The 288,358-nt window shown below is 35.5% G+C and overlaps 1 protein-coding gene and 2 pseudogenes across 3 annotated transcripts; 1 reads left to right on the forward strand and 2 right to left on the reverse strand.

Moving 5' to 3' along the window:
* Window positions 1-73,619: 73,619 nt before the first annotated feature.
* Window positions 73,620-193,303, reverse strand: ADGRL4 (adhesion G protein-coupled receptor L4). 2 transcript variants are annotated; one of them, XM_030913079.1, is made up of 15 exons: window positions 193,122-193,303; window positions 191,552-191,701; window positions 133,578-133,730; window positions 126,506-126,576; window positions 125,416-125,595; window positions 125,121-125,304; window positions 123,594-123,710; window positions 114,523-114,728; window positions 106,928-107,101; window positions 105,497-105,700; window positions 103,136-103,356; window positions 102,941-103,007; window positions 76,222-76,313; window positions 74,659-74,827; window positions 73,620-74,351 (listed from the first exon to the last, which is right to left on the reverse strand). In XM_030913079.1, exons 1-15 carry the CDS (start codon window positions 193,141-193,143, stop codon window positions 74,289-74,291), a joined length of 2,073 nt encoding a protein of 690 aa, XP_030768939.1. In that variant the 5' UTR covers window positions 193,144-193,303; the 3' UTR covers window positions 73,620-74,288. The 2 variants fall into 2 exon arrangements, with proteins under 2 accessions (XP_030768939.1, XP_030768940.1); XM_030913080.1 differs by lacking the exon at window positions 193,122-193,303 and adding an exon at window positions 143,890-144,083 and having other exon boundaries at window positions 73,631-74,351; window positions 191,552-191,613.
* Window positions 109,801-111,907, forward strand: LOC115892237 (annotated as a pseudogene). The gene has a single exon (XR_004052128.1). The product of XR_004052128.1 is annotated as a splicing factor U2AF 65 kDa subunit pseudogene (transcript).
* Window positions 193,304-238,907: 45,604 nt separating the features above from the next.
* LOC104656878 lies at window positions 238,908-240,104 on the reverse strand (annotated as a pseudogene).
* Between the last annotated feature and the right edge of the window lie 48,254 nt (window positions 240,105-288,358).

The raw sequence follows: 288,358 nt of genomic DNA on the forward strand, positions 1-288,358 counted from the left end.
AGTTCCAATCCAAATCCAAGCAGGGTTTTTTCATGAAATTTGATAAGCTGATTTATAATTTTATATAGATAAGCAAGAAGAAAATAGTCTTAATGCTGTTAAGGAAAAGAACCAGGTGAGAAAATTTGTTTTTCCAGGTATCAAGACTAATTATAATATTATGATAATTATGATAGTGTATGGTTAGCAAAGGGATAAGTGGAAGAAAATACAAAATGTAGAGTCAAACCCACACATGTACTGAACCTTACTATATAAGAGAACTGACTCTGCAGGGAGATATCTTATGGATGGACTATTTAATAATTGGTAGAAAGAAAACTGGTAATCCATATAGGAAAAAATATAATAAAATTGGATCTATACCATATATCATAGACACAAAGCAAGTTCAGGTGGATTAAAAGTTAATGTAAATGGCAAAACATAGTAGTCTTATAAGATAATTTAGGAGAATATGTTTACATTCTCAGAGTATTAAAGTTTTTTTTTTTTTTTTTTTTTTTTTTTTTTTTTTGAGACGGAGTCTCGCTCTGTCACCCAGGCTGCAGTGCAGTGGCCGGATCTCAGGTCACTGCAAGCTCCGCCTCTCGGGTTCACTCCATTCTCCTGGCTCAGCCTCCCAAGTAGCTGGGACTACAGGCGCCCGCCACCTCGCCTGGCTAGTTTTTTTGTATTTTTTAATAGAGACGGTGTTTCACCGTGTTAGCCAGGATGGTCTCGATCTCCTGACCTCGTGATCCACCTGTCTCGGACTCCCAAAGTGCTGGGATTACAGGCTTGAGTCACTGCGCCCAGCCAAGGTTTTCTTAAGCTATACAAAGCAAACTCAAAACAAAAATAATTAATATATTTTATGACAATAAAATTAAGAAATTATACTCCTCCAAAGACACATTAAAATAAAGTAAAAAGATACATTACAAGCAGCAGAAACTCTGTGTAATACATAGAACCAAAGAAAGATATTTTGACTACATAAAAACTATAAATCAAAAATAAGACAATTGACAGTAAACAGAAGATAGACACAGCAATTTCAGAAAAAGCAGGAGTCATTAGTAAACCTATTTAAAGAAACTCAGAATCATTTATAATGAAATAATTGCAAATTACATCGTATATATAGCCTTTTATATACAAATGACTAGCAAACATTAAAATATCTATGGCAACAAGCATTGGGGAAAATTTACATGTTTTTGACAAGAGTTACAAATTTCTTTGTAAATTAACCTGGCATTTTCTTGTAATGTTGAGATCTACACTTGTTTAATTTGTATGCTCAAGACAAATGCTTGATTACGTTTACCAGGAGATATAAAGAAGAGTATTTATACTATCATTTTTTGTGAAGAAAAAATCTGCAAACAACCCGGATGTCCATTTATAGAATGATGGATATTCTATCAGTATAGAACAAAGGATATTCATATGATGAATATAGAGCACTAGGATATTCATATAATGAATATAGAATATTAGGATACTCATATAATAGATTACACTACAACAGTGAGAAATGAGAGCTTTAGCTACAATATTAACAAAAAATGAATAAAGAAAACTTCAATATTGAGTGGAAAATAAGTTATCAAATTATATTTTAAACTATTTTAATTTGAAAAATATACAAGTATAAAATTTTAACATATGTTTATTGAGAAATATATTCATACTTAGAAAAGAAAGAAAAGTAAAAAACACAAAATTCTGAATTGTACTGACAATTGGGGGACTATGGGATGAATAAATTGGTGTGTCTTAGGTTGGGTGGTAGGTATATGTCCTTGATTTTTGTTATTTTTATAATTATATATGTGTATGCACACATGCATGTATATGCATATATGTATGTATGTATAAATATATATGTCAAAATACATAGATAATGGAAAGTAAATAGTATTGTTTCAACATATTTTCATGTGGCAAGACATAAATTTGATTAGATAAATTTAAATCAGCAGTACAGTGATGATCCTATTGAGACAGTTTTGCTGAAGAGATAAAGATAGAAGCAAAAGTTAATGAATTATAAAAATAAAATTAACAAATACACTCACAATTATTGTTTTAAAGCAATAAAATAAAATAAAATGTGTCACCTAATCAAAAAAGCAGAAATACGAGAAAATGACTAATTTAGAAAAAAGAAGACATTAAGTTCTATTGTTTTAAACAATAGAAACCTACTGGAGTTCCTTCACAAATTTCTGGCAATAAATGGTCAGGAAATGAGGCCCTAGTGCAACCAGATCACTGAAGCACTTACACTGAAGGGATGCCCTGGGATAAAAGTGTTACAAACAATTATGTCAGAAGCGTTCCATGTTGATTTAAAACAAACAAACAACTTTTTACCACATCTATTCTCAATAATAGAGGTTCAAGAAGCTAACACTGAAAATCAGGTCATTAATATGTGTTAAATACAAACAGAGTTTACACTCTGTCAAAAAAAAATTTGGTTTGCTTTTAAGTGGTCCTGCTAGCTTTATGTTTTACTAGATTTCAAAACACTCTTTAGTATAAGATTACCTATAGTTCTTTTATATTTGTGGTAAAAAAAAAATTGGTCCACTGCTTTTAGGAACAATTCCGTAGACTTCAGTTAGAGATATATACTTGGAAACAATTAAATGCTTAGTCTTGGCAATTATCATTGATATACAATGTACCACTGACCTCAATTGTCCTGGATGCTCTTTTCAATCATGAATAGAAAAGACAGATAATTCTTGAGAACTGATGAGATAAAAATAGAAACTTTTTGCTTCTATCTTTATTTCATCAATTATCAATAATTAACTATCTTTTCTATTCATGATTGAAATGTTATTATGATAAGTAAAAATTTCCAGTATAAAACAGATGGTGATAACTTATCTTCATGTAAATTATTGACAATAGAACCTGAATGATATCTGGGTCCACCAAACAAAGATACTATGAAGTGAACAATCTAAAAAAAAAAAAAAGGTAATGGAAGAATGGTACAGTAGTCTGGGAAGACAATGAGGTTTTCAATGAAGAAATGCTTAAGTAAATTTGTTTGCTTCATCTATAGTAGTAGAATCACGTAGGAAGAAAGAAGATAACAGTCATGTGCATACTTTCACTAAAATAGGTTGAGATGTCATGATAATTTTTATATGATGGGGTATACAGAATAATATTTTAACCAAGAAAATTTAATTACTTTAAATTCAAAATGAATACACCTCAAATACAGAATTCATCACCTTATGGTTTAGGACCACAATAAATGTTACTTTTCAACATAGTATAGAAATGCTTTCAACATTATCAGACAGAACACCACATTTTATACAAGTATCTTGGAAATCAAGACAATATAATCTACTTATAAAAAATTTGAATACAATCAATATGATACCTTGCATTCCTAAATGAAGAAGCCCGGAATAATAGTGAAAAAACAATTTCTGTAATTCAGGTAAGATGTAATGAGAATCAATCAAAGGCAGTGTCACTGGGGTAGGTTCTGTGATGAGATAAATAAGGAGATCTGGTGGAATAATGATAAACTCATGTCAGCTTGGGACTGTGAAAGTGTGTTGATAATTGAGATAGCTACTTCAATGAAGAAAGATATGCTGAAGAAAATTGATCAGAGAATATTTTGGACTAATTGAAGCATATATTGGCATTTTGGTAGAGATGCACAGAAAACAGGATAGAGATGCAGAATCAAGTGACATCCTGATACAGCTCATGGTGAATCATATTACTTAATGAAAGAGGAAGACAAAAAGTGGACCAAGATGAAAACCCAGGGACAGCCCATATTTAAGAATTAAAATAAATAAGAAGGACAAATGATAAATATTCAAAGAAAGGAGTCAGAGAAAGGAAGATAATAAGAAAAATACAGTATCTCATATGCCTTGGAAGGGAGTATTTCAAAAGGAAGGGTGCAATAAATAATATCAAATGTTTCATAAAGAATGCGTGAAAAGAAAACTAAGAATCTGAATATTTTGTCACGTAATTTTCGAAGAATAGTGCGGCTAAAAGATAAATTACAGTATTTTTGGCTTGAAATGTACAAATAAATCACAGGAACCATAGCAGTTTTTAAAATGCAGGATCCAGAATAATGAGATACAACAAAATGAACATGAATTTAAGGAATTACAAAAAGTATCCTATGCAAAATGGTAGTCCAAAAGATATTTTATTCTCATATCTCAAAGAGGTTTTAGCCAGAATAATTTAGTCTTTGGGATCTTGACCCTCATTTTTTCCTGTTATTACCTACAGTGAGAAGACCAAAGGGACCAATTTTTTAACCAAAAATACAGAGTCACCCATTAAAGCTGGATTGAAGGTAATGACTTGGACTTTCCCTCTGTTTTCACTAGCTCAATCTGATGCAGAATAGCAAGATAACTTCAGCTCTCTCTTGCAGGGCAGAAAACCATGCTCCAATGAACTTTTCCATATGGAAAAAGAAACCTTAAGGAAAAAGAACTCGATCATCAGGCAAGTAAGGCTAAAGTGGGAGAAAGTAAGATACTATACTCCAACTCACCAAATAAAGAATTCACATTTGTGAGTGAATAGGGATGGGAAGAGAAAGATGTTTATGGCTCTTAAATTCTCTTCCACCATTCAGATTTATGCTTAAATAGTAAGTCATGGGTGATCAGTTCTCTGCAGAGGTGTTTTTCGTGGTTTATCAGGGGAATCCTTTACTAACCTTCATGAACTATAGTTCAATTGCCAAAATCTGCTTTTTGGTGCATACTCTTAGGGCCAGAAATTATCAATGAAGCTTCTCCATAGGCAAGTTCTGAAATAGGGTTAGAATAAAATATTGATTAATTTCAGAACACACTGTCCCTTTGGCCAAAATGTGACACTTTTCTTTCAAATCAGATTATCCCAGTTATACTGTCTAATAAAACACCAGAGATTAGGAAAGAAACCCAAATAACAGCATCAAAATACTCTAAATAGTATACTGTTCTATTAAAATGTGCTAAATTTGAGCAATATAAATCATTTGTGCTCAATTTCCAGGAAGAAATTAGATTCACTAAAGTGAATCTCCTCTTTTGTAAATACTGCCCAGGCTTACATCTGAGGAAACTAACAATATTTGATATCTTACAGATATCTTACAGAGGTCAGAGTTTGGTTACAGGAGAGAAAGCTTCAGTGGTAGTCACACTAGGAGTTCTGACCTCTCAACCTGGTATATGGGCCCTGAAAGACCAATCTGGGGTTTAATATAAAGTCTTGGGGCCCATTTATTCAAGTTAAACTAACCACTTGCCTTTTCGTCTCTAAGGATTTTTCAACAATTAAGAACCAACACAAAAAGTAAAGTGGGTAACAGTTTAATTAGTCACAGTATAGGGTCCCACCAAAAATCTTTCTTGGAGAACAAGGCTTTGCCTGAGATCATAATGTGGTGAGGTAAGCAGGATCTTAAGGTGGCCCCTCAAGATTTCCATCTCTTGCTGTACAGGCCCTATGTAATGTCTTTCCCTTGAATGTGGGTAGAACCCATAAATATGATGATGCATCTCTTCCATGACTGTGTAACATTATATGGCGTAAGGGAGATTATCCTGGGTAGGCCTGACCTAACCAGCAGAACACTTAAAAAGGAGAGACTTTCTTTTGCTGTCCTTAGAAGAAGAAGTCAGAGAAATTTCCTGCTGGCCAGGAAGGAAACAAGCAGCTATTCTGTGAAGTGCTGATGGAGAGAGGCAGCCTCTGGTAGCTGAAGGTGGTTCCTGGTCAACAGCTACCAAGAAAATAGAAACATGGGTCCTATAATCATAAGGAATTGAGGCCTCCCAACAACTACTGAGCTTGGAAGAGGACCTAGGAACCCAGGAAGAATCACAGAGTGAGTGACATGATTTCAGCCTTACCAGATCCTGAGCCCAGGACCAAGTAAACTTGTATCTGGACTCCTGGGCTGTGAGATGGATGAGATAATACATTTATGTTGTTTCAAGCTACGAAGTTTGTTTTGTGATAATTTTCTACAGAGCAATAGAAAACTAATACATGGGATTCCTTCTCTTTTCCCATAAGTTAAATCTAACTTTGAAAAACAGCAAGGAAGTGGGAGCAAGGTGGGTTCCAGTCATGTCACTGAAGTTTCAAAAGAAAGGGAGAAACAAAGACTCCAGGTCCTGTGTGAGCAGCGATCTCTACAGAATTCACCAGCAAGACCTTTCATTGCTACTGTCATTAAAAAAAAAATCAGCAAGGTTGGCAAAGCAGAAGACCACAAGCCAGTTATTTATCTTATTTCAGTAGAAGTTTACTCAGGTTCAGTGATTCCAGGGCTGAGATGCTGCAAACCAGATTTCCAGACTCTGGATTCCTTTTAAGTTCTGACAAGAAGAGGCACTCGGGTGAGACTGGAAGCTAGGCAGAAAAAAACAGATGTTTCTTGATATTTCCCTGTTCTTGTTGGTGTTGCTCCAGCAGCAGTTGGTGGCCCCAGCTTCCAGTTTCTGTCTGTGTTCCCTACGCCAGCCGTCTGATATCCCCTTACAGACACCATCAGAACAAAACATTACTACCCCCCCCCCAGAAAACTAAACACCAGCTCACAGGCACTTCTATTACAAAATTCTAAGACCTTGTAACCCAGTGTCTTCTTTTTGGTTCTTTCAGACCTCATTGTGGGAACTTCTGCAGTTATTATCACTGAATGCTGTAGTGCTAGTTTGTATTTTTTCAGTCTTCCAATACTTAAGTAATGAACCTTTGGTATTAAATAGTGTCTGTTTAAAATGCCTATTCGAATTTCTCTTTGCCCAACTGAATCGTTGCCAATAGTGGACCAATATTATTTTCTCCTGGTGAGTGGAGTCTAAAGTACTTTCTACCTGAGAAATGGAGTAGCAAGTATCTAGCCCTACCCACTCTTTAATGAACACCAACATCCAAATTTATTATTATTTTACTCCAAGAGGTATCTCTAGTTCAGATGTCACTGTTAAGTCCTTGACCAAATTTGAGCCATATATGTGTCTTGCTTTGTAAGTGCGTTAGTCTGTTTTTTTTTTTTTTTTTTTTTATCTAGAAAGAAACAGCTGAGGTTGGGTAATTTATAAAGAGAAGAGATTTAATTGACTCACAGTTCTGCAGGCTGTACAGGAATAGTGGTGGCCTTTGCTTGTAGTGAGGGTCTCAGGAAGCTTCCAAGGCAGAGGAGAAGCAGGGATATCACATAGCGAGAGCAGAATGGGAGACAGAGAAGTGGGAGGACACAGACTCTTTTAAACAACTAGATCTTGTGTGAACTGAACCAGAACTCATGAAAGGGATGGTGCTAAGTCATTTAGGAGGCATCATCCCCATGATCTAATCACCTCCCACCAGACCCCACCTCCAATACTGGGAATCACATTTCAGCATGAGATTTGGAGGAGACAAATATCCAAACCATATTGGCAAGCATTGTTGGTTTAAAAAATATTCGGAGTAGAACGTTGTCATACGGGCTACATGATCTTCAATTCGTATAATTGATAACTGTCCTTATTGTCTTAGTATTGTGCCTGTTTCATATTTCAATTTGCTTCCACATTGCATCTAAGCCCAGTCCAATGCTTGTTTTAAATGAAATTGTCCCTATAGAAACATTTGCATATATATTTATTTCCTCAGTTGTTTATTTGTATTACTGTATATTGATTAGATATAGTGATTGTGGGTGGGTATTTCTACCTTTATAGAGAATATAGGTGGTATTTCTATCCTCATTCTGAAGATGAAGGCCCCAAATTCAGTGTCATTAAATATCTCACTGAAGCACGTAGGAAATTTCTTCTTGCAATACAACAGAGGGGCTATTTTTAAATCATCGGCAGTGCATTTTATGCTTTCAAAATGTTTTTTGAAAACAGGGTATTTAAACCTCAGAAGATCTCTATGAACTTCTTTTTACAGAAATGTAAAAAATGTAAGAGTCCTGATGAATATGCCATTACTATCATATTTGGTACTAAAACTGGGAAAATAATTCTAATAATTGAACCAATGATTTTCTAATTACATCATGTGACCCATAAGTGACTTTAAGTGAGATTTAAATTGCTAATGAAAACTTAAAACCATTCATAGACACGGCTTGACTAAAAGATTACTCTCCAAGACCAAGATTATCATCTAAGACACTGAAAATTAATTATGCTCTAAGACATGGCTGTTTTTCTTAAACCTAGGACACTGGCATCACTTCTGAAATCTCTCTGTAAGATACCAAACTCGATGGAAAAAGAAATGCTGATGATATTGAAAAAAGGCTTAGGTAGAAGAAGAAAGAAATTACAGAGGATGTAGAAAAGGTATTACCATGGAAACATCACTAGCAATAATAAAATTTACCTTGGGGGGTATTAGTTTGAAGAAAAACACTAATAATCATTGTTTAAAATAGAGCAATCAGATGACATAAAAGCCAGGAAGACAGTAACAAATACACTGATTCAGGAAAATTAAGAAAACATCATTCAGGTAAAGATGGCTTGCTTGAAGTATCATCATTTGAGTATTATCAGTGTCTTTGTAGTGTTTTTTGTTTTTTATTTATCTTTTTGATGAAAAATTAAATTGTGTATGTCTACAAAATAATAGTGCCTTGACTATGTTTTTTCAGTTTATCATTTATTTTATAGTTCTAATCTTTTTACCATTGTTGTACCAATTTGTTACGTCTCTGGCAACTGATAATTCTTCCCACCTACCCCCACTCTACACATATATGCTGTACTGTTAAGAAAAAATGATTTTGTATTTGTCATCAATAACTTGTTTAATTATGACACAAGTTTTGCCTCTTTGTTGAAGATTTGCAAGAAAGTGCAGTGAGGCTAGTTAAATAGCTATCAGATACTTATCTTCTCTCTCAAGATATTGTGTCGATATTTCACTTTGTTGATTTATGTTCAGCTTATGAATATCTCCTTATTTCCCACTCTTTCATTAAAAATGTAATTCTATCATTCTGTTTCTTTTGCCAAAACTTTCCCCAAATTTATGTCACTAATCAGGACTTCTGCAAGTACCTCCAATACATCTCCAAAATTTGACACTGTGTTGCCTCCACTGCTATGGCTCTGATTTAAGCCACCATCATCTTTCCCCTGGATTATTGCCACAATCTCTTAATTGGTCTCTGTGCTCTACCTCTGGACCCTGAGAGTCTGAAATCAGATGGCTCACTTGCTCATCTCTGTCAGGTTTCTGAACAAATGTCACCTTCTCAAATGAAGTCTACCATGAAAACCCTATTTAAAACTGAATTTCTTTACCATACATTCTGCTCCATTTTCATTTCCTCCCCTCTCATCTTTATCACTTATTGATTCTAACATATTTCTTGTAATTATATTGTCTGTTTGTGATCACTGCTTTTATGACCCCAGTACCTGGACCAATGCCTGGCCTATAGAGAATACCCATAATTATTTGTTGCATGTGTGAATGCACGTGTGAGTGTATAGGAGAACAATGGTGTATAGGGCATAATATGTTCATTTAGCAACACAAATCAATTGTACGAAGACTGGAGAGAGCCTAAGGACAAAGAATAAAAATGGAAATATTGCAGGTAAACTCAACCCACCCTTCCTCTCAATGAACATCTGCCCCAGAATTAACATGACACAGTATATGAATCTGCTATTTTTTTTATGTTATGTCAGTGGCCTCACAGTGTGAGAATGATACATGTTGGGTGGGATTATTTTACTATTTAAAAATGGGTATACATATGGACCTAAAATGCAAGACAGCAACCTCATCTGAAGCTTAACCAAAACATTATGATCTGTTCTAAAGCTAAAGGGAAAAACAGCTGTGCTGAATTTATGTATCAAGAGAAGGCACATTGGCCAGCTGTGGGGGACACATGACGATAGTTCCAGCCCCTCAGGAGGCTGAGGCAGAAGGATCACTTGGGCCCAGGAGTTTAAGTTTAACCTGGGCAACATAGTGAGACTCCATTTCTGAAATGTGTCTAACACGGTATTTCATAAGGGGTCTTTACCGGCCATCATTTTCACCTTACAAGTTCACTTTAGAACTTAACCACCAGATAGCAGGGACTTTAATGTAATCAATGGTTTTTTTTTTTTTTTTTTAATAATTGAGATGACAAATGGTATCAGGAGCAAACATAAAGTGTGTTATAAGAGCATACCTTCCCCAAACCATATGTATTTCCTATACAGCATTCTTACTGAATATATTTTGTACTCATGGGGTCCCTGCTTGCCATCCTTTCCTGCTGCCAGGAATGCCCTTCTTCTTCCCCACTTGGCAGAATTCTACTTTCCTTTTGGGATTCATCCCAAGCATGTTTCTGGAAGATGACCCTTTGCTGAACTTCCCATCTCCTTTAGCTGTTTTTCAGTTCTGCACTGTATCATAACCTTCAGTCATCTCTTTTGAGTGTGCACTAGGTGTTGATTTTACGTATTTACCTGTTTGTCCCTACTGGTCTTTCGCAAAGTTTTTATGCTTGCAATTTGTGTATTATCTGTGCATTGATTTGTTTAGCAATATCCTCTGGTCCAGCATAGTGACTGCTATGTATTCGGTGCTCAATTAATATTTGATAAATAATGAGGACTAAGAAACCTAGACATATGCCTAGCTCTGACTTAACTCTGACCTAACTTCCAAATGGCTTACCAAGGTGACTCTTTAGAACAGAGAACACATTTACCCTGTTTACTTGTGAGGATTACTGTATGAACTGGAAAATGAGATAATGCAGAGAAATTTACTGAAAGAATAATTTAAATGCAAGATATTATTATCATAACTTCTAAGGCATGTGCGAAAGAGAGACTGGTGAGTGCTTTCTTGATGATCCTTCTCTTTTCTCCTCCCCTTCCCTCTCCCTCTTCTCCATCTCTCCTTCCTCCCTTCATTTCTTCCTTCCCTCCAACCTCCCTTTCATTCCTCCCTTTTTCTCCCTCTTTTTCTTCCTTATGAGTGAGTTCCTAAATATAAACTCCTCTAGGAAATTAATCACCTATCTAATGCAAATTTTTGAGGAACTTTCCAACCCCATCTTACTCCATTGGCCCCAACTTATTCCTTTTACCTTCTAGTTAACTTTATGTCTTGAGATCTAGTTTGGATTTGTTTTTCTCTGATTAACTGATTAACAGTTAAGTCAGAAACTATGACTTTTTCTCAGAGCACTGAGAGCGGGCACTAGGATACAAGAGTGTATGTGTAATATATCATTGTTATTCTTAAAAAAACTTTAACTTGAAATAAATTGTTTAAAAGCATATACATTCTTTATGCATATAAGGAATTTCCTAAAATAGTGCTCAACAGGAGAACAAGAAGTTTGGATTTTATCATTCTCCTGGGATTTAATCTGTTAGCAAAAATTTACACTAGCTATGCTAAGTCTGGATTTTAAAAAGTCAATAAAATCTAGGAGAAACTCAGACATCACAATGGTAAATTGTGATTTTACAATGAAGTCCTTAACACCATATACATTTTACTCTTTGTAAAATAAGCAGGCATATAATAAAATATTTTTTAATATTCCATATTTTACCTATGTTGTATTCCTCTATTATACAACTTGGCTGGTCATTGTATAAAGACAACTTGGGCTGGTCATTGTATAAATACCTCTCTCTGTCACCTGACTTGCTCTCCGTTTTCAAAACAAGACATTCTAGAGGTACTTGGCATGCAAATAATCAAATAGGTGCCATATTGCAGCCCTGAGCCAGGCACACAGAATGGAGCCTATAAGAGGTATATATTTTCTGAAGATAGAATTATACACCCTTTTAGAATTATACACCCTTTTAGTCTGTCTTTCTTAACAGAGGTAGATTTTTAAAATCTAGTTCTTAGAAGTTATTGAGTACAGATTATACCACCATCAATGTATAAATTATTACTATTGTTTAGGGAATTGTCTTCTTCCTTAAATAGTGCTTACTTCCTAAAAAGTGTTGAATTTTTAATGATTATACCCTCAGTGGGAATATCTGAAAGAATCTCTGAAAAAAATTACATACAGGTTTAAGAGTAGTTATTTGAGAAAAGTAAATTGATGGTGGTAGATTAAGAATGAGAAAAAAAAAATCAGCCTTTTTTTGTACAGCTGAAAGATATTGTCTGGCATTTTACCCCAGAGTTCACAGATATCTCTTGGAGACTTTTGAGAGACCACCATTATGATTAACTGTCACATATGTGGAAAAAAGAAGCAGTGAGTCAAATGAAAAATGTGTATTGTATCTTTTTATTATTATTTACTAATAGTGCTGACTTTTTGCATTAGTTAGATTATTTCAGGTAAAACTTGTAATTTCTCTAAGTGATGAGTGGCCAGGTAGGTCAGGAAGCATAGAAAACTCTTTGCAGTCTTGTCAAGAACTTAAAAATTGCTCAGAAAGTGCATTTAAAAGTGTGAAATTCCTATTCAACTACGCCATCTCAGCTTATCCTGTCCTTTACTCTCCTATATAGAGTCTACTTCTTTATACTTGTACTACTTAGGAGCCTTTATCCTTTCTGCATATCTATCTACCATCTGTACCCTTCCTTGCTCATGTGTCTCATTTCATTAATTTACTTAATAACTTTTAAATCACTTATTTGAAAAATGATGAATGCCAGGCACTTAGATAGTTCTAGTATTGAATTCAAATGACTCAAAATATGATCTTCATGAATCAATTAATTTACTACTAAAATTTTAGGCTTTTTTTTTTTCTGCCCTCTTTACAGGCCTAGAGATCAATTTGTGGTTGGCTGTTTTTAGCTCATTTATCAAATCCTTGACCATCAGTTACAACCAATCTGGTACTATCAAATGAAACAGGGCTTCTTCATGATGGTGGTTCTGTGCCATGGTGGAATCTGGGGAAAATCCTGTAGTAGTTAAGTTATCACTATGCTTCCATTTTAACACCACATGATGGTTTCCATTCTTCCCAAGTGCTTAAAATCTATAACACATGAAAAAAAAAGAAAGAGTTCTTCAATAATCAAAACAAAACTGAAAGCAACCTTAATGATTGAGGCAGCTACTTTAGCAATTTATTCCTCTTTTCTTAAAGGAGCTTTATTAAGAGCCTTTTAAAAGCTGTTATGAAGGAGTGTTTATTTCTTGTTCAGACTGTTTTTTTGAATTTGTAACTTCATAGGCACCCTGTTATAACTTATCTACAACTAAAAATCTTGGAACAAGTGAGATAAATCTCCAGTTGCCTTTTCAAAGTAATTCTTTCAGCTCTATAATTTTTTTTTTCAAATATCCATGCCCTCTTAGACTGGGAAATGTCTGGTAGAAGACAGGCATTTCCTTTTGCTGCATGTAGATTTTTATGCCATCAGGCATTTTCTCCTATTGGTCTCAGGTAAAAGAAAAAAAGGTATTTGGGGTCTTGAACAAAGTAGAAGGCAAAGAGCAGTGCCAGCTGTATTATTATGGTTTTATCCTCTATTTTCATATTCCCCTACAATCTTAAATGTGATTTTAGTGTGGGATGAAATTGCATTTATGGTTGTACCTATTTGGTTTTTAATTGTCATTAATATGGGTGACACAGTTTGGATCTGTGTCCCTAACCAAATCTCATGTCAAATTATAATCCTCATTGTTGGAGGTGGGGCCTGGTGGGAGATGACTGGATCATGCGGAGAAATTTCCCCCTTTGATGCTGTTCCTGTGATAGAGTTCTCATGACATCTGGTTGTTTAAAAGTGTGTAGCACCTCTCCCCTCTCTCTTCCTCCTGCTCTGGCCATATGGGACGCCTCACTCCCGCTTTGCTTTCCACCATGATTGCATGTGTCTGATGCCTCCCGAGAAGCTTAGCAGATGCCAGCGTCATGCTTCCTGTGCAGCCTGTGACCATGAGCTAATTAAACCACTTCTCTTTATAAATTACCCAGTCTCAGGTATTTCTTTATAGCAGTGAGAGAATCAACTAATACGGTGGATTTAATTAAAAATAACATGATATGCATGCAAAACGGTTGTCCTTTTCAGGGAATTAAATAATTAAATTGCTTTTATTTCTTACCATACACTAGGTTGCTCTGCTTTGAAGGAGTTGTAGACATAGGAGACATGCAAAAAGTTACAGGTTCCCCTTCAGAACATTTCTATATGTGGCTGACAGTTTAAACAGAACTTTCATGTGCAAATTTGATCCTCTTATTAATGAAATTAATAGTTAGAACCTACATTTTCTCTGTTTTGTAAAATAAGACATTGAAAAATTGATGTGGGCAAAGCCATACAGCCTTTGTTTGACTTGAATGACAGCAATTTGTGGGCAAAAACTTATTTATCTTGGTCACCCCCATGCCTAACAAGGTCCCGGCACATAGTTGATGGTAATTAATGATTGATGAATACATAAATGAATAAAGATATAAATGAAATTAGAACCTAGGCTTCTAGTCTTCTGCTCATTCCATTTTATTAAAGGACTTTTCAGTTGAAAAATATTTTGAGATCCCATACCCCTACCATTGGAAATTACTACAATTACACTAGAAAGACACCCCTGGGGGGTGTATAATACAGGAACACAATGACATCAAGCTTGAAATTGCCTGATTGCTAAATATTCGGCATAGATTACATGTTCTAATTTTATTATTTTTCTTCATGAAAAAACATGGGCCTCCTTCATAAACGTTTCTATCTCTGTGGCTTAAATTAAATCTATTTTTAACCTCAATACTTTCTCTTACTGAATATTCACTTGCTAGCTCATTTGTACTTATGTCTAGATATCACACAGATTCAACATGGACATCTTGTCCTAATTAGACAGATAAAACAAGACACATTTATTAGTAGGTCAGTGTAATTATTTTTCATTTTATTTTATGTTTTACTTTAAAATTTTGTCTAGAGACAGGGTCTCACTATGTCACTCAGGCTGGTCTTGAACTCCTGGCCTCAGTGTTTCTCTTGCTCCAGTCTCCCAAAGTTTGGGATTACAGGTGTGAACCACCATACCCAGCCCTATTTTTTATTTTAAAATATCAACAAAAATATATAAAGTGCTAAGGAAATGTGATATATGTGCTATATACATTTCCATGGAAACACAGTAAGCTAAGATCTACAAATTTGAGACCAATTTTATTTTAGGTCATGTATAACTGAACAACTAACTCTACTGCCAATCAAAATGACAACTGCAAATTTATGAGCTTGATCTGGGGAAAAGATAAATCCCAAAAGGTGATTTAAGTAAAGATAGAGTAGAGGAGAAAATGAAATTTGCAGAAACTAGGTGTTACTGTCCATTATGGTTGCTAAAATTACTACTGGGTCCTCAGAGAAGTGACTGAAATAGTGCCCATGCACTGGCTAATAATTTGAAAGGATGTAAGTTGAGATTAAAAAGGGAAAATTTAAAGTCCCTATGACAAATATGTGTGAGCTGGGTGGTACATTTTCTCATCTAGAAACAAACAAACAAACAAAAAAAATAGAAACTTTAATAGAAAACCTTAAACTTTTGGAAAATTGATCTGTCTGTCAAACTTCATAATATGATTTAGGTGGGAGTTTTTCTTGCCTCAGGGAGTGAGAGGGCTATTGGGCTTAACTAATGAGATTTCATATAAATAGATGAATTCAAAAGAGAAAAATTGCTCTAATATTTTTACTCATTTTAATGGTTAGAGATCAAGGAAATTACCTATCTATGTATCCCTGTTCCTCAGTGTGGTATTTTTTTTTAAACATTTAGACACTAGTAAAAGACTACAAATCCAAAGAAATGTATATACTTCTGCAACACAGTGCCTGATGGCACTCCATAGTTAATGTATGTTGGCGTGCAGGAGGAGGTAAAAAAGATGGAGGTATCAGAGGGTAAGCAAAAGTGAGGAGAGAAAGGAAAAAGAAAAGAAGGCTGTGCTTTTTTTTTTTTTTTTTTTTTTTTTTGAGAGGGAGTCTTGCTCTGTTGCCCAGGCTGGGGTGCAACAGCAACAATCTCGGCTCACTGCAACCTCCGCCTCCCAGGTTCAAATGATTCTTTCACCTCAGCCTCCAGAGTAGCTGGGATTACAGGCACCTGCCATCATGCCCGGGTACTTTTTGTGTTTTTTTAGAGATGGAGTTTCACCGTGTTGGCCAGGCTGGTCTTGAACTCCTGATGTCAGGTGATCCACCCACCTCAGCCTCCCAAAGTGCTGGGATTACAGGGGTGAGCCACCGTGCCTGGCCTCTACTTTTTTATAGTGGTAGCTATGACTTTGCCAGTTAATGTATTACTGGTTTTAGGTTTAACACTTATTAAATAACATTTAGGACATAAAAAATGATGTAAGGAATACTATATCAAGTATCCACATACTTGTCACTCAGTTCAGGAAGATACCTTGTCAACGCAGTTAGATCTCCTTTCCAAACCTTTCCTGCATACGACCTGGATCTCTTCTATAAGTAACATTATCTTAAAATTATTATTTAGCACTCTCATGAATTTTGTTATAGATATATACATATATATTTCCCTAAGTATTAAACAGTGTTGTTTTGAATATGTAAATCTTTTTACAATTGGTTTTAGCATTTCATTTCATTTTTTCGTATTACATTGTTTGTAAGATTTATATATATTCATTTATGTTCCCTATGGTATGAATATACCAATATGTATTTCTTTATTCTCCTGCTAATAGATATTTAAATAGTTTTCTTTTTTTATAAAACAAACAATACTATTTCATACGTTCTCCCAAGTGGTTGTCTCAATTCCCAGATCCACCAGCAGCAGTGCATAAACTTTCATGATGCTTCCTTTCTTTGCCAACAATTGATATTAAACAACTTTAAAAATGTTTGCCAACTCACTTATTATAAAATGATATTTCATTGTGATTTTAATTTATATTTATTATTTTCCTAATTGCTAGTAAAGCAGAGCATCATTTCATTGTTTATTGGCCTCTCTTGTGAATTTCCTGTGCATCGTGTTTGTTACTTATTGTTTTTAGTTTGAAAAATATATTGTAGCTGTGTGAACAATACATTGTATTTAAACAAAATATATATATATATGTTTCAATCTGCAAGATCTCTTTCCACTTTTGTGTTTTAATGAAAATACTTTCACATTTTAATGCAGTCAACATATAGACACATTCATTGCTCAGATTCTCATTACTATGAGATGCCATACATCCTACTGAGACCTGCAATCTGCTGAATCTGTAATCTTTTTACTTTCTCTCTTACTTATTCATCACTCCCCTGCATATAACCTTGATTGTCTTGCCCTTTATTGTATAAGTCTGAAAAATATGAACCCTGAATGAATCCAACTGTCTTTGTACTCAGCATCTACACCTGTACTGCTGTTCACAGTAGAGAAAAACACACAGTCATGATCACTGACCCACTGGAATTCATAATCCTTTCACTCTGCTGTTTTCCTGGATAACTATTTCCTTCTCCTTTCTTAAACTTAAAGCTCCCTCTCATCCATCTTCACTTTCAGCTTATGGCCTTGCTTATTTTGCTGAGGAAATAGGAACAATTGAAATAAAAACAACACATACTTTCTCTACCACATTTACCCAGTTAATTTCAGCTATGCCAATAAATCCCACATCACTCATAAAGTTATGCTGTGGTCCTATCAAATGCGAAACCTCCATTGCGTAGTTCATTCTCCCCCATTTATTTAATCTGCTCAATTATCTGTCTAGCAATTCTCCTCTTTCGCTTTTCTACACCATCAATTTTCCCTCTTTACTGGTTCATTTTGAATACCGTAAAAATAGGATAAAATTTTCGTATCTCTTTAAAATATCTCTCTCAACTCTACTCCCTCTCCAGTAAGCACCCCTCTAGCATCTCATTTCTGGGCTTTTTTTTTCTAACAAAACTACTTGGAATAGTTGTATATAATTGCTATCTTTAATTCTCTCCTTTTATTCTCCCATTTTAGGACTTTTTGTTTAAAAACGTCAAACATACACAAAAGTAGAAAGAATAGTATGATTAAATCTTGCTTTCCTATCACTCAGACGTAATAATTATTGTCATTTGCCATACCGCCTACATCTACCTTCTTTTTTCTTTCTTTCTTAGCTGAAGCATATAAAAGCAAATTTTGGACATCATCTTATTTTACTCCTCGACTCAAGCTTTTGCCTTCACCACTTCAGCATAACTACTCTTGTCAATGTCAACCATGACCTTACATTGTGAAGTCCAATGGATAATTCTTACTTCTCTTCATACTAGACTGTGATGGTGAATTTTATGTGTCAATTTGACTTGGCTAAGGGATGCTCAGACATCTGGTCAAATGTTATCTCTGGATGTGTCTTTGAGAGTGCTTTGGTACTATTGGTGCTGTTTCTCTAGAGGATCTTGACTAATACCTCTGCTCATCGGCAGCATTTTACAAAGTTGATTACTTGCCTTGTTGAAACATTTTCTGCACTTGACCCAGATGCATCCTATGGCTCTGGTTTTCCTCCTATTACACTAGACTCTCTTTTTCAGTTTCATTTGCCAGCCTATCTTTAAATGATGGAAGCTTCGAGATTGTTTCTTTACCTCCTCTGTTTTTTGCCTAGGCATATTGCTGGGTAGTCAAATCCAATCTTCTGGGTTTAAATGCTGTTTAAATATCTCATGATCTTCATAGTTATATCTCCAGTCAAGTCTTCTAAACCTGACTCATATGTTCTACTACAGTCTTGCAAGTATGACAAAGATGTCTAATAGGCATCTCATTTTAATGTCTCAAACTGAACTTGGGAGTTTCTTACCCGCTGCAAGCAAATCTATCCTCTAAAACGCTCCTTAATTTTTTAAAATAGTATATCCATTTGTATGGTTTCTCAGGCCCTAAAACCTTCTAGTTGGTCAGGCCCAAACTCCTCTTTCTCCCACATGCAACGTCCAATCAGTCACAATGCTTTTGATTCTTCTTTTGAACTAGCGTTTAACATCCCAAATCTGAATCTTTGCTTTTGGTTCTACCTTTGAACTAGATCCTAAATCTGTCTTCTCTGCTACCACCCTGTTCCAAAACATTATCATCTCTCACCTGTATTATTGCAATGTGCATCTAAATAGTCTCTTTGTATACTATCCTTGCTCACCTCAGAGCAGATAGAGTGATCCTCAAATATGTACATAGGAATATGTTATGTTCTCTCTATAATCTATAAACTGTACCATATCACTCCTTGACTCTAATGGCTTTTTATTTTTGTCAAAAATAAAACCCAATGTCTTACAATGCTTGTAAGTAAAGCAAGAATACATTTATCCCCCAGACCAGGACACTTTGGGGATTGAAGGAGGATGATCATACTAATTAAATTGATATGATTCTGAAATATGCATTTATGAATATGTAAATTAGATTAATTATATTAGATGTGAAATAATTATATTCAAGAAATATTTGAAAATAAAATTTTCTTCAAAAACAATCAATGTTTGTGAAAGTAACATTAGAAACCAAACATCTTATTTAAAAATTAACATAATCTGAATAATTATTCTCGGTCCACTTTCCCCCACTTCAGTCATGGCTTAGCTATAAATATCTCTAATATTATGTCACTGATTTTTTTTCTAAAAAGTTTATGTTTTAAGCATGACTTCATAATTTTTTTTAAAAAAATATTACCTTCAAATATTATTCAAATTTGCATTGTTTGGTTAATTTGAAGGTGATTATACTTTCAATGTATTCCTGTTGGCAAGCTGGATTTTCAATAATTTTGATTTTCCAAGATCTTCAGATCTGAAATTTTGGCAACAGCTCCATTTGTTGGGTAACTTCCTTAAATATTTCTGGTTTAAAGTAGATGATAGAGAATCTCAGTATGTTTTTCTTCTAGTTTTCATGTGGTCACTGATATCATTACATTACGATACCCGTGGTAGATGGTAAGTGTTTACAAATAACCACAGAGCAATGTTGCTTTACAAATATTATAAATGTTTAAAAATGTGGAAGCTTAGGACACAGCAAAAATCTATGAATGAGTGCCCAAAGAATACCATGTTCTTCTATAATACCATAATTATAAGAAAAAACACTACTTGAAAACTTCTCTCGAGGAAATCAAGAAAGAGTCCGTTGTAAATGAGCCCATTTCTCTTTATCTTCCCTCTGGATTTGCTCTTAAGAAGGATTATGCTGGTTTCCAATCTCTTCTCTCCAAACAAGAAATAAACTTCCATATTTTCTGTGTCTTGAAGAAGGCATTGTAGGATTTAGGGGCTGTATATGAGCTTGAAGAAGACACTTTTAGAATTAATTTAAAATGGGATTACTCTGGCACATGTGAATCTAGAATACTCTAACTCTTAAGCAATTATAGTGTCAAAGAAGCTGATTGAGCTTTAGGAAACAGCAATATTTAGGTTTGTTGATGAGTTTTTCTCTTCCTAATGAATATTAAAAAATCTATAAGCATTATTCATGGAGAATCATTCTGAAAGTATTACTATTAATACTTTTCATTATTGGGTTGAAATATACATATATATTGCTGTGAAAGAAAGTTTGCACATAATTTATTTATTTTATTAATTCCAAGATATAATAACAACAAAATAAAAGAAACTGACTTTGGAACAATTTGGAACTTTAAAAGATTTTGAGAATATCAAGGAAATTTAGGAGCTTAGGGAAAAAGGTCTGTAGTTCACAATTAATTATAGATTTTAACATAATTAATTATAGATTTTAACATAATTAATCATAGATTTTAACATAATTAATTATAGATTTTAACATAATACTTTAGCATAATACTTCAAAATATCTGTGGGTAAGTGAATATTTTGAATTTTGGAACATGGCAAGGAAAGACAAAAGTCACAATGGCAGACCAAACAAATCTCACAGCAAAATATAGTAAGTTGTTCTGGATGGGCAAGGCCAAGGCTGTAGTTTTGTTACTAGATGCTGTTAGGCAATATCATTTTTTGAAAAATTTGCCTATTGGAGCTGGGAAGCACTTCCACAGTTTGAAGCTGTGGATTTACACGAAAGTCAAATAACTCTTTAGAAGGTGGCTTGTGGGGGAATTATGAGAACTGTGATCTCTTTTGCCCAACTGAAATTTTATATATATATGAAGATATATATATACACACACACACACACACACACACTCATATAATCTAATAGGATGAGTCCAGACAATGCCAGAATATTGGAAAGGGAAAAAGAAGGCCCTAAGAAGAGCTGTGTCTGGAAAGAGTGTGGACTTCCAAAAGGGGCTGCAGCAGTGGCTGGCCCATCAGAGGGAACAGGGATTGGCGGATTTGAGGGATTAGTCAGGTCTAGTGTGTTCTTTAAGGAGAAGGACAGGTGTGTGAATTGAAAGTGCTGCTCCACTAAAGAGTATAATATTTTGGATCCAGGTAGCTTTGTAGTGGTTAGCCTCTGACTGAATGTATGTGAGGAGAGTACATCCTTCTCTTTGACCTATGAAACCAAGGAAACAGCATGTTTTATATCTCAAAGGACTGCTGGCACTTTTAGATGGGCTATCAAAGGCCCTGGATATTTGGCTCCACTGTTAGCTGTGAAAGTCCACTGGGGTAATAGCAGCAGGCTATAAGGCCGGAGGCAAATGGAATGGCCTGGGGGAGTGTGGGACACCTCAATTGTAGAGTTCAGCCTTGAGTGATGCCATTGGCAATAGGGGATCGCTGACAAGAACTGATTTATGAACAGAGTGCAAGCAGCTCTAGGGATTTGTGTAAATATTTATATGGAACAGAATTCCGGAAGGAATGGAAATTACCTCAGGTAAAGGGACAGTGGATTTAAGATATTATAATAATGTAAACATAAATATAAATGACTCCTCTCTTCTGCTATTGGGTTAGCGAAGCATGAGGAAGTTTTCAGTGACGACAACCTGTATTAAGCCAGTGTCAAGGTGGATAATAGCTCAGAAGTTGGAGTCAGGCTTGCGGTTTAAGGCCTGGTGCTACTGTTTCGTAGCTTTGTGATTTTTGGAAAAGTCAATTAATATTTCATGCCTCATTTTTCATATCTGCAGAATGGGAGCACAACTAGTGCCTACCTCATGGGGTTGTTGTGTGATTTTTAGATTATTTGTGAAGCATTTAAAACAATGCCTGACCCATGTACATACTATATACTATTTAGATAAAAACCAAGGAAATAGAAGAGAATGAGAAGAGTTAGAGTGCTGTTTCTAAAAAACAAAAATAATAATGAGAGAGGCTGAATTCATTCGCATTTCAGGGGCATTATTTATTCACTGCACGAACATTAAGTGAATATCACCTGTGTGTCAGACACAATTCCCTAATAAGCTCCAGCAATAGGTGAGCCAATCAGAGAGGAGCACTTGTTTCTGTTGTTTTCCATTATTCAGAAGAACTGCCACTGCACCTCTGTCTGGATTAATGGCCAGCTTGAATATTTCTTCACCAGGACAAAACATGTAGTTCTCTGGCCTAAAAAAATGACTCTAAGGGCTCTGTCCAAGATTTTCCTCTGAGGATGCTGAGGGCATTGCTAGACGTTGAAAGGCAGTAGTAGAATGATATTAGAAATTGGCTATGGCACCAGACAGAAGGGGTGCCTGTTTTATAGGGTTGCTGTGAGTTTTAAATAAAGAAATCTGTGTACAAAGTCTAATAATAGGAACATTGTTGGCCACTGATATTAGGAAGTCACATTTCTTCAATAATAATTCTCTGCTGTTTCTCTAAGATATTCAGCATCAATCAAATACACAGCACCACTGACAAGTGCTTTGGGGATGCAGCAAATCATAATGGCAAAGCCGTCAGGCTCTGGAGATCTATTTTTTGTATTCAAATCCCAGCTCCGCCACTTCCTAACTGTGTGACCGTGGGCAGAGTCTACGCTTCAGTTCCATCATCTGTTAAGTGGGAATAATAACTGTTCCGGCTCCACAGGATGGTTATGAAGATTCAATGAGTTAATACATGTGAAAACCCCAGAACATTGCCTGCTGCTTAGTAAGTAGCAGTAATAGATGTTAACTGCTATTATTGATATAATAAGAGCATGATAAAACACTAGAAAAAGAAATACTATCAGGAAAAATTTCACAGAACTTTTAACAAGGGTGACAAAGTCAGTTGCATTTTCTGCAAATGTTCTGATAGAAGAGTGTTATCACTACCCATGGTTCCAGTGGGATCATAGGCAAGAGAATGGTAGAGGAAGAATTTTGATGGCAACAGTAATGAAAGTTAAAGCAGGAAGCTCACAAAGGATTTCCTAAATATATGAGATACTGAATCAAGGGCAGCAAGCTTATTGAAAACCCTGCCAGCTCTTGAGTCTGAAACCCTGTCTCCTTTCCATGACTTTCAAGGTCCTGCTTGGTCAGCTTTCCTGTCTAACCCTCTAACCTCTTTTCCCAGTCTCACAGCCACCACTCCACACTATGATCTAGCATTTATTTCCTCCTTAAGTATGCCAATTCTAAATTCATTCCAGTCCCAGATTTTTGCACTTGAAATTGCCTCTGTTAAATGCTCAGCCTCTGGACTTTTCATGCTTGGCTCCTGCTCACCACTCAGGTCTTGTCTCATGTTACATCTCAATTTCCCTGACTACCTATTTGAAAGTCTCCAGCAGACTAGTTACTTTCAATCTCACCACCTTGCTCTCTTTTATTCTTTGTACTTATCACTGTATAAAATTAACTTATTTGCCTACTTGTATCATGAAAGCAAGGACTTTTTATCTCAACCATGATTATTCCTGTGTTCTAGAACAGCGCTTGGCACATAGTAGGAAATCAGTAACTGCTTGTTAAATGGATGAAAGGTGTGCTGGCTGCTGAGAGGAAGGGAGCTGGAATTTGTAAGCAGAATCTTCAGAGCCTGCAGTTGAATAGGCTGACAAATGTAGGGATAGACATTTTCAGGTCTTCTCACTTCCACAGTGAAGTTTACTGGCCATGTATGAGGTTTTTTGGCTTATCTAAAAATGTGAGTGCAAATCTGTTATTCTCCTGGTATAGTTTGGACTGAATTTGACATGTTTATATCCATCTTTTCTCCTCTTTCCATTCACATATTAAAATATAGAACTAAAACGATACCAAATCGACGAACAAAAAAACAAAGAGTTTAGGACCTGTCTCGGTTTTATATGTATTTTTAGCATTTTGTTAATGTAGTATTTCAAATCCATGGATAATAGATCGGCTATTCAACAAATGACGCTGAGAAAACTAGTTAGCCTTTAGGAGGGAAATGTAATGAAAATCCATACCTTGCTGAAATCAATTTCAGATAGAGCAATGAATTTCATATTAAAAAGTGAAAGTCTGACAACAGTTGAAGAAAATAGAAGTGAATATTTAGAATCTTTGATAGAGGACAAATTTCTATGCATGACCTAAAGCCAGAAACTATAAAGGAAATGGTTGATAGAGTTCCCTACATAAACATTAAAAGTTTATGTAAGGAATAATAGGTTCTACAAAAACATAACAAACCAGAAAATACACTTACAAAATAACCTTAATATATTTAGACATTTATTTACAAACCCTCTTCCCCCCTACACACAGACACTACCATTCAGTAAGAGAGTGTCTAGCCTTCTTAGGGCAGATAGGACTGATGACCCACCTCTTAGTCATCTCCTTTCCCGCTCATTCCCTCTTTGCCCATGCAGCCAAAATTTCCCACTATAAAGGCTGAGTGGTGCCCAGAAATATGCTTTGGGGCGTTCCTGTGGCTAGGTCAAAAGCATGTGACTCAATCATAGTTAGTGGGATCTGAATTGAGGTCTTCTGGGCCTCCTAGGAAGTACTTTTTCCTCTAATTAAAAGAGGCTCATAGTAGGAAATACCCCTTTTGTATTTTTTTTTTTTTAATTATACTTTAAGTTCTAGGGTACATGTGCATAACGTGCAGGTTTGTTACATATGTATACTTGTGCCATGTTGGTGTGCTGCACCCATCAACTCGTCAGCACCCATCAATTCATCATTGATATCATGTATAACTCCCCAATGCAATCCCTCCCTCCTCCCCCCTCCCCATGATAGGCCCCAGTGTGTGATGTTCCCCTTCCCGAGTGCAAGTGATCTCATTGTTCAGTTCCCACCTATGAGTGAGAACATGCGGTGTTTGGTTTTCTCTTCTTGTGATAGTTTGCTAAGAATGATGGTTTCCAGCTGCATCCATGTCCCTACAAAGGACGCAAACTCATCCTTTTCTATGGCTGCATAGTATTCCATGGTGTATATGTGCCACATTTTCTTAATCCAGTCTGTCACAGATGGACATTTGGGTTGATTCCAAGTCTTTGCTATTGTGAATAGTGCCGCAATAAACATACATGTGCATGTGTCTTTGTAGTAGAATAATTTATAATCCTTTGGGTATATACCCAGTAGTGGGATGGCTGGGTCATATGGTACATCTAGATCTAGATCCTTGAGGAATTGCCATACTGTTTTCCATAATGGTTGAACTAGTTTACAATCCCACCAACAGTGTAAAAGTGTTCCTATTTCTCCACATCCTCTCCAACACCTGTTGTTGCCTGACTTTTTAATGACTGCCATTCTAACTGGTGTGAGATGGTATCTCATTGTGGTTTTGATTTGCATTTCTCTGATGGCGAGTGATGATGAGCATTTTTTCATGTGTCTGTTGGCTGTATGAATATCTTCTTTTGAGAAATGTCTGTTCATATCCTTTGCCCACTTTTTGATGGGGTTGTTTGTTTTTTTCTTGTATATTTGTTTGAGTTCTTTGTAGATTCTGGATATTAGCCCTTTGTAAGATGAGTAGGTTGCAAAAATGTTCTCCCATTCTGTAGGTTGCCTGTTCACTCTGATGGTAGTTTCTTTTGCTGTGCAAAAGCTCTTTAGTTTAATTAGATCCCATTTGTCAATTTTGGCTTTTGCTGCCGTTGCTTTTGGTGTTTTAGACATGAAGTCCTTGCCCATGCCTATGTCCTGAATAGTACTACCTAGATTTTCTTCTAGGGCTTTTATGGTATTAGGCCTAACATTTAAGTCTCTAATCCATCTTGAATTAATCTTCGTATAAGGGGTAAGGAAAGGATCCAGTTTCAGCTTTCTACTTATGGCTAGCCAATTTTCCCAGCACCATTTATTAAATAGGGAATCCTTTCCCCATTTCTTGTTTCTCTCAGGTTTGTCAAAGATCAGATGGCTGTAGATTTGCGGTATTATTTCTGAGGACTCTGTTCTGTTCCATTGGTCTATATCTCTGTTTTGGTACCAGTACCATGCTGTTTTGGTTACTGTAGCCTTGTAGTATAGTTTGAAGTCAGGTAGCGTGACGCCTCCAGCTTTGTCCTTTTGACTTAGGATTCTCTTGGCAATGCAGGCTCTTTTTTGGTTCCATATGAACTTTAAAGCAGTTTTTTCCAATTCTGTGAAGAAACTCATTGGTAGCTTGATGGGGATGGCATTGAATCTATAAATAACCTTGGGCAGTATAGCCATTTTCACGATATTGATTCTTCCTATCCATGAGCATGGTATGTTCTTCCATTTGTTTGTGTCCTCTTTGATTTCACTGAGCAGTGGTTTGTAGTTCTCCTTGTAGAGGTCCTTTACATCCCTTGTAAGCTGGATTCCTAGGTATTTTATTCTCTTTGAAGCAATTGTGAATGGAAGTTCCTTCATGATTTGGCTCTCTGCTTGTCTGTTACTGGTGTATAAGAATGCTTGTGATTTTTGCACATTAATTTTGTATCCTGAGACTTTGCTGAAGTTGCTTATCAGCTTAAGGAGATTTTGGGCTGAGACGATGGGGTTTTCTAAATATACAATCATGTCATCTGCAAACAGGGACAATTTGACTTCTTCTTTTCCTAACTGAATACCCTTGATTTCTTTCTCTTGCCTGATTGCCCTAGCCAGAACTTCCAACACTATGTTGAATAGGAGTGGTGAGAGAGGGCATCCCTGTCTTGTGCCAGTTTTCAAAGGGAATTTTTCCAGTTTTTGCCCATTCAGTATGATATTAGCTGTGGGTTTGTCATAAATAGCTCTTATTATTTTGAGGTACGTTCCATCAATACCGAATTTATTGAGCGTTTTTAGCATGAAGGGCTGTTGAATTTTGTCAAAAGCCTTTTCTGCATCTATTGAGATAATCATGTGGTTCTTGTCTTTGGTTCTGTTTATATGCTGGATTACGTTTATTGATTTGCGAATGTTGAACCAGCCTTGCATCCCAGGGATGAAGCCCACTTGATCATGGTGGATAAGCTTTTTGATGTGCTGCTGAATCTGGTTTGCCAGTATTTTATTGAGGATTTTTGCATCGATGTTCATCAGGGATATTGGTCTAAAATTCTCTTTTTTTGTTGTGTCTCTGCCAGGCTTTGGTATCAGGATGATGTTGGCCTCATAAAATGAGTTAGAGAGGATTCCCTCTTTTTCTATTGATTGGAATAGTTTCAGAAGGAATGGTACCAGCTCCTCCTTGTACCTCTGGTAGAATTCAGCTGTGAATCCATCTGGTCCTGGACTTTTTTTGGTGGGTAGGCTATTAATTGTTGCCTCAATTTCAGAGCCTGCTATTGGTTTATTCAGGGATTCAACTTCTTCCTGGTTTAGCCTTGGGAGAGTGTAAGTGTCCAGGAAATTATCCATTTCTTCTTCTAGATTTTCTAGCTGATTTGCGTAGAGGCGTTTATGGTATTCTCTGATGGTTGTTTGTATTTCTGTGGGGTCAGTGGTGATATCCCCTTTATCATTTTTTATTGCATCTATTTGATTCCTCTCTCTTTTCTTCTTTATTAGCCTTGCTAGCAGTCTGTCAATTTTGTTGATCTTTTCAAAAAACCAACTCCTGGATTCATTGATTTTTTGGAGGGTTTTTTGTGTCTCTATCTCCTTCAGTTCAGCTCTGATCTTAGTTATTTCTTGCCTTCTGCTAGCTTTTGAATGTGTTTGCTCTTGCCTCTCTAGTTCTTTTAATTGTGATGTTAGAGTGTCAATTTTAGATCTTTCCTGCTTTCTCTTGTGGGCATTTAGTGCTATAAATTTCCCTCTACACACTGCTTTAAATGTGTCCCAGAGATTCTGGTATGTTGTATCTTTGTTCTCATTGGTTTCAAAGAACATCTTTATTTCCGCTTTCATTTCGTTATGTACCCAGTAGTCATTCAGGAGCAGGTTGTTCAGTTTCCATGTAGTTGAGCGGTTTTGATTGAGTTTCTTGGTCCTGAGTTCTAGTTTGATTGCACTGTGGTCTGAGAGACAGTTTGTTATAATTTCTGTTCTTTTACATTTGCTGAGGAGTGCTTTACTTCCAATTATGTGGTCAATTTTGGAATAAGTGCGATGTGGTGCTGAGAAGAATGTATGTTCTGTTGATTTGGGGTGGAGAGTTCTATAGATGTCTATTAGGTCCGCTTGGTGCAGAGATGAGTTCAATTCCTGGATATCCTTGTTAACTTTCTGTCTCATTGATCTGTCTAATGTTGACAGTGGAGTGTTGAAGTCTCCCATTATTATTGTATGGGAGTCTAAGTCTCTTTGTAAGTCTCTAAGGACTTGCTTTATGAATCTGGGTGCTCCTGTATTGGGTGCATATATATTTAGGATAGTTAGCTCTTCCTGTTGAATTGATCCCTTTACCATTAGGTAATGGCCTTCTTTGTCTCTTTTGATCTTTGATGGTTTAAAGTCTGTTTTATCAGAGACTAGGATTGCAACCCCTGCTTTTTTTTGTTCTCCATTTGCTTGGTAGATCTTCCTCCATCCCTTTATTTTGAGCCTATGTATGTCTCTGCATGTGAGATGGGTCTCCTGAATACAGCAGACTGATGGGTCTTGACTCTTTATCCAGTTTGCCAGTCTGTGTCTTTTAATTGGAGCATTTAGTCCATTGACATTTAAGGTTAATATTGTTATGTGTGAACTTGATCCTGCCATTATGATATTAACTGGTTATTTTGCTCGTTAGTTGATGCAGTTTCTTCCTAGCCTCGATGGTCTTTACATTTTGGCATGTTTTTGCATTGGCTGGTACCGGTTGTTCCTTTCCATGTTTAGGGCTTCCTTCAGGGTCTCTTGTAAGGCAGGCCTGGTGGTGACAAAATCTCTAAGCATTTGCTTATCTGTAAAGGATTTTATTTCTCCTTCACTTATGAAACTTAGTTTGGCTGGATATGAAATTCTGGGTTTAAAATTCTTTTCTTTAAGAACGTTGAATATTGGCCCCCACTCTCTTCTGGCTTGTAGAGTTTCTGCTGAGAGATCTGCTGTTAGTCTGATGGGCTTCCCTTTGTGGGTAACCCGACCTTTCTCTCTGGCTGCCCTTAAGATTTTTTCCTTCATTTCAACTTTGGTGAATCTGGCAATTATGTGTCTTGGAGTTGCTCTTCTGGAGGAGTATCTTTTTGGCGTTCTCTGTATTTCCTGAATTTGAATGTTGGCCTGCCCTACTAGGTTGGGGAAGTTCTCCTGGATGATATCCTGAAGAGTGTTTTCCAACTTGGTTCCATTTTCCCCCTCACTTTCAGGCACCCCAATCAGACGTAGATTTGGTCTTTTTACGTAATCCATACTTCTTGCAGGCTTTGTTCATTTCTTTTTCTTCTTTTTTCTTTTGGTTTCTCTTCTCGCTTCCTTTCATTCATTTGATCTTCAATCGCTGATACTCTTTCTTCCAGTTGATCGAGTCGGTTACTGAAGCTTGTGGATTTGTCATGTATTTCTCGTGTCATGGTTTTCATCTCTGTCATTTCGTTTATGATCTTCTCTGCATTAATTAGTCTAGCTGTCAATTCTTCCACTCTTTTTTCAAGATTTTTAGTTTCTTTGTGCTGGGTACGTAATTCCTCCTTTAGCTCTGAGAAGTTTGATGGACTGAAGCCTTCTTCTCTCCTCTCGTCAAAGTCATTCTCTGACCAGCTTTGATCCGTTGCTGGCGATGGGCTGCGCTCCTTTGCAGGGGGAGATGCGCTCTTATTTTTTGAATTTCCAGCTTTTCTGCCCTGCTTCTTCCCCATCTTTGTGGTTTTATCTGTCTCTGGTCTTTGATGATGGTGACGTACTGATGGGGTTTTGGTATAAGTGTCCTTCCTGTTTGATAGTTTTCCTTCTGACAGTCAGAAGGACTGTCTGTTGGTCTGTTGGAGATTGCTTGAGGTCCACTCCAGACCCTGTTTGCCTGGGTGTCAGCAGCAGAGGTTGCCGAATATAGAATGCTGCTGAACAGCGAGTGTACCTGTCTGATTCTTCCTTTGGAAGTTTCCTCTCAGGGGTGTACTCCACCCTGTGAGGTGTGGGGTGTCAGACTGCCCCTAGTGGAGGATGTCTCCCAGCTAGGCTACTCAGGGGTCAGGGACCCACCTGAGCAGGCAGTCTGTCCGTTCTCAGATCTCAACCTCCGCGTTGGGAGATCCACGGCTCTCCCCAAAGCTGTCAGACAGAGTCGTTCGCGTCTGCACCGGCCCCCGCTGCTTCCCCTGTTGGTCTTCAGCTGTGCGCTGTCCCCAGAGGTGGAGTCTACAGAGACAGGCAGGCTTCCCTGAGCTGCTGTGAGCTCCACCCAGTTCGAGCTTCCCAGCGGCTTTGTTTACCTACTTAAGCCTCAGCAATGGCAGGCGCCCCTCCCCCAGCCTCACTGCTGCCTTGCAGATAGATGGCTGCAGACTGCTGTGTTAGCAGTGAGGGAGGCTCTGTGGGTGTGGGACCTTCCCGGCCAGGTGTGGGATATATTCTCCTGGTGTGCCTGTTTGCTTAAAGCGCCATATTGGGGTGGGAGTTACCCGATTTTTCAGGTGTTGTGTGTCTCAGTTCCCCTGGCTAGGAAAACGGATCCCCTTCCCCCTTGTGCTTCCAGGTGAGGCGATGCCTCGCCCTGCTTCAGCTCTCGCTGGTCAGGCTGCAGCAGCTGACCAGCACCGATTGTCCAGCACTCCCTAGTGAGATGACCCCAGTACCTCAGTTGAAAATGCAGAAATCACCGGTCTTCTGTGTCGCTCGCGCCGGGAGTTGGAGACTGGAGCTGTTCCTATTCGGCCATCTTGCTCCGCCCCCCCCTTTGGTATTTAATATTTAACTGTACATTGTCATGTCTACCTGGGAGCCGATTTTGCTACCTTTTGGTACATTTGCAAAAATTTCAAGCCTAAAGACCAAGATTACTTGCCAAGAAATTCAGCTCCATATTTAAGTTGAGAAGTAATTAATCATGCCAAAAGCTGAACATGATTTCATGCTTCATCATTGTTTAGATATTAAATCAGCTTTTTTTTTTTTTTTTTTTTTTTTTCCCTACTCTAGAAGCATAGGCAGGCTACAACTATCAACAACAGTCTTGGAAGTTTTTTTTTTTTTTTTTTTTTTTTTTTTTTTTTTAAACACATCCAATATTTGATTTAATATTCAGAAGTCTCAGCAAATTAGTCTATTGTTTGTGGATCTGCTGCCAACCAGCCCATACAGTATGTGTAGTTGACAGTTTCTGCGTTTCCAACAACCGAGTCACATGCAGTGTTCAGGGCATCTGGCCTGGCAATCAGGTCTAATGATAAAATAAATATCTACTGTCCTCAGCAAGACTGTTGTATCTAACTTCTCACACTAATTCCTGTTTAATTAAATTAAAGATCCAATTGTCTTCTTCTCTAGCCATCTATGCTCTATTGTTCCATGTTCTCTACAACATTCTGCACTACTTTGCCCCTGGGCTGCATTCCTGCACCTACTAAGCCATTGACTGTATGCTCTGAACTTGCTCCTCTGTAATCAGCAGTCTCCATTGTGTCTTTGACTTTTTATCTCAGTGTTCACACCGTCTTCTTGTTTTAACTATAAACGGCTTCCTTCCTAAGGACAGCACTTGTACCTTTTTCTTTTAACCTTTTTTCGTCTTACATAACTCATGACCAGGGATTAGGCTATGTTGTCCTCACTAATCTCCATTATCACCTCCAGCCCATTCCTTTTCCACTCTTGTATAAAACACTAATTCTTGGCCAGGCGCGGTGGCTCATGCCTGTAATCCCAGCACTTTGGGAGGCCGAGGTGGATCATCTGAGGTCGGGAGTTCCAGACCAACCTGACCAACACAGAGAAACCCCATCTCTACTAAAAATACAAAATTAGGTGGGCGTGGTGGCGCATGCCTATGATCCCAGCTACTCCAGAGTATGGCTGAGGCAGGACCCGGGAGGCGGAGGTTGCAGTGAGCCCAGATCACGCCATTGCACTCCAGCCTGTGCAACACGAGTAAAACTCTGCATCAAACAAAACAAAACAAAACAAAACAAAACAAAACACGAGTTCTTTTAGCTCAAGCCCATGTATTGAAGGCTGTTTACCTAGTTTGCTGCCATCACACTGCATATCTTCAGAACAAGCAAGAGGAATCCTTCAGGATCCCGGTTTCTGTGTCTTGACCTCTTTTACTTCCATGACTTTATCTTTTACTCCACTTCAAAAACCTGCTCCAGTGGTCATTCCTAACATCAAGACACCTCCTCTATTTTTTTTCTTCAAAATAAGTAATTTAAACCTCATACGCTCATTACCATATTCTCCTATGTGTTCTGTGTATTTATTCAACTATCCCTTTTGCAACTGATGGATACCATCTGTGTCACTTGTCACTTTTTGTGCATATTCATTCCTTTGTCAACAGCTACATTTCCTGACTCTTCAACAAGGTTACATTCCGTGATTCATCATTTCAACAACACCCTTGCCAGTGTCTTAAATTTCCTTTTCCTCTGTTTTTGTTTTTCATCACATGTACTTGGAAATGTTCCAAATCAGATCAGCTTGACTGTTTAATTTGTTCTGCTTCATTGTATTAGTTAGCCATTAGCTGCCTCTAGCTTCATGCCCCCTCCTTCTTTCCCTCCTCAAAGTTTATTATCCAAACTTCTCAACATAATTCTCTAAAATTATCCATTTTAACCCCCAATTTACTCATTAGTTTAGTTCTGCCAGGATTCCAACATCATCTTTCCATCAAAACAACATGTGGTAAGACAACAAATGTCCCCCCCATCTTCCCAAATCCTTCGTGTAATTGTCAGTAATGTACTTGAACTTTCAGAGAGATGTTGTCCTTTTGACTCAATCTTCTTGAAAAACACCTCTTTTCTTAGTTTCTGTGTCATAACGTGCTTTCCTTCATTCTCCTCAGGTCATTTATTCTCTGTTTCTTTTGTGGGGGTTCATTCTCATGTACCTACTCAATAAAAATTGGTATTACCAAGGGTCACTTTTAGGTAATCTTCTCTGCTCATTTTGTACTACAAATTGTACCTTATATCATGAACACCTGTGAATTAAATTGCTCTCAATATGCAAATGACTCAAAAATGGATGTTTCTAGATTTACAATAGCTCCCAAGTTCCAGACCATACATGGAATTGCTACTTGGTATTTTCTCGTGGTTGTGGTACAGGAACCACAAAATAAATATGACCAAAACTAAACATAAAGATGACTTATAGCCATCTCTGGCAGAAAAGAAAAATAAGCACAACACAAACCCTTTTCCAGTGCTGCCACCATCTACTCAGTTATGTGAACCAGAAACTCCCTATACACTGTACATAATCATATCCTCTCAGTTTCAACTTCCACACAATCTAGGTTAACATCATTTCTCACCGGAAATACTAGCATGGTGTCACAACCAGCCTACCTGCTTATAAGGTATCGTACATCCTCAAGAAACATTTGTTTGATAAATGAAATGAGTGGATAAAATAGATGAAGAAAAAGTCATTATAAACATAAATTACATATATATATATATATATATATTTTTTTTTTTTTTTTTTTTTTTTTTTTTTTTTTTTTAGACAGAGTCTTGCTCTGTCACCAGGCTGGAGTGCAGTGGCATGATCTCGCCTCACTGCAACTTCCGCCTCCCGGGTTCAAGCGATTCTCCTGCCTCACCCTCCTGAGTAACTGGGACTGCAGGTTCGCACCACCACACCCAGCTAATTTTTGTGTTTTTAGTAGAGACAGAGTTTCACCATGTTGGCCAGGATGGTCTTGATATCTTGAACTCGTGATCCACCCACCTTGGCCTCCTCAAGTGCTGGGATTACAGCCACTGTGTCTGGCCTTGGTTGTTTCTTATCAGTGACTTAAGTCACATATACTTTTTAAAATTCTAGCTTTTTTATACAATAGTGCATTGATAACATCCTTTTACTTTATTTAAAATATCATAAAAGAAAATTGACTTTCCATTTTAGTTTTCAGTTATATGAATTTTATCACATGTGTGGTTTCTACTATAATCAAGATACAAAACAGATGCATCATTCCAAAAAAGCTTCCTCAAGCTTCCACTCCATGGTCATACCCTCCTTTCATCCCTTTCCACTGATAACAACTGATCTGTTTTCCATAACTATAATTTTGCCTCTTTAGGAATGTCTTACAAAAGAAATTATTCAGTATGTAACCCTTTAAAACTGAATTCTGTCGTTAAGTCTTTCTCATATGAATTATTATGTGCACTGATATGTTACTCATACATGTAACTGAGTAGTATTCCATCATGTGGGTGTACAATAGTTTGCTTATCCATTCAACATCTGGGTTATTTTCAGATTTTAATTTATTAATTATTATACTGTCTCTTTTGTATAACTTCTATATTGTTGAGTTCTGTAGATTGTCACTCTTTCTATTATTATTAGAAAAGGATACTTAAAGGAAGATTTTTATTTTTTATAACTACTTCATAAAGTTGTGTGAAATAAAATATTTTTACAATAAGGACAGGCTACTTTAAATTCTTTTAGTTTGCAATATGTCTGTAATTCTTGATTTACAACTTGGTAGGTACAAAATGCTCTTCCATTTAAGATATTGTTTTAAGACCAATGTAGAGAGAAAACTACAGATACCCTACATTACAGATATCTAAAATATTCTTGCTTTACTTCCCTTCAAAGCTCTTAGTCTTTTTGCATGAGAACATGTGTAATTCTTTTCACATTAAGACAATTATTTCATGAATAAATTCATGTTCAGAGTCCTGAAGATAGTGGGTTGTTTCTTCATGAAACTTTCATATTTTTGTAGTTGAAGTAGCCTCTTATTTGCCTTTCATATATCTAAAAATGTGCTAAATATAATTTCTTTACATATATATAAAAGTCCTAATACTTTGTGAGAATTTTTTTAACATCATGACAACCCTGAAGATAGAATGCTCTTGAGATATAGCAAAACATTGTGCAAATCAGCCATTTATTTAACTCAATGTAGTAATATCCCAGGAAAACTTGGAGGTCCATAAAAGGAGGAAGCACCTCCAGATATATGCAGTACATACTATGTGTAGGTAAGAGTTTGTGTGTTTATGTGCGTGTATGCGTGTGTGTGTGTGCCTGAGCACATATGAGAGAGACAGAAAGAGAGAGAGGGGCGGAGATGGGATAACCAGCACCAGATGAAGATAGATATAGTGAAGAGTTTAAGGAAACTTTACAAATTTTATCTTGGGGGTGAGAAATTGCTTGGAAAATTTCTCTCTCTCTCTCTCTCTCTCTCTCTATATATATATATATATATGTGTGTGTGTGTGTGTGTATATATATATGAAAGGTAAGCTTTTAGTCAAAATTGTCATTTTGTTGACAATTTTGGCTCCAACACTGTTAGACCAACAAGACTTCCTTATCTTGGTACTTGTTGGTCTGCAGAGAACTTTAGTTGATTACGTTTGAAGAAGGAAGAAGTTTGGTTGGAGTATGTGGCAAAGGGAGAGACAGAGAAATGCAAGTGAAAGCAGATGGTTTGGCATTTGTCTTCTATCAACATTCATACATTGGTTTGAGCCCTAACCCTTTGAATATTGGGAGCTACAAGCATGAGAAATATTTCTGTTCTTGTACTTGAAGAAATTTAAGTACAATTTAAGTACAAGTGTACTTTTTTCATGGTTCAGGTGAAAAGTGTTATTTTCTCCACTCCACCTGGAGCTTGGTTTCTTTAGAACCCCCAAAATGGTGACTGGAAGTATTGGTATTGGAAAATTGTTCATTGGGTATGTTCATCAAGGGTACTTTCAACTATAGTGTCAAAGAAGTACCCTCAAAATTTCTAGGCTATGACCGTGGACAATAAGCCAGAGAAAGAAAGCAAGACACAGTATGGTGATTTTTACTTACATGTGATCTAGTTTGAATCTTCATGTTTTCCAGAAATGACTATGGGAGAACTGGAGAGATATGTTACAGCAGGTGGCCAGGAATAAGACTACAGATGGAGCTCAGAAATACAATTTTTTTAGGCTTATATATTAATGTCCTTCATTTGTACCCATTGGATGATAAGGCCAGGAAAAAATATGTAATCACACTCTTAAATATGATACAGACATGTGATGTATAATGATAGAGATGTATAAGGTAGACCCACCCACTGACGGTTAATCAACTGTTCTTATTTTTTTAAAACCAATTTGAATTGATGGTGGTCCATCACCTTGTTCTCCATCCATATAATTTGAGGACAGGCCAATCTGTTTTCCCAAGGTAAGTTAATGGAAATATAATCTATTTTAATGCATGGTTAAAGGACATGAAGAAAGCGTATCCCTTATTCCTATATGTGGAGTAAAAGCTGCTCAGGGCTACTGTGTCCTCAGGACGCATGTGTGGAGTCACTATTAGTATTTAATAGAAGCTGGGCATGTGCATCAAGAAGATAATATTATAGTACCTGAGAATGTCAAAAGAGCTATATAATATTAGGGCTTTTCTTGTGGAATAGACATAAAAATGATTAAAATCCTAGTTTAAGGAAAAAAAAAAAACACGTATTCATTTTAACTGTCTTCTTTGGTGGTATTTATAGAAAGAGCTTTTATTCTTTTTCCAACAGCTTCCCCAACTGTGGAAAAAATAAATGATCTCAATATGATTCAATCTAATATAAAAACCCTTACCCTGCAATGTTCCAGATCTCATTCAAGTACAAATAACCATTTGCCTAGAATCTGGAAGAAAAGTAAAGGTTGTCTACACCTAAAATTTGCCTTAAATTGACAGAATAAAAAGATCTGCTTGTGTGTCTCTGTGCATACGTTTATGCGTATCTGTGTGAAAACATCCTACAGAACATTAAGATATAGAGGTAAAGCAATCAGAGATCTAATTCAAATCAGAGATGTTTCATTTTCTAAGTCCTGGTTTGCTAAGAGACTGCCTTTTCAAAGTTGTTAGCCTACAAAAATAAAATAAAATAAAATAACAAAATGCTGTATGTTTTAAGTCTGTCTTCTTAAATTTCTTTCCTCTGGTTCCAGCAAGATAAAAATAATTTAGTATTTTTTTTAAAATACCCTGATAAATCTGCGATTGCTTAAAATGGAGAGATTTTTAAAATTCTAATTATCTTTTCACAGTTAGCATTAAGCCTAGTGTAAGGATGCTTAGTGGCCTCCATTTCATTTTTCAAATCACATGTCCCAGATCATCACATTCAAATTCAATAAGCACTCATTGTTTGAAGTAGGATTGTGTTTTCAATGTACTGAGTTTTTAAAGTGAGATCCGTGGATAAAAAAGGAGTGTTTTCCCTTCTTTTTTCTCTAAGGAGATAGTGGATAGGGGGCCTGGGCTGGAAGGTCTTAGAAGTCTCAGAAGCTGTAATATCCTGATGCTGAACTGCATGTTGCATGGTTCAAAACACTCACCCGAGAACACACGGCCTTTCAGAAATCATGTCTTTAGAGACCCCATGTACTTTGTTAGAAGCCGTATTGTTAAATTCAGATAAATCAACACTTGCTTCTGCTGAGGATTGTATCTTTGCATTATATTCTATACCGAGTTAAACATAATCACATTTTTAAAATTTAATTTTCTTTCTCAAACACCATATGGGCTGTTTTGATTGTTTCTGTGAGAGAATTTCATTTCTAAAAAGTCAACTCTATAATTACTTAAATCTGTTTAAATTTTACAACCTCCTGTTACTTATATTCTTGTTCCTTTTAGTAAATCCCAAATGAATGACTTTGGCTATTTGTATTTTCATAATATTTGAGGTAATTAATAGATTTGAGGTAATCTGCTCTGAGTATTTATTTCATTTTCATGTATACACAGTGCATTTAAATTTTTTATTATCCTTGAGTTTTCTAAAAATGTGTCCCTATAAAAAATAAGCTAAATTTTAAACAACATAAAAAAAGTCCATGAGTCCTAGACCTATTTACTCTTCCTATAGTTGATCCCTTCCATTCTTTTTCTCTTTATTCCTACTTTAAAAACTAAAAAAAGAAACTTTTGCTTTGACCAATTTATCTTTTATTCTTGTTATTCTTCTTTATTTTAAAAAATCCCTTTTTTTCTTTTGATTATTAGTGGACTCTTCAACAAATTGTTTCTTGGTTTGGGAAAGGTGAAGTTTGTGCAATTTCTGCAGAGCTTGCTTTTAAAGATTTGTCCGGGAGGTGGCACTAAAGCACTATAATAAGATTGAGTCACAACTATCAATTTTAAAATGTCACCTGGAAAAAAAAAAAAAAAAAATCTCTGAGGAGTCCTGAGGTTGTTACCTGTAAAGAAGGTATGTTTGCAAACAAAGAACATTTTGCACTTGAAATCCTACCACCACATAGATTCAATTATGTCCAGTTAAATCCTTTCTCCTGGACAAAAGAAGTAAATATTCTTGTAAAAATAGTAGGAGTTTGTATGAATATGCGTCTCTGCTGGGGAGAATTAATTGAGACAACCTTTGTCTCCAAAGCGTTTTCTAAGTGTTGTATAAAATATTACATTAAATCTGCATAAAAACAGAATTAAAAATGTATTTATTAGTATCCATGAGGTTCTCATTTTGACACAGGGGGATTGATGCGCACAGTCTATCTCTTATTAGTGTTAATGGGAATTACATGTGTAAATCACCAAGTCGCAGTGCATGGAGATGAAAATCTCCATAAAGATTAAAATTCTGCATTTGTATTGCTTTTGATTATGGAGAAACTGAAAGTATGATAGTTGTGCTTATATCTTTAAACTTAGTAGGAATAAGTTGCACCTGAAACAACAGACCCTGAATTTATTCAAGTTAAACCTTCAGTTTTGTGTGATGATCAATTCAGAACCAAAAGCTAGAGAGGCTTCTCAGATTGCCAACCCTGAATCCTGGAATTTAGCCATTCCTGAAGAGCTCCCACAGCTGTTCCCATAGTAGCAGAGGTTGCTTCTGGGTCTAGCTTCCAAGAAGAAATACCTTCTTTTCGATGCCAGTTCAAGCATTGAAAAAAAAAGCAGAGCTTTCTTCTCCCTCCTGACCCTTATCTCTGCAGCGCTTTCTTCCTCGCAAAGTGCGGCTGCCCAGCCTCACTGACACTTGTTGCACCTGGCCTCCTCGGAACTCTACCTAGGTTTGAAGCTGGTCCCCAGTGACCCTCTAGAAGTAAGTCTCTCCAGAATGCCCCCAGGCCCAGGCAGCAAGGAGTAAATGTGAGCCACACTGCAGCAACCAGCAGCTCCTGACTGACAGTTCTGTTTTGGCAGTTAACCAGAAAAGTGAAGAGAGGATTTTGACAGCTGGGAGATCCCCTGCCCTACAGACCTAGAAGATTCTTATGCCAGAAAAAGAAACCCTTCCATCCAGGAATGTGTGGAGCCAGTCAGTCTTTTTCTTAGCTCACTGTCTTTCCCTGCTCTGCTTTTCTGATCACTGCCCTGCCTAGATGACTAATAAGTAAGATCGCTTGCAGAATCTGTGTGGTCTCCATCCAGCTGCATTCTTTGCTCCCATCGTCCCAAAGGCTTTCTGGCCTTAGTTAAAAGCCCTTCTACTCTTGAGAATATACTTCCAGTAGCTGGAGACTTCAGTTTTCTGTCACCAGATAAGACATCAGAGCTACTCAACACATACTGAGCTTCCGATGTGGCCAGCACTATTTTACACTGATTACATGAGGAATAGGGGAAAAGATCCCCACTCTTTTTCATTTTTTCTTAACCCCCTTGATTCTAACTAGCTTTGAAGTAAAATAGCCTTTCATTGTCTTTCCTGCTCCTAGGTTGGCTATAGCAACCATTTCTGTCTCTGCTTGTGGTGTGTGCCAGGGTGATAACTGTCCCATGTTTATCTGCTGTTCATATTTAATAAGTAGGTTTTAAAAGGCGTGATTGGAGACGGTGTATACTCTAGATAGATAATTCCCTCTGGTTTTAAGAAAAGGTGAAAAAGAGTCTTTTATGGTACCTTGAAAATTCACTCTCTATCTTGCAGGTTTTTAATTTTTAAAGTAAAAGAAAATGTTTTTTTTTTTTTCTTTTTCATTTCAGGACAGAATGGAAAACTGTAACACTAGTACCATGTGTTTCATAATGATTTGCTTCACTGATAGAGAAAATTGGCTGTTGACAATGGTTGACTGAAGCCGACATAGTCTAATAAGGAAAAGAGACATTTTATTGATTATAAGACAAAAGTACCCAAACTGGGTTTTGTCCCTTTAAATTTTTTTGACTCTAAAATGGAGATCTTGTACCTTTTAAATCTGAATTTAGTGTGATATTACAATTACTTTTACTATCACTCTATTCATGCTCTCTAAAAGAGCACACACATTCATTACCAGAAAAAAAAAAAAAAAAAAAGAAAACCTACTACTCTTTAGCAGGCACTTTGCTCAGGAACATTTACACACACCCACACATAGAGAAAAATTCAAAGCAAGAGATAAATGTATTCTAATTTTAAGGGGTATTCTGAGGTCATTGCTAAAAATTTTTGATTTGAAGTCATTGCCTCTGAGTTGAATATAAAAAAAGTATTTCTTCAGCACAGGATCTTCAATCCATATCTCATTTACCATATTTAAATCCTTAATCCTCTAACACCAATTCAAATAACAGTCTACTTGCTACATTCCAGCTTTGGGTCACCATTCAATGAGAAATGACAGGCAGTGAAATCAGGAGGGCTCATTGGCAGGTAGATAATGGATGTCAAAGAAAGCCAGCATAACTCAGAAACGGCTAGCATTTATAAATTGTCCAGTAAAAAAATATTTTCTGAGCACTCTGCTAGGCAATAGGAGCAGTGACCAAGATAATCACCCTTCTCAAAAAAAATTTCACTGTTCTCAAGGGGCTTATGGTCTCACAAGGCATGTTGATATAGAGAGAACTACAGGAGCTAATAACTGCCGTAAACTGAGTGATTCTAAATGTCATATGTCTGCTGAGTGCCTAATATACACCATCTTGCTAATCTTCACAACCCCCTTATGAAATACATATTATTAACTCCACTTTACAAATGAGACAATTAAGGCTCAGAGGGGTTATGTTACACGGTTAAGGCATATCGTATTCAGTGATAGAGACACCATTTCTACCTAAGGTTCTCAGATTCCTGAGACAGAGACCTTTCTTCATTCCTTGCTATTTCTTTCTCTTGGGAATGCAAATGATCAAGTAAACTTTTCTGCCTGGAACACAGAGGTGAACAGGTAAGACTTCACAAAGAAGAAATCTCTTAGGACTGAGGAATAAATTTTCTAGGCACATTTCATTGGCTAATTAAAAAAAGAAGTGCTGGAGTGTTGCTAGGTAGTTTATATTTTATTCCATTTCAAGTTGGAAAAATACCTAGCTTCAAAGCTTTGTTTTTGTATATATTTTTTTGTGGGGTGGATCACATTGTAGGCAATTTGGAGAAAATGTTTATAGTTGTACAGGCTGAGAATCTGGTCTTTCCCCAACACATATTTTAACATATAGCAAAACATAGCCACAATATAGTCCTGCTGTTCACAAAGTAAAGCTTGATTCTGGGACATATAAACAGGAATGTAACTACAGCAGACATGAGTTAATCTTCTCACAGTCCTTAGCATTTGCAAAGCTTTTATTAGAGCCTCGTATTTACAACTGGCTGAAGCAATTTAAACAAGATACATGAAACCTGGAGAGAATCCAGAGGACAGAGGCAGGACGAATATAAAGATTCCTTGAAAAGAATTCAATTCAACAAACACTCATATGTAAGGTATCACAAGAAAAAACATAACCCCAAAGAGGTGGGCCCACATCTGTTTTATTAATTAATATGTCCGCAGTTCTCAGCCCAGTACTGGGTATACAGCATCACCTCAGTCCACACGTGATGAATTGACTGAAAGGCCTTAGAATTTTGTAGGGATGCAAAAATAAAAGAAGGTCTGCAATGCAAGGAGCAGGAGATAAATGATACAATAAATGTACAAAGAAGGACAGAAGAAAATGATTCATTCCGACTAGTTTGTCACCGAAGTCTTCATGAGTAAGCCTGATGCTTGAGATAGGCTTTGACTATGGGGAAACTTTCTACAGGCTAAAGAGAGAATGGGATTTCTGGCTATAGGTTTAGTCAGTGAAAAGATATAATGGTAAGATAATTTATGCTGCATTTATGGAATTCAGGATGGTAGAACTTCAATCTAAAGTTCATGGATGGAAGTGAAACACAGAGAAAACAAGACTGGAAACGAAGTTAATCTCAGGCTATGAAAGGCTTGAATGAAATCTTAAGAACTCTGTGCTTCATTCTTTGGGCAGTGGAGAAAATGAGAAATAACATTTATTGAACTATGGTAATACAAGTTTTATAGTGAATAAGTGTGCAATTTACAAACACTAATCCTCAAAACCATGCCGAGGTTTAGAGAGTTTAAGTAATATTCTCAAGATCACATATCTGGTTTAGCATATCTGTTTCAGTCTGTATCTGCCTGACTCCTGATCCAAGGCTATTAACTAATAAACTAAATGGCCTTATTATCAATAGCTTTTAGAGGAGTAACTGATATGATTAGAACCACGTCAGTTTGAAAGATGCATTAAAAATATGGAAGGATAGAAATAATGAAACCAGTAAGATTATTGCAATGGTACAAGAAAATATCATTTAAGGCATAGCTATAGGAATTGCAGTGGAAGTGAAAATGGGCCTGAATATAAAGGCAATGTCAAAGGCAAACAAATAAGGATTCAAATAGTTTTAATTTGAAGATGCAGTTGTTAAATGGTGCTGTTAGCCAAATAATTCTTGTTCTTTTCTTTCCAGACACACTGATCACACTTTCTGCACTCCTATGGTTAGGTTTAGTCATGTGATTCATTTGTGGCAATAATTATACAGAGAAGTGAAATGTGTTATTTGTTGCCTGAGTATTTAATTGATAATGTATGACTTTCCAGAGCATTGTTTTTTTCTCTATCATCATGATTGGCAATATTTGAGGTGACTGCTCTTTCAGCCCGGTCTTAGGCTAAAATATCAGTGGCTATGAAGAACAGGGGACCTGTTGACCTACAAGAGACTTGTGAGTAACAAAGAACCCTGTGTTGCTGTAAATAACTGATATTTTAGTTTTTTTTTTTTTCACTGCAGCAAACTTAGCCTGTCTTGACTGACACAGAAGTGAGGAGGGAACTAGCTAACATTTATTGAGCGCTTATTCTGTGACATGCACTTTTCTGAATTGTCTTTCTTAGTTCTTAAATCTATTAAATAGATGCCGTTACTATCTTTATATTTAGATGAAGATATTAGGTGTATTGTCATTAATAGAGCTTCACCGAAGATTAGCCAAGTACTCCAGCCAGGATTTGAATCTAAGGAGTTTTACCCTAGTGCCCATGTTCCTGTACACCATGTTACTCTTTCATCTTGTTTTCTGGTCAGGATGTCAGGGATAATAGTTATGCAAGATTAGTTGAAAGAGAGAGAGCAGGATTCTAGAATGTGTGTTGGGAGGTGACTACATTTTAAAATATTTTTAAGTAGAATTGGAACTTTCAGAAGCAGAACATTAGGCAATATCACATAAATTTAACATTCTGAAAAAAAGTCAAAGCTGGTGTGATAAACAGAATAATGGCTCCTGAAAAACATCCACATCTTAATCCCCAGATCTGTGAATGTGTTACCTTACATGACAAAGGATTTCACACATGTGATTAAGTTAAAATCTTGAGATGGGAGATTATCCTGGATTTTCTGAGAGTGCTCAAAGTAATCACAAGAGTCCCTCTACGGGAAAGAAAGAAGGAAATGTGATGGTGGAAGCAAGCAGAGGTTTGAGAAACAGGAAGAAATTTGAAGATTCTACACTGCTGGCTTTGAAGATAAGGAACAGGCCAAGAGCCAAGGAAAGCAAGTGGCCTCTAGAAGCTGAAAAGATAAGGAAAAAAATTCTCCCCCACAATCTGCAGAAGGAACACAGCTCAGTCAACCAATTTTTGACTTCTGACCTTAAGAACTATAAGATAATAAATCTTTATTGTCTTAAGCTGTTAAGCTTGAGGTAATTTATTATAGCAGTGATAGGAAACTAATACGGCCGTAATAGATTTGGGAATTCATTTAAAGAGATTTGATAATTGATGCTAGAGGGCTGGTGAGATTGTCCAGGGAGTATATGTAAAGTGAAACGGGAAGGGCTAAGGAGCGAGCCTAGGACAATTATAAATTGTCTTCAAGAGCAAGGCAAGGGAAAAGGGCACAGGCAATGGTGAGAGAGTTAGTGGGCAACTTTGTAAGAGGAGAGCTAGGATTGGGCTAGGCATAGATCTGCTGTGGTCTTGGTGCTACTCATTCTGGAAGGAGTGGTGAACTTGATCTATAGACCAATCACAAGAATAAAAACCTAAGGAAAACAGAACACACAGGGGTGGAACTCTGACCCAGCAAGCTCAGTAATAATAATAATAATAATAATAATAATAATAATAATAATAACCAATACTTTATTTACAGATTACCATGTACTGGGTAATGTTCTAAGGGATTGACATGTGTTCATATTTTTCAACATGACAACAAACCACTAAGGTGTGTACTATTATTAGCTTATGTTTGTAAATAAGAACATCTTTTGTGACAAAGAAGAATTTTAAATGAAAGTTAAGGTAAAAACCAGGTTGTCCGGCACAGAGTCTACACTCCTAAGCCCAACGCAGATTAATATCTGAGAGAAATGCAAAATAATAAGGCCATTCTGAGTTCAATTTTCTATTAATCCACTCAAAAGATGTACAAAGTTGTACAATTTTTAGTCTTTTTGAACTTCCTCTTTTTTGTTTTTAAAATAAGTCTATGAATAGTAGTGCCCATTTCATATGATCAGTATGAGGTGTACCGACCCTGACTGGTTGCAGATAATAGACACTCAACTCAGAACAGCCTAAACCACCCTCTAATCCCACTAAAATAGATGAGATGGACTTATTGAAAGTGTCTGCGGTGGTTCTCAACATAGAAAGAGGATGAGGAATTTTTGAGAAGGGAAGAAACCAAAACATCTTTGGGGATCCCAGCAATTCAAACATCAAAATTATTTCTGCTGGTCTCTCATCCCAGCTTCTATTAGCCTGTAAAATGTGTCCTCTCCTACAGAAGGAGGTCAATAACATAGCCAGATTAGAACCCTAACAACTTGGTTGCATGTCTTTACATCTTCATTTTCTCACTTTCTTCGAGACTCTGCTAAAACACCACCACTTGAAAGAACTAATCATCCTATATAAAATAATACCCCTGGCATTCTATCCATTTTCTATGTTCTGTTTTCTTCTAAGCATTTATCACTAATTGGTATTCTATTATGATTCTATTATATGTCTATTGGTGGTTGTCTGTATTCTACACTAGTATGTAAGTTCCATAAGAACAGAGACTTGATCTGTGTGCTTAACTACCTGGCACATAGTAGTACCATTCAAATCTCGGTTGGTTGAATTGAATTACTGAATTATCATGTGCTTACTATGTGCCAAGCACAATTCTAGATGCTTGGCATACATCAAAATCTTTGCTTTGGTGTAATTCACTTTAGGTGGGGATCTTGGGGGAAGCAAGCAAGCAAGCAATAATTATAATATTAAAGTATATTTGTAAGTGTGTTTGAAGATGACAAATTCTATGAAACAAGAAGAAAGTAGAGTTGGGCAAGGGAGAGGTATCAGAAATGCCGTAAAGGAGGACGGTTGATAATTCCAAACTGAAACTTGAAGGTGAGACAGTGAAATATGTAAATATGGGAGGTGGAGGATGAGGAGTGTTTTGGGCAGAACACACAGCCAGTGCAAAGGCTTAAGGCTGGAACTTGACTGAATTCGTTGCTACTGTGACTGAGTGGAGTGAGGGAGAAATTAGAGGTAAGAGTTGAAGTGAAGAGGATCAGAAGCAAGGGAGAAAGGGAGGACTTGTTCACCAAGAGCCTTGAGACTCACTCTAAGTATCTTAACAAGGAAGTGATGTGATTTGGCTGAATGAAGAAAGGAATGAATGATCATAAAAAATGAAAAATATATATCGTTATAGCTCCAGTTTTTTTTTTTTTTTTAATCTTGAGACTGACTGAGTGGCTCTACTCTGAACTTGTGTATATTTCTGAACAAATCCCATGATCAGAAACCTAGATAGCAAGAGTAGCTCAAATTTGGTTGGTTGCTCCTTTCTCGGAAAAACAACAACAACATACCAATTGAGTTTGTATAGAAAGGTGGGCTTGTAGTTTTTCAATTTGATAATATTTAGTTAGGTTGGAAAAGAAGGAATAGTTTCCCAAAGGTCAGAATTAGATTCCAGGGGAATAATTTGGCAAACAGTAAATTTTAATTAAATTATAATGCTCTTTTACCTCTTTTAGACAAGGGAAACATTCTGTTTGCACTCCTAGCATCAACTTTAGATTATCTTTTATTAAACTCACTGTTCCAGGCATTGGGGACGTAAAATTAATTGACCAAGACATGCCTTCAAGAAGCTCACAGTTTAGCAAGAGAAAATATAAACAAATCACATTAATACGACATGCTCCTTGACCTAATGGACTAATGACGCACTGCCTGCTCTGGGGACATGCTGGATGGAGTACTTAGCTCATTTTCATGAGTCAGGGTTTCACAAAGCATTGTCCATGGATCACCTGTATCGGAATCTCCTAGGAAGAATTTATTAAAATACAGATTTCTGGGCTCCATTCCAAACCTACTGAATCAGAATCTCTACAGATAGGGCTTAGGTATCAGCTTTTATAATAAGGCTCCTAATGATTCTTACCTACATCGAAATTGAGAACTGCTGCCACATATTCTTTCTTCTAATGCTGTCTGGTAATAGTGGTGAGCATAAAACCAGCTGCAATGAGCTGGTTTACAGCTCAGCAGAGTGGCCAGGGAATTCAGATGATAGTCACTCTGCCACAAGGTGTGTGAGTCTGAAAACTCAGAACTGAAAATAGAACAGCACAGGTCCCTAAGCTACTCTTCAGATTTTAACCCAATGCTGTGGTTGCCTGTGTTTAGAACCTAAATATTACTGTGGGTGATGTGCTTCATTATTTTTTTATTGTCCATTGTGACTTAATTATTTTGGAAACCACTAGGCTTTTGAGAAAGTCATTCTTTGACCAGTGATATGCCAACTGTTGTTTCCCTCAGGGTCAAGTAGACTTAGTTATCCTAATTGACTGGATTGCCTGATAGGGGGTTGGTGGTTCAAACAATGTGTTCTTCACATAAAAAGAAAAAACCTCTTTCTCTCTCTCTTCTTAAATTTTTGGTTATAGGCCTTACTAATTTCACCCTACAAGAATTTTTCTGTGAAATTCAGTTAGGAAATGGACTCTGATGATAGTCATTCCAGTCATCAGGACTTTTTGAGTCTTGTTTGGCAGGGTCACACATGTATGTCTTTGCTTTATTGTCATTGCCATTACCATGGTCTCTAGCCCTCATGCTCCCAAATCTAGCTTGCTTCAACATATTCCTAGTAGTTCTCTATACCTTTCATTTACCTAGCCCCAAGATTCAGCAGTGTTGCCTGATAAAGATTCTTAAAGTATCCCTTTCACAACGTCAATGTGTTTAGTCAGACTTCTCGAGCCAAAGAACAGAGTTTTGCATTGACTATGTTAAGTTGAAGGGGATGACTGGGAGCAATTTTCTATTCTCTTAGTCTCCTTTGTGGCCTATGTGGTTTCATGATGTGCTTTTGTCTACAAGTTTCCTCTTTTTGACTCTTATACCTGAACAGTCCTTTATGGAGTCAGTTTGATTGGCTTAACTAATAGTCTTCACTTATACTAGGAGAATCTCTTTGGTTATCCTGGGCTGGGCACCCACCCTGATCTAGTTAGTTGTCAGCCCAGTGCTGAACTATCGTTGCTTCCTGGACAAGAGGCTCTGGGTGAGGGTACTTGAAACTTTCCAGCTCAAGAACTTAAAATGATGTTCTGTTAAGGCCATAAAAATATTTACTTTCACTCCCTAGATTTAAGTTTTCCCGATGACATGACCCTTCCCTAAATTTTCTATTTTATTGCTAACTAATATCTAGTGTGTATTCACTGTCATAATCAGGCCAGTTTTATTTCAGTTGTTTCCACTTACTGTTCACATTCCCACCTCTACACCCTCATCCCTATTCCACAAAGTCATGCATCCCACTCATTTCCATCTATTGACACCTTATGCAACTAGCCACACCTTGCCCATTTCACAAGAATCAGCTTCAATTGCCTTCATACAGATGCTCCAAGGATTTTGTCCCATGTTTACCCCTTATTTTCTCATTCTTTTTGAACATATAAGCACTGTCTTATTAACTGTGTCTTATTTTTTATGCTCTTTATTTAGTGTGTTTTAACATAATTCTTTGTTCTCTAATTGGATTCTGCGTGTCAGCATTTACTTAGCACTGTGCTCCTTATGTATTACGACCATATATTATTGTGCTGTGTGGCACAGTGCACAGCTCATTTCTGGACACATAACCCATGCTCAAATAATTACGGTATAAACAATGTAAAACAGGAGAAGCCATTGTTAAACAGGAAAGCCCTTAAATTGTTGCTACAAGGATAATGATCAGTGATAACTACTCAGAAAGTTAATAGGAAACTTATTTTCAATATGTGAACCCCTATCAATGAGTAATTCTTTTAAACCAAAGACAGTCAACTTTTTATCCTTCCTCACCTCTGCATCTCAAAAAAGTAAATGTTGCTCTGGATAAAGCACAAAACAGAGAAAGGAAATTCCTTGAATTAAGTAGAAAACTAAGCTAAGGGGAAAGAAATAGGAAAGGAAAGGCATTTAAGCCAGAGAAATGGCTTAAACAAAAGTGTGGAAACAAGAACATGCAGGACGTGACCTGGAGTTCAGTTTCATAGAAGCAGAGATTTACCCATGCTGGCCACTCCCACCTCCAAACTGGATAGTAAGGACCATGAGGACAAGAATTTATCTGTCTCATACAACTCTTTATCTTCTACAGTGGATAACATATTTTGTGACCTCACTAAATATCTGTGGAAGGATGGGTCAAGTAAGAATGAACAAGCAAGATTTTTTAGTGAAGAAAAAATATTCTTCAGAGCTTACTGAAAGAATGCAAAACACCCACAGAAATAAATTTATATAAAAGATAATGTGTACATTTGAAAATTTGATTTGGACCTTCCTTGCCAAGGTTTCTTATGAAGTGAGCAAACTAATATCATAACTCATGCTGTTGTATTCAAAGTTGCTCTATTAACTTGTGCCTGGATTACTGGTATAAAAATTTCTCTCATCCAAGAGAGAACATTATGTTCTTTATCATAAAGTTTTTTTGATTGATTGTTATCCCTTATTATAAGATTTTCTTTCCAGTACTTTTATGTATGGGTAACAGAACTAGATGGATCTCACTCAAGTCAGAAGAACTTTTTCAGCACAGGTTGAGCTGGAAACTCAGTTTAAATGAACATAAGCCAAAAAGAGAACTTCTTGTCTTGTGTAACCTGGTAGTCAAGGTGGGATGTAGTTTCACGCACATTAGAATTTGGGGCTGTACTGATGCCATCAGGCCTTTCTCTTCATCCCTTGACTCTGCTTCTTGCTTTGTATCAGTTTAAATTCTTTCTACTCCGGATAAACTTTTTGCATGTGGTTGGCTTAAAAAGGGTACCAGCTGGCACACGGTTCTCCATGTTCTTGACTTAGTAACATCAAAGGAAATAGACTTTTTCTCCAACCTCTGCTTTCAGAAAAGACTCTGACTGGCCCTGTAAGACATGTAGTTTTAGGATTAGTCCTGTCTTTGTTGTGTCCCTTCCCTGGCTGATCCTTCCACCCCCACGGCCAGAGGATGGTGGACACTACATGTAACAAACTGCAAGATGGCATATTAAAGGGATAATTCTAAAAAAAATGAAGCTGGATAGTCTATATATGTCTACAAGTATGATCTAATAATGAATATTATGCTTCCCAGGTTGGGAACAATGAGATAAGTAGCACACAACCTGACATGGAATGCCATCTTAACAAGATTTATTTTTGTCCTGTAGTACTTTGTAAGATTGTATTTTGTGAAGATGACTGCAATAAATCTTCTATTCCACATATTTTTTCTTCAATGTGATCTTAACATTTTCCCATCAGGAAGTAATGCCTAATTCCTCCCAGACTGCTCCCCCTCACTCCCAATCTGGACTATAACCAAGACAGTAGGGCAGAGGTGGTGCTGCAGGACTTCTGAAGCTGGGTTAGAGGTGGTCTTTCAGTTTCTGCCGTGGTATCTTGCAATGCTTGTGCTCAGAATGTTCCTCTAGAAACCCAGAAACCATACTGTGAGAAGCCATAGCCACATTGCTTGCCCCCATGTAGATATTCTATTTTACACTCTTAGCTAAGTCCAGCCTTCGAGTCATCCTAGCCCGGGCACCAGCCATGGGAGTGAATTCATTATCTTGAAAGGGCATTCTGCAGCCCCAGCCTTTTCTGCATTGCGCCATTTATGTCACTCCCAGCTGAGACTCCATTTATAAAGGAGGAAAGAATTTCTGACCCTGAAAGTTGATGTGCATACTAAAGTAGTGGCTTTATACTGCTAAGTTTGGGTTGGTTTGTTATGCAGCAATAGATAACTGGGACATGCTCCATGCTCTTAGTGCCCAGCATGAGTTTTTGCAAAGGATAGAAAATGTATTTTCCCCCTGACACTTGAAACATAATTACACCAGTTGAGAAAGCCTGAAAACAATATTATCAGAGAGATATTTAACAGTTAGCGGTGGAGGACATCAAATGTGTTCTTTTAAAAGAATGAATTGTGAAGTCTTAAAGTCAGTGAAGAATATTAATTAACAGAAAGGAACATAAAAAATAAAACCCATGAATAGAGTTTAGTAATCAGCACCTATTTAGGAGAACAATAAGAAATTGACATGATTGAAGTATATGAAAGAGAGTAGAGATAAATTTCAAAAGAGGGGGCACTTTATTGGGCCCTTGATGCTCTGCTTATAAGTTTCCATTTACATAAGGACAAATAGGAGGTGCTAAGTTTTGTTCTTTTTGAAAGTTACATATCAAATATGATAAGAAAGATTGTCATTTTAACCATGCTTAAAATGACTAAGAGTGAGGAGTCTAGAGAAGCGACAAAAGTAATCCCATCATGCAGTGACTACAACATCTGGCAGAAAACATGAAGAGCATTGGGTGCATTTACAAAAGGTAGAAGAAAAACAATAAGTTCGTGCCCAATTGCAATTAGGGATTAATTATAACCTCCTGTTTCTTTCGGATGCTAAATTTCCGTAATAATTCCAGAGCATGACTATAGTTGGTAGTGAGGGACAATTGAGAAAAGAAGTTTGTTTTGAGGGAATTTGAAGCGTTAGTAGTTAGAGATGTGGTTTTGTAAAGTAGCAGTAGAAACAAAGATGCTTTCTCATGGCATATTTGTGATCTTAGATTTTTCATACCTCTCTGTTCATCATGTCTTTCAAATGAGAGTAAAGGAACATGTTGTACTTGATGTAGTGAACTCCTGCCTTAGGACTTCAAAATCCCAGTTACTAGCTATGGGATAGAGAGTAGGTAACATTCCTGGAACTTAGTTTTAATCTTGGGAACTATGAATTGACTATTTCATTGAGTTTATGGAAGAATCTGATGAATATATGTTTTGTATATTGTAAAATGTACAAATCAGCACAGTTCACAAAGATCTTTTATACAGATAAAAGGTTGTTAATATGAAACTATATAGTTAGTTTTGGAGGACTCAAAAAATAGATTAGAGAATTTCAGTTGTGTCAGAAGAGTGTTATTAGGGTAGAGCCCTGAGATATGTATAACCCGGGCTGGTATCTGGATCTTATGTGGGGCTATCAAGAGAGGGGTGGTTCAGCTCAGATGGAATATTAGGGAACATCATTGGATGTTTGATCAGAATAGATGGATGTTGGATCAGAATAGAGCCATTTGATAGATAAAGGAGCCAGAAATGAAAGTGAAGACAGCAAATTATAGATAGACACTGTGCTTAATCCAAAGGTAAGAATTGAGGAGTCAGTGAAGATCAATCAGAGAAACACATTTATATAGATTAAAGGAATGAAATCAGAAAGATATCAGTGGGTATCAGTAGGAGAGTCAGAGACATTAGTATGATCAATTTGCTTTATCTGTGGTCCTCTTGATGTGGGTCTTCCACCTTAAAGGTTTAAGGGGACATTTTTAGAAGTGATTACTTAGCTATGAAGAGATATGTCTTTGTTCTTACAAGTCTCAAAATTGTTGTACATAATACTTTGACTAAGAGAATTTCTGTTCACGTCTAAGCTTAGACTCTAAGAGCTAAGTAAATAGAATAGTTATTGTCCTAGTTGGCTCATTGCCCTACCTGGTATTATTGACAGCCCTTTCTTAACAAGAGGGTAGGTGACACTGTAGACACCATGTGTAAAGCCTCTAATTAATTTGCATCCCAAACCCCAACTATAGCTACTAACTATAGTTTCATTTTCCCCTTTTGAAGTCCTATTGCCACAAAAGTGGTTCCACCACCTTGCTTGTCTTCTTTGGATTGTTCATTCTATCAGCTTGGGTCCTCACTCCTTTTTTTTGAAACTAGACAATGACTTTTCAAGGTTTTTTGATTTCACGCTCCACAGCCATATGCCATCATTGCTCTATTCAAGCATTCTAATTTGGTTCTCACTGTCAGGGCCAAAACCTTAAAGGGATTAGTCAGCTATGGCGATTACATATACTGTTAGGTGGTTGTTAATGTGGTCAGTTATATTTCAGGTCTAGCATTGAGGTTATCTTCTATTTTCATGTGTTATTTGAGTGATGAAGCAGAACTTTATCATTACCAACTGATGCTGTGTATTTGAAAGTAAATAAACATTAGATAGTGAAAACAGCTTACGAATAAAAAATCTTTTCCACTTACAAATATTTATTCACTTTCCAACATTAGTATGGCACATTTGTCATAATCAGTGGATGAATATGGATACGTTACTGTTACCTAAAGTCCATAATTCATTCAGATTTCCTTACATTTTACCTAATGTCTTTTTTCTTTTCCAGGATTCTATCCAGTAAACCACATTCCATTTCATCACCATGTCTCCTTAGGCTTTGTTTGGCTGTGACAATTTCTCAATTTTCCTTGTTTCTGATGAGTTTAACAGTTTTGAGTAGTACTAGTTAAGGTTTATATGAAATATACCTCAATTGGGATATGTCTGTTTTTTTTTTTTTTTTCATTTTTTTGTTTAGGATTATGGGTTTTTCATAGGAAAATCATGAAGTGACATTCCTCTCATATCAAGATTATACACTACCAACATGACCTGTCACTGCTGATGACCTAGACCACCTGACTGAAGTAGTGTTTACAGATTTCTCCACTGTGAAGTTACTCTCTCCTCTTCCTTTTCACAGCATGAACTTGGAAGTTACTCCATACTGACTACAGGGGGGGAGTGGAGAGATAAACGCCTCCTTCAATAATAATATTTACATACATTATTTGTAATTTTTGTGCATGAAAGATTTGCTTAATCTATTTTTTAAATTAGTCAATCATTTATTTATATCATTATGACCTCAGAAATGTTGATTTTACACAGAGCTATATTCCAATGCTACTTTATTTACTTATTTATAAAATAAGTTTAATTTTTAGAGAAGTTTTAGGTTCACAGTAAAATTTAGAGGAAATTACAGAGTCCCCAGTATCCCTGCTTCCCTGACACATGCACAGCCTCTTTCACTGTCAGTATCACTAACCTGAGGGGTACATCTGTCAGAAATGATGAACTTACATTGACACATAATTATCACACGAAGTCCATATGTTACATTAGGATTCACTCTTGGTGTTGTATATTCTGATTTTGACAAATGAATAATGATAAGTAGCCAATGTTATGGTATCACACAGAATAGTTTCACTGCCTTAAAATTTCTCTGTGCTCTGCTTATTCATCTTTCTTTCCCGCTAACTCCAGCAACCACTGATCTGTTTATTGTCCCCATCGTTTTGCCTTTTTCCAGAATGTCGTATAGTTGGATCATACAGTATGTAAACCTTTAAGATTCACTTTTTTCACTTAGAAGTATGCATTTACAGTTTCTCTGACTAATATTTCAGTGTTTGGATGTACCATAGTTTGTTTATCCATTCATATACCAAAAGAACATCTTGGTTGCTTCCAAGTTTTGACAATTATGAAGAAAACTTCTGTAAACATTTATGAATGGGTTTTTATGTTGATGTAAACTTTTTTTTTTTTTTTTTTTTTTTTTTTTTTTTTTTTTTTATAGATGAAGTTTCCCTCTTGTTGCCCAGGCTGGAGTACAATGGCATGATCTCAGCTCACTGAAACCTGCGCCTCCTGGGCTCAAGCGATTCTCCTGCCTCAGCCTCCTGAGTAGCTGGGATTACAGGTGCGGATGAAAACTTCCAACCCTTTTAGGTAAAAACCAAGAAGCACAATTGCTGGATTGCATGGTAAGAGTATGTTTAGTTTTGTAAAAAACTGGTGAACTGTTTCAAAGTGACTGTACCATTTTGCATTCCCACTAGCAATGAATGAAAGTTCTTGTTTCTCCACATTCTTGTCAGTGTTAGGTGTCAGTGTTTTGTATTTGGGCCATTCTGATAGTGTGTATTGGTATAACATTTTATTTTCCAGTTCTCTAATGACATACGATGTTGAGAATCTTTTCATATATGTTTATTTGCTATTTGTACATCTTCTTTGGTAAAGTGTTTGTATAGATCTTTGCACATTTTTAAAGGGGATTGTTGAGCTTTAAGTGTCTTCTGTATACTATACTTTGGATAACAATCCTTTATCAGATATGTCTTTTACAATTATTTTCTTACATTCTGTGGCTTGTCTTCTTATCTGGACAGTGTCTTTAAAAGAGCAGAAGTTTTTAAATTTAATGAAGTCTAGTTTATCAATTTTTTTCCCATGGATCATGTTTTTGGTGTTGTATCTAAAAATTCATCACCAAAGCCACACTTACCTAGATTTTCTTCTATGTTATATTCTGAGAGTTTTATAGTTTTGCATTTTACATTTAGGTCTATGATCCATTTTGAGTTAATTTTTGTGAAGGATGTAAGGAATATGTATATATTCTTTTTTTGCCTATGATGTCCAATTGTTCCAGCACCATTTCACAAAAAGCCTGTCTTTTCTCTATTGTATTGCTTTTGCTCCTTTGCCAAATATCAGTTATCTATATTTGTGTCTCCTTATTTGGTTGCTCAAATTTGTCCAGCTTTGGCCATTGGGAGCTGTGGATGCCTAGGTGTCCAACATGTGACCAGTTGTCTCTCTCACAGGAAAGTTGTTTATACTGGCAGATGCCCTTATGACTCTTGCTGACCTGTGTTCAGCTTATTCCTACCAAGATAGACGTTCTCTAGAAGAGTCCTGACCATGAAAGAAATTACGTTTGGGAGTGTTGGTCAGGTGAGAAATGGTAGAAAACTCAACAAACTTCGTGAAATAATAGAAGCAGTTTATACTTACAGATCCCAGAGAGAAGAGGGCAGCATGCCTCACAGGGCCAACTGGAGGGGGGAGCTGTCCAGGACACACATTCTCAACTAATGAATGAGAGCAAAAGAGAGTGGAACCTGTGGACTAAAGGCTTTATTGGAGTCCAGGGCATTACCCAAGCAGATTTTCTGTAGGAAGTCTAACGGGTAGGTTTAGGTAGGCAGACACGGGTTCCACAGAGTCACAGTGTGCCTAAAAGGGGACCACTGCAGCATATAATCGTGTTCCATGTGGGGTGTGGGAATCAGTGGGGTGAGTCAAGTAGGTTGTTATCTAGCTGTTTCATAGGAAGGTGATCACCAGGAAGTGGTTATGTAAGGCAGATATTTGTATCCACCATACTGAAAAATTGAGAATAAGTAGAGAACTGGAAAGTTTAGTCAAAGGTGACTAGACCCTGCTTCTGATATGAAAAAGTCCAACTTATATTCAAAATGGATGCTGAGGTAGCATAAAATTATAACGATTTACTACACATATATATCGTTCTTGCCTTCTCTCCTTATTTAACGTTACCCCTAGTTAAACAACAGTGAGAAATTTGGGTACTGCAGTCTACCATTCTTTAATTTTTGTAAATATGTATGGTAGTTTCAGAATTGTTGACCCATAGCCCATAGGAAACACTTTCATCAAATAGAATACAGTGCTTACGTACATTTCTTTTTTCTTTAGTCTTGAAAACTCTACTTATTTCCAAAGTTATTTAGCTCAGTACCTTTTCCTTTCATCCCATTTCAATGAGATTGTTTTAATACATTGTAATAAAGTTATATTATTTTGTCACACTGCATTATGTCCTGGGATTTCTCAATTTCCTCAATGCTTTTCAAAAATTTATATACATTAAGGTGTACTCCCTATGCTGTTAATTTCTGTGGATTTTGACAAATTCATAGTGTTGTATATCCGTTATTGGAGTATCAGACAGAATAGTTTCACTACACTAAAAATGTCCCTTTTGTTTTAACTTTTCATAGAGCTATCTCCCCATCATCTCCTGGCAACCACTGATCTGTACACTATTCTCGAAGTTTTGCCTTTTCCAGAATGCCATATATGTGGAATTATACAGTATGTAGCCTTTTCAGATTGGCTTCTTTCACTTAGCGATATACTCTTAAGGTTCATCAATGTCTTTGTGTGGTTTCATAGTGCATTACTTTTAATAGCCAAAGAGTATTTGTATGAATGTCCCACAATTTGTTTATTCATTCCCTTATTAAAGGATATATTGATTATTACCTTTTTGATGATTATGAATAATCTTCTATAAACATTCATGTGCAGGTTCATGTAGACATTAATTTTCAAATCAGTTGGGTAAACACCTAGGAACACAATTGCTAGATCATATGGCAAAACTGTTTTTAGTTTTGTAAGAAACTACCAAACATCTCTAGAGTGGTAGCATTGTATTCCACCAGCAATGAATGAGAGATCCTATTGCTCTGCATTCTTAACAGTAATTGGTATTGGCAGTTTTTTGGATTTTAGCCATTCTAATTAGTGTGAGTGCTATATCTCATTGTTGTTTCAATTTGTGTTTCCCTGATTGCAAATGATTTTGAGCACATTTTCATATGCTTATTTGCCATATCTTTTTTGGTGAGGTGTCCAAATTTTTTGCCCATTTTAAATTGAATTCTTTGTTTTTTATTGTTGAATTCTCTGGAGTTCTCTGGATATTTTGGATGCAAGTCCTTTATCAGATAGGTGATTACAAATATTTTCTCCCATCGTGTGCTTTATTTTTATTTTCTTGACAGTATACTAAGGAGAGCAGAAATTTTCAATTTTACTAAGGTCCAACTTACCAGTTTTTTCTTTCATGGATTGTTTTTCTTGTTATATTTAAAAAGCTCATCACCAAATTAAAGGTTATATGGCTTTTTCTCCTTTTTTTCCTATATTTTCTCTTGGAAATGTTATAGTTTAGCATTTTATATTTAGGTCTATGATCCCCGCCCCCCCCCCCTTTTTTTTTTGACAGAGTTTTGCTCTTGTCACCCAGCCTGGAGTGCAATGGTGTGATCTCTCTGCTCACTGTAACCTCCACCTCCCAGGTTCACGTAATTCTCCTGCCTCAGTCTCCCGAGATAGCTGGGATTACAGGTGACCACCACCATGCCCAGCCAGTGTTTTTTGTATTTCTAATTGAGGTGGGGTTTCACCGTGTTGGCTAGGCTGGTCTTGAACTCCTGACTTCAAGTGATCCATCCGCCTCAGCCTCTCGAAGTGCTGGGATTACAGGCGTGATACATTTTGAGTTAATTTTTGTGTAAGGTGTAAGTTCTGTTGCTAGGTTCACGTTTTTATATAAACATCCAGTAATCCCAGTATCATTTGTTGAAAATACAGTGTTTTCTCCATTGAATTGCCATTGTACCTTTATCAAAATCAGTTGAATATATTTGTATGGGTCTATTTGTGGAGTTTAGCCAACTAGGACTACAGTGAGAAGACACAGTTCTGACAAAACTCTCATTTAGGTCACCAGCCACAAGTTTCAGGTGTTCCCTAGACCACCTTCACTTCAGACCAGTTGGCTACCATGATTGTTTTATGTTTCAAATTTGCTAGGCTATAATACCCAGACATTTAATCAAACACTAATATGGATGTTGATTTGAGGATATTTAGTAAATTTGATTAACATCTACAATGAAATTAATTCAAGAAAATGAGATTACCCTCAATAATGTAGATGGGACTCATCCAATAAGCTGAAGGCCTCAAGAGTAAACACTGGTTTCTCAGAGAAGAAAAATACTTTGCTTTAAGACTGCCCATGCTGAGTTTCCAGCCAACTGACGTGCCCTACATGTAGATTTTGGACTCAAGACTGTGAAATTAACCACTGCCTAAGTTCCTAGCCTGTTGACATGACCTATACATTTTGGACTTGCCAGCTACCATATTGCTTGAACACTGGTTTTGAGTAAATGTCATATACACACACACTCATATATACATGATTATGTATACATATAAATATATATCAGATTACATATGTGATCTGTTTATAGTCTATATAAACTATACTTTTATATATATAATATATGTCATATCATACATATAAAAATCTGTTTTTCTTGAGATTCCTGACATATATAGTTACAAATTCTTGGATCCCACTACCAGTCACAGGTTTGACAATTGGCTAGAACAGCTAGAACTCGGAAACATCCTGTACCTATAATTTCTTTTATTATGACAAAAGTACATAAATTAAAATCAGCCGAGGGAAGTGATGCACAGGGCAGAGTCCAGAAGGGGCCCCAACTTGAGACCCCTGGTTGTCCTCTTCCTGTGGGTCATAAGCAGCGTTGCTTCTCAGCCACGATGTGTGACAATATATACTGAATATTGCCAACCAAAGAAGCTTACCTGAGCCTTTGGTGTTCACAGTTTTGACTGGGGCTTGATTACATACTTCAATCTGCAGTTCCTCTCAGAGGTCAGGCTAATATTCTTTGTCTCTAGTTCTGCTGAATGTTAGAACTAATATAGCATGCCTCAAGTCTTCCATCAGAAAATGGCCAAAATCCCCAAGTCAACAAAGTCTCTCTTGCCAGATAAGACATTCTAGGTATATATAGATCACAGTAGCTGAGGGAAAAGTTCAGACTTTTCTTTGGGCAAGGTTAACTCTTTTACTGGACAACACATAATGTCAGAAAAAAATTATGTGAATTTTAAATATCATAAAATTGAATTTAAATATGAATGATAATTATAATACTGGTGTTCAAAAACACACACTTTGGCAAGGTATAGTGGCTCATACCTGTAATCCCAGCACTTTGGGAGGCCAAGGTGGGCAGATCGCTTGAAGCCATGAGTTTGAGACCAGCCTGGCCAAAATAGTGAAAGCCAGTCTCTATTAAAAATACAAAAATTAGCCCAGCGTGGTGGGGCACACCTGTAATCCCAGATACCTGGGAGATGAGGCACAAAAATGACTTGAACCTGGGAGGCAGAGGTTGCAGTGAGCAGAGATGGCTGCCATTGAACTCTAGCCTGGGTGACACAGCAAGACTCTGTTTTAAAACACAAAAAAACACACATTTTGAGATTTTAAGAAATTTTACTTTCTATTTTTCTATCAGAAAATAAATTATAATATGTTTAAATACTTTGTAGCACAAAGTTTTTAGTAAGAAAACTATTAAAATTGGCCAATTTTTATAATTAGGCATCTTAGTTGTTTCAGGCTTTCTCTATTTTTATATGGGTATCTTAATAGGATGTAGTTTATCTTTCATATTGTAGGACTGTGAAGACCCTCACACATGGTCTTTACCTCACAGATATGTCCTTCCAATAAGGGTTACCTATTCTATAAAAATAGCTATTGTTTGTCAGTTATAAAATGATATTTTTGTGTGTGTATGTTTTGGAAGTGACTGTGGCCTCCTCATTGGTTTCTAATAGCTCACAATGCTTTTTAAATGTTACCTGTTGAAAAGAAGTGAAACTAAACCCAAAATAATTCTGTCTTCATGTCAACCCTTTTAGTTCCTGTAGTGCCACCAAAAGGCAATCCACCACTTACTTTGAGATTTAGCATATTAGGAACAGAGATGGCTAGCCTAATTAATCTAAAGGAGGCAGGCTAATTTTTTGATAGTGGGCATTTTTCCTTTAAAAATGAGAGGCACAAGCTATGACTGAGGCTACATGATGATGTGTGCAATGTTCATAGGCTGTTTTGCTCAGGTGGTTTCAGAGTAAAACAGAATTTTTCATTCTTCCTCTATTCTCAAGCTGTCCCTGCTGGGTCAGCAGGGTGATTATGTCTGTTTCAGTAGTCTGTAATACTCTCATCTCACTTGGAAGTGTTGCATACAAATCATCCATTAAAAGAGTAGACTAAAAGATATCATTGAATGCTGTTTTAAGATTCGGTAGATGCCTTTTCAATTTTATGTAGCTTCAGGGGAGGCATCCCTGCAAACTGCCTTTATTTAAAGGTTCTCTTATTTCCTAATTCATAAATCCATTTTCTCTTAAACATCATTTCCCTTTTTTATTTGTACACTGTCATCGTGAAGCAGGGACACAAGACTTCTTGACTGTCAGGGGTTGCATGCAGATTTTTGAGTCAGTCATTTTGTGTTAAAACATTCTACAACTAAAACTGACCTACATGAAATCCAGTCTTAGTGTATAACCTGCTTTGGGTCATACCCTTTGACTTAGTTGTCACGGAAAGACAAAGTACGACATAGTTTATGTTACAGATCTACTTTGAGTCTCATTAAATATGTCAAATTTAAAAATAGATTTCTTATATTTATAAACTTTTCTTCCTAATTTTTCTGATATTAAATAATTGTCTTATTTTTGGCTAGACTACTATGTTGAAATACTATTCTTCAAATAACATCAGCTGCCTACAGCAGTGCCAGAATTGTGTACAATTACATAACTTTAATCATATTTGAGTATACATTCAGTCATTTTACTGAACATCAGCTAATTCGCATTGGTTTAGAAAACATTATACTATTACCAATCTTGTACAATTATTATAGTTAAAATAGTAAATATAGCTTAAAGTAACATAAAAATGATTTGTTTGCCATTTTATAACAAGAAAATGGGTTCATTTAAAGTTTAGAATTATAGTTTTTTGGAGATCTAAATATTTATGTTCTATACTTGAAACTATTTTTAAAGTCATTAAGTGAATGAAAGAAAGGCATTTGTAGATTTTAACACTGACTAGATTTACAGCCTTGAATATAATAGTAAGATCAGTTTATTTGTAAAAGTTCATCAAGCTTGATGTTTGCCTGTATATTGAGTAGGGCAAGATTTTAACTGAATTTTTCCCACTATGCTACATATATGGAATAGAACTATGGGCTCTCAATCACACAATCATTTGTTATGTTCTTTGGTTAAGGATTCTTCAAAAAGCTACTAAGTCATCTTCTACTATCATTACAAAAGAGAATCAGCTATATTCCTTGATTAATTGAACACAAAGGAATATTATTTCACATCCAGATGATACTTGGCTTTCAGTTTATTCTGAAGTCAAATACTACTCACTATTTCTCAACAACCCATCTTTTGGAGTGTCTTAGTTCATTCTTGGTTCTTGTATTGCTGTAAAAGAATACCTGAGACTGGATAATTTATAAGGAAAAGGGGTTTATTTTGGCTCATGTTTCTGGTGACTGTACAGCAATCATGGTGCTGGTATCTGCTTCTGGTGAGGCCTGAGGAAGCTTCCAATCATGACAGAAGATGGAGGAGCAGGCATATCACATAATGAGAGCAGGAGCAAGAGATGGTGTGGGGAGGTTCCATAGTCTTTTCAACAACTAGGAGTTAACTGAGAAATAGCTAAATTATCACCAAGGGGATGCTAAGCCATTCATGATCCACTTCCATGATCCAATCACCTCCCACAAGACCTTCCTCAAACATCGGGTGTTACATTTCAACATGAGATTTGGAGGCGATAGACATCTAAACCACATAATTCTACCTCTGGCTTGCTCCTCAAATCTCATGCTTTTCTTACATTGTGAAAAGAACAATCATCCCTTCTCAACAGTTTCCCCAAATCTTAACTCATTCCAGCATCAATGAAAAGTCCCAAGTCCAAAGTTTCATCTGAGCACACATGAGCCTGTGTGCTCCATGAGGCTCCTTCCACATATGAGCTTGTAAAATTAAAACTATGTTATTTACTTCCAATATATAATGGTGGTTTATGCATTGACTAGACTTTCCCATTCCAAAAGGGAGAAATAGGCCAAATAAAGGGTCAGTAGGCCCCAAACAAGTCTGAAACCAGGCAGAATGATCATTAAATCTTAAATCTCCAAAATACTATTCTTTCACTCCATGTCTTGCATCCAGAGAACATTGATGCAAGGGGTAGTTTCTCAAGGCCCTGCACAACTCTGCTCCTTTAGCTTTGCACAGTGTAGTCCCCATGGCTGCTTTCATAGGTTGGAGTATGGTGCCTGTGACTTTTCCAGGCTGTGATATGCCTGCTCCTCCATCTTCTGTCATGATTGGAAGCTTCCTCAGGCCTCACCAGAAGCAGATACCAGCACCATGATTGCTGTACAGTCACCAGAAACATGAGCCAAAATAAACCCCTTTTCCTTATAAATTATCCAGTCTCAGGTATTCTTTTACAGCAAGGTACTGGTGTCTCTACCTTTCTTGGGTCTGAGGGTTGCAGCCCACTTCCTGCAGCTCCACTGGGTAGTATCCTGGTGGGGACTCTGTGTGGGGGCTCCAACGCTACATTTTTTCTCTGTACTGCTCTAGTAGAGGCTCTCTGTGAGGGCTGTGCCCCTGTGGCAGACTTCTGCCTGGGCACCCAGACTTTTTCATATATTCTCTGAAATCTACAGGGAAGCTGCCAAGCCTCCTTCATGCTTGCATTCTGTGCACCTACAAATTTCATGCCATGTGGAAGCTGCCAAGGCTTAGGGCTTGTGTCCTCTGGAGTAGTGGCCTGAACTGTCTCTGGGACCCTTTGAGTTGTGGCTGGAGCTAGACTAGCCAGGGTTCAGGAAACTGTCCTGAGGCTGAGCAGAACAATAGGGCCCTGGGCCTGGATCCTGAAACCACTCTTTCCTTTTAGGCCTCTGGGCCTGTGATAGGAGGGGCTGGCTTCAAGATCTCTGAAATACCTTTGAAACCTTTTCCATTGTTTTGGATATTAGCACTCTAGCTCCCTTTTAATCATGCTAATCTTTCCAGCTAGCGATTGTTCCATAGCCTGATTGTATTACTCTCCTGAAAATGCTTTTTCCATAGCCTGATTGTGTTACTCTCCTGAAAATGCTTTTTCTTCCTCTACCACATAGCCAGGCTGCAAATCCTCCAAACATTCACACTCTGCTACCCTTTTAAATTTAAGTTCTAACTGTAAGTTATTTCTTTGCTTCAGTATCTGATCATAGGCTGCTAGCAGTAGCCAGGCCACATCTTGAATACTTTGCTGCTTAGAAATTTCTTCTACCAGATTCCCTAAGTTATCACTCTTAAGTTCAAACTTCTACAGATCCCTAGGACGTGGACACAATGCAGCCAAGTTCTTTGCTACGGCATAACACAGGTGACTTCTACTATAGTTTCCAATAAAGTTCTCACTTCCATCTGAGACCTTGTCAGCCTGGCCTTCACTGTCAATATTTCTATTAGCATTTTGGTTACAACCCCTTAAAAAGTCTCTAAGAAGTTCCAAACTTGACCCTGTCTTCCTGTATTCTTTTGAGACCTCCAAATTATTCCACCCTCTGCCCATTACCCAGTTCCAATGCTGCTTCCTCATTTTCAGATATCTTTATAGCTATGCCCCTCTCCTCAGTATTAATTTTCTGTGTTAATTTGTTTATATGTTGCTATAAAGAAATACTTGAGACACGCTAATTTATAAAGAAAAGTGGTTTATTTTGGTTCATGATTCTGTAGGCCATAAAAGATGCATGGTGCTGGCATCTGCTGCTGGGGAGGGCTTTGGGAAGCTTCTAATCATGGTGGAAGGTGAAGGAGGAACAGGCACATCACCTAGTGAGAGATGGACAGAGGGCTGGGGGCAGCAGGGTGGGTTTCATGTTCCTTTAAACAACCAGATCTCACATGAACTATCTGAGCAAGAGCTCACTTATCATGAAGAGGATGTCACTAAACCATTCACGAGGAATCCACCCCCATGGCCTAATTACCTCGCACCACACTCCACCTCTAACATTGGAGATTACATTGCAACATGAGATTTGGAGGGGATACACATCTAAACCATATCATAGAGTGAATAATCATGGATGGATGATGGTGGAAGAATGTGAAAATTCTGTATTATATCATGTTAATGCTTCCTGATCTATGTTCTGTGAGGTCTCTCATATCTTAATTAGTATACTAGGGGAAAAAAGGGCTCTGAGTCTTAAAAGGTGCAGCAAAACTACGTTAAACTAATTCAATATTTGGATTTGTGTTTTTTAAAATGGCAATAATTCTCAAAACTTTTATATATTAAAATAATTGACTGGCTGACTCAAGTCAGTTGTGTAGTTAGAGAGTGAGAATGAGTAAACTGTAGGATTTCTAAAAATAATTCTACTTATAGAATGCCTTTATTAATTTATTTTTTTCAAATAGGGCCTTATTACTAGCAATCAGAATACTTGTGTTCAAAATACTAGAATACAATATGGAGAAGACTGATACTGATTTTAAAAATGTACTCCTTAGTAAAGCTATAAGAGCATAAAATAGTTACCTAGCCCATATAATTTGGGATTGTTATAGCTTTTATTGCTTTAACTGAATTGTTCTTTGGTGCAATTTCATTGGTCTACACTCAAGGACACTACAGGCAACAGTCCTATAAAATGCATTGCTTTGTCTAATGTAAGGATATTACTGTGATATATAGATATTAGCAAGAGCATAAAACTTATGGCAGGGTGGGGGGCTAGGGGAGGGATAGCATTCAGAGAAATACCTAATGTAGATGACTAGTTGATGGGTGCAGCAAACCACTATGGCACGTGTATACCTATGTAACAAACCTGCACATTCTGCACATGTGTCCCAGAACTTAAAGTATAATTTAAAAAAAGAAACTTATGGCAGATTATATTTTCTAAAAAGGACCTCAATAATATTTCTCATTCCCACATGCTCTTAGGCAATGTGACCTTGTTAGTATTCCATTAAGAGATGGATCTATTTCTCCTTCCTCCTAAGTCTGGGTGGGCTTTGTGACTGACTGCTTTCACAAAAGTAAGTGACATGACTTCTGAGGTTAGGTAATAAGAAGGTTTGCAGTCTCTGCTAGAACCTTTTGTAATGCTTGCTTTCAGGATGCTCCCACAAGGATCCCAGAATCTGTACTGTGTGAAACCCAAATAACATGGAGAGACCATAAATGGGTGTTTGGTGGGCAGCTCCTGTCAAGATTACAGTGGAAAGCCATGTCAGATCACTGTAGCCCCAGTTAATATCTGACCACAGCTGCATGAGAAACTCTGGGGCAGTCAATCAACAGAAATGTGAGAAACAATATTGAATCACTGTTTTGAGGCACGATGAGGGAGTGGTTTGTTACACAGCAACAGATAACAGGACAGAACTAAAGTGAATAAAGCAATCATATTTTATTAAAGTTTTTACCTCCATTGTATGACAGTACCCTTGTTTGTCCTTTGACTGTACTCTCTTGTTTTATGTTCATATTATCCAGTTTATATTTTATCCATCTTTGTAAAGCACCTTAAATTCATTTTGTAAGATCATCATATGTACACAATTCTTTATGTATGAAATTCACATCATGTCCAAGTCAAAAATATATATATTAATCCATTTACCTTTTCTGAGTCTCACAAACAAAATGGAAGGATACTAAGAAGTAATGTTACACTTCTGCTTTCAAGGAAATGGAGTTTTGGGGAGCAAGCAAGAGCTTCCTATTTGTTAGTATTATTGGAGCAAGTAGAAAAAAAATTTGACTATGTAGACTTATTCAGCTTATTCTATCTATGAATGCAAATTCTGCTTGGAAAAAATATCACACAATACTAAATATGTCTTACACTTTAGTACATAGAAGAATAAAGAACTGTGTTTCTAATCTCTGAGGCATTCTTCATCAAAATAACGAGATTGGCAGATGAGGGTGGCAGATATAATGAAAATCTGAATTCTCAAATTAGCAAATAATAAAATTCCGAGTTAATTTTTATCTCAAAAATTTGTAATATCTAGTTTACTAAATATGGAAGCTAGAAATTATCTTTATGTAACAACAAAGAAATCTGTTGTTCAGGTAAAAATGCTGAACATTTAAATAGCATAAATAATAGGTAAAGCCAAATGCATTTTACAAACAAGTAATTGGTATTTATTAAAGAGTATTTCTTCTTTTCTACTGGCAATTCCCTTATCAGTTTTTCTCAAGTATTAAAATAGCTCATTTGCTTTTTCCTTTAAAGATATCAGGATTGTGATTTAAAGGAGCATACTTTCTGTCGTCTTAAATTAGGCAAGAGCAAATAAAATGACTGGAAAGTGTCCTGAACAAAGAATATATATATTCTTTATATATATTCTTTTTATATATATATATATTCTTTACATATATATTCTTTATATATATATAATACATTGAATATATATATGCTGAAAAAGGTACCCAAATAATGCCACTTTAAATTTCTTCCTTATTTATGGTAGTACGTGGAAAGTTGAGAATACCAAAATGTCTTTGTTTATATGCACTATGTTTAAAGAGAAAATATTTTTTAGTTTCATGTAAATACTAATAATATTTATATTTAAATAAAAACATATTGATGAAAATTTTTTACAGTAAAACCACTTTAATTTTAACTGAAGGACATTAGCACCTGCAGGGGCAGAGTTTCTGTGTGTATAGAGAATGTGGGACCTGGGCTGCAACCGCACTCCAGAGAACACATCAACAAAGTCAAACATTTAAACTTCTCTCTGGCATACTTCCAGCTCCATATTAGAGGGCAATAAAACTTGAAATTGGAGTTTTTGGGTGGGGTGAAATGAGGGGTGGGAGAAACTAGATTGGGAGGTGATAGAAAATAAAGAAAGCACGTCTACAATTTGACTTTATTATGACTCACTTGTTTTTACTGTTTCCTTGCTTGTTGCAGAAATAACTTGCTGATAAATCAATAATGTGGAGATCTCACTTTGAACAAGATATTTATGTTTATTTTTTTCTCAGTTTTCATGATTTTTACCAGTTAACTCCACCACATACTGAGGACAGTCACTAGTACCTGGTAAGTGCATGATCAGTAATTGTTCATCTGGGTTAGAATAACATTAGCTAATACTTAGATGCCATTTGCCATGTGCTCATCATTGTATTAATTATCTTCCATATATTAAGTGATTTAATTCTGAAAACAACATTATGTCATTGTTATCTCTATTTCCTAGATGATAAACTGTGGTCTAGGGTTGTAACTTGCCCAAGGTTATACAACTAATTCTGTTAGGAAGGGAAATCTAGCCAAGGTGGTCTGACTGCAGAATCTGAGCTTGCATCCACACCACTGTTACTGCCTCTCTGAAAGTAAAGTTCTAAAATGTAAGAGGTGACTGTTTATTTACACACTCCTTTAGGAGAATCTGAGAAACTGATCTGAGTGGGAAGATAAAATTGGGGAGCATTTAGGTGGCTCTGCAGAGAAGTTGGCAGCACTTGAGGAACAAGAAGCACTGTTGTTTTGAATAATTACATTCCTCACTTGGGTCATCTAAGGTCTTGCAGAAAAGCCTCCTGTATTAGATTGAGTGAAAGATGTAGCTGTCATGATTGCCGTGTGGGTTGATGTGACAGAATAAATGACCTCACTGGCACAGTGCTGCTCTCCAGGAGCCAGGATGCACAGAAACGCAGGGGAATTTTAGGGTAATTTGAGCGATATTTGCAGTGGTGGCAACACATGGCTGTTTCTTCACAGCAGGCAGCAGTAGCAGGGAGTCTTTTTTAGGGCTCTGTTCTTATCACCTAAAACTTCCAAAGCTTAACTGACTGCCAAGATAATTAACCCCCCTGCATACTGAAGGTTCTTTTAGATCCACTTTCCGATACATTAAGGAAAAGAAAGAAAATAATCATTTTCAGGTTGAGCTGCCTGGCCCTTAGATGTTGATATATGGCAAATTGCAGCCTGATAGGGAAAAAAAACCACATTTCTTAAGGACAATTTTGAAAGAAACCTATTATTTTTCCCCTTACTTTTGAGTGCATAAAATTGTAATATACTTTATAGACCTTATTATTTACATTGCCTCAAAATGGGGGGTTGGAATTAGAAACATAGTACATTGGCACCAAAAGAGATCCGTTGCAACTAAACTAACCCTCTCATTTTATATTAATCGTAACTATCATACAAACCTGTGATGTGCAATGTCTGAATGAAATACCAGGTAAAATGTTCTGTACTTTCAGATTGCTTACCAATCTTAATGCTCGCTCAAGCCATCAATGTAGGGTAAATAATTCAAATCCTTTTCACTTAAATGAAAATGCTCAAGGAGCTTTGTGGATCTCAAATCCATAGTATGATTTTCACTGAATACTTACTAGAAACAACAAACAACCTTTACATCAATGAAAGGGTTATGATGGTTTGGCTCATCAACATGGGTCCACATTCATCTTAAGATAAAAAATAACATTAGCATTTGGTATTTTCAACAACAAAACCAAGCCGTATGGCATAGGGAACATTATTTCTGAAAGGCAGTGAGCTCTTCCAATATATTATTGCATTAGTTCAGATTGTATATTAGCTGTGCAATTATGGTACATCCTCAGTACAAAATATTATTCAGCCATTAAATGAATTAATGGGCTATACTTGTTAATTTAATAAACTTGTTAATTTAATAAGTGAGGAAAGCAGGCAACATAGACATTTTTGTAATGTGATGTCATATTAATGTTCTCAATATGATGATATGAATAGGAAGAACAATATGCAAGAATATATGCCAGTTGGTTAACATGAATTGCCTGGTTGAGAGTGTGAGTAGGAATGGAGGAAGGGAATAAATGTACAAGGAAAGGGTAGCAAAGCGGAGAGAAAAATAATAAAAACATTTTAACTTAAAACTTATGCTATACACTTATTTCAAATCACAGATGCATGTAGAAAAGATATTAAAATCCCATGTTAAAAAAGTGTGTCGGCTGGGCGTGGTGGCTCATGCCTGTAATCCCAACACTTTGGGAGGACGAGGCGGGCTGATCATGAGGTCAAGAGATTGAGACCATCTGGCCATCATGGAGAAACTCCATCTCTACTAAAATTGCAACAAATTAGCTGGGCATGGTGGTGCATGCCTGTAATCCTAGTTACTCAGGAGGCTGTGGTAAGAGAATCACTTGAACCCAGGAGGTGGAGACTGCAGTGAGCTGAGATCGGGCCATTGCACTCCAGCCTGGGCGACAAGAGCAAAACTCAGTCTCAAAGAAAAAATAAAAAAGTATGTCATGTTTCCTCTAGCCTCAAGAGAACATAATTGTAAACTGGAATATTATCCTTACACTATACAAATGTATAGCCGTGGAATATACCCTACAGAGGCAGAAAGCTTGGGTATGAATCCAGCCATTTTCAATCCTTATCTGAGTCTGAGCAAGTTTGTGAGAGCTCCTATAGGGGAGCAGCTATAGGGGAGCTGTAGCTTTGAGTTTGAAAACTAACTTTGCTATTTCCTACCTGTGTGACATTAGACACTTTTCATATTGAAAAGACAAGGATAGAGTTGCATATGTTAGTGTGAGAATTAAATGGGATAGCACAGTTTAACTATTCAAAACTGTATCAACGTTCAAGGAAGAAATATTTTCTTTAAATGCCTTTACTAAGTTATTTAACTCCTATCTATAACCTAAAACCTAGGAATCTGAAGCTTGAGCACTGAATGATGACTTTACAATGATTCTTATTAAGTGCTATGTTATCATGTACACCCTGTAAGTGCTATAGTGGTAGTGATTGTGGAAATTAATAAGGACCAAATTGACCAGAGAGCTTCATAATGTGAAGTCTTGAATAATGGGTAAAATTTGCATCAAGAAGACATTGCAGGTAGGGGGAAAACTTGAACAATGGGGTGCTATTTCTGGATTCATATTGAATTCATAATTCATGCTTTCCTCAAAAATTTCATGTTGGAGAAATTGGACAATAATGTGATAACTACAAATGGACCCTATTTTGTAGGGCAGTGAAGATGTGTATAGAAAGTTAGATAGAATATATAGAAAATTAATGATGCAGAGTCAGCATTTAATTTTATGGGGCTGGCATTAAATTGAAAAGGACTGAAGAAATGATGTCATCATCAAATTATGAAAGTCTTGTGAGTTATGCCTAGTATGAAGATTGTGGATTATTTGTTCATAGACCCTCATGTTATATCTAAGTGTTATATTGCATGTAAATAAATTTTTCTCAACTACAGTGTAATCAGCCAATCAACAGATATTTTTTATTAGGGGATTATTACACCTCTAGTTAATAGCAAGTTTTTACACAGTCAGAGAATTTATCTTATACTTTCCTGGTGTCTGTCCATCTCATTGCTTTAGGCCAAGCTTAAAGTATCGAGTTATTTGATTGAATCTTCTGAGATTTTACAACTCCCCCTTGTTTATGAAGAAAACAAGAGTTTGTAATTTAGTATTTACTGATGATCTTGTGATATATTTTACAGGTTAAGGTGGTTGAGTCTCAAATCTTAATATTTACCTAACTCACTATCAAATGAGAAAGTGGAATAAGGAATAACATGAGGAAAGACAACCAAACGGAAAATGAAGCATGACTTTTACTATTTTGGAAAGCTCCTTACAAATCCTCCAACAATGTCTTTTCTGAAAAAGCTGAATTGAATAATACATGCTCAAGGCTATATTGCTGGCCTAATTCCTCTGACTTCTCTACTTTACTAATTTGAAGTTGCCGGGTCATCCCTTTCCACCTAATTGCATGATGTGTGTGTGAGACAAGCATGAAAGGCCTGGCTAAGCGGGCTTCCAGAATGGAATAGGTAAAGCAAAAGAGCAAAGGCCAGATTGTTCAGGGGGTGCAGACCTGTTATGACGTCAAACCTGTGGTCCGGAAGCAACAGAAGATAAGTAACATTGATTCATGAAACCCAAAATACAAAGGGTACCTGTCTTTAAGGAACAACAAAACACCATCCAGTGAATGTCCTGAGCTGGGCTAAATAATTACAATACAGTGTAATAACTGTTAAATAGATAAGTAATAGATAAGAGTGGTGAGACAAAGGTAGAAGTGATTAATTCCTTGTGTGAGTCAGAGAAGGCTTCCTAAAGAAAGATGCATTAGGGACAAGTAATATTTGCCAGAGTAATGATTGTCACAAGGAGGAAATTCCAGAAAAGGAGAATTCAGTAAACCATGGCAAATTTGGAGAAAGATAAACAGTTTGGTATAACTGGATAAACTTGTCAGGCAAAAATGAAAACTGGGGAGGGAAGTAGATATGAGAAGCTCTTAACTGTCATACTAGCAAATATAAGCTTTGTCCAACGATATCTACGGAAAGGTGGATGAAAAGAAGACAGTTGGGTGAACGCTTGCCCTAATGATTTGAACAGTAGTTCATCTCCAAATATCTTATTACATAAATATTTCCATCATATTAGTTCCTAATGGCTGCTATAACAAATTATTCACAAACTAAGCTTAAGACACCATAAACTTATTATCTTATAGGTCTGGAGTTTAGAAGTCTGAAATGGGTTTCCCTGAGCTAAAACAAAGGTATCAGCAGGACTGAGTCCCTTCTGGAGATGCCAGGGAAGGATACATTTCCTTGCCTTTTTCTGCTTTTAGAGGCTGTCCTCTTTCCTTGGTTTGTGGAGTTCCATTTCCGTGCCAGCAATGGCTGGTAAAGTCTGCACCACACTGCATCACTGCAACTCCTGCCCTCCTTCTGAATCTCTCCTTCACTTATATGGATGCTGTGATGACACTAGGCCCACCCGCATAATCTAGGATCCTCTCCTCATCTCAAGGTCAGCTGATTAATAGCCTTAGTTTCATCTGCAACTTGAATTCTCCTCACCATGTAATCTATCATATTAAGAGGTTCTGAAGATTAGGGCATGGACATTTTTTTGGGAGGGGACATTATTCTGTCTACCACATGAAGTTTTGAATACATCTATTAAACAGATGAGTATTTTCAATATCACATTTCTAGAACATTATCCTGCAATGGCACTGATAATAATAGGTCACAGGTTTACCAGGTAAGAAATTAGAAGATAATGAGAAGTTATTATCATGGATTCTCTAAAAATGTAAAAGACCCTTTGGCAGGTAGCTCATCTTTCTTGAGAACAGGAATTCAGCAAAGCTGTAGCAGAATTGCTTCATTTAGATAACATTTTATTTGTTAGAGCAAGATTTGGCAGGCTTCATTTCAACAGCTGGAGAAATTAATTTAAAATCACAAATTTAGTGTATTGGCACACTTTTACAGGTAGGCAAAGAAAAATTACCTATTTTTGAGATCAAAGTCACTGCTTCTACATTTTAATGAGAAGATTTAAAGATAGATAGAAGCTATATATTTAAGCAGATATGATTTAATAGATAGTAGAAAATGGTCAGAAAATGGATCCACTGTGAAAACCTCTATAGTTCTCCATGATCTCTTTGTTAACAATAACAATTTTAAGTGTGTTTACACATTGTTAACAATAACAATTTTAAATATGTACTTTTCTGAAAAGAAAAAATAGCAATTCACTTTATAAATACTTTGATATTTATAATACCGCTTTAAAAATAGTAAATTAAAAGGGAATATTGCAATGTGAACTGCAATATTTCTAAAATTAAAAATAATAAAGGATTCAAATATTCTAATAATATAGTATAACTTTCACTTCACTGAAAGGTAATAGAATAGAATACTTCAGCTTTATTACACTGTTTTTACATTGATAGGCATAAACAATATTATACCTTGACACATTTGTATTTTACTGATTAAATATCCAAAGTCGCAATTTGTGAAATAAATATGGAAATAGTATATATCTCAGTCTAACCCTAGAAACAGATTTTTTTTTTGCTTTTTTTTTTTCAATTTGTGGAGGTAAACCTTTTTTGTTTCAGAATATTAGAAAAGGAAATAGATTTAGCAAACAGAAGTCTAAGTTGTTTTAGTGGACATTTAAGTTCAGAACAATTCACAAAACGGTAAAATGTGTTTCTTCAATTCTTTATTTTATCTCAACAATTTCTCAGCTAGTCTACAGAAAAAACAAGTTTATTCAAAATACATCTTATTATTTTAACAGTCATTCCCTTTTCACTGTTTGATATTCTGCTGCTTCATTCTCTTATGTTCCACTTTCTGTAACGGAGCTCATTACCAAGGTGGTAGGGGACTAGTTTCAGAGGCAACATGAGTCACAAAAATATCAAGCCAGTGGTTTCCTTCAGGACATTCATATATTTCTTGTGTTAGAAAGAAAATCTTTCCTTGGGTGCAGTGATATCACTCCTGAGAAACCAATTACTTTCCAAATATCTGCAACAGTATTTTTGACAGAACCATTTCACGTAGAAAAGCATACTATATCTATATGATACATAATTTTACCTTATTATCTACAGTTCCTATACTGTACACAGAAAAACTGATTTAAAATACTTTTTGTCTAGTAGTTAATAATTGGATAATTTGATGAGTCATTTTTATACATTGGGCATCCACAGCTTGGAATTTTTATTTTTGTGCAGTTGTAACTATCCATCACTCTCTATGTTTACCTTAAACATCCAAAACAACAGGGAACATTTTTGAACAATCTGTAATACTCTTCTTGAATCTAAAAATTAGAAAAAAGGAAAGGAAGAAATGTTAATCATAACAATCACATTTAATTTTTTTTCAAATCACAATAAATTGTTATATGTGGTTTTCTAAAGTATTATAGCTCAGAATATGTTCATTTAAGTTATATTTATATCTCTAATATCAAGGTTCTTTTAAAAGCATGTTTTCCTATGAACAGCTAAGCGATTTAGGCAATAAAGGCAGAAGTTATAAATCTATGAGAGTAAGAATTTTCTATCAATTTGGCAACTGATGCTACATGAATATACTAGACTCAACCAAAATAAGAAATTGTTTACCTTTCTAGATAAAACACACAGGAATAAGAAAATGAACATCCCCTGGAAAGCATTGCTGACTGTGAAGAGGTAAGCTGTAACCACTGATGCGTGCACAACATGGAGAACCCCAAAGATCCAGGTGGTGCCGAGAAGGAACAGAAGAGCAAGGGCTCCTCTTGCACAAGACCTATCACATATTAGAAACGCGTCAGTGAAGAAAGCCATGTATAGTTAACACATCTCCCAAATTACTCAAATTATGTGGGAGGTGAGTTTTCACTATAACCAAGAAACCTTTTACAAAGACCCAATAGAATTTCAAAACTGCTAAGTTGTGCTGCAGTTAAATGGGACAGCCTTTAGGGTATGCTACTGAACCATGGCAGGGGTGTGCTTCCAAAGTCAAATTACTAGTATCAAAACATGGAATTATGTTTAAGAGTAAGCAATTTCCTTAATCTTAAAATATTTTTATCGGGTGTACTGCAGTGTGCATGCTTTGATTTCAAATGTAATGTTGCAGGAATTCCTGAAGGTAAGACATATATCTGTTAGGAAGTATATTCCCTAAGAAACTCTGAAAAGTATACCATGTGGACTGGGGTCAGCACATATCTATGACATCAAAGGAGGCTCTGCTTTCCTTTCAGGTTTAGAAGAAAAGAATGTGTAGGATGTAAAAATAGGGTTTTGTTTTATTTTGTTTTGCTTTTGCAATACAAAAATATGTCAAGATAAATTCATTACAGAATACTGTTTTCTTAAAAATTAAAGAAAAATACACACACACACTCACTCTTAAATCTTTTCAGCAGAATGCCTGTGACTTTTGGCAAGACAATATTCTATCCTGCTCACTAAGGACACTGCCTTGGAAATGAAGCAACTAATGATTATTCTCTCATTCATTTTTAGTCGAATCATTCTTCGTTGCAGTAGATGTTTTAGCAGTATACCTCAGAAAATGAATCATTTTCAACTTTATTAAAACCAGTACACTACATGAAACCATAACTGGTGAGGACTAAAAGAAAGTAATCGATCAAACATTTACTAAATCCCAACTATAAATCTTGTGCAAAGTATTGAAACTACAGGAGTGTTCCCAAGCAACACAAATAGTACGTTGTTTCCAGTGTTCCCTATAGCATAATTCAGCTCTTCCTGAACAAATCATTTTCAAGGTTTCAATAAATCAGTTTTAAAGCAGGGGGTGGGGTGGAGGGGGTGGGTGTAAAGGAAAAGTCATGACAACATGCAAACTAGGAATAACAAGAAAGAAACAGTTATTAATTTCTGAAAAACATTTTACAAAAGAAAATCACTAAGGCCTTCCTTGCCTTAAAATACAGTCATCATCTTTTCCCTTTCAAAGGGTTGTATGTTTGAAAAAATTGCTTCTTACCACTTAATCTGTAGTAATTGTAGTTTTAATATACATACTAAATGCTATTTTCCAATATGTCTTTTAAGTATGGTAAAGTATGAAATCATTTAAAAATAATTCCCAAAATTATTGAGTTACTAAAGCTTTTAATTACTAAAAAAAAAAAAAAAAAGTGAACTCAAAGACACATTTACCTTATGTTCTCAAAGCAACTAACTTCTGGTTTCAACCCTGCAGTGTGACGAAAAACTTTGTATATGATAACTCCAAAAGCCAAGAGATTAACCTGGAAAAAGAATTAATTTCAAAGAAGAGATAGTTTTCACTTTAAATTAGATACATATTCAGAAAATAAATAGTAAAGATTTCAATAAGATAGGAACTAAAAATCATGGCATTTATATAGTTCTTTACAATATCACTGAATATTATCAGTACAAGCGGTAGTGAAAGCAACTTGTTTATGAAACTTCTTCAGATGTTATCATTCATACATAAAGATTGATGAGAATCATCTGCTGCCACTAATACGATTAATATAAACATTAAGGTAAATTTTGGTTTGGAAAGGTGTATAAACACTAAAGAAAACAAATTTTTGTTCAGTAAATTATATACTGTTTCTTTGAAGAAACGTATTAGTGATAATTCTGTCAACCCTTTAAAAATTTAGACTGGAAAAGAAAAATTGAAAGATTGAAAAGAAATAAGAAAACTCAGCAAAGCACTCTCAATTTCTACTGTGAGGAAATGTTTGAATGTACTTTCTCTCACATGATTTATCTAGATTCTCTCCTAATACAAATGTTAATATTTATTTTTTGGATTTAACCTTGGATGCTTTCAAAATGTTAATCAATGAATTAAATGTCTGTTGTTAGGCAAATAAATGTTAATAAACACAGTCTATTATTTATAGTTTGTAATACGAGCTAAATAGAATCGAAGAGTTGTCAACATTTTTATTGTGACTGCATTATGAAAAGTTTCCTCTTATTTTCCTTTTTCTGTAGTTTTGAAGACCTACAAGTCATATTTGCAGTGTTAGAAGGCTAAATGAGGGGTATATGTTAAATGTATATATATTCTAATATGAGCATATCAATAATTTAAAATATTAAATATTATAGAAATAGTTGGAAGGCTAATCCCTTATTAAATATATTTTATTAATTCAAGCAGATTTTTCCAAAGACCCTTTGAAATGACAACAGCAAGGTGCAACATCATAATTTTCAGCTAATTCTTCTACTAGCAGTTCAGAAGCTTACAGTTTTCAAACATTTCTTTTTTCTGTATTCTAATGAATTTTATGTATCCTCTCAAAATGAAATTTAGTATATTTTAGTATTACAAACAGCAGTATAAAATAATGGGCCTGAGAATTTCATGTTGTCACTTTTGTATGGAGGGGTCTTTGAGAGGAAATCTCAGAGGAATAAGGGGTCTAGTCTCTTCTTCCTGTTTCCAAATGTCCATTACTTCTAATTATATGAGTAATTAATCCTAATTATAGTAATGCCTCCATACTTTAGCAATTGCAGAGGTGAGATAAATAATATTTAAATTGATTTAGGTGATAGTTCCATCCTCTTTGTATGTTCAAATAATTAACTGAAATGACAATTAAATAATATTTAATTTTATAAGTAGTGTTTCAAACTCACGAAGCTGGAATACTTAGTATTTTCTAGGTTTCAATAGCTATAGCTTCTTTGTATAAATTTGGAAATAACTCTTTAATTTTATAAATATATGCACATATATTTATAAATAAGAGTTGTAAAATTTGGTTAGTCTAAATAATATATGCCTAACCATTATTGGTTTGAAAACTTTAAAATAATTTTTATGAGGTGTTTATATTGATCTTGTTATCTCAACAAAGAGTTAGAAGATAAAGTAAATGATAAGAAAAACTGTTCTCTAGATCCACAAATTTTCCACATAATAGTAATTTCCGCATAAATTAGTAATTTATTTAAGTTTCTTAAACTTCTGTTTTCAATAAAACTGACTTTGAAAAATAGCTGCTCATACTAATGGTTTCTCAGAAGTTCACATTCATTTTGGATATGCTCTTCTACATCACATGCTGAACTAGTGAAGAGAGGAAATGGAACATTCCCTGAGGTGATCCAAATCTTGAAAGTACATTTTTTCTGTAAAAAGTGGAAAATGTTTACATACTTATAAAACCCAGGTGCTGCTGGGCAAGTGGGAGACTAATTCTTATTCCATTAGCACATATTTTCCCAAATGTAAGAGAAAACAGATTAAAACATGTTTATCAAAAGGTGTTATAGTTTTGTTATCCAAAAATCAGAAACATACTGATTATATAATCCACATTCATTGATAATAATATAAATATGTGGAACTTTTTATTTTCACTTATGCTAAGAATTTTTTAAGGGGCCTATAAAGTGTCTTGTGCAGTGGCAAGGGCTAGGTACCTATTAATGATTAAAACAGACATGGTCTTTTGTTCTCATAGATACTATTGAGAAACAGATAGTAAACAAATAATCATACAATCCTTATAAATCTACAAACTGTGATAAATGCTATTAATTCTCACATTAAAACTGTTAGGAGAGACACAATGGACATGTAAGATTAGAATGAAGGTTTAGGAAGTACCTGTCTTGGGACTTAGTATTTAAACCCAGATTTAATCAGTTATAATACATTAGCAGATCAAATAATGAAGGGACAAAAAGCATTCTATGGAGAAAAACAGCAGAGGAAAATCCTCAAGGCTTGAGGAGCTAAGAAAGTGATATTACTATAAACAATTGATAAAGGTGGCTGAAGTATAGTAAACAAAGCGAAGAGTGGCATGTCATGAGTTGGGTGAGGACAGGGACAATTATCACTTAGATTTTATTTGAAATGCAAAGGTTAATTTACTCGTTTGTTCCATAATTATTCGTGTACAATAGGCCTTCTTAAAGAACTTATAGTATGCTGGAGAAGATGACCAGAAAACAGGCAAGTGCAACAAGATTCAGAAAGCACTATGTAGTTGTTTACTTAGTGTAATGAAATAACCCAGGTGATTGCACCCTAAATAGGGATTTTTAAGCCAGTCTTGAATGACCAGTAGAAGCAAAGGAGGAAAACACGGAGAAATAAATGATCACTGTGAACGTCAATCATTGGACGTATCTATGTATTCCCACTTCCTAGGTGTTCAGATCCAATGGTTCACGCCACTCTTCACTTTGTTTAGTATACTCCAGCCGCCTTTATCAATTGTTTATAGGAATGTCACTTTTTTAACTCCTCAAACCTTCCTATGCTGTTTTTCTCCATAAAATATTTTTTGTCCCTTCATTATTTGATCTACTAATGCATTATAACTGATTAAATCCGGGTTTAAATGCTAAGTCCCAAGGCAGGTACTTCGTAAACCTTCATTCTAATGTTACATGTGCATTTTGTCTGTCCTTAGGCTCAATCTAACTCTTCCATTTGGAAGTCTAATAGGCACTGTGAGTTAAAGAAAAGTCGGCTGGGCGCAGTGGCTCATGCCTGCAATCCCAGCACTTTGGGAGACCAAGGCAGGCGAATCACGAGGTCAGGAGACCGAGATCATCCTAGCTAACATGGTGAAACACCGTCTCTACTAAAATACAAAAAATTAGCCAGGCGCGGTGGCGGGAGCCTGTAGTCCCAGCTACTTGGGAGGCTGAGGCAGGAGAATGGCGTGAACCCGGGAGGCTGAGCTTGCAGTGAGCCAAGATGGCACCACAGCACTCCAGCCTGGGTGACAGAGTGAGACTCTGTCTCAAAATAAATAAATAAATAAATAAATAAATAAATAAATAAATAAATAAATAAGGAAAGTCAAAAACCAAACTGCTGTTTTTCCCACAAATAACCTATCTTTTTCTGCAATCTTCCCCATCTCAAAAAAAGTTATCTTATTCTTCTAAGTCACCAGTGAACTCTTTGTTTCTACCTTCAAAGCATATTCAGAATATGACCACCAACTGCTTACCATTTCCACAGACACTATCCTGAAAAGGGCCACCATTATGCCTCCTCTGCACTACTTCAGAAACCTCCTAATTGATCTCTCTTCTGCCGTCCTTACTTTCCTATAATCTATCTCATCACAGCACTCAACCTGATCTCTCTAAAATGTAAGCCACATCTTTTCCCTGTTCAGAATCCTCCAATGGCTTCCTATGTCATTCAGAGTTAAAGTAAAAGATCGCACAGTGGATTTTAAGGTCTGAAATTGAGAGGTGACAATGTGCTAGCAGCCCTCAATCTCGGCGCCTCCTCGGCCTTGGCGTCCACTCTGGCGGCGCTTGAGGAGCCCTTCAGCCTGCCATGGCACCGTGGGAGCCCCTCTCTGGGCTGGCTGAGGCGGGAGCTGCCTCCCTCTGCTTGTGGGGAGGTGTGGAGCGAGAGGCAGGGGTGGAACCGGCGGCTGCCAGTGGCGCTCGCAGGTCAGTGCAAGTTCCGGCAGGCAAGCGCTCAGCGGCCCCGCACAGGGAGTGGACTGCCGGTGCCGCTGGCCCAGGACAGTGAGGGGCTTAGCACCTGGGCCAGCAGCTGCGGAGGTTGCACTGGGTTCCCCAGCAGTGCCGGCCCACCGGTGCTGCGCTCAAATTCTCGCCTGGTTTAGCTGACTCCCCGCGGGGCAGGGCTTGTGACCTGCAGCCCGCCATGTCTGAGCTCCTCCGCTACCGTGGGCTCCCACGTGGCCTGAGTCTCCTCAACGGGCGAAGTCCCCTGCTCCGTGGCACCCAGTCCCATTGACCACCCGAGGGCTGAGGAGTACAGGCCCGGCTCGGGAGTGGCTGGCAGCTCTGCCTGCAGCCCCTGTGCAGGATCTACTAGGTGAAGCCAGTTGGGCTCCTGAGCTGGATGGGGCTTTGGAGAACTTTTCCATCTAGCACTCTGTCTAGCTCAAGGATTGTAAGCACACCAATCAGTACTCTGTCAAAACGGACCAATCAGTTCTCTGTAAAATAGAACAATCAGCTCTCTGTAAAATGGACCAATCAGCAGGATGTGGGTGGGGTCAGATAAGGGAATAAAAGCAGGCTGCCCCGAGCCAGTCAGCAGCAACCCTGTCCCATCCCCTTCCACACTGTTGAAGCTTTGTTCTTTTGCTCTTTGCAATAAATCTTGCTGCTGCTCACTCTTTGGGTCCATACTGCCTTTATGAGCTGTAACACTCACCCGGAAGGTCTGCAGCTTCATGCCTGGCAGCGAGACCAGGAACCCACCAGAAGGAAGAAGCTCCAGACACATCTGAATGTCTGAAGGAATAAACTCCGGACACACCATCTTTAAGAACTGTAACACTCACTGTGAGGGTCTGTGGCTTCATTCTTGAAGTCAGCAAGACCAAGAACCCATCAATTCTGGACACAAAATGATTAGATCTCTGCTATACCTCCTCCCCCAAGCATTACTTCTCTATCTTTTGACCACTTCACTCCACTCACAGTGAGTTCGCCATAGTTTTTCCAGTACCCCATGCACCATGCCATAGGGCAGCTGAATTTGTGCACTAAGATATTCCCATGGCTCATTCCCTCACCACTCTGTTTAAATGCCATCTTGCCTACATACTCGGTGCCATGTACTTCTATTAAAAAACCAAAACTCAAATGATAAAATCAGACCTTAGTTTAATTTCATGGAAATGTAGAGAATGACGAGTATTCTTTACTGTTTTGCACAATGCGAACTTTGTATGCCAACACGTTCTTCCCTTGCCTTAGTCATTAAAAAACTGACACTCTCCTTGACCAAGCTCGAGCCAGGTTCCTGTGAGCCCTCTTCACAACTAGGTAAGCCTTGACCTTGGGCTTCAGTGTCTGATCTTGTGGAGTCCAATTTTAGTAAAATTCCTGATAAGTCAGTTTAGAGAGAATCTCCTCACTTCTGATACCTGATCATTCTCAATACCTAGTCAAATTCTTTAGCTCACATCCTTGATATTTGGTCACCCTGGCTTGCCATTCAGTAGGAATCCTGTTAAGTCAGTTTAGCAAGAATTCACCTTACCCATGTTGTCTCTTCTCAGTAATTATTCCATTACCCTTAACTGGCACCTTGGCTATAAATCCCGATTTCAGCGTTGGGCCAATATACCTCCCCCGACATAGTTTTGACACCTATCACAACAGTCCTGAATAAAGTCTCCCATGCCATTTAACAACAGTCAAAACAAATTTTTACTTTAACTTTGTTTCAGAATACTTTTACTAGAAAAATACTTATCTAAAATTATTTAGAATGTTTCTCTTTCATTATTCAAAATTTCCTGAATTATACGATCCAAAGTCATATTACAATATTCAGCAACGTTAGGGTAAATCAAGAAAAATATAGGTTTTCCCAGTTATGCCCTGTTGCCCAGTTACCCCCAATGTCATATTAAAATATTCAGCAAATTTGAGGTAACTGGCAAAACTCATATTTACTCCTTTATATTGTCTGTGCCCTAAGCTACTTTAAATCCTTTTACTAACAGTGTCAAAGCTATAAATAAAGAATCAGTATCACCTAAAGACATCTAAAGGCACGTAAGTTTATGTACTTAGAGGTAGAAATAAAGCTTACACGATATGGAAAAATATCTTTGGGGAATTTTATAAAATAAGTATGAAGCGTTTGAGGTGAGATTAAAAAAAAAAGGATACCTCAAAAAAAGATGATAAAGAATTAGAAAGCATTTCTAATAATAATAAATAGTTTTCAGTTAACCTGGAGGTAATGACTTGGAGAATAGATGATAAAAGTCTGCATTTTGGGTTGAGCAGCTAGAAAGATACTATCAGCTTTGGGAGGCCGAGGCGGGCAGATCATGAGATCAGGAGATCGAGACCATCCTGGCTAACACAGTGAAACCCCGTCTCTACTAAAAAAATACAAAAAATTAGCTGGGCGCGGTGGCGGGAGCCTGTAGTCCCAGCTACTCGGGAGGCTGAGGCAGGAGAATGGTGTGAATCCGGGAGGCAGAGCTTGCAGTGAGCAGAGACCGCGTGCCACTGCGCTCCAGCCTGGGTGACAGAGAAAGACTCCGTCTCAAAAAAAAAAAAAAAAAACAAAAAAAAAACAAACGAAAAACAAACAACAAAAAAACATACTATCAGCACTGTTTACATAACAGTGTCTAACATCATGATAGCAGACTTGGGTAATACTTTAAAATGTAAGAAAAATCACTGGTATTCTTCTGAATTAAGAAAATAGTGCTTTTCAAATGAGATGCACTTTTACTCCTTAGTGCATACCTGTGTGTGCTTATTTAATTCACTGTGGTCCCTTTATTAATCTCTAAATAATAGCACCACAAAAGCACCAAGGATAACTAATGATTTATAAATGAACATTCCTTCATTATCACTTTTGTCTCTCTCTCTCTCTCTTTTTTTTTTTAACGATTTTAGATTGTCAACTTGGGTTCCATGATATTTTGATAGAAATAAACAGGGCAAGGACTTTAGATGGCAAGTATAAGAACTTTGAAATTCAATGCTGCACTTCAGAATACAGAAGAAAATAAAAATAGCTGTGAAGAAAAAAAAATCACTCAAAGTCATGAACACTTAACCTTTGAGATAAAGCGATATTTTAAATTTAAAGTCATTTTTGTTTCATCTTAAGTGATATTTATCTATAAAGAGACCTGTTTCTTAACTTCAGATACATGCAGCTCATATATTTCATGTATTTCAAAGCTTAGTATATACATTTTGTTGTTTGACAGTATGTTAAAAATTTTTAAGCGTCTTTAAAAAAAAAACAAGAAATTTAAGTAGATGAGTTGGTGAAAAAATGACAACGAATTCTGAAGGATTTAGACCTACAGGTACATTCAACCCAAAGGCTTCAAAATCAGACTTCAAATTGAAGCATCCCAATCAGTTATTTTTCCTTTCTTAGTTTTTTTCTCAATAATTGATGAAGCCATCTATATGCTGATGTTAGATCTCATCCAAAAAAATGAAAAGATTTCTCTTACAGCACGTTTAGACCCATGCTTAAATTTTTCATATGTGTCCAACAGAATCTGGTTCATTTAAGGATGTGTCATAATTACAACGTCTTTGTTCTTTCAAATAGTTTTATTACCTTTAAGTCAACTGGCCTATGACAGACCTGCTTTTGCCATGTACAATGGATGGGTTTCTATTCACTGGCCTACTGAATAGCGATATACAACAGCTGTTCATTCTCAATCATTATACCACTGCAGAAATGGCTATGTATGTATGTACTTATTTTGAGACAGGGTCTTTGCTCTGTTGCCCAGGCTGGAGTGCAGCAGTGCAATCATAGTCCACTGCAACCTCAACCTCCTGGGCTCAAGCAATCCTCCCACCTCAGCCTCCTAAGTAGCTGGGACCACAGGTGTGCACCACCATACCTGGCTAATTTTTTGGATTTTTAAGTAGAGATGGGGTTTTGCCGTATTGCCCAATCTGGTCTCAAACTTCTGGGCTCAAGCGATCTGTCCACCGAGGTCTCCCAAAGTGCTGGGAATACAGGCATGAGCCACCATGCTTGGACCTATGTAGTTATTAATTTAAACATCAAAAATTTAAATTATGCTCTATTAATTGTCCATGAGTTAAGTTGGAATCAAAGTAGTACAGGTTTTGTCTTCTGTCTGATTTACTTTTTTTTCTTAACCATTCTTAATCATTCTCAATTGGGAAATTGAGATTACCATATTAAGTGCCTTAGTTACAATGCTTATCACAGAGTATCAGAAAATTGGGTGGTGTAAAGCAGAATAATGCCCCCCCCCCCCAAAAAAATGTCCACACCCTGATTCTTGGAACCTGTGAATATGGCAAAAGGGATATTACAGATATAATTAATGTTATAAACTTTAAGATAGGGAGGTGATCCTGAATTACCTGGTTGAACCCAATATAATCACATGAGCCTTTGAGGCAGAGGAGATTTGGTGGGAGAGATAAGGCAAAAGTGAAGTGGAGGCAGAGAAATTTAAGCAGGAAAAGACACCAACAGCTGTTGCTGGCTTTGAAGATGAATGAGATCATGAGTCGGGGAAGGTAGGAGGCCTCTGCAGATTTGAGTACAAGCCCCGTCTCACAGTCACCAGGGAAATGGGGCCTTAGTCCCACAACTGCATGGAACTCAATTTGGCCAACAACCTGAATAAAAATGGAAACGAATTCTTCCCCACTCCCTCCAGGGACACTGATATCTTGATTTTAGCCCATTGAGACTCTAAGCAGAAAAAACCGCTGCGCCATGCTACACCCAGACTTCTAACCTACAGAACTGTGAGATAATACGTTTGTGTTGTCTTAGGCCACTGAATTGTGGTAATTCGTTATAGCAGCAATAGAAAACTAATATAGGGAGAAATACATGCACATGTACATATATGTGTGTGTAGGTATGATATGGTTTGGCTCTGTGCCCCCATCCAAATCTCATGTTGAATTGTAATCTTTAGTGTTGGAGGAGGGGTCTGGTACAGGTGATTGAATCTTGGGGGCGGACTTTCCCCTTTGCTGTTCTTGTGATAGAGTTCTCATGAGATCTGGCTGGCTGAAAGTGTGTAGCACCTCTCCCTTCACTATTTTCCTCTCTCTGATCACCATGTGAAGACGTACTTGCTTCTCTTGCTTCTCTTTCACTTCATGATTGAAAGTTTCCCAGCCATGCTTCCTGTATGGCCTGAGGAACTGGGAGTTAATCAAACCTCTTTTCTTCATAAATTACCCAGTCTCAGGTAGTTCTTTGTAGCGGTGTGAGAATGGGCTAAATACAATGTGTATATGTATATAAACGAAATACCCTATAATTATTGTTTTTATTATCTTTAAATTAATACTTATTTTAAACTTGATTTTAAATTTTAAAAGGTTTAACTTAATATTAAATTGTGTAAGATTTAAAATCCAGTTTAAAATAAATACTAATTTATAGTACCTACCATATTTCTTCTGTAAAATTCTTAACTTTATATGTCCTTCACATAGGATTGCCAGATCTTGTAAATAAAAATATAGGATACCAGTATCTTGGTTCCCAATATTAATATTAATTCCATGCAATATTTGGGGTCATATTTGCACTTAAAAATTGATTCATTGTTTATCTAAAATTTAACTACACTTGGCATCCGGCATGTCAACCCTAACTTCATAGCTTTCAAGTTTTGTTCACATCTGATCTTTTTGTAATCTGAGGACATAGGCTTCTTAGTGGAAAACCCCAATGATGTCACCCTCTTCACACAGGCTGATCTATAATTGTTTGAAAGAGACCTCAAAGGAAGAGGGGCTAAATTTTTAGATGTTCCAACTATTGAGGAAACTGAATATATGTGTATATGTTAAAACTGATAAAATGTCCTAAAAGTATGTAGTCTATGAAAGGGCACATAAAAGGATTGAACCCAGAAAATGATACATTTGGGCTTGGCAGAACTCTTTCTCCTTGGAAACTCCTTGGTACACATGGTACAATTGGGTATGAAAGCAGTGGATTGAGCCAGCACCTGATAAACACCTTTTGTTAGTAAAATAATGGTTAGAAATAAAATGTATAATGCACAGGTATAAAATGGTATTAGTACATCTGTGAAAATTCACAGCAAGTATGAAACCAGTGTTTGGTCACCTACTGTCAGATTTGTAAAAAAGATAGAATAACTTTCAGCCCCCATACAGCTACATGACACTGTTAGGAGGCGTCTCTCTGCTAACACCATGAGCCTCATCATGTTCAGCACTCACTAGGGTCAGGATTTAGCACACTTGGGAATATCTACAGAGCTAAAAGATATTTCTCTGCTGAGGTTACCAACACTCAGCTCAGCAGAAAGCAGACCTCAGAGAAATGGGAGTGCAGTCTATAATTACGTGAAAAAAAAATTAAGTGATATGAAACACATTGAAACATCTGAAACCATAATAAATATATTCAAGTAGGCTCTTTATATCACAAAAGGAGAAAAATTTTAATAGATCACTCTGGGATAGTAACAGTATCATAAAAATGCAGTGAATTCTTGAGATTTATACTTTAGTAAACAGCAATGTTGTCTTACCAGGCATTGACTGCAGAGGAACCCAATTAGATGAATAATCGCTCTGAGATAATGTGGCATTCTGCATGTACTTAAAAACTACTGTTATACTGAAACTCAAGTAAATGACCACCTCCACACCTCCCAAAATTAAATTTCTGAGTGCTGATATTGAGTGCTTTCTATGTGCCAGACATTGTTCCAAGTCTGTTTTATTTATGAATTTGTTTAACCCTCTCACCAACTTTACAGGATAAGCATTCTTTGCCTTAATATTGTCACCATTACCATTATTATTTCTGTTGTTGCTCTTATTATTGTATTTGTTTCACATTTATGGCAACAGAGGCAGAAAGAGGTCAAATAACTTGCCCAAGGTAATACAATTAGGGGGTAACAGAGCCAACATTCATATCTAGTAGACAGGTTATAGAATTTATGCTCCTGAGCACTTTACAAAGCTACCAAACTACATATGAAGGAACAATAAAGAGAAGCTAAACTGACATCTACAATTTTAAGAATTTAATTGCACAAACATGTATTTACATGTGTAGCTAACAATTATTGCCTTTGAGAAATAAAGGAGAAGAACAACATATTAGTAAGTATTAATATGGTTAACTATTTTGCATTAGTGTTCATTCAAATTAGTCATGATACCAGTGATGAAGGCCTTGTTAACAGCCAACAGGATTTAGTGCACTGTGCTAATTATCCTTTACTGGAGACACGTGTCCTCACTGTTCTCTGTGGTCAAGGGATTAAAGAAGGTGGTAATTTTTCCTGTTCTGGTTAACAACAAAGCTTTCCATCCTTTAGAGTCCAAATATAACTGTATAATCATTTCATGAGAGTGATTTCCAAAGTGGATTGTCAAAAAAATATCAGTTGGGGTACATAAAGAACACATTTGAATTCCAATTGATACTTTCCCAAGGAAAAATTAAAATTTAATACTTAAAAATGAATGACACCAGTGTCCTCACTTTTTCCATGTTCTATGGAGTGGAGTCCCATGTCAGATCTGAGCCATTCTGAAGCTGGTATTTCTTCCTCAAGGTGGAGAAGTCCCCCCTCTTTATCTTTCAACCTACTGCATCATATTGTATACATGCCTGTCAGCACACACTATTTAGTTTTAATAAAGTAATCCTAATGAAATGGACAAATAACACTTAAGATGTCTCCAAGTGCACTGTGTTAAAATTAATACTATTAAGGAAAATACAAACAAGAAAATGACAAACTGATGTTTTTCTTACTTCTGAAGTGTGTTATTTGCCAGCCAGGCTTCAAGTCTATGTAACAAGTCCATATAAGCCCATCATGGCTAAAATCTGTGAAGATCTAATCAGATTTGATTAAATGGTATTACAAAACTCCAAGTATGAAGACGACAATTCGAAGCATGGATTTAGATCCAGTTTTCAGTCATATTTAAAGTTATGCATATCCATGAAACATTTAGAAGTGTCTAGTAATGTTTTCTACTTAATAGTGGAAGTTTTAAAAAAATCATGTCCTATTGGCCAGGCGCAGTGGCTCACACCTGTAATCCCAGCACTTTGGGAGGCCGAGGAGGGTGGATCACGAGGTCGAGAGATTGAGAGCATCTTGGCCAACATGGTGAAACTCCGTCTCTACTAAAAATATTTGCTGGGCATGGAGGCATGTGCCTATAGTCCCAGCTACTCAGGAGGCTGAGGCAGGAGAATTGCTTGAACCTGGGAGGCGGAGGTTGCAGTGACCCGAGATCATGCCACTGCACTCTAGCCTGGAGACAGAGCGAGACTCCGTCAAAAAAAAAAAAAAAAAAAAAAAAAAAAAAAAAAAAAAAAAATCATGTGCTATTGAAGAAAATCTCTGTTCTTCATGATAAAATTAACTAAAATAATACATGGAACATAATATAATAACCCATGAAGTAATACATGGAAAACAAACAAAATAATGGCACCAAATTTCAATGTGTTCCTTTATATACTCCTTCATTAAAAACTTCTTAGAAAGTGCAATAATAAAACATTACTGAAGATTTGAAGAAATAAGTATTAGAACAGAGTACCCAGAGTTGTAGATCTGCTACACCTGATGTGAAAGTACAGATTTAATGTATTTTTGAGGTTTCAGCTCCCTGATAGTCATTTAAACCAAGTATTGAACTTAGATCTATACCTTTGAATTGCTGCATTTAAAGTATAATCAATATTTCATTAAAAAAAGAAATGCTAATATTTTAGTGAGAATCATATTGATCTATTTTAAATATTGTTATTTCATCTTTCATTCTTTAAATGTATATTTTAAAGTATGTTTTACAATATACATTATATGCTGTATAAGATAACTTATATAAAATATTAGTAAACTAATAAATGACAGACATTTTCAAGATATAAACATACATTTAGTGAGGTACATACTTTTTACTGATGGGTGTTTAGTCAAAAATGGTTGAAAACCACTTTCTTATATGATATGACAGTTTTAAGAAAGCAACAAATGCACCTTCAAAATAAATGGACTAAATGGACTTTAAAGCCACACTCATAGGTTCAGATTCCAGTTCTCATACTTACAAGAAAGTTAATATATTTAATTATTTGTGTCTTGCTTTCTTTGTGTGTAAAACATGGATAGTATTGGTACTTAGAGGTTGTTTGTGTGTATTAAATTATATAACTAATGTAAAGTACTCCGAAGAGTGCCTAATATTTAAGTTCTCAATAAACATCAATTATTATCAGTAATGGTTATAACGCTTATACAGAATTATGGTTCTTCCATATTGTCTTCAAAATTTGAAGTGACCAAAAATACATATAATATATATTTATTCAACAACTAGATAATTGGATAATTATTATTTTGTGATACGGTTTCATTGGACCTGTCAATAGCACCTTAAAATACCAGAACTTACATTTGTCAGTCTTTAGTTTTGGGTAATATGTTCTTAATATAGAGGAGGGAAATATTTTCCACTTTCAAGACTTTCTTCTAAAGTGATGTCAGCAAAGTAAGTACTGAAATGGATATAATTCAAGAGTATGTTGAGCATTTATCATTTGTGTAAACAATTCCTCATTTCTGTTGAAACTTCTCTGGGGTAGAACTGTAATTTACAGGTCATAAACCTGGCTACCTTCAAGAAATTTATAGAAAGAAAGAAATAACTATATTGCAAAGGGTAACCCACAGAGTACCTGGAATATAAGAAAAATATTCATAATTAATCTGTTATGAAATTCTGGGAATTTTGTGAGAGCAGATAGCTACCTTTTCTTACATTTCTCTAGTATAGAGCTGGGGTTAGCAAACATTTTCTGTAGAGGTGAAGAAAATAACAATTTGAGGTTTTGAGAGCCATATGGCCTTGATCACAACTACTCAACTCTGCCACACCATTAAAGCAGAGAATACATAAACAAACAAATGAGTGTGGCTGTATCCCAATAAAACTATTTACAAAAACAAACCATGCTCTTTGATGACTACTGCTCTAGAATCCAAGGTCCACAAGGACAAAGACTGTTTTCTGTTTTATTCGGCGATGTATTCTCAAGGCCTAGAACAGTGTTTGTAGTATACAAGATGCTCAATAATCATTTGTTGAATAAATAAAAGGGTAAAGGATAGACTCTATATTTAAACCCCAGGTATCCTTAATAACCTTTGTAAAGGAGCATTTAGCCATTAATTTGACTAAACATTTTGAAAAATTACATTTTTATTTTGTCTCATATTTTGCAGATTGTGACATAATAGTATATAATTAGTAACAGAATACTACATATGAAAATAGAAACAAAGAGATATAGCCAAAATTATCCAAATATAATTATTCTCCAGGAATAACTCTGAGTAGGGAAAAATAATAAAGTTACATCTGTTGATGTGGATAGACACATTGAATAACCTTCAATATTTTGCATCTAACAGAAACTAAAGATTCATGGATTTTATGATATAAATTCATTAATCTAAGACTTGGGCACACTGGTAGGCCGCAACTAAATTGTTAGTCAACAAGTTGGCAGGATATTTCTCTATTAGGAAATTAATCCTCATGTTATAGCTAAATAATTGCTCTATTTAATTATGGCTAAAATCCCATCCTAATACATAATCATTTTAAGCATTAAGATAATATTAGCACTTCATATTTTTAACATGTTTCCGTTAGGAATATTTTAATAGTGGTATTTTTTTTTCAGTGTTTGAGGGAATAATTTACAAGTCTCAAAAACAGAATCAAAAGGCAGAGAGAACTGGACATTTGTATCCATGAAGAATAAAGTGACCCACATGGGAGTAAGTGAGCTACATGGGCTTATCTTTATCACTGGTTTTTAAGTGTAGATGATTTTAAACCATGGAAAGGAATAAAGGTGAAGGAGAACAACTGCATGTGAAGAGCATTTGCAACAATGTAATTGTTTGTTTGATGTAATGTGACAATGAATACTACACAATGAACTCTTTCTTATTAAGATACAAGCAATGAAAAATATTTCTTGTATATACTTGCAATAGAAAACAAGAACAGAAGTTAGTAAGAATCAAACATTTTAAAGGAAGTTTATAAAACTGTAAGCTTTAAGGTATAAAAACTTTAATATAAATTTATGTAAGTTGCTTGCTGAGAAACTAAAACAGAACTTATGCAATTAAATTCAAAGGTATATCTAAAATTATTGCCAATTTAAATTTTCATTTAAAAGGCAAAAATAGAAGAGATGTAAGATGTTCCCCAAATTATTAAGAATTGTCTTTTTCTGACTTTTAAAGAATGCTCTAATAATTTGATTTTGTTTTTTAACAGTATCTCTGTATCTAGAGTTGATACCATTATCCCCATCTACATATTAGAAATTCAGGGCATGGAAAGAACCCATTGTTTGTTCTCTTCACTGTCCATACTGCTTTTGAAAACTTCTGACATTGTCTGGCCAGCACTTCATTTCATTCAGTTCAGTGTAAAACCTCAGCATTAAAATTCCTACTGAAAGCATGTCGTAGGTAGATAGATTGATATATGTAGGTAGATATAGTAATCATTTCTGAAGAAAAAGTAAATAAAGTAAAAGTGATAGTTTATAATGAATGCTGCACATATTTTTCTGAAAATTTTTTTCAAAATAATCTCATGTCCATGATGATTTATTTCTTTAAATTTCCATTTCAAGGAAGGAAATATCATTTCTGAGTAATCTTTCTTGGTGCATCATTCATTTATTCATTCAACAGTGTTACTTGAGTGAATTCTACATGCTGACTCCTAAAGATAATATACTGGGAACAAACCCATAAGGTTTTGTTTTCACAGAGCTTACAGTACTCCTTCGAGAAGACAGATATTAATAGGTTATTCACACTAACACACGTGTAATTATAGAATGATAAAAGTTTTCCAAAAGAAAAAAATGGGCTTCTATGAAAGAATTTAACAATGAGATTTATTATGAACTAATGAGTCAAGCAGGACTTTCCTTCAAAAGTGTTGTTTGAGTTGATATCTGAAAGACAAATGAGTGGTAACTAGATGGAGGTATGAACAGAAGGAAGTGATAGGGAATGTTTTAGTGCAGAGGTGCTGAGATGGGAAGGTACACAGAACCTCTCAGGACGCCTCAAGCAGCCAGTGTGACTGAATATGGAGAGCTCGTGAAAAAAGAAGCTGAGCAGCAGACAGGGTCTAGAATGTGCACTTCTACGTAAAGTATCCACATGTCCCTGTTTGCCTGGGCTGGTTGTCATTTTGATTAGATACAATCAGGAGGAATGATTTTTGCATCAAAAAGAATCTTAAATGTTTATTCCTTGGGAAGCCCTGCAACTAGACTGCACAATGTTTCCATATGAGAAAAAGAAATCAAGACCAAGCCACGCAGACAGTCCATTCTCTCAAAATTTGTAACTCATATTTTGCAGGGAATATTAAAGGGGACAGAGGGATATGACAAACACTTATAGAGAAGTTTAAATATCTTCAGCTGTGTAGAACAAGAGCTCTGCAATGGCTAAGAAAGACTGATTCAAAGAAAGTCTCCCTCTTGTAGTAGATCAGCTTGGGGAAGGAAATCATGTTACTTTCAGAGGATGATCAGAAGTCCAAAGATGATCAGAACCTATACTGTGCTCCTGGCCAAGTTTAAGGATTTTATGGATTCTTAGTGAATAGGAGCTTGACGTCTGTTAACTACAAAAGAATGCACATAACTTGCCTTAGCGTAATCAGCCCTTTTCAAACAATTGGTCTACAGCTTCAAAAAGTTCCCCTTCCTGTGTCCAGGTGATCTCACTCACCGGGGCCTATTGTGCGGTTGGGGGAGAGGGGAGGGATAGCATTAAGAGATATACCTAATGTAAATGACGAGTAAATGGGTGCAACACACCAACATGGCACATGTATTCATATGTAACAAACTTGCACGTTGTGCACATACCTTAAAACGTAAAGTATGGAAAAACAAAGTTATAAATAGAAGAATTCCTCTAGGTATTTTTAAGTAGATAAGTCAAGATTGCAGTATTATAGTGTAAAAATCTAGTAAAACATCATATTTTATGAAATGCTGTCACTATTTCTATTTGCATGTATTACAGAAGCTTCCAATAGGATTATCTGAGATATATTAAAAGTGTTTTGTAAAGATTAAAAGACTATAGGAATGTAAAGTGAATAATAATTCTAATGACTATCTTGCTTTACCAACGTCCGTAGTTTTTTCCCTTTCATCATATCATTATGCAACATCCTTCACTATAAAGCTCCATTTAGAAGGAAATACTAGTGATGAATCTCATCTTAACCGGTTATTTCCAACTGGGCTTTAGAGACCTAAGAGTTTTTAAAAATATTTTTTGGATTTCTAATTTCTATGAGTTTCTTCAACTTTTAAGACATTTTCTAGTATCTGTCTTAAGGATATTACCTTTGAAGGTATTTCCAGTAAGAATATATCTCTCATATATGGGAACATATTGAAATTACCAATGTATTATTTATGTTTTTTTTTTATAATTCCACTTTTTCTTATTTTGAATTCCAGCTATCTATTATTTCTTTTTTTTTTTGTTTGTTTGTTTGTTTGAGATGGAGTCTGGCTCTGTCGCCCAGGCTGGAGTGCAGTGGCCGGATCTCAGCTCACTGCAAGCTCTGCCTCCTGGGTTTACACCATTCTCCTGCCTCAGCCTCCCGAGTAGCTGGGACTACAGGCGCCCACCACCTCGCCCAGCTAGTTTTTTGTATTTTTTTTTAGTAGAGACGGGGTTTCAACGTGTTAGCCAGGATGGTCTCGATCTCCTGACCTCGTGATCCGCCCATCTCGGCCTCCCAAAGTGCTGGGATTACAGGCTTGAGCCACCGCGCCCGGCCCCAGCTATCTATTATTTCAAGAAGGTCAGAATAATATGAAAAAAGTGGAAAAATGTTACAGGCACTGAAATACTTACTAATATATAAATGGATAAAGATTAGAGTATTGAAGTGCCTTGAACTACAGAGGTCACTGAAAGATGCACCCAACAAATATGATGACGTTAAATTAAAACACGTAATTAAAATGTTAATGCCATTATCCATAGCATTTAAAATTACAATATAACTTTAATGTGGACATCTAAAATGTGGTGCCCAAACCATGATTTTCATGATTTTTCTCATTGTATGCTGTTTATAGAGGACTGCAAAATACAATCATATTCAAGATACTTAACATCCATGTCTAGGCTAGTGGTTCCCAGTGAAGAGAACTGGGAATATCATCCCCCAGAGGACATATGGTGAGGGATTTTTGGTTGTCATTTTTAAATGGTGGTGGTGCTACTGGCATCTAGTGAGTAGAGACCAGAGATGTTTCTAAACTTATAATGGCACAGATAGGACAGCCTCCACAACAAAGATTTGGTCCAAAGTGTCAACTGTGCCATTACTGTGGAATCCTAGTCTATCACAATGCTTTTTGGTTTATATATTCCAATCAAACCATTTAGTTTTATTATCTGCCTCGGTAGATAATAATATCTAGCGTTGGCAAAAGTGTCAGAAAGAGAACACTCTCATATATTGTTGGTGAACCTATCAACTGAAGTAATTGTTTTGAAGGGCAAATTGTAAATTTTAAAATCTGCATATACTTGCATTTCTTCTAAGAAGTAGCTCCTAATAATTTTATGTAATGGATACATGAAATTATATTGCAATAAAGATGATTTGTGCAGTATTATTTGTAATAAATAAACTTTGGAAATACATTAAATATTCATCCTTAGGAAACTTATTAAATAAATTAGCACATAGTCATAACATACGTGATAAAAAGAGGGTAGAACTGTGTATTCTAACAAGGAAAAAGAAATACAATATATTACAGATAATCGACAATTCAGGTTTTTGAGTTTACAATCAAATACATATACAGCAGAGGTCTAGAAGGATACAGAGTAAATATTAAGAAAAATGTATTTATGGAGAGAGAATGAGTGTAGGATGGCATATTCATATTTTAACCTTGCACAGTCTTGTAATATTTGCATTTTTCCTATCTTTGGCAATTTGTGCTATTAAAAAATGTAATAAGAATGTCTCACATAGTAACAGATATGTCTAAACGTGGCCCATCTTGTAAGGGTCATATAAAAAATTCACTTTGAGTAGGTTTAGTAAGTATTTCCTGGTGAAAGGGAATTAGATTGTAGACATATAAAGGACAATTAGAGGTTACAACAAAAAATGAGTGGAGTTCTGGTCAGATTTGAAAAGAAGTTGGTAAGAGTAGTGATGATACAGCAACACACAATTATGAGAGTTTTGATTTGATTCAAATGAAAGCTCACAGTTTTTAAATAAAATGCCTTATTTGGACATAGTTTAATTAGTACTTGCCTCAATCAAGCAAATGCTATTCTTCAATGCTGAATGTGTCTATGGGAAACTTCAGTTTCTATTTAAAAGTTAAATTATTTTTACAAACTCTTCTTTATAGTTATGTACTTGAATCTAATCACTTACATAGTTTTAATTTAAAGAATTGAGCATTGAAGATTAAAAATATTGAATAAAGAAATAAATTATGGAAATTATCTTCAGTTTGCAGCTTGCTTTACAAAGGTTTGGAAACCTCTTTTTTGTACAGCTCAAGCTTTCAAAAGCAAGGCTAGACCTTTTTAAGTACAGTCACAATCTTAACATTTTAAATGTAGTGATTCGTAGATAGAATCAATGAGGTCACTGGTTCATATTTCAGAATTCTAAGAGATTTTTAATATTAATGAGCCAAACACCTGAAGAAGTACTTTAGTAAGATCAATGCAGAACATGTTACTGTTCAAATATGTAAGTAGTTAACACTTATCAGAACAGATTAAAAGCTTAAATATTTGTTTGAAACAACATACATAATAATACATTAGTGTTGAACTAATTCTCTTCTTACTCATTTACATATTACCTCAAAGGCATTTTACATTATATTCCCAAACCAGGCAAGCCCCAGGGCTCCATTCATAAAAATAAGCAAATACCATTTAAGGCATTAGTCTATAGTTCTTACTCTAGCAGGCCTTACTCTATGGATAAACTGTAAGGATTCCATGTAGGAATGACTGGGATTAAAGATTGCTCTATAGAGATTTCTTTCCTGGAGCACAAGTCTTTCTAGATTGGTTCAGAGAAACGATGAAAGCAATCTTAACCCTCATATAAGGCCATAAAAATTTGCCCCTAATTACCTACTTTAATTCGAAGCTTCACTTATAATTTGTCTTTATTCTGGAAAATAAGTATTATTTATTCTATTACATTTCTATTGGTTTTCTTTGCAATATTTCATATTTACTTTGTTTTAGCTAAACTTTTCTGGTATAGTGTACTAAAGACTTCTAACAAATTCTATACAGCAACAGACACAGGTATTATAATCATATCTTGCTATAATTAAATATTGTTACTTATTCACCAATATTTAAAAAATCAGGATCTAAACACACACACACACACACACACACACACACACTATAGTTGGCTACACATACATTCCCTTGCATATAATATTTTGCTGTGAAAATCATGGTTTTAAAATTGGTCTTTTTATTTAATTTTAACACAAAAATGTAGGTATAGGAATGCCATAAGATTATTCTCCAGAATGTTGTGCATTTTCCTTTTTTAATTGTTAAAAAATAAGTTAAAATTGTTGCTGTTGTTTTTACCGTAGTCGTGTTATGTAGGGCTGGCATCATTCACTTCATGTGTATATTAGGAACCCAAGGCTAGGGGTCGAAAAATAACTTCAGAAAGATCACTTAATCTTGCTTCCTCATTTATTACCATGGATATTTTTAGTGGCTCAATTAAAACATACACATAATTACTGAAGACTTATTAGGCACTTCTGTACTGCAGGGTGACCAAAAAGAGGGCCACAAAGTTTTAGAATTCCAGAGTCCATCACTCACAGAGATTCCAATGTGAATGCAGCTCCTTGAAGACCGTATTGCAATTGAACTGTGACTCCTAAGGTGGTGCAGCACAGTGGCACTGATTATTGAGCAAGATGATTCTTGAGTAAGATGCAGTAAATAAATCAAGAAACGCATAGCTCTCTGATTGAGATGTAAACTAAAAATAAAATTTGAAGCCCTTCATCAACTGAATAGACTCAGTGTGCCAAGGAGACCCCAGAAAAACCTGAAAACTGAATTCCTGGACATGATGAGTTGGAAGGTCAAAAACACCTTGTTATACCCTCTCTCTTTTATGGCTTAAACAAGAGATCCCCAAACCCCAGGCCATGAACCAGTACTGCCTGAGCTCCGCACCCTGTCATATCAGCAGCAGCATTAGCTTCTCATAGGAGGGCAAACCCTATTGTGAAATGTGCATGCAAGAGATCTAAGCTACCTGCTCCTTATGAGAATCTAATGCCAATTACCCCTCCCCAACAATCTGTGGAAAAATTGTCTTCCACAAAACTGGTCCCTCGTGCCAAAAAGTTGGGGATTGTTAGTTTAGAAACAACAGCTGACTGCATTAATGTTAAAACAGGAGGTCATAAAACTGCCAGAACAGACTCTTTGTGGCAATATGATACCAAATTATAAACAGGACCTAAGGCTATGCCAGGCCAGGGTAAGTCAGGTACCCCTGCACTTTTAAAAAATTGGCAAATGGGAACTAATTAAGCTAAAAAGCTTCTGCACAGCAAAACAAACTATCAACAGAGTAAACAGACAACTTATGGAATGGAAGAAAATATTTGCAAATTATGCATCTGGCAAAAGTCTAATTTCAGAACCTATGAGGAACTTAAACAAATTTAGAAGAAAAAAACCAAACAACCCCATTAAAATGTGGGCAAGGGACATGAAGAGACACTTCTCAAAAGGAGACATAAACATGACCAACAAGCATATGAAAAAATGTTCACTGTTACTAATTATAAGAGCAATGCAAATCAAAACCACAATGAGATATCATCTCACACCTATTATTAAAGGTGAAAAAATTACAGATGCTGGTGAAGTTGGGGAGAAAAAGGAATGGTTATACACTGTTGGTGGGAGTATAAATTAGTTCAATCATTGTGAAAGACATGGTGGTGATTCCTCAAAGACCTACAAACAGAACTACCATTTGACCCAGTAATCCTATTACTGGGTATATACCCAAAGGAATATAAATTGTTCCATCATAAAGACACATGTTCACTGCAGCACTATTCACAATAGCAAAAACACAGTATAAACTAAATGCCCGTCAATGGTAGACTGAATAGTGAAAATGTGGTACATATACAGCATGGAATACTGTGCAGTCATAAAAAGAATGAGTTCGTGTCCTTTGCAGGGTCGTGGATGGAACTGGAGGCCTTTACCCTTTGCAAACTAATGCAGGAACAGAAAACCAAATACCACATGCTGTCACTTATAAGTGGGAGCCAAATGATGAGATCACATGGACACAAAGATGGGAACAACAGACATTGGAGCCTACTTGAGGGTAGAGATGGAAGGATGGAGAAGATCTGGTAAAATCACTAATGAGTACTAGGCTTAATACCTGCATGATGAAATAATCCGTACAACAAACCCCATGACACAAGTTTACTTATATAACAAATCTGCACATGTACCCTTGAACTTGAAAGTTAAATAAAATAAAATAAATTATAAATTAAAATAAAACCTCTTATTTTTGTTCTGAATACTAGCATCCTAGTGAGGTATAGCAAGGGCCTGACTATAAACGTGGAGGAGAAGAAATGGATGAGTTTATTAGTGGAGGTAAAAATTTGTTTAGTAGTTAATGACAATCTGGACTAAAAAGTGATTAATCTATTTTAAAAAGATTATTCTTGAATACTGTGAATAATGATGATACTTCAGTTGATGTCTGGTGTTGCCTGGTTTACAATGCTAACTACTTCTTGTTTTGCCCTTGTTCTCCCTCAAAAGGAATCTGGCATGCTTACAAGGGCTGCTTGCTTTAGTTCACACTTGCAATCCTCTGACCGTTCACAATCATATAAAGTAGAACCTGCTTCTTGTCACATCCACAAACAAGGTCCTACATCTTTTTTGAATGCCTATGATGTATATACTGATCTCTTCACATCTCACCAGTATCACTTACATGTAATTACATACTTTTCTTTATCATGAGTGTTCTTTTTTCCTCTCATTCATACTGTAGTGGGCAGAAGATATTTCTTACATTTTCTTTGTCTTTCTATCATGTCCAGAGCACCCAATTAACATGGTGAACTTAATCATACGGTTTGGGTCTTCTAGCAGAATATTCTAAAGCATATGATGACAAACTCCTAATCAGGAGGTCATTGTTATCCCCAAAATGGCAAGTGGTGATCAGTTTTGAACACCTGAACTCCATTTAAAAAGGAATCTCTACTTGGTGAAGTAGAGATTTTTTTTGTGATATAAAAGTTACATTGTTGTTTTTTTCTTTAATTCAGGGATTGTCATAAATTTACATGCCATAGCTTTTAGTAATTTTAGATTTTTAAAAATTTGGTGTTTACTTCTTTTTCCTTTCCAGATACTTGGAGCATATGTGTTTGAGTAGGGGCAGCGTGGTTGGATCTGAGATACTGGTCTTCTACTGCTAAGGCTCCACAACTCTGCGCTTGGAGGGTAGAAGGATCTGACCACCTGTTGTTATGGGGGAGCTGCATGATATCATTTTGGTTTAGTGTAGTTCTTATTACCGTTGCTAGTCTTGGCTTAAGAGACAGTCTTCACTTTGATGGTATGTATAATTTACTTGGTGATCACAGTATTTCATTTCCATCTTGGTCTCTTCTATTCTTCAAAGATGAATATCCATATCTCCATTCAACCCATTCTCTTCATTGTACATATCTTCACATGACCTAGGCAGCCCTGCAACTTCTTTCCATTTCTCCAGCTTATCTGTGCATATAGAATAGCTCAAGTCTTTGTGTTTTGCCCCATCATTTTATTACTAGGGACACCGTATAATAATCTTTTCTGTCCCCGCTGTTGAAGAATAATCCAGTAAGCACATTGCCTGGAGGAAACTCCATACGAAAGCAGGTGCTAGTCTCTAGGTTCACATTTGGCTCGAAATCAGGGAATATATGCCAAATTCTCATAAAAAATGCTCATCATAATCTGGTATTCTTATATCCCAGGGACACATGAAAATTCTACAGTCATTCTAGCAATGTGAGATCAGGATGATAATTTTACTCTTACTGTTTTGATTCCATGCTCTGCAAACTTTTTGAGTATTCCTCCACATCTTGTCTTCAGGGGGTTGGGAAACACCATCATTTTTTCTTATTGGTAGATAAAAGAAAAACCTCTAATGGAGAATATTGTCCTCCCCTAAAGGCCAAGCATGCTAACTCTGAGACATCACCCACTGAGCTCCCTTCCACAGTCCTCTAACGGGGCTATAGCTGGTCCTTTTTTTTTAATTGTGTGACCCTTGGAAAGAGTCAGGCCTCAACTGTCAGTGGTTCTTTTTTAAATGTTTGGTGTTCAATATCTCTTTGACTTTATCTTTGAGCTAGATACTATTCATGAGCAACAGGAAAAATGTCATCTAACGTTGTGTTATACAACTTAATAATAATAGCAATATGCAAGCATTAGCACAGAAGAGCAAAGATAACTGGAGAAAATTAATTCACTTTGATTCAATAATTAAGAATTTCTTAGTATTTAAAAAAGATATCATAAAAGATGAGAAATATTTAATTTTAGAGTAAAACTGAGGGGCCTAGCTCATTTTTTAAGCAGCCTGACCCTCTGGTTAACCTGGAAATGATTATCATACAGAGACTGTATGGGAGATAAATTGGCTCATTAACTCCAGACTAGAACAATGTGACGGTGTTCATTTAGACCTCTAGAAAAGTTTACAGGACTCATTTTTAAATAATTTCATCTAAATTCTCTGTATCTTACTATAAAATAATCCAAATTAGCCTTACATAAGCAACTGTTAAAAACTATTTCAGAGAACACTTCCGCTTTCTTATTTTAGAGAAGTATGCTCCTGTTTTTGTTGTCTCAGTATAATTTCTGTCATGTTACTTTTTATCTAAACAGTAAGAGTCATTGCTCCACGGACCTTTCACTTGCACAAAACAATGGCAAAGACGGATTTTCCTATGGTGAGAAAATCAGTAAAATTAGGATATGCAGAATATGTCATCACATGAAATACTCACATCAGAGCAATCCATAAAAATATGTGAGTGGGACACCATTTTACATTCTTATGTGGGTCGGAAATTTTGGAGCCATAATAAATTAACTCAAATTGTTTTAGCTTAAATCTGGCCCTTGGCTTTTCTTTTATAAAATACTGTTTTATTTTTTGTGAGAATTATAAATGAGTTTTTGTGATGAATAGAAAGTATAGTTTATGAATGCACTTGATTTCACCTACACCACTGCAAAATAAAGCTTGATGAAAATTCTCTGCTTTGCATTTCAAGTCTTTCTCCATTTAGCAGTACCCTCATAACCATAAAAAACTCAAAGAAAAGAGGAAGAGAGAAAAAGAAATTCAAAAAGATGACTAGCCTATGGTCAACACATACGGAACAAAGTTGTCCAAAATATTGCCATAACTTCTCTACTGACAATTCATTCCACTCTAGAGTCTTGTCAGACCTCCCAGATTCATTGACAGACTATTATATTCAGAAAGACTGTTGAAAACTTTCAGCACTTAGAAATGCTCTTCAGACATATAAAAATGTCTTTATTTATAATGGAACATATAACACCTGCCAAATTTGTAGGTTTGAAACCACTTCCAATAAGAATTAAAAGGCCCTCTTCCTTGCTGAAATAGGACTATCTCAATATATGACTTGTCTGTTCATAAGAAATAGTGAGTTCTTGTCTCTGATGTCGCAATTTAGTTTAAAATCACTTTATGATGACAGGGTACATAAAGATGATAAAACTATAAAGATAACAGCCTAATCTTCAAAGATGACCAATCATTGATAAAAGATTAAATAACATAAACATCTAAAATGCCAGATTATCAGCTGGTTGGCACACTCTCTGTGTTGAAGTATGCCAAGGTATTACTGATAAGTGAAAAATGCTTTTTCCTCTATGTTATGCAGACATCTATCCTCCATCAAGAGGGGCAAATGAATTGTAATAGCTTTGAATTTACAAGATATACATGTATTTTTCAATTACAATATATGTAAAATGCAAATAAGTGATATACTGTAAAACATTCAAATTCTTTTCTTAAAAAATAACACCTTGTTGCTGGAAATTTTAAGCACCCTATAATCATCACTTTTTTGAATTGTAATAACAATTTTATATATACATACAAGAATGATTAGGCATGCTGGTCCTATAAAACTCCAAATAAAGTTGTTTTCTGTGCTAAGCCAACATCTGAAAAGTAAATAAAAGATTAATCTATAAACATGTTTGCATGTACTTTAACATAGCAAAATTATCAAAGATATGCAAAGCACATTCAAAATTGTGTTTCAAATGCCTATGAAATCATTTTAACTTACACTTTGGTTGTGCCATAGTATCTGTATCCTAGTGCTGCTGAAAATCCAACTACCACGGCTGGGCTTAGATAGCCAAAGATATAAAAATTCTTGTGCAAAAATCCCTTGTTGTAGATGACTCCCACAACAATGAGATAGAGATGTATGCCTTCAATGCACATCCATGCAAAAGCAGCTAAAAAGAAGTAGTGTAGCAGTCCGGCAATGATTGAACAGAAGAGCTAGAAATCAAAGAAAAAAAAACATTGGCAGTGTTGGCTTTAAAATTATCATAACATACAATCTCAACTTGCGCTGTAAATCACCACTTTCTTTATACTATAAAGTATGCCACATATTTTAATGATGAATCATACTAAAATATCATGTCAGTTCTTAAAGATGCACTAGTTCTAGCTGATTTAGGAAAACAACTGTGCTTCATCAACGTGAAATATTAACCATCTTGTGATAGAACTAAGTTACTGTTTTTGTCCACAGGTTTATAACTTTTATATATTTATGTTATGTGATAAATTGTGGATTGTTCACACGTAAACCATGGTATCTTGGTGAATATGTTAGGATTTAAGTTGATTTCTGTTTTGGAGATACCTCTCTTTTCCTTTATTTTATTCATGCTCGAAGAATGAAAATGACTTACAATACTCTACTAAACAAAATAAAATAAATATCTTAGGTGACAAAAATAAAATTTACAAAATAGATTAATAATATATTTCATCAAAATATCCATTACAGAATTACTTTAAATTGTTAAGATTATCATATAAATTTGAGACGGCTTTCACTTAAACATTCTTTTCAGTGTTTATTTCTCAACTAGAACTAAAGTTAGGCCTATAAGAAATAACAGAAAAAGAAGTAGTTATACTTTCTCATAATAGTAAAGCTAAAGGTATATATCATGGGAGAGATAACATAATACATACTTATGTACCTATCCCATTTAAAAAAAAAAACAAAATATAATTCAAGAGTAATGATATGACATACTAAATATGTTAGAGAGTACTCTATAAGGCTGGAGAACAGAAAGATCATTGGTAATTAAAATTTGGAAATCACTAGCAAGGAAGTGGGATTGAGGAAAAATAGGACAAATTTAATAGGTGAAAAGTAGTTGAAAGTAAACACTGTAAGGAGTAGTTTTGGGGTGAAGATAATGGTGGAAGGTAACTGAAAGAGGAGCTAGGCATTGGAGGATAGTGGGAGATACATAAAATTGGAAAGTGTTACGAATACCACTGCAAAACATAAAAACAGATAAGGAGTTTACAGTCTGGTGTATACTATTTAAAATAAACACTTCTTGCCATCTACTTCAGAAGAAAACCTTGCTAACTGATTGTTAGTTTCAGTCTTTGAAAGATTTCTAAGAATGGAAATATGGAGGCAATTTCACTTTCTATGGTCATGAGAATACACTTCTCCAATGTCCAACTGCAAGGGGTGCAAATGACCTAAGGCTTCAGCTGCAGCTGTAGGAAATCCATTGTTCTTCCCACTTCTCATAGGCTGCTGCCAGCCCATGACTGAGCACAGTAGGGTTACTGCTGTGAGAAACAAAGGATTCCTCTTACAAAGGATTCCTGCTCCTGAGGGACAAAAGGTTTCCCCGACAGGTAACTTTGGCTCAAGGACTTCCAAGAGGATTCCTTAACACCTGTGCTGACTTTTCCTTAGAACTGCATTACTGTGTGGAATGCTTTTGCCCACTCTTCTTTCCTTCCCTCAGGATCATACCTGAATCTTGGCCTGATAGCTTTCCAAGCCTCTCTCTTCCCATTTGCTCTCACCAGCAATTCCCTTAATAAATCTATTGCATGTTTAACCCCATCTTAACACCTGCTTCTAGGAGGACCCAGACCAATACAATATGAAACCATTTGGGAAGGTTCAAATGATTCAAAATCAATGATCTTGGGAAATGAGAAGTTAGAAAAGAAACTAGGTAAAACCAATTTATCACATTCCAACCTATAAACTGTGACTGCATTTATGTTCAGTCCCCATTCTAAGATAAACTTTATTTCTAGTTCTCTCTCTCCTTGGTCTTTGTTTAACGTCCATTTAAAAACAAAACAGAACAACAAAAAAAGTATTTATTCAGTTTGTTGCAAAGTTTTAATTTGTCCTAATAATTCATCACAATGAGGGCCATTTTTGCTGAATGGACTCAATAAGTAGTTTGCTTAGCTGTGTTAGCATTATCAAACTTAGAAAGGATAGCTGAAGCACAAATTATAGAGTATGTCTGCCCCATTAAACCCTAAATTACAATTAATGTTTCTATGACATACACATTTAAGAAAGTACACATATCATAGGACGAACATAGAGATTAGGATGCCTACATACCTTGTTAGTATTTGTATTGATCCCAACAAGAAAAACAAGTTCAGCAAGAAATAGGCTACAACAAAGATTTTTGTGAATTGTTGTCCTGGTGCTTTGAATTTCACTGAAGAACCAGAAGGTAAAAATGCAGATGGCAAGACAAATCAGTGAAATAATTATTCCTAGTTGAGTGATCCTTGTAAGAATATTATAATCTTTAATACCCTAAGGGAAAATAATAATAAAGCTGTTAAAAGAATAACTCAGTAACTTGTCAAAGGAACTACAACATATAATGAACTTCCTTTTTTGGTGAAGCATTAATCAAAATGTTCATAAAATGTAAAACTATAAATGTGCATTTAGATGAGAAAAATTTCGTACTTCTGAAAATCCTCAATATCCACATAAATCTGATGTAAATCATGTAGCACTTTAACAGTTCTGTAATTGGTGATTTTTTTCTAGGCATAGTATTAGTATTAGTACATGGTTTAACAATGTTATCGTCATTAATTTCATTACATTAGAAAGGCAATCCATTATTGTAATGTGAAAATGGTTAATTAAAACAGATTTATCAGTGGTAAGACTAAGTCTTATGTCTATGCAGTGATTCATCTAAAACATGTGAAACAAAGGTGTTAGCAATGCTGAATACAAGGATTATCGAGTAATATTGTTCAGAAACTTTAAAATATAAAATGTTGGTTTTATCCTAACTAGATGAATACTTATGTTTATATAAAGAATAGATGTTTATTTGCTTAACTTCAGGAAAAAATCATCGTTAGGACTGACATCATGTTTACGTATATTTATTTGGTTACTTTATATATTTAATGATAGATTATAAATAAATATAATATAATGGAGATGATAGCACAGAGCTATAAAATAAGAAATTATTTTTTGATAAATATACAATGTAAGTAAGATATTTCAAAAGCAAAATACATATCATGAAACCATTCACCTTAGAGAGATTCTTCATGTTTAAAAATCGTGTGGGGTTCTACATTGCTAAAAGTATGATGTTAGTTATAAGTGTGCTAATACTTATGGGCCAATGGTCAAATATTTTCAGGAGCTTTGTCATGTATAAAAATAAATCGTCATCACAAAAAAGTGCCTTTAAATTCCATGATACATTAAAATGGGCAAATGGCTCTTGAAAGCAGCATTACAAACTAATTTTATATGTAATCTACCAGATATTACAGACTAGATAAGTCTCAAACTAGAAATAATCTTAAATGCATACTAGATATGTTCTAGAAGGTAGGCAGGAAAACAGACAGAAAGAAAGATCCTGTTGGGATTTTTTCTCTTACACTAAATGTGCTATCTAAACCCAAGAAAAATATATAAAAAATTAAATATTCTCTTGAATAACATGGAAAAAAACAGAAAAAGGAATATTTATAAATATGAAAGGGAAAGTTCTCTTACAATGGAAGGCCCAGAGGACATCAAAATTGCAAAATGTGTCAGGTGATTACAGCGGCATGAGGTGTGCGTCTCATTTGAGTATGTCAGCTCACAGCCCTCTGAAGACCAGGTGCCATTCATGGTATCAGGTGAGTAATTCCAAAATGCACATAGACTCTTATACCTATCTGTGATCTGAAAAAAAGATATTTTACTGATGAAAAAAAGATAAAAAGTTACATACATAGTACTGCTTTTGTCATACTTAAAATACCATTAATGTGATTGAAACAATGGCTTAACAGTGAAACACAAAACAAATTATAAAAAATAAAGGCGGCTATGTGGAAGAATGGAAATTTATATTGCAACAATGCTATATTTCATCAATTTTGTCTCACAAATGTGATAATTTTTATTAAATTATTCATATGTCATTTACCACAGTGCATAATTTTCATTTGCATCTTCATTCAGTACATGTTTGTTGAGTATTGACTAGATATTTGTCACTAATCCAAGTACTAAAAGTACAACAGTGAACAAAAGAGAAAAAATTGTTTGTATCGTTGACATTACATTCTAGTTAGAGATGAAAAATTACTCAATGAGAAAAGTAACCCTGGATAAGAAGAAAGAAAGTGATACGGAGGGTTGTCCAAGGGGATGTCTCCTAGATTATGCCTAAGCAGGTACTTCAATGAAGTGAAGGGGGGGGTCCAACAGACTTGGGAACAGAGGGTTCCAAACAGTTGGAAATGCAAATGGACAAGCTCTGAAGTGAGACTGACCAGAGGCATTCCAGAAACTTGTGGAAGCCAGTTAAGTTAGAGCACAGTAAGTGAGATAAAGAATAGTGAAGACGAGATCAGATACAGATATGGGACAGATGACACACAGACAGTGTGATAGTTATTCAATAAACGGTGGAGTTCTTATCATACTTTTATATTAACTAATCATAACACCACACCTAATGTATGGTTTAATAATAATTCATCAATAAAATGTTGAACTTGTAGAAATAAAAACTATTTCCAGTTATATAACAATTTACACTTAACTAGGTGCTTGCTTTCTTACTTTGTTTAGTTCAACCCTCATAAATGCTCTCTGAAATAAATGCTATATTATGTTAAGAGGCCAAAACATGTTATTTTAAGGTGTATTTAAAACTAAACATTGATAAATGGAGTAACATAGAATCAAATCCCAATTTTCAGACAACTATTATTAAAGAAAACGTATCTTGAGTGTCAAATGTATGATATATACTGTTCAAGGAGTGAGGATTATCAATCAAAAAGATAAAGTATCAGCTCTTCAAGGATGATAGAAACTCAGATGATTTAAATACAGTAAGATAATTGTTTAATGGAATAGATGCTAAATACAACCCTTAGGTCAATAGTTGGAGCACTGACAAAAACAGTGTGAGTTTTTTTGGAATGAGTCTGGAAAGATAATTGAGTTAAAATTGGAGAGATTGCTAGAAGTTTGTCAAGGAGGTCAAGCTACATGAAGAAAACTGAAATTCTTTTAGATCCTCAAAAAGAGCCTGGGAAGTGCCTAATTCTAGAGAAAGCAGAGGGACTGTAGAATTGAGGAGCCAGACTAAGTTGTGATTATGCATACCATTCAAAAACAGACTTAAGTGAGCGTCTGTTTACACATTGATCTTCCACCATGTCCCACCATATTTTCTTAATTTTCCTAATCCTTCCAACCAGACTTCTGTCCTGAGAAACTGGCCAAAAATAAACTGCTTTTGGGTACTGACATTCAGGATCTTCCAATGCCATGGCCAGGAGCCTGCCTGATGAAAACTCTAGTGAAGCACACCACTGCCACAAGGCCAGGAGAGCACACCGTGTCTCATTATTAAATGGGAATGGGTGGTCACGAACCCCCAGACATCTGAGGACAAGCTCCAACAAGAAAGACAGGGCACCAAGGTGAACGATCCAAACAAAGAAAGTCAAGAGCAAGATGACGCAGGGAGCAGAAAAGAGTTTTTTAAAAAAATATGTAAATAAAAGGCGAAAGATTTATACGATCTGAAGAGGCAGGAGAATGGCGTAAACCCGGGAGGCGGAGCTTGCAGTGAGCTGAGATCCGGCCACTGCACTCCAGCCTGGGCGACAGAGCGAGACTCCGTCTCAAAAAAAAAAAAAAAAAAAAAAAAAAAATATATATATATATATATATATATATATATATATATAAAATATCTCAGAGAGATGAGATACTATACCCATTAAACAAAATCAGGATTGAAAAAGTAAAGTTTCTCAGTGAAAATAAAGTATAAAGTAAAAATAAAAAAGTTACAAGAAAAATTAAAAATAGGAATGAAAAAGTTTAAAAACTCCAAATATTAGAAGCTCAGCTGGGAAGTCTAATACATACTAAGAGGAACATAAAAAGAGTGCAGAGATACTGGACAGGGAGAGATTACCAAAGAAATCATTGTAGAAAATTCCCTAAAGCTGAAGACCATACATTTTCAGACTGAACAGACTCACAAGATGTTTACTGCAATTAATGAAGGAAGATTCACACCAAAGTACATCTTAAAGATTTTGGAATACCAAGAATAAAGATTCCAAAACTTTAAGAGAGAGATAAAGAGAAAGAGACTGATTGCATTCAAAAGACAATATATTTTAATTAAAATATTAAATGCATTCAACTTCTCCAGGTTACCCTTGAAAGCTAGAAGATATAAGAACAAGGTATAGAAAGATCTGAGAAAAAAAACATAACTCTGTACATGGTATTTATCTAACAAGTATAAGGGTAAGGTAGAAAAACATATTTGTGTGTGTGTGTATATTTGTATATTTATATAAAACCTAGTAATGCAAGAGCTTAAAAAATTGACCTTCTCTAGGCGAGGCGAGAGCTGCACAGGGCCCTACGCGGCCGCCTCAGCATGTCGGACTTCGACGAGTTCGAGCGGCAGCTCAACGAGAATAAACAAGAGCGGGACAAGGAGAACCGGCATAGGAAGCGCAGCCACAGCCGCTCTCGAAGCCGGGACCGCAAACGCCGGAGCCGGAGCCGTGACCGGCGCAACCGGGACCAGCGGAGCGCCTCCCGGGACAGGCGGCGACGAAGCAAACCTTTGACCAGAGGCGCTAAAGAGGAGCATGGTGGACTGATTCGTTTCCCCCGCCATGAGAAGAAGAAGAAGGTCCGTAAATACTGGGACGTGCCACCTCCGGGCTTTGAGCACATCACCCCAACGCAGTACAAGGCCATGCAAGCTGCGGGTCAGATTCCAGCCACTGCTCTTCTCCCCACCATGACCCCTGACGGTCTGGCTGTGACCCCAACGCCGGTGCCCGTGGTCGGGAGCCAGATGACTAGACAAGCCCGGCGCCTCTACGTGGGCAACATCCCCTTTGGCATCACTGAGGAGGCCATGATGGATTTCTTCAACGCCCAGATGCGCCTAGGGGGGCTGACCCAGGCCCCTGGCAACCCAGTGTTGGCTGTGCAGATTAACCAGGACAAGAATTTTGCCTTTTTGGAGTTCCGCTCAGTGGACGAGACTACCCAGGCCATGGCCTTTGATGGCATCATCTTCCAGGGCCAGTCACTAAAGATCCGCAGGCCTCATGACTACCAGCCGCTTCCTGGCATGTCAGAGAACCCCTACGTCTATGTGCCTGGGGTTGTGTCCACTGTGGTCTGTGACTCTGCCCACAAGCTGTTCATCGGGGGCTTACCCAACTACCTGAACGATGACCAGGTCAAAGAGCTGCTGACATCCTTTGGGCCCCTCAAGGCCTTCAACCTAGTCAAGGACAATGCCACGGGGCTCTCCAAGGGCTACGCCTTCTGTGAGTACGTGGACATCAACGTCACGGATCAGGCCATTGCGGGGCTGAACGGCATGCAGCTGGGGGATAAGAAGCTGCTGGTCCAGAGGGCGAGTGTGGGAGCCAAGAATGCCACGCTGGTGAGCCCCCCGAGCACCATCAATCAGACGCCGGTGACCCTGCAAGTGCCGGGCCTGATGAGCTCCCAGGTGCAGATGGGCGGCCACCCGACTGAGGTTCTGTGCCTCATGAACATGGTGCTGCCGGAGGAGCTGCTGGACGACGAGGAGTACGAGGAGATCGTGGAGGACGTGCGGGACGAGTGCAGCAAGTACGGGCTTGTCAAGTCCATCGAGATCCCCCGGCCTGTGGACGGTGTCGAGGTGCCCGGCTGCGGAAAGATCTTTGTGGAGTTCACTTCTGTGTTTGACTGCCAGAAAGCCATGCAGGGCCTGACGGGCCGCAAGTTCGCCAACAGAGTGGTTGTCACAAAATACTGTGACCCCGACTCTTATCACCGCCGGGACTTCTGGTAGAGGCGGCTGGGGGAGGGTGGGGGCAGGGCTGGCTGGGGGCTTCTCCCCACTCCCGCCCCCCTCTTATCCCCCTATGAAGACGATGGGCAGAGGAGTGACAGCTGCAGACACAAGACAGCCGGCAGCAACTGGAATGGCAGCAATTAAGGGTAGGGGGCGGGGGTTGGGGGGTTAGGGCAGGGAGGGGACTGGGGAAGTGCGCACACAGCCCACACAGACAACACACAGTCCCACACAGACACAGAGGGAAGGGGTTGGGATGGGGACAGCGTGCACAGCAGGGCGGGGTAGGACCCCAGCCCCTCCCAAAACAGCCTCTCCTTCTCCCTTAGACCCCCTTTCTCCTCCCCTTCCCCACGGTAGGAACATAGCGTGTTTATATTTTATGGCCAAACTATTTTGAATTTTGTTGTCCGGCCCTCAGTGCCCTGCCCTCTCCCTTCCCACAGCTCTGTTCCTTCGGCCTCTGGTCCTCTCTGATCCCCTCCTGGGTTTCTTACGTAGTTGATTTTTCCTCTTTAGTCTCCCCCGACCTGCGCCCAGCCCCGTGGCCCCTGCCCCTCTCCTACTCTCTGTGGCAGTTTCATATTTGCTAAGACGAATTTGCTCATTAAACATTTTGTTGTATTTTACTTTAAGAAAAAAAAAAATTGACCTTCTCTGCTTCCTCTCTCAAGCAGCCACTGGAGAATATGCCAGCAAAATACATACATAAACTAAGAAAGAGGAAGACATTGCTGGAGGAAACATGGCATCTGACACAGGAGAGGAGTGAGGTGAATGGTGAATGATATGTGAAAATGATAGGGGGAAGGGAAGGCATGCCCAGGCTGATAAATGACCCAGGGGTAGATCATCCAGACAGCATCAAGGCTACAGAGCCTTGGGAATGACGCCTCCAAGACAACAAACTGGCTGATAGATAAGCTTACTTGTTTGAATGTTTTGAAAAGAGATTTATAATTCTGTCAAATATTTTGGAGACACATTAACAATGGATAAATAGAAATATAAGCAAATGAAAATAAACGAATTTATTAACACCAGGAAAATGACCGAACTCCGTGATTCAGTTGTGAATAACACACCAATTTATAGTATTATAAACACTGAAAACCGATTTAGCCAAAAATTGGAGGTAAGCATGAGTGGATGGATGGTTGAGAGAGTGTGTATATCACAGCAGAAGATTTGTGTAAGAAAACTAAATCTGAATCTTCCATAGATGGAAGTCAGCAGATTACATCTACTTTTTAGAAGCTTAAGATAAGAGGAGTTACTACTTTTTGGTTTTTTGGTTGAAGATGATCCAGTACCAAAGGGGAATGGTTTTATTTTTTATGAGGCAGAGACTTGAGTCTTTTTATTAACTGAGACACTGACACTAATGTGGAGAGATCCACAAAAGATGAGATGGTGGATGGAGCATAATTTCTTGGGAAGTAGACTGGTATGGATGTAGTGGGCCAAACTGGCCAGGAGTATCATAGTTTTTAAGAGCATGGACTCTGGAGGAAGGCTGCAGGGGCTTGAAACCTTTTTCTACCAGATAATTGTTGAGTGACAATGAGCAAATTATTTCATCTCACAGGCTCAGTTTCCTCATCTATAAAATAGTAATAATAGTATGTACTTCATATGGCTTTTGTAAGCATTAAATGAGTTTTTTTTGTTTGTTTGTTTGCTTTTTTTTTTTTTTTTTTTTTTTTTTTTTTTGTAAAAAACTTAGAATACTGCCTGGTTTCTAATCTAAGCACTATGTAATTATTGATTGCTATGATAATTGTTAATATTACTATAATTAGTGTTACTATTCTTCTGAGATACTGTAGAAGTATGTATCAATCAGTCAAATCACAGATCAATTATCAGGGAACCAGGACACTGAAGATATTATTTATGAGATAGTTTTTATTTCATCAGGTGAAAAAATGGGACCAAAATTTCATTCTCAGAGAGAGGGAACTAGAGACTAAGTAGGTCTATTGTCAGAGAAGAGTGGTGAAATTTCATAACGGTCATTACTTTGAATGGAAAATACATTTGAGCAGAAAGGCAGATAAAAGCAATTAAGTTTTCCCAGGAATTACTGTGAAGAGTGTTTGTTTAAATAAGCATTTTGTTTTGTGTCTTTGTCAAACAGGGATTGGTGAAGTGGGTTGTTCTTGGCAACTCTTTAGCTCTCAAAACATTCTACTGATAAAAACCAGAAAAACCGTCAGACCATGTAAAAGAACAGTGTTTGGTTTCTAGTATTAAAAGTGTATTTTGCATTTAGCATCTTAAAAATAAGTCTAAGTTTGGTTTCCAGTCTTAAACAATTTCACATCTTCTTTTTCCCTCAACATGCTGCTTACCGTTATTTAAGTTTGAGCTTATTTACTTGCATTTTTTATACATTTAGTTTCTCTCTACCTTCGATATTTTTACTTAACAGTGGCATGTTTGTATTGTGTGTAAGCAAATATATATATATATATATATATTTTTTTTTAGAAAGCCCCTTTTCTCCCATAATAATGCAAATATAATTACTCAACTTCAAGGTACTTCAAATGGAACTTCAAAAGTACTTGAATCATGTACTAGAACTGAAATTCTGTTGGAAGTTTAAGATAAAATCAATTGTGAAATTGTTGCAAATAACCTGTGATTCTGAGTTGCCCCCAATTATTTTTAACTGAAATAGCTAAATAGTTGGTTAGTTCTAATCACGCTTTTTTATTTTATAACTTTAATTATATGAATCTGAAAAGTGATATAGAATAAAAAATAAGAGTAAAATGGCCTCCACTAATTTCTTTATGAAATATTGTAAATTTTGCTAAGATTTTCTTTTAATCAACACCAGAATCCCTTCAAATATTATTTTAAATGACAAGTATTAATAAAACACCTCACTTATTACACAAGTGACATTTATTTATTTCTCGGATTGTGATACTTTTTAATAACTCATTATTTGAAACTATGGATATTTCCAAAATAAACAGTGTACTTAAAAAAAACAAAAATATTGCTTATTTCCAGAGAATCAAATTAATAAATTGTTTGGTATTAATTAGAATGTGTAAAGAGCCCTGAAAGTACAAAAATATTTTGTAGAAAAATTAGTTAAAACCACTTCACTCTTTTAATTTCAAATCTGTATTTTTAAACTCAAGAACTTAGATAATTTATGTGACACAACAAAGAGTCCACTTCTCTGACTATATCACAATCATAGCCAATAACTACCAGAAAAACAGCTTACCTTTCGGTGACTTAATGTAAATGTTATTTTTTCAAGTTCATACAACGTGGGTGGGTTTGAGCTCATTGAGACTGAAATTACTGAAGATATGACTCTTTCCTCCTCTTCAGAATTATCATAATTTTGAGGTTTCAATAAGAAGTTATCAGATGATGAAAGCAAAGGACCAATATTCTTATAATACAAAAATGCAACTGCAACATTGCCTATCAATAAAATAAGTATATTTAGTGAAATTCTTATAAAACAAAGTGTATTTACACTCTTAAGATAAACATAAAAATTGAATAGAGAAACATTTTACATTAGGAAGTTATACAAATACCCAGATACTGAAATACGGACCACAATAAGCCCATGCCTGCATTGTTAAACCGTAGTAAGACATATTCTCTAACCTCTAAGATTTTGAAGGTAAGTATCCCCTTTGCACAAGCTATCTTTAGAAGAAAAATAGTCCTAGATAAATTTACACCAAAATCCTGACCAAGAACCAGAGTGTGAAGTGTATTCACTTGAATAATAAAATTTTGAGTTATTATGTCCTCGTATAAATATATGAATTTAAGAGGTATTGGGAGGAAATTATCACAGGCTGATAGAATCAAGAAAATTTAGAGTTGAAGGAGTTGTAACATGCCACTGAGTTCAAACTTATGCCCAATGAAATGGTTTCTATTTAACATTGATAACATGTAATTATGCAATGTCAGGGTAGAAAATTTATTTCCTTGAGAGGCGGCCATTATCCATGTCCCCTAAAACTCACCAAATGCAGTACAGCAGCATATAACCAAATAGTACAAAATTATAAATACAAATATTAATATCATCAAATACAAAGGACTGTAATAACAAAACTGGAAACCTCCACATCACATGAATAAATAGAATTATTTGGATATGACTGTGTGAGCTAGAAGTTGCCAAAGTGTATTGCTGTTTATGTTTTCTCTCTTAATCTTAAAAGGCACCTCAAGAGACATTGTTAAGAGCCTTGCGAAACCCAGATACATTACATAAAGGATTTTCCTCAAGTGCCATCTTACAAAACTTATATTAAAGAAAGTATGACATCATTGGGCTAGTGAAATTATGACTCCAAAAGATGACAACTATCCCAGCCTTTCCTATAAACAGACAAGGGCCTGAGGCAGGACTTGGATACCTGTTAGGTCAACATGACCAGGTCCAGTTGATGAACCACGTCGTGGGACAGTGGCATCTCAGGAGTTGTAGTAGAAGATGATTCAAAATCAAATGACAAATCAAAAGTATAAGATGGATTTTAAAAATCTACTAGTTACTGCTTTCCTTTGTGAAGAAAAATATTTACTTAACATCATTTTTTGACTTTTGGTATGGGGTGCCACAGAGAATCCTCCAAAACATCTTCTCACCTCCTTTCAAATATATTGTCTCAGTATTTATTTTTCCATTCCCAGGGTTTTGAACTTCCTCAATTCCTGTGATTTCTCACGAATTCGAGGCTTGATCTAGCTTTGAATTTTCTTATCAAACCTGTACCTTTTATTAAAAAATTAGGGCCTTATTCACTAACAAAGAGTACAAAAACTTTGAATAATTTGAACAGATTAGATCATTTCCTAATAAATCATCATCCATCCTTCCTAGTTTTTCGTCTTCACAATGCTTACTGTAGTCTTTTTGCCCTAATATCTGTCCTATATTTGTTAACATTACCATATGTTTACCAGGAACCAGACATAGCCTTCAATTCAATTGACAGAACACATATCTGAGCATTTACACAGTGCAAATAACTATGCTAAGTTCTGGAGATTTTGCTTTAGAATTAATACCGATATATGTTTGTTTAAAGATTCCCATTCAGTAGGTCTTCTTCCTTATTCTTATTTTATTTTGTTGCTTCTAATTCTTTTGAATGAAATTAATACTTTTTTATTTTGTGGTCCAAGCATAAGTTGCTTTCCAAACTATTAGAAAACTACTGAGGTGACAAGAGTTATGATTTTTCCTTATGTTAAATTCCCAAATCAATCTTACCCACATACACTATGCAATGAACTCCTTAGAGAATCATTGCTCTCAAACTGCTTTATTGCCACTTTAACTTGAGAATAACTAAAACCACTTCTCAATAGAGCTTCATATGCTGCTCTATTTTTTCACTTAAATGTTGATTTCATAAGTAATTTGAAAATAAATATGTGAAATCTCTTAAGAAAAGTCTGTTATCTTTCTATCATAAAACGATAGATCAGAGCATTGAATCTTGTTCTGTTCATTCTCAACCCTTCGTCCTTATGTTTCTAAAATTCAGTCTATAAAAAAATATATATTTAAAAATCCAGGGGCCAGGTACCATGGCTCAGGTCTGTAATCCCGAGAAGCTAAAGTGGGAGAATCACTTGAGGCAGGAGTTCGAGACCAGCCTGGGAAAAATGGCAAAACCATGTCTCTACCAAAAACAGAATAATTAGCCGGGCATGGTGGCATGTTTCTTTGGTCCCAGCTACTTGGGAGATTCAGGTGGAAGGATCACTGGAGCCCTGGGAGGTTGAGACTGCAGTGAGCCATGATCATGTCACTGTACTTTAGCCTGAGCAACAGGGTAAGGCCCTGTCTCAAAAAAGAAAAATAAAATTCACTTGTGCTGCACAGACCTCCTTTATTTTCCTACCAATGGTACTGTTTATGTTTTAAAGAATGCATGTGTTTTATCAGCTAATTTTTTCAATAAATTAATACATGCAGACATCTTTGAGAGGGTTTGATCAATGTGTTAGATTTGTCCTTATTTTTAAGATATAACCTTGAGCAAAACACATTTTCTTACTCTCCTTTATTGAGAGCTGATATTACTGTCCCTTTCAAATGTCACTTTGTCTGTGGGATCATTAAATATAACAAAGCTACCATACAATCAGACAAAATTTCTTCAGGATATTAATTCCATAACAATTTCATCATCTATCACCATAATCAGTATTTTCAATGTCTTTTTATCCAAATTCCAAACAGTACCAAGTTGTCTTTGAAATTTCAACAGTTAACACATTCTTTGGATTTGTTCCTAAATACGAAATGTATGCTTGGGTAATTAGAATACAGTATAATAGAGTAAAAGCCAAGGGTTCAATGTCAGTATGACTTAGTTATTTTTACTTCATTTATGGGTATTTCCCACTTTTGTGCAGAACATGACAAGAAAGAATAGAGGACACAAAAACACTTCTTTTTATGAAACAGTGTCTCTCCATGAGACAATATGTGTGTTGCAGTATATATATTCCATTGTATTTTGCTATTTTGTTGTTGTTGTTCTCATATAGGTAAAAATAGATTACTTAGAGAAAATAGGAAATATTATTATTATTTTCTTTGCAAAAATTTTATAATTCCTATTTCTCTAGGTAATATATTTTTACCTATATGAGAATAACAACACAGTTCTACTATCAGCAGAGTTTTTTTCTAAATGAATTACACTAAAATAACAGATAAATGATTAAATTGAAATAGTAGCTACTTACTTGCTAGTTAGGTACCAAGGAGAAGCTGATTTCTTTTTTCTTTTTTTTTCTTTTTCTTTTTTTTTTTTTTTTTTGAGATGGAGTCTTGCTCTGTCACCCAGGCTGGAGTGCAATGACGCGATCTCAGCTCACTACAACCTCCACCTCTGGGTTCAAGCAATTCTCTGCCTCAGCCTCCTGAGTAGCTGGGATTACAGGCACCTGCCACCACACCTGGCTAACTTTCATATTTTTAGTAGAGATGGGCTTTCATCATCCTGGCCAGGCTGGTCTTGAACTCCTGACCTCACGATCCACCCACTTTGGCCTCACAAAGTGTTGGGATTACAGGTGTGAGCCACCGCGCCCAGCCTGGAAAAGCTGATTTCTTTTTAGAAGAATCAGCTTTGATCAGTTCTGTACTGTCTACTGATGGGCATGGAACAAATTTATTAACTTTGCCCATTAGTTACATCATCCATATAAGAAAGATATTCAGTTATTTAATCATTAACTTGCCTGCTAGTACCAGAATTGAATCAACATTGAATTTTGATACAATTTTTAAAAACAGTTGTTTAGTTGAAGAGTTTACTATACAAAGACTAAGAAAAATACAAATTGAAAGAGAAATCTAAGCCTAAAAAACTTACTTTATCCCCAACCTAGCAAGACAGGCCAACATGCAAATTCAGCAAATACAGAGAGCACCACTGAGATACTCCACGAGAAGATCAATCCCAAGACACATAATCATATTCTCCAAGGCCAAAATGAAGGAAAAAATGTTAAGGGCAGCTAGACAGAGAGGGCAGGTCACCTACAAAGGGAAGCTCATCAGACTAAGAATGAACCTTTCAGCAGAAACTCTACAAGTCAGAAGAGACTGGGGGCCAATATTGAACATTCTTTAAGAAAAGAATTTTCAACCCAGAATTTCATATCCAGCCAAACTAAGCTTCACAAGCAAAGGAAAAATAAAATCCTTTCCAGACAAGCAAATGCTGAGGGATTTCATCACCACCAGGCCTGCCTTGCAAAAGCTCCTAAAAGGAGCACTGAATATGGAAAGGAAGAACTGGTTCTAGACACTGCAAAAACACATCAAAATATAGAGACACTATGAAGAAACTGCATCAGCTAATGTGCAAAATAACCAGATACCATCATGATGACAGGACCAAATTCACACATAACAATGATAACCTTAAGTGTAAGTAGGCTAAATGCCCTAATTTAAAGACACAGACTGGCAAATTGGATAAAGAGTCAAGACTCATCAGTGTGCTACATTCAGGAGACCTATATCTTGTGCAAAGACACACATAGGCTCAAAGTAAAGGGATGGAGGAAAATTAGCCAAGCAAATGGAAAGGAAAAAAAAAAGAAGCAGGAGTTGGCAATCCTACTCTCTGACAAAACAGACTTTAAACCAACAAATATCAAAAAAGACAATGAAAGGCATTACATAATGACAAAGGGATCAGTTCAACCAGAAGAGCTAACTACCCTAAATATATATGCACCCAATACAGGAGCCAGATTCATAAAAAAAGTGTTAGAGACCTACAAAGAGACTTAGACTCCCATCCAGTAATAGTGGGAGACTTTAATGCCCCCACTGTCCATATTAGATATATCAATGAGACAGAAAATAAACGTAACTAGAACTCAGCTCCGGATGAATTGGAACTAGTAAACATTTACAGAACTCTTATCACAAGATCAACAGAATATGCATTCTTCTTAGTGACACATGGTGCTTATTCTAAAATCGACTACATAATTGGAAGTAAAACACTCCTCAGCAAATGCAAAAGAATTGAAATCGTAATAGTCTCTCAGACCACAGTGCAATCAAATTAGAACTCAGGATTAAGAAACTCGCTCAAAACCGTACACTTACATGGAAGCTGAACGACCTGCTCTTGAATGAATCCGGGTAAATAAGGAAATTAAGGCAGAAAACAGGAAGTTCTTTGAAACCAATGAGAACAAAGAGACAACATACCAGAATCTATGGGACACAGATAAAGCAGTATTAAGAGGAAATTTTATAGCACTAAACGCCCACAACAGAAAGCTAGAAAAATCTCAAATCCATACCCTAGCATCACAATTAAAAGAGCTAGAGAAGCAAGAGCAAATTAATCCAAAAGCTAGCAGAAGACAAGAAATAACTAACATCAGAGCAGAATTGAAGGAGACAGAGACATGAAACCCCTCCAAAAAAATCAATGAATCCAGAAGCTGGTTTAAAAAAAAAATTAACAAAATATACCACAACCTAGGCTAATAAAGCAGAAAAGAGACAAGAATCAAATAGGCTCAATAAAAAATGATAAAGGGGATATCACCACTGACCCCACAGAAATGCAAACTACCATCAGAGAATACTATAAACACCTTTATGCAAAAAAACTCGAATATCTTGAAAAAATGGTTAAATTTCTGGGTACATACAACTTCCCAAGACTAAACCAAGAAAGAGTCAAATCCCCGGATAGACCAATACCAAGTTCTGAAACTGAAGAAGTAATTAGTAGCCTCCCAAACAAAAAAAGCCCAGAACCAGATGGATTCGCAGTCTCTGGAATTCTACCACAGGTACAAAGAAGGGCTGGTATTATTCCTTCTGAAACTATTCCAAACAACTAGGGTCTCCTCCCTAACTCATTTTATGAAGCCAGCCATCATACTGATTCCAAAACCTGGCAGAGACACAACAAAAAAGAAAACTTCAGGCCAATATCCCTGATGAACATCGATGCGAACATCCTTAATAAAATACTGGCAAATTGAATCCAGCAGCACATCAAAAAACTTATCCACCACAATGAAGTCGGCTTCATCCCTGGGATGCAAGGTCGCTTCAACATACACAAATCAATAAATGTAATCCATCACATAAACAGAACCCAAGACAAAAAACTACATGGCCATCTCCATAGATGCAGAAAAGGCCTTCGATAAAATTCGGCATCCCTTCATGTTAAAAATTATCAATAAACCCGATGTTGATGAAACATATCTTAAAATCATAAGAGTTATGATTTATGACAAACCCATAGCCAATATCATATTGAAGAGGCAAAAGCTGGAAGCATTCCCTTTGAAAACTGGTACAAGATAAGGATGCCCTCTCTCACCACTCCTATTCAACATAGTATTGGAAGTTCTGGCCAGGACCATCAGGCACGAGAAAGAAATAGAAGGTATTCAAATAGGAAGAGAGAAAGTCAACTTGTCTCTGTTTACAGATGACATGATTGTTTATTTAGAAAACCCCATCATCTCAGCCTCAAAATTCTTTAAGCTGATAAGCAACTTAATCTAAGTCTCACAATACAAAATCAATGTGCAAAAATCACAAGCATTCTTTTACACCAACAATAGACAAGCAGAGAGCCAAATCATGAATAAACTTCCATTCACAATTGCTACAAAGAGAACAAAATACCTAGGAATACAGCTAACAAGGGATGTGAAGGACCTCTTCAAGGGGAAGTACAAATGACTGCTCAAGGAAGTAAGAGAGGACAAAAACAAAAGGAAAAATAGTCCATGCTCATGGATAGGAAGAATCAACATTGTGAAAATGGCCATACTGCCCAAAGTAATTTATAGATCCATGCTATTCAAACTACCATTGACATTCTTCACAGAATTAGAAAAAAAAATACTTTAAATTTCATATGGAGTCAAAGAAGACCCCATATAGCCCAGACAATCCTAAGCAAAAAGAACAAAGTTGGAGGCATCACACTCCTTGACTTCGAACTATACTACAAGGCTACAGAAACCAAAACAGCATGATACTGGTACCCAAAAGAACAGAGACCTCAGAAGTAATCCTACACATCTACAACCATGTTATCTTCGATAAACTTGACAAAAACAAGCAAAGGGGAAAGGATCTCCTATTCAATAAATGGTGCTGGGGAAACTGGCTAGCCATATGCAGAAAACTGAAACAGGACCCCTTCCTTATACCACAGACAAAAATTAATTCAAGATGGATTAAAGACTTAAATGTAAAACCCAAAACCATAAAAACCCTGGAAGAAAATCTAAGTAATACCATTCAGGACATAGGCATGAACAAAAACTTCATGACAAAAACATCAAAAGCAATTGCAACAAAAGTCAAAATCGAAAAATGAGATCTAATTAAACTAAAGAGCTTCTGAACAGCAAAAGAAGCTATCATCAGAGTGAACAGGCAACCTACAGAATGGGAGAAAATTTTTGCAATCTATCCATCTGATAAAGGTCTAATACCCAGCATCTACTAGGAACTTAAACAAATTTACAAGAAAAAAAATCAAATAACCCCATCAAAAAGTGGGCAAAGGATATGAACAGACACTTCTCAAAAGAAGGCATTTGTGCAGCCAACAAACATGAAAAAAAGCTTGACATCAGTGATCGTTAGAGAAATGCAAATCAAAACCACAAGGAGATACCATCTCATGCCAGTCAGAATGGCAATTATTAAAAAGTCAAGAAACAATAGATGCTGGTGAGGCAGTGGAGAAATAGGAACGCTTTAACACTGTTGGTGGGAATGTAAATTAGTTCAACCATTGTGGAAGACAGTCATGATTCCTCAGGGATCTAGAACCAGAGATACTATTTGACCCCGCAATCCCATTACTGGGTATATACCCAAAGGATTATAAATCATTCTACTATAAAGACACTGCACACGTATGCTTATTGCAGCACTATTTACAGTAGCAAAGTTATGGAACCAACCCAAATGCCCATCAATGATAGACTGGATAATGAAAATGTGGTATATATACACCACAGAAAACTATGCAGCCATAAAAAGGAATGAGATCATGTCTTTGCAGGTACTTGGATGAGAGCTGGAAGCAACCATCCTCAGCAAATTAATACAGGAACAAAAAACTAAACAGCACATGTTCTCACTCATAAGTGGGAGTCGAAATATGAAAACACATAGACACTGTGAGGGGAACATCACACACCAGGGCCTGCTGGGGCGTGGGGAAAGAGGGGAGGGAACTTAGAGGATGGGTCAATAGTTGCAGCAAACCACCACGGCACATGTATAACTGTGTAACACACCTGCATGTTGTGCACATGTTTCCCAGAACTAAAGCAAACATTACAAAAAAAACCCTATTTTTAAAAAATCTCTATTTTTCTTCCTCACACAATCACAAATTTTGTCTCACGATGAAGAATATGATGGATTATTGAGGAAGAAAAATTAAAGGAACTGAAAATATGGTGACTTTGCTGTATAAGGAGTAGTAAAATCAGAGCTTTGTATATTTTCATTAGAATTTCAAACATTTCAGACAGTAACAAAAGTTGGAGTTAAGACAAGGACCCAGATATTGTCAGCCAAAATCCTCCCCAGTATTTATATCAGAATGGAAATCTCAAGTAAGAATATGGATATTCTGTATACTGTACATACATCATATGTTTTTATAGGAAACCACACCTGTTCTATGTACATATGACATAATCAAATGCATGATAAGTACTTACTGCAAATTCACTGATATATTGTCTGTTAGATTTTTAAAGTCCTACCATTTGAATTATATGCAGCTTTTCTCTTTGGGAATATATTTATATAATCTCCGTCCACATTCATATGAGGATGAATATGTTTCATTTTAGACGAATCAATAAAGAAAACTTTGAGAGCTGAAACAAAAACATGAAAACAGAAAAACCTGAAATTAGTTTAATCAATATACATGATAAATATATTAGCTTAGAGATAATTTCGTCCATCATTATTGTGTTTCAACTTATTTATAGCAGGTAGAGTGAACATATTCGTAACACGTTTGGACAATGTAATATATGTGTTAAAAATCTGACTCAAGTTTTAATTTTTTAATTTCACTATGGCACTCATGGTTTAACTTTTTTTTGAATTAAATAAAATATAATATGTGTATGTAACCAAGGAAGCTGTAAAATTACAATTACTAAAGCAAAGATAAGCAACTACAATGTCTTACAGAATAGTGTCTATAACTCACTAATGAGTGATTTAATTAAACGTTTGAGTGATAATTCCTTTGACCTGCTGTATTATCACCATTTTCATGCAGAAACATTATAAAAATATAGAACACCTCTATGTTAGTCATAATCCTTGAAACTCTGATTTAGAGTAAATGATGAATCCTGATGAGATTTTTGTAAATCTGCAGTTGCACAGCAGAATGCCACTCAGAAAATGCAGTAAAGATGTATGCAGTGATTATTTCAGCAAACTTACCTTGCTTCCTCATAAAAACTTTATAGGCATCCTCAATTTGACACAAGATTCTGAATATTTTAGGTATGAATTTGCATGAAGCAAGAAACATTCTAATTTGCTATGTTGATTGCTTTATGTTATCAACATGCAAAGGATTCCTAAATAGAAGTTTAAATGTGTTATATCCGGCTGGGCATGGTGGCTCATGCCTGTACTCCCAGCAGTTTAGGAGACCGAGGCAAGTGGACGGCTTGAGGTCAGGGGTTTGAGACCAGCCTGACCAACATGGTGAAACCCTATCTCTACCAAAAGAACAAAAATTAGCCAGGCATGGTAACACACACCTGTAATCCCAGCAAGTCGGGAGGCTGAGGCAGGAGAATTGCTTGAAACCAGAAGGTGGAAGTTGCAGTGAGCTGAGATTGCGCCACTGCACTCCAGTGTGGGTGACAGAGTCAGACTTTGTCTCAAACAAACAAACAAACAAACAAACAATATCCAAAAGATCATTGGTCAAGGTAGACCCTGACAAGTCATGAGATGACGGACTCAAAATGACAAAGGAGTAATGTACTCTGACCATTTAATGGCTGTACAGTTCAGGAATCAGAAAAGGTGGACACGATAGGAAGGAGACAACACTTGTGGATTTATCCTTTTTACAAGTACTTTATTCACAGTGCTCTTGCAGTATGCATCACCATTCATTTCTACACTAATAAAACTACTTTCAATGTAATCAGTACTAGTTTCAACACCATGCCTCCTAACCCCCACCCAAGACTTTGAAAATGGCTTATTTGGAAAACATGATTACTTTGAAATGGACCCTTGTTTCTTACCTATATCCGTTGAATTGGTATCAAACTGAGTGGTCTTTTGGAAGCTCTGGGATAGCCTTAAGGTAGCTCGTTCAACAGTGTGCATAAGTTTTGTAAGATGTGTTCTCCTATGATTCACAGATAACTTGTCCCAAACTGCAAATGTATCCCTTTGAACAAAATTATTCACGGTTTTCACCAATTCCTATTGAAAAAAAGTATATCTTTTAGAAATGTTAGAATCCTACACTAATCACAGATGAAAGGAAAAATTCAAAGCTCAATTATATTAAGAGTTAAAGCTGAACATACTTACAGTAAGAGTTGAATTAGAAAGGGTGTCCTTGGCTGAGATAGTGTTGTTCTTATAACCTAGTAATGAAGATGATTCAGCTAATATTTCTATATATGTAATTATATCTGTTGGTGAAAGATCTGTTACAGAATTTCTATAAACTTCTTGTAGCAAAGCCACAGGTTCTTTTATGGGTCTAATCTGAGCAAAAAAATGAGTCCAGAAAAAGGAAACTAAATTAGTTCTACTGGAGTTTTATAAGAAAAAAACTTAGATGTTAAATTTATTCTGAGTTGGTTTTCTCGGTCTACACATAAATAATATCAAACTAATAAACCTAGACTATAACATGCATCACTGAAACCTGAATTTATTTACAAGAGATTAGCAAATAACTTAAAAGTATAGACTTTACCTTAGAAAAGAAACAGAGCATGTTTGAATTAATAATTTTTTAAAAATGAGTCTTCAAAATAACTTCCTATTCTTCAGTATAGAATTATATCCTAGCCAATGAATCTACCTTAATACTTGAACTCTTTAGTACTTATAAATATTGATATCCTAAGCAATAAATGATAATACTTTAAATTAGATTTTAATCAACCAAAGAAAACTCTTTACAATGTGATTAAATGAAAATTTGCTTTAAACTGATAGTTGATTACTCATGTTGAGATTCACATTCTCAATCATATGACAATTATTTTATAAATCACCTACTTTATTTGGTCTTTGAAATGTTCTCTTTTAAGTATCAAATCTAGGTGCATTCAATTATGTCTACTTAGAATGTGGGAATGGGTCTAGAGTCAAAGTATCTCTTTACTATTTTTTAATCAACTTTTTTACATAAAATGAATTTTCCAACATATGGAGTATTGAAAATGTAGCATATTAAATATGTAAAAGGCCTTTTAAATAATTTGGGGATTTTCAAATTAACCCTGTCTTTGATGCAAACATGGTGCTTAGATCTCTATATGTAAACGTTTTTAACTCTCCCTAAAATTCAGCTACTGGTTACTCTTCTTGAAATGTGTGACATTGAAAGCATTTTAATTGAAACCAAAATGTCAAAATAAAATAAATTGTTAACTGTTGTACTTACTTTTGTTAAAGTTTTATTAATATTTGCAGCAATACAGACATTATCTAAATGGCAGTTTGCATTCACATTTTCTGTAGAAAAAAAACAGATTATATAGTAAGTTTTAAAAAGTATTTTTGCCTAAGCTGATCATATACATCCCAATTATCTTGCTCACTTATTTAAATGTTAAAAGGACATTCTCTAACACTTGAACTTCCTCTGCAGTTTTAGAATGTGCAATATTTTACAGACAATGAAATAAAGGAGTTTTAAGGACCAAGGAATGTTAGTACCATAAAATGTTATCTACAATTTTGATTAAATTTAAAAAAAAAGGCTTTCATTTCTTTATTCCATAGAACATAAAGGAATGCAGGCACATTTCTTGGAAGATGTAGCTCTGTGGTACTTCACAACTGTGTATTACACATTTTATATAGTTCTTTGATCATACATAAAATTTAATAATGTAATTTACATTGACAGTAAGTGCCATCATTAAGTGTGAACTGTGATTTTCCTGTGTATGTCTGATAACCTTCTTTGCAGGAGCAGTTATACCCACCATTCACATTTCCCCATATGGCATGATCACCACAGACAACTGACTCACTGACTCACTGTACTCATCTATATCTGGAAATACTAATATTTGAAAAAAATTTTTTAGTGCTCATATACTTGCTACCTTGTTGAAAATAGTGTTACTTATGATTAGTGGTTTCATGTCAAATTTTATAAGAAAGTTAGAGAAATACCATCATTTAGACAATGGCATAACAAACTTAGCTGCATATACTTTTTAGATTTAATTCCTCCAATCAATTTTGATAGAGTATTGAAAATATTATTCATGGGCCACACTCTCAGATTGAATTGCATGATTAATCAACAAAGTCATTACAGTAATTTCCATCATTGATGATGTAACACTTAGTTCTAATTTAACAAAGACCCAATTTAAGAAATACATTTAAACCTATTTGTTTTCTAGCATCAAACTAAACTGACTTCAATAACTCAGTGTAATCTGGAGGATAGAAGAGTGACCCAATTTCTTTCCAAAACTTCATTTTTGCATGTAAGTTAACCTAAAAAACTAAGATGTAGCAGAACATGTGATTGAATTCCCTTAAAATTTTATCACAACTTATTACTTTTGTTCAGGTTATATTTTACTAGGGTTCTTAACACACAATCATCATAAATAAAATAATACATTATACAGAATTAAGTCTTACATTCTCAAAAGCCAAGTATTGAGGTTGTAACAAAGGCCCTCGGTTTTAAGCTTACATAGTTTATATTCTTAACTTAAAACTTTACTTACTACAGTGAAATATGCTTTACATTATAAATAGAGTATAAATAATCTGCTACTAGAGAAAAAGATTCTAAGGAACTGAAGAGTCTAGATCATTACCTTGAATTAATGCAAATTTTTATGTTTCTACCCCAGGTCTGACATCTTCAAGATACTTTATATTAAATTAATAAATGAACATATAATCTTAAATTTATGATTTGATTAAAACTAATAGGGTGTCATAATACTCTTTGCTGTAGAAAAAGGGTGTGTAATCAATGTCTAATTTAAAATGTCATCTAACTAGTTATCTTAAATGTAGCTGTTCCTAATTTCTCATTCAAAAATCCAACAAAGATCTAGAAAACACATCCAAATTCGCACCACCAAAACCAAAAATGGAAAGTGAGCCTCTTGCTAGATTCTTAAATAAAGTTCCATTCACTACAAAGGTGATGGTACTAGATTTACAAGGTCAGCTAATAGCCCAGGCCTAAAAGGTTAGAACAGCTCTTGTTCTTCCGATAAGTATATGTATTCACAATCTGTACTACCCAGAAATCTGAGCTCACCACTTCTAAAGAAACACAAATGCTCTCGTACCACCCTCACCTCTCATCCTCTCATTTCTAGGTGTATTCAGGACCTATCACTCCACAAAAATGAATGAACAGAAAATGAAGTAGGGAACAAGTAGTGACAAGTGACCTCGGGATATGGAGAACCATCAAGAAAAGCATTCTAGGCTGGGCTAAAGACAGAAGCACTCAGAAGGAAGTGCAGACTAGGGTGGTCATTTGTCATGAAATCAATGAAGTGAAAAAACTATATAGGACTAAAGCAAAGATGAGTCTTTTTTGGAGCTGAACTGTTGAAGCACCAAATGTTATACTCCAACTGGGAAAACACCCCAATGAAAGTGTGAACAGACCTATGAAGCATCATAAACAAAAACGAAAAATTTTTTTAATGAGCAAGAAAACTACTATGTTCTTTGAATACCTTTGTTTTGTAGGTGAGATGCCTTCTATGGGTAACAGTAAACAAGATGGTGATTTCTCTCAATTTCAAATCCTTTAAATGTGCGACATTCTTAGAAACTTCATCCCAAACCCAATCTCTGAGAAACATAAAAATCTTCACTCCACGAACTCAATTTCCATCCTCCTTCTTGCACTTTGGACTTTAATATCCAGTGAAACTTGCTTGGCTACAATGAATGTGCCTGTCATTTTGCAGCAAGATCCACACTAATTTCTATTGCAATCTCTTGCAAGTCCAAATGGCTAAAACCTACAGTTACCTCTTTCCTGAAGGAAAAGTCTCTGGGATTGATAATTAGAAGATCTAAATTCAAATCCTGACTATAACATTAATTAGCTATGTGATGACCTTGAGTAATATCTTAAAAAGACACCTTCTAGGCCAGGTGTGGTGGTTCACGCCTGTAATCCCAGCACTTTGGGAGGCCAAGGCGGATGGATCACAAGGTCAGGAGATCGAGACAATCCTGGCTAACATGGTGAAACCTCATCTCTACTAAAAGCACAAAAAATTAGCCAGGCATGGTGGCAGGCGCCTGTAGTCCCAGCTACTTGGGAGGCTGAGGCAGGAGAATGGTGTGAATCCGGGAGGCAGGGCTTGCAGTGAGCCCAGATCGCGCCACTGCACTCCAGCCTGGACAACAGAGCCAGACTCTGTCTCAAAAAGAAGACAGCTTCTAACCCAAAAGAGTTCTACCTCATGAACAAACAAGAAAATGTATGGGAAAGTGGAATAGTGCCTAGGATATCATTGCCACCTGATACTGTAACTGGAAAATCAGGACTGGTGATTCTACTCATATTGCATATTTTCCTAATAGCAGGAGCCTTGTGTAGTATGTTTTAAGATACAGATAAATAAAGAGTGTTTTCTTTTAGGTTACCATATCTTAGTAATCTCCAAATCTCTATAAAAAGAACCTCTTTCCTATCGTAATGAAAGCTAAATCTCTGTTAGGTAATTGTTTAAGTCTGGCTAGATTTGACAGACCTGATTTACTGATTGACCCATTTTTCTCACTACCAACTTACAATTTGATTTTAAATTAACAATTTGATATCACTAAATGCAAGCATATCATTAACAATCTTAACTCATTTGCAACATTTCTGTTAACAGGTGATGCTTGGTTGTGCATAGTGGCTCACACCTGTAATCCCTGCACTTTAGGAGGCTGAGACAGCAGAATCACTTGATTCCAGGAGTTTGAGACCAGGCTGGCCAACATAGCAAGACTCTGTCTCTACTAAAAAAAATTTAAAATTTAGTCAGACAAGGTGTTGTGTAGTGTAGTCCCAGCTATGTCGGAAGCTGATACAGAAAGATCACTTGAGCCCAGAAGTTCCAGGTTTCAGTGAACCATAACTGCACCAATGCACTCCAGCCTGGGTAACAGAGTGAAACCTCAGCTCAAAAATAAAGATAATAATAATGATGATAATAATGTTATGCTTTTTCCTGTGTATAATTAGCCAATCCAGCAACATTTTATCATAATCTTCTTTCAAAACATGATCATATGATGGTTATGATTCTTATGATCAATAATAGAGTTTTCTAATGTGTAACTCACAGACTGCCAAAGAAAGATAAAATGTTCAATTACAGTAAATAATTTTCAAAGACAAAATTTAATATTATTCAAAGTTAGAAAAAAAATCTACAATTATCATAGAGTACTCCAGGCAGTAGGACATGACAAGCAGTAAATAATGCTGTAAAAGACATGATGAAATTGAAGAAATTCATGGCTTCTATTAATTTGGTTTCAGCAGATTAACTTTACTATTGGATGCCTCAGCTTTCCCATTTGTGAAATTCTGGTGTGTAACTAGGTTTCTCAGGAGCTAGACTTCCGAAGTTCCGTTTTACTGTGATTCCAATGGGAGGAAAAATATGTGCAGTGCTAAATCTCACCCAGCGCCTTCTGCAGCAAAATGACCTCACATGTGGAAAAGAGTATTTGAATATGGACTAAAGGTAAAGAATTTTGCTTGAGTCATGTCTTGTCCTATATCAAAGTCTTCCATTTTTTATTCATAGAGATTTTAATGACTATAATTACCAGAAATGTCAAATTTAAGGATGAGCTAAAATTTCAAATCAGAAGCAATACACTGTAAGGTGATATACTAATGTAAAAAGGAAATAGATTTATGTTTCTCTGTTCAGATTCCCTGAGGATTATGATATTGTGCAACAAAAATTACTGCAGGACTGAAATAAAATGAAATAGCACACTGCTTCTCAAAAAAGCTTAATCCTCAAGGACAACAAAAATTGATGAGAAATAACATTTTTCTAGAGAATGAGTTTTTCACTGAATAATCCATCAAACAAAACGGGTAGAAACAGAAGGGCTCAATATTGGGCGTTAGGCTTTAATAAGGTTAGTGTATTTACCGACTACTTAAAATAGCTAAAAAGGGAATTAGCACAAACTTAGGCCCATTCCACCTTACCGCAATAGAAATTGAGTATCAAGAGAGTCTTCAACTACAAATATACTATCCCCATAAAATGTTGCCATTCAGTCATCTTTGTGTGTTTGTGTTTTCTCTGTATCTATGATTCAGTGTTTTCTAGTGCAGAAATTCTCTACTTCAAGGAACATGAACAGAGAAATATAATCCTTTGTGAGTTGAGGATTATTAAAAGTAAACATGATCAGATAAAAAGACAGATGTATTCTACACACAAGAGACATTAGGGAATGGAGAGCAAAGTTAAAACTGTATTAAATTACAGTGATTAAGTTGTTACAAGTTAGACTTCTTCACTGACTGGAACATTTCCACTAAAGTTTGCAGGGCTACATATTAGAACTGAACTACTAAAGGTAAAAAGCACATTATATGACATTCTAAGACTATAACAATAATATAGGCTTGAGAAGAACAAACAGTGAAGTACTGTAAGTTTTCTGGGCAGAATCTCATTGATTCCTATTTCCTGAGTATGTTATTATGCTATATTGCAATAAAACTTTTCTCTAGAAACACTAAAGGTAAGTTTACCATTCAACAGTAATAGTATTATTTTCTCATATGTTTGGATATTTTATACCCTTGCAAAGTTTGATCCAGTGTATCTGGATGATTCAGATCAAAGAGATATTTAAATGGTCTACTACACATTTAAGTATTCCATGGAAAAAACAAAGGGTTTTTAGATACAAAACTGTGAGTCTAGCCTTACCTTTATCCAAAATGTATGAGTCTAGAGTAGCCCTTCACTTCATTGGCAATAAAATGAGGAAAATAAAATCTTCCTTTTTTTACATAGCAGAGTAAATGTTGTGAAGCGTGGGTACATGAGACTGGATGATTTCTTTAATACAGACATTTCACATATACATTTTTTGAACATTGTCTCATAGCTTACCATCCTAGCACTTCGAGAGACCGAGGCAGGCAGATTGCCTGAGCTCAGGAGTTTGAGACCAGCCTGGGCAACACGGTAAAACCCTGTTTCTACTAAAATACAAAAAATTAGCCAGGTGTGGCGGCATGCACCTGTAGTCCCAGCTACTCGGGAGGCCGAGGAAGGAGAACTGCTTGAACCTGGGAGGCGGAGGTTGCAGTGAGCCAAGATTCCACCACTGCACTCCACCCTGGGTGACAGAGAGAGACTCTGTCTCAAAAAAAAAAAAAAAAAGGTCTCACTGGGACACTAATCAAAGGCTTTAGTGTGATCGAGATTAACTTGAATATCTATCTCTTTTATCTAGCTATATCATTTAGAAGCAGCACATTAGCCTTCTCCATGTTGCATGTAGTTTCCTGAATTCTATTCCCATGTCTAACCTTGGCTACATGATTACATTCTCAGGGCCTCCGCATACCTATTAATTTTGTAGATTGCCAATCATAATTAATTCTAATAGTGATTGATGAGTTGAATATTTTTTGTAAACCATGCTTAAGATGATTTAAAATTTATTTTCAAAGTTAAAGTCTTTGGCTCCAGAGAATTCACTTCTGAAAATTATTCATCTGTTGAAGTTTATAAATAATTATTTTTTCTCAGGCTGGAATCCAATTCTCTAGGATCTGATCAATCACATGCATCACCAAATTACAACAGAAGGATATTTTAAAAAATAGTCTAGGTCCTCCCTTTAGACCCACAATAAGTGAAAAATCACTTAAAAATTACATTGAAATTATTTTCCCTAAAAAGGATGTTTTCGTGACCCTACATGATTTTATAAATAATTTTCTGACTATAGTGTTCAGAAAAACTTAAGGCATATCTGAAGTGTGACTTTTATCAAAGCAGAGATAAAACCACTAGAACAATTATTTTATAAATGATGATTGTCTGAAAAATATGTAGAACCCATCACAGGGTGCACATTTCCAAAGGCATGAATATCTTTTAATGCAAGTGACAATTTTCTTGAAGTATTAAATTATTCTAAAGTATAAACATTTATTCTGTTGTTTGCCACTATACTAGATCTCAAGGCTCCATGAACATTTCTCTCTCTTTTATTTTATATTTTTGCAAACTTATTCTCTCAAAAATTAAAAAAAAACTTTTTCCTGTATCCTTGGATAAATATCCCATAGACTTTAAAACACTGGAGAAATAAAGACATTAAGTAAATTTCTGAAAGTATTTAACACTTAGGGTACAATCAAGGTCTGGCAGAATTTGGTTTGAATATGTTTTATCTCTAGGGGTAATAAACAATAAGAGATATGTACAAATTCTAACTTAGATAACCAAACTTACCTATACAGATGGTTCCATCATTAGTGATAAACCTGTCTTGGTTATTGCTGGATCTGAAGCCAGGTACACACATACAATAATAACTTCCTTCTGTGTTAGTGCAATTAGCATTTTCACCACAGGACTGAGTTAAATTTCCACATTCATTATCATCTGTCGGCATATCAATTTAAAAGATTATTTTTATAGAATTGACATAAATTCCAACTATTTTCCATCAGCATTTTGGAATTTTTACTGTTAAATAGTTTAAGGTATATTATGTTTATATCTACAAGCCTTAGTACTAAAGAATCCATATTCCACACTTGTCTTATCCTTGTTTATAATATGAGATTTTCTTTGTATTTGCAAAGCAAAATAGGATCTCTTACTTTAAAACACTAGATGTAACTATTAAATCTATGTGGTAATATCTTTCAAATTTTTATATGTAATTTAATTATAACCATGTCAACAAATATATGCTCATTTTGAATTTATAGTACTCTTCATAATCCATCAAAAGCACAACATAAATTAAAAATGAAAAATCAGAAATTATAAATTGACATGTTCTTATCATGTATTATTTATTTTCATCCATTGTTCCACAGAAAAAATTTGCATTACTCAGCATGCAATCTTTTCATGTATTCATTAATGCATTTATTTACAACTATATGCATTATATTGGTCCACAGAAGAGTATACAATACAATAAATTAAAAAGTAAATAATACAGTCTTTACCTTTATACTCTTACAATATAATTTATCAGGGAAGACAAAGATTCATAACCCCTTTTTAAATATCAGAAGGCAAATTTATATTATCTGTTAAATAAATTGATTGGAATATATGTGCTTCTTAGAGATTATCATAATGGTCTGGAGGAGAATATTTTCCAGTGACATGAAACCCCGTTGTGTGTTAAAAAACATAGCTCAAGTCCCAACCCCAAGGTGTCTATGAATGTGACATTGTTTGAAATAGGCCCTTTGGATATATAATTAAAGAAAAACAAGGTCATACTTGATTATGGTGTGTGCTAATTCAATGATTGACATCCTTATAAAAGGAGGGAAATTTGCACATAGAGACACAGAAGAGATGGCTTTGTGAAGACAGAGGCAGAGATTAAAAGATGTAACTGCAAGTCAAAGAATGGCAAGGATAGTTGGCAACCACAAAAGTTAGAGGGGGCAAGGAAGGATTCTTCCCTAGATGTTTTTACGTTTTTGAAGCAGCATGGTCTGCTGACACCTTGATTTTAGACTTTTAGCCTCCAGAACTGTGAGAGAATCCACTAATTTGGTCATAATTTTTTATGGCAGCCCTAAAAAACCGATAGACTAAAACTGGAAAATATAGCATAGGTAAGTATCAGAGAGAAAGAGACGAAGAAAGGAAACTAAAGGAATAAAAAATTTTGGACAAAAATGCAGGCAGAAAAGTGACCGGGATATTCTGAAGATTGTAAGGGGCCTAATTGGGGAGCACAGAGAGAAATCATAGGGGAATCGTAAAAACAAGTCAGGTTTGAAAAATGTCTGGAATCTTTATTCTTCATTTTATTCAAACCAGGCTTAATTTCTTTTTCAAGGGTGAGTTGTGTAACATTTAATTTATATACTGGCTATTGCTCACATATAGTAATTACTAAAAGTTGAAGATTTATTCTAAATGTTTTATAAATATTAATTAGCTTAATGCTTTATAGAAGCTCTAGAAGGTAGGTATTATTATCTTTAACTAATGAGAAAAAATAGAGCAGACGGAGCCCAGGCATCATATCTAAGAGTTTTTTCTTTGTGGCATCAGATCGCTTTTTATTTTACCATAGATACCTTCCTGGCAGGTTGAGAGGGAATCTCAAGTTCCCTTGAAAATTTTAATCCCTAGCATTTGAGCTGATTTATTATTGGGAAGACAGAAGAGCAGAGCAGCAAGGGAAGAATTTTGAGCTTCTCCTGGAGACTAACAATTTTGAGATATGAAAGAACAAAGAAGGTTGAGTTATCAAAAGTTTCTATAGGCCAGGCAGGTAATGTAAAAGTTTGATTCCATCAGAACCAGGCAATAGAAAGTGGTGTTGTGTAGCTTGTGCTACCAGTAAGTACACACTCACTTAAAAAATTTAAAATTAAAAAAAAATTGAAAAGCATATTTAAGACTCTGTATTTAGATTTAGCATTTTGCCAGGCACTTGTCAAATGTCCCTAAAGCACAACATATGGAGGTAGGAGGAAGAAAGAAAAATTGCTGAAATAGGACAATAAAGTAAGAAAAATTGTGAATGGTCTTCTATAAAATGCTGAAAATACTTTATTAACATGTATGTATTTAATTAATTTACCTATTTTGTATAAATAAATATATGATGCAACTCTATATGGCTATATATACTCAGAAAGTAGATACGTATGTCTATGTATGCATAAAATAGAAATTAAAGTAGTTTCTTAAAATTAACTGAGAGTGGCTCACAAATTGAAAATAAGCAAAATATTTGAACCATATTAGGTTTGATTCAATCATTCAGTTACTCAAATATTTATGGAGTTTCCCAGTTCCCAAAAGTGAATATGTCTATACTGGGAAATAAGTAAAAATTAATCAAAAAGTCAGGATCTGTGCCCTGCTGTCAGAGTTCACATTCTAAAGGCAAGTTAACACAGAAGCATATAATTGAGTTTTTATTAAAATAAAAGTTTTCATTTTTATCTTTAAATTTGACTCCATTCATGGCATACTGGGAGAAGTTGATATTAAACTTTAAAAGCAATTGGTTCTCATATCAGTTATTGGTAATATAGAGGACGATGAGGATTGCATCCCTTGTGGGCTATAGCTGCAAAAATGATATGCAAAAATATAGAGAAAAAGAACTCACGAGGTCTGAGGTATTGGTTGGAGTCCAAGAAAATGAACCACTTTATATCACCTGACTGTTTGTAAAAATAGATTAACTTGCCAATATGTTGCTTAACTCTAAAATGTTGTTACTGGTCTTGGGTACTACATTAACAGGTAGAAAAAAACAAAAGTTGCTATTAATGTTTGTGTCTCTTCCTGCTGTATGGTTTTGAGTGCTTGACCTCTTTGCTTTCTTATCAAGAATTTGGAAAGGGAAATATTTCCTTATCTATCTCCCTATCTTCTGGGCTGGATATATGATATGGACAAATTCCCTAATGGTCCAACTCAAATCTTGTTCGGTAAAATACCACTTATCTGAAAGTAACCTCTCTCTTCCCTCAAGATAGTGGAGATAGGCAAGAAATTACCTTTGTGAAGTAATATATAAAATGAATTATTTAAATTGCCTTAAACTTTCCAGGGTCCAACTTCATAATAATTAATCTTCAAGGAGAAAGTTTCTCTGGATGGGTATAATATAGAAAAATAACAGTCTGCTTCTTGGGCACTCTTATTTCTAATGTTCAAATCAGTTCACCAGTTATACTACCTAATCCCTGTAACTAACTGTATAATTTTGGTGGATTGTAAAATAACTACTTAGATTAAGATGTCCCTTGAAAAATTCTTTAAAATACAATTATATTGGAGATATATTTTAAAATGTTATCAAAATGTTTTAATAAGGAAAAATATTTGGTATTCTCTGAGAAAAAATTCTTCCTTGTTCACCTCTGATACGCTGAGTTAAGCACAGCAAGACACAGGCATACACACAGCTCCTAGCTTAAAGGTATCCATAGCTACTGGAGAAGATGTACCAACACCCAAATTATTAGATTGTAGTGTGTGTCAAAAATAAAAGAGGTATTTAGTAGTACAGTGGCAACTGGAAGAAAACGGCTTCCTCAGGTCATTTGCAAGATCAAAGTGTAAAGATTATTGACAGAGAAGTATTAGAAAAGGACGTGATGTTTGGAGTCAGGTATTGAAGTATAAGCAAGAGTTTAGACAAACAAAAGGGGTCCCCACAATCCAATCAGGCAAAGGAAAAAGTTTACCTAAATGGCTGGAGGCCTGCAGGAACAGCATAATTTAGGGGAGAATTGAGTACTGTCAGACACTGGGCACGAGGCTTCAGGGCAAGAATCTGTGCAGGTAGGCATGGCTGAAACTGAGAAAACGCTTGCCAAGAATTTGGAATTATATCCAGTGGGTAAAGGATGTCCATCAACAGATTTTATGTAGTGGATAAATATGATTGGATTTGAGTTTCCAAACACATTTTCAAGCATAAAGAAAACTAAGGCCCAAGTAGCTCTGGTAGAACACTAGAAGACCTGAGGAACTAACCAAAGCAGAATCAAGGAGAAAGAAGTAGGGAATATTTCAGACATATTTAGGTGTTATGAGTCAGTGATTTAGAGAAGATAAAGAGGGTAGGATTAAACAGGTGATGGCTACATACAAATTTTTATATCATATTTTGCTTTTCTATATTTTAAATTTTTCATAATAAAATAATCTTAAAATATCAATGGGGATTGGAGATTGAATGGATATTTGAATTGGCTGAAGAGAGAGGAGCAGCAAAAATGAAATCCACGTTCTGACTTGGAAGGATCTGGTGGATAAATTGATCCTCTTATCAGAACAGGGAGAAGCAGAGGAGGAGCATTCTTGCAGGGTAAGATGGGGAGTCACTTTTGGGCATAAAAAGTTGATGTGCCTTAATTAACTGAGGACATTTCAGAAGGTGTATCAATAGTTCCACAGTCAACTATACAGTCATGAATTGTCTATTCGTAGGAGAAAGCTCACGACTCTCTTCTTCTCTTCCAGAGCATGAGTCAGGTTCAAGAGCATGGTATTTCTCAGCTCCTGAGAAAAGGGGCAAGCCTGCTGTTTTTCTTTGTGCTTCATCTCTAAATGGACCCCTTTCCTCTCCTTCTAACTCCCCATGTTCCATCTCAGCTTACAAGCATGGGTATGAGCATTATTGCGCTCTTGTTTTGCCTTCCACCCTCCATTTTTTATTGTCCTTCGTGTCTTCTTCCTTGTGTTTGCTTCTTCTTACCAATCAAGTGATAAAGCACAGAGGATTGAGGGTAGGATGTGAAGGCAGAGAAAAATGACAAAGGAAGCCTCTCCACGTATTTTTGCTTTCAGCATTGACCAGAAAAAGCCTTTAGGGTTCCACATGGTTCAGCCCAACTTGCCAGTAAACTACATGGGGGGTTAACATAATAAACAGATGCATATGTCTAAAATGTATTTTCAAAATATTTGTAGGCACTTTGTTTCTGTTGTTGATGGTTAGCTACTTGTTTAGTAATTTTGGAGTTACATCACAAGTAGATTAACAAGATTTATACCCGATAGTATGAAAGAATTATTTCAGAGAAAACATGTATTTCAAGCACTCTGTTAAATGGCACATTTTATTTTACTTAATTGTTGCAACAATGCAATGATTGATATTGTCTTCATTTTACTTAAGAGGAAACTAAAGCTCAGATGGGTTAAATCATGCTAGCATAGAAAAAGAATCCGGTAGACACAGTTTTTATGCTTAAGACTGTCTGACTCCAAAGCCCAAGTTATTTTTTAGCATTGAAGAGTGAAGTGTACTTTATCATAAAGTGTACTTGTTAATAAGACATAAAGAGTGAGCATATAATTCTCCAAATTCAAGAGTGATATTGAGGCCCCTAGTAATGAAACATTTTTGACCACAAACCTTATGATTATGTTACCTTCTTTGTATAATAGGATAGAAGTTTATTTGCTTTATAAGACACTGGTATTCCAGAATCTTAACAAGATTTTAGTTTATATTTCATTTTTTAATGTATTGACCAAAGATGGAGAAAAAGAAAAAGAAAAAAGAAAAAAGAATTGTCTCTTTTTTTATCACTTGAGATATTACTGGCCGGGCTCGAATTGATTATAACTTGAAATCTATGGAACCTTAACAGCAGCATCACTCCTGTACACATTTTCCCTCTGGACGTGATTGCCAGTGTTGCTCCATAAATTTGAACGCTAAAATGACCATAACCATTATGTGATTCCTTGTGAAACAGGCCCTCTGTCTCAAAGGTGGAGTAACAGTAACATAGAAAACTTTTTTTTCCCCTCTTTTTCCCCAATGCAGCTGCTGGCCTCATTTGTTTTCAACAGCACTGGGAATTCTCTTTCCATATCAGTGCTATGAGGGACTTTAAAAAATCATCATTATCCTTCTCAATTATGAACTTTCTATGGTTTGTATTTATTTTGTGAATACCAAGGTAAAAATACAGGTAAAGAGATAAGGAGGAAGAAAAGATCACCAGAAAGGAGAGAAAAAAGGAACTACCATGAATCCAGGATGGATTCAATCAGTCAGGACAATTAATAGACTTATAAAGCTCATAGTGTAAGCTCACATTTCCTTGACCATGAACTCAAGTTCAATTTATTAAAGGAAATGTAAAATTCATGAAATGAAAAGCATGCTCTTTATAAGACAAGGAAAGGTACCAAAAGGAAGATACAGAATTACATCTTTCTTCCCCTCGGGAAATTGCTTTTGCACCTGAATCTTTAAGTGCAGGACAGAATATATACCCTCCCATGTGCAGAATTATTGATTAACAAGACAGATAAAAACAGATATCCAATACTGAAGATACACTTCTCACATTTGCATTGTTGATTATAAAGCACATAATGTAACTCATATTTCCTTGACCATGAACTCAAGTTCAATTTATTAAAGGAAATGTAAAATGCATCAAATGAAAAGTATTACAATTGTAAAGATAAAATAAAGCAGAGTTATACAAGAATAAAATGTTTGTGCTGGGTATTTATTATTATTTTTCAGTATCTTCATTGGGAATGAATTTTTAAAGTGCTTGAAACTGCTGGTCCATTTCAAAAACTTTTTGAAGGAAAAATGTCCCTTTGACTATGAATCAGACTTTGAAAAATATGTATAAGCCAGGAAAAAAACAAACAAACAGTACCTGTATAGAATAGTCTCTGTTCTTGTTTACACTTACTTATTTTCTGAAGGAAATGTAGCACTTAAGAAAATGTTCCCATTTTATATTATTACCAATTTTTTGGTTCTCTTTGTTAGAACTATTAATATGCACATATTAGAAAAACAAACAAAATGAAGTATAAGTAGAGAAGGTAAATGAAATGAAACAATCTTATGTTTGTACATATTGGAAATCACTTATCTTGCTCATTGCAGGATAGGACAAAATTCTACACATTTATTTCAAACGACCAAAGACTTTAAAACTGTCATTCTACTGTATTTATCAATCAACGGTACAGTAAAGATGAGTAATGCTCTTATAGTATCTCTGGGACTTACATGGTGGCTATGAAGTTGTTTTTGAGGACCTAGTTTTATTGAATTTTGTTTCTAATCATTGAAGTAATGCATATTCGATGGGGAAAATTAAATCATTGGTAGAAAAATCTTACAAGTTCTCAGTCGCAAAACAAATGCTGCTAGTTCACAAAAGAAAAACTATTAGAATAGTATCAGATTCTTGCTAAAGACAATAGAGTAACATGTATGTCACTGAGATAAAATGAGTGTGTCTTTATAATTCTCTAACCTGCTAAAGAAACCATTCTCTGAACACAATGAAAGACATTTGTAGAAATACATGGATTCAGAGAGTAGATCAGTCATGCAGTGTGTGTGAAGAAAATATTCAAGACAGTATTCTAACCAAATACCAATGAATTCAGGAGACAGAATTTTATATAGGGGAAGATTAGATGGAGAGGTAAAAATGGTGGACAGGCCGGGCGCGGTGGCTCAAGCCTGTAATCTCAGCACTTCGGGAGGCCGAGGCGGGCGGATCACGAGGTCAGGAGATCGAGACCATTCTGGCTAACACGGTGAAACCCCGTCTCTACTAAAAAAATACAAAAAACTAGCTGGGCGAGGTGGCGGGCGCCTGTAGTCCCAGCTACTCCAGAGGCTGAGGCAGGAGAAAGGCGTGAACCCGGGAGGCGGAGCTTGCAGTGAGCTGAGATCTGGCCACTGCACTCCAGCCTGGGTGGCAGAGCCAGACTCCGTCTCAAAAAAAAAAAAAAAAAAAAAAAAAAAAAAAAAGTGGACAATAAGCCCTGCAATACAATAAATTCAAATAGATGATGACTGTGTGATCACGAACACGTAACTTAAGTGCTAATTAGGACTCTCATAGGATACACGCTGAAAAGAGAAACCAATAAATAGCCTGCACTAGGTGGGCGAGGTTGCTCCAGCCTGTAATCCCAGCACGTTGGGAGGTCAAGGCAGGCGGATCACCTGAGGTCAGGAGTTTGAAACCAGCCTGGCCAACATGGTGAAACCTCATCTCTACTAAAAATACAAAATCAGCTGGGTATGCTGGCACATGCCTGTAATCCCATCTACTTGGGAGGCTGAGGCAGGAGAATCTCTTGAACCTGGGAGGCGGAGGTTGCAGTGAGCCAAGGTCATGCCATTGAACTCCAGCCTGGGCAACGAGAGCAAAACTCCGTCTCAGAAAAAAAATAAAATAATAAATAAAAATAAATAAATAGTCTGCATCTAGTAGGGTTCATATTACTTTAGTTAGGGCAAGGGTGGAGCACAGCGGGCAAGTAAAACACACTGGAAGAAAGAAGACTCATTATCTAATTTTAGTAAAGGACAAAAATATGGAATTTATATAAGTATCTGGAAAGAGAAATGTACTGAAAATTCACCATTGAATTAAAAAAAAAAACAGGGGAAAAAGAGATAAAGTAAGCCTACAAAATCTAATATAAGAGAAAAAACAAAACTCTAAGTAAAAACAAATTAGCTACCACTAAACAATTTTGATGGAATAAGAATAGCAATCAAGTATATCAACTGTTACACTAAATGAGGAAGACATGCATTTCCCCATAAGACACAGCATGTCAGATTAGGTTGCAAACAAAATCCAATTATATTTTGTTAGCAATAAACATACTAAAATTTTAAACGGAAACAACCTTGAAAATTTCAACAGACAAAGAAAATAGGGATGGTACATAATATTAAAGTAGAATTTAAGATTAAAGTTATTAAAAGAGATAGAAGCACATTATATCACTAAAAGTTCAGTTTATTAAAAAATTGTAGTTAGAAATATAGAACTTAAATACAGCATTTTAGCTTAAAAGCTATAGAGAAACAAATTACACGACATTCAAAGGGAAGTAGACAAAGGTGCAATAATAGCTGAATATTTTAATTTTCCTTTTTATGAATGTGATACACCCAACTTACTAAAAAATTTGTGCTTATGTCAATAGATACCAAAAATGTAATTAATAAAATTCATCAGATAGGAGAAAACTTTTTTCAATGTAGTAAAGGCTACTTAAGAAAAACAACATAAATATTATTCTCAATCATGAAACTTTGGTCAGCATGGCCAAACTACTCTTCAGGAAATTTGTAGATATTTAGTAATGTATGAGAGGTGCATATTTCTCAATTCCTTTGCATTCAATTTCAATTTGATAGACAAAGTATAAGATTTTGTTTCTATAATCATGTTGAGATTATGTACTCAAATATTGCTGAGGACAGAACCCTTTTGTATATTTACATGATATTTATATTTTGTTTTTGTTAACTGGCTCTTCATGTCTTTTGCTTGGGCATTATTAATTTTCTTGTAGATTTTCAAGAGCCTTTTAACAATTATCAACTATTGCCTCTCATTGATACGATATAAACATTAAACTTAAAATTGTTTTTAACTTTGTGATATAGTTTGTTTTGTTTACTTGTTTGCTTCCCAAGCTGCAGAGATCTTTTTGTAATCATGTCTTGCATTCCTTTCCTTTCTTGTTTATGATCTTCTATTACATTTTAAAACATTCACACTCCTAACATTATAAAAACGTTTAGAAATACTTTTGTATTGCTTTGGTTTTTTTCTATAATAAAATCCCTGAATCATATGCAATTTACTTCACTGTAAAATGTGAAGTTGAAATCTATTTTCCTAAAATGAGTAAGTTTTTTCATCATTATTTTTGCATATTCATTTTTTTCTGATTTAAAATGTTTTTTTTCCATATCCAAAATACACTAATTTACTTAGAAAAGTTTCTGAAGTCTCTCTTATGTTGATGAGTTTTTCCACACCTTCATCACTGCCAGCTGGGTTTACTTATTAATGAGACCTTGCTTCCTTGATTTTAAGATGCCATAAATTTCAACACACATTATCAATGCAATAAAATAGTTTGGAAAAAACTTATCTAATCTATACTTACTAAAAGTGTATGCATTTATTTACACAAATACATTGTACTTTCTTTACTATATAATAACGATTGACTCTAGTCTTTTTCCAGATTATATTCTAATATGCCTTTGAATTACCTTTGGTATCCAATAGTACATAGCATTAGTGAGAGGTGACAACATGCTAGCAGCCCTTGCTTGCGCTCGGTGTCTCCTCGACCTCGGCGTACACTCCGGTCATGCTTGATGAGTCCTTCAGCCAGCCACTGCACTATCGGAGCCCCTCTCTGCGCAGGCCAAGGCCGCAACCTGCTCCCTTTGCTTGCCGGAAGCTGTGGAGGGAGAGGCGCGGGCGGGAACTGGGGCTGCCTTGTGGCGCTCACAGGCCAGCGCGAGTTCCGGTGGGTACGGACTTGGCGAGCCGCACTCTGAGCGGCTGGCTGGTGCCGCGGTCCCGGCAGTGAGGGGCTTAGCACCCAGGCCAGCAGCTGGGGAGGGTGCGCCAGGTCCCCCAGCACTGTCGGCCCTCATGCACCGCATTCAAATTCTGGCAGGGTCTCAGCCGCCTCCCCCCGGGGCAAGGCTCAGGACCTGCAGCCCGCCAAGCCCAAGCTCCACCAGCCATGGACACCCACGTGGCCCTAGCCTCCCCTACAGGCGCCACCCCCTGCTCCATGGCACCTGGTCCCATGGCCTGGTCCCATCAACCGCCCAAGGGCTGAGTAGTGCCAGCGTGCAAGGCGGGACTGACAGGCAGGGGTCCCTGCAGTGGCATCAACTAGGCAAAGGCAACTGGGCTCCTGAGTAGGGTGGGGACTTGGAGAACTTTTGTGTCTAGCTGGAGGATTGTATATGCACCAATCAGTACTCTGTACCTAGCTCAAGGTTTGTAAATGCACCAATCAGTACTCTGTATCTAGCTAATCTAGTAGGGACTTGGAGAACTTTTCTGTGTAGCATTCTGTGTCTAGCTCAGGGATTGTAAATGCACCAATCAGCACTCTGTGAAAATGCACCAATCAGCTCTCTGTAAAATAGACCAGTCAGTTCTCTGTAAAACGGACCAAGCAGCAGGATGTGGGTGGGGTCAGATTAGGGAATAAAAGCAGGCTGCCCTAGCCTGCAGTGGCAACCTGCTGCGGTCCCCTTCCACACTGTGGAAGCTTTGTTCTTTTGCTCTTTGCAATAAATCTTGCTGCTGCTCATTCTTTGGGTCCATGCCACCTTTATGAGTTGTAACACTCACCATGAAGGTCTGCAGCTTCACTCCTGAGGCCAGCAAGAACACAAACCCACAGGAGGAATGAACAACTCCAGACAGGAGGAACGGAACTACTCCAGACCTGCCACCTTAAGAGCTGTAACACTCACTGCGGAGATCTGCAGGTTCACTCCTGAAGCCAGAGAGACCACAAACCCACCGGAAGGAAGAAACTGTGAACACGTCCAAATATCAGAAGGAACAAAATCCAGACACACCATCTTTAAGGACTGTAACACCGCAAGGGTCTGTGGCTTCATTTTTGAAGTCAGTGTGTGACTTGGTTTATTGTGATACTGGCTTTATGACAGTAGTCAGAACAAAATTTACAGTATCTCCAAGGTATGCCTTTATGTAATTCATAGAAGAAAACAGAAACAGCTCATTGTTCTACATAAATATTTATCTTTACTAATAATCAAAGAAACTAAAATTAAAATAGAAAATGAAAGTCCAATTATCAGCTATGAAATTGTCAAAGTATATTTAGAAATTACAGTTTTTTAAGCTGTGATTAATAAGTAGGCAAATTGGTTACAACACCATCCCACACTCAATACCACCATTTGCCAGGCCAATAGTTTTTAAACTGGACTCAGTCATTGGGCCAAAATAGCAAAAACACATTCATATCATCCTTAACATCTTCAGCTAGTCATGTCTCCAGTCTGACCTTTGCGTGTGTTTACCTCCTAGGCAAAATGTCAGAATATTGCATGGACTGGTGGACTGCCTGATCTCATAATCTTGTTTTCTTTTTTAATAGCAAACACCTTATAGAAGTAATGAAATTCAATTTGTATTTCCTTGTATTTTTTTGGTCTGGACTCATTTATTTTAACATTTTACTTTCCTAAAATTGTCCATAAAAGTATACTAAACCAGAGTCCGTATAATCAGAGCATTCACATATCCTGCTTTCTCAAGGATAGACACTTTTACATCAAGATCCCCAAATGTGGCCATATATTTTCCCATGAACCTTTTAGAAAGGTATTAATTCGAAGGTTCAGAGATCTGTCAAAAGTTATATACAAGAATATTTACAGAAGTAATATAATATATAGAATAAGTCAAAGCCTAAATGCCTAATATAAATATTTTGAATAAGCTAAAAGTGTACAGCCATTCAAAATAACATTTTGAAGAATACTCATTAACAATAGATAATATCCGCAGTTTAAGAAGTGAAACATCCCCCAAAACACAAAGATGAATCCTATTCCTCATTGCTTATTGATGAGTTAAAGTATGTCTTGCATCTTTTAAGGAAAATGCTTGCATAAAGGCATATCCTTGTGTTAAGTATTTTACAGAAATAAAAATGTGGCTTTAAAAAATCTATTTATATCATGGTTTTTCTAAAACTATTAAATTTTGCAAAAACTATTCCGAATTTAGAACCATACCTGTATACATTGCACTTTATGATTATATATATGTTGTAAATATCTAGTATGTAAAGTTATCACACAAATCAATACTTAGATTTCTGATAACCATGGGCCTTTAGAATATACCATAAATTTGACAATGAATCTGATTCCTTGCTCTTGAAACAATAATTATAACTCTTGACACCCTTATTGAGTGACTTAACGCAATTGTCCTGTGTCTCAGATCATATACATGACAAAGCAAACTGTGAATAAGATATAGAGTTAAGAGGAAATTGGATATGTTGTTTTAACTCTTCCACTTTACTGTGCGCCTCTTAACGGTTTGCAATTTTTTTTACAGTAATTTTGCAATAGACTGATGTTTGTGTTTTCCCACCCCCAAAATTGTATGTTGAAATCCTAACCCCCAAGGTGATGGTTTTAGGAATTAGGAACTTTTCCAGGGATTAGTGCGCTAATAAAAGAGACTCCAGAGAACTCATTTACCCCTTCCACCCTGCAAGGGTACAGCATGAGGGCACCAAAAAGTAGGTCCTCACCAGACAATGAATCTGCCAGTGCTTTAATCTTAGACTTTCCAGCTTCCGCAACTGTGAGCAATGCATTTTTGTTTTTTACAAGATATCCAGTTTATGGTATTTTGTTATAGCAGTCAAAATGAACTAAGACAAATCTATAGTAAGAAATTCATTTTATGCACCCATATATGGATTAATTCATAAATAAAATTGAGTAATTTTTTTCATCAAAATATTTATCTTTCCATCAGCTATTGTGTGTGCTCCATTTTTTAATGAGTCTATGTACTTCAGTATTTTTTTTTTTTTCTAGACAGTGTCTCACTGTCACCAGGCTGAAGTGCAGTTGTGCGATCTTGGCTCACTGCAATCTCCTCCTCCTAGGTGAAAGCAATTCTCTTGCCTCAGCCTCCTGAGTAGCTGGGACTACAGGTACACACCACCACACCCAGCTAATTTTTGTATTTTTAGTAGAGACGGGGTTTCACCATATTGACCGGGATGGTCTTGGTCTCTTTACCTCAGTCCACGCACCTCGGCCTCCCAAAGTGCTGGGATTACAGACGTGAGTACTTCAGTATGTTTTAAAGTGCTGGTAATGATCTGCTACTTTGACTGTATGGCCTCCTAATGGGTCATGAAAGACAGTTTGAACAAGAAGTGGTCTGCTCAAGTCACTTGATTCTGTTTAGTCTAAGTTTCACTTTCTAAGACTCCATTTGATAATGACCTACTGTATGCTAGGTGTCAGACAATATTTTTAATGGCCTTCACAACAGTCTTGCAGCAGGACATCAGGGTCACATGTAACCCTGATGTTCCTATATGGCACCATTGTATGACTTAGAAAAAGATGCCCTTTCTGGGTAAACGCAGCTTTGCAGGCATGAGACTAGGTAAGCATTTAGAACCTTTGTTCCCTTCTCTGTTAAAGAACATGGTACATGGCTTGAGAATCAGAATATGGGCAGGATTCCAGGCTATAATTCTTTTTTTTTTTTTCTTTTTTTGGATGGAGTTTCACTCCTGTTGCCCAGGCTGGAGTGCAATGGCAAGATCTCAGCTCACTGCAACCCCCTCCTCCCGGGTTCAAATAATTCTCCTGCTTCAGCCTCCCAAGTAGCTGGGATTACAGGCATGCACCATCATGCCTGGCTAATTTTGTATTTTTTGGTAGAGACAGGGTATCACCATGCTGGTCAGGCTGGTCTTGAACTCCTAACCTCAGGTGATCCACCCACCTCGGTCTCCCAAAGTATTGGGATTACAGGCATGAGCCACTGGGCCTGGCCTTCCAGGATATAATTAAATAAATATTTAATGTGCTCCTAATATGCCTCAGTTTGCAGTCTTTTGTCCTTCTCCTTAGTGATCATATTCATCCTTCTGTGTTCAACTACTGCCACTGAGGACACTCTTACATTTTTTTTCCTCCATCCGTGATTTCTCTCTGCAATCTAACTCAATAGCTACTAGGTATTTCGATTTACCTCTCCAAATATTCTCCTACAATAAATATGGTAAGTTTTAGCCTACTCATATATGCCTTTATCTGTGAAGATGGCAGCCATTTTGGCTCTCATGTTCTTTCTATCCACATCATGATTTCACCCTTCCTCCTGCCAACCTAGATTGAAGACATCTTTCCTTGCCTCTCTTCCCTGTCTTCTCCATCCAAGCTGAAACTTTATATTGATAATGTTAGGATAACATCTTTTTCTTTTGATATTTTCCATAAGTCATCATCGCTTCTTTAAAAATACAGTGAAATAGCCTTCATGTCTTTTGTTTTATATATATATATATATATATATATATATATATATATATATATATATATGTATATATATGAAAATAGTTTTTATTTGCTTAGAGAAAAGAATGCAGAATTTAACTTCACTGATATTTTTTCATCTTCAGGTAACATTCTTTCAAATCTGACAGATATCTCACAATATGCAAAATAAAATGCACTAATAGTGAGGATATAGTTAAATTCTATGGCTACACAAAACTAAGCAAGCAACAAACGGATTGGTATAAAATAGGTTGCCAATCTACTTGAGAAAAATGTTCATGGAAGTTCGTCTTAGGAAAACTTACTATGCAAAGCTATTGTGTGTATGAAATCTTTTCATATTTTATTATAAGCTGAGAAACTCTCCACAAATCTGCCCTCTGTTTTAAATTGTGAGAGTCTCAAGGAAAAAAGATCACAATTTACTGATACTTGTATTTTGAGAAATTGCTGGAAATTACCTGTCACATAAAAGATGAACAATAAATTCTTGTTCAATGAGGTGAACACAAGAGTAAACTTTCATGATTTCACCAGGTATGAATATGTCAAACATCTATTATCGACAAGTTGTTTAAGGGCTGGCATGAGATGTTTTTATAGATATAAATCTTCCTGGTGTTCACATTGCAACACAGAGGCTATGCATGCATAATAAGTAATCAAAAATCCACATTCCCTTTGCCCCAACACCTCTTTGCTTCTTTGATACCTGTCTGCTTTGCCTACCTGATCCCAAACTTCTCTGAGCCCAGAAAGGAGCTGAAGAGATCCTGCCTAGATTGGAGTATTCTCACCCCCAGCATACTGTCAACATTGTCTTTCTCTGTCTCTTGAAGTCTCCTTAGCAAGATGGAAACATCTAATTGGATTTGTATATTTGAAGTCTAATTTGGGACCATGGAAAATAAATCTTGAATTCTTAAGTTTTATACTCTCCAGATCAAATATGACATTTGCTTATATTTTAAGACAAATATGCTTTTATCTTAAAGCATGCTACAGAAATGTTATATTATCATTTATGTCTGGTAGATCTCACATCATCAGTCTTGTGACAATTTTACATGATTTCTTCATAAAATAAGATGAAAATAAATGTATACATGGTAAAAATCAAGGCCCCAAGAAATAATTAAAGCAGGTTAAGAAACAGTGTTTATTAGGCATGCAATAAACCTGTGGAAATTTCTTCAATTCTTAGATGAGTTCATTGATTTAAAGATTGTAGATATTCAAAAACTGTGAGTAATTTATAGTTATTTAAATTGAAAATGACACTGAGTGTAATAAAATATCAGGCTTCCAGTCCTGCAACAATTGCCTGAGGGTCAGATAGAAGTTGCTTTCCTCCGTCAGTTTTGCAGTTTTATACCACTGGTTAGGTACACTGAACTGTGTTAAGATGATTTAACTAATAGTACAGAACCTGAAAAAACACATGATGCCTTATTTTCTGGAACAGTGATCTGACCCAATATGGGATGGTAAAATTGATATATAACTTAAGATATGAATACTTAAGAGCAAAGGAGACTGATTAAAAAACTTTTGTCCAACTCGAAAATGAAGGTTCAATGAATGTTCAAGATCAGAGTGATCCTGATATTATTGTAAAATGTACATTTATCACTCTAGTGCTTTTCTAGCTCAGAGTATGCAGTTGCTGTGTTTATGCTTAATAACAGCCTTTTATGACAAGCGCTGAATTCTTAGAGTTATCTCATTTTTATTTCAGACACTATTTCTGATCAAAGTACAAAGCAGAAAAGGTCCCACAATAACCTTAGAATTAAGTTGTTTACATCCCCATATATGAGGCAAAAGTAAGTGAAAATAGCAAGGGCATTGTAGGCAGCTTAGATTAGGCTGCATTCCTACTATCTACTTAAAATGTTTTTATGTTTATTTTCCCCTAGCACTACTGTTAGCAATATCATTTCCAAACCTAATAAAATTCTTTCATTTAAGTTCTTTCTTTCTAAAATGTTTCATCAATCATAGTACAACTGTGTGCTCTGTCATGGGGTAATTGCAAATTGGCATACCAAGGAGGGCATCTACATGTCCTTATCCACCTTATCCTCACACTGGGCAAGAATGACAGCGAATTTATTGGTTGAAATACTGTTAAACTCATCAAATAAAATACTATTTTCTGCTTCTATAATGTTTTCTGTTATGGTATCAAAGTTGTTTCTTTCAAACATCCATTTAAAAATGACTGTGATAGTAGTTAGTTATGCCTGATGACTTTTCTGTGCACATTTACTGAAAATGAGGACTTCTTCATTCTGGCTAAATGACTGATACTAGAGATTTTGGAAGAGAAAAGATACGTAACCAGAACGCAACTCTGCTTATTGGTACAACTGAAAAGTATGAAGGCTTTAAATTGGGAAGCTAAACCTTAGTCCTGGATTTATTTACAATAGAATTATTTATTTTTGGAAAGAATAAGCCACTCAATTTTGTGTCTCTTGTTTTCTCACCTATAAAGTGATGATATTAATTATCCAGTTTTCTAATGCTCTGTAGAACTGTTTTTAGCAAAAAACAAGAGTGGCTCTAAATAGTCTTAAATAAAAAAACAAAAACAAAAACAAACAAACAAACAAAAAACTGTGAAGCTAAAATACCCTTGGATTTTAATCATTAAAAACAGAAATGTACCAAATTCAAAATATAGAAATCCTTTTGATGCTTATAATTATCTAGTCCAGAGTTCTAGGAAAATGCAAATATATATTTTGGGAGTTTTTTTAAATTTACAAGCTAAAGTCATTTAACTCTTAAATCTTGAAAGCAATCACATAAATGTGACCCAACAAAACTAATTTGTATGATACTTTGTTATAAGAATAAAATTTAGGCAAAAAACTGACTGATCATTCAATATTAACTATGATAGAAAAAGAAATATTTGGAGCATTAACTCCTTGTACTTGCTTATTTATAGTACACAAACTTTGCAGACTAATAGAAGAGAAATCACATAGAATAACATGCTAACATTACAGTTATTTCCTGGGAGTTACCGAAACAATCAAGTGTTAATTTAAAAAAAAGAAAAAAAAATTTTCCTATTTCACAACCCACAAATTTTGTAGCAAGCAATAAAATAATTTACCAACAAAAAGTATAACTAGAATCTTCTTTTGAATAACCTACTCCAAAGACCAATAACTGGACATAACAAGAGATTGTAAGTGTTAAACTCTCCTGTATCCATTTCTACCAATCTTTTATAAAAAGAATTCAATTGCCAACATTGATTCAGCACCTATTATGTTCTAGGCCAGTAAATTAACTCTGTCATTTAAATATTAAAAGAAACCTTTAAAATGACATTGCCCCCATTTTATAGATGAAAATACTAAAAGTACAGATATCTTAAGTCACTCAATGAAGAACATAGCATTAGAGAATGTCAGAGCTGACTTTTAAATCTGATAGCTGAGCTGACACTCTAAAATATTAAGCAAAGTTTACATTAGATCAAACGAATGTTTTGCCAAAAGAACTATTCTTCAATGAAAAAGTAAGGTTTATTTCATTTTACCAGTGATGATAGGACAGAACCCCCGCCCCCCGCCAAAAAAAAAAAAAAAAAAAAAAAACAAAGAAAACAAAAAACAAAAGCTGTTTGAAATTTTGGTTGGGAAAAGCCACCATGAGATTGGAAAAACACATAAGCTACAGTGTCATAAGTAGTAAAGTTTGAATTTTATTGAGATAGCCAGGTGGGAAGAACCTCTGATGGCCTGTACACTGTGGTGGAGCCATGGGAAGTTCATGCCCTTTGCAGTGGGGAAGAGCCTGGCCTCTCTCTACTGTTCTGGGGTGTGGTACCTGGGATTCAATCTGTGAGGGGGGAAACACACTAGCAGGACTCTGGGTTTGTGGAAAGTCCCTGTTTTCTTTTTCCTTTTTTTGCCTAATAAATTCCATTATTCTCAACCTTCAAAGTGTCTGTGAACTTAATATCTCATGAGCATGTGACAAGGACCTAGCTCTTAGATGAACTAACGAGAAAGTAATACAACATTTTTGGCACCCAACATGGGTCTTGAGAAGGGGTGAGTAAAATGGGGACTCAAAACCTCTCACTGTCGCTTCTAAGTCTTTTCATCCTTGGTCTTCCGAGGGTAGGAGAAACTGTGCCCCCACCTTCATTGTTCCCAGGGGTCTGGGGCCATTCCATGGTCTTTTCCTTACTTTTTTTGGAAGGACAGGTGAGCAGGGGCTCCTCGCTCCCTCCCCCTCCCTTTCCAGCTGGGCCTGGGGAATGCAAGCATTCACATCTTCCCCTTCCCTGGCCAATGACTTCAACTCCATTGGATAGTAATTAAAATTTTCTCCTTGGTGGAGGCACCATTTGAATAAGAATAAGAGGTTCTTCCCCCAGGCATTATTTTTTCTTCTCCACTCTGTCAGTCAGCAGTTAACTTTTAAGTTAGTTTTTTTCCCCCCATTTAGAAGACATTTTACTAGGCTAGAAATGATTAAAAAAAAAAAAAATCTGTTTATATTCTCTGTAAGTTTTCAATTGTGAAGAAGGATCTTATGGGGATTAGGTTTTCTCCTGCCTCTGTGTAGCATGTGTTGTATACATGATGTCTGTAATAAGAGGTCTAACTAATTGGCGTAAAGGAAGATAAGCACTTGGATCAAATTTTTTTAAAGGAAAAATAAAAGCTGTGGTACCTTTCAGTTCACATCACTTTAATCTTTGAGAAATAAAAACAGCTTTAAAATTATTGGTAAAAAGCATAAGCCATGAAAATATAAATACGTGGACTAAATTATGCAGGTTAGGTACTAGGCTTTCTAAATGTTCGAGGCTATAAACTGGTTTGGGGTTTTGAGAACTATCTGACTTGCCAGTTTCACAATTAGTGAGACCTGGGTAAAAGTGGAAATAACAACACCCTTAATTATGCTGGAAGGAGTCAAACCTTGGCTGCACCTAGCACACAATTAAAACAACTTACTACGTTTCACATTAAGGTTAAAATTGCTAGGAGTTACAATTATAATGTGTAATTGAAACTATTGAGAATAAATTTACATGCAAAGTACACAAGAACAGTAAAACGTGTTTTTAGTAAAAGGTTATAAGAAGGCATAGAAATGTAAATTTTTGCTCAGGGTTAAAGGATTGTTTTCAATCACATAAGGTAAAGCTGAAGTTTCAAACAAGTGGTGGAAAGATTGTGGAAATTAATCTTGTGGAAGAGGTTCTCTGTGTGAACATACTGACTAAAATCAAAAGGGTATTACAGTCTTTCTGTAAATCGAACATTGAAATAAAAGCACAACAGGATTTCCTAAGGCACTAATCTGCTCTTTGGCAAAATTTGTAAAAGGTTATAAAAGGTTTTTGCTACTTTAAAAGTTTTGAGTCATTTTGCCAAAAAAAAAAAAAAAAAAAAAATTATGGTGATCTGGAATTCTATTTCATAACATCAAGTGTTTTAAACTGCTACCATATTCAACAGGCTTCCCAAAATCAAACTTCAGTTTCAAAATTGTCTTTCTTGACACCTGGCTTTTCTGAGGCTCCAGAGGATGCTTGGAGTGTCCAGAAGAGAAAGGTAAACAAGATTATTTGATATGTTTAGGTACATGAGATTGCCAAAATGATGTTCAATCTTCTTTAGGTTATATTTTTGTGGATAAAGCTAACATATATTCCAAAATTGTATGGGATTTCTAAAATTCCAATTTCTGATTACATGCTATCAATTATAATTAAGGTTGTTATGAAGTCATTGTAAGCCACAGAGATAACCGAACTATTTTGTCAATTGTGTTTCCAACCATGGAAGTTCAGTCAGGTTGCTGGGAAATATTTTAAAAATAGTTATAGAAATAGACACAAACCTTCTTGGAAGGCCAGAGGGCTTGCATAAAGCTCCAGTAATAGATTGGGCTGAAAGCAGCCTAATCCTTACCTTAACTAAATAGTTTAAAGTAGATACAAAGGAATGTAGAGTAGTTTATCTAAATAGCTTATTTACTCATGCGGTCCTAAGACCAACCTTTGATGAACCAGGGATGCATAATTGCTCTCTACTGGGGGGGCGGGGTGTTCAGTAACCACTTCAATTACCCTCCAATGGTGTTTACTCAAGACCTTTGTCATTTAATCTATACTGAATAAATGCAAGCTTCACTGACTGAACAGGGCTGTGGTTGCTTCTCTTTATAGCACCTTCCTTGGTGTCTGTGAGGGGCCCGGATCATTAGCTGGACCGACAGGCAAAATATCTGTGTCAGTGTACTTTATTCATCTGTCGTTGGGTCAGGGTCTGCAGGACAGACCCTGCATCCAACTGTAACTACCATGAAAATTTGTTATTCACAGACAATTGTTATCCGGTTTTAATCTTTTTCAAAAGATGGCTTATCATAAGCTATAGAATTTTGACAGATGCTCTCAAATACAGGTTTCTGATAACTTTGTTGATTGTAATATTGGAATAAAGGAAAAATGTATAGAACTTATGAGGAGCTGAAATGTTCAAGGGTACCAAGCAAATCAATAATTAAATCGACTGAACTGAGAAAGCTGAAGACATCTTTTTGACTTTTGATTGGAATATTGCTGATCTTTGTTTTGTTTTTCAGTCAACGGGATTTATTTTGAACTATTTACAGCCTTTAATAATTGAGTAAGGTATACTCCTGTGAACAAAATTTGGAGCCTATTTGTCTTTCTCTCTCCCTGGCTTCTCCAGAATTTGGAAACTATCTGTGAGTATTCTTAACTTATGGTAATATCGTCATTTGCATCAATGCAATAAGAATCCATTTTTTCTTTTGCAATGGGACACAATTGTAGAAACTGGTTGTTTTACCAAGGCTTTGACTGGAGGGGTATGTTTCCCTTTAAGGGGCCAAACTGAACTTACAGAGCTGATAAAAGCCCCCTGGGGAGAAACTGGCCCCACACTCTTGCTTAGACAGTCCCTGTACATGGTTCCTGACTGGTGGTCAGTAAAGAATATAACTTTCTAACAGGTCCAGGAACTCCAAGTTTATCTTGGGACCTTAAGAGGACCACCAAACTCACAGATATTTGAGGATACAATCCAATGGCTGGGCTCGGCTTTAAAAGGTCTTATTTGAGATTTCTTGTGGAACAGAGTTCCATCAAAGCCAATCCAAAAGCCATGTGGAAATAGTTATTCTTGCTGCACTTCATTCAAATAATCAGGATAAGTGTAAGACTAAAGTCTGTTTTACAAACCACTCAATCCTATGATGATTTGTGGGTTTTTAATATTTTTTTAACAAAAATGAGGACTGGAGAGAGATAAATTATGTTTCAAAACTTATCTCACATTTGTCATTAATTGTTTTTAAGTTTTCACCTACATTTTAAAGTAACCCTGCTTGTTCCTGTGAACCAACCAGCAACTTCCAGCTGCAGTTCAGAAAGAACAAGAGGGATGGGCAATGTAAAAATCTGGATCAATACTCTAGTTCTGAGCAATTATCCTGCAAATCCTGCCAGGTGATGGGAATAAATAGAATGCTCACCACTTGGAGGTTTCCTTCTTTGGGAAAGTAAAACCAAGGGAGCTAACCACAGCCAAGCACCATGCACCCAAATCCTAGCAAGCATAACTGTAGCGACCAGTTGTCTGGGTGTGTCACAAGACAACCTTTTCTTTTCCTTGTTGGAGGAGGACTTAGTTCCACATTTTCACCTTAGTAGTTGGGTTATGTTAAGGAATCCATGCAACTCTTCCCGCAAGACACATTTTTGTCCAAAACTCAATTCTAAGTTTTGGGTCAAAACCCTAGGAAGGAAAACTGGATCTAAAGGATCCAGATGAAGATGACAACAGAGGTTAAAAGGAAGAGTGCAGGTAAGCATGGCTAATCCCTGCCAATTAAGCCAAGTCTACCATTTCATGAATAAAGGTTATGCTAGTATCTACAGCATAAATGAGGTCTAGGGAACTCCAAGACTACTGATAGTAGGTGAGACAGAGACATGGGTGAAAGTGGATAATTCCTATTCTCTAGGCCCTCCCTGTGTCATGGGTGCAAGCGACTTTGGCACCCATGCCAGCATGTGCCAAGGTCACCAGGACTCAGGAATGCAAGGACAGAAGAGGGAAAAAGGATGCTCTTCCCTCTCTCCCTCATGTACCCCAGCTATCTACTAGGAAGAGAAGGAAACCAGGGATGCCTGCTCCCCTCTTTCTAGATGGATAGGCATTAATCTTCAGTCTGTACCGCTTTTGAATTCACCCTGAACCCCTGGGATTCCTTTGAAAAGCTACCTTTGTTGTTTCCCTTCTCCTCCTCTGTCCTCTCTTCACAGGTAGGTAATTGTGTCTCAGTACTATGGGACACTCCCCTTAGATACATCTTCCAAACTAGGAAAAGTTAATTTCCCAAGCTGCAAACTGGTTGCCTTAGGATTGGGCTCAGGGGAAGGGAATCCAGAAGGCCAACATGTTGACAAAAGGATAAAGTTTTTTTTTACCAGTCGGGCTTTTGGTCTCCCTCTCCCTGTGCAAACTGGTAAAAGACCTCGGGATTTCTGAGCCATCCTTACCCCTCCCCTTGTTCCGTTTTGATAAATGTTTTCTAATAACCCTGTTTATCTCTTCTTGCCTTCAGGGCATCAAACTCCAAATGGTCATGCAATCATGTGACTGGAGCCTCGGACAATGGCCCCTTCTGCTGGGAACCCTTAGATAGGCCTCTGAGGAAACTCTTGACTGTCACTTTTCCCAAACAGCACCCCCTGACAGCAGGAAGCAGTTAAGATCGGTCTTTGTCCTCATCTTTATCCTTATTCTGACGGCAGTTAGATGTACTTCTTTAGAGAGGGGAATGAGACAGCTAGGTGGGAAGGGCTCCCTGGAATAACCTCAGATGACCTGCACACTAGGGTGGAGCCATGGGAAGTACACACCCTTTGCAGCGGGAGAGGGCCTGGCCTCTCTCTCCTGTTCCGGGGTGTGGTACCTGGGATTCAATCTGCAAGGCGGGAAGCACACTAGCAGGACTCTGGTTTGATGGAAAGTCCCTGTTTCCTTATATTCCATTATTCTCACCCTTCAAAGTATCTTTGAGCCTAATGTTATGGCCATGTGGCGAAGACCTGGCTCCCAGCTGAACTAAGGAGTAAGTCCTACAACATTATGTGACTTGTTCAAATTTAGTTTCCTCATTTTCAAAATGGAATTAATGATGTTCACTGCAGGATTTGTTGTTGTTGTTGTTGAGATGGAGTTTTGCTCTTGTTGCCCAGGCTGGAGTGCAGTGGCATGATCTCAGCTCACTGCAACCTTCACCTGCTGGGTTCAAGTGATTCTCTTGCCTCAGCCTCCCAAGTAGCTGGGATTACAGGCATGTGCCACCATGCCTAGCTAATTTTTTGTATTTAGTAGAGACGAGGTTTTACCATGTCAGTCAGGCTGATCTCCAACTCCTGACCTCAGGTGATGCACTCACCTTGGCCACCCAAAGTACTGGGATTACAGGCGTGCAACACTGCACCTGGCCAGGATTACAGGATTATTTTAATGATTAAAAAACCTTAAATATCCTAAAGTAGCACATGTAGATGCCATACAAATATTATGGATTATAAAGCATGCTAACTTTTGAATAACTATGTGGGAAATAATTATCTTTAGCTTACTACTCATGCTATGGAATCCTATCTCTGTTCATGTAAAACCTGTATTTATCTCCATAGCATATCACCATGATAAGAAAGTCTGACTGGATTTTATGTCAGTATGAATGCTTAGCTCTAATATTTATGAAGGAATCTTCAGTAAAGCAACATTAGAAACTTAGAATTGTGTAATTCTAACATTTTAATTAATAGATCTCATAAATATTACAGATTTAAAAGGTTTCTAGTATATTTAGAAGAAATGTAAATTGCAAAGATTTTTGAAATAATAAAATCCAAAAATGAGGATCTTCCATAAAATGTAGGAGGCAGTGGTTTCAGTCCTATAACAACTTTTTATAATTTAAATACTGTACACATTTACCACTAGAGCACTGATATGCATTTGTTGAATCAGAAAGGGAACATATTGGGAAACAAAATTTACTATTATTATTTTTAAGTTGTAGAGAACAGTGTTGGCTATTTGGTTTCATAAATGAATCTGCTTATTGCCAAAGCATTCTCAAATTCTATTCAATTTTCTGTTGGATGGTTCTGCAATAGTTCTGTTTTCCAATTAGTTTCTCAAATTGTAAGACCTTTCACATAATTTCATGGCCAACATACATTTGCATATGGTTCCCACCAAATGTCTTTTGTATCGCAGTGGTGTTCCATCTGTTGTTGCTGCCTATCCCAGTCTGCACCAAAAGTGTGGGAAGTTTGGTTGGGGAATAAGGCTGCCAATGGACTCTGCTCTTACCAGGTGCAGGCCTCTCAGCTATGAACATAGGACTGATTTCAGTTGCAAAGCACATATTTCTATAGTTTTAAAGGAAGCCAGACAGGTGGTATCCTTAGGCTGTTAGCATTAGCATTTTCTCTCAAATATCATTTCCTCTGCTTGACTCCTTTGTTTTCCTTCCTGATTTAGTCTTTTCCTTAGGAACTAGTTTCAAGGCATTTTTAAAAATAGATTCTTAATTTGGTTCATATTTTAGAATTAAACCAAGAACTACTCTTACTTTCCCATTTGTGCATTTTTTTTAAATGAGTTTATTTTTACTCCATATAACAGAGCAAATGTCTGGTGATTCCCTTCATATATATGTATAAGCATTATATATAAGGTATACTACTGTATATAAAGGGAGACTGTCTTCAGTTCTAAATAATCGAATGATTATTTGTGAATGTTCTACTTATAATTTAAAATATTATATTAAAACTTTTCACATAAGCATATGTTGTTTTAAAAGATATTCTTATGACTGCACTTAAAGATTCAAAAAAGGAATTTTTATGAGCAAGTATGATATATTAAAAATACAAATTAAATAAAATTTAACACATGCAAATCTCTCCTAAGTGATATATGATGTATCAGAGGAAAATAATTAATGTCAATATAAATAAGTAAATTAGTAATATATATTATCTTAAATAATATGATTAGTACACATATTATCTTAAATAAGATAATTGTATATATGATATATATGTTAGCCTGAGCACACAAGATACAATTTTTCAGCAAATTTTGCCATTTATAATAAATTGAGTTGCTTGTTTATTATCCTTCTTAACCTATAAAAAGTGCTAAAATATCCACTGGTGCTAAAGTGGTTTTGTTTTATGTTTCTTTTCTTATATGCTCTCATATTCTGTAATTCCCCTTTTCAATAATGCCAAGAAGACATTTTACTATTTTAATAAATAAATTAAGGCTAGAACAACTGATGACATCCTTTGGTAGTTATGGACTTTACTTGGATTTCATTATTTAATTATTGAGAATGTATTTATAGCAATCTTCAGATGAAAATATAGCTTCTTTCTTTCTTTGATTCAATACATTGCATGTGTGCAAGAGCACACACACACACCCCTCCCTCCAGCACCCCATGCGAGCCTGTACAGCTACAGCTATCAACTCTGTCATGCTGTCTTCCTGTTCCTCCCTCAAACACACATATAAATGTTATTTTCTAGTTTATCTTCACTGTAAAATATTTTACTTAATTTGCATGCTTGGAGTGACTACTCTGATTTTAAATTCTTTAATAATTGCCTACAAAGATGAGAGAAGAAGTCACAACCTTCTATGTATATCAGCCTGTGGATCCTGGTGAATTTTAGGACAATAGTACTATGGTCTATTTTCTTCTACGTTTTCAGCTATTTATTGACAAGCGAATTGTCTCATTTTGATTTAAGCATTATTTTATAATATATCTTTTTAAAATGTGGCTCCAAAACCTTAAGAAATTGAAAAAGAAAAGAATGGAAATGTGTACAAGTCACATTTTTTACTTTTTATTATTCTCAAGGAAACTTCCTCAGTTACCATATTAATTTCCTGTTGCTACTGTAATGAATTATCACAGATTTGTTGTCTATAAAAACACAAATGTAGTATCATTCAGATTTAGATGTTGGAGATCAAAATGTGTTTCACTGGGCTAAAATGTGTCAGCTGGGTTGAACTCTTTTCAGGAAATGCTAGTGGATAATCTATTTTATTGACTTTTTTGGCTTCTAGAGGCTGCCAGTGTTCCTTGGCTTATGACCTTCCACCTTCAAAGCCAGAAATGGCTGATTGAAACTTTCTCATATCACTCCAATCTGACACTAACTATTCTGCCTCCTCTTCCACATTTTAGGACACTTGTTTTACAATGGGACCATTTAGATAATTCAAAATAATTGACTATTTTGAGGTCACATAGTTAGCAACCTTAATTCCATATAGAATATTATTTCCCTCTTGCCATGTAACATATTTGTAGTTTTTGAGAATTAAGGCATGGGCATCTTTAGGGGACCATTATTCTGCCTATCATAGTTACATATTTCATATGGTGAATAAATATGAACAAATCCAACAAATAGACTACAGTGGGCAGATAAAATTTTGTCTTTTGACTCCTATTAGAGAGAACAATATGGATAAATTAACTTTCTTTTCTAGTAGAAAATTAGAATTGGCAGTTTCTTTGGTAATTATCAGGCAATCCTCACTCTTGACTACCATTCGTTTCTGGATATAACTGTAGTGAGTGGGACCAAGATGACGTATGAGTTGAAACTCTGAAGAAGAAAATATTAATTACTGCTTAGAATAAGTATCTCATGATACTAATAATATTATAATTAGAATATAGGAACAATGATGGCTAATTACGGCTTAGAATAAGTATCTAATGATACTAATAATATTATAATTAGGACATAGGAACAATGATGGCTAATTACTGCTTAGAATAAGTATCTCATGATACTAATAATATTGTAATTAGAATATAGGAACAATGATGGCAAAAACCTATAGTTAAAAAGCAAATGAGAAATATGATGCCCATATGTCCCCAAAATGGATGGTGAGAGATGCCTTGATATTAAGACCTCTTTGTCCCTTAAACAATTATTTGTCTATCCAAACGCCCTATCTTCCACTGAAAGACCCTCTTAAATGGTATTACATGAACTCTTCAGTTGACCCTTTATAATTATGTAGGTAGGCCCAGGTTGACATCTGACTTTGCCACTACTGTAATTTCTTAAACTCTAAAATGGAGACTAAAATCCAACTCAGGGGTTATTTTGATATTTACATGAATTATTGCATATAAACTTTTCAACTCATGTCTCAGTAGTACACATTTGTCAAAAACACGATAGAGTCACTATTTTGTGCTGGGCAATGTATTATAATTGTTATTATATATATATTATAGATAATGAAACTAAGAGCAACCTACTGTTTAGATATGAAAGGACTATGTCTATAGTGACAAGAGACACAAAGTTTTGAAGCACTTTCTTTTTGGTACAGGGATTAGATTTACCCTCCTAACAGAAACAAACATCTTCATCAGCAGCAACAACAATCACCACTGCCAGAAAAAAAAAAAAAAAAAATGTGAAAGGGTGATTTTCAAGACACTGGACAACAGTCATCAAAAAGCAGTAATCCCTGAGAGATAAGTTTAAAAAATGAGAGAAACTATTAATACATGACTGCCCCAGCTTACTGCTTTGAGAGAGTTCGGGAGGCTATGACAGAGCCTGATGGATTCCCTGCACTAAGCAAATGGAGTTAACAGTACCAGAAGAACACGGTGACTAGAGTTTACAAGACAGAAACAAACAAGCAAAAATATGAGAGAAAGAATCCAGATAACTGCAGAGGTCCCCTTGTAGATTCAGCAAAGTACAATAAATAAGTGCTGCATGCTGCATGTGAGGAAAGAACCATCTGAAAGCATAATAGAGAGCAATATCCCTTGCTCATGTAGCAACAGCTTCTGTTCTCACAAAACAGTTGGAAAATAGGACATTGGTTAAAATGTTCAATGGAATTGAGCTTCAGTATTTTTTTCCACTTGTTAAAAATTAAATATAGACATGAAATATTAAGAAAACAAAACAAAATGAAAAAAAAAATCCTCTATAGATAAAGTCTTCAACATCTTAGGTGAAAAATAACCTATATGTCTGTTTTAGTTTTTCATTAGTTTAGTTCTTATGCTCATGAGCTACAGATGGTTTTATATTTTTAAATGATTACATGTTAAATAATGATATATACATAAGACCTTTGATTTTGTATGGAAAAACTTAAAATATTTACTTTCTGTATCTTTATTAAAAAGTTTGCCAACGCTTGACTTAGACAAAATGGACAAATTCCATAAAAAGCACAAACTATCGAAGCTTGCTCAAGAAGAAATAGATAATGCGAATAGCACTACATTTTTGAAGAAATTGAACTTATAATTTAAAGCCTTGCAAGAGAAAAAAAACCTCCAGACTCAAATGGCTTCAATGGTGAATTTTCCAAACATTTAAGAAAAAAATACTAATTCTACATAAACTCTTCCAAAATATTGAAGAGAAGGAAATCATTTCCATTTTATCTATGAGGCCATCATTAACGCTGGTACCAAAATCAGATGAAGCTAGTACAAAATCTACAGACCAATATGCCTCATGAAAAGAGGGAAGAATGCTAAATATAATTGTAACACTTAATCCAACTATACATACAAAGCATCATGGCTAAGTTGGGTTTATCTCAAGAGTGTTAGCATAAAATTCAAATTATGCTTACACTCTTGAGATAAACACAATATAATTCACTATCTTGACAAAATGAAAAAGAAAATATATTATCTCTATCAATGCAGAAAAAGCATTTCACAAAAACTCAACATCCATTCATGATTAAATAACTCTCAGCAAACTGGGAATAGAAGGTAACTTTAGCAAAGGACATCTATAAAAAAATTATCTAAAATCATAGGTAATAGTGAAAACTGAATCTGGTGAATTGTACGGGAACTAGGGATAATGGAAATGTTCTGTATATTGACTGTGGTATTGGTTAAATTGATTTACAAATTTATAAAACTCAGAGTATACATCTAAAATGGGTCAGTATTATCAAATGCAAATTATTCCACAATGAAGTTGTTTTTTTTTTAAGCAAAGGACTAAATAAATCCAAGATACTCTTGAAGAAAGAAAAACAAAGTAGAATGACTTTATCAGTAGAGACTTAATATAAAGTTACATTAGGCAAGAGCATGTGAAGCTGTTGCAAGGAGAGACAAAGAGACCAATGAAATAGAGCAGAGATCCATGGGCAAATTGTGTATGTGTAGTAGCAGTAGTAGTTACAGTAGTAGTATGTGTGTGTTTGGGTGAGTAGTTTGGAGAATAAGTGCCTTTTTTTCATCTGGCACTACTAGAACCTGGCTATAAACTACTTCTTATAGCAAATACGTTTCAAAATACAGGTATAAGCATTACCTGGAATTAATTGGAAAGGGCTAACATAATCAAAACAGCTGATAGTCACCCACATCATGTATGTGTAGTAGAAATGCTAGCAAAGAAGTATAGGCCAGTAGACCAGAAAAGACATCTAGTAAGTAAACAAGTAATTAACAAAAAATATGTGTTTCTAAATTAATATTCAAATTAATAGTATCCCTCAAACAAATTTTGCAATTATATAAATAGCCATAGGCATTCCCCACTCTGCTGTATCACCTCATTTATCTTGGTTATGTGGAAAAGATTTGGGGGGTCAGATTCTCTGGCATCTAATATAATAGGACTTCCACTTGGCTCTTTCACCCTAAGTCATGTATCAAAGCATCAGTATTTCAATTATCTTTCAATTAAAAGTAGCCTGTATTCCTGTCTGGGTAATCTATGTGCCTATTTTTAAGTCCCAGATTTCTGCAGCTTGAGAGATTCTCGGGAAATTTTCTTGCCCTTTGTGAAGATTCAACATAGATCATTTATTGTCATTCCTGAACTTTCACTCACACAACTATTTTTGTTTTATAAACGTGTTGTCTACCATATATCTGACATTGTAGAAGTGAAAGGCATTATCTTTGCCCACAAGAACATGAAAGACAAAAAGTCACAATTTCCAGGTAAAAAATAGTTTGCAATAGTCAATGTTTCAGTTCTTCTCGTCCTTCTATTCCTCAGTCTATTTTTGCCAGGTTTTTCTTTTTATATCATCATTTTCTCTCATATCCATATTCTTCAACAAAATGATATGTGTTTTTCTTTGCGCAGGATTTCCCAAGAAACCTTACTATATTTTACAAATATGCACAAGAGCAGACTAACACTTATTGAGTACTGTCCCGTTGTTGAAATCTGTAAGTGTTTTACATGTGCTGTTTCAATTCATCCTTACAAAAATTCCTGTGGATTAGATTTTATTAGTTCTTTTTCACCAGTTAGAAGACTGGAGTCAAGGAGTTTGACTTTTCAAAGTTTACAGAGGTGGAAAGTTTGGAGGCAGAACTAAAACACAAGTTAATCTAATGCCAAAGATCTTATCTTTTTTTGCTTCTTTGTCCTAATATTATCCTATAAATACACTGATAATCTAATGTTGGTATTTCACATTTTAATATTTTTGGACTGTGAATATTTAGTATTTAACACTAGCAGCAGCAATTTTTTGAATGAGTTATGAGTTAAATTTGAGAACACATTTCTAAATGTGTCTAAATTAAACCAGAAAAATATCACAGCCTTTTCTAGATCCTGCATGATTCTCTCCCTAATGTGGCTGGCCTTCCTAAGAAAGTGAATCTCAGATTTTATCGTAATTTGGAAATGTTGAACCTAACCTTCAAAAATAAACAGTGTTCACACAGTCATGAGATCTATATTCCTAAAATGAAAATGTCATTGTGTCCTTTCACTACTTGAAAAACCTTTGTTTACAAAACTAATTTCAAATCCCATGGCTTGATTTGTAAGTCCATTCCCTTTAGCTTGGTGTTGAAATCCCTTCCTGATTCAGCTCATGACTACATCTTTCTTCTCTTGACACCCTGTAGTCAACATTTCAAACCTGTGAAGTACTTGAAGATTTTCAGACATCTAATGGCTCTACTTTGCTGAACCATTAAATGTATTGCTTCTGACATATTCTCCCTTAACCTTGCTTTAATAAAGAATACTAATATTTAAGCTAAAAACAGAACTACCATTTCATCCAGCAATCCCATGACTGAGTATCTGCCCAAAGGAAAAGATGTCATTATATGAAAAAGAGACATGTACAAACATGTTTATCGCAGCACAATTTGAAATTGCAAGCATATAGAACCAAACTAAGTGCCCATCAGCCAATGAGTGGACAAAGAAAATGTGGAATATATACACCATGGAATACTGCTTAGCCATAAAAAGGAATGAAATAATGTCTTTTGCAGTGATGGAAATAATGTCTCTTTTGGATGGAGCAGGAGGTCATTATTCTAAGTGAAGTAACTTAGGAATAGAAAAGCAAATATCATGCTCTCACTTATAAGTGAGAGATAAGCTATGAGGATGCAAAGGCGTAAGAATGATATAATGGACTTTGGGAACTTGAGGGGAAGGGTAGGAGGGAGACAGGATAAAATATTACATATTGAGTACAGGGCACACTGCTCAAATCACAGGTGCACCAAAACCTCAGAAGTCACCACTAAAAAACGTATCCATGGAATCAAAAAACACCAGTGCCCCCCAAAACTATTGAAATAAAATTTAAACAAAAAAGAATACTAATGTATTAGTATGTAGCTCAGGTTTCATTTTTTTTTCCAGCAGCATTTCTAATTTCTTATCTGCGTGCGGCACTCACATGCAGATAAGACTCATGCGTGTGCGTGTACACACACACACTCACACCAGTTTGGGTGGTATTCCCTATTCCATGTGCTACCTCTTCTCAGTGCCCTTATTCTTACTGAGTTGTAACTCTTTTTATTTACATTTCAACATTTTCACCAGGCCTTTATTCTGAAGAGTGGTGACTTTGTTTTTTTCTAGTGCTTAATACATTGTCAGCTAAGAATAAGAATAAGCATATAATAAATATTTAGTAAACACAAAACAAAAAATACTGCTTCTTACAATATATCATTGTCTCCAACAGAGGCCTATAAATAGAATCCACCTGAGTGTTTCATTGTAAAACAGTGCTGACTTCTACAGTTAAAAGACTTTTACTTAATATTGTTAAAACACAATTTTATAGCCACTGAGGAGTTAAAGCTTTATTTATATAGTAGAGCCAGAAAATTTAGAAGAAATCTTTAGCCACTAGTTTACCACTGAGACTATTAAGTGTAGTCTAATGGAATTTATGAGCAGTTCTGAAGAAATACTTTATTTCCTCACAGAATCACAAGGCTGGAAATGAACCAGAAAGGTCACGTAGTTCATCTCTCATGTTTAAATCATCCCACGGAGATGAGAAACTACACTATTTATAAAAACCTGCAGAAAGTAGATATGACAACTTCTCTTTGTAACTGATTCCAACACTTCACACCTTTCAACCTGAAAATCTTTCCCTAAATGTAACCGAAATTTCTAATGCTACAGTGTAAACCTGTCTGCTATCGCAAGATCGCTGATGAAGCCTGAAACTAACAGGTTAGTCTCCCTTACGTTAGAAACTACCATACATTTGTGCAGTGTAGCCTAATACTGGACCCCTGAGTACTCCTTTTGTCAAAGGTTAAACAGGCATTTTCCAAAATAGTATTAATCTTTGTGACACCTCTCAGAATGCTTGTGAAGGACATCAGCCTCTCCGTAGAACAGCCTTCTACTTATCACTCTGGCCCCTCAACAATCCCTTCCCCACAAAGCAGTCATATTATTATGCAAACTCCAAAGGAGACAGAAGAAAAATACCAACCGATCAATGAAATGAAATCAATAGATCACAAAAGGATAAAAATTTGATATTTTAAAGTAAAATAGATGAATGAATGTGAAGTGTTTCACTCAGGCAGAGGAGGAACAACATAGAAAAATATTGGTTGTTAGGAAAGCATGACTTTATCATGCTTATTTCATAAGATTTCAAATTACTTTGTGCCATTTTACTCCACAACTGATTCAGAAACAAAGTTATATGCAACTATTTATTTCACTCATAAAATGCTTACAATAAGAGTATCTACCTCATAGGGTTGATGAAGATTATAGGAATTTAAAAAGCCATTGCAGTCAGTAGATACTCAGTTAATATTAACCGGTATAATTCATAGTATTTATGGGAGCAGTGATGATCGTTTTACCTTATTTAAACATATTAACCATGCTGTATGATTTTAATTTCAAAAAAAAGCCCTGAAATGACTAAAAATATGGTTTCAGAAATAAAGGTCTATTTTTATGTCTTGGTTTACCCCTGTTGTATAAAAGTGTCTGCTATGAATAATTAAAATATATCTGTCTTATGTTATGAATTAAGTTTAAATAATAATTAATAAAACAAAGATTAAATACAAATTTAATTATTTAAGATATTTCGTGTTTCTTAATGTCCTTGCTATAATTACAGCACAATTTACTATTTTCACTTTATGTTCAATATATAGTAATTCATTTTCAACTTCACTTTTTACCTCTACTTTTAGACTTCTTTGTAATCTGCCTCATCTTTTCAATTTCAACTAGAGCTCAATCTTTAAGATCTTCTAAGATATATGTTGGTAGTATTCGCTTCTTTGAACCTTACACAAATTTTGCATTCATATGCTTTAAATATTAATATTATTTTTGAATTTTGCTGATTTGTTATAGAATTCCAAATTTAAGTTTAATCTTACTCACTAAAACACTTTCTAACTTGAAAATCTCACCTATATTTCTTGTATTTGCAAACACTCTGTTCTAAAATATAAGCCATTTTGTTCACAATTTCGTGCTTTAACATTTTCCTATGAAAGGCGGGACAACACTTACACCAATATGGTTTTATATTCAAGGCACAGATGGGGAGAGTCGGAAACCAAAGAAAACGAGCTGATAATAAATCAGGTAAGATGCTTTTTACTGTAAGTACAAGAAACCCATTTCAAAGTGGCTTAAGACATAAGGCAATTAATTATCTCACAAAAGAGAAAAAGTACAGTGGTAGATTGGCTTCAGGGTTGATTAATTTAGTAGCACAGCCATGTCATCAAGGTTATTTCCTCTTTCTGCTCTGTCATCCAAAGAATTGAAACTTTTCCTTTGGGCTAGCTTCCTTTATGCTCATAAGATTATTTATAAATTTTGAATATCTATTCTTACAATATAAAGACTAGATAATCTAAATATCCTTCTCCAACAAAACATCTAGAAATGCTAGATAAAATATGACAAAGAAAATTAATGTACTCTTAGAAGATGAACAGCATACTGGAAAATAAGAGAAATCCTTGAGGACAACATAAATAGAAATATAAAAATTAGGGGTATAAAACAAAACCTCAAAAATACATTCTGGAGGCTATGGTTTTCAAGGGTTTCTCTGAGAAAAGAGGTTAGGACTGCACCTGTGCAAGGTCCATCTAAGACTGAAAAAACTGTCTAAAGTCAGGACTTCAAAGTGCTACACATTCAGTGATAGGATGGACCTTAAAAGGGTCCTCATCAGGAAAAATAAAATAAAATTATTGGTATCGGCCTAGGCTAAGGGGGCAGAGGGAGAGAGGGAGTCATTTAAGAATGTCTGACGATATGCCTATGATCACAGAAACTCCAAACTGACTAACAGCAGAAAGTGACCCTGAGGTGATGGGGAAGAAGGCAGGGTGGCTGAGAGAACAAATGAATATTCTTCCTATATAGAAAGATCCTGTGCTCTGGCACCACAGGATTCTCACACAGAAGGAGTGCCAAAAGAGATTTTGCAATTAAACTACACACACACACACACACACACACACACACACACAAAACATCAGTGAGGATCCGCAGAAAGGACAAATAGCAGATTTAGGACACTTTACAAACAGACTTATTAGATATAGAATACAAGGTAGCTAGGTTGAAAACATTAAACAGATAAGCAATGGAGTTTAATGTATGTGAAAGCAACAAGGTTCTATTTAAAAAGACTTGAGAGTTTAAGAGAATCAAGTAGAAGAAGTTCTAGAATGAATAAAAGAAGACAATTAATGCAGTGAACTGGTTGAACAACAGATTCAATATAGCTATAGAAAAAAATGAAGTGAAAGATCTTAAATACTAACATGTAAGACACATAAGCAAAAAGAGATAGAAGATATTGATGTTTAAGAAACATATCACAGAAAGAGGAGCATTCAATTGAAGTTCCAAGGACAGTAAATGAGAAAGTTATTATTTTAAGAGCTAACAGATTAAAACTTACAGCATTGAAGATAAGAATGTTCAAATTCGGGGAATACAACTTTAGGCAAGGTTAATGAAAATAACTAAACACAGAAACATCACAGTGAAATTGCAGAGATGATTTTATAAACAGCTATGGAGAAAAGGTTGATTGCCTATGAAGAAAAAGATATATGAAGACACTTTAAACAGTAACTACTAGAAAATAATATACCATATACCTTCAGAGTTCTTAGGAAAAAGTATCTGTTACTCAGATAGCCATCTTCAGATAAAAAAACACAAAATTTATCAGGTGAACTTCAGGACAAAGAATACTGAACTCAGAAGGAAAGAATGGAAAACATGAAGGAATGGCGAGAAGAAACAAACAAATATCCAGAGAAGTTGAAAACAACACTACTACATAAGCAGTACATTAAGAGACAATACAGTATACTGATTCAAACATGTTTTCATACAAGCAAAGACACTAGAACAATTCCTGGTACAAAATAAGAACTTGATGATGTTCTTATTGCTATTGTTACTATTACTACTATTTAAAAATATTAATGATTAATTTGAGGGGCAAAAAACACGAAATTGAAATACTGAACTATAAAACTAAGTAATATTGAGGTAGGAGATTGGTGCTAAAATATTAAAGTTCTTATATGTTTAGGTATGTACAAATACGGATCATTTTGGATTTATTTAGTTAATTATACAAACTAAAATTAAAACTAAAAGGAAAGAGATGGAAAAGGTAAATGTCCACCAGGAAACAGTCTGGATTAATTTTGAATGTATTCATCTAGGCAGAAAAGGCATGACATGTATGAGAGGTAAAAGTGAGACTAGCCTCAATCTTGGCATAACAGCAGTCAGCGACAAAAGGCACAAAATGTAGTGTATTCAAGTTCTAATGATGACAATTGGACTTAAAAATAGTGTGTCGAAACAAGTTTTCCAAGTGTAAGAGGAACAGTAAGACATTTTCAAATACAGAAGAAAGCAGAGAACACAGTAGTCAGAAACCTTTCTTAAAAAAAAAAAAACCACATATTCAATAAAGAAATTTGGCTTTTTTTAGAATTCTTAGAATTGCATTTAAAAAAATTTCTGGCTCAAGCCTGTAATCCCAGCACTTTGGGAGGCCGAGACGGGCGGATCACCAGGTCAGGAGATCAAGACCATCCTGGCTAACACGGTGAAACCCTGTCTCTACTAAAAAATACAGAAAATTAGCCAGGCGAGGTGGCGGGTGCCTGTAGTCCCAGCTACTCCGGAGGCTGAGGCAGGAGAATGGCATAAACCCGGGAGGCGGAGCTTGCAGTGAGCTGAGATCCGGCCACTGCACTCCAGCCTGGGCGGCAGAGCAAGATTCCATCTAAAAAAAAAAAAAAAAAAAAAAAAAAAATTCCTAGAAATGGAGAATCTATAGTGAAAATAACCTCAGGATAGGGCTAAAACCTTTTCAACATAAATGGTGATTAAACTACTGTGGAACTCATGGTAGAACAGAATGTTAACACTGTAACCCTTTACAAAGCAATAATATGAAGATAAAAAAGGAAAGAGAGGAAGGAAGAAGTGTTAGTATGGCAAATGGTCAATTAGCACTGTCTGAAATCTAAATGAGTGGTTAAAAATTATCTCAGCACCTATAGGTATAAACATATATATATGTCTATATATATTTATATAGTTATTTTAAAATTTATTTGCCTTGTGGTTAAAAATATAAATCTGCAATCAACAATTCTTTCCAGTTCATTTTAGTCTCATTTTTCTTCTGTTAAATTATAATAAAATGGGAGTGGACTTTCATTGAAATAGCATGTAAACAACAATCCAACATTTATAATAGTCTACCATTCTATCTATCTAATCTTTCTCTCATCTATTCTCTAATTTATCTATAATCTATTTTATAGGTGTCTATGCATAGAAAGATACTCTGAATTATATTAATGAAATACATAAAAGCAGGCTTACAAGGTAGGGATTTGAGTGATGATTTGCTTTTTCCCTTGACTTTTTTAGTGGCTTAAAATTTTTTGCAACAAGTATATATTACTTTTATCAAAACAAAATATGCTGAAATGGTATTTAGAAACAAAAGCATAGAGTTTACAACTTATTTGATCAATTTAAGAATAGTGTCTTAATTTTGACCTTTAATTGTTGTTACACAATTGGTATAATGTTTCCTCCAATGGTAATTTGAGATTAGTTAATAGCTATTGCATAATTTCTCATTTCTCTTCTAAATGAAGACAGAAAATCAGGGACAAAAATTACATATAACAACCTCCTCTTAAATGTCAAAAGATAGGCATAGTAAAGCTTAAGCAATGTATAAGAAATGTGAAAGACACACATGCATTGTATGTTCATCATAGCACTATTCACAACAATAAGGAAGACATGGAATCAACCTAAATGCCCATCAGTGGTAGACCGGATAAAGAAAATGTGGTGTATATACACACTATGGAATACTATGCAGCCATAAAAAGGGATGAGATAATGTTCTTTGCACCAACACAGATGGAGCTAAAGGCCATTATGCTAAGTGAACTAACACAGGAACAGAAAACCAAATGATGCCATGTTCTCACTTTTAAGTGGGAGCTAAACACTGAGTATATATGGATATAAAGAAGGGAACAATACACACTGGGGCCTACTCAGGGATGGAAGAAGGGAGGAGGGTTAGGATCAAAAAACTGCTTATCAGGTACTGTGCTTATTTACTGTTGGCAAAATAATCTGTACATCAGACCCCTGTGACATACAATTTATGTATATAACAAATCTGCACATGAATCCTTGGACCTAAAATAAAAGTTAAAAACAATAATAATAACAATCACATAAAAAACAAAATAAAATAACATTTTTTGCCTTTTGAAAAACATGTGATCCCTATTTAAGTTCTTATACAGCAGAACTATGACTAATTGACTTTGACTTTTGGCAGTGAAATCTGCAACCAAGTTGTTGATGTTCTTGTCATCCTAGCATTTGGGAGGTCAAGGCAGGAGGACTATTTGATGCTAAGAGCTCAAAATCAGCTTAGGCAACAGAGTCAGACCCTGTCTCTATGAAATATATATATATAAAATAACTGGGTGTGTGTTGGTACATAGACACAGCTACTCTGAAGGCTGAGAAGAAAGAATCACTTGAACTCAGGAGTTCAAGGCTGTAGTAAGCTATGGTTGAGCCGCTGCACTTCAGCCTGGACAACAGAATGAGACTCTATCTAAATAAATAAATAAATATTTAAAAAATTAAAAAACAATATACACTATTTTTTGAATAGTTGGGATAAAAGTAAAATTTTTAAAGTAATAAAATAACATACAAATTGGAATGCAAACTGTACTTTCACTAAAATTAAAATATTTTCCCAATTATTCGCTCATCATAACAAAGAGTACCTGGGGTCCTATTTGAAATAACTATAAATAATCTAAGTTAAAACCTCAAAACGATCAAAAATTGTAAAAATGTATCTTGGATAAAAGATTGGATAGAGTCTAAAAACTAATTTGACCACACGGGAGGTGTTCTGTAGCAATAAGATGCTTTGAAAGCATGTATGCCATGAAACTAACAAGGCGTGTCATAAAACAAAGTAGATAAATCATGACATGATGGTATCATTTAAACAGGATAGTTTGGAAGGAGATGCCAATGATATTTTAAGTAGTAAATCTTCAGTCTCAGATAAATTTTTTACCAAGAATATTAGTTAAAAGTACCTGCAAATCTCAATATCTAAATCACTATCTAATTGCAAGCATAATAATTATAATTTCCACATATGATTTAAGACAGCTACATAGTATATAAATGACAGGTCATCGTGATATACTTGTTAATGAATGACTCAACAATAACAGTTTTGTCCAATTACAATGGGGAAATGCACCCCAAAGTGTGTGCAAAGCCATCCATTGACATATAGGTAAAAATGGTAATGCTTCTTCATTTATTTATATCTTATACATTTCTGGTTTGTGGTGTTTCATAATGTAGAGTGGGATAAATATAAAATAAATAAATGCATATACATTGGATTACAGTGTAAATAATTTTCATGAATCAGGATAAAAAAATTACCACCATTAATTAAAATAAGATTGATTCCCAACACAACTCTAAAAATTTGGAAGTTATTACTCAATCTACTGTACTGAGAAAAATTTTAAGGCAATGTCTAGTCAGTGCTGATAAGGGATACCATGATGGTTATCTAGCCGGTAGAAGAACAAAGTGTGTTATTGGAACACTAATAGTTAGGTTGGAACCTTACTATACAGCATTCTACTCTAGGCACTGGCAAATATTCTTGATTAATTTATGTGGAGAGTTTCTTAGCTGCTATATTTTCCTTTTCAATATTGCATGACTCATCATTTTCCAAGACAGGCCACATTTATTTGCTCTTTTGTCCTTACTGCTGAAGCCTTAGAAATAATATGAGACATAAATTAGTGAAAGGGAAATTATCCAAAGGAACATTCAATCTGATTCAATCTTACTGCTCTATTGTCTTTTTTTTTTTTTTAACACATACTAATCATACCGTGATTTTTAGATTTATAGTAAGGTAATATTTATCACATTATTATTTCAATTATTTAAAATAGCCACTGCATTTTTTTTTGTTTCCTAATTTAGGAATATTGACCAACTAGTAGGAAAGTTGCAAAATGAACTAGATTTTAAAATTACATATTTAAAAGAAAAGCGATTTAAGGTATAACCTACTGTTTCTTTGGCAAATTACAAAATGAAAGTAATGAAAAACGAATGCTATTATACCAAGAGTTTAAACACTATTTCAGGGCACTTTAGAAAACTTAAATTGATGATCAGCTTTTTGACAATTAATTTGAAATGACAGATTGAAAAAAATAGGAATAAATTTAGAATTAGGAGAGCCAGACCAAGAGTTAAGACAGCTATTCTGATTTCTGAAAACATAAAGTTGAGATTTAGTTGCAAAATGATTCCTTTATAGAATTCATATTTAGCTCTCTACTTTTCATTTATTGGAAAGGTTTCCAAAAACTACAGAGGGTTCAAGTGCAATGAGCAAATATTAGATCATCTAGAGATAACATAAATTAAACTGTAACTCAGAAATGTTGCTGAACTCAATGAAGGTGTCTTGACACATTTTCATTCAAATCTATCTTTGTTCAAGATAAAATATTACACTGATGAATGCCTCAACAACCATGGAAAAGCAGAACCCCGACAGAGTAATTCTAATCATCCCTCTCAACCAGTTCCTGTCAATGAACACACATCACTCCTCCTAGGCAATGAAAATCCTAAAAGATGTCTCACAAGGTTAGTCTACAGATCTATGATTTTTCTCAAAGTTTAAGAATCTACCTGGAGATTACATGAACCACTTGAGAGGTGAGACACCAAATTCATATTTGAAACAAACAAAGTTGTGCTAATTATTCAATCCTTCCACCCTGTAAAATGATTTTTTCTTCCAGTTTCCCAGAATTAAAAATACATATGTACTTCTCTACTCTAATAAGCTTTGTGTCAAAGCATTCTGCAAGTCTTTTTACAAGTTGTTACAAATTTCATAATAATAATTAAAAGAAACTTCATATATAGTAAAACTTTGTCATCTATAATTTATTTCATATATTTTAAACAACTAATTTCAGTAAAAGATCTGTTAAGCCAAATAAAATATTTAGAAATTTATAATATAGACACTTGTTCAATTTCTGTGTAAATTTCATTATTTTCAAGCAATGAAAAGTATCACATTTTGATAAATATTCACAGTAAACTATTTCAAGAATTTACACTTTTAAAATATATTTCTTATTGTACTTTATATCATAGCATGCTTTCAATGCTAACCACCTTTTTTAGATAATTGAATGTATTGAAATACATACGATTTAGGAAAAGTTAGTTCCCAGATCATCTTTGTAAACATGCTTCTACTTTAAATACAGTCATCCACCATACTGACCAGGTGATTGGTACAAAGGAAATTAAAGAAACTTACTCTTTAAAGAAAGCTTATACTGTCTTACTGTAAGCATTAAATAAAGTTTTGTTTTGTTCTTTTTCCCTTTGGACACAGTGAGCTAAAAATACAAGTTAAAGACTAGTAAACTGGTAAAAAATGGGGAGTAACATGTTCTTCTAGGTATGTACTGAAGTGCCTGTTTTGTGTTGCAGTTTGTGGAGTTTGGGAAAAGCAGAAGAGCATCTTGTTATCTGTGCAACACTAGCATCAGAATCTTGCAGCCTAGATGATCAGGTGTCTTGAATGGTTTGGGCAAGTAGAAAGAGATTGAGCCCATCAAACACAATTTTGTCACAGAGTGATTGACAGATTTACATTGTAACAGTTATGACTTATTGAAGCCTTTCTATATGGCTGAGTTATAACTAAGTGCTTTAATTGTATTTTCGTCTTTAGTCTTCAAAAATGATTTTGTTGTTGATAAAACTATTTACAATCCACAGATGTAGAAACTGGTATATGCCAGGACCAGGATTCAATTCCAGGATTGCCTTCTTTAGAAGGTCTGCTTCCTCCAAGGTCCTGACTCCCACAGTAAGCTGTCATTCTACTTTCCATGGATGATCAGGATATTTTCATCAGGTTTTGATTAATCTTGATTGAGAACATCAATATTTCGTTTCTGAATCAAAAAAGCTGAGGATCCTTTTTATCTCAGTGTATCTCCATCATAGTGCTACATCCTCAAAACTCTTTTGAAATGAACAAGCCATTTTTTCCTTCTATGTTTATTGTCTGTACTTGATATCTAATTTTGAGCACTCGTCATACTTCCGAATTTTATTTTCAATTGTATTCTCTAAGTGTGTCATATTTCTATTTAATTTTAAACACTGTTAGACGAAATTTTTTTCATTAGTTAAGAAATTGATATGGAATTATTAAGGCGTTACTAGTAACAAGTCCCTGGTTCACAATTTAGGAACCACTGGAATCTTCTATTAAAAAGGTATCACCAATAATTTATAAGACTTGGGTTTTACTTTCTTAACACAATAATGCGATTTTTACTATGGATTACAATCTAAAGACTTGCTTAAATTCAGATTAACACTACACTTATTTATTCTCAAAGCAACCATTTGATTTTTTCAAAGGAGAAGTATAAAGGGAGTGTTGACTATAAAATAACAGTGCTTCTACTGAAATTTTTAAAATATATTTGTCTACAAATAAATTGAAATTCAAAGACGAAAACACATTTAAAAGACCATTCTTCTCCACATGGTATTCCACTTGAAACTGCTGCAGCGAACATAACATTAGTTGAAGAAACATAACACTATAATCAAGCATCTGCTTGCCTTTCTGCATTGCATATACAACTGAGATTTGTTGTACTTTTAAAAAATATTCTCAATAGGTTTCTGTGTTTATAAAGGTCCAGAAAAAATCTTCAGAACTTATCCTCCATATGGCACCAGGAAATCTGGCATGAGAACCTTTTTGACACAAAGGATATACAACTCTCTTATTTCAAAATATCAATAATTTGCCACAAAGGCAAAACTATCAAGCAAGTGTTAAAAACACCTCAGCTTCTGTTCAGTCTCATGAAAACTAATTTAGTTGCCTGTACGTGTCAACTTTAATTACCAAAAATGCATAAAAGACAGCAGCACATTCCTTCCCCATGCTAGTTGTAAATGTTAAATACAATTTCAATTATATTTTTAATACTAAATTCTTTAAGACTTACGATGTGTTCTTGTCCTTCAGAGGTCCAAAAGCACAAAGTGCTAGATAAGCATGACCTACATTTTGGTTCTGAAGTTATATACACAAAAGAGAAATAAGTGAAGGTGTGCAATGCATGTGTCTGGATAATTACTGTATAGATAACTAGTCTGGTTAATCAAGTCCCAAAAACCTCATGGGAAGTTCATATTTTGGGGTTCTTTGTGCAGAATTTACAAATTTCACAATTTGTTTTAATTCTCTTCTGCAATTCATTTCTCCTGTGTAAATACAATTAGAGTCAATATCGGTTAAATAAACTAGCACTTAAGGTACGGAGAATGCTGACAATTTAGTACTTTCACGGTATTTTAACTTATTTAAAATTACATTCTAAAATTTGATGAATAATTGAAATAACAACCTTTAAGTCTCAATATGCTCATCAGCACATATTTTCATATTTATGATTTAATAAATATAACCTTTGAAATATGTGAAAATATACTACATTTAATATGTGAGTAATATAACTCCTAAATAAATTAAAAGACTTCACCTTCAATATAGTCAGCCAACTTAGTATAATGTCAATTACACAAAACCTACTTATTATTCAATAGGAGGAGATTATTTCTGCTCCCATAGTAGCAAAAAGCAGTTTACATCCTTCTAATGGCAAAAAGGGATTAACTCGCTAGTACAGTGTGAAGGCATAATATGGTTCCAAGTATGTATGGTTCCTCCAACCTAGTCAAGACACATTGCCAGATATTTCAATTAATGTGTACCAAGGTCACACAATCAATTTCTTATCAGCCAAAAACAGTCATACAGTAAATTTTATTCTCAAACCATAATCTCTAAATTAAATCTGTGTACCTAAAAAATACAGTGTAGAAATTCAGTTCCTAGGTTTTCTCCCTGATAGCATTTTCACAAATGGCACAAGACTTTGTATGCTATATTTAGACTACAATGTTTGGTTAGATTCTAATCTTCCTAGAGAAAGTTATTATCTCTTTTCATGGCAAATAAAGGACCAAAGTGTTAATTTCCTCCTTAAAATAAGTACAAAGTTTGAACAGTTTTAACATTCTGTCTTTCAGCAATTTATTGGGAAGCTTTTAAACAATTACAAGGAGAATCTATGAAACTGTACACTAATCTGGATTTCTTGGTAATATAAATTATGTATCTGAACATAAGATTGCAGAAAAATCATGTTGATATGGAAAATAGCATTACCTTGCAGTAAATCCCATGCCAAGGGACTTTTCAGGAATTGAGCTTGTCTGACCAATGACACTCAACATAATCACATTTTTAATGAAAAGTCTTTGACTTGAATATAAAATATTGTCTATTAGACTCAGATGTTAGAGTTTGTCCCCAATATTCCAACTGCCTGAAAACTTTTTTTCCTCCTAATACTCTCATTCTTATCCTACTCACAACTACACATAAAAGGACAATAGTTTAAAGTTGGTGCTTTTCATCTATGCTCAATGGCAATGGACCCAATAGCTAAGGATACAAGAATATTTCAATAATCTTGCCTCAATGTTTTAATATTCAGAAAAATCACCGTTTTTATGCCTGACAAGTTTGATTTGTTCCATTTTTTATCAATTCAAATGATTGATACATTTATACAAAAGCTGTATAATACATACTGTACAGTGGTGTTCTGTCATACAGCTAACTAACAAACTATACAAATCTATGTCACTTCAGATCAATTGATGTTTGATGGTTGATAAAACAGAGGATATTAAATTATATCTCGGGCAGAAAGGAAGTAGAAAATTATCCTGGATAATACATTTAGAGTTTCTTAAATTATTTTTTCTACACTCTCCTAAACATGTAATTTTTAGTTGATTGTAACACTGATAAACAGTCTAAGTAATATTTTCTAGAGGAAGAAAGTAACAACGAGGTTTAAAATACTTTTTTAAATTTAAACCAAGCATTTTTCGAGGATGTACATAGTATTTTATTTATAATCTTCATATATTGGGAGTACACAAATTCTCATAAAATGACTTAAAGTTGTAGAGAGCAAGAATACTTTATTTCTTCCCAGTTTGTTTATGTGATCGTGCATTCCATTTTAATCAAATTTAGGGCATGATAATAAACAAAATAGTGTTTTTTAAAATATGAAATTGTAACAGCGTAAAGTATTTCACCTTGCACATAATAATGTAAAAAATGATTAAACCTATAAAACCTCATCTTAAATAGTTTACTGAAGAATACATTTAGCTCTATATAAAGTTGTATTTATGAAGTTTGGTTCATTGGAAGTGAGTGATAAATGTGAGACAAGTATTATGAATAACACATGGAGTAAAAGGAGTAAAACTATTTTTGTAATTAAAAATAAGTGCTAATATGATTCTAAGCAAAAATTCCTTTTTCTTTTCTTTTTTTTTGAGACGGAGTCTCGCTCTGTCGCCCAGGCTGGAGTAAAGTGGCCGGATCTCAGCTCACTGCAAGCTCCTCCTCCCGGGTTCACACCATTCTCCTACCTCAGCCTCCTGAGTAGCTGGGACTACAGGCGCCCGCCATCTCACCCGGCTAGTTTTTTTGTATTTTTTTTAGTAGAGACGGGGTTTCACCCTGTTAGCCAGAATGGTCTCGATCTCCTGACCTCGTGATACGTCTGCCTCGACCTCCCAAAGTGCTGGGATTACAGGCATGAGACACTGCACCTGGCCAAAAATTTCATTTTTTTAAGTGCCAGTGATTGTACACTTCCCAGAATTTTTGTGAAAAAATCATACTTGATACATAAGATCCAAAAGAAAGTAACAAAGTAATTCTTGGGACTCTGAAGGCTGCCTCAAAAACAGACCATTACAAGTTATTAACGTCAATATTTCAGTTAACTCTGTCTTAGGAAATGTTACTTTCTTATTCACGAAAATGTTCACAAAAGCAATAAATAAGTCAATGAAAATTCAGACTTTTCATAGTTCATCCCTTAAAATGAACTAGGAAAACAAAGATATTACAGAGCAAACCAATGTAAAGTTTATGATTCTGAGTTTGATCATTTATGCAAATTCTTCATTTGGCTATGATGGATACTCTGTGTTTACAGCAAAATATTTGAGATGGGATTACATCTAAAGTAATCCCATTTCAACCTTATACAATATGTGATGTTCAGTCACATCTAAGTGCTTGATTCTTGCAAACAGAAATACCATTCACAAAATTCAGCATAGGTAAAGAACAATAAAAGCGGGGCATCAGCAAACCAGAATTGTAGCATTTTATAGACTGGATTTTTGTAGCTTCCAAGGTTACAATAAAAAATAAGAACCAGCCATTCTCTTCAAAGTGTAGTCATTGATGGGATTTCCCAGTCACTAATGAAAAGCAGACAGACTCCATCATCAATTTAAAAATAAAATGAAATTATTTATTCATTGCTAGGATTAATTACTTTAGAGAGCGTGATTAAAAACAAACAATTATTACTGACAGATAAAATTTTTTTAAAGCCTTGCAAAGAAAGTGGCATGTGAATCCGGTCTTGGACAGAAACCAGGTTTATAAGTCCCAGTATTGAAAGGATCTAATTTGTCCTCTGAGCACACATACACTTGATCATCCTGTCTCATTAGTTGAGCCTGGTGCAAAATTATTTTGATGCCTGGCAATATATATTACCCTCAGAATGAATAAATGTGGCTTTTGGATTTACTTCCTAGCTAAGATGACTGCCTCTCTGATCCAGTCTACTTTTACCATTCCTGCACATAAACACTCGTTAAGCAAAGATCTTTTGGAACTGCAGCACAAAAATCAGTCCCACTATGTACTATTGTGTTTTATTTGTTAGTTACATGACAATGATAAAATCACATGAAATACAAACCTCCTGTCCCTTAAATGGATTTGTGCACCATCTTACTCAAAGGAGTACTCTCAGTCACACATCACAGTGACTAAACCTTTCCAATAGGAGAGCAAATATAAAAATCATGGATGTAACAGCCTTCCACTTGCTTTTAATGGTTCAAGTGACTCCAATATAGTACTTCTCTCACTGATCATATGATATTTAATGTCTTACTTTTCAGCACTGTAATGCAGGAGGGGTCTCAGAAATTTGATCCAGAAATTCCTTCTGAGGGAGGGAACCGACAAAGAAAATATGGAAAAAATGCTTCATTTATATGCCAACTTCTACTGATTTGTAGCACCAGCCTGGTAATATTGGAGAAGAACTTTCAGGTCGCATCCTGGCTCACCAGGAAAGAGTATCATGTTGTGTCAGGTCATGAGTGGAGACAAGAGGAGTACAAAGAGTAGATAGAGCATCTCCTGCATTGGTCATGCCAGCTCCAGAGATCAGAGTTGAACAGAACTGTGCAATAAAGCGGAAAGGGCACTGAGCTTACAGGTGAGAGATCAAAATCCGTATCTGTTTCATTTTCATGTTTCAAATTGAGTCCAAGATCAAGGCTATATACTCAAGAACTGGTTGAACTGAAAATTGGCTACAGTTCAAATAAATGTATTACAATAGTAGAATCAAATAACTTTAAACCTTTCAGGGACGTTAATAAATGTATTAGTCCAATCTGTGCATTTTAGGGAAACTGAGGCTTGGATGCTCTTTGTGACTTACGATGAGATTCTTAGTAGAACAGAGATAAAATATACCTAACAAATTTGGAGACTTTAGCACAGAAACATTAAAATTTATTATTAGAGAATCTAGTTACAGGAGCATAGGATACCAAGAGGGTTTCAACTTATAAGGATGGGTTTTAGTTGTTGGAGCATAAGATATAAAAGAGGAGTCCAATAATTAGAACTTGGAGGATAAGAAATTAATCTAGAAATTATTTTATTATTAACATGCTATAACACAAGATTTCTAATAAATGTCCCTTTTTAGACTAGAATTTGTCTCAGGAAAAAGATAAAGTAGTGGTTAAATGAAAGCAGATGGATGTAGAAATGGGAACTGAAAGGACTGACAGAAACTTTCTTGCAGTGGTCACTTGCCTTTCTGGCTGCATGGCATCTGTTCATCCTCCTGACAACAGTCACCCAAATGTCGTTTTGAAAAGTACTTTCTCTCTTCTCACGATTTGTGCAGGTTTTTAACCTAGGCTCTAGAAATGGAGTTGCCTAATGTTAAGTCAGCCAATATATTCTGTTACTACTTAAGGACATAAAGATTATAAACAACGTGCATGTATAAATAAAAGTGACAGGTTGTAAAGTAAACTATACTCTTCTTTTATAACAGGATATCAATAGATATTCCTTAAAAATAAACTGAGAAGTGAAGGCACAGGCACATTCCCTAGAAGATAAGTGGTCATCTGTGGTTTCTTTTAATTGAAGGCTCATGACTTTATTAAGTTTTGGGAAATTAATTTATGTCTTTTATCTTCTGCTAAATTTTGCCTGAACCCTTCTTCAATAAGACTACTATTAGATGAATATTAGACCTTCCACGGTTGGTCCTTTGTTTCTCAGTTTTGTTCTCTTACTTTCCATTTTGTTCTCTTATATTCCATCTTCGCTTTTTAGTGCTACAATTTTGGGATGATTTTTTCAGCCCTATTGTTGTGCATTATCTCATCAGTTATCAGAAGATAAATATATTTTATAGGAGGTGAAAAATACTTTAGGTTTGTTTGGCAGGAGCAATCAAGTTAGCCAATGAATTCAGGAAATCATTTGGGGTAAACACACAACACAGGGAAGACATGATTACACTATTGCAACAACAAAAGTTACAAGTGAGTCACAGAAAGAGTTTGAGTTCAATCAAATGAAGCAGAGGTTCTGCAACAATGATTACTCGGTATGGACTCCATTACTGCATTAATGACATTTCAATATAAAAATCACAGGCAAACCATGCAGTTAGAGTCAGAAAACACACAGATGATCGCCTTGTTTAACCTTTGAGATAAAGCACAGGAAGAATATGAAAAAGGTCTGGACCTAGATTAACAAAAAAGATTAAAAGGAGTGAAATTGAGATATAAAAAGGGGAATGGTACTGAGATGATATGCTCAAGTATATCTTGACTAATGCTGTCCTGGTGTATCTTCCATAGAGACATAAATAAATAGAGTATTTGCAGCTTCCCTGTTCTATCTGGCAACTACCCTTGCAAGACAGAAAACCCAGGAATGAGAAACTTTAATCGCAATCTTTTGGTGGTTTTTGGGCACTGGCATGCATTACTGACAATTTTAGCAGCTTTGTATCTTGATACCTCTTCCTATGAAAGAAGCAGAATTAGAGAAAGCGTTTGGAAGAGGTTGAGCAATGCAAAGGTTTGAGGTTATACCAAAGCAATATTTTTTTTTGTGGTGTGATACTTCTTTTGTACATAGAAGCCTCTTCTAAATTTTTGTAATTGTTTGGATGCAAAATTTTCCAGAATGTCTTTGAGCATATAAATCAGAGTGTTTTCTTCAACCTAAAAGTATGGCTTTTCAGGCAAATTTTTCTATTTATTCATCTACGTGTTTATATTGTTCACTTTTCTTCAAAGACTGGACTATCTTTAAATGACCCTCATATTTATAATTAGAAAACAATGTTGATTATCACAGGTAACTTGCTCCAGATTTTGCCAGCTAACCATTACTATCTCTGGAGTAAAAGAGATTGCAGAGTTCTCTGTATACGCAGATGGGTAGAGTCATTTTGAGGCATTATTCTAGGTAACATCAGTAAGGAGAAGGCAGAAAGGAGGCATCAATTTTCACTCTCAAGAATTGCTTCCAGGCAGATAACCAAGTTTTCTTTTATTTTCTTGACTTTATCTGGAGACAAACAATGAGGAATAGAATGCCTGATCTCTGTAATCTTTGGAAAACAATGTCTCAAGCAATCACCTAGATTTCTCTCCACTTCTGGGAAGAGGACAGGATACCCACCACAGGGAAAAGCTGGCCTCTTTGCTGCAGGGTTCTTTATATGCATTGAAGTGCCCCCTTTTGTGGCATTAGACACTGCTTTGAGAATTTCACTGTAATTTGTGGACTTCTTATGGCCTCCCTCTGATTTCATTGCTTTTTAAAAAAAATTCACTTGTCTTGATGGAAGTTGATGAACAGGAGTTAAACTCTTGTGCCTGACCTACGCATTTTATCAAGATATTAAAACTTGCACTGATTCTGTTTTTTTTTTTTTTTTTTTTTTTTTTTTTTTCGTTTTCTGAGATAGTGTCTTGCTCTCTCGCCAGGCTGGAGTGTAGTGGCACAATCTTGGCTCACTGCAACCTCCTCCTCCCAGGTTCAAGCAATTCTCCTGCCTCAGCCTCCTGAGTAGCTGGGACTACAGGCATGTGTCACCATGTCCAGCTAATTTTTGTATTTTTAATAGAGACAGGGTTTCACCATGTTGCCAGGATGGTTGCTATCGCTTGACCTGGTGATTCACCTGCCTCAGCCTCACTAAGTGCTGGGATTACAGGCATGAGCCACCGCACCCAGCCAGCTTCTTAAAATATCTTCATATATATATGATTGTTTTGATAATGCAGCAGGGAAAAGGCTGATGGGGGTGGGATAGAACCAAAATAATTCATTTTATCTCAATGAGATTCACTTTCTTTATTTGCAGACCTACGTCACAGAGTAGTTTGAGGATTATATGAGGCAATTGTTTGTATATACTTTCTCTGGCAAATTACTTTAATCTATAAATTGGGGATAATACCAGCCCTTACTTCAGAGAAGTATTGTGAGAATTAAATTTAAAAATTCATGTGAAGTGCTTAGAATAGTGTCTAGCTCACAGAAGTCACTAAAACCAACATTAATATAAAATTTTTTTATTAAGCTGCAAACCTGAAACTTACTTAATAATTAAAGAGAGTAAATAAGGAAGAAGAGAAATAAGGGGAACACAGGTGAGTGCAAGACTGGATAATCTACTTTTAAAATAACCAGGAGTTTACCAAAAAGTGTGCTGGTGCCCTAAAAATTGGGACTATAGACAGCTGACATTTCCAGAATAACAGAAATGTAATCAATTTTGGAAAATAAGGTTTGCAACCTTAAAATATTGACAAAAGACTAGAACTATAATAAACACAGTGGAAAATTTGGACTCAATGATTTTAGGGGGAGCATTGGAAGTGCTATCTCTACTATTTCTTTGGTCACCCTTCTACCAGAATTTTCATGGAAAAGCAACAGGAGTTAAAATGTATGATAATCCACATTTAGAATACAATTTTTATTTAGTTTTACATTCATAGCAGCTTCAAAATATATGGCAGAACAGGAAATATAAGATGGTACAGCCACTGTGTTCACTTTGCATGCAAAATGAACACAAGCTCTAGGAAAAGCACATTCAATTTTTATTGTCATTGATTCCTTATCACTAATACATATTATATGATGCACATCTGTAGTTGTATCTATCTTTCTACCTATCATCAACTTTATAAACTGATGGCAGAACCTTAAGTGTAAACAGAAAATGGGATTCTTAATTTGGAAAAAAAAAAATCAACATTCAAATAATGTCAACCCAGAAGGTATTTTCTGTGCATAAGTAGAAAATATATTGTGCAAAGTCTTATTTAAGATCGATTTAGTAAAAAATATTGCATAACTTTTATTCTTAAAATTAGAACCCAGAAGCTGTGTGTTCATTTTTATTATTTCAGTTTCATTCTTCATCCTATTAGTTACTTGATATTACTTTTCTGGTTCTAAATATTCAATGAATCCATCTGGATAATACTTATTAAAAATAAATGAGGCTTCTACTTGAAGAAAAATTTTAATTAGGTTTCATTATCGGTTACTTGGGAAAATCCAAAATCATATGTTCATATTAAATCCTACTTTAAGATTTCAAGAAATTTCTTAGCTGTATCTGATTCATTCTTGGCAATTATCCTGTGAGATAAACATGAAGCAAGATGATTTAGAGAAATGATTCCTAAAACTTAGTCTGTTAAACTGACCTTAATAAACCGGATCAGCGAAGTCTTTGGTTTTAAAACTGTGGAACTGATCAGCAAAACTCAGATCACACAAGCCCCTTTCCTTCTCTTTTCAAAGCAAATATTAACCTAAAGGAAGTTTTTATAATGGTATTATTGGTTTATTTTCCTCTTTCTATATATTGATGGAATGTGTAATATTTTTGAGTGGATATTTCTGTGGAAGTTCCAACTAATTATAGTGGTAGGTATCTCTACTGTAGAACCTTTCTTGTGAAGAGAGAAAAGAGGTCATATTTGCAATACAAAGAAAAGGATTTCTGAAATTGGCAAGATATTTTATTTACTTGGATGAAGTTTACAGAAATCGTGATCCTGGAAGGTAAACCTTGGGTTAATTTAGACTATAATTTCTTAAAGAGGTTACATTTCCCATTTAATACAGAAACCCCAAGGAAATATAAACCTCTCTTTAAACAAATTTGATACATGACTCTCCAGTAGCGCATCTGAGTTTAAACTTTTTCAAGTTTGCTGTAGTATTCATTTAAGAAGTTCCTCTGAGATACATAAAAATTCCCTACGATTTTTAGTAACATGTCTTGTACATGAAGCAAAACATACATATGATATTATTGAGATATATACTTGCAAATTTTGAAATAGTCCTTAAATATTACCTGAAAATCAGGAACCACCTCCTTTTGAGGATTGTAATTTAAAAAACAAGAAAGAGAGAAAGAAGGAAAAGAAGCAAGGAAGGGAAGGAGGAAGGAAGATGGAAGGAAGGAAGGAAGGAAGGAAGGAAGGAAGGAAGGAAGGAAGGAAGGAAGGAAGGAAGGAAGGAAGGAAGGAAGGAAAGAAGCAAGGTAGGGAGGGAGAAAGGGAGACAGAGGGAGGGATTATGAATGCTGGTCCAGGTACTACTCAACTGAATTGACTACTCCTAAATTTCAATACTTAAAAATGAAAGGACAAGAAAAGTTTCAGATGAACTACCAGAGAGCTGATAATGTCTGACGAAAACTGAAAACAAATGTTTTTAAAATGCCTAAGACAAAAAAAAAAAAAAAAAAAAAAAAGAAAGAAAGAAAGAAAGAAAATATTTAGAAGCTACTGCAAAAAATAGCTTCTCCAGAGGGACCTGAAGCAGATAGTTTTGATAAACTCTATATTCTGGGTATGTACTTTCACATAAGATCCATATTTATACAATTTTAAAGCAATTTGTGAACTTCAACTTTGCTTATTTGTGTAACACACTATCTCCGTGAATAGATTAACTTTGGTGAGCAGACTATTTAATTCACTAGGATATGATAAAAATACGCTGATAGACAATCTTTTTAGGTAAGCAAATTATACTGTTGTTATGCTAATTGCTTAGAGGTACCATTTTGTGAAAATGTACCATTTTGTGAAAATGTCTAGTATGAAGGGGATACAATGAATATTGTAATTGCTAAAATAAGTAAATGGCTTTGCCTTTTTCTCATTTTTTCAAGGTAAGTACGATATTTTATCATAGAGGAAAATGCTTGATCTCTTCTTCAAAATGCACTGATATCTTTTGATTATTGTTTTTCTGCTTTGTAATGGTTATTTAAAAATGTTTGCATTAATAATATCATTATAAATATGTTTTCTAAACATATTTTAGAAAACCAGAAAACCAGAAAACCAGAAATGCCTGGTTTACCTCTTGGATTTGTTTCAGTAACATATTAGGTTTATTTTTGTTATTTTAGGGTAAGAGACATTAGCAATTTCCTTTGGAAGTGAAATTCTGAAGAATTCCACTTAATGATAATTCCACTTATAATGTTTATAAGATGAACGCATGAAAATAATTCATTTATATTTAAACAAATAATGGAACATATACATCCAAATGAGAAGTAACAACTTGAAAGTCAATACATTTATTAGAGTCAGCTTGCTATTGCTCAAAACATCTCAAAAGTTTTCAAATTGTCTTTACTCCATGCTACTCATGAAAAAATGTTCCCCATATATTACTTTATAAGCATACAACGTTTTGAAAAATCATTTTGGCCATTAATTATTCCCTTTACTCATCAGCCAAAACCTAGAAGTTGAACATGTATGATATTTTTAAAGGAGTTCCAAGAATTTCATGACAGACATATATCAGAGGGCATATTTGTTGAGAAGGCAATCGGAATTAAGAAAGAATGTTAAGGGCCTAGACTTTATCCTGTTGACAAGGAAGAGTCCCTGGCAGGTATTAAGTAGCTGAGTTGCATGATAAATTCTGTGTGTTAGGAAATGACTCTGTTAGGTAGAATAAAAATGAAGTAGGAAGGGTCAACCAACCAAACAAGTGGTAGAGCCAATATTTGAATCCAAGTCTGTTTGATTCCACAGCCTGTACTCCTAATCAGTACGTCTGACTGTAAGGCCTCTGTTAATTAATTTTTTGGACTCAGCACAGAGCAGATATTAGTTATTCTAATATTGATGTGATTATGATAATGATCAAAGTGCTTAATAAACATCTGTTGAATTAAAAAATGATTAAATTAAATAAATTCACTACAATTAAAGCTTATTTCTTTAGGACCATGCAAAACAAATTATAAATTACTTCTTCAAAATTTGCTCTTTTAACATGTTTGGTGAGGTTGGGTTGTTACTACAACATGTCTTTGGTACCTCTGAGAGAGACAAATTTTATGATAACGGTGATATTGAAGACAGATAAAAGAAAACAAATTCTATTCATCAAGAAGTAGGCATCCTCTGTAGCTTATCTCCTGTCCAGTCATTTCATCTTGACCTAATACCAATCTTAGAGAAAGATAGGAAAGGTGAGGAATCTCTTTAGAGACAAAAATGCCAACAAGAATCTTAAAACTCAAAATATAACCTAGACTATTCAGCAGATGGGAATGCAGTGTTTTAATCCTAAAAGGCATATTAACTATCCTGACTAAAAATGGTTAAAAACCTGTCAGTGAATTAATAAAAGGTGAAAAAGATGAAAACCACTGTTTGAACAGTTTTAAGAAGACACTACAAATCTCAGATAATAAATATCAAAACAAGTGTATATGGAGTTTTTTTTTTTTTAAACAGAAAGGGACTTTAAGTTTAACATGAACCTAAGAAGGAAATAAATTCCCATTACAAATTATGTTCTGTGTGAAAAGAAATTGCAGGCCAAAAGGTCTTAAAGAATTTTCTTTCCAAGGGAAAATATTTTCTGTTCATTAGCTAGTTATTGACTTAGGCAGCGGGGGAAAAACAACTGCATTGGATAATGGAAGATGTGTTTTTAAAAGAAATCATTAAAGACATGATTATAAGCTGGTTGGTTGCTAAAGGTCCAAATTGTGAAAAACTTTGATGTTACTTATGGTAAGCATGACAATTGAAAAGTATCTAAACAAAAAGGCAACTCTGGTTATGAAGTACTATGGTACAATTTGTAATGATTAGTGGAAAAGCACACTAATTTGTGAGATGCAGTATTTTTAAGGTCACTCAACTTTCCACTTGCTATAATGCCGTTCAATTAAATACACAATAAATTTCTAAGATTATTTATGAAAAGGATTTTGTAATTCTTGTAAAATAGTATATTACAAATTCTGGCTGCGTACACAAGCAGAAACGCCTGATTTAATGCACCATTAAGCGAACTGTAGCTTTGCTGTACACTTTTTAAACATTCAATCTAATTATGATGAGGTTTGGTCTTACTAAACACTGCATATTTAATCTTTTTAAAGAGTCTATATAATTCAATCACAAGATACAACTTGTTTATGTTGTAAGCAAACATATACAATATTAACAATATACAATATCCTGGCCTAATTAGAAAAAGTTCATGTTATCTTAAATACATTTAGATGCATAACACCACACAGCTTTAATTTGAACTTGCTATTTAATTATATTTTAAAACTAATTTGTATGACCTAGTACTTTTTTTTCTCTCTCTCTCTTCTACACAGAATGTTGGTCTATGGATCCAGTTAAAACTAGATTTTACTGAAAATGAATTTAAAAAGATTGAGTGTGTTAAGGGGAGTGGAGGATTAAGGGTAAGGTGACAACTACAGACACGAAATTATTTAAATTTGATTATCAGATGGTGTCCTGCTGATCAAATCAATGGGCTACACTGCATCCTACAAGGATGCTTTCCTGGCATTCTGTCTCTGGGCAGTAGCATGAAGTTCTATGATTATTATCTACTTTTTCAAAAGATGATGTCTTTTCAGAATTCTCTCTTTCTTTTGTCATTTCCTATGCCCAGCATATGCATGAGAAAACCATGAATCTCTTAATATTATCTCCAAATATAGGCAGTCAAGTACCTGTATAAGTGGTATCATATACCATATAGGTATACAAATACTTATATACTTGGTATCATATATCAAGTAGTAAAGAAGCTATATGAAGGCAATCCATACCAGTATAGTCTAAATTTCATGAACTCTTTTGTTCCCAAATCTGTTGACTATGCCCTCTATACCTGGATCTCCAGCATGAGTTAAAGGGAAATCTTTAATGTTTGCATCAAAAATAAGATATGCATGAAGTTATTTAAAATCAATAACAAGCATAAATTTTGACAAGTGAAGTCAAACTTACTGTTTAGCTACTTAAGCGTAATTTAAATATATGAAATTAAACTGTGTAACAAAACAAGTTAGTTTCTGGAGGACAGAAAAACATCCACATCAGAATTGAATCTTACAGTATAATCCAAAAGAAGTAATAAAGCTTGTTTACCTTCACAAATTGTGACACCATTTCCTGAAAATCCCATGTTGCAATAGCAGGCTTCAATTCCATCGCGTATTTCACATTTTGCATTTGGGAGACAAGGTGTCTTGGTGCAATTTTGAGTATAGGAACAATTCAACAAAGTGGAAAAAACCACTAAATAAAATACAGAAATACACCTTTTCAAAAAGTAAAAGAAACACCTCTTCCCATTGTTGAATTAGAGTATAATAAACATAAATTATCCTCTCTTTCTATTTAGATAAATGGATTATAAATTTTTCCCAAGAGAGTACTTAGCTAAGTAATAGCACAACAGCAAGTAAGTAAAACTTGCTTTTAAGATGAAGGCTTTTTTTTTCAATTTTTTTCCAATTTCAACCTTTATCAAGTAAATCTCAACGAAGCTAAAATGTAATAAACAACTCAACTTTATAATAAAAACTGTGTTCCCACATCAGTATAGCATGTTGATTCAGTGTTACCCTTCATTCTGAGGTGAGATACTTTGAAAGGGAACTGCCTGATTGTAAAGCAATTTCCCTCCTCTGGGAGTAATTCTGTGTAGAAATGAAGGTAAATTGAGTATTTGGGTTTTTGTAAATTCAAATCTGTGTTATTTTAAGATGACATCTTATCTAGGAGAACAGATGCAATTGCTTTTTTTTCTGTGTTCTAATGATTGTTTTCAATTTCAATGGTTTTCAATTCAATTATTCATAATAAAATTTATTTCACTATTTTTTTTCCATTAGGGGAAATTTAGAAACAAAACAAAAACAAAAAAACAAACTCAACATTATGGTCAAAGAATGATCTTCCAGAAATGGAACAGCACACAAATGTGACCCAAAAAAAAAAAAAAAAAAAAAAAAAAAGAAACAAAGCAAAGAACAAGACTATACATCAGAGTTATTGAAATACATTTGGAAATTATATGTTGTGGACTGATAGGAAAAGATAAGGAAAAGTACAGAAGGCTCCTTTTTTATTGTTTTACCAGACCTTCTCAAGAGTCTTGAGGACCAACAGCTATAAAGCATGAGGTCATTCTTCTGAAAACAGTCACCTAGCATAAGTTGTCCTTATCAGGTACCAAGAGATTCTTAAGTATTCTGTTCTAAATCCTAGTGGCAAATAACTATGTATACTGACTAAGCCGGAATTATTTCACCCTCAGAGATGTCGTTTACTATCTTTCTGCACAGTGTGGTCAAAATAAAATGAAGCTCAAACTTGGCTCGACAATCCCCTTAAAATGCCAGGAAGCCTCCCATGGGTGTTAATGGTTTGGATTTCCCAAATTTCTTCAGGTCAGAACAGAAGAAAGGTGAAAGGGGACGCTGGACACTTCCTCAAGAGGAATAAAAAGGTAACATTCCCTGGACGTTGGAATATTCAGCTTTAGAGTTGAAAGGTCAAGGAGAAAAACATCCTGAGAAGTACTAAGTCAATTCTCCTCGTAGATTTTGCCAAATCCACTTGCCATGTGAGCTCCACCTCTTAAAAAATCCCGTCCCCTACAAGGCATTGGCCCCTCGGACGACCTCGGCGACCAGGGGCGCTGAGCACTCACCTAGGAGCGGGAGGAGTTTCATTGGCGGTGGCCGCGGTGGTGGCGGTGGCGGAGAGAGCGGCGGGGTGAGTGCGGCTGTGGACCCGGGACCCGGCGCCGCTGGGCGGGCGCGGCAGGGTCCCGGATCCGTCGTCCGTGACGCGCCGGCTTCCTCCGGACACTTTCCGGCCTCTTTTGTGTGAGTGTGTGAGTCAAGTCCTGAGTCCTCTGACCACGTCCGGCCCCCATCCCCTTTCCCCACGCCACCTGGGCTCTATTCCCTGCCTGGTGACCACTGACCCTGAGCAATGTTACAGCCCCAATGAGGAATCAGTTTGTCCCCAGGCGCACCTCCCAGAGTGACACCCTAAAAGTGAATACTTAAAAAGCAAAGGTCTCTGAGATCCATGCAGAGCCCCTCCGGAGCTAGCATCCAAAACTCAATAGGTTTTAAGGGTTCTCTCTGACACCTAAATTTCAAGACGTAGCCTTTTTTTTTTTTTTTTTTTAATATACTCACCAATAAATTTTCCTAAAGAACAATGGGTCAAGAAGTAGTCAGGGAACCTGAATCCATGCAAAGGGGCATGCTAGTGCTCAGTTTCCACCTTGCTGGGACTCAGGGTTGCATCGTGTAAAATAAGGATATAGTCTATTGTGTCTAGGTTAGATTGTGTTTTCCATTATCAACTCAATTTGAGGTAAAATTCACCTGTAGCCCCTCCTTACACCTGCAGAAAAATTGGTGCATCATATCCTTTGCATGTTAGTATACAAGTCGATTATGTAGAAAGATATCGTTCACATTGGAACATGGAAACAATTCTAGCTTAAAAAATTAAAAATAACTGGCACAGAAAACTAATGTATCATGACAGAAAATAGATCAATTGTCGCCCAGGGTTGGGATGCAGAAGAGGGATTGACTGCAGGAAGGCACAAGGAGAAATTGAGGTGATGATAATATTCTATATCTTGATTGAGGCGGCAGTTATATGAGTGCATGTATTTGTCATAACTTATCCAACTGTATTCTTAAAATTGGTGCATTTTATCGTATATAAGTTAGATGAATTGTATTATATGTAAGTTTAAATAAAGTTGATTTAAAGAAAGGAAATGACTAATATTTTTGCCATTAACACAAGTCATTTTACCTTTCAAAAGTCAGATCACCTTTGTCACATTCCATTCCTATTCTGTTTAAAAAGTGACTAGTGCAAATTTACTTTGTATAAAGGGCAGTCTCAGAAAGATGAACAGCCACAGCCCCTGGACTCCAGCGGGATTATGAACCCCTGGAAAAACAACTAAAACTAGTCACAATCACACACTACAAAGTGACTTATGTATTAACAGCAGTCACAAGTGCTTATGTGTTGACACATTTATCTGGCTCTCCATAGCATTTTCCCAGACTCCTTCTAGGTGAATATGGGCAAAAGTTCCTGAGAGTGGTACCATAATAGGTGAAGCAAATGAGGAACAAAAGTGTTGTGTGACTTGCTCAGAGTCCACAGCGGCTCTTAGACAGCTGGTCTAAGTGACTGGCCTTGATTCGAACCCAGACTACAAGCTCACAGTCCATGTTCTCTATATTGCTTCTAGAATGACATCGCACTCAAGAGGCTGTTGCAAGAATGATGAGTCATCAGATATTGTTATTTGGGAAGTTTGAAAAAGTGATTTAAAAGTCCTAAATGCCATAAAAAAGAAGTTTTGGACTTTGATGATAACTTTTTTTCTAAATATTTTTGTTTTTTTAAAACTGAAAAGCAATTCAGTGAATCACAGGCAAGAACCCAAATGATGCATTTTAAGGGCATACCAAAGGCAAGGAAGCAAAAATAAACCATGAAGAGTTTCATAAATAGATTATAAATGCCTGAACAAGGGTAGGCATATTTGTGATGGAGAGATAGGAACATATTGCAGAAAGCATTAGATAAAAACAAATTTGATGTCTGCTTGACTTGGTAAAATTGAGAGAGAAGGCTGAAACAAAGAGAATGTGGAGGTTATCTAGTTGTATGAATGGGAGAAGGTGGAAACCATTCACAAAGATACAAAATATAGGATGAGGAGTAATTTTAGGAGAAAAAATGAATGAGCCCAGTTTGGTAATATAAAATTGGAAGTAAGCCAATGATCTGAATTTATTTATGTGAAGCTAGTTTCTCCGGTTATAAGAAGTTGAGCTTCAATGTACATACATAGAAACAAACTTCAAAAGGCATAAATATAGAAATACATTATTTTCTGAGATTGGCTATAAACTGAAACACAGCACTTATTTTTAAAATAATTTACTCCATATATCTGCCACACTTACTTCATCTTTAATTTTATCCTAAAGATAATAAAATACAGCCCAATCTTTAAAAATATCACTTTTTCCTAGACATTGCTTTAAAATTAGCAAAAGTGAATTAACACTTGAATCTAAAAAAATGTTTCACATTTTTTTCTTTTGCATGTGTGTTCTTATTAAAAGGCAAAAATGTATTCATAGTTCTCGTCAAGAAAATGATAGTGTATAGGGGAGCATAAGGTGTTTAATGATGCTTATAGGTGTTTGTTTGTTTTGAGACAGAGTCTCGCTCTGTCGCCCAGGCTGGAGTGCAGTGGGTGATCTCGGCTCACTGCAACCTCCGACCCCGGGTTCAGGCCATTCTCCTGCCTCAGCCTCTGGAGTAGCTGGGACTACAGGCGTCCGCCCACACGTCCGGCTAATATTTTTGTATTTTTAGTAGAGACGGGGTTTCACCGTGTTAGCTAGGATAGTCTCGATTTTCTGACCTCGTGATCCACCCACCTCTGCCTCCCAAAGTGCTGGGATTATAGGCGTGAGCCACCGCGACCCACCCATGCTTACAGTTTTAATATTGCTCTTTGTAAAAATAAAATCACTTAAAAATGTATTGCTTGAAGAAGTCTGTATTTTTAAAGGAAAATACAGATAATCAATGTATAATTTTGGTTTCATTGTCTTGCATTACTTACAAAAAAACATTTAGAAGTTTTGGCCAGGGGCGGTGGCTCACGCCTGTAATCCCAGCACTTTGGAAGGCCGAGGCGGGCGGATCTTGTACAAGGTCAGGAGATTGAGGCCATCCTGGCTAACACGGTGAAACCCCATCTCTGCTAAAAGAAAAAACAAATACAAAAAAATTAGCCGGGCGAGGTGGCTGGCTCCTCTATTCCCAGCTACTCAGGAGGCTGAGGCAGAAGAATGGCGTGAACCCAGGAGGCGGAGCTTGCAGTGAGCCGAGATCATGCCACTGCACTCCAGCCTGGGATACAGAGAGAGATGCTGTCTCAAAAAAAAAAAAAAAAAAAAAAAAAAAAAAAAGTGTCAATCCAAAAAAGTGTTTTAATTACCAGAAAGAAAAGCATATTTTTAAAAAGTATTCTCAAACGAATATTGAACTATCAGTCTAAACTTTTATTAACAATTTTCCCTTGGGTACCACTGTGGCATGTTTAACTTTGAAAGATATACAACAATCACTTAGAGCTTGATTTTGGTCTAAACATAACGCATGGAAGTTAAGTCACTTTAAGCTACCTACCTGATTGTGGCTTTGATGAAATACGCCAGTGTGAACACTCCTCTTGCAATGTTAGATCTTATCAGATCCATGATTAGTTCTATCTTAGGTCTGTCTGTAAGTGCCAAATTAAACAGGATTTCCTTGAAAAGTTCTTGAACAGGTTGGAGTTTGCAATGGAAACTATTCACTCTGAAGACTTGTGTTTAATTCTAGCTTTTATCTTGAGTAGAGTCTTTAACCCTGTTGGGGATCAGTTCTGTTAAATGAAAATAACAGTATTTGCCCTGCTAGATGATAGTGAGCTGCTAAGGTCATTACTATACATGTAAGAATAATCAGACATCCATACCTTTGGACACTAAACACACTTAAATATAGGAAATTAATGTATAGTTGACATAAAGCCCTTCTCCAAAAGTGCATGTATTCTGCTTATGGTGACTGACAGTAGGAGCCTAATGCCACTTCTGGATCCCCTTTCTGAGGCCTTTGTAACAGTGTCTAGTTCCTCACCTAGACGTCAATAATGTGATTAGATTCCAAGTGTTTGTCACGCTGTAAGTATATCTCTTAATATTAGTCTATACTTATGGATCATTTGACTGTTCCAACTTATTGAACTTTTGCCACCAATTTGTTAATTTAGGTAATTCCGCATTACTACATATTTTCTGTATTCCCATAGTACTCTCAATAGGATGACAATTTACCACAGTTTCTCACCTAAAAATATTGAGTTTCTCGTGACTCACTTTTAGTCAAAATCAACATTAACAGTGTACTGTTGGCAAAAGTGCTATAGAAAGGTAAAAAAAAGAGAAAAATTGAGTTACATACGAAGTAGGAAAGATTAATTTGATTAAAACATACTCAATGTTGAAATTAAGAAAAGCTTTAGTAAAGTGGAACAGTAGCCCCAGTGTAGAGGAATGCCCATGAATGGAGAAGGACTGAAGTTTCCAAAGTGGACTTGTCTGTTAATGGTTCTTAATCTCCTAGAACTCGAAGGTCAGGAACAGAGTTTTTGTTTTTTGGCTTTTTGTTTTGTTTTGTTTTGCTCCATGACACTTCATTCAGTGCCTGTATGGAATTTTAAAATGCGCTGATTGATTGGATAAACTAGGAGTTTCTAGAAGAGTGCATAATGAAATTTGTCAAAAATGCACATTTGTGGCCAGGCGCGGTGACTCAAGCCTATAATCCCACCACTTTGGGGGACCAAGGAGGGCCAGATCATGAGGTGAAGAGCTTAAGACCATCCTGGACAACATGGTGAAACCCCATCTCTACTAAAAATACAAAAATTAGCTGAGTTTGGTGCACGTGCCTGTAGTCCCAGCTACTCCAGAGGCTGAGGCAGGAGAATCCTTTGAACCCGGGAGGTGGAGGTTGCAGTGAACTGAGATTGTTCCACTGCACTCCAGCCTGGCAACAGAGTGAGACTCCATCTCAAAAAAAAAAAAAAAAAAAAAAAAAAAAAAAAGCACATTTGTATTTTTGGAGGCTATCTGGAAATTCTCTGTCTCAGAGGTCTTTTAGATTTTCAGATGTATTTTATATCAATGGGATATAGCAAGGGTCAATCTTTTGCATTTAGTTTTTTAAAAAGCCAGCACAACATAGTTATTTTTAAAATTATTTGTTCCAAGATAGTAGGAGAAACGAGTTGTTTCTTTCTTTTTTTCTGGTCTAGTGTTAGACTTAGGTTTTAACCAATTGTAGAGAGATGCTAGTGTGGAAACATGGCTAGCTGGAAACTTGTGTCTTTCTAATCTATGTTAAATATGTCTAATATCTGTCAAAAGTTGGTATGAAAAACAAATTATAATGTTTTAATACACATTTTCACTTATGCATTTAATCAGTTCATCATCTAATTAGGAAATTCAAGTTAGTATCCAAAAGCATTTTAAAAGTTGGATTTCTAAGACTATAAACAGGAACACTTGACTAGGTTTTCTGCTACAATTTTTTCAGTGGAATGGGGTGCAAGAAGCATCTGGTAATTTTCAATGTTGACTGGAAGGGAGGAGCTCCAAGTTCCTTCCCAGCATAGTCATTCAATTGTTTTGTGACCTTCAGAAAAATCACTAAATCTTTCCATTATTCTACTTAACACATTTACAAATGTCCCTGCTTTTTATGTTTTTTTCTCTCCTAGAGTTTCTCTTCATAAAGAGTTATAAACTAGTACCCACACCTAAGAATAAATTTTCTTCTGAGGCAGGTATTGATGTGAAGAGGAAAAATAAAAAACACCTGCATTTATGCTAATTGTTTCCATTTTAACTGACTTGTAAATTATTTCATTAATTTATTTTTCTTTCTTTGGACATTTCTATGTTATAGAAATATCAAGCTGACTCATTTTCTAAAAGGCAGCACTCGTAAAACAGAAACCAGGTGAAAATCACCTCTTAATACTGTTCTTCTTAGCTATGCTTTCAACACTTTGTAACACTGATTTATTCATTGTTGATTGCTCTCCTTCATTGAGTTGTCCAAAATAACATCCTGAGAGGTTCCAGAATCCCTCAGGATGTACAAGTAATTAATATTATTTCTTTAGGTTTGTGATACATTGTACTTTACATTACATTTCATCTACCTTTGTGTTCTTCAATCACTCATTTACTGTATCTTTTTACAGTTATCTATGACTGCTCAATTTTATTAGAAAAATTAAATATTGTAATTATGTACTGAGAGCATATTTCATTTGCTTGTTACTCACTATCATCTATTGTTATTAACATTCATATTGAAGATACAACTGTCTGGTTCGAAACTCCAGGGAACATCATTATTAACTTCCTATCACTTTGAGAATTATCTTTTTATTCTTATGCTTTATTTTCCACTTTGTCAGAAATCTTTAATCTCAGACAAGATTTAATTTTTTCATTGTAAACTGTTTTATTAATAGCCTTCTATGAGAAAGAATTGGCTCAAAAAATAGCTGTTTGGAAATCTAAAAGCACATTAACTGATAATCATTTACAATTTATCACATTTTAAAAAATGTTCTTTTAAAGATAAGCATAAGGCTCCGAGTTTCCCTTCATATCTCTGTCTATAGACATAAATTAACATAAATAGTACTATCTCTAACCAATTGCAAATGTAATTTTGCTTACACTGAAATAATTACCCTAATTTAAAGGTAAAATTTCAAAAGCCGTGATGATGTAAAGGCATTATTGACACATAACTTGTGAATTAACATTTTAAAATAAGGGCCTATCACATATAATTTACCTTATTTATTGTGCTTATGTATGTCTTAAAAATAATTCACAAGCCAATTGCACTAGTTTCTCTTTCAAAATTATTGAATAGTTATTGATTTTCCAAATTTTAATTATACCAAATAATCACACATCCTGTACTGGTAGCATAGTACATAATACAAGATCATTTATAATTCTACTAATAAGCTTTGACTTATTTGTCCTGTGAAATAATATAAACACATTTGCTTTATTTATTGACTTACAGCAGAGTTATGGAAAGCTAGAATGCTGATCAGATTTGGTGATTTCAAGAATATTTCTATAATGAACTTCTAAAGATTGAGCAAACATTTAAAATTATAGCTTTTAAAAATGAATCTTGTTTGTGACATGTGAATAAAATTCTTTAAGATACAAAGAATATCGATATGGAAAAAAAAAGTAACATTGTTTCATTTTTGTGCCAAATGTGATCACTGAGTTCAAGACAATGCAAGAACAAAGAGTTTTTTATTACTAGATATTCAGGTATTTATAAGTAATTTTCTTAAAAATACATGTAAAATGGAAAGAATTCTGAATTACAATTGGAATTATCTGAGAAATTGTTTAGCTGTAAAAGACAGAGGTTGCAGTTGAATTATTATCAAGGTAGTTGACCTTTATTTCTGAGGTTGAGATTCTATTTTACAATGTGTTTTTCATTTTGACTACATAAATTAGAAGATAAAAATAAGATTCTAATGGAGGCAGTTAACATTTTCATCAACCTACGCACTTCTTAAAAAAAAAAAAAAAAGAGCGATACATCAAACAGTTTCTGAAGTCATTTTTATTTGATTTCTCTTACATTATTTTTTACTATTGGTCAGATATTTAATGATTATTCATTGTTTTATTTTAAAGAATTTCAATATTGTATCATTAGCAACATATCTTTCAAATATTGTCCTCACCACACACATATTTTTGAGAGTGTAAAATGTTTTAGTCATACCTGAAAAAAGCACTTTTGAAAACTTTATAATAATGCATATCACTAAAATCATGATTCTTCTGCTGACTTTCTTTCGTTGAAGGCTGAAATTAATTTTATGCATTGTTTTTACTTTTGGTGCTAAGATTGATAAGGTTGCCATGTACAATATTTAAGTAGTGATGTGTCTTGTTTACAATTTTCTGTGGTCCATTACCATTGCATTTGTGAGGAACCATATGATTATGGTCTTAAAGGTTGTCCTGTGAATATACTAATTTTGTTCCATTTCCCCACTGTCCTTGTCAATAGAATGCCTAAATCTCAGCCTGTCCTTGTTTTGTTTGCTTTCTGAAGGACTTACAAGACTGTCAACAGGATGGATTAATTTTGTACCTCTCTCATCATAAAATGTTTGATCCTAATAAAGAGTTACAGTTGAATTTACTCTCACTGTGCAAATTTTATTGAGAGATAATGTGGTAAAAAAATGAGTCTATTCTTATCAGAATCTTTAAGTTGTAACTTCATGGTTTGTATTGAATGTTGCATACCACGGAGGAAATATGTGTATGATAAAATAACTTTCCCAGATGTAACTTTTAGTGTATATTAATCAACTCTTAACCTGATAATCTGTTGTTAGAGTATGCAAGTATGATTATAGAATAAAAGTAATAGTCTGTATAAAATGCCTAATAATTAAGGCTTTAAGAATAATAGAACTTAAAATCTTTCTGATTTTCTCTGCTTTATCTCAAAAACTGTATCCCAGTTCATATTTATCATGCTACAATCACATTAGCTCACTGACTCCCAGTGGCTTTATATGCCCAAGGCAATGTCAAACTTCTTTGCGTTCTGAAGCCAAAGGTGTTGCTTCATCTACCTGGTGCACCACGTACATCAGTAGAAGAAACTCAGCAGTGCCCATTTCTGGCCTTGCTGCTATTCCGTGTGCCTCCACACCAGTTACAAAGGCCTGTTTATCTCTCTGGTCCTCAGTGAGAATTTTTTTTCACAATGGATTTTTTTTTTTCTTTTATGATTCAGGAAAACTGTTCTAATTAGGTGACTGGAATCACACTGAAAGAACTATAGTAATTTAAAAAGAATGGCATGGAACAAGCTGCCATTCTGATGAGTGATTCTAAGGCAAAGGCTCTCAGCATTACTCTCGAAAATCTCACTCTATTTTCCTTGGTAGAATCTTAGAAAGGGATGCTCTTTCATAAGAAAACACACACTGACAAGTTAGCAGATCTATACAAAGGTGACTTTTAAAATTTCACTTAGGGGACAAATAATTCAAGTATTAATGAATTCCCCAATGTTGTTTCAGATATAGCACCAACTATTTTATATGTATCCATTAAGACTCCAGCCAACATTACTGAGGTTCTTTCTGCTGTGCGGCATATTCTGTGTGACACTCTGGAGATTCAAAGCTATAGAGTGACAAACGGAGTCATCCCCAAATGGTGCTAGAAATGAACTGGGTTGTCTGGATAGTCAGCTAGCTGGAACTTGGAGATCCTCTGCTTTGTTCATCAGGAGGGGTTGTGCCCAGCCTGGTGTTCCATGGGTCCCACGGTGCCCAGGTACATTCCCAGACAACTATTGTCAACAGCTGGCATCAAAATTCAGACTTTCTGGCACCCAAATTGATAAATTCCTTCCTCATAACTGATGGAATTGAGTTCTTACTCAACTCGCCAAAAGGGGAAGCAGGACCCTCCCTTCTAGGAAGCACATCTGTACTTCACGAACAGTGGAGAGGCGTGGGCAAGTAGCAGCCCTTCCCAGCAGATAATGGGAAGACTGGAGGGCCTGTGCCTTTTCTTCTATTGTTGACTCTTGGCTTGTAAATTTACCCAGACAGGTACGTGTAGTACATGCTATCTGTGTAAGATTGGATTTCTGTGAAAGGGACTGTGCCTTCTGTTCTTGCACTTTTGTTGTAGGGCAAGCCTATGAAAATGACTTTTTCAGGGAATAGCAGGCACATAGGAGACTAGAAGTCGTAGGTTCTAGCTGCCTAGGAGCAGTGACAATACGGCCCTTGGGAGGTTGTAACTCTTTCTGTGGGGTGGAAGAAGAAGCTGCTTTCTGATAGGAGAAGAAGAATCCTTAATCCAATACTCTACCTTGGTAGAGTATTTAGAATGAGTCGTCGGTGACTTTTATACAGTCCTATTCTAATACCATTAAGGTTGACATGACATGTCCCTAGCTTCAATATTATTAAAGTTAAGCAAGAGTAAACCAAAAATTATAATGCAAAGAAATCATTGTTAATTGTGGCAGAAAGAACATAGTCTGTTATAAGGGCATGGCAGAAACTGTTCATTGCTTCCCTAGCAAATATTATTTTCATCTTTCTTGGTAGGCATACCTTGTACTTGAAGCTGTGAATGTGGTCTACTACTAAAACAAAACTGCATTTTGCAACTGGGATTGCTGAGACTAAGTTCTGGCCATTGAGGTATAAGCACAAGTTCTGGATTTCACTTTTAGAAGCCTCCTTAACATAGGCTATATATATACATATATATTCTATTTCCTTCTTTCTGTTACTTTATCACAGTGGTAAAAATAGGAATTCTGTTTTCTTGAACTAGGAGAGAAAGCCACAACCTCATGGTGTTGGGGGTGATAAACTAGCTGTCCCTAAGGACTATAGAGCCAAGGCAGCCTCCCAGAATTGGTAGAATTGGCCATCCCCAGTCTTCTTAAATGCAAGAAAAATTTACCTAGTATCTTGTTTAAGTCATTGTCATTTTGGAACTGTTATTTGGGGATTTATAATGACAAAACCTAATCCCGACTGATAATGTTTTCAGAACCATCAATGTTTTGGAGTTCAGAGAGCTAGAGATGAGGACACAGTTATATACCAGAACCAAGGCATGGCTACCAGAACAGTTTACAAGTGTCTTCATTCTCTGAGAAGCCAGTTACCTTTGTACCAACATAATGCTGCCTGTCCTCGACCTAATTTGTTCTTGGCTTCTTGTAAATAAGCGACTTCCAGCAAGGGAAATCAGAGGTCCAGGCAGGAAGTAAGAATATTAGGAAAAAACAGGGCAACCACACGACCTAGAACAACAGTTTAAGGAACTGAATAGACAGAAACACATAAACACACACACACACACACACACACACACACGTATATGTATGTATGGGTGCATATTATATATGTGTGTGTGAATATATGGTACAACAGTATGGGAAGCTGTATTGTATATGTGTATGCATAGAATTCTAGACAGATATAAGTAAATTTATATACATTTACATAAGTAAATGCTATATCCCTCTTTATCCAAACTCTTTGTCCATATGAAGCTTATAAGTCCTTTAAGTTGTGAAGTACATTAAAGAAGTTGTTCCTTATTAAAATATAAATGCTACATGAAAGTACCTCAGAGTGGCAAGTTCAATACAGTGATTTAACTGTTCATGACTCTATCCTCTGAGTGCTTTGCTTTGTCTACTAAAAATGACAAACCTTCAAGACCTCAAAGAAATCCATAAACATTTTGCTCAAAAGGTTACTGAAACCTTTCTACAGAGCAACATGGTGGCTTTTATAGATGATGAAGGTCATTAAAAAATAAGATCATATTTATCGGAGTAATATGAAAAAGCGTCCCAGCATGCTGTAAGTAATAATGGGAGTCTTATTAATTTCTAACTATCACACAGTGTTTTTCTAACACAATGGTGAGTTTTGAGTGAAGCAAATGTGGCTTACTGATAAAGTCTTTTGGTTTCTGAGTAGTTGACATCTTGAATGAAATACTTACACCAAATAGCTTTACTAGTAAAATTGCCAGTTCTGGTTTTCCCTTCAATTGCAATTATTAGATAATATTAGCTTACAGATATTGGTGGAATTTCATACAAGTGGAAAAGAATAACATTTTGATATTTGAAGTCAACTTCTGATAGCCTTTATTAATGAAGCACACTAAATCTTTTGCTGCAGATCAAAATTTATTTTGCATAACAAGAAATTTTTTTACAATTTATATTATCTTAGCAAAATATTGATATTGATAAGAGTCACTGAAAATCAAATTTGGGGAAAAATATTAAGAAAAATTTGAAGTACATTTTTGAATTGTAAATAAAATAGAGATTTAATATTATGGCTTACGAAGGAATGAAATAAAAGAATAATCTGACCGGGTGTGGTGGCTCACACCTGTAATCTCAGCACTTTGGGAGGCTGAGGAGGGTGGATCATGAGGTCAGGAGATCGAGACCATCCTGGCTAACATGGTGAAACACTGTCTCTTCTAAAAATACAAAAAAAAAAAAAAAAAAAAAAAAAAAAAAAAAATTAGCCGGGTGTGGTGGCAGGCGCCTGTAGTCCCAGCTACTCGGGAAGCTGAGGTAGGAGAATGGCGTGAACCTGGGAGGTGGAGCTTGCAGTGAGTGGAGATAACGTCACTGCACTCCAGCCTGGGCAGCAGAGTGAGACTCTGTGTCAAAAATGAAAAAAAAAAAAAAAATCTACAAGTCTTTTTTACATTACGAGCACACTTTAGTAATGAGCGACACCTTTTGTTCTGTGATTTGTGATTGTTCATGGAATTAAATCTTCATTCTCCCTGTCCCCCTGACTTGATTTCCTTGTTTTGACCTTCACTGTGGTCTGTCTTAGTGTTACTACTATATATAATTAGAATGCTCTGCAAAGACAGTAGATTCCCTCAGTGGATAAATTCTGTCTCATTTGGCTGGAGCTATGCTGGATATGCAATATTTAGCCATATTCTTTGCTTTCTCATTGCTGCCCACAATGAAAATCTATCCCGTGGCTATTGTTACAGCTACCTAAGAATGCCTTGGCTCTGGAGAAGGCCTTCTAGTGAAAATTCTCTGCAGTTGTTCACTAATTAGTAAGGTAAGCAAATGAAAACAAACAAACTGATTTAGAAAGGAATTTCCCAATGTTTGTCCATAGCCTTAAAAGGATTCTTACTTTTGACTCAATAGTTTCCATTTTTAAAATATATTCTAAAACATGCACACACACACACACACACACACACACACCCCAAATCCAGATTTTGATAAGTTGTATGCATCAAGGTATTTATAGCCACTTCAATTATAGTATTCAAATATTGCAAACAATTTTTTAATATAGAGTATATAGAGTGTCTGCCTGTGTCTCCTTAGCTGGAGTGCAGTGGTGCAACCTTGGCTCACTGCAGCCTCAGCCTCCTGGAGTGATCCTCCCACATTAGCCTCCTGAGTAGCTGGGACAACAGGTGTGTGCCACCATGCATGGCTAATTTTTGTGTTTTTTTAAGACATGAGGTCTCACTGTGTTGCCCAGGCTGATCTAGAATTCCTGAGTTCAAGCAATCCTCCCACCTTGGCCTCTGAAAGTGCTAGGATTACAAGAGTGAGCCACAGCAGAGAGCCTGGAAACAATTTTTAAAACGAAAGCAAACGAAAAGGAAATAGTTAAGACAATTATACCATGGAGAGTCAATGTCATATGTTCATAAAAAAATTGGTGATAGTAATATTAGGGCAAAATGGGAATATTGAGGTTTTTCGGCCAATTTCAAAATGCTGTATCATGCTGTTCTTTTCTTTGAAAAAACAGTTTTGAATTCATACAATAAAACAAAATAAATGCATGATATATTTTAAACACAACAAATTATAAATTTATAATAAGACATACAGTAGAATTATACATTTATAAATTTATATTTTGCATTGAAATACAAACATAATGAACTATTTTCAGGGAACAAAAATAATAAAGTGAAAAATATATTTAATTAAGCAACATTTAAAAGAAAATATTTGATCTTTTCTCAAGAAAAAGCACTATCTTCAAAAAAGTGTCTATATTGTCAACGTTAACTCATGAGTGTATTTTTGTGCAGATCATTACCTGCTGATGAAGAAGCCCTTTGTGATTCTGTATTAGTCAACAGAATGGTGCAGAGACAGACTATGAAATAACTCCAAATCCTTTGCTCTAAATAATTACCTTCAACGAATATAAAAATCTCAGTTGATAACCTTGTGGAGATATTTTCAATAAGATTTTAGGATTTTGTTTTCCTAATTTTGCAAACTCTCATTGATAACAAACTATATATTTTGTTTCATTACAAAGTGTATTTTCCTGGTCTGTCCTTTAATTTTACCATGAATAAATAAAAGTTTGGTGCAGACTTACCTTTATCAGTTTCCATTCTGATTTTTTCATAGTCTACTACTTTGAAATGTTTTTGAAATAGCATAAAAATTGTTCTTGGAAAAGAAGGTTTGCAATATCACAATACATCCGCCTATTTAGACTCATTAACATAGAACTGGCTAAATGAGTAATTGATTTGTCTTTTCACATTAATTATATAATAGAGTCAATGATTTTATCTGAATAAAATAATGATGCAGATTTCAGATTTTTAAAACGCCAACATGATGACTTAATGTTAATAAAACAATATTAGAGTATTGATTCCTAAAAATAGCCCTGAATACTGGAAAAACTGACCACAATAAGTATTATAAACACTATTTTAAATGGTTCTTATAAACACTATTCAATGACGTGGAAGATTATTAGTGTATAATTTTAAGTAAAGAACAGAAAGATATAAATTACATATATAATGCTATTTATAATAATAAATACTGTATAGTAAATATTTGTTATGCACAAGCACAAGTGTGGTGATATTATATATATATGTTTTTGTCCATGGTTCCTGGCTCATTAACTCCCATGGACCTTTTTATAATGCTGGGGAGCTTCAGGCCTTAGGAACAGTTCTCAGTAAACAGAGTCTTTCTCTCTCTCTCTGACCTCCTTCCCTCCTTTCACCTGCTCCTTTTTCTCTCCAAGGCAGAAATCTTCTCTTGCCCTTCTGTCTTAGAGTTGGCTGTAAAGAAATTCTCTGACCTACCTTGTAGGTCATAAGATCCCCACTTCAGAAAGGTTCCTGCCCCACACTCTGAAGGAAGGATGCTGCATGGAGAGGCCAAGAATCTAATCAGACAGGCTTTTCTGTGTTTCTCCATTCAGACTGTTAGTATTAGATCGTAGCCATTTTGTTCAATCACGTATCAGGACAATTATCCATGCTTCAATTATGAAGTCTCCATAGAGGCCCAAGAGAACAGGGATAGGGGAGCTTCTGGATACCTGAACATGTGGAGTTTCCTGGAAGGTAGCAGGCTCTGCTATCTCCAGGTAGACAGCATCCAAATTGAATTGGAGAACACTCAGCTAGTGTCTACAATAGAACTGACTACTTTCTTGCTCTGTGACAGCACACACACGCACACACACACACACACAGAAGTCTTCTGTTTTGATTGTTGTGGTATGAGAGTAGAGGGGGGAAAAAGTGTGAGTTTTTTGCCCTACAGAACCAGCCAGTTTAAAGCATTTGGTGGATGAAAATGTATGTTCATTTTGAGATAACTCCATGAAATAAGTATGCCTCACCATTTCTTCAAATGAAGATCTGAATATAGAAACAACTTAAGCACCTGTGGACATATGAATGGATAAAGAAAATGTGGTATATACATGTATGATGAAATATATTATTTGCCCATAAATTAGAAGAAAACCCTGCTATTTGTGATGACATGGATGAACCTAGAAGACACTATGCTAAGTGAAATAAGCCAGGAACAGAGAGACAAAGATTGTATCATCTCACTTATACATAGAATCTAAAATAACCAAGCTCAGAGAAACAGAGAGTAGAATGGTGGTTGCCAGGGGCTGGGACACGGAGAAATTGGGAAATAGGGAGATGCTGGTCACAGTACAATGTTTCAGTTATGCAGGATGAACAAATTATGGAGATCAAAGGTACCGCATGGTGACTATACGTAATATTACTACATTATTGTATACTTGAAATTAGCTAAGAGAGTAGATATTCAGTGTTCTCACACAAAGACCCAAAGGTAACCATGTGAAGTGATGAATGTGTCAATTAATTTGTGTTAATTATGTCACAATGTGTATTTATATCAAAACATCATGTTGTGCACCTTAAAATACACTTTCGTCATTGTATCTTAATAAAGCTGGAGTAAAAAGAAAAGAAAGGCTTAACAGGAATAGAGTGAGTCTGATGTCATTTGCTAGTGAGTGGCAGTGAGGTGGTGCCTGGATCCCATCTCAAAGCCCTGGTTTCTACTGTCACATCAGCATTTTAAAATTGGTTTGCCTGCAACCCATAGCAAGAGATTTGTTTAGTATTTCAAACTCAGTACGTGGGCACACACGTATAGGAACACACATGACGCTGTATAGATATGACACTAAAGAGTGCCATATCCTAACACACTCCTCCTTTTTAGCTTGTATCCTAACAATTTGGCACTGCATGTTGATGAAGTAGATCCACCTCTTCCTGTCAGAACAACAGGAAAACAAACTTCCTCTTTTCAGGAGTGGCCTCAAGACACAGACCAATATCTTGGCCAATTATTGTCAGAAAAACATCTATCAATTAAGGGAAAATCAGAGTTATTGTTTTACAACAAATCATCCGATATTTAATAGATGAAACTAAAGAATGTTGTTCGATTTAACTTACTTACTTATCTGGAGGTCTGTTTTCTGACTAACCACTCACGTGGATCTCACTGTTCAAAATCAAATATGTTACAGGAAGCATGTTACTCAATGGGTAGAGATCAGAAATGCATAGATCTGAAGTTGAATTATGAGGAATTTGCCAGGCACTATCCTCAAGTACACCTGCTGCATAGCTCCTATGGATGCAAAATTCTGGCAGGATTTTAAATTTTATTTTATTTTATTTTATTTTATTTTATTTTATTTTATTTTGAGACGGAGTCTCGCTCTGTCGCCCAGGCTGGAGCGCTGTGGCCGGATCTCAGCTCACTGCAAGCTTCGCCTCCCAGGTTTACGCCATTCTCCTGCCTCAGCCTCCCGAGTAGCTGGGACTACAGGCGCCCGCCACCTCGCCCGGCTAGTTTTTTGTATTTTTTAGTAGAGACGGGGTTTCACCGTGTTAGCCAGGATGGTCTCGATCTCCTGACCTCGTGATCCGCCTGTCTCGGCCTCCCAAAGTGCTGGGATTACAGGCTTGAGCCACCGTGCCTGGCCAGGATTTTAAATTTTAATAATCAATTCTTTTTTTCCTTCGTATCTTGAATATTTATTGAACACCTAAGAGCAAGGCGCTGTGCAAGGTCTTAGGAATGTCATGGTGAAGAGGACAGTTGGGAGCCTCGCAAAGCTTATGATTTTGCTGTTTGTATTTGTTATGTTTTAACTATAATCCTAGCACCTAGAACTAGTTACTTGGCTTTGCCCTTTAAAGGTCTAAAACATTTACCAAAACTAAACTTCTCCACTTCTCTTCCCCTATTTCCTCCTCCAAACAGAACAAAAAAGAAACAAAAATCCCCAAACAAAACAAAACCCCGATATGGTTTGAATCTGTGTCCCCCTCACAAATCTCACGTTCAGTTTTAATCCCCAGTGTTGAAGGTGGGGCCTGGTGGAAGGTAATTGAATCGTGGAGGTGGTTTCTCATGGTTTAACACCATCCCACTTGGAGCTATTATTGCAATAGTGCGTTCTCATGAGATGTAGTTGTTTCAAAGTGTGTGGCACCTCTCCCCTCTCTTGCTCCTGCCCTGACCATGTCAGACGTGCCTGCTTCTCCTTTGCCTTCCACCATGATTATAAGTTTCCTAAGACCTCCCCAGAAGCAGAAGCCACTATACTTCCTGTACAGCCTGCAAAACCGTGAGCCAGTTAAACCTCTTTTCTTTATGAATTACCCAATCTCAGGTATTTTATTTATATCACTGTGAGAATGAACTGAAATCTGAAACTGAATTGCGTATACTTCCACCTTTAAATTATAAGCAATTCTGTCCTGTTACTTGAAACACAATCCTTTCAATTACCCTTGACTTCTCTCTCACACCCATCAGCAAATTCTGTGAGCTCTACCTTTTTGTTGTTATTATTGAGACATGGTATCACTCTGTTGCCCAGGCTGGAGTGCGGTAGCACCATGACAGTTCATTGCAGCCTCCACCTCCTAGGCTCAAGGGTTTCTACCATCTCAGCTTCCCAAGTAGGTGGGACTACAGGCACACATTACCACACCCAGGTAATTTGTGTATTTTTTGTAGAGACAGGGTCTCACTGTATTGCCCAGGCTGACCTCCAACTCCTGCACTCAAGGATTCCCCCCACCTCAGCTTCCCAAAGTGCTAGGATTACAGGCATGAGCCACTCTGCCTGGCCCATGAACTCTATCTTCACAATCTATTCAAAATCGCTTCATTGTTTACTACCACCACCACCTTGGTCCTGGTTCAAGCCACCATTATTGCTTTCCTGGATTTCCCCATCTGTCTCTTACCTAGACTTTCTACTCCCAGTTTTGGCCCCATATAGTCCATGCTCAACACAGCAGTCAGAGTAATCGTTTTAAGATATAAATTGTATCACGGCACTGCTGTAGTCAAAATTGTCTAATGACAATTCATGTTCATTCAGAATTGAAGCCAAAGCTCTGCCACTGACCCACAGATCCCTACGTAACCTGAACTCACCTGTGTCTGTTTAACTTCACCTTCTATAATTCCTCTTGCCCCACCTCCAAACTCAGTTCAGTTCTACTAGTGCAAGTGCTGGTCTCCTGGAGGACTTCAGGTTCCACCCTAATTTTCACATGACGCTGTCTATTCTCAGTCACCAGCTTAGCATTGGCACATGGCTTTTGCACTTCAGGTATCTGCTTAAATGTTACCTTATAAACGGACCCTTTCTGACAACACTATTAAAAAAAAAACACAGTCTTAAATTTGTCATTCCTTTTCCAAGTTCTTCATTTTCTCCCCTGAATTTACCACCATCTGAGAAAATACATAGTTTTATGTATATAAGTGTTTATAAACTGAAACTCATTGTTATAGTTTATTACTATAAAAGGATACAGATTAAAATTAGTTCAGGGGAGAGACACATGAAGGTCAGTTCAGGAGAGTTCAAATGTGAAGATTCTAGTTGTCCATTTTCAGTAGATAAAAAGAGTTAATGCCTCCTGGCAACAATGTGTGTGTATATAAGCATATATATATATATATATATATATATATATATATATATATGTATATGTGTGTGTGTGTGTATATATATATGTATAAAGATATATATATCCTGATAGATTGTAAGAGTCATAAGGGTAGAAACTTTTGTCTAATTTGAACTCTTTACTGTGGGACACACAGCATATAGACTAGTGCCTGGCATATAGCAAACAATAACGTTCACTGAATGATTAAATCAATGAATCAATCAGTAAGTCTATCAATTTTGAATGGTAAATAAATAAAAACCCTGTTAACTAATAAAACAGACAAGATAATTGCCTTCTGAAGCTTACAGTCTAAAAAGAAAGATAGTTAATTATATATATGTGTGTGTATGTATATATATACACACATCTACATGTATGCACATATACATACACACACATTTATGTGTGTATATATACACACATGTATACACACAAACACATATATGTCATGATATGCAGATATACATATAGAGTAGCATGAATTAGATCCATTGTAGAAAATTGAACATGTGAATTGCCTTAATGTAGCTGCCTGCACAATTTTTTTTGCATTAGAAATGAAAATGTTTCCCAAGAAGACCTATTCTAAGAGAGCACAGAATCAGGCAAACAAGTATGTGTCATTACTAAGTACAAATTTGGAGAAGAGTCCACAATAACACCCTCATTCTGACATCACCTGTAGCATTTGGGGGTTCTCCTGACTCCTCTCAGTTGTGATAATTCACTAAAAGGACTCACAGATCTCACTGAAAGCTATGAAACTCATGGTCATAGTTTATTACTATGAAAGAATACAGATTAAAATCGGTTAAGGGAAAGAACACATGAGGGCCAGTTCAGGAGAGTTCAAATATGAAGCTTCTAGTTGCCCATATTCAGTAGAGAAACAGTGTTAACTCTCCTATCTACAGTGTGAAAATATGCGTGGAGTTTTACCAACTGGGGAAGTTCTTTCGAACATTGACATCCAGATGTTTTATTGGAGTTCAGTCTCATAGACCTGGTTGGTCTTTAATGGTGCCGACTTCACTCTCCAGACCCTCCAGAAGTCAAGCTAATAATGTGTAACTAAAAATCCCTAACATAAATCACATTGTTAGCATTGACTATTTGAAGTGGCCCAAGTCCTCCAGGTTAAAAACAAAAAAAAAAAACACTTTTATCAGGCAGGACATTGTAAGAGCTTAAGGATTACCTCTAAGGAGCCCATGGCAGAGGCCATACATCTCTTTGGGTAAGATATATATATGTATATACACACACACATATATATGCATGTATATGTATATATGGATATATGGATGTATATGTATATATGTATATGTGTATGTGTGTGTGTGTGTGTGTGTGTGTATATATATATATATATTTTTTTTTTTTTTTTTTTGAGACAGAGTCTTTCTCTATTGCCTAGGCCGGAGTGCAGTGGCATGATTTTGGCTTACTGCAACCTCTACCTCCTGGGTTCAAGCAATTCTCTGCCTCAGCCTCCTGAGCAGCTGGGATTACAGGCACTTGCTAATTTTTTTGTATTTTTAGTAGAGATGCGGTTTCACCATCTTGGCCAGGTTGTTCTTGAACTCCTGACCTCAAGATCTACCCACCTTGGGCTCCCAAAGTGCTGGGATTACAGGCATGAACAACCACGCCCTACCAGTTTAAATTTTTTTACTGCGAAGTTTTATTAGTAAAAGGAGATGATTCCTTTGAAGCATAACATTTTTCTTGTTAGTTTCATTATTGTTTTTTTCCATTCCAATGCCTGTGTCTGCTCAAAACCTTGTTCATCTTCTATGAATACAATACTCTTCATTTTGGGAACTTCTAATTTCACTTCAACCAGATGGTGAGAATAGGAGAAATGCTTCTGTTGACCCTGCCATCCTGAGTGTAGTTGATTTTTTTTTTAAATGGAAAGAAGGAAAACGGAGAACTTTTCTGATGAAAGACAAGACATGAAACCACAGGACTTCTAGTGGACAGACAATCCTAGTGAACACAGACTCTGAAACAAAACATCCTAGATGTAGATTTTGACTTTGCCACTTTATTCTTTCTTCCTCCCTTCCTCCCTCCCTCCCTCTCTTTCTAATCTATCCTTTCGTCCTTCCTTATTCTTCCTTCCTTCTTCTTCCTCCTTCCTTCCTTCTTCCGTGTTCCCATCCCTCCCTCCTCCCTCCTCCCTATCCATTCTCTTTCCCCTTCTTTCTCAGTCCTATTCTTTCTTTCTTTTTCCTTCTTAATCTTTCTTCTCCTCTTCTTTCTCCCTTCACTACTCCTTCCTTCTTTTCTCTACTTTCTTTCTCTTCTTTCTTTCTTCTTTCTTTTTCTTTCTTTTTTTCTTTCTTTCTTTCTTTCTTCTTTCTTTCTTCTTTCTTCTTTCTTCTTTCTTTTCTTCTTCTTTCTTCTTTCTTTCTTCTTTTTTTTTTTTTTTTTTTTGACAGAGTCCACTTTGTTGCCAGGCGGAGTGCAGTGGTTTGTGATCCATCCAACTAATAACCTCCACCTCCCGGGTTTAGACGACTCCCTCGGATGCTAGCAACATCAAGCTTCCAGGATTCAAGCCTCCCTAGTAGCTGGGATTACAGACTTGCACCACGATGCCCGGCTAATTTTTTGTATTTTTAGTAGAGATCAGGTTTTGTCATGTTGGCCAGGCTGGACTTGAACTCCTGGCCTCAAGGGATCCACCCGGCTTGGCCTCCCAAACTGTTGGGATTACAGGCATGAGCCACCATACTCGGCCAACTGTAACACTTATAAGCTGAGCAATCTTTTCCGTGACTTAGTTTCTTCATCTTTAAAATGAATAATGAAAATTTATTGCCTCTAAGATAGTCACAAAATTATGAGGGATATGTTGGGCAATTAGAATTTTTAATAAGCACTTTGTGTTAAATCTTTCTGTTGTTCCAAGAAAGGTAGTTTTTCAGTAGAAGGTAATAAAGACAGAATTAAAAATAATTTCATTCAAATTAATTTGTAATATTTACCCAAAGGATATGTTTTAAGACAAAAATAATTTGTCTTGACTGATTAAAAAATTATGTTAGAATAGTCCTAAAACAACTTTCAAGTATTTAGAAGTCTTCCCACATAGAAAACATCAAGCCCAGATAATTTTACATGTGAGCTTAATCAAATTTTTAAAGAATATATCATTTAAATCCATTTTATATGAATATTGAGAATGGGGGAAGAAAAGCAACCTAGCCTATAAGATTTGCACAACATGGAAACCAAAATTAAGCAAAAATAGTGTAAAAAAAAGATAAATGTCAAATCCTCTAGTGTATAAGAAAATAAAAATCCATTGATGTATAGGAAAAATCCAGTTTTAATTTATCCCAAGAATTCAAGTTGAGACAACTATGAACTTAGAAAACTTTCAAGTGAATTTATCACCCTACGTGGCTAAAAGAGAAAAAATGCAATCACCTCAATAGATACAGAAAAGAATTGTTTCATGAAACTCAATGTTCATTTCTAATTTCTAAAAAAAAGGACGATATTTTAAAACATCTTTAGAATGATAAAGTGTTAAATGTAAGCATCTATAGAAACTATCAGTCTTAATAGAAAACGTTAGTCATATCGCTTTAAAATCAGGAAAAAGATGAGACCTGGTGCGGTGGCTCATGCCTGTAATCCCAGCACTTTGGAAGGCTGAGGTGGGTGGATCCGCTGAGGTCAGGAGTTAGAGACCAGCCTGGTCAACATAGTGAAATCCCGTCTCTACTAAAAATACAAAAATTAGCCAGGTGTGGTGGTGCATGCCTATAATCCCAACTACTCGGTAGGCTGAGACAGGAGAATCGTTTGAACCCAGGAGGCAGAGGTTGCATTGAGTCGAGGTCACACCACTGCACTCCAGCCTGGGTGAAAGAGTGAGACTCCATCTCAATAAATAAATAAATAAAATCAGGAAAAAGACAAAAATGACTTTTATTTTCACTTCTTTGAAACATTGTACTGAAAGCCTAGCAGAGTAAGAAAAAGAAGTACGGCCGGGTGTGGTGGCTCATGCCTGTAATCCCAGCACTTTGGGAAGCCAAAGCGGGCAGATCACTTGAGATCAGGAGTTCAAGACCAGCCTGACCAACATGATGAAACTCAATCTATAATAAAAATACAAAAATTAGGCCGGGCACAGTGGCTCACGCCTGTAATCCCAACAGTTTGGGAGGCTGAGGTGGGTGGATCACCTGAAGTCAGGAGTTCGAGACTAGCCTGGCCAAAATGGCAAAACTCCGTCTCTACTAAAAATATAAAGATTAGCTGGACTTGGTGGCGTAGGCATGTAATCTCAGCTACTTGGGAGGCTGAGACAGGAGTAGTGCTGGAACCCAGGAGGCGGAGGTTGCAGTGAGCTGAGATCGCGCCATTGCACTACAGCCTGGGCGAAAAGAGTGAGACTCCGTCTCAAAAAAAAAAAAATAATAATAATAATAAGTAAAAAGCAAAAAATTAGCCAGGCATGATGGCACACCCCTGTAATCCCAGCTACTGGGGAGGCTGAGGCAGGAGAATTGCTGAACCTGGAAGGCTGATATGGCAGTGAACCGAGATCACCCCACTGCACTCCAGCCTGGATGACAGGACAAGACTCCGTCTCAAAAACAAAAAAAACAAAAAAAAAAAAAAAAAAAGGAAATGAAAGAAAAAGAGGTACAACATGTTAGGATCAAAAAGAATACACAAAGCTCCTATTATGTAAATATTATTATATATGTATGTAATGTATAAATTATTCCAAATAATAAGAAAGATTGACAAAATAGATTGATTACAGACTCAACACTTAAAAGTCAAATGCATTCTGTGCATTTGGCCCACTTGGGCCAGGTGTGGTGACTCACACCTCTAATCCCCGCACTTTGGGAGGCTGAGGTAGGCAGATTACGAGGTCAAGAGATCGAGATCATACTTGCCAACATGGTGAATCCCCATCTTACTGAAAAATACAAAAATAAGCTGGGCGTGGTGGTGTGTGCCTGTAGTTCCAGCTACTAGGGAGGCTGAGGCAGGAGAATTGCTTGATCCCAGGAGGCGGAGGTTGCAGTGAGCCGAGATCTTGCCACTGCACTGCACTTCAGCCTAGCGACAGAACTTCAGCCTGGCGACAGAGCAAGACTCCATCTCAAAAAAAAAAAAAAAAAAAAAGAAAAGAAAAAGAAAAAGAAAAAGGAAAAAAAAGAAACCCTTATACCGTTAACAAAAAAATGTAGGTAACAGTATATATAATAAAAATTGGAAGGCCTGCATAGAAAATATTACGAAATATAATGGAAGTCATTAAATAAAACTTAAAAGAACAGTGAGATATACTGAGTTTAAGCCTGCCATTTCTCCACAAACAGATCCACAGACTCAATAAAGTTCCCAACAAAATCTTAATAGAGTTTGAAAAAACAGCAGAAATGTCCTGAGGTTGATAACCAGTGAGATGCCTGACATTACCAAGTGGTGGTGTGGATGTAAATCAAGGGAAAGTGTATATTTTGCTTTATTGACTTAGCCAAAAAAAAAAAAGTCTAACACTCAGCAATTATATTTCTAGACATATAAGCCAAGAAACTTGCACACCTGCCCTGGGAGACAAATAAAAAGTGGGTTATAGCAGCTTTGTTTGTAGCACTGTAAACAAACAAAAAATAAAAACAAAAAATTGAAACCACCTCCATGAATATATGGAGAACTAAAAATTAAACTGAAGTATATTCAAATAACGTAATATTTTTCAGTAATGTAAAGAAATAAAGGTATAAATCTTAGAAACAATGAAGAAAGAGAAAAAGAGAAAGAGAAAACAGAAGATAACATGAAGTATAATACCATTTTTATAAATTTCAAAAACAAATAAACTGATTTGTTGTTCAGGGATAGATACATGCGTGCTAAAATCATTAATAGAAAAAGCACACACAAGAAAATTTAGGGTACTGGTACTTCTGGGTGAAAAATTAAAAGTAAGAGATACAGGAGGATTAGTTAGTACATACAGTGGTATCTGATTTACTATTATGCTTTAAAATGTGTAAGTGTTTATACATGGTCTTTCATCTGTATCAAATATCTTATAATACAAATAATTTACAAAATTTTATAAACAATGTAGTTGTGAGTAAATAATGCTTGCTATAAGATAAAGAGGCTCTGTGTTCTAGAACTATTAAAATCTTACTATATAACTTATTTTTCCTGTACTGTTGACCTAGGGTATACTCCCTCTCTTTAAAACTCTTACAGCATTTATCATAGTTATATCCACTCAGCAGGCAGCCAGTGAATATTAAATGATAGCAATTATGACATTTATACTTATGTTAATTTCTATTGTGTTCTTTAGGTTGATGTTACTTGAACGATTTGTTCTCTCATTTAGCTATTCTAGTGAGGTGGAATTGCAATAAGTCAGAGTATTTTAGTTCATGTCAGTGTAAGTCCCATGATTAATTACACATAAAGAACAACTTACTTTCAGTACAATAAATTTCACACCTGACCTGTTTATTAGAAACTATATATTTTTTAAATTAAACACCTTTAAACTAGAAATTATAAGGTACTTCATGAATATTGACTCATTGGGTCCCATAAAATTTCAAGAGAGGCTGTTAATATTACTATCCTAATATAAATCTAAAAATCTTAATTTTTATAAAGGTGTGTAATTGGAAGTAAATTAGGCATAAGTTGTTATAGGAGTGGTTTCAAGTATTTGGTAAATGAATTATTAATCCTTCCATATACTTTGTCTGCACTCAGTCTATTAAAAAGCAGTGTCAACATTTCTTGACAAGGAAATTTGATATTGTTGTATAAAAATTATAAACACCTCAATATATTATTGCAACACTCAAAAATTAAACACTAAAATTATTATCTCTAGGGCATAGAGTTGCCACACTCTGGCTAATTACTGACGTGTTTCTTCCTAAGAGCCATAATCCACATGTACAGCACAGGCTTTGCATTCAGAAAGTCTAGTTTTGAATCTTACTTTTGATACTTACAAGTTCTGTGATGCTGGGCGACTGAGCTTTGCTTTTATCAGGGAATATAAAGATTATATCTGCCTCATAGTTTTGCTATAAGCATTAAATGAGATGATGCATATCAAGCACAATTCCAGCATGCAGTAATTTTCAAAATGGTAGCAATTCTCAGTCATTGTTTCATAATAAACCTGCAAATGCTAATGTGGAGTATGTCCACCTAGACCCATGTTTATGATAGAATTGATTAATAAAGACAAAAATTTAGATTAAAAAATTTACCTTTCTGAAAAGAAATAGACTTCAGCTGACAGATTGTGTTTGAGACAAAATTATGAAATAGTAATTCAGTCTCTATCCTAATTTCACTTCTACTTTTGTCATTCCTTTGATTTGAACCCTTTGCTAGGTCTCCTGCTTCCAGCACTTTCTCAAACACCAGTTACCCTTCTTTACATCTAGCCACTCACATTATGCATTATTACATTAGCTAATAAAGACTGAACCCTTGCAAAGATGTCTACACATTTTTTGTTTGTTTGTTTATTTGTTTGTTTGAGATGGAATCTTACTCTGTCCCCCAGCCTGGAGTGCAGTGGCGCAATCTCAGCTCACTGCAACCTTCTGCCTCCTAGGTTCAGGCAATTCTTGTTGTCTCAGCCTCCTTAGTAGCTAGAATTACAGGCATGTGCCACCACACCCTGCTAGTTTTTGTATTTTTAGTAGAGACGAGGCTTCACCATGTTGGCCAGGCTGCTCTCAAACTCCTAATCTAGGTGATCTGCCCTTGCTGGCCTCCCAAAGTGCTGGGCTTAGAGGTGTCAGCCACCACATGTCTGAACTTTGATGTCAACACACAAGAGAGTGAATAACTTAGGTTGAAATTTTATGACTGGACAGATCATTAGATGACATGTCATCACTTTGAGTTGCTGTTCAATCTTTCTCTTGTGTTTTTGAGTTGCTTTAAGTGTTGATAGTGAGGTGACTAGGATAGTTATATGTACATATTGATATGGTTTGGATCTGTGTCCCTGCCCAAATTGCATGTTGAATTACATACCCAATGTTGGAGGAGGGATCTGGTGAGAGGTAATTGGATTATGGGGGTGGACCCCCATTGCTGTTCTCATGATACTAAGTGCATTTTCATGAGATCTGGTTGTTTAAAATTATGTAGCAACTTCCTATTCTCTCTTCTTTTCCAACCGTGTAAGACATCCCTGCTTTCCCTTTGTCTTCTGCCATGATTTTCAGTTCCCTGAGGCCTCTCTGGCCATGCTTTCTGTACACGCTGTGGAAATGTGAGTCAATTAAATCTCTTTTCTTTACAAATTACCCAGTCTTAGGCTGTTCTTTATAGCAAAGCCAGAATGTACTAATAGAGAACATTGGTACTAGGAGTAGGGTATTACTCTAAAGATGTCTGTAAATGTGGACTTTGAAACTGAGTAATAGGCAGAGATTGGAAGAATGTGGAGGGCTAGGAAGAAGACAGGAAGATGAGGGAAAGTTTGGAACTTCCTAGACTTGTTAAATTGTTGTGACCAAAATGCTGCTAGCAATATGGACAATGAAGCCCAGGCTGAGAAGGTCTCAGAAGAGATGAGGAACTTATTGAAAACTGGAGGAAATGTTACTTTTATTATGCATTAACAAAGAGGTTGGAGGCATTGCTCTTCTGCCCTAGAAATATGTGAAACTTTGAACTTGAGAGAGATGATTTAGGGTATCTAGAAGAAAAAATTTGTATTCAGTAAAGTTTTCAATATGTAGCCTGGCTGCTTCTAACAGCATAAGCTTATATGCATGAGCAAAGAGATGATATGAAACTGAAATATATTTAAAAGTAAAGCAGATCATAAAAGTTTGGAAAATTTGCAACCTGGCCATGTAGTAGAAAAGAAAATCCCATTTTTAAGGGGAAGAATTCAAGCAGGCTGCAGGAATTTGCCAAAGGGTGGAGGAGCCAAATGCCAATAGCCAAGACAATGGGGTAAAAACCTTAAAGGCACATCAGAGACTTTTGCATCAGCCTCTTCAGTCACAGGTCCAGAGGCCTAGGAGGGAAAAATGGTTTCATGGGCCGGGCCAAGGGCCCTGCTACACTGCACGACTTTGGGACACTGCTCCCTGCATCCCAGCTGTTCCAGCTCTTACAGTAGCTAAGAGGGGCCCCTCTTAGATATATTGCAGGCCACTGCTGCAGAGGGTTCAAGCCATAAGCATTGGTGGCATCCATGTGGTGTTAAACCTGCAAGTGTGAGAAGGGCAAGATTTGAGACTTGGGAGCCTCTGCCTAGAGCCTGAAGGATGTATGAAAATGCCTGCATGTCCAGGCAGAAGTCTGCTGCAGAGGTGGAGCCCTCATAGATAACCTCTACTAGGGCAGTGAAGAGGGGAAATATGGGATTGGAGTCCACACACAGAGTCCCAACTGGGGCACCTGCCTAATGGAGCTGTGGGAAGAGGGTCACCATCATCTAGACTCCAGAATGGTAGATCCACAGAGAGTTTGCACCATTGTGCCTGGAAGAACTACAAACGCTCAATGGTAGGCCTTGAGAGCAAGCTTGGGATCTAAGCCCTGCAGAGCCACAGGGGCAAAACTGCCCAAGACCTTGGAATCCCATTTCTTGCATCAGTGTGGCCTGGATATGAGACATGGAGTCAAAGTAGGTTAGTATGGAGAATTAATATTTAATGACTGCCTTGCTGGGTTGTGAACTTTCATGGGGCCTGTAACACTTTGTTTTGGCTGATTTCTCCTTTTGGAGAGAGAATATGTACCCAATGCCTATACCCTCATTGTACCTTGGAAGTCACTAACTCTTTGGATTAACAATCTCATAGGTAGAAGGGACTTACCTTGTCTCAGGTGAGACTTTAAGTTAATGCTGAAATGAGGTAAGAATTGGGGACTATTGAAGAGTTATAATTGTATGTTGCAATGTGAGAAAGACGTGAAATTGGATAATTGCCAAGGGCAGAATCATACAGTTTGGATTTGTGTCCCTGCACAAATCTCATGTCAAATTATAATTCCTGATGTTAGAGGAAGAGCCTGGTGGGAGATGATTGGATCATGGAGGCAGACTTCCCTCTTACTATTCTTGTGATAGTGAATGGGTTCTCAGGAGATCTGGTTGTTTAAAGGTGGGTGGCACCTCCTCCTTCTGTCTCTTTCTCCTTCTGCAGTCATGTAAGACTTGACTGTTTCCCTTTTGCCTTCTGTCATGATTATAAGTTTCCTGAGGTCTTCAAGTCATGCTTCCTGTACAGCCTATGGAACTGCAAGTCAATGAAACCTCTTTTTTCTTTTTTACAAGTTACTCAGTCTCAGGTAGGTAGGTCTTTATAGCAATGTGAGAACAGACACACACACACACACACACACACACACACACACACACAATTATTTTGATCAATTGGTAAAGTTAAGTCATTTAGCTTGCAAATGCAAAATATAACTCTGAGTAAACTTTGGACTGTGTTCAGTTAAAGCAACCTCCCCAAGTTTTGCACATTTTCTAAAAATGTGTGCACATTTTTAGGTTTCTCCTGAACTTTTCCCAGGACCTTTCTGCCTACATGTTTCTTCTCATGTTGTCCTGTATCATCTCATGCAGCCATTCCTAATGCAATGACTGATCAGAAAAACAGAAGTATCCTGACTGACTGTATTCACCCTTCCAACTTGGGCTGGATAGGGTTGGTTTCTGCCTTGGGAAACTTCTATGTTCTGGCAATGTCTCACCTATAGATATCCTTCTCTGGGCTGATTTCCCTACAAATTTCTCACAGATTGAGACACTTTATTCTTCTTTCACAGCATATTAAAAATACTTTTAATACAGCATATCTATGCTGTATTGAAAATGTACATTAACTATCTCATTTTTTTAAAGTGATCTCCCAAGTTTCTGAGCTATATCTTTCCATTTCTGTGTCTTAAGAGCCTTGTAGAGGAGGTTCTCTACATGCAGTAAAGTTTCTGAAAGATTAAAAAATTGACTTTCCTCTGTCCAAAGTGTCACCAGTAGAGGGTCGTGACTGCAAGTTGTCCAGTTCCTTGGTGTTTTGAACAAAGAATTGGACACAATGCCCTGCAAAGCAAAGAAAGAATGAAGCAGCAAAAGAATGAAAGCAGGGATTTATTGAAAATCAAAGTACACTCCACAGTGTGGGAGCAGACCTGAGCAAGGGCTCAAGGGCCCAGGTAGAGAATCTTGTTGGGTGCAAATACCCCCTAGAAGTTTCCCATTGGCCACTTCATGCTCACCTTATGTAAATGAAGTGGTAACCCACAATCAGTCTGATTGGTTGCAGAAAGCAGCCAACCAAAGGCTGAAATGAAGTTACCAATGTCACACTCCTGTGCAAACATCTCATTGTTTGCAAGAAGCAACCAATCAGAGGCTAGGGTGAAGTTACAAAGTTATACTTTGTAGGCAAATGAAGGCTCATCACAATCAATCTGATTGGTTGTGGACAGCAACCATTCAGAGGGTGGAATGAAGTTACAAAGCTGCAAAGGAATATTCTACCCACAATCAGTCTGATTTGCTGGGGACAACCAATTTCTCATCCGCCACACAGTAAAAAATGGGGTTTGCAAACGGAGTAGTCTCTGCTCCTTTTGTTACTTAGGTGTGAAAAGTGAAGGTTTTCCTTTCAATTCAGTTCTATGAAGTTGGTGTGGAACAGCCTTTGGTTCCCTGCCTCCACACCCAGTTCTCCTGACTCAAAATCAGGTTTCCCTTTTGTAATTTTGGCATGTATGATAATTTATTATACACATTTGTCTCTCGAGGTCTTCTTGAACACACATGGGCTTGAAATAACACTTTCTAAACACTAATAGCTATTGAAAAGCAAATAAAATAAAATAAAATAGAACTAATCAAATTTATCTGCTTTTTAAACATTTAGATTCTGAACTTAGACTTGTATTTATTTCTAAAATGTTTAAATGGAAAGAAAAGAAATATTTACCAGACACTTAGGCAGTGGAAAGTCAGTATTTGCCAAAATATCGGTCAAATGATCCAAAAAAGTTAAATAATTCTTAATTTACTTAAATTAAGAGAGCAACAGTTAAAACATTTAGGGCTAACTATACCTAAATAAATTAAAATATATGCACATAAAAATATACATGTATGGGTACTTTATTTTCAGCAACCAACTAAGAAACTCCTGTTTAGGCAAGATTCTACCCAGTCAGAAGTTTGGTTGATAAGCCATCTTCATGAAATACATAACTCACTGTGTGTGTGTGTGTGTGTGTGTGTGTGTGTGTGTGTGTGTGTGTGTGTGTGTAGAGAGAGAAAGACAGACAGAGAGAGAGAGAGAGAGAGAGAGAGAGAGACACTGCTGGTTTTGAAAGTGGAATGCTGATAGTTCCACTATTTCAAGTACTGATAACCTTATAAGGTAAAAATAGTGACAGTTTAATCAGATCTAACAAAAATTTAACCAAAAAAAGAATTTTCAAGCTCTGTTTTTGAAACAAGGTTTTACATAGTATACTTACATTCATTACAAATCTCATTCAAGAATACAGGTAATGGTACTCTAAAGTCAGTAAGTGAAAAATCAAGTAATTTCTAAGTCAGGGGTTGAGTTTCTTTCTTCCCTTTGACCTGAGGTACTCTGAGACTTGTACATTTTTTCACTTCTTCACCTTTTAAGTAATACAGTTTAATTTCAACATATTAAAATCATTCGCAAAAATGCTCTTCCAAAGCATTTACAGAAGCTTCTGTTTATTAGCGTTTTAGTCATAATTTCAATTTGTTAACTTCCTTTGCAATACGATTTTAGTTTCAATGTTTCCTCTTAAATCACCACGTCTCTCATGATAAATTGTGATTTTAAAAAAAAAGTGCTTCCTCTGGTGGGAAGAAGTAACTATTCATTTCGCTAATGTACTTCACATCTGTCATTTGCACTCCCTAAATACTTTGTCATAGCACAAAATAGAAACCTTACAGAGTAGGTCTATGAAGTATGTTTTCATTTTCAGTCACTATCTATGATGTAATTTGGAACAGTGGAATGATTAGATCAGTCTTTTCTTGTTTTCTATTTTTTTCTATCAGTACCAGAGACAAAGCATGTTAACTATAGAAATGTCAACTTTCATATTCCCTTATAAACTGACCATTATTTCCAGGATTTATTCTAAACTTGGGCTTTGAGGGTGGGGACTGACCCTTATGTGCCCATTCATACACAGTTAAGTAAGTATTTGTGGTTGATAAGGATTATCTATTTTCTATTGACTTGGAGAAATTGTATTTGCAGTAGATTTAAAAGAAAAAGCTGCCAAAGGAAATTTGGGTGCAACCCTGTCAATTCAGTTAATTTAAGACTGAGAGTTATTATATAAAGGAAGGAAGCAGATATCAACTCTTAAAAAAGACATCTACATTATCCAGAATAGTGCTCATAAATATTATGTATTCAAATATATTTTAATAAGTGAATGTTGAGTAATGAATGACATAAAATATTTTTTACTAAATAAAACTTTACCATAATATTAAAATATATTTGGCAGGAAAAATCCAAAAGAGAGTATCTCTGTTAGGAGATTGCATTGTCTTTTATTCTTTCTTTTCTTTTATCAAATGATGCAGCCAAAGAGAGAGATCTGAATAAGATATAATGCAACTATAGAAACAGAAGTCCAGGAAGTCATCTTAATTATATGGATTTATGTATACAGTCTTGCTCTGTCACCAAGGCTGGAGTGCAGTGGTGTGGTCATAGCTCACTGCAGCCTCAAACTCCTGGGCTCAAGGGATCATCCCATCTCAGATGCCCAAGTAGCTAGAACTACAAGTACATGCCACCATGCCCAGATAATTTTGTGATTTTATTTTTTGTAGAGATGGGGTCTTGCTTTGTTGCCTAGGGTAGTCTTAAACTCCAAGCAACCCTCTCACTTTGGCGTCCCATAGCACTTGGATTAGGGACATGAGTCACCATGCCTGGCCATCTTAATTGTTTCCAATAAACTGTACATTTAAACTACTTAACCTAGGAAATATTTAACTAAATTAAGAGAAAAATTTTTTTTAATTACTTAAGGCCAATCATAAAGAAATTAAAATATATGTGAATGGAAATTTACACATAGAGGTATTTTTGTTTTCAGCATCTAAATGAGAAATTCCTGTTTAGGTAGAAATTGTCAGAAGTTTGATTGAAAAACCATCTTCATAAAAGTACACATTAATAACCTAGTATTGTGTGTGTGTGCATATATATATACACAGATACATACATACATATATATACACACATATATATATGTATGAGTGTGTGTGTGTAGACAACACGTTTTGAAAGTAGGATGCTAACACTTCTGCTATTTCCAGCATGAGTCATTTAGAGGTAAAGACAGTGACTCATCAGATTTAACAAAAATTTAGCCAAAAACCTAAACTTTCAAGATCCCTTTTTGAAACAAGATTTTTACATAATGCACTATCATTATTTATTAATCTCACTCAAGAATAAAGATAATGATGCTCTAAAGTCATCTCAATAAGGAATCAATAAAATATTGTTCATTGTATCTTTATTTCATCTTTTAAAATCTGCTTTTGTTTATCTTTATGTCGTATTTAAGAGAGATTAATCCTCTATGGGATTATATATAAATATATGTATATTTGGTATTAAAAATGAAATGGATATGTAAGTCTAATAATAGAATTCTGTAGGTAACTGATACAGAACTAACTATAGAAAATGGATAGAGCTTCAGAACTTGAGAGGAGCTTGTGAGGAGATAAAAAGAAGCCTCAAAACATCATGAAATTCATATGGAGGGAACAGGCAAACATTATGCTAAGTGAAATAAGCCAAATACAGAAAGACAAATACCACATATTTTCACCTTACATGTGGAACGTAAAACAATAGAATTCACAGAAACAAAAAGTAGGATGGTGCTTACCAGCAACTGGGAGGTGGGGGAATGGAAGGATTATAGTCAAAGGGTACAAAGCCTGAGGTAGGAGGGATACTTTTTTTTTTTTTTTTGAGATGAATTGCACAGCCTGGTGAATATAGTTGATAATTGAGTCCTGTATGTTTCAATGACGCTGAGAGTAAATTTCTAATGTGTTCGTCAACAAATGTTAAATATTTGAAGTGATGAATATGCTAATTAGCTTAATTTACTCTTTCCATGTTGTATTAAAAAACCGGAACATCGCTTTTATAATTCTATACAACTGTAATATGCGTATAATAAAAATAAAAATTAGAAAACCTTTCTGAAATCGTGTGTAAATCTAAGTGTATGTGCTGACCTGGATGTTTCTAAAGATTTAGAGCCTTCAGAGCTGTCATGACAGCTGAAAAATAGCTTTTAGCTTAAAAACAGGCATATTATTCAATACCTTACAGATTTATACTGAAGAATATTTAAATATATGTGAAACAAATATTTGGTATCTGTTAAGACATTTGAATAAAATAAATTTGATTTACTGTAAAATAAATAAGGCTTCAGCAAATGATATAGGTTGCAAAAATATATAATTGTGTCAATTGACTGAAATGCATCAAATAGCAGGTGTGACAACTGATAGCTAAAATGAATTTCATTTTTTCTTTCCCATTTAGTCATCAAAAATACATGATAGATAGAATAAAATGAAAACAGATGAAATGAATTTCCACATGGGTTATGCCAAGTTACATCTTCTCAGTGAAATCTTAGGAAGTCCAGAATTCATTTCTATGATTATGACTGGAATGTGCAGAATATGTGAATTACTTTTTCATTCTGCCAACTGACAAACTGCTCCATGTGATTAAACACAAGGCAAAGGGAGGCAAGTTTGTTGATTAAGGCATCAGAAATTTTTCCCTTGCTCTCTGCTCTGCACCCCTCCCATCCCCATTTCCCTTTGTTTTTCTTTCTTCCTCCTTCTCTCCCTCCCTTTCTTCTTTTCAGTTCACTTCTTGGTTTTAAAAGTTCCAGTGCCCTCAAAAACTATTATTCTGATATTTTATTTTCACAAATCTTGTCAAACATAGGTGTTAAAATGCAGTACATGTGTTCACTCTGAATTTAGTTTCTGTTCTGAATTTAGTTTCCTAAAATAAGGAATAGAGTCCAGAATAAGTTTAAAGTTGCACTAGAAAGTTTATTTATTTGTTAGCAATTGTTATCAACTGTTTCCTCAGTCTGTATGCTAATAGACTTGTGACAGTTATACATTATTTGATGTCACCCAACGACAAAAGGAAAATTTACAACACGTTATGAACTTCCTATATTGAATTTGTTAAAAGAGGTACATAACTTTTATTGTGTCTTAATTTGTGGTAGTCTTTCAGCTACCTGCAGTTTATTTAAACGTATTATTTTTCACCAGAAAATCAGTAGTAGAACAGTTTCAAGAGGTAGCATTAAAATGTTTTTGACATATAAATGGTGCAGTCTGTATGGCTGTATTTCAAATTTCATGAACTATATCAAAGCTGGTAACATATGACATGAACATTCAGAAACATAGCTACAGATCATTTTCCTAAAATATTTATTTATATACTTAACGTAGCTCATGAATGTTTATTTTGAATGAGAGAAACATTATTATATCTAAAAGCAATTGCTGTTAATTGTATGAGTACATTTTTATTAAGTGAATTCATGTCTTTAAAATAAAATATGAATGTGACTAAACTTGATTCTTGCCACCTCTAGAGGTTTTGCAGATATAATATGATTTATTTATTCATGTTTAAATCCAGAGGAAGAAAACACTTTTAAATGTCATGTAATAATTACATATATATATATTTTTAGTTCTGATGTAGAACTTGCTAAGGAGAAGTGCCAAATATCTAAAAACTTCAGTGAATAATTATTTTAACACCATTTGTTAAAAATATTTAATGAAAACTAAATATCTTTAATTTTCTTGCTTTTATATATTAATAAGTGAAATAAAGCACTTTAATCTATATTTTAATCTATCTTTTAACTCATGGAAAATTTTATTTTTCATAGAAATAAACATGCTCTATGATCAGTGACTTTTTTCATTTATCAGAAAGATGTTTTAAGTGAAACGGGAAAAGTTTGCTTGTGCCCCTACAGGGTTTGAGGCAGGGGGTGTGGCTCACTTCTTTGGTGCTCTGCTGCTCAGACCTCTCTACAGGAGTATACAAATGGTCAGGCTGTGGGGCTGCAACCCCATGGCAGTGTCTAGGAGTGAATGTTTACAGCTCCTTGAACTCCCAGTGAGCGTGTGATACAGGGTGCTCTCTTAGTTTGCCATCTATAGACGGCTTGTATTAACCAGTTCAATTAGACCCTCTATCTTGTCACAAGGACAGAGGGCTTTCTGTATCCTGGGTTCTTGCCTTGGTGTACCGGAAGAATCAGATCACATGTGGGCTTGGAGAATGAGTGCAAAGTTTTACTGAGTGGGAGTAGCTCTCCGATGATAGAGGAGCCAAAAGGGAGATGGTTTTCCCTCAGAGTTGGGCCATTTGGCAGCCCCAGCTTTCCTCCGACTGCCCAGGTCAAACTCTGCCTCATCCCGCCCTTCGATGGCCTGCCAGTGTGCCCTCGTCTGTTAGTGTGCTCTTCTGCCAGCGTGCTCCCACTGACATCCTCTGGAGTCCAGCCACCTGTGTCTTCTGCCAAACGGCTCCTCTGTCTCTGCCAATTGCCTGTCTTTGCCTTGCTGGGGTCTCGGGATTTTAGAGGCCCAGGATGCGGGTGTGGTGGGTCAGGGTGGTCTTGGGAAACGCAACATTTGGGGGAAATGACAGCAGTGCCTGTCCTCACCTAGGTCCATGGGAGTGGAGCCCTAGCCAGGGACGATGCCCTCCTACACCCAGCACTTCCCTTCCCTCCTTCTGTATCATTTAAAGGGACCATGCTCTTCCATTTCCAGCACTCCTCTATCATAAGGAATTCTGAAATTATTTTTTCCTCTTGAAATTAAAAAATAATCTGGACTCAAGTGTCAATTGAACACCTTATGGTTTTATTCTTGACACTTATAACCTTAATTAGGCATTAGTGACCTTTTCTGTAAAATGGGATAGTAATGTCTGTTCTACCATTCTCACATCACAGCTTTTTAGGGGGAGGTGGATATGTTGAAGACCATTTGAGCTAATGGCTATGAAATAATGTTTGACTCATAAAAGTACAATTTACTGTCAGTATTGTTACGTTATTTGTGATCTATAAAACAACATTGATTTTTTTATTTTGTAAATAAATAAGAAAATTTATTGCTAAATAGAAAATTGGTAGATCTATAATCCGATCCATATATTTCACAGACCAACAGAAACCAAATGGAGGATGTATAAAGTGATTAGAACCTCAAATGCATTACCTACTTCAGCATACACTCCACTTACCGTGATGCATTGATTTGTGTGCCAATTCATTACTTTATTTTTGCCAACAGATTTTCATTAAGATTCAGATCTATCAATTTGAATGTTCTTAGCATAAAGAGAAAATTAAATATTTAAGGTGATGAATATCCCAATTACCCTGATTTGGTCGTTACATATTACATGAATATATCTAATTATCACATGTACTCCAAAAATATGTACATCTATTATGTATAAAAAGATTAAATTATCTGATAAATCTATATATTTTACTTGGTTTATGCAGGGTGGATTAACTACCAAAGACTGCATTAAAGTTGGATGAAAATGTAATCTGGTTAAATTGGCCCAAAATATTAATCACTACCATTAGCACAGTAATCCATTATATTAGTATAAAGCTTTGTGTGACAGTGCAACTTTCACATAAATCTTTGATCAATCTTGGCAACAATAGTACAAGATAAGAAATTATCATTGCCTTTTACAGAGTGTTAATGCTTTGCCCAAAGTCATTCAGCAGGCAAAATGTTTATATATATATATACACACACACACACACAAAAACATATATTTATACATGTATATGTATATGTGTATATATAAATGTTTATATGTACATTTTATATACATATATGTATACATATATGTATGTGTGTATATATAAACATTTTGTCTGCTGAATGATATGTATATATTAAATCTACTGATCCCCAACAACATGATAAAATTGAAGCTGTGTTAGTTCAGAGGTAAGTTAATTTCAAATGTCATTTTAAAATATTGGTGTATTAATTTACAGATACATTGTAATCTAATTAAAATAAGACTCATTTCTACCCCAAATTGGTAGTGCCTTAATTTAGATGTCTAACTCAATTAATTCAGTGTCTGTCTTAACTTCCTAGAATTTTTTCTCAATTTCTACCTATGATCAGTTCCGGCATTCATGTTAGACCCTTAAGGCATCCTTATGAGTGGATCCTAGGGAAAATATTGGTACAGGCATGACAATATAGGCACAAAAATATTATTTGAGACCCCACTGTGTGTTAAATTTTGGAAATAGCGGGGGGATTTGACTCCTTTTGTTTTTATTAAATGTGATAAAAATATCATCCTGTAAAATAGCCTGGATAGATTTTTCCAATGTTGCATTTGAATGATATTTTATAAAGTAATGGCTTCAGAGCAAACTGAGTGGTGTCAGGAGAATTCTATTGGCTGTTTTTGTGATTTATTATCACACAAAAGAATTCTGCTGCTCATTTTAAGGTACATGCCATTGTGATTTTTTTGCTACCAGAAATAATTTTGGCTCCGTGATAAGAGATATACAGTTGTTCTTCTCTATCCTTGGGGAAATAAATCAAACAAATGACAGGTATGACACTAAATAAATGTTCACAGCATTTGAAACATAAATGATTTGTTTTTGAGTAGCAATTGAATTATGCTGTCAAAAGAAATGTCATTTTGCAATGATGAATTCTTAATCTTTAATTCCATTGTAAATCCCACCCTTTTCAACCTGAATCCTAACTTACGAAGATTTTTGAATTTAAATAAAAAAATCTCTAAATGTTTTACACTACTTTTTATACCTGTGAAGTTTTGTGCATAAGTTGTTAATAGTGTTTAAAGTGGTGGTGGATAATAACATTTTCTTTTTTGTTGCATAGTGAAGAAAAGATCATTTGCTATGATAAAACCCTAGCCGTGTAACCAAATGATATGATACAATATTTAATTGTGTTGCTCTACTGTGAATATGTTTTAGTGTAGTCTATAAAATTGCTTAGTTGATTCTTTACAAATATAAAAACAAAAACAAATTAATTATATTCTTAATAAAAACTGCCCTTTTAATAATTTTACATGCACTTGATCACTAATCATTTCCTTAAAAATATTTGAGATAGCAGATACTTTTGAAACTGTTGAGATATAACTTTATGAGTAACTATTTCATGTAAATCTATTGGAAAAACCAGATATATTTGTAATAATAACTGTAGTTTGCTTTGATTTTCATAGTGCAGACAGTAAAACAAAATATATTTTATGATTTCCCCAAGTTGCATTATGCCATTTTGTTTTGTTTTATTTTGTTTTCAAAATACTCAGCTTCCTATCAGCTATTGAAAGATGGGACAGAAAACATTTTTAGAATAGTGTAAAATGTAAGTATTCTTTATTAAAAGACACCGCTTTTGCTCACAGTTTCTTTGTTTCAAAATAAATGAAGAATATATTTTGGTAAAGATGAAACACAGTCTTTTTAGGAGCAAGAGCCTGCTGCATGTGGCAATATTTTAAATGGGAAACTCTCTGGTTGTGGGGAGATGTACCCAAAAAGGAACCGCAGATTGAATTTGAAAGCGTCTTTCAGATACAGCTGAGGATACTTTCAGAAAAAAAAATAATTCTTACATTTCTGAGACAGTGTTGTTATTGATTCTTTGGGAAAGCTACCATCCCACTTCTACAGGAAACTAAACTGGTCAAAGTATTCCTGTAAAACACACATGTGCATGTGTCTGCGCACACACACATGTCTTTTTAAAAACTCTTTAAATACTGAGCATAAAACAAAGACATATTAGGGACAAAACATTAGTGGTTATAGAAAAACTCATTATATTTTGTCTGAAATAAAGTTTAGAAAGACAACTATCTGAGGAGTTTCAGTAACTGAGTTCAGCAACATGATGGGCTATGTTGAGAGTATTTTGAAAAACTCATAGAACAAAGGGCAGATGGTGTAATTTACTATATTATTATGACTTATCCTTATATACTAGAGTATGCTTATGTATATATTACTGGGGCCTCACAGCACTGTGGAAACAAAGCAGGAAATTATTTTGCCTTGTTCAGATGAGGAAACTTTGAACATTTGCCTCAGGGTAGGGGTTGAGGTAGAACTTAAACACCCAGGTGTTTTTATTTTTCTTCTCATAGAACACTCACTCACACACACTATCCAACCTCTTTTTACTTTCAATTTTTTTTTTTTTAATGGAGAATGGGCATGTGAAGTGGCTCCAGGTCCAGCTGACCCTCTGTTCAGTGAGTATACCTGTGCTTGACCTCAAAGTCCTCACCGGTAAAAGAGATGATTGAATTCCATCTTCTTCTTTTATTACTATTCACTCCACCGTCTAAGACATGAGGATGATTTTCAAGCTAGAAACATAGTATATGATCAAGGGAAATTATAGAGTCAAATAAAGAAGAGACTCTAAGATATGGTAAAGGGCTTTATATAAGTTAGGGAATACTTGATAATTGGGCTGCTTCAAGACTAAAAAATCATGCAACTGTGCAGTCATGACTGCTAATGTGTCTCGAGGGCAAGTATAAATTATTTGCCAGCAAGGCATGTTAAGTCAACCTTTAAAAAATTATTACAATGTTAGACTGGTAGATTAGTTAGATTAGTTTAGATGTGTATATTACTGTGGAATGACAATATTTTTGTGTTCAAGTGTAGAAATCAATGCAGGCTAGATAATAATCAGGTTAGGTGGGATTTTAGGAGAATAACTATTTTAAAAGAGTGTTGACTGATAGGTAAAATTAACCTGGCACGTGGACTGTAATGACTGGCCATTGGGTACTATAACTATTTCTTGGAAGATATTTCCATCTATTACTTAGAGATCTGGTTCAATATTGCCGTTTTGTCTTCCTCAAATTCAGTCTTCTGTTAGATTTTCTGTTTATTAAACAAATATATTTTTAATGTTGATGTGTATAACTCTAAACAATCTGTTCAGTTGGTTTTGTTATTGAAGCAGTATGTGCTACCTAAATCTTTACCTACTTTTTGACTTAATCTCAGAAGACAGAGCTAGAACCTTGAGACCTGTGTTTAATGTTACTAAATGTTTCTATGCTGTAAATGTGTGGTCACTCATGAGGACTTAGATTTGGCAGTAAATTTTCCACTCTGCATAAGAGCAAGCAAAATATGCTCTATTTGTTTGAGTGTAATTACATTTTCCTTCCTATAAAATATATTTTTCCCAGTTTTTCTAGTAAATAATATTATCTCATTTTAGTAGGCTTTCTAATCCAGTAGTTATATTTTACATATTTTGATTACTGACTGAAGACTTAAGATTTGGACATAGACTTTAAGAAGAGATGAGTTATGTTAGGATAATTCTAAGGTCTATCCAAACTCTTAGACTTCTAAGGTGAACCCAAACTCTTATATTTCTAAGATGTATCCAAACCCTTAGAAGTCTAAGAGTTTTCACAGAAACCAAGAATTTCACTCTGAAAATACTATGCCTGGCATTGCAAACTTTTCTCACATTGCTGACATATATTTCTTTTAGAGATGCTTGTACGAATGTTTTACTAAGATATGCTATGTTAGGAGAAAAGTCAATAGTTATATGAGTAATACTAAGCTCACATTGATGTTCTGTTTCCTATACTACTTAGCTATTTGCAGCACAGAATCGAAACTACATAAGGCATAGTAAGGAAAGACAAGTAAAATATTTTAAAACAAATAACAACTGAAGAAACTCAGTAAAACTTTTGTTATCCAATGATTTAAATTTAATGCCAACATTGTCGCTGTTGATTAAATTTGAATCCCTAACTAAACTATATGTTGTTTCTGAAATGTTTTTAATGTGCAAAAGTATACAGATACAAAATCATCATTGCTTCATCTTAGATTACTTTACTAGATTTCAAATATACTCGATTTTATGTAGTGTTGATATTTTTTCAAACATGAACTAGATATCCATCTGCTATTGCAAAAGGGTGATCAACCAATATACTACCTCAATATTAGTCTATTTTATATTACCATATTTTTTGCTGTATGGGCTTCTATTTTAGGTGGCTGATCAAAATTAATGTGGTTCCTCTACCCAATGGCATTTATTTTGGTTATAAGATTAGAAATGTAAATTTGCAATAAAAGAAGAAAATAGAAAGCTGGTTTTAATGAATATTTTACATATGACTAATTAACAGAATCCCCTACAGGAATTTGGAAGTAATGAGAAATTGACTGAAGATAAATTAAAAATTAATAAAGGAGTCTCCAAACAACTTTGTTTATGAACATTTAACAGTTGCTTTCTTAGTTATGAATATTTCAAGCTGTTTTGTTATTCAGTATGTATTATTCTTGTAGTGTTCATAATTTTAGAGGTGATTAGACAAAAAGAGAGTAACACACAAAACAAAATGTCTTTAAAATGTTAAAAACCCACCTTGGGAAAACTTGCTAATGTAAAAATAATGGCTTAATATTCATGATTTTTGTCTAACGGTATATGCAAAACAGGTTTTTATATCCATATAAGGATCAAAAGCCCTTAAAAGGAGCAAAAGAAAACTCAGCAGTTTGATTTCCATGAACAATGTGACTACCTTTAGAGGAGGTTTCTGAGAAGAAGATAATGCTGGTCTTTGTCAAACATTTTGAAAATTAGTTTAAATGATACAAATTCACTCTTGCATGTAAATTGGTGAGAGCATCACCCCAAAAGGATACTCTCAAAACATCTTTCTTCAAGCACATTAGGTCTTAATTTATTCAGCTAGCTGAATATTTCTGGGCAATTTCCCTCCATGTTTGCAAACTAAAGGCATAAGTTGAAGAACTTTAGCTGCAATATGTCAAGAAAAAAATTTTTAAGCAACTTCAATTTCTTCTCAAAGTTAAAATGGAAGAATCAAACAGTTGGAATGGCATTTATTTTCTGTACTTATCATGTTTGAATAAAAACAACACCAAATGACTTTCAATTATCCTCTGCATATAATAAGTGAAATACATTTGGTAAATGTTCTACATAAGAATAATTTAAATGTAATTTTCAAATACATAGAAAGTATTCATTTTATTCATAGGGACATATTTTTTGTATATTTGAATGAATATCTACAAATAATAAGTTATAAACATTTAGTAATAAGAAGCAGCTCCTAATGTTACCTCAAGAATATACGATACATTTCTTGTAATATTAATATCTCTTAATATTTAAAACTCAGCAGATGTTTCAGAAATGTTTCATAAGGAAATAATAAACATAAGAGTGTTATAATACTGAAAGAATTTCAAAAGAAAATGAAAGTTAGATTCTCAAAGTTAGATATGTCAATATTCTTTAATCTTCTCTCAAACCTGAAATGCTGTAATAAGAAACTTCATGTTCTTGAAATACTATATACCTTTTAACAAGAAGGAAATATTTCCCATGTAACCTACAAATTTTTTAACCAAATTTAGTTGTACATGTTCTGATATAAACTGTTCTCATTACTATTTCAGTTCTACTATCAATCTGTCTGCAAGATAAATATTCCACTGTCCTTCAAAAGATCCTCCATAGCTTAAAAAGAGCCCACTATATATTGGTGAAAAGAATCAGAATCACTTATGCCTCATGAATTTCTTACTTTAATTTGGATTTTCTATGGTACATTGATTTTTTTTCACTGTAGATAAAGTGAAAAGATAGAAAAAGATAAAGAAAGATAAAGAAGCAAAAAGACTTAAGTCAGCAAGACATTGTAATTCAGGTGAATAGACTGCATTCAGTCAGAAAGAAAGGAAATGGAAATATTCAAAGAACAGAAAGAGAAACCAAGAGAAAGAGAAAGTGATATGAGAGAGGGAGGGGAAGAGGAAGGGATAGGAACCTTCAATTAACAGTAGTTACATGTTATGTGTTACATGCAAAACACATTGGAAATAATTCTTTAAGACTACATAATAATTGTTTCTTTATTCTTTCTTATCTTTTAGCCAGAGAAGAACGTAGCATTAGCAGACATTGTGTTTTCCCTGGTTACCATATCCTCTACCTCCACCCTATTGTTTCTCCTCCCCTCCTCCTCACTCACTCTTTCTTTTTCTCTCACTCTCTCTCCCTCCCTCTTTTTTCTCTCCCTCTTTCTTCTTTTCTATTCTCTTGCATATTTCTTGAATCCAGAGAAATATAACTTGCAAATAAAACTCTTGAAAAATTTGTATTTTGGAGCTAGCAAGTGATAATTATAGACTCTGTATTCTTAGTAATACTATCATTCCAAATTCTTCTCAGCCTTTTAACAAATGCAAAGACATTTTATTGTATTTTTTTTGCTTTTGTCGCATGCAAGAAAAAAAAATCAGCTTTTTTTTTTACTATCAGCAAATCATGAATAAAATTTCTATCAGCACCAAGTAAAATTTACCTTGAAGAATCTAAATGACTGCAATGAGCCATTTGATACCAAAACTGAGTTAAGATATACATTTTGATTTTTAAAAGTAAATATATAAAAATATCCTTACGTACTATTAGCTATACTATCAGGCATTCCTATTTCATTATTTATGGGGACGGTTTTAATATTGAAATAAACTTCTTAGTCTTCATTAGTAGGTACATAATGCAATTTAAAGTAGAAAAACTCAAAACTGTAACTGCAACTTTATTTTTCATTGCTATCATTTCCATCTTATTCAATCCTAGGTAATTTTTTTAGATGTTTTAGGACTTTTATGTTCTTCACATATTCACCATAAAATACTGACAATAGATAAACAATAGGGAAAAGACTTTTCAGCAAAGTATCACTCTCGTCGTCAAACATTACAAAGAAAACAGTCAAGAGAACAAACGATAAAGTAATTTAACAGAAATGTTTAGTTTAATGGCATAATTGAAAAACAACCAACCAATCAACTTTCTCTTCTACCAATGGAAAGAACGATAAAAATGACTCAAGAACTTCTACATCTTTGTCATAAAGAAGCTTTAAAAGAGGAAGAAGAAGACTGGGGACATGGTGCAACTGTTGTTAAAGGAATGCTATAATGCAGAAGGTCAAGGATTTAATAAATTCTAAAAGTTCTACATGTATCAGTGATAACTGTATTATTAGAAATATAAATGTATAGAAATATAAAGTATATGGTATTAAAAACAGACCATGCTAATATAAACATACATAAAGTATGTCACTTCCCTTGTAATAACAGTATAATGATTGATCTACAGTTTGCCCTTTGCCCGGTACTCTTAAACTACTCCTCCAATGGTCAATGGTGACCTTGAATCAACAGCTGCTGAACCCAGGAGACCCCACAGATGTTTAGATTCAACACCTAGAGGGTCCCACCTACCCTCTATGCTGTGTGTTCCCATGACTCCAGAAATAATTAATTGCAACTTACATTATTAAGTCTACAAGCAAGTTTGAAATCTAACTAGGAAAAGTAGCAACAAAGGCAAAATAAGCAGGAATTTGTTAGAAAAGCAATGAGAAGATTTTTTAAAATGCTTCCAGTTCAAGTCAGAATTAAGGTGAACATTAGGTCCCACCAGCTTTACAGAGCTGTAGATGTTTTGCTGTTGTTCTTTCAAAAAAGAAGAATCTACAATAAACATGTTCATTTGAGAAAAAATACTCTGTTTGTTAACTTTTTGTAGCCATCCCCAGGTTGCTTTAAACTTTGTATGTTCGAGAACAGAGTATATGCTGGTTAGGATGTGTTCATAGCTGATGCATCTCCAAAAAATTTTTCATGAAGGCGGCCAGCTTCTGAACATCTTCAATCGTGACAGCATTATACAGAGAGGCCCGGATGCGTCCTACAGACCTATGCCCTTTCAAGGACAACATATTGAGTTCAAGAGCTTTATCAAGAAATGTTTTTTCTAAAGCATCATCTCCTTTGGTATTGCCAGTGAGGGATGGAATGTTCATCTTGCTTCTACTTTGGGGCTCCACTGGACATACGTAGAATCCTTGAGAATTATCAATAATCTCATAAATCATTTGAGATTTGATGGAGGTAAGCTTCTCCATGGCTGCGGCACCTCTATTGTTTTTAATCCTCTCCAGGACCAAGACCATGATGTAGATGCTGAAACATGGAGGCGTGTTGTACAAGGAGCTGTTTCCAGCCTGCACCTCGTATTCCAAGACTGAGGGACACTCTCAGAGGACAAACCCCAGCAGGTCATCACAGACAATCACCACGGTGACCCCAGCTGAGCCAACATTCTTCTGAGCACCTGCAAAAATCACACTAAACTTGGAAACATCCACTGGCTTGGACAGGAAGTTTGAGGACATGACACAAACCAGTACTGCTCCCTTGACACGGGGTATAAAGTTAAACTCCGCACCATGCACCGTCTCATTTGCTCAGTAATACACGTAAGAGGCATCCGGATTGAGGTTCCAGGGGCTTGGATCTGGAATTTTTGTGTAACTCCCAAGTTTAGGGTGAACGATATTTATAGTCTCAAACTTCTTGGCTTCTTCTGCAACCCTTAGCTGACCAAGCTCCTGTCACCACATGGTCCGCACACCTTTCTGCTTTCAAGCCAATCAGTTTTAAGGGGACAGCACCGAACTGGCCGGACCCACCTCCTTGCACAAAAATCACCTTACAGTCGTCTGGAACGGCTAGCAATTCCCGCACAAGATTCTCTGTATTGTTAATAATCTTGGCAAAATCTGATGACCTGTGATTCATTTCAAGAACACTAATGCCAGCTCCTTTGTAGTCCAATAATTCCTTTTTATCTCTATCAACACTGAGTGAGGCAGCTTGGCGGGACCAGACCCGAAGTTGACCACCTGCCTTGGGGCGTCCACGGTGTGGCAGCGAGGGCGGCGACTCAACCAAGGAAGACCAATCGCGTGAAGGGCTAGCATTCCCAGCTAGGTAATTCTTACAGATAAATGGTTAAGTGAGTGGAGAACACAAACTTACAATGATTTGCCCAGTCTTCTAAGCAGACAACAAAGAAACAAATACATAAATTTAATTAAAGTCAAATTTATTTTAAAACATAAAGATAACTCTGATTCTCCACTGACCCAAGGTCTATTGAATACTGTGGTTGTAAACTCTTCATCCTTTGAAGTCTTTCGGGGAATCAGTATAACAGTGGCCAAGTTGTTTCTTTCTGGGTTTTTAAATGACACCCTATTGTATTGAAAAAAAAAAATTAATGACCCTTTTCAATTGTCCATCTATTAGGCACCCTAGTAAAGAAATGGTCTAAACACAAGCTGAGGAGTCAGGAAACTTGGAGTGTAGTTTTAACACCATTTTAAAGCCAATTTTGTGATTCTGAGTAATGTGGCAAAGCAATAGTTTTCGGTTCCTCAATTGTCTCACTGGAAAAGAAATTGCTGGATAATTTAAAGTAATATGTGTCAATAATTATTACTTAGTAATGGGAATATAGTAATAATTACATCCATTTTCTATGATTTTTCTGTAAAGAAACTACCAGAGAATTCATGGAAATTACTCTGTCTTTATTCTCTGGAAATTTTCTTTCCAAGTAGTGAGAATCAGTAAATGGTATTGAGTGCTCAATTTAAGTCTTGAGCAAACTGAAAAACAGTCAAACAACTAATAGATTTCCTTTGCATTAAAAAATGTGAAAGTTTAGGGAATTCAAAAGTAACCGTTTCCTAGATGGCCTACTTTTAGAAAGGATGAAATTTGATGTTAGGTGCTAGAAATTCAGAAACTTTCTCATTCTACATATAGGTGATTATGTTATAAAAATGTTACTAACATCCCCAGTTATACTTATTTAACATGGCATCTTTCTAAAAACACTTGAACAAAAGCAACATTTGAGTAAACCGCCACAGAAATTCTATCCACAACGAAGGAACTCATACAGAGCCTTAGCCCTCTGAAAGCAACCAGAAATGAAGCCAAATGATCATATGCAACATACACCACAGTCATACCCTCAAGGAAAAAAAGAATGAAACATTTAAAAGTCTCGTACAAATGATAGCAAATTCAAAAACAAGAAGCAACAACTCTTTCACATAAGAAGGCATCAGTACAAGATCTCCAGCAGTACAAAAAGAGTGTTTTGACACCTTCAAAGGATCACAATAGCTCTCTAGCAATAGATCCTAACAGGAATGAAAATTCTGAAATAACAGATAAAGAATTCAAAATATGGGTTGCAAGGAAACTCAATGAGATACAAGAGAAAGTTGAAAACCAATACAACAAAACCAGAAAATTTATTCAAGATATGAGAGATGAGATGGCTACATATTATTACAGTAATTTGGATATATATATAGATATATAGAGATATAGAGATATATAGAGATATATGTATATAGCTTCATATATATATAAATGGCTATAAATATGTATGGATATATATATATATGCATATATAACAGAACTGTGGAATTTAAAAATTCACTAAAAGAATTGCAAAACGCAATAGAAAGTTTCAAAAATAGACTAGACCAATTGGAAGAAAATAATTCAGAGCTTGAAAACTAGTCTTTCAAATTAACACAGTCAGACCAAAAAAAAAGTTTTTTGAAAGAACAAAGCCTTTGAGAAATATGGGATTATGTAAAGCAACCAAATCTATGACTTATTGGCATTCCTGAGAGAGAGGAAAAAAAAAAAAAAAAAAAACAACTTGGAAAACATATTTGAGAGAATAATTTAGGATTTTTTTTAACGTGGTTACAAAGGTAAAAATCTGGATATAGGAAATTTAGAGAACACCTGCTAGATACTACACAAGATGAATATCACTAAAGCATATTCATAGTCATCAAGCTATCCAAGGTCAATGCTAAAGAAAAGATCTTAAAGACAGCTATGGAAGGTCAAATCTATAAAGGAATTTCCATCAGACTAACAGCATACAGGTTCTTCTCAGCAGAAACCTTATAAACCAGTTCATATGCTGCTAAACTGAACTTTATAAATGAAGGAGGAACAGCCTTTCCCAGACAAGCTAGAGGATAGATGCTAGAAAAGTTTGTCACCACTAGACTGAACCTACAAGAAATGCTCAAAGGAGTTCTAAACATGAAAACAAAAGGATAATACTTGCTACCATAAAGGAACATGTAAGTACAAATTTACTGATCCTTCAAAGCAATTAAGTAAGCACTACAAAGTAACTAGCTAAAAATATGGTGATGCAAAGCCTTACATATAACATATAAATATTAATATCGAGCATAACTGATGTAAATTCTCCACTTAAAATTTACAGATTGGCAAATTAAATTTAAAAAATGAGACCGAAAGATCTGCTGCCTTCAGGAGATGCACCTAACATGTACTGACACCAGAGGTTCAAAGTAAAGGGGTGGAGAAAGATACATCACACAAAAGAAAAACAAAAAAGAGCAAAGGTTGGCATTTCTTGTAATAGATAAAACAGACTTTAAAATCACAACAATAAACAGAACAACACACACACACACACAGAAGCATGTTATATAATGACATAGGGTTCACTTCAACAACATTAAATTGAAATCACACAAGTACATGGAAACTAAACAACTTGCTTCTGAATGACTTTGAGGGAATCAAAGAAATTAAGGTAGAAATCAAAAAAATTATCTCAAATGAACATAGAGATACAACATATAAAATCCTCTGGCATACAGCAAAAGCAGTGTTAAGATGACAGTTCATAGTGACAAATGCCTGATCAAAAAGATACAAATATCTTAAATTAACAAACGAATGCCTTACCTCAAGGAACTAGAAAAACAAGAGCAAACAAAATGCTAAGCTAGCAGAAGAAAATAAATAAAAAAGATCAGAGTGGAACTAAATTAAATTGATTTTAAAATTTATAAAACAATCAATGAAGGCTCAATGAAACAAAACAGTTGGTTCTTTGAAAGGTTAAACAAAATAAATAGAATGCTAGTTAGATAAACCAAGAAAAAAAGAGAAAGAATCAAATAAGTACAATCAGAAATGACAAATGTCTCATGGCAGTTGATACTGCAAAAATATAAAAGATTCTCAGAGACTACTACAAACACCTCTATGTATACAAACTAGAAAACCTAGAGGAAATTGATAAATAACCGAAAATGTAACTCCCAAGATTGAATCAGGAAGAAATTGAAATCTTGTGCAACCAATAATGATTTATAAAGTCAAATCAATAATGAAAAACCTACCAACCAAAAATTGTTGAGGATCAGACAGATTCTCAGTGGAATTCTATCAGACATATAAAGAAGAACTGTTAACAGTCTTACTGAAAGTATTCTAGGAAATCAGTGAGTAGGGATTCCTTTCTAACTCACTCTACAAAACTAGTATCACCCTGTTACCAAAATTTGGCAAAGATACAACAAAAAAAGAAAACTACAGGTTAATATCCTTGAGGAATATAGACACAAACATCCTCAAGAAAATACTAGCAAACTGAATCCAAGAGCACAGAGAAAAGATAATTCATAATGATCAAGTAGGTTTCATCCCAAGAATATAGGAATGGTTCAACATCTGCAAGTCAATAAATGTGATTCACCACATAAACAAAATTAAAAGAGAAAATCATATCATCTCAATGGATGCAGGAAAAGCATTCCATAAAATCTAGTAGCCCTTCATAATAAAACCTCTCAAGTAACTAGGCATTGAAGGAACATACTGTAAGACAAACCTGCAGCCAACATGATACTGAAGGGTGAAACATTGAAAGCATTCCTCAGAACTTCAGCCAGCCAAGGATGTCTGCTCTCACCACTCCTATTTAACCATGGTACTGGAAGTCTTAGCCAGAAAAATCTGACAATGAAAAGAAAGAAAAGACAACCAAATTGAAAAAGAGGAAGTAAAAGTGTCTGTTTGCTGATGACATGATCTTATATGTAAAAGACCCTAAAGCTTTCATCAAAAGACTCCTTGACCTGACAAATAACTTCAGTAAGCCAGAGGCATCACATTACCTGACTTCAAACTATATGACAAGGCTGTAGTAACTAAAACAGCATGGTATTGGTACAAAAGAAGACACATAGATCAATGGAACAGAATAGAGAACTCAGACATAAAGCCACACACCTACAACCAACTGATTGTTGACAAAGTTTACAAAAATAAACTGCGAAATCAATACCCTATTCAATAAATGACATTGAGAAAGCTGGCTAGCCATGTGCAGTAAAAGTGGACCCCTACCTCTCACCATATACAAATATTAACTCAAGATAGACTGAAGACTTAAATATAAGACCTGAGACTATGCAATTCCTAGAAGAAAATCTAAGAAGAACTCTTCTAGATATTGGCCAAGGCAAAGAATTTATAACTAAGGTTAAAGGCAAATGCAATAATAAAAATGGACAAATGAGACCTAATTACACTAAACTTCAGCACATTAAAAAAAATAGTCAACAGAGTAAACTGACAACCTACAGAACGGGAGAAAAAAATGCAAACTGTGTATCTGACAAAGACTAATATCCAGAATCTATAAGGGACTTCAACAAATCAACAAAAACCAAACAAATAACCCAATTAAGAAGTGGGCAAAGGACATGAACAGACACTTCTCAAAATAAGACATACAAGAGGACAACAAACATATTAAAAGGTGCTCAACATACCTAATCGTCAGAGAAATGCAGATTAAAATCACAATGAGATTCTGTTTCAGACCAGTCAGATTGACTATTATTAAAAAGTCAAAAAATAACAGATATTGGCAAGGATGTGGAGAAAAGGGAAGACTTTATACACTGTTGGTGAGAATGTAAATTAGTCCAACCTTTATAGAAAACAGTTTGGAGATTTCACAGATAAATAAATATAGAACTACCATTCAACCCAGCAATCCCACTACTCAATATCTATCCAAAGGAAAAGAAGTTGTTTCATCAAAGAGACACCTGCACTTGTATGTTTATCACAACACAATTCACAATAGCAAAATCATGGAATCAACCTAAGGGTCTATTAGTGGTTGACTGGAAAAACAAATGTGGTATATTTATGCCATGGAATACTATGCAGCCATAAAAATGAATGAAATTCTGTCTTTTGCAGCAACATATATGGAGCTTGAGACCATCATCCTAAGTGAAATAAGTCAGAAACAAAAAATGAAATACTGCAGGTTGTCACTTTACAAGTGAAAACTAAACAATGGGTACACATAGACATAGAGATGGAAATAATAGACACTGGGAATCCCAAAAGGGGGTACAGTGGTAGGGGGTAAGGGTTGAAAAACTACTTTTTGGGTATATGTTTACCATTTGGTTAATGGATCCGTGGGAAGCCCAAACCTCAGCATTGCTCAAGGTATTAATGTAAAAAACCTGCACATGTACTCTCCCAATCAAAATAAGTAGCTTAGTCCTTTTAATTTAAAGAAAGTAGACTTCCATTTATAAAATAATTTAGAAATTAAATTATGAGACTTTATAAAGCCAACAATAGTAATCCTTCATTCATTTATAACATTATAGAGCTTGATTAAACTAGTGACTTTCTTAGTCTTCAAAATATTTATATATGCGATATCTCGCTGAGTTTTTAGCATATGGTATTTGTTCGAAAATATGTTGCTTCCTACATTTCTGTTGTTTGTGGAGGAGGTTGAAAGAGGGAATAGAAGTGTGTGTGTAGAGAAATTAGCTTTATGGAAAATAATATGTTCAACTTTAAGTATTAGAATTCTTGAAAATCAAAAAGGTAACGACTGATTAAATATTTGCAGTCCCAGATTCTATGCAACAATTCTTTAGAATAATAAATAATCATTAGACAATTACCTGAAAATAGTGAAGACATTTTCTGTGACAATTTAAGACAGAAAATATTTGTTTAATAAGTTTGGAATACATAAGGCAAAGTTGCCATTTAAACTTTAATTAACCCAATATTCCTTTACTATGAAAATATTTATGAAGCATACACTATGTGCCAGAGAGTTTTCTAGATTCTAGAGGTGCAGAAACAAACAAGAGAGATAGGGTTTCTTATCTTCTAGAGCTCACCTTTTAGTAAGAGGACATTAACGACATAAACATATAAAGAAATAAAATAACAAAGTAAGGTCAGCAAATACAACAAAAAGATGTTTATGAAAATTTGACAAATGCTGCTGGATGCTTAGTCATTATCCATCTTTTATTGCTAATAGAATATCGTTGTTGTTCAATGTGGCAAAAAATTCTATTTGTAAGTGTTCCTTGTGGCAATGTGATTCAGTTCTGAATAATAAAATGTGAGAAGACTTGAAATTTCTGGGAGAGTTTCATTCCTTTCACAGGTATATCCCCTTCTTTTCTGTTTACTTCCTCCTGACTAGAATGTGGAAGTGATGTCTGCTGCTGGGTGGCCACACTGTGATTATGTGAAAAAGACAGGACAAGGGCCTTGAGTTCGCTTTACCAACTGCCTACATATCTCTTAGGTGTGAGAAAGATGCAATTATAACTCATTTATGCTACTCTTTGATGAACATTTCAGACAAATGGGAATCCTACTTTCTGCAGAAAATGATAGTGGATGACTAATATACTGGAAAGGCTTTACTGGTACTTTAACATGACAAGAAGTGATCATGACCAGCAAAAAAAAAAAAAAAAAAAAAAAAAAAAAACACTATATAGGAAAAAACATTCTAGACAGACAGAAGACCTAATATGAGACCATGTGTCAGTCATGAGCTTTACCAATGTGGCAAAATTGTCACGAATTATGGAGAAGTTACCTGTGATCATAAGTAGGTGGATTGAAGACAGTGTCCAGTAAGTGTCTCAGTGGTGACTGGTTTTTTGAAGGAGGTGGGTAAAGCAATAATATAGAGAGGCATAGTAAATGAGGAAAAAGAAAGGTTACTTCTTTGGAGAAATATTGCTCAGTGTGGGTAACCCGGCCACAGACCAGATGAGCTCAGCCTGCAGAACAACTTAGTTTGCTAGCCCTTACCACCTGCATATGTAATACACATTGGAATTACTCTACTACTAATGAATTGGTAATGTATTTCTTTTAATGCGAGTAGGCAGGGGATATTTGACATATTCTCTTTCTTCAAATACAGAGTCAAATATATTATTTTCTATTTGAAAGTGGCCTATATACTAGAAATTTTATTTTCAAAAGGATATTATATTTATGTTCATTTATGAATACAAACAAATCTAATATCTAAAATCTGAAGATGAGATATCTGAAATTTCAAAAAACATGAAAATGAAAAATCCACACATAAGTGAAACTCTATTGATAATATGTTTTGTTAATGATTGATGTAATATTATATTTAAGCTATTACAAATTATACTCACGTGACCATACTCTTATTGAACCGAGCCTATATTCTTTAGATTTAAAGAAACATAAATCCAGAGAAACACAGACATTAGGTACTGGAAACAACACACAATTTGATGTTAAGAAATTCTAGATTTGATGATGTGGAAGAAATAGCATGCTACTGCTAAGAGAGCTCATGAATTACGACGGTTAGCATGATCTTAATGAAATTTTGGAGCAATAAAACAAAATATAATCATCAATGATACCTAAATTTTAAAACAACAAATCCTTGTATGCTTTCCATTAACACTTGCAAAACTTCCAACTTTGTTGAATACCAAGCCTTATAATTATTCATTTACCATAATCATTAGTTGGTGTTTAAGTTAAAATAAATATTTCTTGCAAATTTAAACATTACAGGTTATTGTTTTACTTTTAATATGAAAAGCTACTCTTTTTCCTTTTCCTGAAGTAAAGCTTAACCAAGTGATTTATAGCCTTTACCAAGTGATTTATAAATGCAATTTGTTTTTAAATAAAAGTACAGTGGTACAATGATAGAAATTCTTATAACTCAAAGCTTTTAATTAAAACCTAAAATATGTGTGTTGCTGTTAGAGAAATTAAAATTTCCAGAGCCTTAATAAGAAAAACTATTTGTTAAGGGGTCCTGAAGCAATTGCGCTTTTGAAGATAAGGCCTGAAACAACTTCGTTCTGGCATTTGTTTTTACTCTACTTAGCATTTAAGTCCTGTGTTCACAGAAATTTTCTCTATTCTTTGTGTGGGAAAGCACCAAGGGTGTATCTGCCTAGAAGGGAGGACCTTTTGCAAAAACCTAGGAAACTAAAAAGGGGTCAAATAAAAATGTGGAGAGTTGCCCCCCAAATCCTCCAAAAAGACATGAGTGTTGTTTGTTTTTTAGAATCCTAAGGGATTTATCTTTGTGGGGTTTCATGCACTAAACTGTAGTATAAGAGGAATGATTTTGTATGGACCCATCAAGAGTGTAGTGTAACCGGAAGTACTAATAGGGGCTTTATATTGCAATAACCTGCAAGGAGTGATGAACAGCTGGGGAACAGTTTGATTCACAGATGCTTCCATGTTGGTAGAAGGCCTGTGGTGAAATTCATGGGTGTTTTACAAAAAGAAATCAATTGCCATTCCAGCTGTGTATCCTCCAGCTGCAGATAATAGTGAAGGGTCCTTATGCCAAATGCCCCCAGAACTAAAACAAAATTGCTTGTATAACACACAGCCCTTACTGGATAATAACTCTTCATATGTCAATATTTAAAGCTAAGGTTTTTATTTAACATCACAGTGAACGGGCAAACTACCTGAGATGCAAACAGGAACCCTTCATTACACTTACATATCTGCCTTACCTTCCTTATTTATCAGGTTCGGTTCTGAATTTACATATGCAGAGATCCCCACTAATCTTGAGACTCATCCCTTAGCAATTTGTTAAGGCTTAGGGTCTCAGCATAGATTTTCTTTACTGAATAAAGCTGTGTGGAAATGTGGACCATGCCAGTTAAATGAGTCCAGCAAGACACAACCAAGCAGTGCAAAAGCCATTGTGATGTTGAGGATCTGGTGGTAATTCTGAATTATTCATTAACCTTCACCCTTTTACCCAGCTCATATGTTGTGTTGTCTGAGTGCTACTTTTATTGCAAACTGGAAAATTATTCTAAAATACGAGCCTTGGTTTTTGTTTTTGTTTTTTTTTTTTTTTTTTTGACAGTCTCGCTCTGTCGCCTGGCTAGAGTGCAGTGCAGTGGCACGATCTTGGCTAACTGCAACCTCCACCTCCCAGGTTCAGGGGATTCTCCTGCCTCAGCCTCCGGAGTAGCTGGGACTACAAGTGCGTGCCACCACACTGAGTTAAGTTTGTACTTTTAGTAGAGACAGAGTTTCACCATGTTGGCCAGGACATCTCACTCTCTTGACTTCGTGATGCGCCCGCCTCGGCCTCCCAAAGTGCTGGGGTTACAGGTGTGAGCTACTGCGCCTGGCCAAGTCTTGCTTAAAAAAAAAAAAAAAAAAAAAAAAAAAATCATTTCCCAATATGTATGCTAAATTAAAAAAAAAAAAAAATGACCAGTTCATAATATAAAATTTAAGGATATTTCATTTTTATTTACCATTTAGAAATTTTGGATGATTTATTCCATATGAAGCCATAAAAAGGGAGGAGTTGGAGATCTGGGCAGTTTGAGTTGAGTCAGTGACTTGTAAAGCAAAAGTTATCTGCAAAAATACTGTTAATTTTAAAAGGCTTGTAAACAATGCTAATGCTTGTGTTCAATCTCATAAACAGTATCAAAATGTGACAAAATTATATAAGTGATGATAGTTTTTAAATGTAAGGAATAAATTTGAGATCATATTCTATTGTTTTCTACAATTGAACTGCAAAAAAAAATTTCTTTTTGAGGCCTGGCGCGGTGGCTCAAGCCTGTATGTAATCCCAGCACTTTGGGAGGCCGAGGCGGGCGGATCACAAGGTCAGGAGATCAAGACCATCCTGGCTAACACGGTGAAACCCCGTCTCTACTAAAAAGTACAAAAAACTAGCCGGGCGAGGTGGCGGGCGCCTGTAGTCCCAGCTACTCAGGAGGCTGAGGCAGGAGAATGGCGTGAACCCGGGAGGTGGAGCTTGCAGTGAGCTGAGATCCTGCCACTGCACTCCAGCTTGGGAGACAGAGCGAGGCTCCATCTCAAAAAAAAAAAAAAAAAAAAAAAAAATTTCTTTTTGAAACATTTATTACTTTAGCTTTACTCATGTACTCACAGGTGCTTTAATCAATGGCTGTTATTACTTGTATCCAGGAAGGCAATTCAATCATTTAAGGGTGACTTATTTTACTTGGGGTTAATTTGTAGGCAGCTCTAGAGCTCTGGGGCTTTAAGAAGTTAGTGAAGGTAAGAAAATGAAAATTAACAGCTTTTGCCCTGTATGGCTATACTACATGGCAGAAATTGTACAAAGTAGAAATAAAAGTCCACTGTAAACCCTACGATGGACTTAGCTTGAGAAGTGTCATTGTGCTTTGGGTGTCATTGTCACCACTGGAGGCTATTTTTATGTAAACAGATCACAGGAAGTCTGTAAATCCAAAACACATGAGTAAAATAATCTTCCTGGAAGCAATTGTTTATGATTGACTATGTCTAAAAACTAATGATGCACTGTCATTTTAAAATGTAAGTGCTTTGCAGACTCCAAGATATGTGTGTGTGTATGTGTACATGCATATATATATATATATATATATATATATACACAAACTGAAATTTGTGTCTCACTTCCATTCTGAGAAGTAAATGGTTCAGCTTCCATTATTCCCATTTTACGGTTGAGAATATAGAGGTCCAGAAGATTTAAATGGCTATTAAGTGATGAGGTTAGTTAGTTCTGGCCAAATCACAGATGGACCCACGGGAGTTACTTGTACTTTCTCAGGCATAGAAATAGGAAGCCTAATATAGAGGCCATTGAAATTATTCAAAATACTATAGAATTAATCAGAACTTGAGCAAAGACTGTACTGCAGAAGACAAAAAATAGCGAAGAGTTAAAAAGGACAAGCTTTGGTGGCTGATTGGGCAAGAGTGAAATTAAAAATGAAAATGACTCAGAATTTTAAGTCACTGACACTGATAATAAGAATGTACAATTTTTAAGGTTAACTTTTACTTTGAGATGAATTCAGACTTAAAAAAGAGCTCTAAAAATAGTATAGAGTTTCCATATTCCCTTTACCTAGGTTGCACTAATTAACATCTTACATAACTATAGTGCAATTATCAAAACTAAGGAGTCTACATTGTTGTGATGCTATTAAATTTATAGTGAACTATAAATTTCACACAGAAATGTAGATGAGAAATTCAATTTCACTTACTTGAATAAGTAGCTTTCCATCTCCCATTTTATTTTTGCTTGCATTATGAAACACCAATGCTTACTAGACGCTAGACATGAGACATCAGTGAAGCCAAGATAGAATAGCAGAGACCAGGTTTATTCTCCTGCCAGAAAGAACCAAAAACTGAGCAAAAACCCAATACTTTTCAAGACACTAGACATCAAGCAATGGAGGAAGTTGAGTTGATCTTCCACCATAATTTTCCACTCACAAAAACCAATTCCAGTATTGCCAGATGCAACAGGCATTATCTTCTTGAAAGACTCGATCATCTTCCTGGAAGATTCCATTATCTTCCTGGAAGATCCAGGTAGTATAACTACTTCCTCATCACATCGGGTAAGTTGGGTTCAGTAGTCAGCTGAGCCTCCACTCTTCCCCCAACAGCAATGAGACTTAAAAAATAAGGCAGTGCAAGTATGGCTGGTCACCACTAAAATTCATTCCTCCCTCTCCTTGTCAGTTGGGGGATGAACCCTCACCCCAACTGGTATCAATAAAACTAAAAAAGAGTTAAAAATAAGTGCTAGTATACACTCTACTTTCTTCCATCTCTAACTTCACGGATGTCCAGTTGGTAACAGATTTTCCATATCCACTGGGCAGAAGTGAGAATAGATAAAGTGCTTTGAAGTAGGGTTAGCCAACTCCTGTTTCTGAACATAGCTTCCTAACCCCCCAGCATGGCTTGCATGTTTAATGGATTACTGAACATCCATCCAGGAGGTAGAAAGTAGTGGTGGAGACAAGTCTAGTTAACACTCTGTTTCTACCAGGTCCTTTTTTTTGGTGTCAGTGGGATCAAATAGGCAACAGATCCTCTGCCTACCCTGGACCTGCAGCAAAAAAAACAATATGGGTTTGAGCTCTTCACTTCCATCCTCTACGAAGCAACAGAGCCCTTGGCAAGCTGATCTTACACATCCACTCAGAAGTGAGGTGTTGTGATACTTTTAAAGGGAAGGTGTCAGCAGGTCAAGAGGGAAGTTAACTGTCATCCCTGCTGTCTGCAATGAAGCAGCATGAGTCAGTACCTCGTGATTGCAGGAAAATGTCTATAGGGTATAGTAGGAAGGTGAATATACACACCTAAATGTTCTTAGATTTACAGCTAAACAGAGGACTGCTTCCTAAAAAATGGTTAAATAGAATTGAGAGTATCATGTTATAATATCATATAGGTTGAGAGTGCAATTTAAAAATCACTTCTAATTCTAAGAACCAGAAAAATCACAGTGTGAGAAAATGTAATCAACAGATGCCAACAGTGAGATGAATTGTATGTCAATATTATCTGACAAGATTTTGAAACAGCTTCCATAAGCAATTACAAATTCTTTTCAAACAAGTGAAAAAAATTAAAAATCTGCAAATAAATAGGAGTTAGAAGTAGATGGAAATTATAGAACTAAACGATCTAATAACTAAAAAATTACAGAATGGGCTAAATATTAAAATGGAGATGAAAGGAGATAAAACCAATGAACTTGAGAATAGATGAAGATAATTTACCCAATGTGAAAAATAAACCACAAAAAAGCACTTGAAAAGGTCTGTTGGACAATTCCAAGTGGCTAAATTGATATCACTGCAGTCACAAAAGGAGAGAAGAGTACCTGAAATATTTGAAAAGTATTTTAAGCAATAATGGCTGAAAACGTCCCTAGTTTGCAGAGAGACATAAACCTGCAGTTTCAAAAAGTTGAGCCAATTCCAAATAGGATAAACAAACACATTCATGTAAATATACATCATCATTAAATTCCTGAAAACTAAGAGCAAAGAAACATATTGAAAGCAGCCATAGGGAAACAACACAGTAATTATGTACTAACATTGATTTGTGTTACAGTAGATTTCTCATTCTAAATCATGAAGACCAAAAGGAAATAACACATTTTATTAAACACTGAGAGAAGTGAACAACTACAGATTTTATATCCAGCAAAAATATCACTAAGAGCTAATGGGAAATAAATACATTCTCAGACAAAGAAAAATTAACAGACTTCGTTGCTAGAAAACTTATCCTTAACAAGTGGCTAAAGGAAGTTCTCTAAGCAGAAAACAAACAGAAACAGAAGAAAGCTTGAAACTTCTAAAAGGGGAAAAGAATATCAGAATTCATAAAAATAAATCAAATAATAGATAATCTTCCTTTTCATGAGTTTCTTGAATCATAATTGATGGTTGAAGCAAAAATTACAATATCATTTGATGCGATGCCCTATGTATGTAGAAGAAATAATTACGACAACTTTTTTTTTTCAAAAGTGGAGAGGGTGAAGAAACACAAATGGGACTAAGATTTCTATACTTCACTCACTCAAAATGCTAAAACATTGATAAATAATAGAGTACAAATTATGTTTGTATATTGTAATACCTAAAGTAACCACTAAGAAAACTACCTACAAAATTGCATACTCTGAGTCACTACAAATAAAACTATCTTGTTTCTAATCCTAGAAAATGTTCAAACTGCCCACAAGAGTCTAAGAAAAAAGAAATAGAAGAACAAGAAACAAAAGAAGCACGTAGAAAACAATAGACTGCCAGTAAATGTGACTTTAAAAAGGCAACAGAAGAGATCCTTGAGGTGATAGAATTGTATTTCATCTTGACTGTATCAAAGTCATTATTCTGGTTGTGATATTATTCTATCATTTTTTAAGATGTAACCAGTGAGGAAAAATGGGCAAAGGGCACATGGGATCTTTCTTTATTATAGCTGCATGTGAATTTGTAGTTATTTCAAAGTAAAAAGTTAAATTAAAAATACACAACTACAGTGCGATACTACTACATCCCTATTAGATTGTTTAAAATGAAAAAGACTGATCAAACCAACTGCTGGCAATGATTTGAAGTAACTGGAATTCTCATACTGCTTATGAGAATGTAAAATTATGCAATCATTTTGGAAGCAGTATGTTCATTTCCTAAAAATATTTACCCATACACCTGGCACATGATGTAACCATTCCATACCTAGATGTTTGTCAAGATGTCAAAGCATATACCCGTCTGAATGTTTGTTCAAGAATGTTCATAGAAGCTTTGTTTGTAATACCCAGAAACCCAGTGCAATCTCGATTTTTTTTTTTTTTTTTTTTTTTTTTTTTTTTTTTTTTTGAGACGGAGTCTCGCTCTGTCGCCCGGCCTGGAGTGCAGTGGCCGGATCTCAGCTCACTGCAAGCTCCGCCTCCCGGGTTTACGCCATTCTCCTGCCTCAGCCTCCCGCGTAGCTGGGACTACAGGCGCCAGCCACCTCGCCTGGCTAGCTTTTTGTATTTTTTAGTAGAGACGGGGTTTCACCGTGTTAGCCAGGATGGTCTCGAACTCCTGACCTTCTGACTCGCCCGTCTCGGCCTCCCAAAGTGCTGGGATTACAGGCTTGAGCCACCATGCCCGGCATCGATATTTTTTCAATAGGTGAAACGATAAACAAATTTTGCATATTCATGCAGTAGGATACTGCTCAGCACTAAACGATAATGAACTATAGATGAATGCAATTACATAAATTGGTCTCAAAATGATTAAACTGAGTGAATGAATACAGGTAATAAAGAGTACATACTGTGTGATTCCATTTATATAAAACTTCAGAAAATGCAACATAATCTATACTGACAAAAAGCAGATTTGTGGTTACTCAGGAGACTAGGGGGAGGCAGAAGACAAAAAGGAGGGATTTTCCACAGCCACTAAGAATCCCTGGTGGTGATCATATTGATGGAATTGTTCACTATCTTGATTGTGGTGATAGCTTCTCAGGGATACATTTATGTAATAATGTGTTAGATTATAACTTTAAGAATGTTCAGTTTAATATTTGTTTCAAACTTACCTCAATAAGACAATTTAAAACAAAATATCCCTGTAAACCCCTTATTTTGGGTTACTTATGAAAGGCAAACAGATGACATGCTATTATCTTCACTGTACAGATTAGGAAATTGGATTATTGTGTTGTGCAGGGTAAAATTACATATTAACATTTCAAAGTCCACAAGAGATAATCCCCTTTAGGAAACTGGAACTCCTCCTCTTTCTCTCCTTTATACCAGGACTTTCACACTCTGTGCTCAAGACAATATATCTATTATATTTTTTAAGAGACATCAATTTTCCACTGTTATCATTTGTCATGCTAAGTACTGAGTAGATTACATTTAAAAATATGCTCTGAACCTTTGAAATATTGTATCAAAATAAGCATATGGCTTCAGTTTAAGAGCTACATTTTCTTTTCTGACAATTTAAAATATTATATTACAATGGCTGAATGTATAAAACAATTGTTAAATATTTAGAACTATTATGATTTCAAATGTTTTTGAGAGAGAATACTTAGTATTTACTGCTTTTGTATGCTACGTTTATGCTGGGAACTTTATATATTTTATTTCATTTGACCAACATAGAAATCCGAGTTAGATATTGTTATTTACTATGAAATCTGGAAAGAGACAGATTAAGAAATTCAGTCAAGTTAATAAGGATAGAGGGAGGTTTTTTTTTTTTTTTTTTAAATTTTCAGGGAGGTTTTTAAAGTCAGAATTTATCTATCAATAGATTTCTGTCTTGTCAATAGTTTTCTGTGAATTCTGCATATACATAGATAGTCCACAGCATGTATATATGTATAATATCCAATTTAAATGGTATCTGTATAATCTTTGTAATGATACCTATGAACTTTCTTCATTTAAAAACATTTAATATATATTCAAACCTATCTAATCACTTCTAATATAGGAAATAAGATAATAGGTTTAATAGTAAATTACAGTGCTCATAAAGACATTGGAAAGACAGAGGTTAAGCTAAAAAAGTCAGATGTCTTCCTTTCATATTTCAAACATTTAACTTTATAAATCATAAAATTATAGAGGATAAATAGAAAACCACGTAGGTTGGTGAAAGCATCTCTCTCTGACGCCATCTCTATCTAACACGAGGAGTGAGACAGAAGAGGAGACCAGTTACTTGAAATCATCACATGATTTCTGTGAAAGAGTGAGGTCAGGTTTGTTGTCTCTCACAGACCACAATTTATTTCGGTGGAGATTACTTTGAGGTTCTCTTAATGCAGGAAAAATGTTACTCAGGTTGGAATATTGTCTTTGTAGTTCTAAATAGCAGGAAGTAACTCAAATCATTTTGGAAGGTTTTAAAACTTTTATCTAAAAATTCCACAATTTAGAGCTACAGAAAAAAAAAAAAAGAAAGAAAGAAAGAAAAAAAACTTTGGGAGCTGTGTGTTTTTACAGTTCCCGTATGCTTCATCATACTATTACAAATGCTTCATTATGGAACCAAAACAAAACCACAACTCTCAGTTGGTTCTTGTGGTGTCTGGATTTTCTCTCAAATTGAAATTGAAATGAGGCCGGGCGCAGTGGCTCAAGCCTGTAATCCCAGCACTTTGGGAGGCCGAGACGGGCGGATCACGAGGTCAGGAGATCGAGACCATCCTGGCTAACACGGTGAAACCCCCGTCTCTACTAAAAAAAATACAAAAAACTAGCCGGGCGAGATGGCGGGCGCCTGTAGTCCCAGCTACTCGGGAGGCTGAGGCAGGAGAATGGCGTGAACCCGGGAGGCGGAGCTTGCAGTGAGCTGAGATCCGGCCACTGCACTCCAGCCTGGGTGACAGAGCGAGACTCCGTCTCAAAAAAAAAAAAAAAAAAAAAAAAAAGGAAATTGAAGTGAGAATGAAATATTGAATGCCATACAAAACGGCAAACAATAGAAAATTGAATTCTTTCTAAACCAACTTGTATTCCGAAATTTTTCTAACCAAATCTGATGTCTCCACCTCCATATTAGTTGACAATACAAATACAATATTAAAATTACATATCCGACAATGGGGCACTGTGGGAGGGCCAACCCTGAAGAACGGAGAAAGAGGTAAGAGTGAGTAAAATAAAGTTTCTTAAAAGAATAGACAGGCGATTCTTAACGATTAATAGGCATTACCTACATTCCCAAAGGAATGAACTGTAACCCAAACACACAAAGAAAAAAAGGTCAATGAAATTCAAGACACTGGTAAAATACTAGAGATGTGCAGCAGAATTAGAGATTGGAGTGAATGGAGTGCCGGGGGAGGACAACAGAAAAAGTATGAGACAATATTTTGAAGACATTTAAATATTAATAGTTCATTGAAAGACTTTCAGCAGAAAATTAACTTGACCAGCTGTGTTTTTAGAAAATAAAAAAAGATATTTTTGAGGGGCGCATTGGAGGCAAAAAGACCAGACAAGTTCTGAAAATATTTCGAGAAAGAGTGAGTGTTGTAACTAAAATCATGCCGATGGGGAGGAGGAAGTGTTTAAGAAGCAGAATGCATGTGACTTGATGACCCTGGGTAAACAGGGGCAGAGAAAGAGGCAGTGTAGAAGGATTTCCTAGGTGACCGAAGAAATAGGGAGACAGACCATCATGGTGTAGATGAAGGCAAATTCTGATGAAGATTTGGGGAGAGGTTAAGGGGCCAATTTGTGGACATTTAGAGTATGATGTTTGTGCGCGCCTAAGAACAGGTCTAGTTGGTACTTGTATTGGTCAGAGTACTCCAGAGAAAAAGAACCAAAAAAATATATAGAGAGACAGATAAATGAGAGGGTATGTATTAGAAGAATTGACTTATGTGATTACAGAGGCTGAGAAGTCCCATAACTGAGTTGGGGATGCTGATAGCATGGTTCATTCCAAATCCAAAAGCCTCAGAACTAGGGAAGCAGATGCTGTAAGTCAGTCTAAGGCAGCATGCCTGAGAAACCTGGGGGATGGCTGCTGTGATTCTTGAAGTCCAAAGGCCTGAGAAACTAAAGTTGTGATGTCCAAGGTCATGAAAAAGAGGGTGTTCCAGCTCCAGGAGAGAAAGGGAGCAAATTCACCTTTCTTCTGCCTTTTCGTTCTATCCTGGACTCCAGCTGGTTAGATAGTGCTCTCCCACAGTGAGGGTGAATCTTCCCCACTCAGTCCTTGATTCACACAGCAATCTCTTCTGGAAATGACCTCACAGACACACCTTAAAATAATGCCTCACTAGCTATCTAAGCATTCCTTAATCCAGTCAAGTTGAACCTAAAATTGACCATCACAGTACTGAATACAAGGCATGGTATAATAGGAAATGGGATAAAGTGATGAAAATAAGAAAAGCAAAATGGAATAGACATACTCTTACCCTGATGGAATTTTCCATCTATGGGAAAACAGTAAACAGTTGTAGGAATTGGTTTTAATTAGTGCTATTATTGCATGGAAGAGGCTGGAAGAATACGTAATGATAGCTTCTAACAGGTAGATTTAACCTAGTTTGGTCCACAGGGTCCCTTCACTATGAAAGGTATACTTAATTTGGCCCTGGAGTTGAGTGGAGGTTGGCAAGGTGATTATATGCAGCAGGGGAAGCACTGAAGTAGAACCTTTAACATATTTACAAAATAAAGCTGGAGAAACGAATCAGTCTGACCTTACAGAAAAGTGTACTACATTCTGTGAGCTATAAGATCTAAGGTTTGAGGGATTTTTAAATGGAGAGTTACATGCTATGGAAAACTATAGCTCAGAAACATTAAGTCATGGGCATATTGGTAAAATTCAATCTTTAGAAAATATTTCCAAAAGATTAAGACAGGCAAGGGTCTCTTTTTTATGTCAGAAAGTAATATGATGATCTAATTTGTCCTGTTATGTAATGCTATGATATAATAAAATATCTGAAGGAGAATATTAATAATAGCAGATATTAATAGTAATGATTTAATATTTATTAAATATTACAAATCATTTTAATTATCATCCTACTAGTTAACTATGACAAGTTAATTATCTAAATTCTTTCACCTATTTAAGTTTGGTTGTTATTTTTATTTTCAAAGTGGGAATATTAACAGTTACTTTACTGTTAATACGTGGTTGCTATGAAGTTACATACTATAATAGATAAAGGGTGTTTATATTAGTGACTGGCACACAGGAAGTGCTCAGTAAATGTTACCTATTTTTACTATTATTAATACACTCATCACCCTCATAGATATTTACACATTAGACTATTACAATTTTATATCACCTTAGTGTAAACTATTTTCTTATACCATGTCTTAACTTGAAAGAAGCTAAGATGCAGAATTGTAGGTATTGCTAAGAATATGGGGAGATATTAATCATTTCTCTCTTGTGCTGTCACAAGGCTTGGCATGTGTAGTCATCCGCAGTTCATGGTTTAAGTGAAATCCACAGCCAAAGATAAGCCAAGGAGAGCTTACTTATGGTAAGAGTGTAGCATGGAGACAAGGTTATTGACTTCACATTGACACTTGGCTCTCTACAGCAGTGCCCTTAACATTTATTACTGGAAATACTCCTTATTGTTACTGGTAGATAGTATAAAAGGTATGGGTGGAGTTCTACTTTAAATCACAGGGAACAGAAAGGCTTAAGGAGAGAAATACATTATGTTTATCAATATAACCCATCAGTGGCCATATATCTATTTCATATTAATTTATACAAGAATCTCTCAAGGTAAAAATTATCATCTTTCTTAACTACTCCTGATGCATGAGTCTTAGAAAGGATAAAAGACTTTCCCAATATCTCACCACTTGTAATCACAAGACAACAGGCTGCAATCCAGTTTCTAAAGCCTCCTAGTGATGCACACATGTTCCAAGCCCCTTTCGTTTCTGATTTCCGCTGGTTCCCACCCTCTCTAGGCTCCTTTTCCATAATACATTATAATAAACTTAGTGCTATTTTGATTTCCACATGTTTTTTCATGGTACCACTATCATAAGAGTGGGTGTGTGTGCATCTGTGTGTATTGGAGGGGGACAAATTTTACTAAATTTCAAAGATTTGCAGTTGTTTCAATAAATATATTAGAGTTATACCACTTTCAAAAGTTCCTCAGCCATTCCTCAACTAGAAACTTGTCACTAAGTTGCCATTTACATTGATCCCAAATAGAATTGGGCTCCTACCTCTTCTTTCTCAGTCTCACCTTCTAGTATCTCTCCTAATGCCAGTTTCTCAAATCCTTCCGACACTGGGGGATTCAGCCTTGGATTTTCTTTTCCTTTCTTTCCCCCAGAATATTGAAACCATTTCCACAATGTTTTAAAGTTTGATTCCCAAGAAAAATTTGTCTTTTGCTCTTTGAAATATATGTAAAGCATTTAACCAAATCTCTGACACAGAATAAGAGCCTGATTCTCAGTAGCTTTAAAAACTGCAGGGGCGGGTGGGGGGGGGGGTGGAATCTTGAGGATATTGACCTCATTTAGGTGAAGGGAATACTCAAAGAATATGGTCAAAGGGTGTGTACGTGATGATGGAGGCTATGCATAATTCCAACCTTTCCATCTCTATCTCAACCCTTTTTTTCTCCCATGTAAGAATATATTAAAAAGGTGATAATGACCTTGTTTAAGGGACAAGTTTCAAGTAGCTCTAGTTTATGTTTTAAAAAGTTAATGATGTGGAAAATTGAAGGTAGTGTTTTGTGCGTATTTATGAGAGATTCTAATGCCTGATACTTAAATATCACTTTGAATTGTAGAGACAATTTTCACATATTTTTCTATGTGTGAACATTGATCATTATTTTCTTCAGTTCATATTAATATTAAGATTTAAAGGTGGTAGAGAAAAGGAACAGGAGAATGGTCTGGCTTCTGGCTAAATGATCATTCCTCCACATAATGTGGGCCCAGTGGGGATGGAGGGGAGTAGATTATTGCCATTTTTAAATGAGATAGTTAGTAAAAGTGCTTGACATCATCTTTATTTTAGAAAGGGTTTAACAGATGAGATTTTGATTCCAATTTCGGAGTGGCTCCATATTTAAAGAGTAGGGTTAATGCTGTGCTGAGTGTTCACATGGACGTATGAGAAAACTGCTGCAAAACAATAGATTAAAGGTTGGGCTCAACATTTTATATTTTTAAAGGGTTGCCAAAGGGAAAGTCTATAGAGTAAGAGCATAAACCCTAAGAACTAAACAAGTATACAATACCTCTCCTAAATCTAGCAGTGCAACAGAAGAAGAAAGTGGGGAGAAAGGAAAGGAGAAAGAACATAGGGAGCAAGAAGTGGCTAGGGAAATCTTTTGAACAGAGGAGTTGAGGGGGCAGTGATCTTTTGGCTGAATCTTTGAACAATGGATAGAAATTGATAGAAAATGGACAACAGAGAAAACACTGATATTTCAGCAGAGAAGAGTAATAAGAGTGGAGACATGAATACTGGAATCAATATGGACACTCAGGAGGTCAAATGGAGTCAGTATAAAAGAAATGTTAAATAAATGTTTGGATTCACATTTACTTTGTACTCTATCATATACAATATCTTTTTTTTCTCCTCACAACTCCATAGATAATGTTAAAATACTTCATACCTTCTGAGATAGTTTTGAGAAGGGATTGTCCAAGAGGAACTAATTGTAGAATGACCTAATTAAATCTTCTAGTTTTCTATTTTTCAATGGTCCTGAGTGGGTCATGAGTACTTGAGGTTTCACTTTTTCTATAAATTCACTACAACCCAACCTTGCCACTTTCAATAGAGTTTCTTAACACTGACATTGTGGGATGATGACCACTTGTGGAATTCTGGTTGAGAGATAAAATGGCCTTCGTAAGCACACTTCACGCTAATCAGACTTAAGGATATTTAATATTTCCCTTGATACCATCTACCAAACGAAGTACATTTATATGCATTCTAGAATGTCTTTCTGTAGCTGAAATAACACCTACACAAAGGTTCTGCTATTAATAAAATATGTAAAAAATATCTCAGAAAGACTAACATTAAAGAGGTATAAAATGTAGGCTTTTCTAGTACATCGACCTAGTATGTTCCTGTTACAAGTCTTCCTATTATTTAAACAGCTGAACTGGCAGCTTTAAGACCCTTTAAAAGTTAATAGTGCAATTTCAATGAGACTCTAAAGTCCATATGTGCTTTAATGGATGTTTTAATTACACTATTTTATACTAGTTTCTATATGTGTCTAGAATTATATGTTTATAACCATCTGTATAAGTTACATTCTTGTAAATTTTTATATTTAACTTTTTGTAACTGAAATAGCGTTATATTTCACTGTTGTTATTTTTCAGGGTATCTGGAATGTTTTCAGTTGTACAATATACAATATTTTCACAGGTTTCAGTGCTCACAGAGTCATCTCAAACACTGTGAAAAAAGGAACTTGACAAATCTTTTCAAATAAGACAATCACTTCATTTCTGTCCATTATGAACTTGTGCTTTCTTTGTAGTGCATTTTGGCTTGAAATACATTTTTTTAAAAGCCACAGAAATAGATTTTAAAGATGTCTTGGCCATTTTATCTGGGTTTCTCAACAAATATTCGTTCAGTATCGACTACTTATATGCATACCTTATTGACTCTAACTTTAGAAGTTGTTTGATATCATAGATCAATAGTCTATATGCTTTTGAATTTTGTATTTTTACAGAGTTTTAAACAGAAAATATACTATTAAAAGTTGAATGGTTTGGATTTGTGTCCCCACCCAAATCTCATGTTTAATTGTAATCCTCAGTGTTGGAGGAGGGGCCTGGTAGGAGGTGATTGAATCAGCTATCATAAGACTAGCAGATTTCCCTCTTGCTAGTCTCATGACAACGAGTGAGTTCTCATGAGATCTGGTTGTTTAAAAGTGTGTAGCACCTCTCCCTTCTTTTTATTCCTCTTTCTCTAGCCATGTCAGACATGCCTGCTTCCCCTTTGCCTTCCACCATGACTATGAGTTTCTTGAGGCCTCCCCAGTCATGCTTCTTGTACAGCCTGTGGAACCATGAGCCAATTAAAGCTCTTTTCTTTATAAATTACCCAGTCTCAGGTATTTATTTATAGCAGTGTGAGAACAGACTAATACAAAAGTATATGGAAAATTCATAAGCAATACCTTGTTGCATTTCTTCCTCCCTTCTTTCCTCTTTTCTTTCATTATTCCCTTTCTTCTTTTCTTTTATCCAGCCTCCATTCCTTTTATTTCCTTCTCAGCTTAAAATAACAGTTAATAAAATTGACCCTTTATTCTTTAGATTTTGTTTATTTATCTACGTACATAGAGTTATTAAATCAAGCTACTTAGTAGCAGAATCTCTGATTCAGTCTTCAAAAAATTTGAACCTTACTATCACCATGTAATAATAGATAGAATAATAAAGTATTAGTGTCAAGGCCTGTAAAATAAAATGTATGTTTTAAAAAGATAGGCTCAGTCAGTAAATTCTGATCAGGATTTTCATTATCAAAGATATTTAATAAGTCATGATCTGAAGTGAATACAATGATAGGCATTGTGCACTGGAAAAGCTCTAGCACAAAAACTTTTTCAAGTATTTTAACTACATGTAGGTAAATACTCTAGGCACACTTTGTCAACTACTTCATTATGAAATTTTGTGAAATATAAAATACATATGAAATATAAAATATAGTGTAAATATATCTTTTTAATCACATAGATCAAGGACTAGAAAGACTCTCCATTAAGGGAGAAACCAAAAGCTGAGATGATGGAGATAATGCGAAGAGTAGAACATGTTCATTAGATGTAGAAGGAAAATACTTGACATACTTTTGGAACCTGATTTGTAGAGTGTGAAATGGTAAAAACATAAAAATTTGTTTAAGTTATGTCAACTTGGAATCTGAAAGACAAGATTTAAATCCTGTTATGACTGAAACCATATATGTATTTGGTTGAATACATTATTCTCTAAGAGTTTTTTTTTTTTTTTTAAGAACAATTCAAGCTTATAACAACAAAAATGATAGTAATGCAAATTCTTCAGAGAGCATCTGGGTCTGGGCTCTATTTCCTGAGAAATTATGTAACTGTTGTATAATACGTCAGTATGCCAAGGCAGAGAAGTCAGAGGAGAGTGCTGGAAAATGGAGAAGGTGCTGATTTAAGCCTTATCAGCTTCTAAGGATTGTTTGGCCTGCTGTTCTGGTTCCTTCCTCAGGAAGTCAAGATTTGCATGGCTGCTTCTGGATGAGTCATCAGTTTGGGTTCACTAAGCTCTTCTGTGGCTTGGTAGGGAAGGATCCTATGTCAGGAAATCTGGGATATTTACTGACACTCATGTATGTCTGTAGCTAGTAAGCACAGTTGATTTGAATCTACAGAAAATGAGGTTGAGGTCAGAGGTTTGATCTCTGTGTGGGCCAGTTGGCTTTTTTTGGCATAGTGATCACAGATTGTATCTCACCCTGACTAGCCAAGTGTCTTGCACATATGAACTACTCGTGAGAGAACGGACAAGTTTCTATGTATGTACTAACCTCAAAAAAAATTCCTTCTCCTAGAAAAACAACTCAAGCATATTGTCATCACTTATTGGCACCAACTTCATTTATTAGATGAATTTGATTGTTAGAAAATTCAATGGATTTTTGATATGGATTTCTGGTTTGCAATGAAATAAATATTCTTCAGATAATGTTGTTAATGATACTCCTTTAAATTAAATAAAATTAGAGTATTAAAATGCCAAAATATTAGCCTTCAAAATTATAAGTGACCATTAGAAATAGGTTAGACACCACTTGCAGAATTCTAATGCTGGTGAAGTTCCACTACTGAAACATACCAAAGAAAATATATTTATCTCAGGTGAGCTTATGTAGTGTATACATGTTGTACAAATAAGGCTTGTATTTTGCTTTAGGAAACCACCTCTTCCTCACTCTTAATCCACATCTTTACATAGGACAACTTCACTTTTGAGACCTAGAAGTAACCTCAGAATTCCTGCCTTGGTAATGAAATTTAACTGGTGACATTTTTGGTAACTATTGTACAAGGGAGATTTTCCTCTGCCTTGATGAATTAGGTAGCAAGAAGAAAGTTGGGCACTGTTAGGGTCATTAGAAGGAAAGGACCTACCTGAAAATAAGACTAACCTGGAGAAAAACAAGGGCAAGGGATGCAGATGGGGTTGGGTGGTGGTGGTAGACACAAAACCAAAAACAAATCAACAAAAAACAGAGTCTTAATGACATTTTTGATACAACCATGTGTGAAGGTAAACTTTGGTACTTCAGAGATTTATAAAGTCAATAAATCCCACTGCCTTTCTGGGGGCTTTGAATCAGTATTATTATATTTTTATAACTTGCAAATGTAAAATTCCTAACTAATAGAAAAAAGACCTTTATTTACTCGAACACATTTTTGAACATCTAATTTGAGCTTCTGACTTATCACTCAGCTATATTTTAATAGAATCTGATAGAATATTTTTCTATTATATATAATATGAAATGTAAATTATCATATCATCTATGATGTAACATATAAAATGAAGTGCCTTTTCAGAAAAAAAAATGACAAAATTTGCATTCATTTAAGGAGCACAGAAATGAACATCTGCAAGCAATAATAACATGCAGATTAATGTTTCTTCCTATTCCCGCAGCAATAGTCATGTCACATTATAGTTTTAAAGATCTAAAATCCTAACAAAGGCAAAAGGTGTTTTAAAATTGAAGTGCAGAATTGCCAAAAATATTTAAATAATGCAGCTGGAGTGCTGGATCTTTTTTAAAAGTATCTTATCTTGCAATATTTCATCTCATGTCAGCCAAGCTTGATGAAGCACCAAAGTTCAATTCACTCAAGCACATGGGATGTTACATGTGTTGTAAACATATTACATATCATAACTAGTACTTTCATATTCTATTGATTTTCACTGTGTGTCATGACTAGATAGGTTATTTCATATAGATAGAGTTCATACTATAGAAAATGACATTTTTATTTTAAAAATAGATCATTTAATGCCCTTTGCCTATTGGTGTTTTACAATCATACCATATCAACATTATCTGTACATTATAATGAATCAAAAATGTTGAAGACATCAGAATGAAACATCAAAATCAATTTGAACTGGAACAGGAAATAGTAGTATTTTTAGTGAGGCATTAACAACCAAAAAACTGTTAGGAAAGAGAGAGCTTCAATTCTAGTCTCTCCTTTTTAAACTGGATTTCTAAAATGCGTCAGATTTATTATGAAAACTACAGAAAAAAACCTTAAGAGATGAAGTGCAGTACAAACGGGTGAATGGCTAGAATAAAAGTCAGAATTGAGTACACCTTTGATATCAACTTTTACATTGTTATTCTTTCTTCAACCTCTCCTATATGTGAGAACTCTTAATAGAGAATAAAGTGCTATCTGTTTTTTCTCTTTCTTCCATCTTTTATATTATGGCATTCTATCACATTCCACTTCAAACTTTCCTTGTCAACTTGAATAGCTACTAATGCAGAAGGTTCTTTTATGTGGCTGCTGGTAGGAAGAGCAGGGTCATAATTCAGACGTTATGCTTTCCTTTGGGTCAGTGCACAACTTTCTTGCCTATCTAACAAACAAATGACAACTCTACATCAGAAGGATCAAGATCAAACCCATACACCCTAAATGAATAGATTTCCTTTTTCTCTTACAAAAGAGGAAATACCACTTCCCCACCCCTTCCTCTGAAAATGCATGACCTGCTTCTGATGTCCTGGAATTTAGAAAGTTGGAAGGTGGAACAGATAGCTCATCTATCAGGCCATGATATTCTATGTACCTAAATTAACAGGCTTCTTGACCTCACTGATTACCCTTAAGAGAAGATTTAAATCTATTTCCTCAGGGTTCTAATGAGGTGAGTTTTGTCTAGAATAAGTCCCAAAGTCCCACATGACAAAAAGGAACTTCTTCATACACAATAAAGAGAAAAAACAAAAACAAAAATCTTAAACAGAACAAACTTTTGTCCAATTACTAAGGCAGAAATTGTGTGAATGTACGTGTGTGTGTGTGTGTGTTAGTCTCGGCTCCTTTTTATTTTTTGATGGATAGATGATGCTTACCTAGGACAAATACTCATGCTGGTATTTCAAAAATATCTCAATAACTACATAGATTGCCAACTACTTGGTTCATTTTGTTTAAATGGGGTTATCATTAGTTTAAACAAGAACTCCAGTTTTCATGTTGGGTTTTGCTTTTCCCCACATAAACTGTGTTTCATGATCAGATGAGTATGACCGTAAGAATGTCAGACCATTACTTCATGTTAAAAAGTCTTCTCACTCCTTCAAACAAAGTCATTTCAATCACAATAATAAAAACTAAACTACTTTAAAAGCAAGTTGATAAACAAAAGGCAAATGTCTCTAATACACCGTTTGAAAAATTTAAACCAATTCCAAACTAGACAAATCTGAAGTTGACTCCTAGTTTCCCCATCTCTGGGATGTGGGGATGTGTGAGGTTCTTCATTTCTAAAAAGGAGAAAATAAAACGATGTGTATTCAAGAAAGTAGAGTTGGTAAAATCCACGGCATGAATTAAATACATACAGAAAATGTTACTTTCATTTCCAACCTAATTTGCAAATATTTTCAAGTTTTCTGCAGGCCAGATATAAAGCCTGGCAGTGTGTGATGGACAGGTGAGAAGTTGAAAGCTCTTATGACACAGTAGTAACTTTGCTTCACCTTTCTTTTCCAAGTGAAGAGAGAAATTTGTTCTTTACCCTCTCCTCCTCCAACTTTGTCCCTGCTTTGACCTTATTTATTCCAAACTCAGCTCTATGAAGTTATTTTCCAAATCAAGATTACATTTTTCTCCAACTCTTTAAACCAACTTCATGAATATCATATCAAATCTTGTAATCTGAAATACAGAAATATGAACTCCCCATTTTCTCTGCCCAGAATAGTTCATTTTGACATCTATGTTTCTGTTAATGGACATACTTTTCACACTATTCTCCCTATCAGACAGTTATAAAAAGTGAGAGGAATGTGATGCAGTATTTTTTTTAATTTTAGATGTAGGGGATATGTGTGCAGGTTTTTTACATGGGCATATTGCATCACCACTGGGGTGACTAAGTATTTAAGAACAAGTTTTATGGAGTGAGGCTACCCAGGTCTAACCCATTTTTGTCATTGGAATAACAGAGTATCTCAAAACTTAACTTCATATTGCTATTGAATGGATTAAACTGTCTGTGTACAGTTCTTCAGGGAGTGCCTGTTACATAGTAATCACTGTAGAAAGTAGTATGTATTGCACCAAATATGTTTATCTGTCATTTTATAAGTACAAACTAAATATTTGCACAGTGATGAAATTAGACTCTCCAATACTCTGCATCTCTGTCTGTTCAACATAGAAAAATTGTCTTAAAATATCTAATAATCTTCCCAACTAGATAGAAGCTTTTCTTCTTTTATTCCTACAATATTTAATATTTCTTTTCTGAAATGTACTTTCTGCTTCATAGTCATACTATGTGCATGTTATTCTTCTTCCAAAATTAACTGGTCAGCTCTTAGGATCAAGAAAGTGTTTCTTACGCATTTTTGAATCCTCAAAACAAAAGCTTATTCATTGCAAGGACTGAATTGTAAAACTACTTTGAATTGAATTCTAAATTCTAAATATTACTCTACAAAAATTGTTAGCATTGTATAAAGCACTAATCACATTTCTAGGTTTTATTGAAGCGGTTCTTCTAGTTTCAACTTTTCTGTTTCCCTGTAGGTTACTAATGAAAAGAACACTGTGGTCTAATCACATCACTAAGTTTCGTTAACGATGTGTAGGTTTAGTATCCTAATTCCTTTAGTTTTTCTATATAATTTATATAAAGAAAAACCATTTGGGGTTTTACTACACGATTTTGCAGGAATACAACTTATCTGAGAATGTGTAGTAAATTGACACAATGAATTGTTGAGGTAGGGTTCTAGGGCCTTCGTGTGGAGGAGTTGATGAATTACTTAACTGATCAATTTACAGCGTTTTTCCCTTCAGAATAAGACTACTTGATGACAACTGGTGACTTATATTTATTAATTAAGAAATTTAAGTGCATATTTAAGGGAGAGATCCTATGATGGCTGATGTTCTTTGCCTTGGTGTGATCTTTACAACGTTCCATTTTTTTAATAGTACAAGATTGTTAGGTCAGAGAATTTAAGAATATTGCAACATATACTTTACATTCGATATGACATTAAGAAGAATGGGAAAATGACCAACGAGGAAAATACAGAAGAGAAAAACCACAATTTGACAGAGAGAAAACTTTTCTGGGGTTTGAACATAGGACATAAGTACTAACAACTTTCACCAACACCCAAGCTTTCATTTAGGTTTGTAGATCATCGGAAACAGTAGAAGAGAAATTGGAAAAATAGCTATTTATTTTGTATTCTACTCAGCTTTCTTCTTAGTCTTTTATCCTATGTTGGAATCATGTGGTGTTTTCTGCCTGTGGCTACTATCAAGTTACTCATTTATTATTTCACTGATTCCTTTTCCCAATATATTTTAAGCACCCACATCAGTTATACATAACAAAAGGTACTAGGGGTGGAATGATTAATGAGACAAGGTTCCTGCTTTCATAGACTCAGAGACAGGATTAATTTTAATTAATTAATGAAAGACAGGATTAATTTTAATACTCTGAAATAGTCTCCCTCCTATTTCCAAAGTAATTATACTTTCAATTCATATAGAAACTTGAAAACTGATGACGAGTGCTTATCAAGTGAGCTTCATAGTTCTATAGGTGTTGTTTTGATCCTTAATTCCAGATTTCACAAATATTGCCCACAGAGTCTTTGATTCTAAAGAATATCTTATGTTATATTATTTTCCATTGATAGTGTTTAAACCCCATGGCTTTGAAAACCCATAACATTGGTTTTAGTATATTTAAATCTTTTAAAAACTCAGTTTAATAATGAGAACTGACTACTGTATTTTTCTTATTTGAGTATTAAGTGTCTCAGGATTTACCTGTGGGAATGAGGTCTTGGTGCTCACATTGTGGAGTTTTAAAAGTAGCATATTTTGTCTCATCTTCTTGGAGGTGCTCCTTCTTTGACAGCTGTTTGGGTAGAGGAACTTATTATTCTTGAAGTGGCTCCTCATAGTCTCCCGGTTATTTCAGCAAAATTTCTCATACACTATAAAAACATAGCTTTCTTGAATAAGAAAGGAAAAAATGTTTTGAAATAGGTTTCCTAAAAGCACCATGGTAGGGTATCTTGATGCTATAATTGGCACTTAGTAGCCACACATCTGGCCATACACATCTTTTGTACTTATGATTCCATTGGTATCTTTGCTTAAGTAATAACATCCCTGAATTCAAAAGATGAAATAGAGAAATGATGGAAGCAGAAAAATAAAAAATATAGTGGTGGAGCCACTTAAAGGAAAACTGAAACATTAATGGAAATAGAATAATAAAAAAAATATATAGTGGCCTGAGTCACTCGAAGGGAAGCTGGAAAAGCACTACTCCTTATTTAGTACTTTGTCAAAACAGCCTGTTGAAAAAAACAAAAACATAATTTCAAAATATTCATGTCAGGTAGAACAACTGCGTAGTGTAGCCTAAGGGCATAGATTTTAGAATGGAATAGAATTGGTTAAAATTCCTGCCTCAGTCCTGAAACTGCTTATACCGGACAGTACTTTAAAGACCTTCAGTTTCCTCATCTGTAAAGTTGGAAAATACAATAGTACTTATTTGTTATAAGCATGAACGAAGAATATGTATGTAATATACTTATCATAGCACAAGATGCACTTGATCAAAAAATGTAATCCCCACCTTCCAATAAAGGAAAAAATATATAAACTATAAATGATATTTTTGTAAATATAATACTTTTTAAATTGATATCAATAAAATTATTATTTTGGAAAAACAATAGCCTTAAACATTCCAGTAAATAATTAAATGAGGGAAAATAGACTTTCTTAATCATTTCTAACTCTGTTCAAGATTGGACTTCTGAGCAGTGACATGGTATTCACTCTATTTTTTTCCCCACTGGAATAAGCACACCTTTACATGTATCCTTGTGACCAGGAATTATGTCTTTTGGCTTGACACCTGTGAGCAATATTTTTCCAACTGTGTCAATATACTCAAACAACACAAAGAAATATGAAATTCCTTCAGTTATCAGGCTATATTCGTGTTCCCTAGATTCTATTTTTAACTAACATGAATCACTGGTGCATACAGAAGGAACATGCAGGTTAAGTACAGTTGTCTCTATAAAAAGCTCATCTGAAGGACTGAACATATTGTGGTTAATTGTGAGCCTCCCTGCACTTTGCTATTGGGTGTGAATTTCAGTGAAACTTCATATCCAGTGAGTCCTCCCTGGGGAAATCAGTTCAGACATTGAAACTCTGCCCTCAGCTAGATGGGGCCATCTTTACAGATATAATCTATCAAGGCTCTCCCATTGGTAACCCCTATTTGATAAAGTTGAAGAGATATGTCCTTAGATTATCCAGCATAGGGAGTAAATGGAGAAAACAGTAAGAGATATTTGTTACATTGAAAAAAAGTACATATATGTGACTCATATCCTGTAGTCTTCATAGGAAATCTTTACAAATGGCTTCTATTTATATACATATATGCATGTATAATATATGTGCATGCAGTGCATATATATTTACATTTGTCATATTAAAATAATTTCTGCAATTGCAGTATTTATTTTTGGGTTGGAGAACTATTATTGGAATCTTTAGGACAGTAAAGGTTTATACAGCAATTAGTATACGCCAGAAATGGAAAGTAAAAAACACGTTACACATATAAATTCATTGAGTTCTTTCTTTGAGCTTATCAAATGGGTACTATCAGTTTTGTCATTTTAAAATAAAGAGTCACCAGAGAAGTTCAGTAGCTCTTCCAGAGTCATGGATCTGGTGTCGCTCCTGCTCCATATTTTCAATCATTGTATCACTTCATGCTATCTTCTCATAAAGTTTCTTGGTTATAAAGTTGAAAACCAAAAAAAAAAAAAAAAAAAAAAAAAAAAAAACCAAGAATACATCCCTTTTTAACTTATTAGGACAGTATGTTGTATCCAGGAAGTTCCTTCTGAATCAATATTGGGTTTTTTTTGCAGATCAGATAGGTGTAATTTTGAGATAATTTGAAAAAGTGAATAATTATAACTTTCCTGATTAAATACAGTTTGCAGATCTGTGATCAAAGTTTTAATGCCCCCTCCACTTAAAATAGTTACAGAAAGAATTGTATTGAATTTTAAGGCAGTGAAGTATCTGTTGACATACTACCTTTTATTCAGCACATAGCGATTCAGTTCATTTTTCATTTATTCATGAAAGAATTTATTAAACGGTCCGGGATTAGATAACCAAGAAGTTTTATAAAAAGTATGCTGGCAACTAATGGAAAATATGTCTGCAATCCTTCAGGGATGTAATGAGAAACTGAAGTATTTCTGTGGACATAACAGCACCTACCCATTCTATTATAATAACAGAGGGGATCATGAACACAGTTTTTTGCCTTAGGGTGCGGTTTTGGAAGTAAGGAGAGAAAACAAATTGGAAGAAGAGCAGATGCAAGTGCTTTCAGAGGACATAATAAAGGGAAAATGGTTCACAATAGGACAAGGGAGATTTGGGGGAATTTTAGTGTCAATAAAATGTCAATGGTTAACCTTCTTGCTAAGTCTGTCTGCCAGGACATGGATCTCAATAAATGTCTCTTTTTTTTTTTTGGAGGCTGAGTCTTGCTCTGTCGCCCAGGCTGGAGTGCAGTGGCCGGATCTCAGCTCACTGCAAGCTCCGCCTCCCGGGTTCCCGCCATTCTCCTGCCTCAGCCTCCTGAGTAGCTGGGACTACAGACGCCCGCCACCGCCCCCGGCTAGTTTTTTGTATTTTTAGTAGAGACGGGGTTTCACCGTGTTAGCCAGGATGGTCTCGATCTCCTGACCTTGTGATCCGCCCGTCTCGGCCTCCCAAAGTGCTGGGATTACAGGCTTGAGCCACCGCGGCCGGCCAATAAATGTCTTATGTTATAATTTTAAGTTTGAAAAAGGTGAGAGTTGTAACTAGCAATGGTCCACAATACTAAAATGACATGTTTCTACTATTTTCACTCTTTTGTTACCTTTAAAAATTTTTCTTGCAATTATCTAAATATCATACACATTATTTAAAATTTTTCCATTACAAATACTTACTAGTATCTTCTCGAGATTTTAGGCACTCTGGTTTCTTGTTCTGTATGCCAGTCTAAGACTTCCTATACTAGAATCAATGTTTGGTTTTACTTTATTCCTCAGATGGGAATTTTTCTTTATAGTTGGTTTGAGGTATATACATATACATGTACATACACATATACATATGATAAGGTCTGGCTCTATTGCTTAGGCTGGAGTGCAGTGGCATGATCTCAGCTCACTGGAACCTCCACCTCCTGGGCTCACATCATCCTCCCACCTCAGCCTCCCAAGTAGCTGGAACTACAGGCATGCACCATCATGTCTGGCTAATTTTTTATTTTTATTTTTGCAGAGACAGGCTTTTGCCATGTTGCCCAGTCTGGTCTCGAACTTGTGAACTTAAGTGATCCGCCCACCTTAATCTCCCAAATTGCTGGGTTTACAGGCATGAGCCACTGTGTCTGGCCTTGAGGTATTCATTTTTATGTAAAATTTGGATTTCCCTTTAGAAAGACAAAGCATCATAACAACTGGAAAGCTGTTCTTGGGTCCTGTGAAAAGTGTATCCAACTTCTAGATCTACTCCATGGATCTGGTGTCACTCCTGCTCCATATTTTCAATCATTGTATCACTTCATACCATGTTCTCATAAAGTTTCTTGGTTATAAATACACTCGTGTTTAAAATACTGCTCTTCTAAGCTTGTTTTATATTGTTCAAGGAATTGTTCTTTATAACAAATATATATTTAGTTCACTTCATTTTACTGTCTTATGCACATATTTTATTAGAATTAGCTTGTCATTTTAAATCTTTATGATCTCCAACAAATTCATGCCATGGAGTACAATCTCTGTAGCAGCTGCGTATCACATCGTCTTACATTGACATATCATTGCAATGAAAGGTAAACTTTTATGAATGTATGCCAATTTAATGGTACAATGAACGTTTTATAGACTTTTAAGTACTTTATATTGTTTGTCATATGAAAATTATATAAATGAAGAAAACAGTCTTGAGCACTTAGCTTAAAATTTTGTTATATATAATTATATGTGTGTGTGTATGTATGTATGTGTGTGTGTGTGTGTGTGTATATATATATATATATATATATATATATATATATATATATATATATATATATGTATATATTCTTTCAAAGCTTAGAGAATAACTTATTCTCCAAAGGTAGAACTTTGTTGTGAGGGAAAACTATGTTTAAAATGCGGCATGATTATTAAATAGTTTTATTTCTATTATAAGCAGATAGTAAACAGTGATTCAATATAATGAAAAAATACGTTGCAATTATAAAAAGGTGAATACAATAGAAATTTGATTCTATGTTTAATTCCAGAAGCTGTGAGGCATGATAAGTTGGATCATGTCTGGCAGAGAACCACAGAATGCTGATCAGCTTAGAAACTTAACAGTGATGGAAGGTGAAATGAATTTGACTTAGAACAGAGATTATTCAGAGCAATAGTGTCAGGATAAACAAATTCAAATCAAGTAGGTTTTATCAAATCTTACCTATCATTTATTAATTCATTTATTTAATAATAATAATATTATTGAACATCTATTAGATCTCAGGCATTGCAGTAGGAGACAAAGTGCTGAGACAAACACATTATCTGCCCTCACAGAACTTATAACCTAGAGTACTACAATTTCTGATTCATAATAATTCTGTATTTCCTAAGTATCTATAAATCCACTTGTAGAGACCACCAGGAGAATAAAAATATTCATTGGATAATTTAATTCAAGCCAGAAAAGTGGAAGGCCAAGATTTATGAGTAGAAACACAATGTGCCAATGCATATTCTGTCAAGCTCTATACATAATTCTAAGTCAGAGCCATACCCAGTACCAGCAAGCTGAGGGTAATTTCCATGGATTCTCTGTGTTAGGAGCTCTGGACCTTATTTTAAAACAACAGCAATAATTTGAGGAGAAATCCAATAGAGAAGAAAGGAGTAATTACATCATCTGATGTTTAAAAATGAAAACAACAAAACAAAATTCTGAAGCTTCTAGACAAACAACTAGTTCATAACTATCCCTTCCACTCCATTTTCCCCATGTACATAGGAAGAGTATAACATAATTAGTTAAGCACATGGACTCTGGCACCAGACTGCCATGTTTTCAGTCTCACTCTACTGCTTTCCAGCTGTGTGACATTAGGCTGTGCCTCAGTCTCCTAATCTATAAAGTGGGAATGGTATTAACAACTTCCTCAGAAGGTTATGAGAATTAAATGTATTAATATCTATAACATTGTTTAGAGCAGGGCTTGGTACAATAGTCTGCAGTCCTTTTAAGTTTTAGCTCTTGTTATTAAAATCACAGTTAAGGGAGTAAGAGTATCTCCAGGCTCATATTTTATGATTACACATAAACTCATAAATCCTTTACATGACTTGTTTACCTCTGAAAAAAAAATGAAAAGGCAAATGCAAATGATGATTTTCCTAGGCAAGGCATGTGTGCTTAGTAATAGTAAGCATTAACCTTGGTGAGGTCAAAGAAAGTCAAATGTGAGTGTAGAAGCTTCTTCTCCCATTACAGTCAAGGCTCTTAGGCTAAAAGCAAGAGGAAAACAGGAAGGTGCAGAAATTCTAGGAATTCTCTTTCACATTAATTTAACTTTGTTGTTGTAATTGATTAGATCAATGATTTAGCCATAGTAGCGAATAGATGTAGTGTAATTGATTTAGAGCAATGGTTTTCAACTAGATGTACAATCCCCTAGAAGTCCTTTGGGAAATGTGTTGGGGCATTTGGTTGTCATGAGAAATGGAGAAACCCTGCTGTAAGCAATTGCAGATACTAGAAGCTCTGTATTTGTATGGGAAATTCCTGTATAATGACTGACTATATTGTTTGGCATGAATTTCTACTGATCCGTTGAACATACATGCCTGTGTAAGACCTGTTCTAAATAAATGAGCCTAGCAAAGTCAAGAATTTTTGTGTTGTTTCAGTACACGAAGATATTTCCAGTAATGCAACTCACCATACAAATTGAGGAAAACTTATACTTTGTCTTAAGAACTTTACCAAGAGATGTTCACCATTTCTCAAAATCACATCACCAGTGGTACTGTGTTTCTCTGGTTTTGAGATAACAATACAATAAGATGAATCAATTTACATTTGTACCTTTAGCATTCACAGGGATGACACCTAGAGGAACATGCATCTTCCTATTTCATTATGGTTACTAGCATAGTCATGTCTAAGCATTTACTTGTTAAATGTATACAATTTTTTATAAAGTAATTTCTTCCTTTTCTCCTTCATATCATAGTTAAAATATTATAGATAGATAGATAGATAGACAGATCGATGACATAGTAAGTCTGATGAAATTGAAAACCAAAGGCTTAGAACCTTGTATGAAGATGATTAGTTTTTGATACTAATGGTTTCTATGGAGAGTTCTGCCTGTAAGTTTTTTCCACAATATAATATGTTCTAGATTTTTCTTGTCTTTAATTATCATTTCTCTGTGTTTGTGTGTGAGAGAGTGTCTAATGATGACCTATCAGTAAGGTAATTCGTTAAGAATTTCAACTTTAATTGAATGGATACATGACTTGTTTTGTATTTGTCATGTTTTAGTAAAAAGTAAACTAATAAAAATACCAGATACTAGGGTAGTTTATTGACTGATTTCTCCTTTTTTTTTTTTTTTTTTAGATAATTTAAGTATACCATTAGATACTTAGACTTATTGACTAATTACAGTGGACAACTATATGCTGGGAGTTGGCAACCTGCTTATTAACTGGAAACATGAACATGAGGTCATTCAGTAAAGCATTTATAAGTTGGCTTTATAGAAACAATATTCCATCAAAAAGTCATCATCCTTTAACTCTGATTATATTGTCATGTTTTTACAAACTGCTCTTCAAGAAGTCTGAATTTCAATCTTTGCAGTGATATGGAAAACTCTACACTTGCATTTATATTTTCAGTTCTGATAATAGTTTTACAAGTGAAAACAAAAGCAATAAAAGCAACCATAGAATGTTACGAAGCAATCATTACAGAGCTGTGGAAAATTGATTATACGAAACATCCAAACATTTTAGAATTGACTTTATAAGAAAAACCTTATTAAGAAAAACACTATTGGCAAAAGAAGGAACATGAAAACAATAGGAATATACATGACAACTAGTGAAATAGAAAATGGAATATAAATGTCATATTAAAATGTGAACTAATAAAATACAATATTGTTTGTTTATATCTCTACGTGGGTATCTTAATGGACAGAAAAATCTTGAAATGACATGGAGATGAACTAGATGCCTAAGATTCATTTTCTTTGATTACTAATGAATAATTATATTCAATTTCAGAACTGTATCTTCCCAAGTACTTGCAATTGGTGTGTCTTTTCTCCAGTAAGATATTTTCCAGCAGCACTGTGTGTGTGTGTGTGTGTGTGTGTGTGTGTGTGTATGTGTGTGTGTGTTGGGGGTGGGAGATTGAGGGCTTTTGAACTTGGAACTACAAAATAATATAGAACACCAATCAGTATATTCTATAGAAAATATGGACAGCATATTTTAAAGATTTAAAATAGAATTTGAAATTCTGATTTTTTTGTATATTATGCTCTTATAGATTCAGATAGTGGTTTTGAAAAAGAGAGAGATTCTGTTTGCTTATTTAATTAACTCCTAGGATTTCCTGCAAAGGCATTTGGGATTTTGAGGGAATCACGGAAATGATGGGGAAGGACGTGACCCACCATTGTCAAGAAATGAATCCTATTGCAATAGGGTATTTTACCTCTTGGATCTCTTAGGCCTGGTTTGCAGTTCTACATTTTTCACAAGCTGAGCGATGTAAAGATCTGGAAGTGCATTTACGCTGTCCTGTCCTCTCTTCCCTTCTTGGGGATGTGAGCCTTGCTTAATTTATTCCCATTCTTTCTTTATTTTCATTTTCTCCCTCCCATCTCTGTGTTTTGTTCATGGTATTTTATTGAGATACAATAAATGTAAAGTAAGATGGACAGATCTTAAGTACTGCATGATGATTTTTAACATATACATCCATGGGAACATCCCTAGATCAAGATATTAAACATATCCGTCAACAAACTTCATCTCCTTTCCTGGTCAGTCCTCACCTCTTTGCCAACCTCCCAGCCCTCCCCTCCAGAAACTACTGTTCCGATTTCTATCATCACAAATTCGTTTTGTCTGTACTTGAACTTCCTATAAGTTTATATCACATCATATTCATTCTTTGCCTATGATTTTTGTTGAATACATTATTTAAGTTTAACTCATGTTTAAAAAGCTGTGGAGATCTGCAGTACAACATTGTGTTTATAATTAAGGATACTCTATTATACACTCAAAACCTGTTAAGAGGGTAGAGCTCATGTTAAATGATTTTACCACACACACAAAAAGATTCCATGAGCTACTCTAACCTTCAATAGAAACTAAAGAATGTAAATGCAGCCATGGTTTTTAAGCCAAAGATAAAATCTCAGAGGAAAATATAAGCAGAAAATCCTGTCAATAAGTAATTATTTCTTTTATGCATAGTGAATACAGTATCATCAACAACAAAACAAACAGCTATTAATAATTAGTTTAACAGAATAATAATTAGAAAGCAAAACCTGAGTCCTGGAATACTTTGTAATATGATTGCTGTTTTTGTGCCTTTATATGACTAAAGTGAAATGATTCAAGCAATAATTCAGATATTACATTTGAAACAGTTTGTTTTCTAGTAAATGTATCTGTTTTTAAATAACATATTATCCAAGTTACGCTTGGAGAATATTAAACATGCTTTAGGGAATAAAAATATAATTTACTAGGTTAGGTTGTTGTTTCTGCATTGTATTCATTATAGTAATCATACATCATATAGAAAAATATTCACAGGGAAATTATTTGCCATGTCCCCTTGTAATTTTTCATTTGGTCAAATGCTCATTGTCTCCCTTCATTCTGTGCCTTCCATCAACCCCAGTTGTCCCCATTCCCACTCTCCCACATCCAGCCAAGTATCTGATTTAATCCTCAAACCAGGATTGGCAGAATTCATGAAAATTCAGAACGTATCTGTGGAAATACTGAAGTAAAAAGGACCCAGCATTTTTTCTGGGAATTTAAGGCCACCATCCCAGTGGGAGTTAAACAGCCTCAAATGCTCCTAACTGTGTTGAGTGGTGGATGATGACTGAACAGTCACTATGTTTGCCCACATTTTCTCCTGCACTGGGACAAAACTGCAGTCCCCTAGATCAGGAGGGAAGCTCTGATTGATCTCATTGGGAGCTTTGCCTGTGAAAGGACAATAGTATTGGACTCCTGACATCAAACTAATTTCTTACAGGGTGGCCACAGGTCACATGGCATCTTCCACTGCAAAGTAGAGAATAGGAAGAGAATGAAATAAGCTGGATACACATTTGAGAAGAATGACTTTCTCTGTAATTACTTGTGCAAAGAATTGATCCTGATTTACCTTACTCAGAAGTAAATGTATTAAGAAAATGAAAAATTATTGAAACCAAGTAATATCTTAAAAATGTTATATTTAAAAACGTGTCATGAGATAAATTTGTCTACTGCGTTTGTGTACAGAACATTATTAGACACATTTTCATCTTTCTCATTTACACCATGGATATATAAATATCTCCTTTGTCTTTCTTGCCCTACCAGGAAAGTGTTCTCCATCCCTACTGCTGTTGTTTACTATTTGCTAGAGTTGGTTTCACCACGAGAAGCCTTTTGTTCATAGCCCGCAATGCATCCCACTACTTCATTGCTCTTATGATGCATTTAGAGGAGTAACGGGGAAGGAGACTATTAGGCCCACACTTTGAATAATGCCTGACCTTTAGTTGGCCCAAATACATGTATCTTTTTTTTTTTTTTTTTTTTTTTTGAGATGGAGTCTTGTTCTGTTGCCCAGGCTGGAGTGCAGTCGTGCGATCTCGGCTCACTGCAACCTCCGCCTCCTGGGTTCAAGCGATTCTCCTGCCTCAGTCTCCTGAGTGGCTGGAATTACAGGCATGCACCACCACGCCCAGCTAATTTTTGTATTTTCACTAGAGGTGGGGTTTCACCATGTTGGCCAGGCTGGTCTCGAACTCCTGACCACAAGTGATACCCCGCCTTAACCTCCCAAAGTGCTAGGATTACAGGCATGAATCACTGCGTTTGACCACATGTATCTTAAATATTAATTACTGTCCAGATATTTCCTTGCTCAGGAATTAACATGAAAGGAGTGCAGAAGTAACTTTTTCTTCCTTTAACAATAAACGTTTCAAACTATATGAGGAACTTTAAATTTTCTAATCAAATATACATGCAAACATAATCTTATATAAATACAAAATTTAAATTGAATAGTATATATGCTAACAACTTTTAAAAAGAAATTTATTTTTTCCATTTTTTCCCTCCCTCCCTTACTCCTCCCTTTCTTTCTTTTTTCTTTTCGTTGCGTTTCTGGTGGGCTTTCTTTTTTATTTTTATTTCTTTCTTCGGGTCTTTTTTCTGCTTTCTATCTTTTCTTTTTGCGGTTCTTTCGTTATTTTTGTCTTTTTCTCTTCGTTCTATTTTCTCTGTTTCGTTGTTTTTCATTTCTTCTTTTCTTTTCTTTTTTCTTCTTTTTTTTTCTTGCTTTTTCTTTTTTTTTCTTCCCCTCTCCTTCCCCTCCTCTTCTCCCCTCCCCCTCCCTCTCCCTCTCCCCCTCCTCTTCTTTCTTGTTATCTCTCTGTTGCCCAGGTTGGAGTGCAGTGGCACAATCCTGGCTCACTGCAGCCTTGAAATCCTGGGCTCAAGCAATTCTCCCACCTCAGCCTCCCAAGAGTGGTGGACTACAGGCACATACTACCACCCCTGGTTAATTTTTTAAATTTTTTTTGTAGAGAGGATATCGCTATGTTGCTCAGGCTGGACTTGAATTTCTGACTCAAGTGATCCTCCTGTCTCAGCCACACAGTGAGCTGGGATTACAGGCATGAGTCACTGTTCCTGGCCACCTCCCTTTTCCTATACTACCTCCAACCCATTGCCGTAGGTCATATTCACTAGTTTATTTTCTTACAGTCTTATTTAATTACAAAACAAACCTATCTATCTATCTCTCTACCTATCTCTCTATCTATCTACCTACCTATCTATATATCAATCATGTCTCTCTAATCTATCACTGTCATCATCTATCTGCAGACATGTGGTAGACATGTACAGAAGTCATTTTTGCTATTACTTCACAAAAAAATGGGATCTTCTTACACAAATTCTTCTGAATTGTATTCTTCCATTGCTAGAATGCAACTTCCCATGCCAACCACCACCATCCAAGGCAGGGCAGTGTAGAGGCAGTGTATTCCTGCAGAGGAACACATTCTGTTACTCTTCTTTACTGATGTCCTTGGCAGGAGACTCGGGGTTATTTGAAACAATTCTAATTAATAAATTAATAAATTTGTAGATACTCCAAGGTATCTACAACAGATAGTGCTTTTTAGAGACTGAATTCACTGTTTTATTTGAAAGCACAGGATGCCATTAATCTTGTTTTGAGAACACTTTTCTAGAAAACCTGGGTCCTGGTGTTTAGATTTCCCCACATCATTTGGCAGAGCCCCTGTCCTCTCTTCCTGGGAATGCACACTTTGCTGGACATTGGCAGACCTCTTCCATAATCACCACATTGTAGGAAGAGTTTAATTAACATAGTGCAGTCTGGCAGTATCAAGCAGCAGCTGGAAAGCTGAAAATTCCTACAAAGCCCAGGTTGTTAAATGTCCTCAGCCTCACTTAGGATCAGTGCAAGGAAAGGAAGAAGTCCTTCTGTCCTAAGCTGTGGGGGGCCCTGTCTCATGTCTGCCTTCAGTGCTGTGAGATCCATACTTCTGCCAATCTGACCTCTCCCTGGATTCTTTGCCCCCGTCCAATAATGGGTTTTCTTCTCTTTGCTGCACTCTCAGCAGAATGGGTGAATCCCTCAATTACCCTGAAGTTGTAAACCGACATCTCTGCTTATCTTTGCTTTTTCACTGTGTCTTTCTCAAGTGGAAAAACTGCAATAACAACAAAAACCGGTGGCTCCTAATGGAAGACACCAGGAAACCTTTTGCAGTTCTGTTACTAAACTTTTTACTCCCTCTAGTAACAGGCCCAACCAATGTGATATGATTTGACTGTGTCTCCATCTAAATCTCGTCTTGAATTGTAACTCCCACAATTCCTACGTGTTGTGGGAGGAACCGGGTGGGAGGTAATTGATTCATGGGGGAGGGTCTTTCCCAAGTTGCTTTCGTGATACTGAGTTCTCATGAGATCTGATGGTTTTATAAGGTGCTTTCCCCTCTTTTACTAAGCACTTCTTGCTGTCACCATGTGAAGAAGGACATGTTTGCTTCCTCATCTGCCATGACTGTAAGTTTCCTGAGGCCTCCCCAGCCATTCTGAACTGTGAGTCAATTACCCTCTTGCCTTTGTTACCCAGTCTCAGATATGTCTTTGTTAGCAGCATGAGAACAGATTAATACACAATTCTTATAGTTTACGACAAAATATGTTATGTTCATGTCCTTTCTATTAAACAAATGATTCGATCTTGTACAAATTAGATGTAGGCAACAATTATAAGGGTTGAAAACAGTTACCTTCCTACATGTTTTTAGACATTAGAAAAGGAAGACGATGGGTATTTAGAATGAGAGCATAGAGAACTTGTGATAGAATGTTACTGGAAGATTAGAATTGTTGGAGAAAATTAGGGCCTGTTTCTTTTAGAAGGAGGCATTGAAAAATAAGTTAATAAATCAGAAAGACAATATTAAAATTAAACTGAAAACATCTAAATGTTGGTGGTAAAATGGATGGAATCTTTCAAAATTATAAAACAGCCTTTCATTGCTAATTGTAGCAATGGGACCTCAACACAGCTGCTCTAAAAACATGAGGGAGACCAGGCAGGGGCTCACATCTCTAATCCTAGCACTTTGGGAGGCTGAGGATGGAGGATTGCTTGAAGCCAGGAGTTTGAGACCACCCTGGGCAACATAGCAAGACCACGTCTCTACAAAAAAAAATTAAAAATACTGCCAAGTGTTGTGGTGTGTGCCTGTATTCCTAGCTAATCAGGAAGCTGAGATGGGAGGATTGCTTGAGCCCAGGAGTTCGAGGCTACAGTGATCCATGATTATGCCAATATAGTCTAGTGTGGGTGACAGAGCAAGATCCTCTCTCTCTCTCTCTCTCTCTCTCTCTCTCTCTCTCTCTCTCTCTATATATATATATATATATATATATATATATATATGTGTGTGTGTGTGTGTGTATATATATATATATATGTTAATCTCAGTGAAAAATAGCAGCACCCCAGATTTGTCAGTTTCTTAAAGACTTTTGATTTACAAAGCCTTTCTTCTCTGTTCCCTTTAAAGCAAACTGGTTCCTTTTAATACCAAGTCAGAAATGCACGTTGACAACCTGGTCTATTTTGCACCCTTGGAGTATAATTCTCATTTGAGCTATACCGTATGTCTGTGCTTTTCAGGGGCTTATACTTGATCTGGAGATTACATTGTTCTGTTGTATTGAAATGGAATAGCTTCATACACACTCATCCAGATGCATTTATTCATAGTAAATTATCTGGTAGCCTTCTCTATGTAGTCTCATAATACAACCTGATGGTTGCTTAAGACTTCCTTTTCCTTCCAAATATATTTTTATTGTCAATCTATATATGTGTTTAGAATTTTATTTATTTTCTAGTTTTCAATCTTCCCTCACTGTTAATCAAGATTTGGAAATCAAGTAAGCAGGTTTTAAAATGGTAGAATGCATTTGATTTTATTAAATAGTTTAATTAAAGTTTAAACATTGATTATTATTTCTTTTGGAATGGAGAAAATGCTGAGGGTGAGTAGATGATATAAGAAGGGGCAGAATTAAAACATCTTTTGTGGTAGAATGCAAAATATGATCACAGATTCTTGCCATCCTGGTTTATCCATTTAAATCTGTGCTGGTCTTGCCATAAAATGTGTCAGATATGAAGTAGTGTGATCTAAGAGCCAAGACTCCAAGATATTTTACAACTTTAACTGTTGCCCTTTTCCAGGGCTAGCTTTGGGGCATGTGACCATGAAGTCTGACAGGGATCTGTACTTAGAAGGACTTGCACTTGGTTTAATGCTCTGCTATCGTCATCTTTACACTCTTACTTTTTAAAAAAGAGGACCCACATTTTTATTTTTACTGAGCTCCCACAAATTCCATAGCTGACCCGGACATTCTGAAATCCTGAGGACGTCATGATCTTAAAACAATAGAGCCTCTTTTAGTGTGAAAAACTGGAGACAGATTCAACTCTCTCAATCATTCCAGCTGAGCTTAGCACTTATTGACTCTGCAGTTGAATGCAGCTGCATGAGTAAGCCGAGTTGAAACCAGTAGGAAAATGACTCAGGCAACCAACACAATTGTGAGAAATAATAAATTTAGGTTGTAGTAAGCCACTAACTTTTGGAGTTGTTTGTTGCAAAGCAATAATTGTAAGAACCTCAAATACAGTAGGATCATCTGTAACTTAAGAAAAAAAACAAGTTTAAATGAAGATATGAAGAGACTAGTTCACTATATTAAACCTTGAAAATCTGCTTTGCTAATTAATATCATTAATTATGAAAGCAAAACAAACATACATGGTTGCTATAGGTTTAGCTTTTAAACAGAAAATATTACTTAAAAATATGTAAAATCTGAAAACTGAGGACTTCCAGACTAAGTTAGTGCTCAATTATTTGCAATAATTATTCAGAGACATTATTATATTGAAATCTGTAGATGAAGTAAAGGCAAAATCTAAATATAAAAACACGAACAGCTCTAAAATTGAATCAAGACAGAGTACAGCAAGTTGTAACCATTAAACAACATTCGAACAGAGTAAAATCTCAATGTTTATACATCATTTTCATCAAAAAGTGAATAAATCATTCTTATTATAAAAATATTTTCTAAGGAAATTATTGATAGTTACTTAATGTGAACTACTTTCTTTAGTTCTTATAAACCCTTAAGTCTTGTAAATGATATTATAACAATGGAAATAGGAACTGTGTTACAATTAAAAATAAGGACAGTTAAATTAGGTCAGTCTTTGGTCTGTAAAAAATAATTACAAGTCTCAATCCTCTCTAATAGTATTATTTTGAGACACAAAATATAATCTACATGACTATTTAATATGAGTCTGTTTAGATGTTTAGATTTGCACACACTTGAAAATTAAACTCCCCTTAATAGTGAATGATGTGAAGTGAAAATATTTTCAAAATAAGTATTTTGGTATTAAGGATAAGGCTGACATTTTGCGGCACAGCCATCATGGAGAGCAGAGGTCAACAATTTTGTTTGGATACAGTGCCTTTAATGTTTCTGAGTTTATTGAAATGATGACATCTCACTTAGTACACATGAAAGTAACATGTTTGTATCTATTTAAGAAAATCAATCCTCATATTCAATCACTAAGAGATATTCTGAATAATAAAAATAGTGTGTGATTTTATTATAATTTTTCACAACTATCCATTTAAGAGGTCTTCGTTACACACTTTATATCATAATACTAACTTCTTAGTACAGAATGTTACCCAGTCTCCCATAAAATATTCTGTATTCTAATTCAGACCTAGAACAATGATCCCAGCTAATATGGTTTGGCTGTGTCGCCACCCAATCTTATCGTGAATTGTAGCTCCCATAATCCCCACGTGTTGTGAGAGGGACACGGTGGGAGGCAATTGAATCATGGGGGTGGGTTTTCCTGGGCTGTTCTCATGATAGTGAATAAGCCTCACAAGATTTGATGGTTTTACAAAGGGCAGTTCCCCCGTACACGCTCTCTTGCCTGCTTCCATGTAAGACGTGACTTTGCTCCTCTTTTGCCTTCCACCGTCATTGTAAAGCCTCTCCAGCCATGAGGAACTGTGAGTCCATTAAACCTTTTTCTTTACAAATTACCCAGTCTTGGGTATTTCTTCATAGCAGTATGAAAATGGACTAATACACCAGCAAGGACTAAAAAGTGACTTGCTAAGAAGAATATTTTGTCTCTTTTAAGTTGTGAAAAATTAATGCAAATTATTGTATTTTCCAGGAGTGATAGTGCATTGACTAAGTGTATAGAAAATATTTAAATATATATTATTCAAAAATTTTTCTGAATGTTCCTGGTGGTTGAATCCAATCCACGTTTATGTGAGCTTTACCAGTTTTGCATGAAGTATGAAATATGCCAACATGAACAGTATTACATTTAGTGTTTTCTAGATGAATATATGATACAAATCTTAAACCATGAATAAAATACATGCTGAAGTAAGGACTTTTCATTGTTTCAGTTCCTCAGACCTGTGGGATGTAAAATTTAAAACAAAATTTCTACATCCAACCAGTATACAAAAAGATGTCCAATGACCTAAAATGACAACATAATATTCACATAAGGAAAATGCTTTAATAAATTGTGGCATACCTATACAAAGCAATGCAATGCAATAGTGAAAATGAGGGAACCAGAGTAATGTTTTTTAAAATTATAAAAGTTAAAATATCTAATGTTGAATATAAAAAGCCGTTGCAGGTTATAATGAATGTTACCTTTATATACATTTTTTAAATAAAAAAACAATGCTTTGTTTATAGAAAAATAGCTACATAGTAGAATATTAAAATGCTTGAGAATAATAAAAATGTACAAGTGTGATTATCTCTGGAGTATAGAAAAGAAGAGAAATTGAATGATACAGACCAGAAACTTCCAAAGTACTTGGAATGTTTATTTCTTAACTTGGTGGGATATACAGTTTTTACTTCTATGATTACCTACACTTTTATGTTTAACTGAAATATGTCATATAAAATTTTTAAGGCAATCTATCAAATATATATTGCCACAAAAGTGCTAAGTAATAAATAAGCCTAAATATCAATATCTTAAAAAATAAGTGTCTACCTAGTAGACTAGTGCAGATCATTTTCACTGGGTTTGTGTAGCCAATTTTTAGGTCTTGGCTAGACTCATTCAGGTGTATGGGGATGAGCTGGATTTTTGCTGATATAGGCTGAACTTGGCTTGGCACACTGACTACCCCTCAGGTATATCCCATCTTACTGGGTATGTTGTCAAGGTGATAGCAAAGGATTAAGAGAGAGAAAATATAAACTCAAAGGCTTCTTGAATTCTAGGCTCACAATCCAGCTAAGTGTCGGAGAGAAAGGTCATCAACAATTTATGTGTCAAAGAATGTGAATCCAGAGAAATGAAGAATCTGAGCCACTTTGCAAGATCCTAGTCTGTTCTGATGGACAGAATTATTCATTTATCTCCCTTATATAAAATATACTCACCTCCTCATCCAATCACACATAAGCTCCAACTCCAGGATATTGTGATTTATATCAATTTGAATATAGCTATTCCTGACCTGGCAACCTACAAACCAAAAGAAGACAAATTTTCTATTTCACCCACATCCAACTTACAGTAGTGGAATAGTGGTAGGTTAAAAGCAATAATGTACTACCATTGGAAAAAGGAAAGAATGAGAAGCTCTAGGGCAGTCACTCATCTAAATGTTCTAAAATTACACTGGGAAATTATAATCAGGTCCTTTATTCTGGAGATGGAGAATGCTCTTAGGTCCAATTCTCATACCTATGAAGAGTTTCCCCTTCTGTTATTCTCTATA

This window comes from Rhinopithecus roxellana, chromosome 12, assembly GCF_007565055.1.
Source record: "Rhinopithecus roxellana isolate Shanxi Qingling chromosome 12, ASM756505v1, whole genome shotgun sequence".
NCBI lineage: Eukaryota > Metazoa > Chordata > Mammalia > Primates > Cercopithecidae > Rhinopithecus > Rhinopithecus roxellana.

What these genes read in the sequence shown, in the direction of transcription:
- ADGRL4 (XM_030913079.1), bottom strand. Translation starts at nt 193,143, where the DNA reads ATGAAACTCCTCCCGCTCCTAG. An exon ending in TGTCCTCTGGGCCTTCCATT is followed by an intron (nt 105,701 to 106,927) that starts GTAAGAGAACTT and finishes ATTTTCCCTTAG; the next exon opens with GGTATTAAAGATTATAATAT. An exon ending in AGTTGCTTTGAGAACATAAG is followed by an intron (nt 74,828 to 76,221) that starts GTAAATGTGTCT and finishes AATATGTGATAG; the next exon opens with GTCTTGTGCAAGAGGAGCCC.